We start from the raw sequence: 228700 nt of genomic DNA on the forward strand, positions 1-228700 counted from the left end.
TCAAAGTGAATACAGATTAATGAATAAATCATTAACTGAATGAACGTGGATTGATATTGTACATTCAGCTATTAGATGATGATAACACCAGAGGTGCCCAACCCAATCTAACACTGTATATCTGAAACTATGACAGGCACGAAGTCATTCACGCCTGCTCAAATACTTTGAGTTTATCATCTAAATGTTACAAATAAACTTGGTGTGTTCGACTACAGAGCCGTCAACCTCTGAAGAAATTACAGCCAAACTTTCTGCTGATGATGTCACATTTTTAAGAAAATAACTTTTATACAGAACATGGTCTTTCAACTTTATTAGTCACACTTTGGTAGCACCAGGTTGGATCTTCTTTTGCCTTCAGATCTTCTTTGAGTCATCATGATTCAACAACAAGCTGAAAACACTCCTCAGACATTTTGGTCCTTGTTGACATGACAACATGACACAGTTGCGACAAATTATTTGGCTGCACATCAATCATGTGAAACTTCTGTTACACCACATCCTAAAGCTGCACCGTTGTATTTGAGTGCAGTGAAGTCATTGTGTTATTGAAGAAACCAGCTCCAGATGGTCAAAGCTTTGTGACATGACTTATCCTTCTTGGAGCATTCATCAGAAGATGGTACACAGAAACTGTGTTCAACATGCACACACTTCTGAACCTGCACTGCTGCACTAAAACAAATACACAGTTACAATATCTACACAGTGCTAGTCTATATAAGACAGTTTAGGGATCTGAGGCTGACTTTGTGCTTCTAGCTGGAGTCCAGCCTGTTTAATCAGAAGAAGACCGACTTGGGAAATAATGAACAGTAGATGGCAGTAACACACCAGTGATGCATCTAGCCTGCCAAACCCAAAGAAGAAGAACATGGCAGCAAGATTTCGGAAAGATTCACTCACTTTTTAACAATCCCACCAAATATTGTAGATCATGATTGTAAGAGGCCTGTCTGAACTTAATATACAGATTGCATGCTGTTGTTAACTGTGTGATTTCTGATGGTTATGTTTAAGAGGTTTGTATTGAAAGTATTTTGTGATAGTTTATGGTGGGTCATGTGATTTGGGCGGTATTGATTGCTTATTTTAGGCACCTGTTCATGCAGTGTCAGTTGGAGTTCTGCGGAAGTCTAAATTGTCAGCGCCAGGAAATGATCAGGTATGCTATACCATGTTGAACCAACTCAGTGAGTCAGCTAAAGAACTTTTGTTAGGGTTGTATAACAGAGTTTGGGAGGGTGGGAAACTGCCGCGAAGCTGGGGTGGTACCCATACGGAAACCTGGAAAGGATGTAACAAATCCAGGAAATTTTAGACCTATAGCGTTAAAATCGCACGTTTGAAAAGTGATGGAGCGTATGATAACTGAAAGATTGACGTACTATTTGGAAACTAGAGGATTTATCTCTAAATTTCAAAGTGGGTTTAGAAGAGGGAGGAATACTATGGATCCAGTTTTATGTTTGGAACATAAAGTTTGGAAAGCACAAACAAACAGTGAGAGTGTAGTTGCGGTGTTTTTTGATATAGAAAAGGCTTATGATATAATGTGGAGAGATGGCCTACTAATTCAACTCTGTAAATTGGGGGTTAGGGGGAGGATGTACGGGTGGATAATGGATTTTTTTTAAGGGGGCGACATATTCAAGTGAGGGTTGGGAGGGTTCTTTCTGAAAGGTTTTTGGTGGAAAATGGTACACCTCAAGGGAGCATAGTGAGCCCTATGTTATTTTCTTTGATGATAGATGATGTGTTTAATGATATGGAGGCAGGGGTGGGGTGTTCACTTTTTGCTGATGATGGAGCAATATGGAAGAGAGGGAAAAATATAGAGTATGTTGTGAAGAAACTGCAGGGAACGATTAGCAGAGTCGAAGAGTGGTCTTATAAGTGGGGTTTTAAATTTTCGGTTGATAAAACCAAGGTGATGTTTTTTACGAAGAAGAGAGTTGGTAAAGACATCAAGCTTGAGTTGTATGATCACGAATTAGAAAGGGTGAGTAAATTTAAGTTTCTTGGATTGTGGTTTGATGAAAGGTTGACATGGGCTGCGCATATTCAGGTGGTGGACAAGTGTAAGAAAGTGTTGAATGTAATGAGATGTTTAGTTGGGAGGGACTGGGGAGCGGATAGAATGTCTTTGAGGGCCATATACACTGGGTTGGTCAGATCACTGTTGGATTATGGGTGTGTAGCATATAACTCAGCAGCAGACACAACTCTGGTAAAGTTAGACCATATTCAGTATCAGGCACTACGAATTTGCACAGGTGTATTTAAAACGACTCCAACAGCAGCTTTACAGGTGGAGATGGGAGAGATGCCGTTGGGACTGAGAAGGGAGCAGCTCACACTTAATTATTGGGCTAATTTACAGGGCCACAGGCAGGATCATCCCACGCATGAAGTACTTAAGCCTTGCTGGGAGAAAGAAAGGAGGGAAAAGAAGAGCTTTGGATGGATTGTGGGGAGACAAGCGACAGCAGTTAATCTGGATCAGTTCGACATTAGTCACAGAGTGCCGTCACCGGCAGTACCTCCATGGCTACTTCCTGGTGCTACGGTAGACTTAACATTGTTGACCAAGAAGAATGAGGATAGGGCATTTCCTTTGAACTCTCATGCGGTACAGGTTTACATTGACCAATATTATAGTTATGTTCAAATATATACAGACGCCTCGAAGAACACAACTGGTCAAACTGGTGTTGCAGTTGTGGTCCCAGAGTTTTCGGTGGAAATGGGTAGAAGGATTAGTGATGGGCTTTCTGTGTACACTGGGGAAATGATCGCAATATTATCGGCTGTTCAGTGGGTGGAGGACGTGAGACCTTTACATGCTGTCATTTGTTCGGATTCAAGTTCATCGTTGGTCAGTCTACAGCATAATCACTCAGACAGTAGAGCAGATGTTTTGGCGGAAAATCAGCAGTCACTTTTCCGGATACGAATGATGGGACTTGCTGTCGTGTTTTTGTGGGTGCCAGCACACTTTGGTGTGTGGGCGAATGAAAAGGCAGAGTAGCAAAGGAGGCCGTAACTCAACATAGAGCATGGCATCAAGGATGCAGAGGAATAAAGTCAGCAGATATGGATCCAGACACGGAGGTAGGCCCTGACTGTTAGATGATTGCTGAAGTGAAGTTAGAAGCTTCATTTACTGGTGGATGTGCACAATAAGCTGCCCTGTTGTTAATTGAAAAGTTTTACTATGCATGGCCTGTTTGGGGCTGTTTGTCTGCAGGAGGATTCTTTGTTGCTGATTGCTGAGAGTTGAATGTGCGTTTGCACAGATGATTGTGTTTATACTGAAATCTCGACACTGCTTTCTCCCTCCACTGTTTAACAGGGAGTCCACTTCAGTCCAGTTTGAAGAAACTTGTTTAAGCTTTTGGGAAGCGTGAAGCAGATGGTTGGGTGTAGAGCATCTGTTCAAATCTCTTTACAATATTGATGTTGAAATGTGCTATAGATCCAGTCAGATGAAGTTGAAACAGTCCTCAGCAGTCACACTGGTTTGGTCAAGAAAGTGTTGAGATTGACCCACAGGCCTTTAAAAGAGAGCTTCAGCTCTCCCTGCAAGGACCTGGTGGAAACTCTTAAAACGGAGGCAAAAATGTCCTTAATATTTTGGGAAATTTATTCCACATCAACACGCGGCAAAACTTTTTTTCCTTATGGGTGCCATTTTTGTTGTGGTATACTTTTTCTTTTAGGGTCATGATGATGCAGCATACGTGCCCTTACAATGAAACGGTGCCTCCTTGTGGTGACAACTAAAATACTCTCTCTCTCTGTTAAACAACAGTAACCATAATGCTGTTAAACACACTGTACAACCTGAGCAATGTTCTGTCTAAGCTGCACGCGTGTGCAATTGTGCAGTTGTGCACTGCTGGCACAGTCTCTGCACAGAAAAAAAATCTGCGTTGCGCACAAAAAATCTAACCTAAATTGAAATTAAAACTTTTACAATTCTGTTTTGCAGTGTTAGTCAGTAAATTACTGGCTGCTCCCATATGGGATTAGAATGATGACACCTTATCCCATAGTCCAGCCAATCACGCGATTCACATTCGTATATACACAGCTAATCAACGTCGTTGACAGGCTATGACAGCGTCCTTATGTGCCGACGCCAGTGTTTTAGATAGCAAAGCGGCGTGGCTGATGTGGAGTGAAGCCACGTTAATGACAACGTAAACAACCATTAGAGATGTGAGCAGGACAGATGGAACAATTTTGGGTTAGTAAAGTGGACTTTATACCAGCTTTTAAATTGTGTTGATAGGCCACGTAAAACCAGAGTTGTGATTAAAAAATATCTGCAATGTTTGGTTTTCTTCCTGAATACTATCGTTGTTTATCACAGGAGCTTGCAAAGAAAAGCGTCTGGACTTCTTTAAGTTACTTGAAGACGTTTCACCTCTCATCCGAGAAGCTTCTTCAGTTATCGGAAGAAGCTTCTTCCTGAAGTTTAGCACAAATCTTGTTTAGTTAGTGTGTAGTGTAGTCAATAGTTTTGTTGTGTCAGAACAATGAGGCGACTGCTGAGTGTTACAGGTGTTACAGGAGTGATGCATCTCCTGTTGTCAGGCCTGCAGGTATCAGGCTGTTGTTCTCCTTTATCTCATAGTCTCATAGAAATTATTTTTTGGAGTGGCACAAATAATTTGTGTGACGTTAAATTTGATGCAGAACAGCTGATTGTTGTGTAAATAGTTTAAAATGTTTTTAAAAAACGCCTTGGCTGCGTTTTTAGGTAAACGGCTGCAAAAAACTTTGTTTGCAAAACTCAGTTACTTTTTCAAATAAGTAATTATATAATTAATTGCCCAACACTGGTATTTATACACTGTATTTTGCAGACAGAGTTACAAGACTCTCTCCCAGACCACAGACTCATAATACAAGTCAGAGCTTTATTTAAAAAAACAAAAAACAAAGTTGTGTTTTCAAAATTGGAGTTCAACTTATTTTTACTTCCAATAGTGTTTACATACTACACAGGTCATGAACAAGATTGTTTTTTCATTTTCATTGTGAGTGGGCTAAAGCAGTATTGAAAGTAGTCTAACATAAATGTAAATGCTGTAATTTGATTATTTTAATAAACCATGTAACTTGTATGTAACGTAATGCTTACATATACACACACAGTTACTGTCCCTCCACACATAGGACTCAGTTCTGCTTCTATGCGCCATCTTTGTTTACTCTTTCCCACCCAGGCTTACAGACTTCTGATAGGCCAACATTTCTACACTGTTAGGAATATATCGCCCCCTGCTGCTTTGACATGTTCCTAGCAGCGTTTTCCTTCGTTTTTGGCTTTTATGTGTGGACTGGATGTTTTGTCTGTTTTTTTGTTTTGTGTTTTTTTTTTTTTTTTTTTTTTTTTTTTTGTTTTTTTTATTATAAACGAAAACAGAAAATCTCAGTTTTCAAAAATACTTGTGTACATGTAGATGTAGCCTAGAGTGCAATCAAATGCACCTGCCTTCAATGAAACCAACCCGATCACAGCCACTGGCTCACAACAGTTGTGAAACAAACCCACTCACACATCAGTGGCCATTTCCCACAGTAAATGTGGAGGTGAGTTAATATGCAGGTGATACCAGGCTACCATCTTACACAGCTGATTACAAATGTATAAATGACCTCTTGCAGCCTCACTTTGATATCGCTGGTATAAAGAAATGGAAAACCTGCCAGGCAAGACTACAAACAGGTCATTATCTGTGAGATTACACTTTCTTTTCTTCAGACATCAGTGGTTAAAATGATAAATTCAATCATCCGGTGAACTGTGGTTTACTTGGCTACTTGCTAAGTGCTTTTTTTTTTTTTTTTTTTTTAAGTTTTCTAAATGATGAATCAATGAATGAAGATCAATGACGGATCAATGATTCTTTCAGTCCTGTGCATTCTTACCTACACCACTGTAATCAAACACACCAATATTTACTGTAATGTTTAGGTTATAAACTCAAAGTATTTCAGCAGGCATGAATGACTTCCTGCCTGTCATAGTTTCAGATATAGAGTATTAATATGTGTCGGGCATATCTGGTGTATTATTGTTTTATCCAATAGCTGAATGTTCACTCAGTTAACGATTTATTCATTAAGCTGTATTCAGTTTGTATTTGCTTGCTGAAAGTCTTAGGAAGATAATCACAGAGGCAGAAACTTTCCACGGTATCATCTCAGGTTTCTTAAAATGAAGTTTGAGGTAGGGTTGTTATTTGAGGTATTCCTGGAAAATCTTTGAGGTCCATTTGAAAGCTCCAGATTCTTTAGATTGACTGTCTCATACTTTAATTGTGAATATAGAGGATTGTAGCTCAAGTTAACATGGAAAGATAGAGGTTTAAAGTCTCTAAAACATTTGGATGTTCAGTCTCTGACAGGTTTGGAGACATGTAGAAAGTTCAGTTTTGAATGGGTGAAACTAATATTTTATTCAGTTTCTCAAACACAAGGCAGATAATATTCTTCATGTACATTATTTTTTTACAAATATTGGAACAACAAAATTAAACATAACACAATTTCATGAATTCATCTCTTAATGTTATATCCAAAACTCTGATGATGTTCTCTTTCATGACTTTTTAAACTACATCAATTCATCAACGTCATAGGCTTGATATGTTACATTAGTCCTTACTACCAGCTTGCTGAACATAAAGATTCCTTTCAGGTCCTGTTATGATCAAGTCCTAAATGTTATGTGTCAAAGATTTTTGTTGCTTTATAAATTATGTGTAGACTTCTGAGGTCAACCAAGTCTTTACATTAAAGAGTATTTAATAAAAAGGCCAAAAAAGTGGATTTGGTGATTCCTTTGAAGTGGTTTTATTTAGGAACCTAATTGCGCTTTTTTTTTTTTTTTTCTTTTTTTCAGTTCATTCAGAAGTTGTTCCATGTTACTTCCACAATAACTTTGTGTTACTCTGCAAACAATATGACTTCTGTGTCTTTAAAATTACTTCAAATCAAGACATGTCAACACAAACACCTTTACCCTCACTTATCTCTCATGGCCCTGGTGCCATCTGTCTGCATTGACTTGATAATTAATCAGAGGTAGCAGGGTGTGATACAGGAACTCTAAAAGACACATTAGCGCATGTTTAGTGGTCACTGGGTGAACTGGGTGCGTCTCTAATTCTGAATGAGCCAGAGGAGGCCAGGTGCATGTGTCTGTGGGTTTATGACGGGCGTTGATGTGGATCGTTAGCCTCGCTTTTGTCGACCTTGGCTTATGTGGTTGTTTTAATTTCACTTCTCACACTTTTACAATGTAGAGGTGAAACTACCATTTGCTACCTTATAAACTCAGTAATGTTCTCCACATGATCACAAATATCTAAATTAGAGGTGTAAGTCATTATTTGTATGTAATATTGGTTTAATTTGGCTTATTTTGAAACATTTTTATACATATCAGTTTTCAACAATCATTGAAATAATTCAGATTTCATGCAAAATATATTTAAAGAGCAGCTGTATTTGCTCTGAAACATTTGAAATTATAAACCATGTGCACAAATCTTCTGATAATAGAAAGTAAATTAATCATCGGTGCAAAGATCAAACTGGTTGCTTGTCTGAAACAACCAGAGCAGGAAGTTAAATCAAAATCATCTAACACAGATCTAGTTGACATGAAAGCAGAACAAGCTAAACTGTTCTCAACTCATCAGTGAGAAATATCCATAAAAATCATGATTTACACCAGCTGCAGCTCTCAGTCAGCAACTCATCAGTTTTGGTTTTCTTTACTAGATGAGAATTTTTCACATCATAATGTCCACCATGTATTTCAAACACACGAATAAAGATGCAGAGTTTATTTAATTGATTGAATTTCAGTTGCCACTTTCAAAATGTTTCACTTAATAAAGTTAATAAAGACAAAACGAGTGGTCAGCGGTCTTCGTGATATTCAGTGTCAGATTTATTTTAATGATTTGTCCGAGTATGAAAACGTTGTTTTGACCTCAACAAGCTGCTGTGGGGGTTTACACAGAGGTGCAACTGAACGCCTGCAGGTCAAATTAACATGAGGATGCATTTGCAAAAATGCTCGATGTGAGTGGAAAGTTCTTTGGGTGATCTAATACTGTGTTAATTGATGCAAACATGGAGTGAGTTCATTTCAGTAATTAGCTGCTAAGTGCTGCTCAAACATGAGCACACCAGTGAGGGAGCCAGTGATGTCCTCACAAAATAATTCTTGTGAGCAGTTTTAACATTTTTATGTGTGAAAACAGTGTGGCAGTTTAGGTCAATTAAAGGAGGCTGAAGAGGAATCGGGGTGGTGTGGTAGAGGACTTCATGTGTAGCTGACTGATAAAGTCCACTTCATTTAAATGTTGTTATAACTTTCAAAGTCAGCAACACATTTATCTGCAATGACTTTTCCTCCAATGAGGACACTGGTATGAAATAAAGCTTCTGTTAAATACTGTTAAAAAAAGACTCAGAAATCTCGCTGTGTCATGTCACACCCACCAACTAAAGAAGAGTTTGACCTGTTTTGAGCTCAGGCCTCTCATCACAGGCTGATGTGTGCTTCCTCCTGCACACTGACACAGCTGGTGGATGTAGTTCAGTGGAAAGAAAACAGTTCCTACATTAAAATGTTAATAAAAGTTTGTGGATTTGCATTTGAGTCAGGCATGATTTCTAAAAACTTTGCAGCTGAGGAAAACCTTTGTTACTCTGAGAAATACATCAAGTCCATCTCGTTCCAATTTACTGTAGAGACTTATTTAAAAGGAGTCACCAGCCCCTCACCCCACACTTCAAGCCCGCTTGAGTAGAAATTCTGTACCCAGGTTGGAGATCACACTGTGTCATTTCTTGAAGCATCAGGGATTAAAACGATAAAATAATTTTAGGCATTAAGTGTTTCATATTTTATAAAGTGTGAGCTGGAAGGATTTGGTAAAGCTCATTTGTACGGCTGCTTTCTAACTGTACTTTCTTTTTTCAGACCTGAGAAACAGCATTTTAAAGAAATGTAAATGATGCCAGTTGGTAGAAACAGCCTGACTGCTTGTAAAGAGACTCACAAAAGAAGAAGCTCAAGCCCCCCCCCCCCCCCCCCCCCCCAACATTCCTGCCCACACCCACAAACCTTAAAAGCCCAGGACAATTGCTCTTAAGTCAGTCTTAGCAGTCTTAGGACAAATAGCACCTTCCTGCCTGGTTTGAAGCTCTTTCAGCAGAGATACTTATTCAATTTTTCCTGTTTTAATCACTGGGATTTCAAAGACGGAAGATTATGGGATGCACTTTTCTCCAGGTATGTACTCAGCATTGTTGCCTGGTGAGCTAATATGAACAGAGTTGGCTAACCTCTAAGACAACTTGCAAAAATACTCTTTTACTCTGTGTTGTAAGTCCTGATGGCAGAAGTCACCATTTCTCCCTCCACAGCTGAACAGAGTCCACTTTAAATCATTTTTGGTTTTAAAGAATGTACAAATATTTTTTTCTACTTTGTGGGAAACTTTTGTGTTTAAGATTCATTGTGTTGATGCTCAGTCATCAGGTAAGTAAATCCCTGAAGGTTGATTCAGTTCACCTGGATGTAATGTTTTCAATGGAAGAAATGTTTTGTGACTTCTTCAGTCTGAGACCTTTTGGGATTTAAGACTCATCAATTTAACCTTTGTTAATTTTTTCTGTTAGAAAGTCAGTCGTGCCAAAACACATCAGCAACTGACCCATGTGGACCATATAGACTTGTGCTTACTTGTCCTCTTGTCTCTTTACCCTCACAGACTCGTGGAGTTCAGGCAGCGGCCCTGAAGGGAGTCTTTCCTTGGAAGAACTCGCTACATGGGCAGAGACTCTAAAAATGGAGATGAGCAAAAAAACCGCTGATACCTCTGAGGCTGTTTCCAGTTCAGTCTCAGAGCAGAAACAAGATTTTGCTGTCCCAAGAAGCCAGGATGGCAACATCACTGCCACTCTGCACCCTCCCAGCACTGCTCCAGAGAAACCTAAAGGAAAGGCCCGGGTGGTGTTCACAGAGAGACAGTTGAATATTCTTGTCCATCACTTTAATTTGAAACGTTACTATGAGCCAAGGGAGATGAAACAGTTGGCACAGATGACAGGACTGACCTACAGACAGGTGAGTGTTTTTCAACTTGTTAGAATCTAAGTAATTGAACTTTGGGTCCATTGTACTCATGAAATGTTTTCTGTTTTCTTCTATCTTTAGGTAAAAACTTGGTTTCAAAACAGACGGAGTAAGTTTAGGAGGAGGTCACATCCTCAGCATGTGAATCAGGGCGTCCCACTTCATGTAAGTATCTCCTATTATTGAAAAGCCCTGTTTGTGATTCTGTCATTATCTGGGGAATTGATTGTATTTAATGAAATGTAATGTCAATAATTTAAAAGAAGTATTCTGGTTTTACTGACAGTGAATCTGTGGTTCAATTTCAGGGAGAGGGACAGCCCCCACTCAGGGAGTTGTATACCCAGCACCTGGAGGTAAACTCAATCACAAATGGTGCATATTATCATCATGCTGTGGACCATTTTGCAGCTGGACCTCAATGGACCTTCCCCACCTCGCCCCGGATGTTTGGCTGGTCAATGCCACCAGGCAACGTCAATAAAGGAGGCTGGAAGTATGACTAAACACTAAAGTTCATCTGAAGAATCTGGACCTGGATCAAAGATTTTCCCAGGAATACCTCAAATAACATCCCTAGCTTTGAATACGTCATCTTAAAAAACCCGAGATGATACATTGAAAAGTTTCTGCCTCTGTGATTATCTTCCTAAGACTCTAACTGTTGGGTTTGCTTTTAATTATTCACAAGTCTGATGTTTGGAGTAAAGCCTCCAAAAAGCATTTTGTCACCTTTTCTACTGTCTGCCCTATGAAACTGAAGTCTTGAAATGAAACGTGCAATATTATTAAATCTTCCCCTTACTGAACACCTGAAATCAGCTCAGTTAAAGTGTAGGATGCTGCTGATGGGCATGTATGTTTGTATCAGGGCTGTGTTGGGATCTGTCAGGGGATGTTACGGATGGGGCATGGTGGCTGGAGGTTGCCAGGTTCTTGCTCACAATCCCACCATGATCATGACTGGGAAGCGTACCAGCAACCAGGCGCCTTGCAGCAGGAGCACGGTGGTGTCCAGCAGAGCCTGAGTGGAGCTGTCAGAACAGAGGAGCTGCAGGAATGAAACATCAAGTTAATAAATGAGCAGCACTGAGTCTAATAATCCATGTAATGTTGTCTTTGAGAGTTTCTGAAAAGCATTATGACATAAGGTGTTTTTCAATGTCCTGAATGTGAGCAAAGAAATTCAAAGTGAATACAGATTAATGAATAAATCATTAACTGAATGAACGTGGATTGATATTGTACATTCAGCTATTAGATGATGATAATACACCAGAGGTGCCCAACCCAATCTAACACTGTATATCTGAAACTATGACAGGCACGAAGTCATTCATGCCTGTCATATATCATCCACCTGGTCCTTACACAGTTTCTCTCTGATTTCTCAGACTTTTTATCTGATTTAGTTCTCAGCTCAGATAAAATAATTATTGTGGGTGATTTTAACATCCATGTAGATGCTAAGAATGACAGCCTCAATATGGCATTTAATCTGTTATTAGGCTCAATTGGCTTCTCTCAAAATGTAAAAGAACCCACCCACCACTTTAATCGCACTCTAGATCAGTGGTTCTTAACCTTGTTGGAGGTACCGAACCCCACCAGTTTCATATGTGCAGTCACTGAACCCCTCTTTAGTGAAAAATAAAATATGATTTTTTTTTTTTTTTCCAAATTCAAGACACAGATATGTTTTTTTACTGGTGCACAAAATGAGCCGTGCATGTCAAGGCAGAGGCTCTGCCGAACCCCTGAGACTGACTCACCGAAACCCTAGGGTTTGATCGAACCCAGGTTAAGAACCACTGCTCTCGATCTTGTTTTAACATATGGCATAGAAACTGAACATTTAACAGTGTTTCCTGAAAACCCTCTCCTGTCTGATCATTTCATGATAGCATTTACATTTACAATAATTGATTACACAGATACTCTGGATACTGTAGCTCCTGTGAAAACTAAGGTCTCAAATCAGAAGTACCTGACTCCGTGGTGTAATTATCAAACACATAGCCTAAAGCAGGTAACTCGTAAGCTGGAGAGGAAATGGCGTGTCACAAATTTAGAGGATCATCATTTAGCCGGGCGATCGTGGCTCAAGAGTTGGGCGTTCGCCTTGTAATCGGAAGGTTGCCGGTTCGAGCCCCGGCTTGGAGAGTCTTGGTCGTTGTGTCCTTGGGCAAGACACTTCACCCGTTGCCTACTGGTGGTGGTCAGAGGGCCCGGTGGCGCCAGTGTCCGGCAGCCTTCCCTCTGTCAGTGCGCCCCAGGGTGGCTGTGGCTACAATGTAGCTGCCATCACCAGTGTGTGAATGTGTGTGTGAATGGGTGGATGACTGGATATGTAAAGTGCTTTGGGGTCCTTAGGGACTAGTAAAGCGCTATATAAATACAGGTCATTTACCATTTAGCCTGGAGACATAGTTTGCTGCTTTATAAGAAAGCCCTCTGCAAAGCCAGAACATCTTACTATTCATCACTGATTGAAGAAAATAAGAACAACCCCAGGTTTCTCTTCAGCACTGTAGCCAGGCTGACAAAAAGTCAGAGCTCTTTTGAGCCAACAATCCCTTTAACGTTAACTAGTAATGACTTTATGAACTTCTTCACAAATAAAATTTTTATCATTAGATTACCAATAATCATCCCACAGATGTAATATTATCTACAGCTACTCTTAGTACCATTGATGTTAAGTTAGACTCTTTTTCTCCAATTGATCTTTCTGAGTTAACTTCAATAATTACTTCCTCCAAGCCATCAACGTGTCTTTTAGACCCCATTCCTACAAAACTGCTCAAAGAAGTCCTGCTATTAATTAATTCTTCGATCTTAAATATGATCAACCTATCTCTAATGATCGGCTATGTACCACAGGCCTTCAAGCTGGCTGTAGTTAAACCTTTACTCAAAAAGCCATCTCTAGACCCAGCAGTCTTAGCTAATTATAGGCCAATCTCCAACCTTCCTTTCATATCAAAAATCCTTGAAAGAGTAGTTGTCAAACAGCTAACAGATCATCTGCAGAGGAATGGTTTATTTGAAGAGTTTCAGTCAGGTTTCAGAGCTCATCACAGCACAGAAACAGCTTTAGTGAAGGTTACAAATGATCTTCTTATGGCCTCTGACAGTGGACTCATCTCTGTGCTTGTCCTGCTAGACTTAGTGCAGCGTTTGATACTGTTGACCATAATCAAATCAATCAATCAATCAAAATGTATTTATATAGCACATTTTTAAAGCCCGAAGTACACCAAAGTGCTTTCCAGTAAAATCATGATACAGATAAAAATCACAATATAAAATATAAATTACAGATATAAATAAAATATAAAATAATTACATAATCTAAATGCAAAGCCAGATGTAAATTATCCTAATTCGCCTTGAATGCCAGGTTAAACAAATAAGTTTTTAAACGTGATTTAAAAGACTGAATGGAATCTGATGCGCGAAGAGGAAGAGGAAGAGTATTCCATAACCTGGGTGCAGCAATGGCAAAGGCACGGTCTCCTCTGGTCTTCAGCCGAGACCTAGGTTGCACTAAGAGCAGTTGGCCCGATGATCTTAGTGCTCTCTGAGGGCTATACAGACAGAGGAGATCAGCTAGGTAGTCAGGTGCCATATTGTTTTGAATTTTATAAGTAAACAATAAAATTTTAAAATCAATTCGGTATTTAATAGGAAGCCAGTGTAAATTTGCCAGAACAGAGGTGATAGAATCGTACTTTCTAGTGCCGGTCAAGAGACGTGCTGCGGCATTTTGGACCAGCTGCAAACGCTGAAGAAGAGAAGATTGTAGGCCCAAGTAGAGAGAATTACAATAATCCAGTCTTGGAGTGATGAAAGCATGAATGAGTTTCTCCAGATCTTTGTGTGGTATGTAAGGTTTAGCCTTAGAAATTAGGCGTAGTTGGTGAAAGCTGGTTTTTACCACAGTAGAGACCTGTTTATCTAGTTTGAAGGAACTATCCATGAAAACTCCACGATTCCTAGCAGCATCAGTGAGGTGGTTAGCAACAGGCCCGAATGTGCCAGTCAGTTGTCCCAGAGGCATATTTCTATCAAAAACAATAATTTCTGTCTTCTTTTCATTTAAAGTAAGAAAGTTACGTGATAACCAGTCTTTGACATCGCTCAGACAATCAAACAGAGGATGTAGTGAAGATGAAACATCCCCAGTCAGGTGGAGGTAGATTTATATCCTATTAGAGCGATTAGAACATGCTGTAGGTATTACAGGTACTGCGCTGCAGTGGTTTGTATCATATCTATCTAATAGACTCCAGTTTGTTCATGTAAATGGAGAGTCCTCTTCACACACTGAGGTTAATTATGGAGTTCCACAGGGTTCAGTGCTAGGACCAATTCTGTTTACATTATACATGCTTCCCTTAGGCAGCATCATTAGAAGACATAGCATACATTTTCACTGCTATGCAGATGACACCCAGCTCAATCTGTCCATGAAGCCAGATAACACACACCAAACTGCAGGAATGTCTTAAAGACATAAAGATGGCCGCTAACTTTCTGCTTCTTAATTCAGATCAAACTGAGGTTATTGTACTCGGCCCTGAAAATCTTAGAAATATGGCATCTAACCAGATTCTTACTCTGGATGGCATTACCTTGGCCTCCAGTAATGCTGTGAGGAACCTTGGAGTCATTTTTGACCAGGACATGTCCTTCAATGCACATATTAAACAAATATGTAAGACTGCTTTCTTCCATTTGTGCAACATCTCTAAAGTTAGAAATATGCTGTCTCTTAGTGACGCTGAAAAACTAGCTCATGCATTTATTACTTCCAGGCTGGACTACTGTAATTCATTATTATCAGGATGTCCTAAAAACTCGCTGAAAAGCTTTCAGCTAATCCAAAATGCTGCAGCAAGAGTCCTGACAGGGACTAGAAAGAGAGAGCAGATTTCTCCTGTTTTGGCTTCCCTTCATTGGCTTCCTGTTAAATCCAGAATTGAATTCAAAATGCTGCTCCTCACATGCAAGTTCTTAAATAATCAGACCCCATCTTATCTTAATGACCTTGTAGTACCATATCACCCTATTAGAGCACTTCGCTCTCGCTCTGCAGGCCTACTTGTTGTTCCTAGAGTATTTAAAAGTAGACTGGGAGGCAGAGCCTTCAGTTTTCAGGCCCCTCTTCTGTGGAACCAGCTTCCAGTTTGGATTCGGGAGACAGACACTATCTCTACTTTCAAGATTAGGCTTAAAACTTTCCTTTTTGCTAAAGCATATAGTTAGGGCTGGACCAGGTGACCCTGAATCCTCCCTTAGTTATGCTGCAATAGACGTAGGCTGCCGGGGATTCCCATGATGCATTCAGTTTTTCCTTTCCAGTCACCTTTCTCACTCACTATGTGTTAACAGACCTCTCTGCATTGAATCATATCTGTTATTAACCTCTGTCTCTCCTCCACAACATGTCTTTCATCCTGTCTTCCTTCTCTCACCCCAACCGGTCGCAGCAGATGGCCCCACCCCTCCCTGAGCCTGGTTCTGCCGGAGGTTTCTTCCTGTTAAAAGGGAGTTTTTCCTTCCCACTGTCGCCAAAGTGCTTGCTCATAGGGGGTCATATGATTGTTGGGTTTTTCTCTGTACCTATGAAGCGCCTTGAGGCGACTTTTGTTGTGATTTGGCGCTATATAAATAAAATTGAATTGAACTGAATTGAATTGCTCAAATACTTTGAGTTTATCATCTAAATGTTACAAACAAACTTGGTGTGTTCGATTACAGTGCCGTCATTCTCTCAAGAAATTACAGCCAGAATTCCTCCTGATGATGTCACATTTTCAAGAAATGTTAAACAGAACATGCACTGTAAAAAAAAAAAAAACTGTCAAATTTACGGTAAAATACCGGCAGCTGTGGTTGCCAGGAATATACGGTGAAAAAAATGTGGAATCTGTAAAAGACAATACGGTATACTGGTTTTGTAACCCTAAATTTTAAGGTAGACAACGTATTATTTTACCAAAAATCATGATAGAAAAAAACAAATATATTTGTCAATTATACAGCAATTTAATGTAAAAAAAAATGCAACTTTCCATAGCTTTTTACGGATATTTGCAGTAAAAAAAAAAGTTATAATGTAATATTATTTACAGTAATTTGTTGTTAATTTAACAGTAATAGGATAGACCCTATTATTGTAAATAACTGTACAAATAACAGAAATATGTTAAACCTTATTAAAACCTTTGACAGTAAAAGACACAGTGAAATTGTATAACAAATTACAGCATTTTATTTTGACCAGATACATTTTACGGTAAATTCCTGGCAATCACAGCTGCCGGTATTTTACCGCTAAAAATACAATATAAAAGTACAATATGAGGAACATAAATGGTTTACCGTACATTTTACATTTGCAACCGCTAAATATAGAAAAATCTAAAGATGCTCATATACAACCAAGGTAGTGAATATTACTGATAAACAATGAGAAAATTTGACATACCATTTGAAAACAGACTAAACATATCATTTTCTCTATTCCTACAAAACAGCATAGATCCTGAGAATACAGCATGTGTCCATATATATGGCTGGTAATCCATGGAGGAATGAATAAACATGAAACAAAATATTACCTGCCCCTGACCTATCAACAGTAATGAGTCACTGGGTCCTGCCTTGGTGAAGGAAAGGACTCAGTGGAGTTTCTAATGCGCATGGTGTCGAAGATACAAGCTCTGCAGGAGTACTTCAATGTCCATCAGGAGTTCACTTTGGACTGGCAGGATCCCCTCTGCAGCAAAAAATGGACAAAGTTTGATCAGTGCTTGAGCAAAATGCACAGAAATGAACAAAACGTGCTGCCAAAAACAGATCTAATGATAAATGATTTCTTAAGTGTAAAATATACAGTTCTTAAAGGATAGTTATTGTCAAAATGCAACTTGGGCTGTTTTTTTGGTTTTTTCTACTGTAAACGAGACAAACATATATCTAAAAGCATAATTACGACAAACGAGCCGTTTTTGAGATTGACCGTGATTTTGTTTTGTGGTCAATAGCCAGTGAATGGGAATACTAGGGGGCCGGGGCATAAATTTGAGCGCATCAAAATCGATACAGTAAAAAAAACAGCCCAGGTTCCATTTTGGCAATAGTTATCCTTTAAATCTACTTATGTAAAAGTGATACATGGACAACGCAGCCCTAATCACAATCATAATTTGTTGGAAAACGTATTTAAGTTTCCTATTGATTTATCATAGAACTTGAACTTAATGGCAGAATGCATGGTGATGAGACCTATCATTCAATCTACATTTTATAGTGTATGAAACTGCTCACCTGGACATGAACCTGAGCTTGTGTAACCGGTGTGATTCTGCGTTGTGTCTGATAAAAAAGGTAAAAGAAAGAAAGACCTCCAAGTAAATAATTTGCCCACTCCAGCTCCTCTCCCACAGGGGAATTGTAGAAAAAGGGCTGGCATTTATTTTTACATTAAACATAAAATATGCATTTACACGTAACATATTTGACATAAGATAAAACAAAAACAACATGAAATCTGACATACCTGATAAAAAAGGTAAAAGAAAGAAAGACCTCCAAGTAAATAATTTGCCCACTCCAGCTCCTACGACCAAATACAGACAGTGGGGAAGAGGATTAGCTCAACCCACCACAGCTCCCAAGCTAGCAAGGAATACATATTCATGCTATCATTTATGGCACCTAAAACACATTTATGACACACACATACTACACACTTATAACATCTTACAAAAACAGGCTCAATAATGACAATAACTGAATTAAAATCGCAATCATAAACATCAGGGTGGTTAAATATGAATTATGTGTGCTTTAAGGTGCTGGAAAGAAATGACACCCACCTCTCCCACAGGGGAATTGTAGAAAAAGGGGAGAGGCAAAAGGGGTACACTGTATTTATAGTATTGCACCAAAGAAGAAGAAAAGAATGAGGAGGGGCTCTAACTGATAATGAACACAACTACAGGCTTGGAGGTCCTAAAAGTCAGGTATAAAAGGAGAAGTTTGGGGGTTTAGAACACATTTTGTGTAATTATAACAATGTTATTTATGACTCTGCTACACTTGGCTGATTAAGATTAGTGTCTCCTGTCCATCTTTCTTTAGCAAAACTTGAATAATACCACTGCTTACCTCTTATTGAAACTTTGGGTGCAGACTTAATTGAAGAGCCTCGTATAAACAGGCAGAGTGTGATGTTTAGGGAAACCAAAGAATACAGGCGCCATCATTTCTGCCAGAAGACTCATGGGGTGCAACGAAGCTTTCATTGTGGACTGGCTAGATACCTTCTGCATTCAGAAAGAAAACAAGAAGGGCATACACCATAAACAATAATAACTGACAAAAATAATGAGACAAGAAATTAAAGTAACAAAATAAGTGCAAATCAAGTTTCCCTGTGTTGCAGTGTAGCTGAATGTTTTTCAACAATTTGATTTACGGTAAAACACATACCAAATATTTTCAGCCAAGGTTTGTTTCAATCTTTAGCATGTTTTTCCTGCCATTGTCTTGAAACTGTTTCATCTGTCCCTCTCATTTGATGCTGTTTACAAAAACAAAACAGCAATATTGTAAAGGGAAAAAGGAAAATGAATTTAATGGAGAAAAAAGATTATGACCTGAAATCTCACCATTTCCTGAGAGTCACAGTGTCAGGGTCCTGGGACTGGGCGACCCAGGATCCCTGAGCAGTCATGTATTATTATTATTATTATTATTATTATTATTATTATTATATGTATTTTGGTATTGCTGCTGCTCTCCTCCATGATTGTAGATGTGAGTGTGTGTGTTATGTCTGCGGGGATGCTTGGAGGATGGAGCTCAGCCACCTGCAGGCCTGAGGGGTGTGGCCCTGCGGAAGGACTGGCCACACCCGAAGCCACACACCTGCCGCTGATCAGGGCTCGTCGGGGGAGCTACTTAGGAGAGTCTTGGAGCTCCCACCGACGCGGGATCATTGCATGAGACTCCACGTTAGTCGTCCTGTTACAGAGTGTGTGTGTGTGTGTGTGTGTGTGTGTGTGTGTGTGTGTGTGTGTGTGTGTGTGTGTGTGTGTGTGTGTGTATGCATGCATGCCCATGCCCGCAGTTGTAAGTGTCCTGACGGCTGCGTCTTTTGTTTCCCGCAGGAGGAGCGTGGAAGACACGGGAGCAGCGAGCACCGGGGGGTGCTGACACGGGAGCGGAGAGCACAGAAACACGGACTATTCACGGGGAGACACGACACGGGAGTCTGGGAGAACACGGGGATTTATTGTTACTTTCTACCATCACTGTAAATAAACGCACTGTTTATACACAGAGTACCGCGCCTGGGTCCTCCTTCCCCACTCCTTCCACGGTGTGCCATGCCATACCGTGACACACAGGTCCTTTGAGTATCCTTATGGTTTCTGCTCAAATTCAGTGTCTGAAAAGGGCAGGAACAAAACAAACCTTTTTAATCATAATAAAGACAAAATAAGATTTAGAGACAGACAACAAAGAAATGTGTAAAATATCTTCTTGAATCTGTTTACTTTACTAACCTTGAAAGAGACTCTTGGGTCTTAGCTGTGCCACCACCCTTAAGCCTTAAAACACATGCATCAGAAAACCAATGCAACAAAATTTCAGATGTCCTTCACTGACATTTTTATTGTCTTGAACATATTTTGACCTCCACACACTTGCTGCTAGTCAAATATATTGCTTTAATCAAATAAAGGCAAAACAAGCATCTAAAGCTTGTCCTGGCATTATGAAAAGAAGAAAGCCAAAACTGCTTAAGCTCTACACTTAAAGTCAACTAACAAATGTATATTAACCATTGTCAGGAAAACATGAATTTGACCAAGCACATAAGCTTGTGACATCACTTTTGCAGAAACGTACAGCTACAAAATGCTATAATAACAGTTAAAGTCAAGTAATGTTTGTAACAGACAGTGCTGTTTAAATTTCAATGTTAACAGTTCAGTGCAACACTTAACTTGTTTGCTAATTAGGGCAATACAAAATTCAAATAGTTTAAACTCTGTTGTATAGAATATAGAATATCTCTGAAACATCAAAAGTACAGTTCTCAGTAACAATCACTAGTTAGAGGGATTGTTTAAAGATGTATGGTCAAAACCTCTGAAAAGCATGCCTGTGATAACAGAAATCAGGTAAGAGCACAGTACTCAATATCAGCTGGGATAACTGAAAACATAAACAACACAGTAGTTCCCAGTCAAGGTACAGTTAAGCTGACTGTACCGATCTGTTCAAAATGTCTTTAAACGGTCTCTCGCCACTCGTGATCAGAGAGATCGGCGATGAGGGTGAGTACTCTTGGGTTCACATGCAGTGTCTTTTTCTTAGTTTTTTCAACTTTTGTTCCCTTCTCTGGGTTAATGTTGAAGAAACACCTTGATAAACACAATAATCCATAATAAAACACTATACAATGAAAAAAAAAAAGGGAAAAGTAAAAGAATTACCTCTGAAGAAATTCAAGTGTGGAGCCAAGTTCCAGGGGATAGTGGATGTTCAGGCAGTAGTAGCTACCAAGCATAAGACAGATTGCAGAGATGAAGTCAGTATTTGGTCATTTACAACTTTGTGGTCAATGCTGAGCATGAACAGTCTCGATGCAAAGAAGGAGGATCCTTGGAATGAAATACAAGTGTAAAAAAATTTAACTGTAAAACCCCCTTTACTATTCAAATGTGTCTTAAAATAGTGAAAGTGCAGACATTTAATATAGCGTATCCTTGCATTAGCTTAGGTTCTGTGCACTTCTGTGCCCACTGTACTGATTTTCAATTCACCACAAACAATGATACATGGTGTCACAGGCAGGCTTTCCACTTGGACTTCTTTTGCCAGACATGTTTCATCAACATAGTGGAAGAGGGTCTCCTCTTTTTCATCGAAATAGGAGGAGCATTATATCTTTCAGGTCTTCTGAGCAGCCCTTCAGCTGTCCCCTCTGCATTCGAAGCTTTATGACAGCCTCCAAGACACGCTTGCTCTTGTCTGCACAAGTGGCTTTCAGAAAGTCCAGAAGCCATTTTCCCTTCTTTTCCAGACTGGTGAGGAAAGTTTCTTTCAGCGGTACCCCAGTAAGTTCTTCAAAATGGACTGTCATTCCAATCGCCTGAAACAAAAAAGGCTACTCTTCTTTGAGGGTTTGCTGTTTATTGCTTTGCGCTGAGAGTAGTAGGTGCATTTCATTAGAGTTTTTACTTCTTCATGACTGAAGCTTGTCTGTTCACTGAGAATCTTCATACGTTCTTTCTTCTGCTGGGTTTCCAGTGTCTCACTGACTGGCAAAAACTTCATGTCCCACTTTATGCAGCCATATGTGTCTTGAACAGATGCTCGCTTTTCAGGTGTCACTTCATCAGTGTCATCTGATCCTCCCTGTTTGCGCTTCTGTAACACTGGTGAAGTAGACCTCTTCACATTTTCAATTCGTGCCTGAATCTGTTTTACCAAAGAGTGGTACCCCTGTCCTACCACATCCCCCTCTATGACATCCTGCAGTGACTTGGGATACATCGCAACCAGTTTTTTTGCAATTTTAGTCGAGGCTCTTCTACTTGGAGAGGCACAGGCTTTCATCATCTCCTTCACAATGATGCGGATCATCTCCCTCCGCAATCGAGGCGTTGGTTTTTTCTCTCTCTGAAGACACTGGATCAAGTCTTCTGGAAAATCTTCACTTGGAATTCTAAAGTTATCTACCCAGTCTAGAGAATATATTGGACTGGGTGAGGGGGAGGCAGAAAATGAGGAGCAAGAAGATAGAGACGATATGCTGGCCTGGCTTGAAATTTCCATATTTGGTGCTGTAAAACAATATCACAAACAATAGATTAATTGTACTTTTTGGACCTTGGCCAAAGCATAATAGAAAAAACAGAAAGCCCTTCATGGCTATTGTGCAATGAAATCATAATACTTACTGGTTTGTTTCCAGGCAGCCAGCAGTTTTCTTGCCTGAACTGGTCTCAGGACAGAGTTCAGATCAGTCTCACTGATGAACTGCAAGTCCTCAGATGTCTCCACTCCTAATGATTGTAGTGCCTCCAGTACAATTTCAAGGATTAAGGCCGACAGGTCCGGCAGCACCTTAGTAATGGAACTCCTTATGCTGTCCCCCATTTCCGAGATGTCTGATAAAAGAATGTGAATAAAGGTCAATTTACACCAAGTGGTACCTTTGGTCTTAAAACATGAAGCTGATCTTGCTTGATACTACACTTTTATACAGTGTTTCGTAAGTACCAAACTAACAGCACCATTATTGTGACAGCACACTGTGTTTCAATGGAACCATTTGGTACCCATACTTCATGTAAGATGTTAATGGATAGAAATCAATTAAGTCAATGATGTTCACACACTGCATCTTTTCTTTTTCCTTTCTTACTGAGTGCAGATGATACTGAGAATGGTATTCTGTCACATGCACCGACACCAGAAAATAAACACTGTCATTCTTAATCAAAATGAGAACTACTTCACCAAACTCAACAGAGTCAGAGCCCCCTGTGACAAGGAAGTGTCCTTTCTTGTACTGTGTTCCCTTGTACATCATTTCTACTGTGACCTTTGTATTGGTTTCAGTAAAGTCCAACATTTGAACTGCTTCTTGAATGGCTTTACTGTACAGCACTGAGTAAAATGGAGAACCATCTTTGACTTTCAAGACAGATTGACACAATGACCCTGCTGCAAGATAGGCTTGAAACATCTGATGTCTTTCAGAGAGTGTATGGCAGAGGTTTTTGAAATTTTTCAGATTTCTGGCACACCTCTTGAAATAACTGTGCTTACTTTCAAAGCGCATTGTCCATAATCTTATCAGTGGGCCAAATTTCAGAATCAGTGCTGGGTAATGGCGTAGAAAATGGTGTTTTGGTCTCAGGTTGCATTCTGGGAACAGAGCTTTTCTTGACTCTAAATATTCTTGAATAAGAATATCAAGATATGCTACCTGAGCCACTGAAATTTTCTGAGCACACACCATGTCTACAATATCTTTCAGCTGCAGAGTTAAGTTCCACACATCATCTGTGGGGTCTGTCACTATGTCACCAACTATGAGAGGCAGCAATTGGAGGAAGTTCCAGTTCTGTATAGCCTGTCCTGAGAGTTTAGCTGCTTGAGGACTGACCTCAGATGGCTTTGTAGAAGCATCAGAGGCGTCGGTTCAGAGTGGAGTAAGTGAACCATGCTTTTTTCTTTATGAAGTATTTCAGATACAGTGCCACATCATAAGCCAAAACTCCCTCAAAGATATCATGACCTAGACATGGTGGCAAGCCTGGCATACAAACGTTGAAGTATTTCAGTGAATTGAACTCTGACCTGAACTTCACTCCTTCGACGTCTGGTGTATTGTCAATCTGGAGGCGATCAACAGCAGAGTTGTAGTTCTCTTTGGTACGTTCTGGTCCACACAGATTTGGGTCAGCACCCTGAAATTCAGATTTCATTATCAGGCAGTACCTGCAGAACTTTGAAGAACTAAAGTTTTCAGTGAAGCCACCAATACAGTGAGAACCCAGATTATCACCAGCAATGCAAAACAAAGTTCCTTTGACTCTAGTTTCATCTGATGCAACAATCCCACTGTTCTCCAATTCTTTCAAGTCTGCCAGTAATTCAGAGAACACATTAGCATGACCAAACTCTTTAAAATCTTTCTCCCTGCACAGTAAGACAAGAGACATGTGATCTGTGTCTGAGCGTACATGAAGTGGCAAGTTTGCCACTGATGCATATACAGCTAATACCTTGTGTTTTGTCCTTGCAGAGCCTAAAGGGTTAGCGACTTCAAAGGCATCCTGGTAGAGTACTAGCTTGAGACATGATGGGTTTTGACCAAAAAAATCATTTGATTTAAACAGCTTACTATCACTTATGTCACACAGAAAATCAGCAGGAGGCTCAGTAGAGGGCTCTTCTGATTTCTGCCACAGATCAGACTCTAGCAGACATCTCAAAGTCTCTCTTAAAGGTACATAATAGGCAAACCTATCTTTTCTGTTTTCATCTCTCCCTAAAAATATTTTCTTTGGTTCCACATAGTTGAAGGCTTTTTTAAAGGTCTGAGCTCTGGAGTGCACTGTCCTCAATGGCCCGGTATGACATGCAGAAAAAAGATCATAGCTTTTGACAGACTCGCAGACTTTGTTGATGTCCTCCTCTGATAATGATGTGTCATCTTTTAACAGTGATGCAAGTTTACCCAAACTGTATGTCTGTCCCAACTCATGTATGTTCTGCATTTCCTCCACAATGTTCTGTTTGGTTGAAGCAGGCAGTAGAAACTGACCCTGCAATTTTAAGTAGAATAGTGAAACGTTTCTCAGAAAAAGATCACAGAATTCAGGGGGCATTTCCATGTTATCTTCATCTGTAATAGACTGTGCAGCAGGCTTGGAAATCAAGGGTACAAAGTCATCTGATGTGGTTGGAACAGATGATGATTGACATGCAGACTCTCTATATAAATCACCAATGCTGCTGTCTGAAAACTCTGTGTTTACGTGACGTGAGCAGTAAAAGATGATTTAACTATTTATTTGTTTTCACAGAAAATATTTATAATTTCAACATTTTATTACAGTAAAAAACAAAGTTTTATCCAGTCTCACAATTAACGGTTATTCAATCTATTTAATACAGTAAAAGGAAGTTTTTGGTTTTAAGCTCCATTACCGTTGGAATTTGACGGTGTTTTACTGTATATTTTACTGACTTTTGTTACAGTGTGGTCTGGTAACTTTATTAGTCACACTTTGGTAGCACCAGGTTGGATCTTCTTTTGCCTTCAGATCTTCTTTGAGTCATGATTTACATTCAACAACAAGCTGAAAACACTCCTCAGACATTTTGGTCCTTGTTGACATGACAACATGACACAGTTGCGGCAAATTATTTGGCTGCACATCAATCATGTGAAACTTCTGTTACACCACATCCTAAAGCTGCACCGTTGTATTTGAGTGCAGTGAAGTCATTGTGATGTTGAAGAAACCAGCTCCAGATGGTCAAAGCTTTGTGACATGACTTATCCTTCTTGGAGCAAATTCATCAGAAAATGGTACACAGAAACTGTGTTCAACATGCACACACCTCTGAACCTGGACAGCTGCACTAAAACAAATACACAGTTACAATATCTACACAGTGCTAGTCTATATAAGACAGTTTAGGGATCTGAGGCTGACTTTGTGCTTCTAGCTGGAGTCCAGCCTTTTTAATCAGAAGAAGACTGACTTGGGAAATAATGAACAGTAGATGGCAGTAACACACCACTGATGCATCTAGCCTGCCAAACCCAAAGAAGAAGAACATGGCAGCAAGATTTCGGAAAGATTCACTCACTTTTTAACAATCCCACCAAATCTTGTAGATTATGATTGTAAGAGGCCTGTCTGAACTTAATATACAGATTTCATGCTGTAGTTAACTGTGTGATTTCTGATGGTTATGTTTAAGAGGTTTGTATTGAAAGTATTTTGTGATAGTTTATGGTGGGTCATGTGATTTGGGCGGTATTGATTGCTTATTTTAGGCACCTGTTCATGCAGTGTCAGTTGGAGCAGAGAGGATTGCTGAGTTTTTGGTTCTCTTGCGTGCTTCGCTTTAGTTTGTTTCTCTTAGTTTTCTTTTATTGATAAAGATTTAAGTTTCTTTTCTGTCTCAGTTAATCACTGTTTTGGGGGGGAAGGTGTCAAAAAAAAGTATTGAGGTCCAGTCTCACCTTCTCAGCAACTTTTCATTTGATCCTGAAGTTGCTGACATTTGCCAACAAAAATCCATCTATGGAAGAACCTCAACATGGAGCATGGCATCAAGGATGGAGAGGATTAAAGTCAGCAGATATGGATCCAGACACGGAGGTAGGCCCTGGCTGTTAAATAATTGCTGAAGTGGAGTTAGAAGCTTCATTTACTGGTGGGTGTGCACAATAAGCTGCTGTTGTTAATTGAAAAGATTTGGCATGCATAGCCTGTTTGGGGCTGTTTGTCTGCAGTAGGATTGAATAAGCGTGGGCACAGGTGATTGTGTTTGTAATGAAATCGTGACACTGCTTTCTTCCTCCACAGTTGAACAGGGAGTCCAGTTTATGTATGCTGTGCAGTGTTGGGACTAACGCGTTATTAAGTAACGCGTTACAGTAACTACGTTATTATTGTGGTAACGAGCACGGTAACTAGTTATTATGCCAAAATCAGGAACGCGTTAGTCGTTACTGGGATTTAGATAGGCTCGTTACTTCGTGTGGTGGCTATCGCGGAGCTTCCACAGATTCAGTAACATTAGCAAGTGGTGGAGGCCAGCAGGTGGATGAGGGAAAAGAGAAGGAAAAGAGACCCGAGGCGGCCGCCGGTCCAAGTGTGAACTGAACTTCAGGTAAGAAGTTATGACCTGCAGTCTCTCTGGGTCAGATATGAACCAAGTTTATTTTCGTTATTCTGACTTTTTCCGTACTGCGTGCTAGCTAGCATGACAGAGTTTCTATACAGCTGGGTGGTGCTATGAAGTTAATGATGTTGAACTTTATTTTGTTCATAAGTTATTAGAGTTGCCAACCGTCCCGTCTGGTATTCAGAGAAAATATTACGCGTTTCTTATTGAGGTGAAAAGGAACAGTTTGTCCCGTAATTCAGCTACAATGAAAAAGGCACAAAACTGGAGTTGTTGTGATATTTTGATACCATGGTAGCATTTACAGGATATTGTTTTATAGTGATATTATACAGGGAAACTGTTACTCAATAAGGCCCATTTACTAGTTGTGTTTCTCTTTCTCTGTGACCCAAGAATTAATGTGTAAGAATCACAGGCTGGTACCAAGGTTGAAAATACCACAGAGATCACTTCCTTACTCCCATCCTCCCTTCTTTATCTCTTAGAAAAAGGCTTGTTAAAGGCCAGGTGGTTTGTTTCAGAATTCACAAATGAAAGAACTCTGTATTCTGTGTCTAGGAGTGTATTTCGCTGGGATAATCATAAATTGTAGCTGAACTGATAAACTATACAAAGGATACTTCTTTGCTCAGAGGGCAGGAAGACGTTTCCTTATTTGGTCTGTACCGGTTTGAACTGAGAATCTGCTGACACACAAACCTTTTTCCTCTATATAAACTGTTGTCTGATGAATAAACCTTTGAGTTGATTTTGGGAAAGCAACCTGAAGCAGTCTGTGTTTCCTTGTTCTCCCAAGCTACTCCCGACGTCGTAACTAACCTGCTGAACGGCATACCTGAGTGTTACTTTGAATAATTTTGAATCTTATAGGGTAAAGACAAAACTCTGCTTATAGGTGCCCACGCCTCGGAGGAAACCCGATCCACGGATGACCCGGGACGGAGATTTCTTTCAGGAGTTATTCTGTGTCTTTACGCTGCACAGCTGCCTCTTCTTCTCTCATTCTCCCCTCTCCCGTTTCTGCTTCAATCATGAAAACTGATCAATGATCAGCTGATCGGCTCTCTTGTTTGTTTATCGCTCACTTTGCGCCAGAAAGAGGAAACCAGTGGATGTCGCGGTAAACAACAGCAGCACGTTTAAGCTTGATCAGCTGTTAGAATTTATTTAATATTAATTTCTAGTATCAGCTGATGTTTGCTGGAGCCACAGCTGTAAAGCTGCTGGTCATGATATGGTTTGGTTATCTGGTGAGAGGGAAACATGAAGATGAAACCAGGAGATGTCCTTACTGGATCATCAGAGCTGAACAGGTGATGGAGAAACAGGTTTACCTTTTAGGTGACATGAATGAGATGAAGGGAAGTTATGAACTGTTTCTGAGAGACAAATAACACCAGGATCCTTTTTTAGGTAGCTGACAGCTGGTAACTGTGCAGGGGCGGGTCTAGGAAAGTGTTGCCAGGGGGGGCATGTAGGGCATTAACAGGGAGAGGGGGGCACAAAGAAATACTTTTCTTTCTTATTCTCATTTAAAATGTCTAGCTTTTAAAAAATAATTATCTGAATCTTACAACAAACGATTGATAGATTGATGCATATATACCATCAAAACAGTGAACATCACTGTCACAACAGGGTTTATTTTCATTCAAAGGCTTTATGATTTTTTTCCTATAATGGTGGGCCGGTCTCTAGTCAAAATGCCCGGGCCAATTTTCTGTCCCAGTCCAGCTCTGTATGCAGCTCATCTGCAGTCTGGTGTTACCTACATCTTCCTATTCAGAAGGCAGAATTTCTGAGTTCTGAGTACAATCGAAAGCACCACGACTGCAGTTTTTGTGTTGGATGTAAAAAGCGCACATGACACTGTGACGTAGGCTAGAATCATGGCAGCAGTCAATGACGGTCCAGGCGTGGGATTTCTCTCGTGGAAATATGCACATTATCTTTTCCTTTCTATTGGTAGGTGGCACAGTGCACTGTGGCAAGTAAGCAAGCTAGAAGACTGGCAAAGTTATGGAAGCAACACATTAACAAGAGAATTCTGAGTAAAACCAAAGTTACTTTCCCTAGTAACTAGTTACTTTGAAAGTAACGAGTAACTTGAAGTAACTGAGTTACTTTTGAGAGAAGTAACTAGTAATGTAACTAAGTTACTATTTTAAAGTAACTTACCCAACACTGATGCTGTGCCACATCTGCCTGCTGAGTGGGGAGGTAAATGCATATTAGTTTTTTGTGGGGGAGAGTTGTTGTTGTTTTTGTGGGTTTTTTCTTTTTTTTAAATCTACTACTTGTTGTCAGTTTCTCTCCACAGCACCTCACAAGAGCTGCTCTACAGCCAAAGACTCTGGTCAGGAGAAGAGATTTTCCAGTGCCTACTCTCCTGGGTTCAGTGGGTGAAGTTGAACAGGTACATCCTAATGCAGTTTATGAACACATGACTGGTTATCATGTCTTCAACTCTCACTGAGCTGACATCAGTGTGGTTGTTGATACTGCAAAACAGGATGGTTTAAACAGATGCTTTGAAGCCTCAGCAACAAACCACCTGCTCCAGCAGAGATGCTTAAACCAGTTTTGTCTTTTTTAGTCTGTGAAGCTGCAAAAATGGCAGACTGGAAGACTCAGGTGGCTTTCATCAATCTGAATCTCTCAGAATCTCAACAGGTATGTACTCAGCATTGTTGCCCAATGAGCAATGTTCAAGTGAAATCTGGTGGCAAATTGTATGAATGCAGCCAAAATGCAGAGTGTTTGTGTGATGCTATTCTGTATAAGAGTGAGCAATTTAGCCATTATTTAATTACTTTTTTGGTATCATTCAATGTTCTAAAGTGACTTGTGCCAAAGCATAACAGTAAATATGCTGGCCCATGTGGACCATATAGTTATAATCATTCCTTCTTTCAGGTGAAGACTTGTTGTCAGAACTGAAGGAGGAAGTTTAGGAAAACCAGCACATGATGCAGATAAATTTGAGCACTGTGGCTCGACAGGAGCAGGTCCTGTCTTACCTGAACACCTTTTTCAGTGATGGAGCTTCCTGTTTGTATCCAAACACTGGGTCAGTTAAAGAGGGTGGGGGGGGTAAAGAAAGGCCACTTCCTCCCTTGTGTTGGTGTAGCTGAAGTTGTAGAAGTTAAATATTGCACAGTGCTGTGTCAATATTTTCTCCTCTTGCCTTTGGTGCAGTTTATCCATCTAGATTATTTTGGTATGGACAACCCACTTTTGTAGTTTTCTCTGAGCTCTGTGTCTCTGAAAAGTAACGTTTCCATCCTAAAGAAATCCAGACTGTGTTACAGATCTACTGACCTTGTAGGAATTCTTTTCTTTCCTCTGAACTACATCTGCTAACCATATCAGTGTCCTGGAGGAAGCACGTAAAGGCTTTGAACAAGAAGCTTGACTTCATGACAGGCTTCATGCTTCTTTGTAGTTGGCAGGTGTAGACACTGCACCAGATTTCTGAGTTTCAACAAATTCATGCATTTCAATAATATTTGGGACTAGAAAAGGTGGCAGTCAAGAAACAGGCAGTGCTTCATTTAACAAAGTCAATATTTACAGCAGAAAAGATGCAGGTCTAGATCATTGGCTTTAAATATTTATTAAAAACCCTGGACTAACCTCCAGCCTTAAAGTCTGTCATGTCAAGAAACATGAACAGAACATTTAAAATGGCTGTCAGATAAAATCCACAGCAAACCTGATATGCTGCCAGTGCCAGCTAGTTTCCATGTTGGAAAAACACAGATGTGGAAGTGCTTTAAATTTCTCTGAAAACCACCAGCATGTGGGTTCACAATCAGACCTCCACGCATCATATTTCTGCCATGTTGTTTTTGAGACCAGTATAGCAAAAATCCTCATCTTGAGGCTCCAGAATGAGAATTCACAAACAAAAGGGGGCAGTAACAGCAGCTACAGCCATCTCTATGCTGTTAGCAAGGCTCTCCACTTTCTGTGTAGAAACTTGCACTGTGAAGTCCGGGGTTGTTTACATTCAATGCAATGCTGAAGACACTGGTGTTGCAATCATCATCTACATTATTTCTACAATCATTGGAAGATGTAACAAAATGAAACGAAACACATTTTCATCTCTTAATGTTATATACAAATCTCTGATGGTGCTCTCTGATTTTCATTAGACTTGTTAACAATTAGAAGGAAACCCAACATTGAGAGTCTTAGGAAGATAATCACAGAGGCAGAAACTTTAAAACTGTATCATCTCAGGTTTCTTAAAATGAAGTATTCAAAGTCTGAGGTAGGGTTGTTATTTGAGGTATTCCTGGAAAATCTTTGAGGTCCATTTGAAAGCTCCAGATTCTTTAGATTGACTGTCTCATACTTTGATTGCGAATAGAGGATTGTAGCTCAAGTTAACATGGAAAGATAGAGGTTTAAAGTCTCTAAAACATTTGGATGTTCAGTCTCTGACAGAAGGTTTGGAGACATGTAGAAAGTTCAGTTTTGAATGGGTGAAACTAATATTTTATTCAGTTTCTCAAACACAAGGCAGATAATATTCTTCATGTACATTATTTTTTTTACAAATATTGGAACAACGAAATTAAACAAAACATTTTCATGAATTCATCTCTTAATGTTCTACACAACTTCTCATGGTGCTCTTATTTTCCAGTTTGTGTTTTGGATAGACTAAAATGTATTTACAATAGCCAGAGTTGACTGATTTCAAATATTTCTAAAATCCAATGGTTTAAAAATAAAGGTCCGAAAATTCACCCCGTTCCTTTTATTTACTGAAAGAGATCAAATCTGAGACTGTTATGTTGAGCTATAAAAGCAAGAATAGTAAAAAATTTAATACAAAAAAGCTGATATACATTAGTGTCTGTAATTAAAGGAGCATTAGCAGCTGGCAAGGCTCTCCACTTGCTCCTTCAAAACTTGTATTGTGAAGCCCGAATTTGTTTACATTCATACCAGTGTTTAAAACAACAGGGTTGAATTCATATCAGTTGTCCAGTGGCATCGACCAGCCAAACATCTGGTATGTTGTTGTTGTGTTTTTTTTTGTTTGTTGTTGTTTTTTTTTTTTTTGTGGAGGGTCCATTGAGGTCCAGGCACAACCTTGCCCACAGGATGATGATAGGGGCCCTGATAATTTGCACCCTTTGTGATTGAGTTTACCTCCAGGTGTTGGGTGTACTCCCTGAAACTGAATCACTGAAAGATGCAGAGTCAGTTCTTGTGTAATTATAGTCAATACATTTCACCAAATGCAATTAATTCCCAAGATAATGACTGAATTAAAAACAGTTCTGTTTAATAATTGGAGATACTGGCATGAAGTGGGACGCCCTGATTGAGATGCTGAGAATCTGGACTCCTCCTAAACTTTCTCCTTCTGTTTTGAACCAAGTCTTCACCTAAAGATGGAAGAAAACAGAAAATATTTAATGAGTACAATAGACCCAAAATTCAAAATGAATTCAGTTTCTCATGTTCTAGTAACCTTGAAAAACACTCACCTGTTTGTAGGTCAGTCCTGTCACCTCTGTCATCTCCCGTGGGTCATGGTAACATTTTTGGTTAAAGTGATGGACAAGAGGTTTTTATCTGGCTGTCTGAGAACAGCCCCCGGGTCCTTCCTTTGACCACCTGGGTCTTTTCTTCATTCTCACACAGTGCTTTTGACATTCTGGTTCTGTGGGACAGCAAAACTGTTCCTCTGTGACAGAGCTGGAAACAGCTTCAGCAGCCTCAAAGATGTTGTTCCTCGTCTCCTTATTGAGAGCACTCCCCACCCATGCAGTGAGCTCTGCCATGGGGAGACTTCCTTCAAGGCTGCCGCCAGAACTCCACAAGTCTATATGGTCCACATGGCTCAGCTCATCTGTGGTGCCATGAGTGACTTTAGAAAAGCCAATTATACCAGGGTAAACTGCTGAGTGGATTTTAAGGCCTAGAGTTGGTGTAGGCAAGAATGCACAGGACTGAAAAAATCATTTTTCCCTCATTGATCCACATTCATTGATTCATCATTTAGAAAACTGGGGGGAAAAATAACACTTAGTGTTCCTAAAACTTTTCACCTTATTTTACTGAATATTCATCTTTGTCTGCAATTTATCATTTTAACCACTAATGTCTGAAAAAAAAGAGTGTAATCTCACAGACCTGTTTGTAGGATTGGGTGGCAGGTTCTCCATTTCTTTATACCAGTGATGTCAAAGTGAGGCTGCAAGAGGTCGTTTATAAATTTGTAATCAGCTGTGTAAGATGGTAGCCTGGTATCACCTGCATATTAACTCACCTCCACATTTACTGTGGGAAATGGCCACTGATGTGTGAGTGGGTTTGTTTCACAACTGCTGTGAGCCAGTGGCTGTGATTGGGCTGGGTTCACTGAAGGCAGGTGTATTTGATTGCACTCTAGTCTAGTCTACTTGTACTCCAGACTACAAGTACTGCTGTTAGTGATGGCCAAATGAAGCTTTCTGAAGTGTTGAAGCTTGTATTGGCCAAAAGTATGAAGAGCAGCTTGAATCTACAACTTTGAAATGAACTGCTTCATTATCATTGCCCAGTCACAGCTTCTGTTTAACATCATGTGATAATTCTGTCTGATATCAGGCTAACGTTGTGGTGCTTTGAACCTGTATTTTTCTCTGTGTGACACAATTTTGTCTGTTTCATGAATAAATGTGATGAATAAATTTGTTTAAACATGAACAATGGTGTGGTCTCCCTTTACTAGTGATTTAACATTTGTAAACATAACAGACCAAAAACATACAAGAATTTGCCTCCACTTAGACTTCTTCTGTTCTTTGGATTCATCATCAAACCATAAAGTGCTCTGCTGTGAGAATAATCTCTGAAGACTTGGTTTAACTACAATTAAATATAATAAACGCACAATATTTGGGCCTTTGTAAAAATTCCATCAGTAGTAAACTGATGATAAATAACATGGAAAAATATTTTTCTTTAATCCCTTGAACTGTTTTTATTTATTAAATAATGATGATGATATAGGAACCTCAATTGATTCAGCTAATAAAAGCGAGTCTCATCTCAAACCATTACCTGCTGGAAGGTGTACAGGACCTTAAAGGCCTCTAAAAGCTGCTGTGGGGGTTTACACAGAGGCGCAACTGAACACCTGCAGGTCAAATTAGTGTGAGGATGCATTTGCAAAAATGCTCTGTGAGTGGAAAGTTCTTTGGGTGATCTAATACTGCGTTAATTAATGCAAACATGGAATCAGTTCAATTCAGTAATTAGCTGCTAAGTGCTGCTCAAACATGAGCACACCAGTGAGGGAAACAATTCCTATATTAAAATGTTAATAAAAGTAATAAAAGATACTTTGCAGCTGAGGAAAACCTTTGTTACTCTGAGAAATACATCAAGTCCATCTTGTTCCAATTTACTGTAGACTTATTTACAAGGAGTCACCAGCCCCTCACCCCACACTTCAAGCCCGCTTGAGTAGAAATTCTGTACCCAGGTTGGAGATCACACTGTGTCATTTCTTGAAGTATCAGTGATTAAAATATAAAATTTCAGGCATTAAGTGTTTCATATTTTATAAAGTGTGAGCTGGAAGGATTTGGTAAAGCTCATTTGTACGGCTGCTTTCTAACTGTACTTTCTTTTTTCAGACCTGAGAAACAGCATTTTAAAGAAATGTAAATGATGCCAGTTGGTAGAAACAGCCTGACTGCTTGTAAAGAGACTCACAAAAGAAGAAGCTCAACCCCCCACATTCCTGCCCACACCCACAAACCTCCTTAAAAGCCCAGGAGTATTGCTCTTAAGTCCTAAGTCTGTCAGTCTTAAGTCACCTTCCTGCCTGGTTTGGAGCTCTTTCATCAGAGATACTTTCTCCAGTTTTCCTGTTTTAATCACTGGGATTTCAAAGATGGAAGATTATGGGATGCACTTTTCTCCAGGTATGTACTCAGCATTGTTGACTGGTGAGCTAATATGAACAGAGTTGGCTAACTTCTAAGACAACGTGCAAAAATACTCTTTTACTCTGTGTTGTAAGTCCAGATGGCAGAAGTCACCATTTCTCCCTCCACAGTTGAACAGAGTCCACTTTAAATTCTTTTTGGTTTTAAAGAATCTACAAATATCCGACTTCTTTTTTTTTTCTCTACTTTGTGGGAAACTTTTGTGTTTAAGATTCATTGTGTTGATGCTCAGTCATCAGGTAAGTAAATCCCTGAAGCTTGATTCAGTTCACCTGGATGTAATGTTTTCAATGGGAGAAATGTTTTGTGACTTCGTCAGTCTGAGACCTTTTGGGATTTAAGACTCATAATTTAACCTTTGTTTATTATTTCTGTTACAAAGTCAGTCGTGCCAAAACATATCAGCAACTGACTCATGTGGACCATATAGACTTGTGCTTAATTGTTCTTGTTCTTAAAATAATTACCCCCAGGGATCAATAAAGTATTCTGATTCTTACTTTGCCTCTGTCTCTTTACCCTCACAGACTCGTGGAGTTCAGGCAGCAGCCCTGAAGGGAGTCTTTCCTTGGAAGAACTCGCTACATGGGCAGAGAGTGCTCTAAAAATGGAGATGAGCAACAAAACTACCTCTGAGGCTGTTTTCATCTGTGGTTCAGTTTCAGGGAGAGGGACAGCCCCCACGCAGGGAGTCGTATACCCAGCACCTAGAGATGATCACAAATGGTCCAAATTATCACGCCCCCTATCATCATTCTGTGGGCAATTTTGCAGCTGGACGTCAATGGACCTTCCCCACCTCACCCCAGATGTTTGGCTGGTCGATCCCACCAGGCAACTGACATTATGATTGCAACACCAGTGTCTTCAGCACTGCATACACTGAAAAAAATATGTTGTTGGATTTACTTAATTCAATGGTGGACATTTGTTGCACACAGATGTTTTGCTTTGGCAGCAACTTAAACAATTGAGTTAAATTAACACAATTTATTCATGTTCAATAAACCTGTGCAATTTGTGTTGATAAAATGTGACTTAAACATGTTTTGATGAAGTAATTTGAGCTCTTGAAATATTTTAATCCTTCACAATTTTCTCACTTTATCCCAACACCATTCAATAACTTTTACCCAATACTACTTGGTCACTTAAATACTACATGTTATCTTCAAATTACATTTTGCTATTATATTCTAGTATCAAATACACAATTTTCAAATGGAGGCCTTATAACAGATTATATTGTCCTCTTCCAAGATGGTTGCTGGCATCCACCAGTAACCTTTCAAAACAACATGTCTAATTTCACTGCATTGACAGTAGGTAAAGAATTAAACTGACATTACTCCACTACTGAATCTATATAAACCAACAGTTAAATAATGTCAGTTCTTCCGTGTTCTCTGGAATCAATCACAGCAAAGAAATTAGACTCTTTCTTTTGAAAAATGTTGGGAAAGAACAAATCAAAACATTTTATTTAAGGCCTCTGACGTCAAGATTCAGTTAAACAACAATTATAACTAAACAATTTGAGGTAATGTTAGTTTCCATTAACATTAAATTAGGTTACTGAATTGGCAAACACCTTCCTATTAACACTACCCATTTTACCCCAATAACTAAAGAAATTAGCACTTGCAGGTCAAAACCTTTATTCAAGAGATGCAAAAATAACATTGATACAGTGACTGTCAAAAATTACAGCACTGATCATACTGTGACATCTTGGTTCAAAACAGCACACTTAGAAATATTCAACGTTCCTTACTTCAACTGAATGAAACTGAAAATACCATTTCACACGACCCATATGGGATATTTAGACTGCATAACTGTTCACGCTACATCTCTTCACTAGTAAAAGAAAGAAAAAATACAAAGAGAAATTTAAAAATGCTGCCAAACAGAGAACTTGTACAGAGTAAAAGGAAAAACAAACAACAACAACAACAAAAAAACGGCTCGTCCTCATGGCAGTTGCAGTGTATATAAAAATGAACCCTGCGATCTGTTCCTGGAATTGAGCTTCAAAAATGCAGCAGAACAAGTGTGAGATTTAAATGTCTTCTCACCTAGAGCTGGTCACCTCACATGCATAACAGTGAGCTTCGTTGCAGGAGCAGTTTTGTCTTAGTTGTGAGTTTTTCTTGAGAGCTGAGTTGCTTCCAACTCCATTACCACCCTTTGAATCACCTCAAAAGTGTAGCAGAGTTGTGATGGGTAACTCATATTGAAGGAATAAAAAAGGTCCAAACAGCATGGCTACTGCAAAGGTCACGTTATCCAGATCTTGAAGAACTACTATACCCTCGATGATGATGCCAACATCAGAAAAGTCATTGCCTGGTGCATCCTCTGGAGACAGATGTTCATTGTGGTTTTCTCAATCTGTGCAGTGGCCTCAGTCAAGTCCTGGTTAAACACAAAACATTTTTTTAAGATTCCCTTTTAAACTCATCTCTTTTGAATCTACCAGTTCTAATGTTAGAGTAATTTAAACCAATGCAAGCAACATAGTAAATAGCTATAGCCAAAGAGTGGCCTGCCATGCTGCCATTCATGGTCTAACAGAGTTTCTAAGAGAGGGTGAAAAACATAATTTTACATTCGTTTTTGTTAGAAAGACACCGGCCCATCAGAAATCCAGGTTTTGTCACTCAGAAGATGTTAGAATTTAGACTTTCAGCCCCACAATTTGGTTAGCTGTTGGTCTTTTTTTTTTTTTCAAACAAAAGCTAATGTAAATATTGGTGGGATTTTCCTTTGTTCACTAGAATGACAAATTTAAAGTTTTTTCACACTGATGTGACCCCTAATATAGGGGGGTGGGGCCTCAAGGGGGGGCGGCCGAGTTCACTACCAGGCCTCATGTGAACTTCAAATTATTAAAGAGGACTACTGGTCCTAACCAGTCCAATGAGGATCAAGTGGATAACTAAATGCATTTTTAAATGTTGCAAAGCCACAATCTACTCATAAAACACTCACCATGAACTCCTGCACCAAGATGTTGCAATTGTCTTTCACACAGATGCGGAGCACTTTGATGAGGGACTCCCTTCGAGCATTAATGTCATCCTAAAGTATTATAACAAAGAAAACAGAGATTTGTGAACTTTTCAGTAGCACAGAAGAAAATGATCCCAGACAAAAACTTAAACCAGTCAACATGCAACACCAGCATCTACAAAGCAATATCAAAAGTTCCTGTTTGACATCAACTTTATGGATATATAGTTTCCAGAACATTTATTTTTTTAAAAAGATCAATTTTTCTCAGTGGGCCAGTAAATGCATGACGAAAATTATGGCATCCTTTCGGTGGAATCAGTACTCACAGGTAATAGTTGACTGTTTCAATGGATGCAGCATAAAAATCTTTTACTGACCTAATGCAATACATATACACTTTGTAGTTAAAGAATTTTAAAGTTCTTACTGTCATTATGGCAGCTACATCCTTTAGCTTTGTGCCCTGTTCCCCCGATCACTTTGCAAACACTTTCAGCAGACTGTCAGAGAGAAACTCAGCTCCGTCAGAAACCTTGACTGTAAAGGCATGGTTGGGATGCACTGGAATGCTGCATTTCATCTGAAATGACATAAAATTATTTTGAAATAACAGCAGGCACTGTGCTTGGTTAATAATCAGTAATGTTTTGTTGAATAAAAACTGTGCTTCCAGATCTTATGGGATTAAAAAAATCCAAAGATGTTTATTTCTGATTTGCAACCCAAGAACCCACAAGTTACAACCTCATTTTAGTTCAAGTGTGCATTAATGTGAGTCCAGTAATCACCTTTCTGACAATACATACAGGTATAAGTTAAACCTATGGCAGATTTTGGATTTCTCAGTTGTATTAATAGGGTGGTCTATTTGAGTATGCATGCACCTAATAATTATAAAAAACCTATTATAATTAAGTTACAGAAACCTTAAGCGAAAATAGAATATACTTTCTTACCATAACACCTTGAACCCACAATCCATCAGCTGACTCCTGGTGAAATGCAGAATAGATGTGGTCTCTCAATGTGCATCAACAAAAACAAAAACAAAAGGACAGCAGGTGAGGGCAGGAGGGGTAGGGATGTAAGCTAGCATAATACCGCTGATGATATTAGCTAAAGCTGTTCAATGTCCAAAATCTCACTAACACCACGGTGCAGTAAATACACAATGTAACTGAAGAGTCAGTTGACAAATCTATTCACACAGAAAACCAAATTATGTTATGAGTGCCTCGCAATTAGGTTTAATGTGATATTACGGCTCTTGTGCCAAAGACAAATTCAAATGAAAAAGCGCCAATTCTTTGACAACAGATAAAACAGCAAATAAGCTAACGGCTCTTTTTTAGCATGTTACATGGCGGCACTTTAGACGTTTAACTACATTTGGCTGAAATATGGTAAATATTAATTCAAAAAATCAAGACATACCAAAAAACGTAGAGTTGGCTGCTCGACTTGACTGAGATGGATGCATTTTTTAAACCACGATCCAAAGCCCGCGAGATGAAATCACGCGTGGTTTCACGAGATTTAACGTTGCTATCTTATTGACTTACTTCACCTGAACATGATATGAACAATTTAATACACCCTTTCTGCATATCATGTCGTTTTTACACTATATAGTTACATTTATCTTTAAAACATGAGGCAATTGTGTTAAATACATGCAAGATGCTTACATAAATCCAAGAGATGGCCAGTCCCTTTTTTTCAGTGTAGAATGTGAACAACCCCGGACTTCACAGTTTTTACAGAGAAAGCGGAGAGCCTTGCTAACAGCTAAAGATGGCTGTAGCTACTGTTACATCTCTTTCATTTCTCAACTATCATTCTGAAGCCTTAAGATTGGTATTTCTGATATACTGGACGCTAATGTTATTTTTTTTTATGTTTTCATTTTAATGTAAAGTTATTTAAAAGTTAACACAGAGGCAGGTTTGATAAAACTCAGTGAACTTCTTCGTCATTTACACTTTTACAAAACCAGGAAAAATTAGCTTGGTCATAGTTGGTGGGGTAGATTAAGGCTTGTGTGAGTGATTGATAAAGTCCACTTTTTATATGGTGTAACTGTTGTAAAGTCAACATGAATCTGTAATGATTTTTCTTCCAATAAACGAGGACTTTGCTAAAACGAAATACTTTCTCCATGCGTCATTTTTATTGAGTCTCAAACATATTTGGTGTTAAAAAGTGTAATGAAATCTCATGTTTGGTTTCTTGTCACAGGTGGGTGTGTGCTTTCTCCTTCACACATCAGCCAAGGTGGAGAGCCTTACAACAGTTAATGTTCAATATCACAGATATTGTAAATAGTAGCTAGTATCAATGACTGAGCTGACAGGATATCAGGATCCTGATCTGTTCTGTTTTCTGTACTTTTAGTAAATGGTAGGTATGGGGTGAATATTAGGCAGTGTTGGGCAAGTTACTTTGAAAAAGTAATTCAATTATAGTTACTAGTTAGTTCTTCAAAAAAGTAATTGAGTTAGTAACTGAGTTACAATATTCTAAAAGTAATTAATTACTTGAAAAGTAACCATTGCGTTACTTTAAAAAAAAAAAAAAAAAAAAAAAAAAGAAAGTTTAACCCTCTGGGGTCCAGGGTATAATTTGCTGTTTAAAAACTATTTACTTTGCCTTGTTTGGTATCATTCTTTTCAGCACAACCTCACGTGCCTGAATTTACAGTCATGTTTTCATTTTGACATACTGTATTAACACAATTGATCCAAAATCAGACAAAACAGAGTAGAAAAGTTATATTTTTTACTGTAACAACCACAAACATCTTTAATGAATCATATTTCATAACTTTAAATGCAAATATTAATTGTCAAGTTTAAAATCCTTTGAACAAGTTTTGCAAACAACAAAGTTATTTGCATCCATTTACCTTTTACCCTTTTTTTAAAATAACCATTTCAAACTATTTACAGAACAATCAGCTGTTCTGCCTTCAATAAGATGCCACACAAATTATTTGTGCCACTCCAAAATATAATTTCTGTCCACATAAAGGAGAACATCACAGCCTGATACCTGCAGGTCTGACGGCAGCGGGTGTATCACTCCTTTTTCCACCTGGAGACAGCAGTCGCCGCATTGTTCTGACACACAACACAAAACTATCCACAACACTACACGCTGGTCGTGTCCAAATTCATGGGCTGCATCCTCCTGAGGACACGGCCTTCGCTGTCTACGTGGGCCGGATTCTCAGAAGGTCGGGTAGGCCGGAAGTAAACGGCTGGGGAAATTGGACGGTCTAGCCTTCTGATTAGCGTCACCGCTATCTCGGTGGAGTTTAATAAACTCAGCCGTCTGCTCCTTGCTATCTAAAATATAACCGGACACTGGTGTAAATTCTCGACCATCTCATACTTCTGTTTAATCAGTTTTCTGTTTGACGTTTATTCAGCTGTGTAAAAACCAAGGAGGAACCCACCCGGGGGATTAATAAAGTTTTATTTTATCTAATTTAATTTACTTTAATCTCAGCCAAACCGATTGACTCACGAACAAATAAAACACTGAAAAAAGCCCAACAATAACATTTTTAGTTTGTCTAAGTGACTTGTATATAGAGATTGAAAATGTGACGTCATTCAGGGGTAAAACCGCAAAGAATTCTGGGAACTCATGGCAAGAGGTACTAGCGCACGCAGGCTTTCAATTGAAATAAGTTATACAGCGATAAAAAGAAACACAAAAATGGCAAGAAGCTGTTGTATTATTAACTGCAATAGCCGGTCGCATGACAGCCACGGGAAGCCGACGGGTAAAGAGATCGGTTGTTATCGGATTATGTCGTTGAAGAGAAATTGTTCGAGCCATGTTTCCGAAGTAACAAAGAGGCGACGGGTGGCCTGGATTGCAGCCATTCAAAGATCAAATATAACGTCCCAGAACACTCCAGCTCACAGGTTAGTCTGCTCCAAGCATTTACACAAAGGTCAGTCTGCTGTTGTAGTTAATACGTCATTTTTCTTAACATAATTGGTGATATAGGTTACAAGCAAGTCTGGCGCTGAACAGAAATTGTCGCGCTATGCTCCTTTGTTTATTGTGCATAAATAGTGAATTGTCCTGACACAATATTGTGTTTCGCTTCTGTTATTATGGTACACTGACAAAAACACATACTTTTATTCACAGGATAAAACAGGTTTTTTGTATCACTAATTGCCCAGTACGATTACAGCATACAATATTATTGTCACTGCTACATTTCTGTGATGCGAACAGAAATTATTTCCACTACTAATTAATTACCATTGAGCTCAAAGGTCCTATTAATAAACGGTTAACGAATGTGTATTTATGACGACGATTTGTGAGACTGGTAAACTTATGATACGTACGATGGTCTTTACTTTCTACACGGTGCATTTCAAGGTCCTGCACCCATCCGTCGGTAAACTGTACCTGGGCTTGTTGCAGTGACCTGAAGTTACTAAACTTCATGAGTGTATGCACTCACTCCAAGAAGCGTATAATTATAAATATGAGCGTGGTGAAAGTTGGGCAGCACGCTAACGTATTTTGTCCCTCTGTAAGGGTCTAACCCTTTCACTCCTTTGATTTTTTTTTCCTCTTTTCTTTGACTTTTCATCAAGTCTGTCTTTGTACGAACCGGCATTGTTCTCCTTCGTTTTGTACATACCTTTTTGGGGGGCAAAGAAAAAGCAAGAATTTATTGGAACCGAAGAATGAACGTTTTGCGGTGCTGCAAATGCTTGCATTTGATGCGGTACTTGGATTGTTTTGCCACGAGTTCCCGGCATGCAATGCGCGAAAGTCACGTGGTCTGTCAATCTCTATTACGTTTAACCTGAGTAGCGAAACTCCGATCTGAAACTGATGTGCCGTTCTCGGCGGCTTCAGTGACTCTCGAGCTCCCGGCTAGCTATCGAGCTGGTGGGTAGCAGACGTCTCCGAAAACGTCGAAGCACTTTTGCAAATATGCGATATCTTGATAAACCGAGCAGATATTTGATGTTTACACAACTACTTTCTCGCCTGAAAATATGTTAAAAGTTTATTTTGTGACCCAGAAAGATTAGTGAGAGTAATTTTAAAACTTAGTAGCGGCCGCCATTGTTGAAAACTGGAGTTTGGCTGGGCCGCGCTATGAATTCTGGGATATGGTGGGCCACGAAGGACACACCCGACCCATCCTTCAAATTCGGGGAAAAGAAGGACGCATTTGTCGGCTGCATTCGGAGGAGTCTACGAATTTGGACAGCCTTTGGCGCGTCGCTGTGACGTAATCGGTCTACAAATGCAGCCTCAGGAGGATGCAGCCCATGAATTTGGACACGACCACTAACTACACAAGACAACACATTAACTACACACTCCAAACACGCTAAACGTCACAAATCTCTCACATCTCAAAACTCGCGCTCTCTCTTTTTCTGCTGTCTCTCTCTGTCTCTCTCTCGCCATCACTCATAAAACTTCCCCTGGTTTTTTGGGGGTTTTTTGCTCATAAGCAGAGTGTGCTTGCTAGTGCTAACATGACGAAACTATTGAGAAAAAAAAACGCCGCGTATATATTGTTTATCATGACTCTGGTTTTACGTGGCCTATCAACACAATTTAAAACTGGTATATATCACCTTGTTGCTTTGTCTTTAAGTGGTCATGTGATTGACTTACCACGACTACTTTATTCTTCCTCAGTCAAACAGCAGCACTCATGTGATTGTTTTGCCCCCTTAGCTCCAGGTGTTGTGCTAGACAGTGATCGTGATTGCCGTCCGCGGGGGCGCGCAGCTGCTTAAAGCTGTAGCGTCCAGATTAGGCTACTTCCGCGCAACTGATATAAGATGCGGTAAGCTGAACACAGCTTCAACCGTCTGTTTGATGAAAAATAGTAACGGACCGCATTTTCTTGTTAGTAGCTGTAACGGCGTTGTAACGATAGGAATAGTAATTAGTTAGATTACTCGTTACTGAAAAAAGTAACGCCGTTACTTGTAACTCCGTCATTCCCATCACTGATATTAGGCCCTTTATCTTAAAACCTGTTGATTTGAGAAATATTAGAATTCAATAGAATCTGTGGCTTCTGGAAATACCTTCATGTGTGCTCAATCATCCAGGTAAGGACATCCCAAAAAGTCAATTCTGTTCATCTAAACGTAGCATTTTCAGTACAACAAACGTTTACAGAAAAACGTACAGGTCAGTGGCCACTCTTTCAGTGATGAGGACGTACACATTAATGGTCATTGAGCTCTTGTGTCAGGGAACTCCAGTGTGGGTACTGGTGGCTTTTATGATTTGATCTTTGTAGTCATTTAACTTCCTGTCCCCTCTTAGTTTCTCCATGACCAGAGCTTCTAGACACAGGCATAAACACAAACATGAAGCTTAAAGCTGCCTTACCTTTTCTTCAATGGCCGGCCAGCTGGTTATGGTCCGTTCTGTCTATGGGATGAGTATTGATAAGATTGTCACGATTCCGATTCCATTTTCGATTCTGTTTAACGATTCGATTTGTCGAGGAAAACCTGTTATTTTATTGTTACTTGGTTATCATTTACAGGCACTGTCATTATTTCATCATTACTTCATTAGTCTGTATTACTTATCTTCAGTTTATCATGTATCATTTATTGTTTATTTCAGAGCACGTAGGATAAAACCCATTCTAGATGTAATACTCTATCATGTGGCGAAAGCACCTCTCGAGCTAGAGGGTCCAGTTGGGCCTCCTGCAGTCACTTGCAGGCTTACACAAACATGCACATACACGTTCACATACACACTTATTAAGGAAAGGGAGGTCGTCTCAGGACATGCTCCCTGTTGGACATACACTCACAAAATACACACTCATGAACACACTATTGGTTAAGTTCCCAGAAAGCATGAGTGGAAACATCTGGAACATGTTGTTGTTCATAGCCATAGAAGGACATAGAAGGAGATAGGGGAATGTTTCTGAATTCTTCTGACGTCATAATGACTATAAACTCTTTTTTTTTTTTTAAAGGAGAACACTAAGGTTGATTAGCTTAGAACTTTGGTTTACATCTACATTTACATCTTTTACAAATTTAGGAGTAACATGGCCCTACAAACCCAACAGTGAGACTTCAATGGGGTGTCACAGGGTCCCCGGGAAAAAAATTGTAAATGTAAAATAATGAAATAAATATTCTTCTGTAGCAATAACAAAGTATAACATAAATTATTCTGTAGCAATTACACAAGAATATCCAGTAATGTCCCTGCCTACAATTAAACACATTCACTTACCAAAAATCGGGGCATCTGCTGTGGCAAATGGGTGCAAGGCTTTGACCACAAACTCAGTCACTGCTCGGTGACATTCGTCTATCCTGGCCTGAAAGGAGACGCTACCGGTAGACTGCAGTGAGAACTGCCAGCATCTGATCCAGCCAGACTCTGTCTCTCTCATCATGGTCACTAAATGCACAGTAATGGCAGGTTTTGTAATAAGGCAGATTGCGCTAACATAATATCCACTGTTAGTTGATTATTTACCTGCCGCATTAACGGGAGAGGACGTGCAAACGTTACCGCTGCTGCTGGGTTGAGATTCACGAGTCCGGAGCGGAATTAAAAACACGACATTCATTTAAGGTTATCGCGTGTTTTGTGAGCAAATGATTTTGCATATTCGTAGTGTTTCCTCCCTTAAATGAAATATCTACTTGGCAAGTATTGCAAGTTGCCCTGTTGTCATCCGTTCTCGTAAAGTATAATCAAACTTTTTAGCGTTTGAGCCGCCATGTTTCCTGCCAGGTAAATGACGCTCCGCAACGTGGTGACGTCATTCGGGGCGACTGGAATCATTAAGGAAATCGTTTGCAAAAATGGCAAACAATTGAAACAGTGGGAACCGGTTCTCAACAAGAAGCAGTTTTCGATACCCATCCCTAGTTCTGTCACATCCAAAGGCGTCTCCTGGATCCTGTTTTCTCCTGGCTGGTTCCTGTTTTGGGCTGAGGTGTCCATAACCCTGCTCGCCACTGATTTTTGCGTCTTGGGAGTCGTTGAATAAACCTTTTGAATTTCCACACATTAACGTGGGCTACACAGACAACTTCTACTCAGGCTCCAGCTCCAACAAGGGTGGCTCTGATAAATGTGAGGTTTTAGCAAATAAAACGTTCATTATAAACAATTTTTTTTCTTCCAGTGGATTGGATCTGCTGTCTGACTGAGACACAGATGAGAGTGGGTGAGCCTAGCTTTATTTCTGAACTGTTACCCTCCGACTGCTCATTTCTTAATGCTCCAAGGAGATCAGGTAGAGAAGGAGGAATATTGACTGTTTTTAAGAAAATAACTTTCACTACAAACAACTCCATGTACTGGTTTCCCCTCCAGTGTTGAACTTCTCATATCTGACCCTTGACGCTCTCAACCGGTTGTGTGTGCAGTAATCTATCAGCGCCTAACTTTAACAAAGATTTTTAAATGACTTTTCATGTTTTGGGCTGAAATTGTATCGAAACAGGATCGGATTATAATAGTTGGTGATTTTAATATTCATGTCTGTTGCCCTGATGGACTGCTTGCTCAGGAGTTTTTAAATCTTATTCAGTGTTTTGACCTTGTACAGTTTGTAGAAGGCCCTACACACCAGCAGGAGCAGACTCTTGACCTGGTGTTATCATATGGTTTATCTGTTTTATATTTGGAAATGTGGGATTCAGTGTTCTCTCATCACAAACCTGTTTTATTTGACATTTCTCTTGTGCATGAGTTTAAAGCTCGCGCTCCACCCCGCCGCTGCTGTCTTCTCCTCCACTTTTATAAAGAAAATCTTTACCGATCCCGAGATTACTTATTGGGCCCACCCCAGATGAGCTGCTTTTGCAGTTCCAGGAAACCTGTACTCAGACCCTAAACACTGTGAACCCATTAAAAACCAGGCTCTCAAAATGTGTTCCTCAGCCCTGGTTAAATGAATCCACCCGAGCAGTCAGGCGTCAGTGTAGGAGAGCAGAGTGAAAGTGGAAGAAAGACAAATGAAAATGAGAGAAACAGATATTTTTCTCAGATCATTGTGTTAAATTGTCATAATCGCCGTGTTCTCTTTAACACTATCAGCTCTACTCTAAACAACCCTGAAGCCTCTGCTGACACATGTAATCAGTTCTTTTATTTCTTTGTAAACAAGGTCGAGTCTGTCAGGTCAGCAATAGTACTTCCTACAAATGACCCATCAGTGTTTATTCTCTGCTCAGCTGTTTTACATTCGTTTGAGCCTGTTTCATTCACAGTTCTTAATGAGCTGGTTAGACAAATGAAACCCTCTGATTCTCCTGCGGATGTTATCCCTGCATGGCTCTTTAAAGAGGTTTTTCCCTCGATTGGAACTTCAGTCCTTGCCGTTATAAATAGCAGTATGACTTCTAGTGTGGTTCGCGATGGTTTTAAACATGCAATTGTACATCCTTTATTTAAAAAAACTGGCCTTGAACCCTCAGTTTTCTCAAATTGTAGACCGATCTCAAAACTCCCAGAACATAGTATTTACCCAATTCAATACAATTTTGATACTAATGGTATTATGGAGGTTTTTTAGTCTGGTGTTAAACATTTACATTCCACTGAAACAGCACTCTCACAGGTTTTTAATGACGTTCTTATAGAAAATGAAATGATTTTTGAACTAAAGTGGACGATAGAAGATTGAAAAATGCTGCCTGGTCTGATGGGTCTCAATTTCTGCAACACTCAGATTTTAGTGTCAGAATTTGTCTTAAACAAAAGCATGGATCCATCCTGCCTTGTATCAGGAAACGCTGATAAATTGAGCAAGTGAAACCACAACTTTAAAAGATAATTCTCCAAAATGAATCTTTTTGACAGCTTAACCCTTAGATGCACACGTGGTATCAAAAATGACCCCACGGCTTGTTTTTCTTCAAAATCTTTAAAATGCAAAGTTGTAATATATTCATATTCCAGGTATTCCTCATAAAATATGTTTGTAACATGAGGCCATTTGCATTTTTATTTATTTTTTCATTAATTTTTAAAAAAATGCAGTTTTTGTATCACTACCCCACTCTTCCACAAGTGGGGTCAAAAATTACCCCAAGCAGTTCCTATGGAATTTTCTATGAAACTTTCATTCTTAGCACCTCTGACTGTCCCACTTACACTTCTGATGGATCAAGAATTAATTTTTACACAGTAACATACACGATTTAAAGTCAGGGCTGCACATAAGTGGTCTTCAGGTGTGCCCTACAAATGATCCAGGACAGATGGGATGAAGAGCCCATCAGAGGCATTGACTCAGAATTTGACATCTCAGATATAGAGGACCCAGACTATTGTCGTCCCCCTCCCCCCGAACAAGACTAGTCAGATACAGAGGAGTCCTCTGAAGAGGAAATGGATATTGAGTCTAACACAATGAGCCCCTCTTACTGCTCTAGCCACAATATTCTGAATTAGTTGGCCAGGGCTTGCACCTGGGTCTAGTACTTTCTCCCCAGTAAATGCATGGAAGATGTTCATGTCTGATAATATAATAGAAGAGGTGCTGACATGCACAAACATGGAGGCACAAAGAGTAGCCACAGACAGGGGAAAAGAGTGGAAAAATGTAATCAAACAAAAGCTCCTGGCCTTCATTTGATTGACCATTTTTGCAGGAAGTGAGAAGAACTGGGATGTACAAGTTGGTGTGTTTTTTGGGAGTCCTCTGCATAACCCATTGTATAAGGCCACTATGTCAATTCAAAGATTTAAAGATATTGACCGTTTCTTGCACTTTGATGACAAGAGGACCAGAGCCTACCGACTGAAAACAAACCACATGGCAGCTTTCCGCTACATATGGGGCCTGTTCCTGGTCAAGTGCAGGCAGAAATTCATCCCTAGTGATTGTGTTACAGTGGATGAACAACTTGTGCCTTTCAGAGGGAAGACCCAGCTTCTGCAGTATATGCAGAGCAAGCATACAAAAGTGATACAAGCGATAGAAAACTGCAATTTCTTAAAATTAATGAAAAAACAAATAAAAATGCGAAGTGCCTCATGTCACAAACATGTTTTATGAGGAATACCTCAAATATGAGAATGTTACAACTCTTTGTTTTGAAGATTTTGAAGAATAACAACCAAGTTTGTAGCAAAATGCATTATTTCTATTTGGGGTCATTTTTGACCCCACTCATGGAAGAGTGTAGGTATTGGTAGGTTGTGCATCCAAGGGTTAAACAGAAAATCAGAAGTTTTCATACCTACAGCAAGTTTGATAAAAATTTTTAAAGATCTTATTTTTCATAACTTTCAGGACAGATTTTTAATAAGCTGCAGGAACCCTGTTCAGTGTGAGTAGAGAACAGCCAAGTCCCCTCCTCTGATAAACCTCCATCTGTGCCACTGTAAACATGTTTCCATTTGTCACTTCAGTCTTTACTCTGAAATACAGGAAATGACATCATGGCTCAAAATCTTTGTCATTAAACTTTTTCTTTATTTAACATTTTTTAACATTATTTAACAACTTTATTTAACTTTATTTAACAAAATTAATTCAATAAAAACTTGAGAACAGGGAACTGATTTTTCATTGAACTGTTGAGAAAAAAAGAAGGAAAACACTGAACACAAACACCACAGAAGAACAGTTTACAAAGATTCAAATGGAACTACGGGAACATTTTCATTCATAACTGTCTCATTAGATCTTTACAGCAGAGTCTATCTGAACTCTGTGGAGCAAAACAGAGCGTGTCCGCTCCGACCGGCTCTAAAGGGTTAAGTTGCACCCTGAAACCAGAAGAGGATGTTTCTCTCTCTTCAGATTCACCGTCATCCTGTGATGGGAACGATTTCAGCCCTGCGTGATCCCGCTGATGTTTGCACAAAGCAGATAATGAAGTGAATGTTTTGGCACATTGGTAACAGTGAAACAGTTTATTAGTAACGTGGGATCGTTTGTGTGCAGAGTATGAACTGAGATTTTTGAAGCTCTTGTCACACTGCTCACAGCTGTAGTTTCCTTCCATGTGTGTACGTTCATGCTCGTTACAATTATCTGAACGTGAGAAGCTTTTGTCACAGTGTCTGCACTTGTATGGTTTCTCTCCTGTGTGGACTCGTTTGTGTGTTTTAAGGTGACCTGCAGTGGTGAAGGATGACCCACACTGATCACAGAGGTGCTTTTTGACACCACTGTGAAAGAGTTTGTGTCGTTTTAAGTCACCTGATGTGGGGAAGCTTCTCCCACATTCTTTGCAGTATTTCAGTTTGTCTCCAGTGTGTTTATGTTGATGTATTTTTAGGCCGGCTTGCTGACTGAAAGTTTTTCCACAGATGTCACAACGAAAGTCTTTCCCACCACCACAGCGATGACAGGGTTGAAAAGTGGATCCATCTGTGTCGCTCTGCTTCTAAACAAAGACACAAAGACAGTGTAAGTCAGTCCTTCAACACTTTTATCCTGAACGTCGCCTGAAATAAAGAGCATCTCTGCAGACGTCCAATTATATTTTAATTGTTTCAATTAACACACTCAGTTTACTGGGCTACAATAACTACAATACTACCACCATAATACTACAGCAATACTTATTTAATATTACAGTAACATCTGACTTACACTTAAGTACTACCACACTAATGTTTTTAGGGTACCCACATAGTGCTAAACTACTGTAACACTGCAATAATACTGATTTAATACTGCATTAAAAACACTGTAATTGTGCAGTTATAACACTCAGCTGACTGGGACACAAAAAAACACTATTACCCCCAATGACACTGAAATTATAACATTAAATGGCTATTTTAACACTAAAAGTACTAAAGTTATATGAAAGCAATGATACTACAGCTACAATACTACGAAACATTACGTAACGATACAACTTTGTTAACGATATCAGAAGATTACTGAATGGTTTGGTTTTGTACTTAATTTAAGTTTTATATTATTCCATTTACACCTGACAGAGGAATGAGCTGCTGTAAACCAAAGGCCATTTATACACAAATAATAACAACACTATGATATACCATGAAACTGCCTGAAGATTCAATAACAGCATCATATCAGTTTTCAGGACTTTTTGTTTTTCTTATGATCGTGTAAGCAAAAATCATAACTGAAATTAAAACTTGAATAATGGCTCAGAGCTACTCTTCGGTGCAGTAGCAGTGCTAACATGCTAACACAATTTAATGAGCAGACTTGTTCCAAACAGTCAGACTGAACTTACAAGAATAAAATAAAAATACATACCTCACAGTAACTGCACTTGTAGAGTCTCTTTCTGGTGTGGATCTGTTGGTGTTTTCTCAGGTACTGTGGAGTTTTAAAAGTCTTCTCACACAGGTCACATTGATAAGGTCTCTCCTCAGTGTGGGTAAACATGTGGCTTTGTAAGTGTGTGTCTGTTGTAAAGTATTTGCCACACTGATCACACCAGTACACATCTTCTCCGGAGTGAATGCGTAGGTGTATATTTCGGCTCCGTAGCTGGCTGAAGGTTTTTCCACAGAAGTCACAGCTGTATGCCTTAACTCCAGAGTGGGTAACTAGATGTCTCTGTAAGCTGATCTTTTGAGTAAAAGCTTTGCCGCACTGATCACAGCTGTAAGTTTTAACTCCACTGTGGATGACTTGGTGTGTTTTTAGGGCTTTCTTCCAGGAAAACGACTTTCCACACAAGTCACAGCTGAACAGTCTCTCTCCAGTGTGGATGAGCTGATGTTGTTTTAGTTCAGACTTCAAAGTAAAATCATTCCCACACTCGTCACAGGTGTATTTTTTCTCTCTCTTTCTTCTGTGAGGTTTGTCGGCCTCCTGAGAGCGCTGACTTCTCGGTCCACGTTGGTCCTGCAGTGACAGAGATACAAACAGAGGCAGTAAGTGAAATGCAGTCATTAAACAAACTGAAGCTTCAAACTCCCTCCATTAACACTAGTTTTAATCCTGAAGGTGGAATGTGGCACCAAACACCTTAAAGGTCTCTTATCCCCACCTACTGGTAGTAGTAACACATTACATCCAACCTGGTGTTAAAGATAATTAATGACTGTAAACACTCTAAAATCATGCCCATCCCTCCTGCTTGTACACAAATATTAATGCTAATTGTCTAATTTATTCAATGATAATGAATCAAATGTAACAGTTACTAGCTTGGTTCAGTGCAGGATGATGTCAGAGTCTGATTGAAACCTGAGGGGGTTTTTTTTTACTTTTACTCTCTACATTAAAAAAATTATATCTGTATTTTCTACTCCTTACTTTTTCAAAATAGGCTTGTTACTTCTGGTTTAAGGCATTTGAGGAGAGTTATTTCATCACTGCAGGTATCAAAGATCAAATTGATTTGAACCTAAACAGTAACATGTGAAATCCAATCATGATAATGTACTAATCATGAGAGATGAAAGAGGCAAAACTGTGTGCTTTAGTCAGGGGTTAAATTGGGCCGGTGTTTGTTTTTTGGCACAAAACCTGAACGACTGCAGGTGCTGATAAGGTGCAGTCGCGGTATTTCAACATCTAGCAATACAAAGACAACAAAGAAAATATTTTTTATGTGGCAGCGTTTCTATCAGCTCAACAAACATCAGCAAACACAAAACTCTTTATGTGCATTTTGTCTCAGTGTGATTTAAAGACTGCTGTAAAAATCCTCTGCAGGTTAGTGCAGGATAAGCAGGTAAGTTTACTGTTTACTGCATTGTATTATTACATTATTATTACATTACATTAATATAGCACAAGGTTCAGTTAGTTTAGCATAAAACATATATCGGTACTTCAGCTTTTAATGGAGTATTTCGTAACACTAGTTTCTGTCACCTTCTGTGTTGAGCTCATTGTTTTCTCTGCAGTGGCTGAGCTGAGTCCAAGTAGCTGTTGTTCCTCTGCTGCTCCGTCAGACTCTTCTCCTCCTGCTGATCAGCTGGGACACAAAACAGATCTTTGTTAGACTCCACACTGCACTGAAGTGTCTCATATGTTCATTTGAGAACACAAAGAACAAATATTTAGCTTCCCTGGGTGGGCAACTTGGTTGAAATAAACACAAAAGGTTTGAGCACCGATACCAAATTTAGCAGTATGGCACACCAGTACCAGGAGAGCAATTCCTGTTTAAAGAATGTCCTGGCCAAAAACAAACACAAAACAATCAATGGAGCTGCAAAAACTAGTACAGTGTTTCCAAACCACTGTGCCGTGGGGCACATACGTGTGCCGTGAGAAATGATCAGGTGTGCCGTACAAGATTATCCTGTCTGAGTGGGTGTAGAAATCTGAGCCATGATCTGAATAACCCTCATCACAGTGGGGTCCACTCACACTTGGATTCTATACATGGATCAAGTCCACTGCACTACTTTCAAGTATTCTGAAACCTGTCCTCTAATGTGTGCCTTCCTCCTCTTTGTATTTACTCCTCCTCTCTGTCATTTATTCTAGCTGTCTTATTATTTATAATGTTTTCCAAGCACAGTTGGTATGGAGCACCCACAATTTAGTTAAATATGTACAATGAAAATAACAAAAACTATTCTATTGTATTCTATTCTATTTATCTTTGTTCCTCCATTTCAGTTTTGTTTGCAAACATGAAAATTATCTCACCCTCCAAAAAATTATGGAGCTTAAAAAAATCAGCAGTACTTCTAAATGTGATAAAATTAGAGCACAGATCCCCTCTTAGGGGCCGAGGCTGTATTTGTTTTAAAAATGCATCTCTGGTATCTCTGGCCTATCATTATTATTTTGCTAACAGTTAAGCAGACTCACTCGCTGAATACTGATCAGTATATATCAAATAATCTTTGAAATGATTCTAATAACAGGCCTCTCACAATGAGGCCAGTTTTTACAATCACATGCCCTGTGGGCCGACACAACTTTGCCCTGATAAGAAAAAGGCAGCTGTGTTTTAGCCTGGAATACATTTATTTTTATATTTCTCATAAATGTATTTTATTATAGCGCTTTTAATGCCAACATGTCAGAATTTTGGGAATTTAAGTTACCTTAAATGGATGAAGGGTGGCGCTAGCTAGCTTGGTTAGCTAGCTGCATTCAAAAATTTTCCTATCGTTGCCTAACATTATACCGGTATTATCGTGAACGGTATAATATGGCCCAGCCCTAATTCAGAATTGGCGACTGAAACACGTAGGACACATAAGAACATCAGGAAATAAAACACCGATAAATATAACCTCAGTAAAAGAAGTCAGTGTCAGCGGGGGTTATTACAGCTGTGTACCGGGGCCTGAGCTTTGTCGGTGGTAATAACAGCTCGATTGCTTGCGAGGCGAACGGGTCTATCCACGCTTTGCCGTGAGACTGGGCAAACATCTCCGAAATCGTTGACAAACCGACCAGACACATGAAGATTAAACCACTACATTCTCGGCTAAAAAGATATTAAAACGGTATTTGGTGACACACAAACAGGGTTTTTCAAAGTTCAGTTCTGTTAGTTTCCACATGCCGGTTGTTGTGTGCTAAAAACAATGGCCACCAGGCCAAAGCAATGGTTTTGACTCAATCAGCGTTAGCCCCGCCCCCTGAGTTTGATGGGTGAGGTTGACAGATAAAATTATTTCATGGTGAGACCTGAAGGTGTCAACTGTGCAATAATTAATTAAAATGTGAAATAAAGAAATAATTAAATGTGTCAATAATTAATTAACCCTTTAAGACCTACCATAGAACCAAGTCCGGCAGAGCTTATATTATATTTTTCATGCCGTGGAGCCATTTTTGGGAGCATTTCAAGTTGCTATACATCAATACAACAATTATAGCCCAGATTTTAATAATATGTATTCATTAAGTGCATAGTAATTACATAAATTGCAAAAAAGTGCAATAAACTACAAAAAAATTGAAAATCGTTTTTGCTTTTTTAACATATATTTCTAGTTAGAGAAATTTAAGAGGCTTATCCCTCAAAACTGTAAATACAAAAAAGTTGCACAAAATAGTTTCCTACCACAGGAAATTTATTTTGAGTGTCTTCGTAGTATTATTTTTGAAATACACCAATTTTCATATACTGCAGGAAAAACTAAAATAAATATTATAATGCAAATTTGCAAAAAAGCAGCATGTGCATCAAAATAAACTATTTCCAGCAGTGCAATATGAGTCCTAAGCATCCCAGAAACGACACAGAAAGTCATAAAGTCAAAGATAACTTTTAAAAATACCAGTATAGGCCCTGAGGCCCTGATGGTAAAAAAATACTACATACAAATGACGTCACTCCCGGTTTCGGGCAGGTAATGGCGGACATGCAAAAGTTCGCGCTGACGTCTATTCCAACGTAAGAAGTGTTACAAACCGCTGATCGGATTGGCAAAGCGTGTTTCTGGAATATTATGTTTTTGTTGCTGTAAGTGCTTTTTATGCAGTTTTTGCAAAGCTTTATGTGGAAGGAAACCGTGACCTAGGACAAGCTGATGGCATAAGATGTAAGTACAACTCCTCCGGTTTCATATGCAAAAAAAATTATTGCGCTAGCTTACGTGGTTGCAGTGCTACCGGGATTTAAAAATAGTTACGCAAAACAGAGCGTGCCCGCTCCGACCGGCTCTAAAGGGTTAAATGTGTCAATAATTAATTAAATGTGTCAATAATTAATTAATTACATGTGTCATAAATATTTATGTAATTAATTATTTCCGATTTTAATTAATTATTGCCACATTTAATCAATTTTTTAATGGTGTATTTAATTAATTCATTATGGCAGTCCTGGCATTCCATACCTAACAGCCTCCACATGTTCTCACTGTAATTTCCCCTCATGAATGAATTTATGCTGCACTAATCTGAATGTTTGCAGGGAAATCAAACGCATTTCACACGCAGTACTCAAGCTGACTTCCCTTTGTTTGAATGACGACTTGTACGCGCTGACTCCACAGACAAGGTACGAAAATATGTCAGGCTACGTCAATAGCAGTTGGTCTTCAGGGTTTCTACACCACAGCCGTATTTCATACGGGTCCACATTTCCAATGCACACTATTTTCTGCAAGTACCGCTGCTTTGCCTCTGCACGCAATCGGTGTCTATACAGTTCATTCTCTTTTGAGCTGCTTTTAAGCATCTTTCTTGTAGTCGTCGTTCCAACACAGTGTGTTTGTTTTGATTCGTAGACCCCGAAAATGGCGCTGCACTCCCACAATGCATTGCGGCGTGACGTCAACTCCAAAGCCCTATACAGTTTGAAGCTGGAGGATCTCTATATTAATATCCGATAGCAGCTAGGTCCCCTAACTTTCAGTAGCTGTTGAAAGGATAAAGTTGTGGTATATCAGTGGTTAGAAATACCATTATTACTTTAGGATTAGCTTAACACAAAGTCAGGGCTGACCCGGGACCATTGCTGTGAGTCACAGTGCGCAGCATAAAAGTCCTTTCACATCGGACACAGGATGTGCTGCTAATGCTAACTGCTAACTAAGAGCAAAGGATCCAGAATTTGTTGCTGGCTGCTGGGCTCTGTGGGTTTTTGCAGCAGCTCTACCTGTACTAGATGCACCTGCTCCTTGTCTTTTCTATCTCTGACTTTATGTCCTCTACAAGAGTTTGTTTTTTTTGCTAGTTCTTCAAATGTTCAATAAAAACATGTATGCTAATTCATAACGAAGAAAGCTTTGTAATGAAGACTGTCATTTCCAAAACACTGCCCGCCCCCACCCCGCGGTCCGCAGCGCTGTTGAAAAGGCTGTGGAAGTCCCTGTATTAAACACGTAGACCTGTGACACAAAAATCACCAAACTCGGACGACCACAGACTGTTTTCCTTCATGGTTGACTGGGTAGACGTGTTTTAGGTCCGCTCCGCTACACGGCTCAGCATTTACCTAACGAACCTACTTCTTTGAGATTTTGATTCCCAGTTTTGGATGTATTTTGCCTTTGTCGACTACCGAAGATTTAAAGAATGTCAAAGTCAAAGGGCAAACAAGACCGAGACCGAAAAACCTCGACACCTGCGGCGCCTGTAACTGCAGCCGAGATTAGTTTAATGCTCGAGGAGCATAGAGCTGCATTGCTAGCGGACTTCAAGTCATCCTTTCAGGACTTGTCCTCTAAGTTAGACAGTGTGCAGTCTGCAGTGCAGGACCACGGTCAACGCATTAATTCTTTGGAATCGACATACACTGAATTTGACCAACGTCTGGACCAATTAGAGTTCGAATGCTCTACGCTTCGCAAAGACAACAACTGGCTAAAATCCAAGGTGGCAGACTTGGAAGGTCGCAGCAGAAGGCAGAAAATACGACTTGTGAGACTACCTGAGGACATTGAAGGCCCACACCCGACAGCTTTCTTTTTTCAGCTCCTCGTCGATGTTTTCGGAGCGCAGGTGCTTCCCTCACCGCCCGAGCTGGACAGGGCGCACCGGAGTCCAGCTCCGGTTATTCTGCGACCAAATAAAAGACCTTGTAATCCGTGAAGCTCGTAAGAAAAGCGAGCTCAGCTACAGCGGCCATAGGATCCGGTGTTCTGACAAAACAGCCTTGTCACTGTCACTACCCGATCCGTACCGGAAACCCGATCGGTACCCCGCATGCGCGAAAGGTGTCTTCTTCCGGTCGAAGCGTTTTACGATAGTTACGGGTCAGAGTATCTGTTAAGATGTTAAGAATAATAAGTATCTCTTAACATGTTTCCAATAATAAAGCATTTCAATATAATGTAGACAAAAACGAAAAATAAAAAGATCGTTACGGATCAGGACTCCCCGATCCGTGCCGCGCATGTACAGGGGTTTTCTTCTTCTCTTTGTGTAATGGCAGTTTACTCCCCAGTATACGAGGATACTGCCACCTGCTGACTGAGCGAATGAGCCCTATTGTAAAATGAACGAGCGTCATTACAAACGTGTGTTAAATTTGATTTAGTGATAGTCGAGTGTGTTTATGCTTGTCTGTGTGGAGAAGATTGATTGGAATAGTGATGATGATGTCCGCTTACACTGTCAATTGTCAGTAAACACTTCATCTGGCTGATGAATCTACATTGTTTTAATAACTTTATTCGATATTGATAGAGAGTAAGCTGGATATATAAATCTAGATAAACTATCCATTTTGGTTAATAATATTCTTCCAAAAATTGTGATGTCTCTTTGTAACCACTTATTTAGGATTGTCTTACATATGTCAACATTATCTAAAATATTTACTTTTTCTAAGACTTTGTGATCTTTTGAAATTGTGATGCCCAAATATTTTACCTCCTTCTTCACCTTTATATCGTACAGTAATTGTGAATTACACTCCTTTAATGCCAATAATTCACATTTATTTAAATTTAACTTTAAGCCTGAAGCTTTTGAGAATGTAGTGATTATTTGTTTTACCAGGGGAATCTGATGTTCATTTTTTAAGAAAAGAGTAGTGTCATCCGCAAGTTGACTAATTATTAAAGAATTATCCATAATCTCAATTCCGGCAACGCTGCTGTTTTTAATTAGAATTGCGAGCATCTCCACAACCATTATGAACAACAACGGAGGGCTTCCACACCCTTGCCTAATTCCTCTTTTGACGCTAAATCTTTTACCAGTGCCATAGCCTAATGACACAGAGCTATTTATATCATTATACAGTATACAGTGGGGCAAAAAAGTATTTAGTCAGCCACCGATTGTGCAAGTTCCCCCACCTAAAATGATGACAGAGGTCAGTAATTTGCACCAGAGGTACACTTCAACTGTGAGAGACAGAATGTGGAAAAAAAAAAAAATCCATGAATCCACATGGTAGGATTTGTAAAGAATTTATTCGTAAATCAGGGTGGAAAATAAGTATTTGGTCAATAACAAAAATACAACTCAATACTTTGTAACATAACCTTTGTTGGCAATAACAGAGGTCAAACATTTACTATAGGTCTTTACCAGGTTTGCACACACAGTAGCTGGTATTTTGGCCCATTCCTCCATGCAGATCTTCTCGAGAGCAGTGATGTTTTGGGGCTGTCGCCGAGCAACACGGACTTTCAACTCCCGCCACAGATTTTCTATGGGGTTGAGGTCTGGAGACTGGCTAGGCCACTCCGGGACTTTCAAATGCTTCTTACGGAGCCACTCCTTTGTTGCCCGGGCGGTGTGTTTTGGATCATTGTCATGTTGGAAGACCCAGCCTCGTTTCATCTTCAAAGTTCTCACTGATGGAAGGAGGTTTTGGCTCAAAATCTCACGATACATGGCCCCATTCATTCTGTCCTTAACACGGATCAGTCGTCCTGTCCCCTTGGCAGAAAAACAGCCCCATAGCATGATGTTTCCACCCCCATGCTTCACAGTAGGTATGGTGTTCTTGGGATGCAACTCAGTATTCTTCTTCCTCCAAACACGACGAGTTGAGTTTATACCAAAAAGTTCTACTTTGGTTTCATCTGACCACATGACATTCTCCCAATCCTCTGCTGTATCATCCATGTGCTCTCTGGCAAACTTCAGACGGGCCTGGACATGCACTGGCTTCAGCAGCGGAACACGTCTGGCACTGCGGGATTTGATTCCCTGCCGTTGTAGTGTGTTACTGATGGTGACCTTTGTTACTTTGGTCCCAGCTCTCTGCAGGTCATTCACCAGGTCCCCCCGTGTGGTTCTGGGATCTTTGCTCACCGTTCTCATGATCATTTTGACCCCACGGGATGAGATCTTGCGTGGAGCCCCAGATCGAGGGAGATTATCAGTGGTCTTGTATGTCTTCCATTTTCTGATGATTGCTCCCACAGTTGATTTTTTCACACCAAGCTGCTTGCCTATTGTAGATTCACTCTTCCCAGTCTGGTGCAGGTCTACGATACTTTTCCTGGTGTCCTTCGAAAGCTCTTTGGTCTTGGCCATGGCGGAGTTTGGAGTGTGACTGTTTGAGGCTGTGGACAGGTGTCTTTTATACAGATGATGAGTTCAAACAGGTGCCATTCATACAGGTAACGAGTGGGGGACAGAAAAGCTTCTTAAAGAAGACGTTACAGGTCTGTGAGAGCCAGAGATTTTCCTTGTTTGAGGTGACCAAATACTTATTTTCCACCATAATTTACGAATAAATTCTTTACAAATCCTACCATGTGAATTCATGGATTTTTTTTTCACATTCTGTCTCTCACAGTTGAAGTGTACCTCTGGTGCAAATTACTGACCTCTGTCATCATTTTAAGTGGGGGAACTTGCACAATCGGTGGCTGACTAAATACTTTTTTGCCCCACTGTAGATAGTAGAGCCAGAGGAGTGGCAATTTTAATTAGGAATAAAATACATTTTTCTCTCACTAAATTGATTGCTGACAAAAATGGACGATATCTAATTGTTGTAGGGACCCTCATGAATAACCCAGTTGTCTTAGTGAACGTCTATGCCCCAAACTTTGACAATGCTGTGTTTACTAATAATCTTTTGAGGATGATTCCTGACTTAAAGACGCACCCTCCTGATCTTCAAGGTGATTTAAACTGCGTTATTGACCGAGCTTTAGTCAAATCTGCCACTGGCTCGAAAGCATCATCTGCTATGTCCAGGGCTTTCTCACACTTTATGACCCAAAATGGACACATTGATTGGAGGTTTTTTAATCCCGAAGCCAGAGAATATTCCTTTTTTCAAATGTTCATCACACATATTCTCACATCAATTACTTTTTTATAAATGGCTCCATGGCTTCTAAAGTTTGCAACTCTGAATATCTCCTGATTGTTATATCTGATCATGCTCCATTAGTCCTGCATATGGCTTTGTCTGCTGGCTATAGACCTCAGCATCCATGGAGGTTGAACTCTCTTCTTTTGTCTGATTCAGCTTTCTGTGACTATATCTCATCTGCAATTGATGATTTCTTAACTACGAATGAGTCTGAGGACATCTCAAATTCTCTACTATCAGAATCAGAAAGGGTTTTATTGCCAAATGTTGAGCAGGTTTACAACATTAGGAAATTGCTGCGGTGCTTAGTGCAAACATACTGTCATAAACGCTTAAATAGATATAAAAATAAAAATAAGAATAAGAATTAAAAGTGCTAAGTAGATAGATATATACATGAGTGCAGGTGGTGATCAATGCCAAACATGGAATGATGCAGTGAACACAGCGTAGGGTCATGTGTTAGTGGTGGGAACAGTCATACGGTTATTGTTCATGTGTCCAACAGCAGAGGGGAAGAAACTGTTCTTATGGCAAGAGGTTCTGGTGCGAATGGACCGGAGCCTCCTGCCTGAGGGGAGCAGGTCAAACAGACTGTATCCAGGGTGAGAAGTGTCAGCTGAGATCCGAGCTGCACGCCCCAGTGTACTATGGGAAACTCTTAAAGCTTACCTCAGGGGCCAAATAATTTCCTATTTATCTCACCTATCTAAATCAACGAAAGCTAAGCAAAATGAACTTTCTGCCAAAATTCAAGCTCTAGACCGGCAACACGCTCAAACTCCCTCACCTGAAATATATAAGCAGCATCTTAACCTGCAATCGGAGTTCAGTCGCCTGTCAACCCATGATGCAGAGCAATTGATATTACAGTCCCGTGGCAACTATTATGAACATGGTGATAAAGCCTCTCGTGTGCTAGCCCACCAGCTACGTCACCAATCGGCACCTCGCCAAATTTTGCAAATTAGAAATGAATCAGGAACTTTGACTTCTGATCCAACGGAAATCAACTCAATTGTTAAGTCATTTTATAGTGCTCTGTATGCATCATAGTTCCCCTCTAATTTTATAGATATGAACCAGTTTCTTAACGAATTGGACACCCCTACAATCGCAACCTCAACAGCAGCAGACAATGACGCTACCCTCACTTTACATGAGGTTACGTCATCAATCACATCCTTACAGTCTGGAAAGTTCCCTGGTCCTCATAAGCGCACCCCCCCCCCCCCCCCCCCCCCCCCCCCGAATTTTATAAAAAGAAAACTGGCCCCTTTGCTGTTGTCGGTTTTTGAGTAGTCACTGAAACAAGGCTCTCTCCCTCAGACACTAAGACAGGCTTCTGTCTCATTACTGCATAAAGAAGGAAAGGATCCTACCTGTTGTAGCTCCTATCGACCAATAAGCCTTCTTAATGTAGACTTTAAAATCTTATCCAAACTGCTAGCAACCCGTTTGGAAAGAGTTCTCCCTTCTATTATATCAGACGAACAGACAGGCTTTATTAAAGGAAGACATTCCTTTTTTAATATATGGTCCCTTCTTAATATAATATACTCCAAAAATCATAGCACCGTCCCTGAGGTGGTGATCTCATTGGATGCTGGAAAAGCATTCGATTGAGTGGAATCGGGGTATCTTTTTGCAGTCTTGAGGAAATTTGGTTTTGGTAACAATTTTATATCTTGGATTCATCTTTTATATACTACGCCACTGGCATCTGTTTGTACTAACACTGATTTCGGAGTATTTTACTCTCACCTTTACTTTTCACTTTAGCAATAGAGCCTCTCTCTGTGGCTCTCAGAACCTCGCCTCTGTTTCAAGGGGTTATTCGTGGTGGTACGGAACATAGGGTTGCTTTATATGCAGGTGACTTATTATTATATGTTACAAATCCAACAATTCATTTATCCTCTATAATGCAAATACTTCTACATTTTGGCTCTTTCTCTGGGTACAAGATTAATATATAAAAAAGTGAATGTTTTCCCATAAACCCAGCTGCACAAGAGCTTAGACAAACCGATTTTGATTTCCAACTAGCTTCTTCAGGCTTTAGATATCTAGGAGTGCGTATTACCAGTTCATTTAAAGCTTTGCGAACAGCAAATGTTAACCCTTTGCTGACCTGTGTAAGGTTGGCTTTTCAAATGAGGGCAAACCTTCCTGTATCACTTCTTGGCAGGATTAATATTATAAAAATGAATATTCTACCCAAATTTCTTTATCTTTTTCAGTGTATCCCACTGTTTTTACCTAAATCCTTTTTCAAATCTGTGAATCAAATGATTTCATCATTTATATGGACAAATAAGACCCCTGGGATTTGTATGACTTCACTACAACAGGGTAAGCTCAGTGGGGGTCTTGCTCTGCCCAACTTGATGTTTTATTCAGAATCAGAAAGGGTTTTATTGCCAAATGTTGAGCAGGTTTACAACATTAGGAAATTGCTGCGGTGCTTCAGTGCAAACATACTGTCATAAATTGCGCTTAAATAGACATGAAAAAATAAAAGTAAGAATAAGAATTAAGAGTGCTACGTAGAAAGATATATACATGAGTGCAGGTGGTGATCAGTGCCAAACATGGAATGATGCAGTGAACACAGCGTAGGGTCATGTGTTAGTGGTGGGAACAGTCATACGGTTATTGTTCATGTGTCCAACAGCAGAGGGGAAGAAACTGTTCTTATGGCAAGAGGTTCTGGTGCGAATGGACCGGAGCCTCCTGCCTGAGGGGAGCAGGTCAAACAGACTGTGTCCAGGGTGAGAAGGGTCAGCTGAGATCCGAGCTGCACGCCACAGTGTCCTGGAGGTGTACAGGTCCTGCAGAGATGGGAGTCTACAGCCAATCACCTTCTCAGCAGAGCGCACAACACGCTGCAGTCTCTGTTTGTCCCTGATAGTGGCTCCAGCGTACCACACGGTGATGGAGGAGGTGAGGATGGACTCGATGATTGCAGTGTAGAATTGCATCATCGTCCGTGTTGGCAGGTTGAATTTCTTCAGCTGCCTCAGGAAGTACATCCTCTGCTGGGCTTTCTTGATGACGGAGGTGATGGTGGGCTCCCACTTCAGGTCCTGGGTGATGGTGGTACCCAGGAAGCGGAATGAGTCCACAGAGGTGATGGGGGTGTCAGTCAGGATGATGGGGGGAGTGGGGCTGTGTGCTTCCTGAAGTCCACAATAATCTCCACTGTCTTCTGGGCATTCAGCACCAGGTTGTTGTGGCTGCACCAAGACACCAGACGTTCAACCTCCCTCCTGTAGGCAGACTCGTCCCCGTCCGAGATGAGCCCAATAACAGTGGTGTCATCTGCAAACTTGATTAGCTTGACAGACTGGTGGGTGGAGGTGCAGCAGTTGGTGTACAGGGAGAAGAGCAGAGGAGAAAGAACACAGCCCTGAGGGGAGCCGGTGCTGATGGTCCGAGAGTCCGAGAAATTCTTTCCCAGCCTCACATGCTGCTTCCTGTCCATCAGGAAGTCAGTGATCCACTGGCAGATGGGATCAGGCACATTCATCTGGGAAAGCTTGCCTCGGAGATGGTCTGGAAGGATGGTGTTGAAGGCAGAGCTGAAGTCCACAAACAGGATCCTATTGTTGGGCAGCCAACATTCAAAAGTATACTTATTGGCTGAATGATCCTCAAGCTACTTTGTGTTGCCTTGAGGCTCAATCATGTTTCTCTTCCTCACTCCCAGCACTATTATTTTCATCCCTTCCTGTTTCCCTGTTACGATTCACAGACAACCCCTTTCTAATTGGCTCTCTAAAAATATGGTATCAGTTCCGGCATCACTTCAATTCAGTCTCTGCTTCTGCTCTGACCCCAATCTGCAACAACCACCTTTTCCCCCCATCGCTGGTGGACTCCTCCTTTCGTATATGGGCAAGAAAAGGTATCAAATGTTTTTATGACTTTTTTAAAGATAACATTTTCTCAGCTTTAGTGACCTTTGTTCTTTGTATGATTTGCCCTCGTATCATTTGTTCTGCTACTTTCAAATAAGACACTGTGCATCTTCTATCTTGCCAGAGTTTCCAAGTCAGCTTCTCAAGCCTTGGTGGGAAGACTTATTCCAGTTGAAGCCTCACAGTAAGGCTCTAATATCACAAGTATATACTTTAATTATGGCATCGAGCAATTACTCAACCAAATAATTGCTTTGAGTTGGGAACAGGAACTGGGTCTTCAGCTTCTTGAAGGTTACTGGGACAAAGTAATTGACAGAATTCATTCTTCAGCCTCATGTGCAAGACTCTCCCTTATTCAGTTTAAGACGGTATACAGATTACACATCTAGATTATCTAAAATATACCCCAGCATTCCTGACCTGTGCAACAGATGCAACGCCTGTTTTTTGCCTTCCCGACACTTAAGTTATACTGGACTTTTTATTTTGAAGTGCTCTCTCATGTTTTGAGCGTTACACTCCAACCATGCCCACTAGTTTGGTGTTTCTGAAGATGCCACCCTAAACCTTAGTCATAAACAGCTGGATGTTATGTTCACTTCACTGCTGGCACGACGTAGAATTTTGCTGTCTTGGAAAGCTCATCACCTTCCAGCCCGAGCACGTTGGCTGGAAGATGTTATGTTCTTTTTAAAAATGGAGAAAATAAAATTCAGACTCAGAGGAAATGTTAATAAGTTCTCACAGATGTGGCAGCCTTTTATTATTTACTTCAGTTCATTGAAAACACTTCCAACAGACTAAACTTTAGTACCATGGGGTTTTCTTTTGTTCTGGTTCTGGGGGGAGTGTTTTTTTTTGTTTGTTTGTTTTTGTTTGTTCTTTTTTTCTTAGCTTTTTCTTTTGTATTGTTCTCTGTGTGTGTTTTTCCCACTTTTTCCTTCATTTCTATTTTATTTTATTTATTTATTTATTTAACTTTAATGGCCTAATCTGTATTGAGATATATCTTTGTGTCTGTGGTACCCTCTTTATTGGGCCTGATATGTCAACTTACATGTAAAAACTCTATAAATAAAGAGGGGGAGGGGCTGAGAAAGTTCAGTTTTGAATGGGTGTAAATATTTTATTTACAGTTTCTCATACAAAAGGCATATAGTATTCTTCATGTACATTCATACCAGCAGCAGGGTTAAATTCATACTGGCCGTTGTCTGGTGGCATCGACCAGCCAAATGTCTGGGGCGAGTTGGGGAAGGTCCACTGAGGTCCAGGAGCAAAACTGTCCACAGCATGATGATAGGGGCCCTGATGGTTTCCACCATTTGGGATTGGGTTTACCTCCTGGTGCTCGGTGTACTGCTGCCTGAATGGGGGCTGTCCCTCTCCCTGAAACTGAAACACAGACAGGTGGACTGTCAGTAAAATAAGAATACTTCAAGAATACTTCAATCAATTCCCCAGATAATGACAGAATCATCTTCTCATCGTTTATTTGTATAGCACTTTAAGAACACACCAGGCAGACCAAAGTGCTGAACAACACAGATCAAAACAACAACCAAATTAAAAATACCATAAAATCAAATCATAAACAATTCTGTTCAATAATAGGAGATACTTACATGAAGTGGGACATCCTGATTCACATGCTGAGGATGTGACCTCCTCCTAAACTTACTCCGTCTGTTTTGAAACCAAGTTTTTACCTAAAGACGGAAGAAAACAGAAAACATTTAATCAGTACAATGGACCCAAAATTCAATTTCTTATAATCTATTGAATTGAAAAACACTCACCTGTCTGTAGGTCAGACCTGTCATCTCTGCCAACTGTTTCATCTCCCTTGGCTCATAGTAACGTTTCAAATTAAAGTGATGGACAAGAATATTCAACTGCCTCTCCGTGAACACCACCCGGGCCTTTCCTTTAGGTTTCTCTGGAGCAGTGCTGGGAGGGTGCAGAGTGGCAGTGATGTTGCCATCCTGGCTTCTTGGGAGAGCAAAATCTTGTTTCTCTTCTGAGACTGAACTGGAAACAGCCTCAGAGGTATCAGCGGTTTTTTTGCTCATCTCCATTTTTAGAGCAGTCTCTGCCCATGTAGAGAGTTCTTCCAAGGATAGACTCCCTTCAGGGCCGCTGCCTGAACTCCACGAGTCTGTGAGGGTAAAGAGACAAGAGGACAAGTAAGCACAAGTCTATATGGTCCACATGGGTCAGTTGCTGATATGTTTTGGCACGACTGACTTTCTAACAGAAAAAATTAACAAAGGTTAAATTGATGAGTCTTAAATCCCAAAAGGTCTCAGACTGAAGAAGTCACAAAACATTTCTCCCATTGAAAACATTACATCCAGGTGAACTGAATCAACCTTCAGGGATTTACTTACCTGATGACTGAGCATCAACACAATGAATCTTAAACACAAAAGTTTCCCACAAAGTAGAAAAAAATAAGTCGGATATTTGTAGATTCTTTAAAACCAAAAAGAATTTAAAGTGGACTCTGTTCAGCTGTGGAGGGAGAAATGGTGACTTCTGCCATCAGGACTTACAACACAGAGTAAAAGAGTATTTTTACAAGTTTTCTTAGAGGTTTGCCAACTCTGTTCATATTAGCTCACCAGTCAACAACGCTGAGTACATACCTGGAGAAAAGTGCATCCCATAATCTTCCATGAAATCCCAGTGATTAAAAGAGGAAAACTGGAGAAAGTATCTCTGATGAAAGAGCTCCAAACCAAGCAGGAAGGTGACTTAAGAGCAATTCTCCTGGGCTTTTAAGGAGGTTTGTGGGTGTGGGCAGGAATGTGGGGGGGTTGAGCTTCTTCTTCGCTTTACAACCAGTCAGGTTGTTTCTACCAACTGGCATCATTTACATTTCTTTAAAATGCTGATTCTCAGGTCTGAAAAAAAAAGTACAGTTAGAAAGCTGCCGTGCAAAATGAGCTTTACCAAATCTTTCCACCTCACACTTTATAAAATATGAAACACTTAATGCCTAAAATTAGCAGCTAATTACTGAAATGAACTCACTGCATGTTTGCATCAATTAACGCAGTATTAGATCACCCAAAGAACTTTCCACTCACATAGAACATTTTTGCAAAAACATCTTCACGTTAATTTGACCTGCAGCCGTTCAGTTACACCTCTGTGTAAACCCCCACAGCAGCTTTTTGAGGCAAAAATGGTTTTTGTACTCACAAATGTGGCACAGAATATCACAATGACCGCTGACCACTCATTTTGTCTTTATTAACTTTAATAAATGAGTCTGAAAGTGGCAAGTGAAATTAAGTCAATTTATCAAGGTCTGCATAGTTAATCATGTGTTTAAAACGAAACAAGGTGGTCTATATAATGTGAAGAATTTATTTAATAAAACAAACAAATAAATCTAATGAGTTTAGATTGTTCTGCTTTCATGTCAACTAGATCTGTGTTAGATGATTTTGATTTAACTTCCTGCTCTGGTTGTTTCAGACAAGAAACCAGTTTGATCTTTGCACCAATGATTAATTTACTTTCTATTATCAGGAGATTTGTGCAAATAGTTTATAATTTCAAATGTATCAGAGCAAATACAGCTGCTCTTTAAATATATTTTAAACAAAATGTGTATTATTAGTATTGAAACCTGATATTTATTAAATGTTTTAAAATAAGCCAAATTGTACCAATATTACACACAAATAATGACTTACACCTCTAATTTAGATCTTTGTAATCATGTGGAGAACATTACTGAGTTTATAAGATAGCAAAAGGTAGTTTCCCCCTTCTTTGAAAAGCACCTCTAAATGTGTGAAAAGTGAAATTAAAACACCCACATAAGCCAAGGTCAACAAAAGCAAGGCTAACGATCCACATCAACACATCTGGCCTCCTCTGGCTCATTCAGAATTCGAGACGAATTCGAGACGCACCCAGTTCACCCAGTGACCACTAAACATACGCTAATGTGTCTTTTAGAGTTCCTGTATCACACCCTGCTACCTCTGATTAATTATCAAGTCAATGCAGACAGATGGCACCAGGGCCATGAGAGATAAATGAGGGTAAAGGTGTTTGTGTTAACATGTCTTGATTTGAAGTAACTGCAAAGACACAGAAGTCATATTGTTTGCAGATGATACAAAGTTATTGTGGAAGTAACATGGAACAACTTCTGAATGAACTAGAAAATCAATTTAGGACTTGGTTTTTCTATAATGATTTAACACTGAATCTGAGCAAAACAAATCTCATACTATTTGGGAGTCAAGCAAATTATATCATTAATAAACTGATGATAAATAACATAGAATTAGGATAATAAACCAAACCCACTTTTTAGCCTTTTTATTAAATACTCTTACATTTAAAGGCTTGACTGACCTCAGAACTCTACACATAATTTATAAAGCAACAAACAAATCTTTGACCTACAACATTTAGGACTTGATCAGGGCTTGTGTGGAACCTTCTTTAAATCTCAGTGATTCACCGAGATAGAAAACAATTTGAAAGAGTGAGTGGTGAATCAAAGAGAAGAAATTAAATAAACTTAATGCAAACTGCACAAAAGAATGTAAAACTCAGCGATACATCTAGTGAGCAGCACTTCTCTGAGCGAAACGAGCTTCTTGATGTCAGAGGTCAAAGGAGAAAGACCAGATGACTTCATGCTGATAGGAAGGCAGCAGAGACTAAAAATAACCACTCATTTAAAGCAAACTATACAGAAGACCATCTCTGAGAGCACAACATGTCAGAATTTGAAGCACATGGGCTAGAAGCAGCAGAAGACCACACTGGCTACAACAGCTGTCAGCTAAGAACAGCAAACTGAGGAAACAGACTCACAAATATTAGACAACAAGAGATTGGAGAAATGTTTCCTGGTCTGATGAGTCTCCATTTCTGCTGTGACATTCTGGGTCAGAGGTTAAACACAAGATTTCATGACTTTCACTTTTTAATATCCTCAAATATTGTAAATTATGATGTTAGAGACTCAATGAAAGCAAAACAAAAATGCAGACAGTATTTAATCATAGCAAAGTCGTCATTTGTTGGAAGAAAATGGATGGCACTGACTGCAACATTTACAATATATATAAAAAGTTGACTTTATCAGTCTCCTACTCGAGCCTTTATCTGCCCCACCAACTCTGGGGAAAAGAAGGGAAAAAAGATTTACATTACATTTTAATGTTTTTCTTATTGTTTTATTTTAACTGAGATTCACTGAGTCTTATCAAAACAGCCTCTGTTTTATATTTAAATGGAAAGAAGATAAAATCTACATGAAATAAAACAGTTAAACATTATAAAACATGTGTGTAGCTTCCATGTTGAAAAACTGCAGATGAGCTCTGAGTCTTTTAAATCTTTGTGAAAACCACCAGCATGTGGTTTGGCAAGACCAAGATTGAATAATAATAATGGATTACATTTATAATGTGCTTTTCAGGACCCCTCAAAGCGCTTTACAATACCACTATTCATTCACTACAGTTGTAGCCATGGCTGCCATATCGCGCCATCGGCCCCTCTGTCCATCACCAGTAGGCGGTAGGTAAAGTGTGTTGCCCAAGGACACAACAACCGAGACTGTCCGAGCCGGCAACCTTCCGATTACAAGACGAACACCCAACTCTTGAGCCACGATCACTCACGATGGAAAAAATCTTCATCTGAAGCTTTGCTGAACATAAGGATTTCTCTCCGGTCATCACGATTCGGCCTTTATCCTGATCAAGTTCTAAATGTTTTGGCCAAAGATTTGTTTGTTGCTTTATAAATTATGTGTAGAGTTCTGAGGTCAACAAAGTCTTTAAATTTAAGAGTATTTAATAAAAAGGCTAAAAAGTAAGTAGATTTTAATTTTGAGATTGGACTCTCACTTTTATAAAACTTGTGTGTACTGCCAAGCACTGTTTTAATATATAAATATATTAAAACAGTGCTTGGCAGTACACACAAGTTTTATAAAAGTGAGAGACATCTGAAGAGAGTTCTTAGGGGACACACTCGTCACAAAAGCGTACTCTGACCTGGAAGTCTTGGTTGAATTCATTGACAACCAGTTGCAGTACTCTGGTAGCTTCACGCGTACTGATGGATATATGCTAAATGCAGAGAACATTGACTACGCGTGAGGAAAGAGGATGTGCACTTGGTGTTGACTGAGCTGGATCCCTGAGGGGTGGCATTGAGGCACACAAGACGTCTCAGGCGAAGGCGAACTATTTTTCAAAAGGGCTGAACTTCATCTGGCACCTGTACTCCTACGGCAAACTTAAACCATATGGCATCTCAATCAATGAGAGTGTTGATGGTTTGTCGAGAAAAATAATCTGTCTTAATGCATACACAACAAATAGTAATCTGAAAGTGATCGGGGGGTGTTACGTAGAAGCGGTGCAGCGGTGTAGAGTTGCCAGAGGTGATCTTGGAACTGAAAATGGCCATGTTATAGGCTTTCAGTGTTTCCTTGTGCCCGTGGCTCCTTACGACACCTTTGAGAGTTACCTGGAGGGAGGAAGTACTTCCAATGAAAGAATTGAATACTGGTGGCATTTTCTTCACAGCCAGTGTCTGGAGTTCTGGTTATTCTTATTTGCAGACATCAGAGACAATGGGTACTTTGATGGTGGGTTTCCGGACAAAAACCTTCAGTTTGTTTTGCATGGGTCTTATCCAGGTGAGCTAATAAATAATGTTTTCTTGCATGTATGGATGCATGCGTTTGTGAGTGAGAGATAAAGGGAATGGAGGAAGTGATAGAGAGGGAGTAGAAAAAGTATAGTGAGTGATGAGATGTGGACCAGATTGAGGGAATGGAGAGACTTGCAGGAAGAAAGAGACAAGAGAGGGAGAAGAGGTGGAGAGCAGCAGGGAGTAAATGAAATGAAAATTGTGTAAATACTATAATTTAGGCTTAAGAAATCGGCTACCTTAAAGAACAGTGTAACAACCAAGACTAGAGAAAGATCTGTGTTCAAGATGTTGACGTGGCATATGTAAACTTCTTATCTATAATATTAAGTCTTTACAATAAACGCTATCCCCTGGTGAATAAAGCAAAGAAAACTGAAAACATGGCTAACAAACGCATGTAAGAAAAAGAATCTGTTATACAAGAACAAACTTATAAAAGGTATAAGATAAATTCATAATAATTATGAGAACGAGTAAAATAAATTACTACAGTAAACTTTTAGATAAAAAAAATATGAAAAGCGTGGACAGTACTAAATGATATTGTAAATAAAGGAACTAAAAGATTGGAATATCCCAATAACTTTCAAACACAAAATACACTGATCAGTGACATAAAACAATTTGCAAATGGTTTTAATGACTTTTTTTCTTAATGCTGGTCCTGGCTTACCTAAAGAAATTGTAAAAACTGGACACCCTTCTAAAAATAAAACATTAACTATTACTGTAGCAAACTCAGCGGGAGTAGATGAACCAAGCCAATGGTAAAGATTAATGTAAAATATCACAGCATTACAATCACAGGAGTTAGTGTGTGGAACACCTGTACGTATGAAATTAACAAAAGTACATCAATACAAAAATTCATACGATTGTTTAAAAATAATAAATTGCACAGTGGGGCAGCACAACTGACACAGCAACACACACGGGGAAACAAGGAACCAGGAGAAGATCACACCACAACCATAAATGATTAAGAAAGATGAATAAAACTCATATATATAGTTATATATATATATATAGGGCTGTTTTAATTTTATGCATTATGTGTTTTATTTCTATATTTTTGCTGTTTTCTGTTATTCTATTGTTTTTAACTTATTTTCTGTACAGCACTTTGTTCCTGTGCTGGGTATTTTAAAGTGCTTCATAAATAAAATTGGATTGGAACTTTGTGTTGACAAGATTGTTAGTTAAACAATTACAAGTCTACAAATCAGTATTGTTTGCATGGACAGCAACTTTTTTAAAAATTTGTTTATTAAGAGATTATACAAACTTATATACGTTGTATTGTATACATCTTACGTGACATATTTTATCAAACATTTCTTTCCCAATCATTTTAACGTTTTCTTGTTAAACAAAAGACAAGTTAAAATACAAAAAACATCATACCAACACAAGAACAGAAAATTCAGAAAAGAAAAAAAGAAGAAAAAAGTGAGTAAATTAGAAAAAATATTAAATAAATAAATTAAATTAAATTAAAAAAAATTAAAATTCAACACTATATAAATACAATTTAAAAAATTAAATTAAATTAAAAAAGAATAGAAGGGGGAGGGGGGTAAATCCTATGCCTACCTTTAAAAAAAAAAAAAAGAACATTTCAAATTCTTTTCAATCTAGTCGGAGGGTGGGTAAATTGCATTGTTCTAAGGAAAAGATTTGAGATATTCCACAAGAATGTCCGGACAGTATTAAGCCATTGCAATGCAGATGGAAGTAAAATACAGCATCTAGCAAGAAGGGAACAAAAAGCTAAGATCTCAGTTTGCTGGGGAGTTACATTAAGAGGGATCTTTGGAACTCCAAATATGGCAATTAAAGGCTCTTCTCAGATCTGACTTCCAAGAACCCCTGACAGTACAGAAAAGAAATCAGTCCAAAATTGGTTCAAACTTGGGCAGAAGAAAAACATATAATAATAATAGATTGGATTTATATAGCGCTTTTCAAGGCACCCAAAGCGCTTTACAATGCCACTATTCATTCACTCACTGGTGGAGGCAAGCTACGGTTGTAGCCACAGCTGCCCTGGGGCAGACTGACAGAAGCGAGGCTACCATATCGCGCCATCGGCCCCTCTGGCCATCACCAGTAGGGTAAAGTGTCTTGCCCAAGGACACAACGACCAGGACAGAGAGCCCGGGGATCAAACCGGCGACCTTCCGGTTACAAATACGCTTCCCAAACCCCTGAGCCACGGTCGCAAAGGGAGGTGTGCCATCTGTCACATTGGTCTATAATTGAAGGAAACTTTAAACTGTATAAGCTGTAGCCTAGCACATGGTGTACTTGAACGCATGATGAGATTCACCTTATCCCACCATGATTCAAACAGTTCAACACCTAATTCATGCTCCCAGGCGGTTCTGATTTTACCTGATGGATTAGATTCGGTCACCATAAGCATACAATATATATTTGATAGAGGTGATTTTTGATTAGGCGTAACAGCCAGAAGGTCAACCCATGATGGATCAGCAGGGAGAATTGGGGAATTTGGAAACAGTGATGAGACACAGTCTAATTTGCAAATAGAGAAGGGGCCTGTAGGACTCACAGGCCGTAGGCTCTTTGCCTTTCTTCAGTAAAACTGAAATAGATGCCTTCGTTAAAGTGGGGGCCAGCCAGCCTTTTCTCAGTGATTCATTATATAGATCAAGAAGGAGAGGGGCTAGCTTGTCTTTACATTTTTTTAACAACTCAGCTGGAAATCTGTCGGAGCCTGGGGCCTTACCGCTCGCATACACTTGATTGAGCCAAAAACGTCCTCTATTTTAATAGGAGCGTCGAGCTGCAAATTTTTTATTTTTTTTTAAAGTGAACATATAAGGAGAAGCGTCCACCAAGTATTTCCTGCCATGGCGTCCACGTCACCATGGTAATGGCACAGCCAGATAACAGCATGAGATTTCAAAACATATGTACATTTAACGAGTTACTTTTAATGAACCTCAACATAATTACTTTTATAATTCTTTGTTATTTATCAGACTCCTGAATAGTATGAGTTTTGTTTTGCTCAGACTCAGTGTTAACTGATTATAGAAATAACTGAGAACTCAGTTAAATTGATTTTCTAGTTCATTCAGAAGTTTTTCCAAGTTACTTCCACAATAACTTTATGACATTTGCACATAATATGACTTCTGTGTCTTTGAAATTACTTCAAGTCAACACAGAAACCTTTATTTATCTCTCATGGCCCTGGTGCCATCTGTCTGCATTGACCTGATAATTAATCAGAGGTAGCAGGGTGTGATACAGGAACTCTAAAAGACACATTAGCGTATGTTTAGTGGTCACTGGCTGAACTGGGTGCGTCTCTAATTCTGAATGAGCCAGAGGAGGCCATATCCATGTGTCCGTGGGTTTATGACGAGTGTTGTTGTGGATCGTTAGCCTTGCTATTGTTTACATCGACTTATGTGGGTGTTTTAGTGTCAGAGACTTTTACAATGTAGAGGTGCATTTCAAAGGTGAAAGCTACCATGTGCTACCTTATAAACTCAGTAATGTTCTCCACATGATCAAAAATATCTTAATTATGTAAGTCATTAGTTGTATGTAATATTGGTATAATTTTGCTTATTTTAAAACATTTTCAAAGATGCTGAGTTCAATTGGTGTAATTTCAGTTGCCACTTTTAAACTGTTTCATTTAATAAAGTTAATGAAGACAAAACGAGTGGTCAGTGGTCATCGTGATATTCAGTGTCAGATTTTTTTAATGGTTTGTCAGAGTTTGAAAAACTTGTTTTGACCTTAAAAAGCTGCTTTGGGGGTTTACACAAAGGTGCAACTGAACGCCTGGAGATCAAATTAGTGTGAGGATGCATTTGCAAAAATGATCTATGTGAGTGGAACTTCCACTCACATAGACACTTTCCACTTAATCTTGCTTTCACTCACCCACTGACTGAACAACCCAAAGAACGGCCAAATGAAAGACCCACTGAACAACCCACTGAACAACGCACTGAACGACCCATTGAACGACCCATTGAACGACCCACCGAACTGAATTTGGTGTTGAATTTTTTTTTTTTTTTTGCTAATTTAAGAGCAGTTAAAACGGACACTAAAGTAATGGGTAAGAGGTTAAATTGAAAGTAAAACAGTAATTTTAGGCATTACATTTTTGAGATTTTATAAAGTGTGAGGTGGAAGGATTTGGTAAAGCTCATTTGTACGGCTGCTTTCTAACTGTACTTTCTGTTTTCAGACCTCAGAAACAGCATTTTAAAGAAATTTAAATGATGCCAGTTGGTTGAAACTTGGTAGGGTAAAGCGACTCACAAAGGAAGAAGCTCAACCCCCCACAATCCTGCCCACACCCACAAACCTCCTTAAAAGCCCAGAATTGCTCTTAAATCAGCCTTAGGATACACAGCACTATCCTGCTTGGTTTGGAGCCCTTTCATCAGAGATACTTATTCCAGCTTTCCTGCTTTAATCACTGGGACTTCAAAGATGGAACATGGGATGCACTTTTCTCCAGGTATGTACTCAGCATTGTTGCCTGGTGAGCTACATGAATAGAGTTGGCTAACCTCTAAGACAACTTGCAAAAATACTCTTTCACTCTGTGTTGTAAGTCCTGATGGCAGAAGTGACTCTTGGTTCTGAATAATGTACAAATATCCCACTTTTTTTCTGGGAAACTGTTGTGTTTCAGACTCAGCAATTTACTTTTTAAAAACTTTTTTTTCCTGCTGTCTCAGAAGAGAAACAAGATTTTGCTGTCCCAAGAAGCCAGGATGGCAACATCACTGCCACTCTGCACCCTCCCAGCACTGCTCCAGAGAAACCTAAAGGAAAGGCCCGGGTGGTGTTCACAGAGAGACAGTTGAATATTCTTGTCCATCACTTTAATTTGAAACATTACTATGAGCCAAGGGAGATGAAACAGTTGGCAGAGATGACAGGTCTGACCTACAAACAGGTGAGTGTTTTTCAACTTACTACAACATAAGAAATTGAATTTTGGGTCCATTGTACTCATTAAATGTTTTCTGTTTTCTTCTATCTTTAGGTAAAAACTTGGTTTCAAAACAAACGGAGTAAGTTTAGGAGGAGTTCACATTCTCAGTATGTGAATCAGGATGTCCCACTTCATGTAAGTATCTCCTATTATTAAACAGAATTGTTTCTGATTCTGTCATTATCTGGGGAATTGACTGTATTTAAAAAAGTGTAATGCCAATAATTTAAAACAACTATTCTCGTTTTACTGACAGTCCCCTTGTCCCCTTCAGTTTCAGGGAGAGAGACAGCCCCCGTTCAGGGAGCGGTACACCCAGCACCAGGTAAATTCAATGAGAATGGGTGCAAATAATCAGGCCCACTATTCTCATGCTGTGGGCAATTCTGCGGCTGGACCTCAATGGACCCTCCCCGACTCCCCTCAGATGTTTGGCTGGTCAATGCCACCAGGCAACGGGCATCACGAATACGACACAGCTGTTCAAAACCCAGCAAAAATGTCCACTATGATCGAAGCAATGGGAAGAGCTGTGAGTACTCAGACTGTTCTCATTGAACACAACATGGATAAGATCTTGGAGAAGCTCACGGCTCTTCAACAAGAAATTGACAGACCTGGTGACGAGTGACAGACATTTAGACTGTCTGTGAAATTGGAGGCACCAAACCCAAACATCGTCTCTCCCCTGCATACCGATGTCCCTGGAAAGCCCATCAAGACCTTTTTTTTTTACTGTTACTGTTTTAGAGGTCCTTTTTTTCCTCTTGTCCCTGATGTACGAATTTTCACTGTCTTTTTGTCTTTTTGGTTTCTTCCTGGTGCGGCTACATCCGCAGCCCCAGGACACAGGAATTTCATTGCATGTTGTACTTTGTATGACTGTGTATTTGACTAATAAAATTTGATTTGAACACCAGTTCAGCACTGAATGGAATATAAACAACCCAGGACTTCTTTTAAAATTATTTTTATTGTCTTCATGTAGCTCAACAGTCTCAGATTTGATCGCTTTCAGTAAAGGGGGAGGGGGGTATTCAATATCCAATGGATTTTAGAAATATTAGAATTCAGTAGGCTCCGGCTACTGTAAATAGTCAAAATAGCCAAAATACATACTGGGATATCAGAGAAAACACCATCAGAAATTCTGCATATAAGATTAAGAGATGAATTCATCAAAATGTGTTTTGTTTCATTTTGTTGTATTTGTTGTAAAAAATATTGTACATGAAGAAAATTCTCTTCCTTGTGTGTGAGAAACTGTAAATAAAATATTAGTTTCACCCATTCAAACTGAACTTTCTACATGTCTCCAAACCTTCTGTCAGAGACTGAACATCCCCATATGGAAAAGAAATAGTAAAAACTTATATGTGATTTACTCATGAAAGTGGCCACTTTCCCATTACTTTCATATATTGTTTTAGTAAGTATCCAAAACATACAAGTTTCATTATCTAATTTTTCAAGGGATCTTATATCTGTTTTCACTCTTATATGCTTTTCATACAAGTTTCACACAAGACAGATCCAAACTTTATAAGATTTATATATATCTTTTCCATATGGGTCCAAATGTTTTAGAGACTTTAAACCTCTATCTTTCCATGTTAACTTGAGCTACAATCCTCTATATTCACAATCAAAGTATGAGACAGATAATCTAAAGAATCTGGAGCTTTCAAATGGACAAAAAGATTTTTCCAGGAATACCTCAAATAACAACCCTACCTCAGACTTCATTTTAAGAAACCTGAGACGATACAGTGGAAAGTTTTTGCCTCTGTGATTATCTTCCTAAGACTCTAAATGTTGGGTTTTATTTTAATTGTTAACAAGTCTGATGCTGATTACTTGGTAAAGCTCCAAAAACATTTTATTGTCACCTTTTCTACTCTCTGCTCTGTGACTACAGAGTCTTGAAATGAAATGTGCAATGTTATTAAATCTTCCCCTTACTGAACACCTGAAGTCAGCTCATTTAAAGTGTAGGATGCTCCTGATGGCCATGTATGTTTGTACCAGGGCTGTGTTGGGATCTGTCAAGGAATGTTACGATGGGGCATGGTGGCTGGAGGTTGCCAGGTTCTTGCTCACAGTGCCACCATGATCATGACTGGGAAGCGTACCAGAAACCAGGCGCCTTGCAGCAGGAGCACAGTGGTGTCCAGCAGAGCCTGAGTGGAGCTGTCAGAACAGCTAAGCTGCAGGAATGAAAAATCAAGTCAATAAATGAGCAGCACTGAGTCTAATAATCCATGTAATGTTGTCTTTGAGAGTTTCTGAAAAGCATTATGACATAAGGTGTTTTTCAATGTCCTGAATTTGAGCAATGAAATACAAGAGGCATACAGATTAATGAATGCATCATTAACTGAGTGAATGTGGATTGATATTGTACATTCAGCTAAGTAATTTCAAAGACACAGAAGTCATATTGTTTGCAGATGACACAAAGTTATTGTGGAAGTAAATTGGAACAACTTCTAAATGAACTACAAAAAAACTAAGAAATTGAAGACTTGGTTTTTCTATAATCAATTAACACTGAATCTGAGCAAACAAAACTCATACTATTCAGGAGTCTGATGATAAATAACATAGAATTAAAATAAATTATCTGAAAGAACAAACTTCTTCCGGTGATAATAAATCACAAACCATCATGGTCATTATGAATATATCGATATAACCTGTAAAGCACACACAAAGTGTAATAGGGATCATAAATAAAACCACTTCAACAGAACCATCAAATCCACTTTTTATTAAATACTCTTAAATTTAAAGACTTGGTTGACCTCAGAACTCTACACATGATTTATAAAGCAACAAACAAATCTTTGGCCCACAACATTTAGGACTTGATTAGGATAAAGACCAAATCATGACGACCTGAGAGAAATCGTTATGTTCAGCAAAGCTTCAGATGAGGATTTCTTCCACCTTGGTCTTGCCAAACCACATGCTGGTGGTTTTCACAAAGATTTAAAAGACTTCCATGTCATCTGCAGTTTTCAACATGGGAGCTACATACATGTTTTATCCTGTTTTACAGGTTTATTTCTTGTAGATTTTATTTTCTTGCCATTTAAATATAAAACATAGGCTGTTTTGACAAGACTCAGTGAATCTCAGTTAAAGTAAAAAAAAGAAAGAAAGAATTAACATGTAATGTACGTCTGTTTTTGCTTTTTTCCTCAGAGTTGGTGCAGTAGATCAAGGCTCATGCAGGAGACTGATAAAGTCAACTTTATATATGTTGGAAATGTTTCAGTCAGTGCCATTCATTTTCTTCCAACAAATGACGACATTTCTAGGATTAAATACTGGCTCTAACATCATAATCTACAATATTTGATAGGATGTTAAAAAGTGCATGCATGTTACACTTTACAAGTCGTAAAATCTTGATTGCTCGCAAAGATATGTTGTAACAAATGGTATAAAAAAATCCAGGGCTTTCTTAGCAATAATTGGATACTTGTCCATTTGTCGACACCAAAACGTTGAGAGTGTTGTTGTTCTGAAGAGTTGCTGTTGAACCTGGCTCTGCTGAATTTCAATGATTTCGTCAAGGTATTCATCATTGACATCTGCTGTCTCAACAGCAAACGTGAACGGCTGTCTCACCCATGCTGGATATGACTCTCTTGTAGGGAAATATCTGTCGAGAGACTTTGCAAGCTCATCTAAGTGCGTTGCAATTGTTTGCTTCAGTTCCGTGGATACAGAAACATCTCCGATTCCAGACACATCTTCGACCTTACTTACACAGTTGTCCAGAAGGGGGAAGTTTGCAAAGTTGTTGTTCTCTGTTCGTCGTTTCCATAACGTTAGCTTTTTTTGAAAAGCCTTCAGGTGTTCTTCCGCTTCTATGATATTTACTCCACCACCCTGCATCTGCTGATTGAGATGATTGAGAGCTGCGAATATATCAGCCATGTACGCTAAAATGAGAATGAACTCAGGATTTTTGAAGCAATCTGCATGACAGTGTTGGTGCTCTTGCAAAAACAGGGCTAATTCCACACGCATGGCAAAAACACGATTCAGCACCTGTCCCCGGGATAACCACCGAACATTAGAATGGTACAGAAGTACCTCGAATTCAGAGCCCATTTCTTTACACAGCTCACTGAAGATGCGGTGCCTCAGAGCACTATTTCGCACATAGTTCACACATTCCACCACGGTTTTTAATACTTCTGCCATTTTTGGAGGCAAGGTTTTTGTTGCCAATGTATGCCTGTGCAAAATACAATGAGTCACAATGATGTGTGGTGCATCGGCTTTTACTAGCGCACCACAACCAGAGTTTCTTCCCAGCATGACGGGAGCTCCGTCTGTACAAACTGCAGAAACCATGTCCCATGAAAGATTGTTGTCTCCGAAGAAGTCATCCACAAGCTTCTTCACATCGGCTGCCTTAGTTGTTGTTGTAAGAGGCTTACAAAATAAAAAATCTTCTTTTATCATGTCATCTTTCACATAGCGCACAAAAACAGTAAGCTGGCTTAGATTAGCAACGTCTGTGCTCTCATCGAGCTGAAGGCTGAATTTTGCCGGGCTTGAAATCAGATCGGCGACTACTTGAGCCAAGATGTCTTTACTCATGTCTTCTATTCTGTCGCTGACGGTGTCATTTGAAAGAGGAATTTGTGATAATTTACCTTCGGCCGCTGTTCCGAGTATCAGATTTGCCATCTTTAACGCGGCTGGTTTCACGAGTGTTTCACCAATGGTGTGTGGCTTGCCCTGCTTTGCGATCAGGTAAGCAACTTCGTACGATGCTGTGAGGATCGGTTTGTTAACGGGTACAAATCCAAGAGCAGGCAGAGTGGGCCTTTCATCGAATCTGGCTCTCTTCACCTTGAATTCAGCAAGTGTTGTGTTCTTGTATTCCCCGTCTCCATGCAGCTTCAAGAAGTGTTCCTTTAGTTTTGCCGGTGCGAGACTAGAGTTGCTCAACTTGGCGTTGCAAATCATGCAGATAGGACGCTCACTCCCATCACGTTCCGTGATGCATGTAAATCCATATTGTACATATTCGTCCAACCACTTTCTTTTTTTGCCCGACATAGTTAGTATGGATTAAAATGTTAAAAAAAAAATCACGCGAAGTACTACCACGACATTCACATGTTGACTACTGCGCGCGCTACATTCCCCGCAGCCCTGATTGGCCAAGCAGTGTAGCATGATCGTCTGCAGCCAGTGATGGCCAGAAGGGGGCGTGTCATCACAAATTTACACGATAATTCGGGCGTGGCTGGACCTCTGCGACCTCCGCAGTGGAGGCTCTGCCGAACCCCTGAGACCGACTCACCGAACCCCTAGGGTTCGATCGAACCCAGGTTAAGAACCACTGATCTAGACTATCTAAAATATACCCCAGCATTCCTGACCTGTGCAACAGATGCAACACCTCCCCCTGTGATTTAACTCATATGTTTTTTGCCTGCCCGTCACTTCAATTATACTGGACTTTTTACTCTGAAGTGCTCTCTCATGTTTTGAGCGTTACTCTAAAACCATGTCCACTAGTTGCCATTTTTGGTGTTTCTGAGGACGGCACCCTGAACCTTAGTCGTAAGCAACTGGATATTATCGCTTTCACTTCACTGCTGGCACGACATAGAATTTTTCTGTTTTGGAAAGCTCATCACCCTCCAGCCCGATCACGTTGGCTGGAAGATGTTATGTTCTTTTTAAAAATGGAGAAAATACAATTTAGACTCAGAGGAAATGTTAATAAGCCTTTTATCATTTACTTTAATTCATTGAAAACACTTACAACAGACTAAACTTTTGTACCATGGGGTTTTTTTTTGTGCTGGTTCTGGGAGGGAGTTGATTTTTTAATAATTTTTTTGTTTGTTTGTTTTTTTGTTGTTGTTTTCTGTGCGTGGGTTGTTGTTTTTTGTTTTTCTTCCTTTTTTTTCTCTTTCTTTTTTCTGTTTTATTGTTATCATCCGAATTTTAATGGCCTAATCTGTTTTGATATATGTCTTTATATCGGTTGGTACTTGCTGTATTGGTCCTGAAATGTCAAATTACATGTGCAAAACTTTATAAATAAAGAGGGGGGGGGGGGGGGAAAGAAATACATGATGGACATATGATGTGAAAAATTCTCATCTAGTAAAAAAACCAAAACTAATGAGTTGTTGACTGTGAGCTGCAGCTGGTGTAAATCATGATTTTTATAGATATTTCTCACCGGTGAGTTGAGAACAGTTTAACTTGTTCTGCTTTCATATCAACTAGATCTGTGTTAGATGATTTTGATTTAACTTCCTGCTCTGGTTGTTTCAAACAAGCAACCAGTTTGATCTTTGCACCAATATTTGATTTACTTTCTATTATCAGAAGATTTGTGCACATAGTTTATAATTTCAAATGTTTCAGAGCAAATACAGCTGCTCTTTAAATATATTTTTGCATGAAATCTGTATTGTTTCAGTGAGTATTGAAACCTTATATGTGTAAAATGTTTTAAAATAAGCCAAATTATACCAATATTACACACAAATAATGACTTACACCTCTAATTTAGATCTTTGTGATCATGTGGAGAACATTACTGAGTTTATAAGGTAGCAAATGGTAGTTTCACCTTCTTTGAAATGCACCTCTACATTGTAAAAGTCTCTGACACTAAATCACTAAATCACCCACATAAGTCAATGTAAACAATGTCAAGGCTAACGATCCACATCAACGCCCATCATAAACCCACAGACACATGCACCTGGTTGCAACCAATAATCAAGTCACTTAATAATGCATTTGTGATGGCTTTCTGCTTTGGACAATTCATGCTGTACTGCCCGGCACAAGTGTCCAGAAACTGTGAAATGGAAGGCTGTTGGTATCTTCTGAATTAGTTAAATGTCACAATAAGGAGAGAGAGCACTGTCTATTTTTGATCACTTTCATCATATAGTATATATACACTAAGTTTATTCTGTCTGTAATTAATAAGAAAACTCAAGACAATTCCATTCTGAGCTTAAGAAGCTTCTGATAGGTTAGTAGAGTCCATTTGAGTAAATTGGTGGCACACCTGTGGATGCATATAAGGCACCCCCAAAATAACCTTAAATCGTATGAAAAAGCTTCTAGAAAACAAATTGTAGACTTTAAATTGGCTAGTTTTAAAATTAAAGAAACAGAGAGGATACAGCTGAAATTCAAACTGCTGGCCTTTCTTTGACCACTTCAAAGGATTACACACTGGTTACAGAATCTGTGAGAAATCTGAAGCTATATGTGACGAATACACATCAAAGATAAACTAGACTATATTATTAGCAACACTTCTGCCAATATGTGGAAAGCATTCAATGTCTGCTTCCCAACTGAGCAATGTGAGGAACATAAATGTTTTCTGTTATTTGCATTAGTGATGGGATTTCCGGCTCTTTTTAGAGATCCGGCTCTTTCGGTTCGGCTCACTAAAAAGAGCCGGCTCTTTCGGCTCCGAACCGGCTCTTCAGGTTGTTTTGTTGCTTTAATTAATTTATTATTAACAATAATATAAAATTATGCACAAAAGGAATTACTAACGTAAAAAGTGGTTTTATTTATATATGTTTATATATAAATATATGCGGTGGCCCCTAGAGACAAAACACGTACAAACTCCAAAACACATTTCTAGCATGAACTGAACTTCCAAAGCAGAGCTACTAGATCACTTAAATTACACAATTGAAAGCATGTGTGTATTGTTTGTGTATTTATACACAGGCACTCATATATATATTCAAATAATTTAAAAAAAAGTTCATTTACCTGTTATTACCACACACCAAATCCGGTCGTTGGTACTTGCTGGCTTGTGTAGCCACAAGATAACAAAGGCTCAACACTGCGCCCAGCATCCTGGAGCACTTCTGTTGTCTTTTGTACGTGTTTTGAGTTTTTATGTGCTTCTGAGTTTTTACGTGCTTCGGAGTTTGTACGTGTTTTTACGTGTTTTGGAGTTTTTACGTGTTTTGGAGTTTGTACGTGTTTTTACGTGTTTTGGAGTTTGTACATGCTTCAGAGTTCGTACGTGATTTGAAGTTTGTATGTGCTTTGTCTCTAGGGGCCACCGTAAATATACTTTTATTTATTCACTCCACATAAAATGTAATAAATAAATCATATAATACAAAAATCAACTATTCACATTTCAAGTTTTAACTATTTAAATTTTCAGCTTTTTCCTTTCACAAATTTAAAGTGAAAAGAACACAAAACACTGCAAACCACAACACAATTAAATATAAATTATAATATGAAAACTAAAAGAACATGCATATTCTCTGTCATATGGACCTGCATGAATAAACTTTCTCAATCCTTTATCATCTGCAACCGAAAATAGTTGTGGATGATTACTATACCTTTCTAATGTTGTTGTCCCTGCCTCTCTTTCTCTCTCTCTGGTAGTGATGGGTCGTTCGCGAACGAAATGGCTCTTAGAGCCGGCTCTTTGACGTGAACGACGCGAGCCGGCTCCTTATCGCGAGCCGTCACGTGGGGGGGTTTTTTTTTTTCCTTTCTCTCAGCCTCTCTCTCGCACTTTTTTTCCGCTTCACTCTGCACGCGAGCCTTGTGCTTTACGCTGGGCAGAGGGGGGAGGGGCGGTAGTTACACTCAGTAGCACAGGAACAGAGCCAGAGAGAGAGAAAGAGAGGCAGGGACAACAACATTAGAAAGGTATAGTAATCATCCACAACTATTTTCGGTTGCAGATGATAAAAGGATTGAGAAAGTTTATTCATGCAGGTCCATATGACAGAGAATATGCATGTTCTTTTAGTTTTCATATTATAATTTATATTTAATTGTGTTGTGGTTTGCAGTGTTTTGTGTTCTTTTCACTTTAAATTTGTGAAAGGAAAAAGCTGAAAATTTAAATAGTTAAAACTTGAAATGTGAATAGTTGATTTTTGTATTATATGATTTATTTATTACATTTTATGTGGAGTGAATAAATAAAAGTATATTTACGGTGGCCCCTAGAGACAAAGCACATACAAACTTCAAATCACGTACGAACTCTGAAGCACGTACAAACTCCAAAACACGTAAAAACTCCAAAACACGTAAAAACACGTACAAACTCCGAAGCACGTAAAAACTCAGAAGCATATAAAAACTCAGAAGCACATAAAAACTCAAAACACGTACAAAAGACAACAGAAGTGCTCCAGGATGCTGGGCGCAGTGTTGAGCCTTTGTTATCTTGTGGCTACACAAGCCAGCAAGTACCAACGACCGGATTTGGTGTGTGGTAATAACAGGTAAATGAACTTTTTTTTAAATTATTTGAATATATATATGAGTGCCTGTGTATAAATACACAAACAATACACACATGCTTTCAATTGTGTAATTTAAGTGATCTAGTAGCTCTGCTTTGGAAGTTCAGTTCATGCTAGAAATGTGTTTTGGAGTTTGTACGTGTTTTGTCTCTAGGGGCCACCGCATATATTTATATATAAACATATATAAATAAAACCACTTTTTACGTTAGTAATTCCTTTTGTGCATAATTTTATATTATTGTTAATAATAAATTAATTAAAGCAACAAAACAACCTGAAGAGCCGGTTCGGAGCCGAAAGAGCCGGCTCTTTTTAGTGAGCCGAACCGAAAGAGCCGGATCTCTAAAAAGAGCCGGAAATCCCATCACTACTCTCTGGCTCTGTTCCTGTGCTACTGAGTGTAACTACCGCCCCTCCCCCCTCTGCCCAGCGTAAAGCACAAGGCTCGCGTGCAGAGTGAAGCGGAAAAAAAGTGCGAGAGAGAGGCTGAGAGAAAGGAAAAAAAAAAAAAACCCCACGTGACGGCTCGCGATAAGGAGCCGGCTCGCGTCGTTCACGTCAAAGAGCCGGCTCTAAGAGCCATTTCGTTCGCGAACGACCCATCACTACTAACACCTGCCTTTAAGGTGTCCCATAAAATGTTAGGATTTACCTGGCCATTATCATTTATTTCTAGAAAATGTTTTATTTCGGCTTTTATCTCTTTTATAATAGCCTTATTGTTAAGTAGACCTGTATTTTACGGTGGCCCCTAGAGACAAAGCACGTACAAACTCCAAAACACTTGCAAACTCCAAAACACTTGCAAACTAAAAAACACATGCAAACTCCAAAACACATGCAAACTCCAAAACACGTACAAACTCCAAAACACTTGCAAAATCCAAAACACTTGCAAACTAAAAAACACATGCAAACTCCAAAACACGTACAAACTCCAAAACACTTGCAAAATCCAAAACACTTGCAAATTCCAAAACACAACGGAAGTGCTCCAGGACGCTATATTGACATATTCCTAGTGCCTATGTCACAACTTTTTACCCTATGTCTATCATTTCTAAAGACAAAGAAAAGATCTATTCTTGAATATACGGCATGGGGGGGGGGGGGTGAAAAGTAAGTAAAATCTCTATGCTTTGGATGCATTTCTCACCAAATATCCAATAAGCCCAAGTCATCCAGGCCCTTTCTTAGCAATTTACTCTGTGAAGTCACTATCCTCTTATTATTAGAGGTATCATCCTTATGCATGATTGTATTAAAGTCCCCTGCGCATATTAACACACCCTGAGACTCCGAGGAGATCAATTCAAGGATTTTCTTAAGAAGTTTCAAATCATAATTTGGTGGTAGGTAGACTGAAAGAAGAGTTACCATTTTGCCCTCTATTTTACCTTGAATTAACACATATCTGCCTTCATTATCCTTTACTTGTCTGGTAAGTTCAAAATGTAGGGAGTTGTGTATCAATACTGCAACTCCTCTTTTGTTACCTGTTTTAAAAGAGCTGTAAAATGTATTTGTGAATCCAAACTTCTTTAACTTCTCATGCTCTGTTTGAGATAAATGAGTTTCTTGGAGAAACACAATCTGTATTTTTTCCCGCTTTATCTTAGACATGACTCTACTCCTCTTAACAGGGTTGTTAAGTCCATTTACATTCCATGAAGCTGCTCTAAAGTCACGGTTACTCATACCGGTATTTCCAACCACTTATGTCGACACTCTGAACATAGAACTATAAGAACAAAATAACCACAAAAACTGAACATATGTTACCTTGACTTCCACTCTTGGGGCTTTATAGTGCCCTGTCATTCTATAGTGTCCATTCTTACAATATTGGAGAAAAAATCCTACCATGTGTTAGTAGCTCCATCGCTGCATCCAGCAGCTTGCTCTTGTCTCTGCGCATTTTAAGTATCTCTCTTGGTCCTGATCAACATAGTCTGTTTTACACGACACAGGTCTAACGCAAAAAATGGTATAAAGTAAAAACGTTACGGGGGCAATACGTACAATGCCAGCATATGGTAGAGGTATTTCTTTACAAATCTTAAATAAGATGTAATAGAAAGGCTAAACACCTCTTCCTCTATTATAATAAACTGAGATTAGGAAACAGTACTTACAGAGCCAAAACAGGTATTTTAGCCGCTTAGTCCAGTGAGGCTTAACACAAGATAGTTTATACTTATTGTCTGAGAAATCCATGAAGCCTTCCGCGAACACGTTCGGAGTGTGAGCTATCCGTTTTCTCCCAGTGTGCGCTTCGGGTGAGAACCTGTTCCCAGTTGACGTCCCCGCAGCGTGGCATCTCCACAGCGTAACCCCGCTTCTTCATATCCTCTGCCGCTTCTGATGCACTCTTGCACAGGCGTGGTCCGCTCTCCCAATGAATTCTCATTTTAGCTGGGTATGGTGTCTGGAAACGAATTTTTTGTTCTTTGAGGATCTTCTTAATGTCCTTGTATTCTTTGAGCTTGTTGTTAATCTCAGTCGGTAAGTCGTGTGTAAAAGTGATAGTTTTGCCCTCATAAGAAATTTTCTTAGCCCAAGCTGCTCTCAGGACTTTGTCTTTTATGTCATACCTCTGGAAATTAACCACAATAGACCTTGCAATTGCTATGTCTTGCGGCTTTGGTCCCAGTGATCGGTGAGCGCGCTGAATCTGCAACTCCTCATCTTCGGGAAGGGCAAGTTCTTTCTTTATGAAGTTGTTAATGAATGCCATCATATCATTCTCCTCAGCACCTTCCTTAATTCCGTATATACGGAGGTTGTTGCGGCGCGATCTTCCTTCCAGGTCCGTGACTTTGGTCTGGAGAGTTTTCTGCTGGTCCAGACAGTGAATTAGCGCATCGATCAGGTCCACATTCACTGTCTCAAGTTCGTTCACACGTTGTTCTGCTTCAGTTAGCCTAGTGGCGTGATTACGAATATCCACGATGGCATCTTGTAGCTTCTGATTCATCTCAGCCTTTAGGTTATTCAGATCTTCTTTGATTTCTTTCCTCATCTCTCGGATGTTATCACTCAAATTTTGTATTGCTTTAGCCATTGTTAGCTCGTTTTCCTCACTTTGCTCCGTGCTCCTCTTCATGCTAGCTCCGTCGCCGTCGTCCTGTAAGGTGTCTTTTGCCTCTCTGTAACTTTTGGAGCCCCCCTGTGTCTTTTTACATCTGCCTCCACGCATTGTATATCATCATCAGCATGAATACGTTTATTGTATCGAGTTTGTGGAGTTTTCCTCACTTATGATCAGGAGCGGACAAAAAGTTAATCCGCCATCTTGGAGCGCTCACCGGAAGTCTCCTCTTCTTTTTCTTTTTCATTTCTGCAGCTCTGTCTGAATCTCCGTCAGAACTTCTACGGGATGATAGAGAACCAATGACATTGTTTAACAAAACCGAGATCAAGCTTTACGGCCAGCCTAAGACAGAAAAAGTGACCCATTATCAATAAAATGATGAATATTCTTTCCGTTTTTAAGAAAATAATAATACTGATAGTGAGCTTTAACCCCATATTATTTTCAAAAAAAATCTAGCTTAAAACAAACAAACACATTTCCTTCTGTTTTCATTAAAGGATCGAGAAAAAGATGGCAGTACTCACCCACTCTCACGGTGTCTGTCTTTATCCTTTGATTTCTTCTTTTTCTTACTCTTTTTGTGTTTTTTAGTGTGGCGGGCCTCAGAGCTGTCGTCCCTGTCTTTGCTGAGAGTCCTCTTGCAATTTTGATCCTCTTTGTCTGGAGAGGAAAGGCAAGCCCGTGGCGGGGAGCCCTTGAACTTGTTTGTTTCTGGTGCTGTAGAAGGTGAGAAATTTCCTTCCTTTGAGGAGTAATTTTCTCTCTCTTTGCCATTACTCTTATCCTTCATTGCCCAGGAGTCTTTGCTATCCTGCAGCCACCTCCGACTGCCACGAGACTCCTCTCGGTGGGAGTAATCATATCCCCTTCGCTCATGGTCAATGTCCTCTCTTGACCGGTAGCGGTAGTAATGGTAATGGTTAGAGCACCTGTCACAATCACGCTCCCGAGGGTGCTGGAAGGTTCGCTCCCGGTGACGATCGGCCTCCCATTCCCTGTAGTAACGTCCAGAAAGGGGGAAACGATCCCTGTACTGGCGGTGGTGACCGTCTTTGTAGTCCCGTCTGTACCGGTGACGATCGTCGTCGCTTTCTCGTTCGTGACTCCTATCCCTGTAGTGTCTTTCTCTATCTCTTCCAGAGCTAGAGTACAGCCGTTCCCTGTCTCGGGAAGATCATTTTTCATTGCAACTAGAACTAGGCTTGGACTGATACTGCTCCTTAGTATCCTTACGTCCTTCAGTCCCTGTTGTTGCACATTTATCTTGTGGTAGATCCTTGGCTTCATCCTTGCTTACGCTAACTTTCTGTGGAGCTGCAGAAGCTCCACTGGTGCTTTGAGAGCAGCCCGGCTGAGGGGGTAAGGCTGCAGGGTTGCCATCTTGCCCAGAAGAAGAAAGAGCGGAAGCAGATTCTTTAGCTGCAACAGAAGGGGTAGTTGTAGCAGTAGCTGAGGGTGAAGCGCTAACGGCGGAGGATTCTGTACAGTGAGGCAGGGGTTCAGATGGAGTTTTAGCCCTTGTGACAGGAGTGGAGAAATCCTGGCTTTCATTAGCAGCAGGATGAATGCTCTGAGAAGAACTAGCCTGGGATGAGGCATCTTTGCTGGAAAAATAAAATACAAAAGCAATATGAGCAATGCTTTGTCACACTGGCAGAGAGGAAAGTCAGCACAGTTTTAAGATCACTCCTCTAAACTTAAAAATTTAAATGCATAAAATGGACAGCAGAGCAATAAGTTTTTTTTAGTTCAGTGTTAGGCTTACTTTGGTTGGCTATGGTCACTGCCTATTCCATTAGCAACAGGAGCCGTAGACGTCAAACTGCCATGATTACTGCCAGAGATCTGATGTGCCCAAAATAAATAAAAGAAATATTAATAATATGCCCCTTTAAAAAAACAAAACAAAAACCCAAACAGACAAGCATTATAAAAGTAAAGACAAGATTTACCTTGTCAGGGCCGCTGTGTCCATTCACTTTGTGATGACCATTGTGGTGCCCATTTTGGCTGGATTTGAAGTCTCCATACGCTTGTCCATTTAATCCATTGCCGTGATGGTGCACTCCTGACTCCCCATTGGCGGTTTTGGGAGAATTATCAAAGACATTTCCTGTGTCTTTATTTTCATTAGGATGAGACTTGGATGAACTGCCGTTATCCAGAGTGCCACAGTTCTCTTGGTCTGATTCCCCGTTTCCTACAGGGTTCTGATCCCCATTACAGAAAGGCATGCCGCTGACTTGGTTTAGTGCACACGGAATAAAACAAACGTCTGGTTGGACGTCTGAGGTAGACTGTGAGGAGGACAAAGAGCTGGAGGAGGAGGAGGAGCTGCTGGCGGAGGACGGCTGGCAGTAAGAGGAGGAAGAAGCAGATGGGTTCGGTTTGCTTAGCCCAATTGAAAATGAAAGCTTCTGTTGTTTGTCGCTGTCTGGAATCATTGTGGGCCGGCTTACTGAGTGGGAGATGGAAGCAGAGGAAGCAGAAGAAGCTAGTCCATGGTTTGGTTTCCCCACCACACTGCCGCTGGTGCTGGGCTTGGAGCTTGTGGGATAGTCCCTCAGAGATCCATTCCCATTAACATGAAGAGAACTCTGAAGGAACAAGAAGTCACAACAACAGGTTTTTAGAAGAGAAACACTGGGTTTAACAAAAACAACAACATTATCAGTACCCTCAGGTGAGGAAGTACCTTGTTCATGTGTGGTGGCAGCTGGGGACCTATGAAGCCAACACTGTTGTGATGCATGGTGGCGATGGTGCGTGGGATCACCACCGGCTGGGGAGATGACTGACCAGATATGCCAGCGTTATGGTTCAAGTGGCTGTAGTCCCCAGTTTTTTTCACATCTGTGCACCTGATGACATGGAAAAAAGAATATTAACCATGACAAAGCATCAACATTATAACATTAGGTTATAATAATACATTTTCTACAAGAAAAGTGGGAATAAACATGTCTACATTATTAAATCATGATGGGAAAAGTTCTACTGAAGGAATAAGCCTAGAATGTTTAAAAATACCGATGTTTACTCACTTGATGTAGAAGAGGACATATGCCTGCTGGTTGAGAACGGTCCTAATGTCACTGACTGACACGGACGAGTCATTCATCTGAAACCAGTGCCCATTGCTGGCCTGTGAGACAGAATGAGAGAGATGTGACACAGCAGATTCAGTTTCTGAATTGAATTTGAGCTAAAAAGAAGAATCTTATGGCTATATAGGGGTCTTTTTTTTCTTTCTTTCAATGCATACAAAGTATTTTTCTCTGTTTGCATTCAGTTTTCTGCTGAAATGTGTTGTTTATGGTGTGTGTTTGTTTGTACTACGCAACAGCAGCATTCAAACAGATTCGGGCACAGCCAGTACCTTAATATAGCAGAAATAGTGTCCAGCATGACAACTCAATTCAGAGTGAACCAGCACAGCATACAGCCTGTAGAGCTGGGGCTCCCCGTGGGACTGAGACACTGTTACTATTTCTACCATTTCTTCTTGGAGCAACTGTAATGCACATAATTTCCTTAGGGATTAATAAAGTATTCTGATTCTGATTGTTTCAGGATGAGCTGCCATTATCCAATGACACATCTGCTTACCTGTATCTTTTGCTCGTTTCTCTTCCTCTTCTTTTCTCTTTTTTCTAAACTGAGGACCTGATGGCTTTGAACTTTTCTTGTCCATCTTCCATTGGTTTTAATTTTGCACTGCAGTATGAACACCCATCCCTCAACCCAAGGATCACCACAACATGATCTAACACACCTACACCTTAGTTCACAGATTCATTTTGTCTAGGGTGCATTTCTGAGATTTCACACAACCCAGGATTCAAATCATGAATACATAATGGGCTTGGATTTACATCATTATGAATGAAATGCGCTCTATTTGGAAGCAGCCGCCCCCTCCTCCCCTTTCGGTTGTGTGTGAGACTTTAAATCATCAAACTGTAAATTTTAAATTGTTATTGATCCCTTTATCCCTAGTCCTAAAGTGTATATTTATTTTCTTACTCTTCTTATATATATTATTTGTTTACTTGCACTGCTGTAACTGGAGCTTCGTTGTCTCGTCTCTCTTTGTTCAGTCTGACGTCACTAGCCGTGTCTAGGTCTAAACTCCGCTGCAGGTCCATATATATCAAACGATCACTATGGCAATCTGTTGTGTTTAGAACCACGTCTTCAAGCAACTTAAAGAAGTCCAGAGGCTTTTCTTTCCAAGCTCCTTAGACTACGATGACGTGGATGACTGAGAACCTTCACAGACACGTCTTTTCCTGTCGTTGTCCCGATGTCCAATATTTCCTCTGTAACGTGCAAATTGGAGTCCACACCACAGATGAAAATGGCCAGCTGTGCAATGTCCATCATGTCTGTACTTTCATCCACAGCAAAAGAGTATGCAATAAAGTCTTTGCTTCTTTCACACAACCGTGTTCTTAAATCAGTGGTCATCTCACAAACTTGATCAACAATCGTATTTCTGCTCAGGCTCACATTTGCCAAAATGTTTTGTCTGGACACAAGAAGTCGTACACCTAATATCAATAAAAAAGGATGATTTAGCACTAGCTGCAGCTCACAGTCTACAACTTCTCTGGTCAAATTAGCTCGAGGATGCATTTCCAAAAAATGCTCCCATGACATAACTTTTGAGTCATTCACAGGCCTATATACACACTGTACAGCTTCATGATAAAACTTTTTTTAAATATAATGAATGTGGGAAAAGCCGGTGCCCTCTGTCACACCCAATTTGGGATGAATCAGTGATGTACCATTTCAAATTCAGCTTCGCATCATTTTGCTTTTTTTTTTTGTTTGTTTGTTTGAATTATTTCGTTGTTTTTACTCTTGCTTAAATAAAAACATTTCATATATAAATCTGATGCAGAAAAGACAACATCACCTGCATCCAGGAAATGACAGAGTGCTTTGAAACACTGGATTTTCCCAGAAAACAGAAAGTCATTTCATGCCGGTGGTGTCAAATTTAATGAAGTTGGGTTTTTCTTCCCCAGTTCTATTTCATCGAACTGCAAACAGGCCAGAAATTCCCGTTCAGTTTCTCAGATATGAGGATTTGAACGCGTTGTATTGGGCCTCCTAACCACATGAAGGCGCTGTTTGTTTCAGTAATACTGAAAAATCCTGAAATCTGCTGGTCCCTTTAACGCAACTCACATGGAACTCCTGGCCGGTTCTGCCTCGCGTGCTGGCAGTTGCAGCGTTCGTGGACCGGACCGAGCTTAGATATTGTCACCTATCAGTCTTCCTTTTTCGTTTCGCACTTTAAAATCGAATTTTCCCAAAAGGAAAATCTGTAGCTAGCTTTTAGAACTACCAAGTGACATATTTGACAGGTGTCGCATTGGGAAGAAGGCACACAACTCGTTTTATGTACGAGTCTGTCAACGTCAACGTCAACTAACAGTACCGCTCACAAAACGGTTATCTGAGGGGTGACAGAGATGACAGAAGAGCTCGAGCAGATTCTTTCGCAGCTCACACAGCCTGATAATGCAGTTATTCAGCAGGTAACGTCACAAATAATTTTATTAAAGTTAACGTTAGCCTTACTTTGCCCGGCTATAAGTGAACTTTTTGAAATGGCTGCTGGAGATAAGCTAGCTGATGTTTGTTAAGGTTTGGTTAGCTAACTGTTAAACCACTGGTACTGATATTTAGGACCACTGGGTTGTTATATTAGCAGTTTACTGCCTGAATAGTTGGTACCTTAATTAAAAACCAGGCTTAGGTTGTGAGTCAGTTGGTGAGCTGTTATTTCTTTGTGGCACCCACCACAGACAATCTCTTTTGTCCTCTTTTAGGCCACAGCCCAGCTGAAACAGGCGTTCAAAGACCCAGCTATTATTCCAGGCTTGTGTGCGGTCATGAGTGGCTCCCAAAACCCTCAGGTACTATATACCTTTTATTATTTTATCCTCTAGTGTGTGTGTGAAAAGAATGCCCATCTTTGTAAACATTTGGCATCCAACATGCAGATCCGTCAGTCAGCTGCAGTGATGCTGAGGCTGAGGGTGAAGAAACACTGGAAGAAGATCAGCCCTAATGACAGAGAGAGGTTTGAGTTTTACTTTTCTTTCACACTACCAGCTTTCATAGTTTAAACTCTGCTGTGATGTTTGCGTTTTATTCACACAGTCTGAAGGCAGTGGTGCTGCAGGCTTTCATGCAGGAAACAGAGTAAGAAAATGCTGCACTTACTGTTTTGCATTCTGTAGATATAGACCTACACATTTGAGCTGTCATGAGCCGTTGTTTCTCTGTTTATTTTCTTTGCAGGCACACGGTGCAGCATTCACTCTCCCAGCTGTGCGCTGTAATGGTTAAACATGAGACACCAGACCGTTGGCCTGCCCTGCTCCAGCTTCTCAATCAGTCCACCAAGAGCAGCAACCCTCATGACAGACAGGTAGCCTGATCAAGCACCAGATAGGAGTTCAGATTAGTTTAATGTATTTACAAGTGTAGATGATGATAGATGCACATGTCTGGACTAGTTCATAACCTGTGTTAGCTATAGCTTAAAGCAAGGATGTCACACACATTTTGCATTGTGGGCCACATAAAGCTGACTTTGATTTTAAGTGATACACACCAGTGAAAGTTTAACTACACATTTAATCTGTAATATAGCTTAACATAAGAAAAAGAAGTGCAGTTTTAACTGTATGTCTCAGGTTTTCTACATGATAATAACAAATGATGCTTTAGTTAATGAAAGACAATTGCCAGTATAGCTCATTGGGCTTAATTTGTAAGAAGTAAATGTGTAAAAAATGGTAGCTCATTGCCCAGACTGTTCAGTAAGTTTTTGTTAATTCACAGAAAATATACTGTTTGTTCTATGTTTTCCCTGCTTGTTACCTTGTGTCTAAACAAACAAAAAACAGATTTCCAAACAGGTCAATTTCTGTCTTTTTTTCCCTCTGGTTTAGTATAAATGGGTGAAGTCTGTAAAGGTTAGAAAACATACAGTTAAAAGTGCAAAGTTTATATCCCCCTTTACATTTTTTTCAGCTGTATTAGGCTGGCCAATTCTGGTTCTCAGGCCTTATGTTTGAAACATTTGGGTTAAAGTCTCATATTTTATTACAATTTGTGCATAGTTTAATCACTAGAAATATCGTAATTTTTTTGCCAGGTTGGACTCCTGCTGCTGAACAAGGTGATCGAATCCAACGCTGAGCCTTTCAAGCCCCACTACTGCCAGCTCCTGCAGCTGCTTCGTAGTGTGCTGGAAGACCACAACAACCCTACAGCTCTGTACTATTGCATCCTCACCCTCACAGCCATAACAGAATTCATTGGCACAGAAGAGATGGTGAGGCAAAACAACATTTCAGGCAATGTGCAGACATTGAAACTATTCCACAAGAGATTTGTTTATAATTGCACTGCATGTGATCCGTTACAACTTAAGTTGAAATAATTTTCAAAAATCTAGAAGTATTTTGTCACAACTCAATAACATCTTGCTCTCTTATAGCACCTGATGCGTTCCATCCTCCCAAATCTGATTGTTGCCCTGAAATGTCTCATCAAGGCTGATCAGGTAAATTCTAGCAAATGCTTTTGTACCTAATGTGTTGATAAATACCTACTAAATTATTACTTCTGTCTCTCCCTTCACAGAACCAAGCCAGTGAGGCCATGGAGGTGTTTAATGAGCTCATGGAGAGTGAGGTGTCCGTTATCGTCCCACATGTTGCTGACGTTGTCCGCTTCTTCTTGGAGGTACGACCTAATTGTGTGAATTCTGTTTGATATTCTAAATTTTATTCATTTTTTTAAGCTGACAAGTGATGTTTGGTACCTGAATGCTCAGAGGGTTTTACATGTGCTTTCTGCTTGTGTTAGGTCGGCAGTGACACCAATCTGAGTGACTCTCTGCGAGTGAAAGCGCTCTCTTGCGTCACCTTCCTCATCAAGTTGAAGAGTAAGGTGAGTCATCCACCAGCTCTTTAAATATCTGCCTTATGTGTGTGTGTGTATGTGGAGTTGTAGAGCATATGAGAATCTTATGGGTCTGTCAAAAGACATGACTGCTTGTCTTGTCTTTTCTTGACACCAAACGTAGTGTTTACCACTGATAGCCATCCTAAAAAAAGCAACGAAAACAATTCACAAATTAAAGTTAACACTGTTCTCACACATTTTATTATGTGCAGTTTAGTCATTATAATTTATAGAATTTAGAGAATAATTAAAAATACTAAGCTGTGACTTGACAAAATTATATATGTCATAAGTATAGGTCATCTGATTTTGGACCTTCTAGGAAGAGACGGTTTGTCTACAAGATTTTCTTTGTATTCGATTAAAATGAATAAATGAGTGTTTTCTGGGAATGGGACTAGTTATGCAAAATGAATTAAACTGACTGTAAAAACAAAGTGCAATCTCTTGTGACACATAACTGAATAAAAGCGGATTTACATAATGGATACTCCTTGTACTCCCAGCAGCTGGGAACTGGTTTGGTTTTTATTGGATACTTATTGGTGGAGTATCACATAGCTTTAAAATGTACGGAATATAAAAGTTGGATGCGAAATTTGAAATAATATATTTTTCTAATCTTCACAGACTGTGCTGAAGCAGAAGCTCCTGAGCCCAATCCTGCAGGCCATTTTCCCTGTACTGACTGCAGCTCCACCTCCGGGTGAGCAGGACCCAGAAGATGAAGAGGACGACAGCGGAGATGGAACAGATAATGAAAGTCCCAAACACTGTGCTGCTCAGGTGTTTAACTATTTTGATATAAATTGTGCTTTTTTGTTGTTTTTTATCAAAGAAGTTCACTTTGCAGGAGCTTAAAGTAATTTTGAATAAGATTTGACCTGTTCTTTTGTCTGTTTTCAGATTATTGACACTATGGCTCTTCATATGCCTCCAGAGAAACTGTTCCAACAACTGGTAGGTCATATAGATTTGGAATAACTCTGATCCCTGGCTGTTGTATCTGCTTTCTGATAGTGTGTTAAATTGTTTTGTTTTGTTTTGTTGTTTGTAATAGATGCCCCTTACTCAGACCTGCCTTGCCAGTGAAAATCCATATCAGAGGAAGGGAGGCCTCATGTGTCTTGCTGTGCTGGCTGAAGGGTGTGCAGACCACATACGCACTAAGTACGAACGCTTGACATGAAATAAGTGTATATATGTTGTTGATATGTGTTCAAATCTATACATGCAGTTTGATTTTGACAATGTCTAAACATTCTTTGTGTATCTGTGTGGTAGGATTTTAAAATCAGTGCTGCAAACAGTATGTCAGAGTCTTTCAGACAGCAGTGAGGTGGTACGCAGTGCAGGCCTTTTTGCCCTTGGACAATTCTCTGAACATTTACAGGTGAGTCAGAACACCTCAGTGGGAAAAGCTGTTTTTCTGTTTATTTTTGGTTTTCAAGCCTTTAAAATCTGGTTCTTTGGGGTTTATACCTGGAATGAAGTGCTTGCATGTTTTATTCTATTTGTGACACAGTATGCTCAGTTTAGACCTTATTTACAACGGGAACTGTGTGTGAAGGAATGGACAGAAGTTATCATAAGATGTTGCATGCTATAGGATGTACTTAAAGTGTCACTTATCTCAAACCTGATCTATATGGATGTGTATAGTTTTTTCCACAATAAAACGAAGAACTATTCTCAGTTTCTTTTTCTAAATTTTCCTTCTTTGCTTTCCAGCCTGAAGTGAGCACGTATTGTTCAGAATTGATGCCTTTGTTGCTGGGATACCTTTCTTCGTTGAACCAGGCCAAGGTTGGCCACGTCACGAAAGCGTTTTACGCCCTAGAGAACTTCATGGAGAACCTAGGTAAAATATCTCCCCAGAGACAAGCACAGTAAAAGTCACACAACTTCCCTACAAGGGGAGAAATTACCAAAATGTTCTGCAAACCAAAAACTATTGTTAAACAAAACAAAAAGTCACCTTCTTTTCATCATCCCTCATTTTGGTTTTACAAACAGGAGCTGATATTGAGCCCTATCTGCCCACTCTGATGGAGACGATGCTTTCTGCTCTGAACAACACTGATAACCTCAAGATAAAAGAACTGGCAGTGTCTGCTATCGGTGCCATAGGTAACTGAATGTCAGGGTTTTATACATTAACCAGTAAAAAAAAAGAGTTCTAGTTTTCTGACTGACTGTGTAAGATAATAGTTCAATAAACATCCTCAATTATTTGTTCTTCCAGTGTCAAATACAGAAAGATAGAAAGACAAGCTATTATGACATTAAATCTTATCTCTTAAATGAAAACTAACCTAATCTCTCAACTACCTCAAATGACTTTAACAGCCAATGCTGCCAAGGAGCTGCTGGTTCCCTACTTCACCCCAGTTATTGAAAGTTTGAAGGGCTTTCTGACCACCACCACAGAGGAAATGAGGTCTCTACAAACTCAGTCTTTGGGTTGGTAAACTTCAAAATTCTCTCTAAACTAAAAAGTTTTCTTTTGAGATCAGGAAACATTTTAACCACACGTTCCCTGGTAGTTTCTGTAGGCTCTGTCTCACTGTTTTATTGTTGCTGTCAGATACTCTCTCTGTTCTGGCCCGCACCATTGGCAAAGATGTCTTCAGTCCTCTTGCTGCTGAGTGTGTTCAACTGGGCCTCAACCTCACCAATACCATTGATGACCCTGACCTAAGACGCTGCACGTATGTTACAACTCTTTATTGAACAAAGCAAACATTCAAGAAGTCAACGTTGTGATTCAAAACACATTTTTAACTAGTCCTCATTTCATTCCCTGCTAAAAGATCTCTCCCTGCTGTCAGAGCTTTATTATTGTGTTGTTGTGGTCTTCATAAATAGTAGTACAGAAAAGCTCCAGCTTACCTGTTGGTTGTCCTTCACCTCTCTGTCGCTCCATCTTTCAGGTACAGCCTCTATTCTGCTGTATCCATAGTCACCCCTGATTGCCTGACTCCTCACCTCACTGCCATAACAACTGTAATGCTGTATGCTCTGAAGTCCAGTGAAGGCGTCACGGTAGAAACTATTACTGTAGCACTTGTGTTTGAAATATTCTCAATTAAAACGAATGTTTCAATTTCCCACTTCCTATTTTGTTGTTTTCAGGCACATCTTGAGGAGGACAAGGCGTTTGTTCTGCTGGACGATGATGACGATGAAAATGACGAAAAAGATACAGAGATTTTTTTAGAAGATGACAAAGGGACAGATATCCATGATGTGGCTGGGTAAGGCTCACATACTTGCACACACACGTAGTTCATGTTCATCCAAATACTCACACTGAAAACCCAATGTGTCCATGTCTTAGGTTCAGTGTGGAGAATGCCTACATTGACGAAAAGGAGGATGCCTGCGAGGCACTAGGAGAGATTGCCTTCAATGCTGGGTAAAACTTCGTAACTTCTTCTTTTCTTTTTTTTTTTTTTTTTAAACCTTCAGTGATGGGAATTTTACAGAGATTAACACACATGGATAAATGTACTTAATAAGAATAAAAAATTAGGAAGTGTTCTAAAACTTGTGTCCCATGCGAGACATTTTAGATGTGAACATGTGTGTAATTTTTGCTCTTGTTGCTGTGGTTTCCCCTGACAGTGTTGCCTTCCAGCCCTTCCTGGAGTCCAGCTTCCAGCAGGTTTATGAGATGAGAGATGTAAGTGGCTCCGGTTGGCTGGTTGACCAAATATCCCTCTCGTTTAATGTGCTGTGAAGGGCACTTTGTGGTCTGTAATTGTGCATCTAGTTATAAATGACCGTCTATAGGTTAATTGATAATGTTGATTTGAATCCTGCCTTATATTGTTATCTTTGGTCAGTTTTAAAAGCTATTTTCACAGATATAAAAATGTTTTACTATTTCCCTTGATAAGCTTTAACAAAGGTGAGGCAGCTAAAACAATCTTCTAACAGTATATAGACTACTGCTAAATACATTGTAAGAGACTGTAAGTTGTGGCTAATAAACATTAAAGACCCTTTCCTTAAAAAAAAAAAAACAAACACATTTATGCTTTGGCAAGGTGATCAAATGTTTTCCTGCTAGCTGTTGTGCCTATATCATTTTATTAATACCTTACTTTTTCAGACGATATGTTGGTACTGCTGTGAGAAAAATGTGGCATTACAGTATCCCTTTTTTTAGGGGTCAATCCTTGTTGGTTCTGCCATAATGCCAGGGTCCCTCATACTTTATCTTCCTTTAACTTCAGGAGGGTCATACTTGCATTGAACCTGTCACGTCTGTCAGCCCCACCCAGTAAGCTGTAGTATTCTCTCTTACTTTTCTCCCCAGTTTCCCCATGAGGATGTTCGCAGGGCAGCGTTTGGAGCCATGGGGCAGTTTTGCCGAGCTCAGCACAAAGTGTGGAAGGAGAATCCCACTGAGGCCAACCAGCAGGGTATTACAGGGCACCAGCAAGCTGAATTAGGCAGTAGTATTGTCTGCTCTAGATTCAGTAACACAGCCGAGGCGGATAAGACAAGTTTCTAAACAGAGATAGAAAGTTGCATATAGATTTTATATCCTGGAAAATTATATCCAGTTTCAACTTAGAAATGTGCTTTTTGTGTATAACAGGAATCAGCGCCATTGCTTTTCATACATTTTAACTTTCTTCTTCGATGTTTCTGCACATCTTTTGTCCCACACTCAGCCCTGTTGAAGTTGTTGGATATAGTGGTTCCCTGCTTTTTGGAAACGGTGCGAAGGGAGCCCGAGCGTCATGTTGTGATGGGTGTCTTGGAAAGCATGAATAGTGTCATCAAGTCCTGCAAAGAGGAGGTTTTCAAAAACCCTTCCCGCCTGAAGGAGATCAGCCATGCCATCCGCGATGTGCTCAAGAAAAAGGTGAGGGTGTGGGTGATGGATGGTTTTATTTGCTAAAACTCATTTGTCACAGATTGTTTTGCTTAGAATGAATTGTGCTTTAAAAGCCTTCCACTTTTTTTTTCCTGTTGTTTTCTCTGCCTTCTCAGACCCCGTGTCAGGACAGCGGTGGTGATGAAGCTGATGATGAAGACCAACAGGTGCTGCAAATCAAACAGTAAACTGGATCAACACAATGCTGAATTTTTGCTGTGAAAATATCTGTCCTGATCCAAGAGCTTTAGTGTTTTCTGTGGCCCACTTTTAAATACAATGCAGTCAAAAGTAACAATACGAGTCTGTGAAGTTTTTATCTCTTTTTTCCCTCCGTATTGATTATTCCTGTTGATGTGCTGTGTGTTTCAGGCAGAGTATGATGCCATGCTCCAGGAGTTTGCAGGGGAGGGAATCCCCTTGGTGGCCGCCTCCGTTCCTGCAGACAACTTTTTCCCCTTCCTCAATGACCTGTTGCCCTTCATCATGAACAAAGCTGTGAGTCCGAATGCACTGATACATTTAGGCGTGTGACAGGAGTACTTTATACCCCAGCACCTTTTTCTTTTTTCAGATGGCAGTTTATTACAAAGCAAGTAACAGAACTAGTACCATGTGTTATCCCCTGCCATCCGTAGATGTTACAGATCTCAACTTATAAATAAATAAGAAAAAATATTTAAAAGAGAACATAAATAAAGTCACACAGTCATTTAACGAAGACTTCCAAAATTTCAATTTTATAGGTTTAACATATTTGACCCAAATATCCCAAAGTTTAAGATCAATAAAGAAAGAAAACATTTCCATAGTGTAAATATCACTTAATATATCTGTGTCAAGAGATTTATTCTAAAAGACACTTCTTCAGCTGAGTCTGAAAGGTAGAAACACACAGACGCTGTAGTTTTTACTTGCAAGGGCGGTCACAGAGCGCTCACACGAGAGTGGGGGGCCCTGTGATCAGCGCTCTGTTCTTGCACTTGTCTTTATTTATACACAAGAAAAGTAATACAATAATGAAAACATTTGTTCAGTGGAATATTGATACGTGTGTGTGTGTGTGTGTGTGTGTGTGTGTGTGTGTGTGTGTGTGTGTGTGTGTGTGTGTGTGTGTGTGTGTGTGTGTGTGTGTGAGTGTGAAGCAGCCCCTTTTCCTGGTAAGAGCTCAGAACTGCTTGTTCAGCTTCTTACTATCGCTGTGGGAAGATTCAGATAAAAATATCTGAACAAGTTTTATAAAAGAACAATCAGTTCTAAGTAATAAAAAGGTCATCATGCAGTATTCTATCACATGTAAACTTATATCATTAAAAGCTTATACTGACTACTAAGTACAATTTTCCATTGACAATCTGTCACTCTTGAACTGATTGATTTTGCTAAGCACAGAGAAATGTTTTTAATCTGGTTTGAAATCCTTTGGGAAGAGTCACCCTAATAAATCATATTTATTTACTGAATTTCATAGAAATCCTCGTGCACCGTGGCAGACCGGTCCTTCTCTGTGGGCACCATTGCAGAAATCCTCCATGCTCTCATGAGCGTGTCTGGGGGGCGGGGAGTGGCAGGCCGCCTGTCCAATCGCTTGCTTCCTGTACTGGTAGCTGGAGCGAAGGACAGTGACCCTGAGGTTCGGAACAACAGCGTGTTTGGACTGGGATGCCTGGCTCAGGCAGCTGGACCCATCGTTGTATCGTATCCTTCTTAACTGTGTGTGCTTCTGTTTGGAATAATTGTTGTGTTTGGCATTTTATTTTGTTTTTTCAGACTAAATTAAATCCATTGCAGTCCTTAGCAAAGTCTGTCTCAGAGACTATCCCATGATGCTGTCTGTGTTTTCCAACCTGCTGTCCAAGGAATCTGACCTCAGGGTAATTGATAACCTGTGTGCTGCCCTCTGCAGGATGATCATGAGCAATGTGGATGCTGTCCCTCTGGAACAGGTTTGTTATATTAAATATTTCAGCTAATGGTTCTCACCTCTTCAGCTAAACTTAACTACAGCATATTTTCACAAGCAGGAAGCTGAGTGCAACAGTGCTGCAAAAATGTTTTCAGAATTTCAAGCAAATGACTCTTTGCTCACTGACAGGTGTTGCCAGCTTTGGTGGCTCGTCTCCCGCTCAAAGAGGACCAAGAAGAGAACAATACAGTGTTCAGCTGCCTGGCTATGCTCTACACACACAGCCCTGCTCTGGTACAGTCAAAACCACATTTACATCTGTTTACATTTCCAATGTAGAGGATGAGTTTAGATCACTGTGGTCCGTTGTCAATTGTGTTGCACAGGAAATTGTGTTTCCTTACATTTATTTTGTGTTGAAAGAAGTCTTTGATCCACATTGATTATTAAAGAGCAGCTGTTCACATGTTTAGAAAGATGCTTTGTAAGGAAAACTTCTGACCAATCATCTTTTATTAAATGTTAAATCATTTATTCTTACAATCTTAACACATGCAGAAACTTTGACATGCTCTGATGTAAATCTTGAATTTCTTCACATTGTGCATTTTGTCCCTAAATGTAAAAAATATTTGAATCAGACTTTTTTTCTTAAGTTTATGTATTTTTTTTTTTTTATCTCTTTCAGGTCGTGAATTTAATGAAACCCATAGTTGCTGCTTCCAGTCATGTCCTAGGCAACAAGGATGTTGATAAAGGTGAAGATTTCTGCAGAATAGCAGATTGCATGTAAAAATTCCCTCGAATGAACCCTCGTGACTCAGAGCTTCACATCTGATGTTTCTTAGCATCCTGCACAGCACTCTCATCAGTATTTCATTCTTTTGTAGTGATCTGTCTCCAGTGTTGACCTCTAACTCTGTTTGTTTCTCCTCCACAGAAAGCCAGAACATTTCAGTAGCACTCATGCAAAAGTTTGCCCAGAACCACAGTGCTGAGTTCCAAGCAGCTGTGACCTCACTTCCTGCAGAGCAGAGGGATAGTCTCAGCGCAGCCATCACTGCCTCATAGCCCACACACATAGATACATCCTTCCACTCAACAACCAGAAAAATTATACTGTAGGTAGAAAATGGGACAGTTGTGTGTCATGTTTAAGCTGGATGATCTAAGTGCAGCACTTCAGCCATTCTTCAAAAGTTATTATTACATTCAGCAGCTCTTCTTTTTATTTATTTGCTAACATGCATGCTGTGTTTACATTTTCTTATGTTAGGAGTTCTGGTTCTATTTTGATTTCCTGCTTTACTATAAATCAATTTAACCTGTGGAGAAAGATGTGTGTTCTTGCTCCTTTGAACTGCCTTATTCAGAGATTTCTTAATGTTTGTACACATGCTGAGTTATTAGTTTTGAAAACAGTTACTTTACCTTTAGTACTCTGCTGATGCTCAGAAATACAACCTGTGACCTTACAGAGCCCAAAAAACTTTCACAAAACACAAATTAACAAGGACAGAAGCTTTTTACAAATGCTTCAGTAATGTAATTCTAACAAGTTATGCAATGTCAGTTCAGAAGTATTTATCACTAAATAAAACCAGTCTTGTCATAATAAGCTTTGCTGTGGACCGTTGGAGCATTCATGTTAAAACTTTCTTACAAAAAAAGGTAATCAGATGTTAAGTTTGTTCAATTTCAGTTGTACTCATTGTGTTGCTCCTCAGATCTCCCGTTGTCCCTGAGCCTGAGTAAAGCCCGGCAGCTTGTTTTCAGTGTCCAGCGCCATAGTCATCTGCACGGGTGTCAGTCCATTTTCCCCTGATGCAAACACAGAAGCACACAGAAGAATCTTTGTGAGCCCATGTGGCATTTTAACTGGAAAACTCATGTCTGAGACATAAATTCCACATATCGTCAGAGGCTCTGAGGGCTTTTCATTCTGCATTTAATTCTGCTCCTACAAGAGTAAATGAATAATTGTCATTTTGAAAAGTGGACCTGATTCCTGACAGTGCTGAGAAGTCAGGTTTTATGTGGACGCTGACGTAATGTTTGGTACGATTTTTTTGTCATTGCCTCAGGCTGTGGCACACCACTGTGATCCACATGAGTCTGACAAGTCACCCGTTATCTGAGAGGTCGCTGTGCACTGCAGGGAGAGTGGCTTTTTTGGGGGGCATGGCAATGTAGATATTGGCTAACAGTGACACAGCAAAGAAAAATCTGAATCAAGAAACCCCGAGCCAACTTGAACGGCAGCAGAAGTGAGATTATGAGCCTCACATATCAAAAGTGTGAGATTTAAACTGCTTCCAGACCTGCACATGTCTGTTTCCAGGGCAGGATATCCATTCCAGTGCGGCAGAAGGAGCGGTCAGTGTGGGCCTCGGTGCTGTACAGGACCTCCTGGAGCTGTTTGTCTCCTGGCTTCTGGGCTTTCACGCGTACCTGAAGGACAGAACAGGAAAATCAAGTTGCTCTCACTGTCACCTGATTTCCACAGACTGCCATCACACCACATCCCTGCAATTGGATCTCACAGCTGTACCTCTAGGATAGTGATCTCTTTCTCCTTCAGCTTCCCTGCTTTGTTTTTCACCTGGGTCTTCTTGGTGTCAACCCAAACCACCCTCTCCTTCACCTCTGACCTGAATATACACACACATTAATAAATATTCATTAGATTGCTTCTTTAAAAACAAAATAAAAACACTTCCTCACATGGAGTGAGACTCACTCTTGGATGCCCAGATCAGCAAGTGTGGTGTCCAGGAAAGGGAAGGGCTGGTTTGCCAGGTCGGCCTGCACCTCGATGGGCAGTGTCACCGACATGGGGATATCCCGCTCCACTATGACGCGCAACATTTTGTTGTGGGACCCCGGGAGCTTCCTTTCTGCCGGTCGGTTAGCCTGCTCCACAGTTGCCGCCTCCTCCAGAGAGCGTTTTGTGTCGTCTGCTGCCAGCTTGACTTGCTGATCTGTATTTCAGGAGGCAGTGGGTTTTTACCCTCTCCCCCTTTGATCCTGTGCGTTATCTTTTAAAACTTGCTATCTGCACCTTTTGGCTCCAGCACGTCTTTATTGTTAGAGCTGTTGCTTGCTGTGTTCTTCTGCGGGGTGCTGATGATTCAGTGTTCTGCTTCTTCTGATGGTAAACGCCTCTGGAAAGCCTGAATATGTGAGCGCGTCTGATTCATACAGCGTTCTGCTCTGCCCCCCGGGCTGATATATGCAGCCAGTGTGAATGTGTGTTATGTGTCACTCAGATGTTAGGTTCATTAGACTGTCACAAGAGTGATGGATGGATGTTGGTGTTTTTAGGGCCAGGTGTATGAGCAGACCAGCTTCTGCTTTTAAATCAGGTAGAACGCGACCTCATCTTTGTGCAGTGCGTTACACATTTAATCTTTTTAACTGATTGGTGATTTCAGGCTAAATTAGTGAACTCTGTGACAAGAAAGGAAGTGAAAAAGCGACAAGGTCACTTCAGGTTCAATGTCAACAACACATTCATGACTGCTTAATGAGATAATCCATCCACCATATCTAGTCCTCCACTTATCATCGTCAGGCTTCCCCGTGTGCCCTCTGTCTCATTTCTCTGAGAGCTGAGGTGAGACAGCAGTCTTTCACATCACAGCGTCACATTTTCCGCTGTAAAGAAAAAAATGCATTCCAACTTTCAAAGTTTCAATCCTGCTGCTGTAGGACACAAACACATGACGTGTAGCATCACACCGGGCACACTGTGCGCTGTCCTGTACACTTATCTTCAGCTTTTCACTTTCCTTTGTGCAAACTTTCGTCAGTTCCTTTGATGCTGCAGGGACGTTAGACAGGGAATCTCCACTGTTAATGGCCACAGTGACAAACTATCAAAACTAATGTTGAGCAAACTATTGCACCATAAATGTTTTTGTACACAGTGGAAAACGTAGCAGTCAGCTGGCTATTCTTGTACCAAACATTATGTACAACGGACACTTCTTGGCACGATGTCACCACCTGAATGCATAGCAACAAAATTCCCATTCCAGTGTGCTGATGTGAATGAGGATTTCTGCCCTGACCTCAGCTCGGGCTTCTTGGCCTCATCGAGGTATTTGACAAGCAAGCGCTCATATCGCTATTGAGCCATGAGGTCACAGAGGAGTTTTTCTGCCAGCGAGGCACCATCTGGTCCCGTCACAGGCAGGAGATAAAGCCTCTGTAACATTTCACATTTCATTAATTTCTATATGCAGCATGTTTCTACAGCATGTGCAGAATCTGAAAGAGAGAGACTGATGTGTAGGCTTTTTCTAAGAGGCTCAGTCATCGTATGACAATGAAGAGAAGTCCAGTCCTTTGAGATGCAAAGAATAAGTAACATTTTATTAAAGATTTTAGTCTTTAAAGAGCTAAAATTTAACACAGCAAATACAAACTGTATAAAAGTGGAGTTAATTTTTATCCTTTAATATTTTTAACAGAGAAAATAACAATATAAAACAAAAGAAAAAAGCTATAATAATACAACACTCAGTCCAAACTGCAACACTCTGTTTAAACACCTGAAAATATAACCATACAAGCAATAAATCTGAACCACATGAGTAGGATAACATTTTTAAAAATATCCTTAAAAATACTGAATTTCCAAGCATAAAAACATGAAACGCTGATGGTTTTTTGTTTGTTTGTTTTTTAAAAAGGGTCATGTTTAATTAAAAGTAATTCATTTAATAATCTTCATATGCTATTGATTAAAAACTGGATTTAACAATGTGTTCAGATGAGCTGAATCTCTACTAGGTTTTAGCTGGATGCTGTAGGTGTGTTCAGGCAGCCATTGTCAGCTTAGCAGAGCTTATGGTGATGCTGCTGTAGGGCTCAGCCTGATGTACAGTCACCTGTCCAGCAGACAGGAGCTCTGTTGGAAGGAAGCGTCACAGAATAGGGCCATTAAACAAGTTACAGAGACCGCACTCTGTGACAGCCTTTGTTACTGTACAATGCAGGGAAGTTTGTGAAAGGTCAGCTTTAATGACACATCAATCCACCTCATTCTTCAAAGCTCTAAAAATCAATAAAATCCATTTCTGTCTTTCCCATACCCAGCAGTTTGTAGAATGTGTCAGTTGCAGTGGAGCGATTGGCCTCAGGGGGCAGCAGAGAGTCAAAGATGACTTCACCAAACCTCTGCAGGCTGAAGGTGATCCAGCTGGAAAAGAAACGTATGTTTTGTTTTTAAATATCTCGAGGAAGTACAGATTACGTTTTTTTAAACAATGATTTCATTTATTAAGAAACCAAGTTACCCAAACCATCCATGTTCTGTGTAAAAATGTGAGAAATCCCTTAAACCAACACGTCTAACAAGGTAAAGTAGGCTAAAAGCACATCATGCCACAATCTAAAGAAAGAGCTAAGAAAAAAAGTCACTGGCATCAGTCAGTCTGGAAAAGGTTACAAAGCCAGTTCTAAAGTCTGGGAACTCCAGTGATCCAAAGTGAGAGCCATTATCCACACATGGAGAAAAACTGTACCAGTAGTGAATCATCCCACGAGTGGCCAGTCTACAAAAATTACTTCAAGAGCACAGCAATGATTCATCCAGGAGGTCGCAAAAGTGACAAGGCCTCATTTGTCTCTGTTGAGGTCAGAGTTCATGATTCAATGACAAGAAAGAGACTGGGCAAAAATGGCACCCAAGGAGAAAACCACTGCTGAGCAAACAGAACACAAAGGCTCAACTCACATCTGTTAAAAAGCATCTTGATGTTCCCAGAGACTTTTGGGAAAACACTCCAATAAAACAATTCTGAAAAGAAGAGTGGGCCAAAATTCCTCGACAGTGATGTGAATGACTCACTATCAGTTATCAATCATGTCTGATTGTAGTTCTTGCTGCCAAGGGTGGTGCAGCCAGTTGTTAAGCTTAGGCGGTTATTTCATTTTTACACAAGGGATATGTAGTTTTGGATAGTTATTCATTTAATAAATAAAATCATAATTTCACCAAACTGCATTTTGTATTTACTTGGGTTGTTTTTGTCAGATATTAAAATCTGAAATGTGAAAATTTACAAAAACTGAAATCATGAAGGGAGCAAATACTTTTTCACAGTATTTGACATTTAAACAAAATCAGTCAGAGATACGTGTCAGACTCATCCCTCAGGTCTGCTGCTTCCTTTCGGTTTAGAATTTCAAAGCAAATGTCCAACAACTTAGAAAGCAGGTCAACCTGTTATGCTGGAGGCAAAAAGTGTATATGCAATTATACATGTTACCGGACATGAATATAATTATAGATGCACTGTGATCAACAGTTTCACTGTCTGACGCATGAACTGAATAAAAATTAGAGTTTTAAACCAGATCAAACCAACAGGGAGACTCCCAGTGTGTAGATGACAGCTCAGTGTAACATCCCTGAAAACACTGAAGACAAGTGTGCATCAAAAGACGAGTGACCCCAACACTGTCACATAAGCAAGGATGTGAAAATGTCTTCAGATGCTGTTTGTTGGCACACACTGGATAAAGATTACGAGTGTTGTTAAGCGTTGTTTTGGCCTGTGTTAGGAAAGGAAAGTCACTGTGTTTCTCTTCATGCAATTCAACCAACACAGCTGAAACTCTGAATAAATAGACTAGTTGTCCTAGTTTTCAAACTGTAGCCATTAATGGTTCACCTTTAAAAGTCTGCCACAGCCTACCTTCAAATACAAAGAGCAGAGTAGCATGTCGTGCCACAAAAACTAATCACCTTGGGGCGATTCTGGCAACAGAGCAGAGTGTGGACTCTTCAGATCTCAACACGAGTGGATATTAGAGCACTAACGCGCATGTGGAGGCTGGGCAGCATTAACAAAGAGCCTGCACTCAGGAGCCAGAAAGGATTAAAAAGTAAAGAAAGATCCTTCAGCATCCTGTATTATCACAGTGACTCTTACATGTTTACCTATGTTGCAACACGTGTCAAACTCCTGCAGTCGGGGCTGTGTGGGCACACCTCCATGACACCTTAAAGCTGATGAGCTAAAGGTGCCACTACACCCTCTGCAGTGGTCGCTTCGCTCGTCTTTATTCCCCACTGTTAAGGTGCAAGAAGCCACTGCGTTATTCTTCTAAACAGTTGCAACATCTCCCCCTGTGTGTTTGTGCGTCTCTGAGCTACTGTGCAGAACTATTATTAAAATAATCATAAAAACGGGCACGATCGTACACTCGGGTCTTGCGCGACCGGCCGATGTGTCACAAAGATCATGTCTCACGACACAGGATGAGATGTAAAAATTATCCCACAACACCCGGCACACAAGCGTCACGGCGAGCATAAAAGCGGCCCGACACAGAGTGGGACAAAGCAAGCAGAGGTGGACAATTTCAAAAGATGTTTGCTGTTTTATAAAGAGTACAGAGAGGCCTGCGCATGTAATCAGCAAGAGACGATCTCTGTTTTCAGGGAATATCATTTCTATTGATATACTGAATATACGAGAAAGAAACCCTCGGAGCTGATAAGAGGCAAGCAGTGTCAGGTAGACCATTTAGATGAGGACTTCCAGATAAACTGCAAACTTAATTTACAATTCAAAACCTTTCCTTGTGCGCCCACTTTCATATGAGCTGCCTGGCTTGTGCTATATATGCAAACCACCTGATCAGAGGCGTTTTTCCCCTTATATTTCCCACACAGCCACTAACATGTTAAGACTTACAAATAAGCACTTTGTTCCCACTTTGCTTTTACATAAGGACTGATGTTGTTTAATCAAATTCGTGCTACAAGCAACTGTCACACTCAGGCTGATGAGCAGGTTGTTAGGAGTTGGCGGTGTGGGCGCCATAATGACAACATATAGTTCAGGATTCACGTGGACCAGATTGTAAAGACAGGCACGTCAATAACATCTATAGGTCTGGTCCACAATGTAACTCTCATTTCAAACAGTGGGCATCAGTGAGACTGAGTTTGACACAGCTGCAAATGTCTTTCATGCATTTCTTGGAGTTACAAAGTATGTTTGTGTGTCAGTGTGAGTGTGTTTGTGCGTGTTTGCTAGCTTATGTTTAGAGCACCTCAGCATGTCCCTGCTGTCTGCGTTAGTCTGAGCCTCGGGCATCTCAATCCTTTCTTCTGCTATGGGCTCCATTGGTTGTTGGACTTCCTCCTGCAGAGACCTGCAGACACACACACACAAACACATAAACACAAACACACAGTGATCTGTTTCTTATGCACCGAGCTGTCCATCTTTCTATCCATCTGAGACTTACCATCTGCTGATGGAAGTAACGGCATCGCTTACTGATCGATCTTCTTTGGACATGTCCAGCATCATATCTGACACAGCTGCTGACACACACAAACACGCAGTGAGTGGCTTTGTGCTCTTAAAAAAATCTAAGTAGTCTGTGTCAAAGATGAGAGTTCTTCTTACATGAGCCCTCTGTGCTTTGCAGTCTTAAATCACTGGGTATCTGAGAAAGAGAGAGAGTAAAGAAATAGAAATGAGGTTTATAATCTGATTTATTTCACCAATGAGCTGAACACACTGAGCTGGCAGGCTACCACTGCGGGCTAGCTGGATACCAGATAAGCCTTATTATTACAACTCTGGCTCCACAAACACCCTCTCAGAATTCAGGATGGCATTACACTGGAGTTTGGTAAGATTACCACTACTTTACATCAAAATCCTCCTCGTCGATGGTTAAATGTACGCAGACCCACCTCCTTCATGGATGAGTCCCTTCTCTTCCTCTCTGCCCTCATTATCTCTCTCTCTTGCTCTGACCCCAATCTCCCCTCCTCCTCTTCTTCCTCCTCCCCTTTCTCTTTTTCTTGTTTGGGCAGGACGGCGAGTGAGGCCTGCTGTTTCCATAGCGTCTGGAGGTCAGAGTGAAGGAGGGCTGTAGATAGGGCAAAAGGCAGACAGGGTGCTATGCCGACAGTTTGTTTTTTTTCTCTACAGCTATAGTTTTTTTTCACTATAGCTGATGACTGTGTTGGAGATTAGTCCCACCTATTAGCATGCAGAGGCCCAGTGAGGCTGAAGCTGATTAGAAACATGCACAACATTTATGTGGCGAACAGACAAGTTGCAGCATTTCTCTTTATTTATTAGGCTTCCTTACATGATGTACAAGGATTCTCTCTAAGGGATTTTATACTGCTCAATCCGTCTGTGCTTTCATTACCTGAGAATAAAAGGCTTAGAAATAATGGTTCGTATTCAGTCAACAGTAACTGTGTAGCTCCTGGTACTTACATCCACAGGGGGCGCTGAAGAGCTGAGTAGGAGTGGCACGCGTGGTCACAGACAGGAAGTCCAGCAACACGTCTGACTGAGAGAAAAAACAAGATTTTAGAGTGAAGGTTCTGGTGCAGCGAGGGAGGGAAACCAATCTCAGCATATCACAGGAATTTAAACATGGCAGGAAGGGAGCAACAAAGAAGGAAGGCAATGAAATCAATAAGCACTATTCCAGTGGGAAGAGAAGGAATAGAAGTGGAGAGCAGGAGTTTAATTAACAGACACCCTGGTGAATAGACACTTTGATGGCAAGACTTTGATTACAGAACAGCAGAGACTGAAAATCGGTCAGTCAACCACTGATCCCCGTCAACTGAACCAGGAACATCCAGTGAAGACGGATTTTAGTATGGAGTCTTTGTGTCTATTGCCTCTTTTCCATTAATACCTACTCTGCTCAGCTCAACTCCATTTTGGTTGTTTTCCACTACAATCGAGTACCACTTTGCTACGTGTGGGTCGTTATAGTAACGCGGACAAAAGTCCCGTGATGTGATTTGCATGTGACACAAACACAATAACAGCGGATGATGATCATCTACCTGCTGCTCAGTGTATGGCTTTTTCAGACTCAGGGACCGCACTGTTTTTTGTGTAGCTCTCGTGACGCCAATGACTGGCCAACTGTTGGCATGCAGTCTGTTGACGACATATTTTCGGATTGCCTCGGATCACCTGAAATCCGACAGGAGGTAACAAAAAGCCTAATGGAAAGCCCTAAAAAATGGATTGAGTCAAGTCGAGTAGAGACTCATGGAAAAAGTCTACATGTGTCTGAGAAGAAAAGAAGCTGTTAAATGTGTACATAACTCCAGCAGTTATGTGATGCAAACTGTCATTCAAAATCTGAAATATTTAGACTGAATTCATTCAGATAAATCTTTAAAAGTTCAGTGATGTCATCTTATTCTAACTACCAGTGTGAGCGTCTCGGCCCTCGGGTTCCCGATCTGCTCCTCCATCACTCTTTCAGATATCTGGACCTGAGGGTCTGCAAAGACCAGCTGACGCCTGCGTCTTCCACCGCGCTTCCTTAGAGGAGGAGCAGCCACCTGGTGGCACAGCAACAATCATACGTTTACAGTGCAATGACTTAACAGTCCAGAGTACGCATACTGGAAAATATGCAGCTCCATGTTGACACACCCGCACATGCTTTCTATTATTTGTTTCTAAAACAAAACAAACTGCTCGTGAGTCACTGGGCTACGGGTGTCATAAAAACAAGCTGTCATCACAGTGTTTCCTACACAATCATCGTTCAATAGCCTAAAAATAAAACATAGTTTTAATAGCTGTTTTTCCATCAACAAAATCCAGAGCCTTTCAGATACATCCCACACAGACACACCGGAAATCTTTTACTTTCTCACAAAACAGTAAAAGTGAGCAGTCCTCCTTATCCCACCTCATCACAGGGCCTTTCTGTCGTTCGGTCCCCCTCTCTCCCAGATGCCCCAGAGGGTGGAGATGGCATGGCAACTTGTACAGGGGTCATCTCTAGGGCAATGGTTGCCAAAGGAACTGCCATAGGCTGACCTGTCTCCTCGTCCAGCAGCCACACACTGTCCCGGTCTGTCCCCAACACCACCTCCTCCTCCAGCCTGGAAACACACACGTAGCACCACACTGAAAATGTTCATGAGACGAAAACTGTTATCACACCTTTGAGACACACATAAATATTCCTGTAAGTCTGCGGTCTATTTTCTGTGCACGGGCCGTAACAGCCAGTGGAAACACAAACCATGTTTGTCACTTTTGTTTCTAACCAGGACTCACTGATCAGCAGAAGACATGGCTCCTTTCCAGCTGCTCTCCTCTGTCTGCTCCTCTGCATCTGTTTAACACGTGTTGTAAACAACGCTCAGAGAAACAAGACACATACAAACTAACAGTTTTCACCAAATGACCCAAACTAATGAATCAAGTGGCTTAAATCTATTCTAATAAGACCCTAAAAAATCCTTTTCTACTCTCTCACTCATGTTTTAACAGAGAAAATTGGAACTAAATACAAGCTACTCACATGTTGTCCTGTCTTTTATAATTTTTGTCAGAGCAGAAGAGGCGATCTAAAGTTTCTGCCTCTCTGCTCTCCAATGAAACCAACCAGTTTCCAGAAAATAAATGTTTTCTTTCTGGTAGCAAAAGCACTCATGGGGTCAGAGCGGCTCTTTTTCCAATTATAGCCGTGGCACAAAGAATTTGACCCGGCTGATGGGGGCAGTCACATTACAACAGGCTTTCTCCTGACTCAGAATGGGGTCTTGTTGTAGGTGACCACATGCTTACAGTAAAGTAAATAAGTTCCGGTTTTGGCAGAAATCGATGCCTTTTCCTGTTATTTCTCAGGATTTCATAAACAAAAACGTCTTCAAGGCTTGGAATTAATGAAGCTAGCTTCAAATGAGGGTGATCTGTCTTTGCCACTCCTAAAACCTCTTAGAAGACAGTGCCAAAAATTTCCTCTAGGCAGAGAAAATACCCTGTGCAAGAGAGGGACGTGTTGCAGAGCTGATAAGAATTTCTGCAAAGCTAAAACATGATGTCAGGCTAAACACATAAAACCCTGTTATATGTGCACAGTGCTTATCACAGAGGACAATCAATGAGTCTGACAGAAACACCTTTATGGAACTGGTCAGCTTGGTCCATCAACAAGTCAATCTCTCTGGCTGTAGCTTCAGGAAGATCAGCTCCCTCGAAATCCTGACACAGAAAATGTAAGACGCGTGAATGAAAGACAGAAATAAAAATACAGCAGCAGCAACAGAGCTGAGAGTACAGATATTACCATGTTTCTGCCTGCATAGCAAAACTAAACTCATGAGACTGACAGTGCAACAGGGATGTGAGCAGCATGTCTCTGTGAGCAAACTGTGCACACAGGCCGATCTCAACAAGCCAAAATGGATATCATCAGCTGATGCGGTTCATGAGGGCCATCGGCAGTCTCTAAGTGACAGAGCGAGGAGGCTAATACTGTGTGATGGTCCTGCTCGACTTACAGTAGGGAAACACATCCCTCTGCCTTCTTTTCTCTGTCTGTCATTTTGATCCACATTTCCTCACAACACTCACCTCACTTTATCTTATACACACTGGATTGGTTTGAGCACTTCAAAATAAGAGTTCTTATAAATATCTGGCCTTGTTTAACAGTAAACATCTTTCTCACAAGAGCATGTGACAGTGTACTACATCTTCTGCCTTTGATGCTGCTCCCTCGTCACAAAGCATGAGGCACACAGGAAGCAGGCTTCTAGCTTGTGACAAAGATGTTAACTGGAGATGTTGTGGGCACACGGTCCACATCCTGGCTCAGTGATTCACCAGGACGCCTGCTGTAACTAAAAATGATGACTGGGGTGTTTCTTGTCCCCGCACTATGACAGAGAGTTTACCTCAGCAGTGGTGATGATGAAGTGCTCCTTCTCAGTTAGAGTGATGGCAGCTGGAGGTGACCTGAAACCTGGTTTAACATTGCAGGAGGAATTAGGAGCACAAGGATGTGAGAGTAGCTGAGATTCAAATGGGGAGCAGCTACAGCTTTTTAAAATGCCAGAGTTTTCATCTCACCTCGTGTGGTGTGGGGACTGAGCACCAGGGAGTGCTGTGAACCAACATCTTCAATCACAAACCCCGCCTGGAAGCGCACATCACAAACACGTAACAAACACTTATGATGCAGTGCAGCAATCCTTTAAATCCATATAACATTGACTCATTCTACTCATTACAGATTATGAGGACAAAGTTCAAGTCCAGGTCTGCCAGATTTACATCACCCACACTCAGCAAAGAGTTATTCACTGTGATTTAACTGACTCAACACTATGAAGTATTGTAAGCAGGGAGAAATATAGTGCACAACCCCATTGCCACACGACTCGGGGTGTAAATAAAACCAGAATGCAATGACTTGCAAATCTCACAAACCCATATTTTATTCACAGTAGCAGTAATATAGTAATATACCAAATGTTTAAAATGAGAGAATGCAACAATTCAGGAAAAAAATCATTTCATGGCAGCAACATGTTTCAAAAAAGTTGTTACAGGGCCACGTTTAGCGCTGTGTATCATCCCCTCATCTTTTAACAGTCTGTAAACATCTGGTAGCTGAGGAGAGCAGCTGCTGGACTTTTTGGAGAGGAATACAGTCCTGACAGTCCGGGGTCTTCTGTCGTATTTCTCCTGATGTGCCAAATGTTTCCATTTGCTCTAAAACCTGTTTACACCCTTCAACACTGATGGTGTCTTTACAGGTGTGCAAGGTGCCAATACTATAGGCACTAATGCCATCAAAGATGGCTTTTGAACCGAGTGTTGATAACAACCCAGATGATTCCTCTTCTCTTTAATCTGAACTATAGGGCATCTATAACAGAATAATTTCATTTTAAATGAGCTTTGGCCAAGAGAAGCGCAGGGTCACGTTCATGTGGGGCTTCTTCTTGTCACGATAAGAACTTTAACCTGCATTTTAGAGGGGCATGGTGAATTGTGCTCACAGACGTGCCTGTTTTAATGCAGTGAGACCTGAGGCTCTGAAGATCATCTCATGGGCATCCCATACTAATTTTGACCCTTGCACACACAGATTTCTCCAGGATCTCTTAATCTTTTGAGTATTATGATTATGTACTGTAGATGATGAAATATATGGTGAAAAGTTTTTTTTCTGAAGTTGTTCTGCAGAAACCTCTTTAAGATGCATTTTTTATACCCAGTCACATTGCTCACTAGGTAACTTCTTAACTGCAAAATGTTCCTCCAGCGGTTTCTTTATTGTACCTCTTACTTACTCAGTGCTTTTCCAGCCTTTTGTTGCCCCATGCCAACTTCTCTGAGACATGTCGCTGCCGTAAAAATTCAAAATGAGGTGTTATCCTTCACGAAATAATAAAATCTCTTAGTTTAAACATTTGATATGTTTTCTGTGATCTATTGTGAATAAAATGTGGTTTTATGAGATTTGTAAATCACTGCATTTCCCCCCCAGTTTCGTCACTCATCCAAGTGACTTCTTCAGTCTCAGCTGACTGGAGGTTTCCCCAACCTTATAGACAGTACATTTGCACAATAACTGAAACCAGCCCACTGAATGAACAATGGGCAGCTCCTTGATCATTAATATGCTAATTGTCATGACCGTTGATCAAAAAACACTGATCAAAGCCCATTTGTAAACATTACCATAAAACAATAATCCAAGTAAATGGTGCATGTGTAATTTGTGGTAACAAACAAACAAAACTGTGTGAAATAACAGTAAGTTCTGCATTTATATGGCCAGTCACAATTTCAGGACATCAGATGTTTGTCTGTGTGTTAGGATAAGGACTAAATGTCACAAATAGTCTTGCATATGAAGCTCAACACTGAACTGATCTTTACAAGTCAAAAGATTTTTTTGGAAACAGGAGTTCGCCTGCATGTGTGAAATCCTGCAAGCTTCTATTATTATGATTCATGGTAAATCTAATCATTATTGTAATAGTAGCAGCTACTGCTGCCTCTCACCTGCATGCTTACAGAGCGTGACCTTCAACACTGACTGCAGTCCCTCTGTAGCAAACCTGACATATTACAGAGGCATGCATATATAATACTGGTGTATAATGGTGGGTGTATGTACCTGGGGTAATTTGTATGGGCTGGGTAGCTGGTGAGATTCCATGATACCAAAGAAGGGATCCTGAGCTCCTTCTGCCTCCTCCATCATGTACAGGATGTCAGGTATATCCAAAGCATTCCTACAGTGTGATACGCCAATGTTATTACTCAACATATTCAAACACTGCACACATTTTAGAATTTGCAGTTTCTAATAATATAAAATATCACTGGAATAAGACTAGAGCTCCTTCATATCGCACAAAATGGATTAATAAATAGCAAAGTGCATAACGTTACTGCTGTTCCATAATGTGGCTTATGAAACATTGATGAAGCTATTTAAAGGGAAGGAGAGCCATTTGTCCACTAATTTAAACACCATATTCTCCATTTTACTGTTTATTACTCCAAACAATCTGTTTGTCATCTCATAAATATTCAACAACAAGCCTGTGAGCTCACACTTCCCCAAACAGCTAAAACTTCCTGACAGTTCTGCTAATTTTTTTTCAGATGCCGCAAGAGACAAAACTTTCTTCCCCTGTGGATTAGCACACTGTGCGTGCATACACAGACCTGCCAGATTCAGCCATGTCTATAGGCACACATCTTTTACAGCGCAGCAGGCGGTCTATGGTTTGTTGAACCTCGTCTGGAAAACAGAAAAATTATGCACACGACTCGTACAAAAAAAAACAGAGATGCAAGAAGAGGCATCACATTTAAGTTAACAGTGACAAATGTACTAAAGGTCACTTCAAGCTAACATGTGTATTCAACATCCTCATTGATAAAAGGTACTAAGAGTATTTAGGTTGCCTGTACCGGCAACCTGTCCAGGATGTACCCAACCTCTCCCCCAAAGCCAGGATTGCCTCCAGCCTCATAGGACCTTCAACTGAATAAGCATATAAAAAAATGGATGTCTGGAAAAATAAAAATGAGCATGGAGGATGTTTGTGTCCCATTTTACAATGACCATACCAAACTCCACTAAGCCCTGCTTAATAATGCCATATAAACATCATACCCACACACTTGGAGGTTTTATTGTACTGGTGGGTGAAATTAAATGCCACTGCAGACAATGGCTGCTTTCTTGGCATCTCCTCCTGCTGATCATCCTGCATTATGTTTCACCATTTTCATCAACCATGACAGCAGCATGATTGCGAATCTGTCGGATGCAATATCATCGTCAGGCTGCAATTTGAGACCTGATGAATCGAGACTGTTGCGCTGTGTTTGATGATGTTGCTTTCATTAGTTCCATATTGGCTTCTAAATCACACTTATCAGGGGGAGCTGGGATGATAGCATTGTTTTGGTTTTTGCACCAAAACAGTTTTCATGACACAGAGAGAAGGTGACGAACACAATCTGTCTGATGTGTTTTGCATAAAGTAAACAAGCTGGGCTTTTTTCCCCAGTTAACATCAATCATGAAAAATAATGAAGCTGCTCTGTTTTTGCTTTTGGTTTATTTGAGTTAGTGTTTTTTGTTGGGGTTTTTTGGTTCAATTGAAAATCATTTTGCCAACCAACTCCCTTTTTTTTGCTAATCCTATATAAGCAATCTACCATGAAATGATTCCCATTTATTTTTTAATCCATGTTAGTCATCTCCTCAGTGTTTTGTATACACTTTCAAATTTGACAACTACTGCAGTGACTCAACTTGCAGCATAGTGTGTAGGGAAAGCAGAGGAATGTCATGGCTGATCACACGATTTCAGTTTCTCTTGTTTCTGCTGTCTTGCTGTTTGTTCCTCACCAAGCAAGAAGCCACACTGCCTGTGGTAGACTACAACCACTCCGTACTGCAGCTGAGAGGACAGGTACAGAGAGAACCGAGGCCTGGGCAGGCTGGGTTGTGGTGGAGGAACCTGTGCCGTCACATAGTCCAAAATCTCCCCGCTGTAAACATTCAAAATGAGGCAGATGAATCTTGACTAAATGTGCACAGTAAAACTTAGCTGCACAATTTACTGGCAAATGGAGATGTAGTGAAGTGCTAAGTTTGAACTAAGTAACCTAAACTAGTCTAAACCTTTGCTAATCTACTTTAGCAATTTTATCAGGCTTGCTATACAAAAACATGCACATTCATACCAGGTCCGCTTGACATTGACTCTCAGAAGCTCTCTGCGGGTCACCCTGATGCCTTTAGTGGCTGCTAACCTGAATAACAAAACACATTTACAAAATTTAGACATAACAGTTAGCTAGTCGGGAGGTAATGTCCATCAGGACTTCTTGCTAATGGCTTTGAAGCAACATGTAGACTCACCAAATTGTGGAAAAACATCCAGAATGTCGCTGGAGCACATTGGGGTAGTAAAACATTTCGTCTTATCTGTCAATAAAAATGCAAGAAGTTAAAGAAAAGAGGACCAAGTTTAGGAACTAGATTAAAACACCAATCTTTGCCGAAATTTAAGTCTCGGTTTCCCGCCTCAAAACATGCTCCACCAATCCGGTTTCAGATTCAGGACACGATAGTAAACACCCATGATGCGTTCAAGTACTAAAAATAAATCCATTGCTGCATAAATAAATGTAAGATGAGTAGTTATGTTAGACTTTACCCGTTTAAAGAAAAACTAACATAGAGCCTTACAATTAAAAAGGGCATCAAATTACTCTAAAACTGATGATTAAGACTGATAGCAGTACTCAAGTACTATATGGCTTTAGGTTTTACTTGTTCCCATTTAATGTAATATTATATAACTCTGCTCCCTTTGTGAACAAATGGATTTTTTTGTTTTTATTTTTGTTTTATTTATTTCACAGCCATACTAGTTACAAACACTAAAACTTTAAAATGCAAAGTATTTGAACTGACTATATTTGTGTTTTTTATAATCATAATATAATTGCCTGAAGCACACACATTTGTATGTTCCCTGTGTAGGGCACACTGAGTGCCAACAGGTATATGGGGTATACAAACATTTTATACAACAGTTCAACCAAGCACAGAATGAAGTGTCATAATGTATAATAGCACTGTAGCACATGCATGTATATTTGTATGTTCCCTATCTGTATACTTGCTAGTATTTAAAAAATATTAAAACATTTTATATAAAGTTTTCATAGTTACTAAACAATATATAAATTATAGCACCTAGACTGTGATGGCATAGCATAGGAAAGTATAGAAAGTTCAGTTTTGTTGAGTTATCATGCCATTATTTTGATAAAGATTAAAAATATAGCTTTAGAGCAAAATTATCCTCTTTCAGAGAATGGTACTTTAATTATGCTTTTGCTGCTAACATTTCTATAATTTATTAAGTAATAAGTAATGCAATATATAATCATGTAATGTTGAAAAATTATTCCTATTCTTAGTCCTAATATGAAGACACATTAAAATCAATATAACTGAACTGTGAGTCAGTTTTCAAATGCTTTTGTTTGGCTTTTATTTCTCAGAGAATGTTGCTGATTTTCCAGGAACTTCTCTAGACTGGTCCCTATTTCATCCCATTTAAAAAAAAATCCTGGAAACGCCCGTGAATTTTACACTTAGTATTAAAATAATTTTAAAAAATTAATTTGATAAACTGTTGTTAGACGTGACTTTACCAACACTTACAATTACTTAAAAATTTTAGGTTTCTATTTTCACTTTAGCTGAAAATAAGAGGAAATTGTGACGTCACCCCCTTCATGGGTAGTGTTGAATGATTGGCCACGCCTCTGTGCGCGAGGGAGGCAGGCTGTAACGTGAACGTCAGGGTGGTGAAGTCTGATTGAAGCTACTGAGAGCAGAAACTACAGCAGGAGGAGGAAACACAAGCTATACTTGTGCAAACCTGACAGAGAGCTCCGTGTAAAAATGGCGTACCACAGTCCATACAGAGCCCCCCCACACATCAACGCTCCTCCGGACCAGGGTTTCCTGTGGAATATCTTCCAGAGGTAAGTGCAGGAAAGCCGGGTTGTTTCGCTGCTGTGTGCCTGTCTCTCACTTTGCTTCGAGGTGAAAACTGCTGTCGTGTAATAGCGCGGGAGGAAGAGGGTGAGACTGGGTGGGGGTGACACTAAATATTTCATTGAGAGCTCGCTGTTTTTGTTTGTCGTTGCTCTCATCTATGCATAACTCTTTTTCGGGACAGATTTCCCGGAGTGAAATGACTGATTTTCAGTGTTACAGTTGAGCCTCAGTTGTGGAAGTAGTACTACACAGTACACAGCCTGTAGCTGCTTTATGTCACATCTGGTACTACCTTACATTACTACGCGTCTGCAGTGCCGCATAGTTGTATTGATGATGTTACATTGTGCCGAAATGAAGTCAAAGTCAGTCAGCTTGCTCAGTGAGAGTTTTCAAACCTGGGTTCAAGGACCTCCGGGAGTCCTTGAAGGGTTTCCCCTCCCCGGTTTATCCTAGCAACGGAATCACAGCTCCATTCAAAATGTTTTATTTATGTCTCCAGTGAAAACCATCTTCCACCAACACTTGAGTCTGAAGAAGTCATATAGAAATGATATAATATTCTAAAAAAGCTGGATATGACTAACTGGATCTATTTAAAACACATTGGAGAGCTTATTTCCCAAAAAAACATTGTTTTATGTTGGATTTTTGGATGTTCCCCCCCCTCCCATATTTGGATGTTAAAGTGTCAGCCACTGATAGGCATCAGTTTCAGCACAGCCTGAGTCAAAAGCGTGTCAGCAGCCAAGAAGGTCATAGAGTAGTAGGCAGAGAGGGAAATGTTCATATGCCTTGGCCCCTGGCAATAGTAAGCTATAGAGTTATGTAATACTGCAGAAGATTTTTTTTCTCACATTAGGATGCTGCTGGCATTGCAAGGCTCGAAACACCCTTTAACTAATTATTTATGTATGGTGGAAAAGCTTTAAGGTATCACATGTACACATTTTGCCTCTTTGAGGAGCAGCACCTTCTCGTGGCTGCATGCATCATTGTCATGCCAGGCGTTATTGTGACTATCATAAAAACATACAGTCATCTGTCACATGAGCCATTGCGCTGCCTCATCTGCTGCCCCTCGGTGAATATCTGGCAGAGCTTTGCTGGAATTCCCTCGGTCATGTGGTCAGAGTCAACGGAGCATGTTGACGCAGAAGGCTTTGCAATCCCTTTTACACGCACGCACCTACTAACCCATGACTCACCATCCCATTGTTGGACTGCTTTTATATACATGTTTGCTATGATATGACTACATCTGAGTGGATGCGCCACGACAAGATAAGAAAAGTAGGCTATTTGACGTCTGCCTGGCTAGATGCTGAATGAGTCACTCTCTTCCTTTTGTGTGCATGCTCATGGATGGCTATGGTATGACAAAAATGTTTGAATCCTGCATTTCAAGACTCAGACTTGACTGAGTAGCTCCTACTCACCAATTCTCAGCGTTTAATCAAATTACACATTGATTTAATCAAATAACTACTTGGCAGAAACAAATGTACCTGACAAAAGTTGTTACACATGCAGAGCTAACCGTAATTCTTTCTGCGACTTGCTTTATCCTTAGATTAAAAAGGTTTAAAGTAGGAAGAGTAGCAGTGGAATTTTCAAGCTTGGGAGCTACAGCACCAGTGCCTTACTTTTGGACCAGTTATGTGGAAAGTAGGACGGACTTTTGTTCCGCAAGCTATATTCCAGCCTGATTGCCTAATAGGAAACAGTGAAACATGGGAAAATCTGAGCAGAATAACTGACTCAGTCATGGTGTTTTGTCCTTTTCCCCCCCCCTTCTTTTAATATTGTCCCGCTGCAGCTTTTACATAGAAGTTCTGTATTTGACAGTGTGAATATGGAAACACCAGATGGTTAACTGCCTGCCTCTGCAGGCAAGAAGCAGTTTTAATGATGCTTTCAATTTTTTTTCTTTTTTACTGTTGAGGTAACTTCGCCTAAGGCTGGGCGTGTGAGCTTGTAGGAAGAAGACAGGCGGAGCGGGGAAAAGAGAGCTTATACTGTACACACACATACTTCTTTGAGATAATATCTCAGTGTTTGGTAAAGGCTGGGTACCCCCTCTGCCTCCACCAACCCAACCCATCACCACCTTCACAGTGACAAGGCTCTCATTTATGGCAGCATGCTGAGAGCGGTTCCTTCCCCAGCAGGAAGACCAGGCGAGACCGCGTGTTTGTTTTTCTTCATTTAACAGGGGAAATGCACACCGACATATAGCTGATCACCATGCCTCGATGGCTGCAGTCATAGAGTTGCGGCCGCACAAAAACGAGTCACAGCCGGGAGCAGAAACCCAGCACACTTTTTGTTTTTGTTGTTTTGTTTTGTTTGTTTGGGGGGGTCCTTCCCTCTTCTTCTCTGCTGGTATTCAAACTGTGTTTGTTGAGTGAGCTCTGCGTCAACAGGTTGGGCCTGGCAGGTTGCTAAGGAACAACTGAGTCACTGGATTTTTGACTAAGCTAGATTTCAAAAGTGTAAGGCCTCATATTTGTGCCAGAGTCCAACCTTATAATGTCTCTGCATCTCAAAGAGAGACTTGTGGCAACATTCAAGCAGATTATGATGTGTTTTTGTCCTTTATAGTTATCTATACTATCTAAATGTTCAGCTAAAGATTTGCTCTCAGCTCTGTGTGATGTCACTAAGAGCCGAGTTCCTAATTGATCCTAACATGGTGAGGCTTATGATTTGATGCCTGTTTGTTTGGGTCTCTAACTTTGTAGAGTGAAGAACTATGGTTATCGCATACATTGAATGGTGATTGGCTGAGAGCATCAGCAGAAGCTGAGATCAAAAAAGCTTCAGCGGTCTATCACCAGCTGTTTAACATGTAGACTGCAGGAGTTGTTATAGCAACAAGAACTAATCATTCAAATGGTAATGGATCCCTGCATTGATCAACTTCTCCATTTTGATCCCAAAGTCTACTTATTATCTCACTCTCTTGGGATATTTTCAAGATGTGATGTGATTGGCTAGAGGTAGCGCTGGTGAATTTGAAATCTGCTTTGATTGGCTGATGTTTGCAACTTCTGGGAATTGAAAAGCTGAACTTTTATCAATGTTTCAGCTCCAAAGTAGTGGGAGGAAAGTGAAGCTGCATAACCTAATTCCCAAGGAGTGAAGGGCAATTGAAGGCTGAAGTGTGCACATGTGAGGGCTTCTTGAGCACAGAAGCCCCACCCACCTGGTGTTTAAACCTTCTGTTTATGAGGGGCAGCCAATCAGAACAAAGTCTTCTAAAAGGGCCAGAGGAAGGGAGCATAATTATGAGATAAATTATGATCTGTGTATCAGGAAAGCTACTCTGGCATAAAGACATAGAAATGACAAAGATTGCTCTCCTTAAAGGTACTGTAAGTGTACATTAATAATTACATCGCATCCCATTCCCTTTCTTTGTTTAAAGTCTGCCAGTGAGTCACCACATCAGTAGCACTTTCCTTCAGTTCTTTCTTTAAATACCTACACAGAGTAGAAATGTACTTAAAGAAGCAGCACTACCTTTGGATGCTTTACTAGCTTTGGTGGCTCCATTAGGGCTAAAACACCTGAATAGTTGGTGAACTGTGACAGTAAATTCAATGACCCTGGTCTATGAAGCTCTTAACCCATTTGCTAACGTTTTAAAGTAGAAATGATCCATAATAATTACATCAATCCTAAGTTTAAAGCCCTTTGATTTGTTGTCACTTCACCTGTAAAACATATTCAAGTAATGAAAACTTAAGTTCTCCAAGATCCAAAGTGACCAGAGAAAACTGGCTCAAACAAAGAGCAGTGCTTTTTGCTTGCTAGTTTCCAGTCAGTTGATTTACTAACTGTATGAGCTGTAACTTCAGGATCTGGGACAAAAAGAGACTAATTTAATTTTCTTGAGTAATTCTGCTTTGTTTTGTGAAGACTTTTCTCTCTCTCTGATATAATTTAATTAAACTGTCAGTGTTGTTGGCAGGAGGCAGCCTGATACATTCTTTTATGTATTGCCAGGTAGTCAAAATAGCATTGCTGTGCACATATGTCAAATATGAGAAATTTTAACTTTTGGTTTCACTATCACTTAAAAGAATCTTCCAAGCAGGCACTATGCTGTGGGCACTAAAAGTTACGAAGCAACAACCTGTTTTAGTTTGCATTCTCAGGACCAACACACACTAACACACACAAACCTTTAGACCTTGTCTGGCTGGTTTCTCTGATCTCTGAGTGTACAAACTGTCTTGTGCACCCTGATCACAGACTTCCATTCATTCTCTGTGCACTGTTGAAACACTAACACATGATCAGCGGGATGAGGTTTCAGTTTTCGAGCGCTGGTGCATGCTGCTTTTGTGTGTTGGGATTGTGTCCTGGTGTGAAGTGGTTAAAGCAGGCGGTATCTAATCTGTGTTTTCCTCCCCAGGGTCGACAAGGACCGGAGTGGAGTGATATCAGACACGGAGCTTCAGCAAGCCTTATCGAACGGTATGGATCAGTGTCTTGGAATTTCTGCCACTACTGTTATTGTCTTTCTTTCCCGTTCTATAAATATCTATATATATCTCACCTCCTTTTCTATGTCAATATATCATTTTTCCCTTTCTTCTTAATTCCCTCTGTTCTTCTTTGCTCCCCTGTGTGTCTCTCTCTTTGTCTCCCATCTCCTCGTTACACACCACTGGTCACTGGCTCACTCTTTGATTTAAGCAACGGCATGTTAAAGCAGAAAAATGGATGGGGATTTTATTTTTATCCCATCGATAGCAGGTGAACCGGATAAAAATGAATGGAGTTTTATTTTTGTCCCAGAACAGCGGAGTAGGTGAAGAGTTTAACGGCGTAGCTCGAGAGAAAATACTTTGATATTCTTCTGTGTCCCAGCAATGACAGCCAGCGCCACACCGTACAGGATGCTAACTGAAACTGTGGGTGTGGATTTTGTCACACTCTTCAAAAGTTCAAACAAGATGAATGCTCTCACATCATCGTAATAGGAATAAGCACAGACTGCTTATAAAAGATGGAAACTGGCTTTTGTTTTGTTGACGCCAGTAATAATGACCATATTTATACAAAAGCGTGTGAAGTTAACAAATCCATAAACTATAGAAAGCAAAACTGGCACAGGAGGTCACATGATGGGTCAAATAGTTCCAATAAAATACTCCAAAAGGCACCAAACCTCAAATAGTTTCTAAAGGTCTTTCTAAAGGCAATGAACACCTGCCATTTATACGAGCTAACACATGCTTTTATACATGGAGATGATCGCTGATGCTGTGCTAAAATGCTTGTGTGGACAGAGATTAAAACATGCTAATACTGACATAGCGTAATAAAGCATTTCTATTTACCTAAGTCACTCTGAAAGCCATTTTATTGTGCTTTCTCTTCTCTCTTGCTCTTGTATAATTAAAAGTGAAGCACAGAGTTTTAAAAGGGGGGAAAATAATGCATAAATCTGCCTCTGGTTAACTATTTAAGCATGTATGCAGTGCAATTAAACAGTAGTATGACAGAATTACATCATAGTTTCTATCCCCTGGTAAACTTGGAGGAATCCTGTGTGGTTCATCAGCAGCTGACGATGTTGACATTTACTCAGCACTTATAGTCTTTTAGCGCGATAATGTGAATTTGCAATGTATTGTAGGTGACTGTTAAGTGAAACCCTTTAGCAGAGTTTTAAAGGTGAGTCAGCTGGAAGCAATTAAATGTCAGCCATGGATAACAACCCCAATCATGCCTGTGCCACATAGGCTAATGGTGGCTTAATTAACTAGTTAGCTACAGCTCATAAACTGCTTAAACTTTTAAACTCTTGCTTTTGTCTTTCATAAAGTTGTTTGTGAGGCTGGGTGACTTTATATAAGGGGTGTGCTTTCTCTCCTGCAGAATGTATTAATCTGATTGAAAACCCAGGGATGTTTCATGAGGCTTACAGCTGCTAGTAATGGAGGCACAGTCCCTCTTAGTCTTGTAGCTCTGCAGGAGGAGCTGCATTCAGACAGGGACGAGGCTTCATTTCCTTAACAAATTAAAAGAAAAGAAACAGAGTGCTTGTTATTCCTCCCCAGCGGTTTCGGGAGAAGCACTGAATAAATGATACGGGCCATCTTCTCTGCTCACATCCTGGAAAATGAAGTCACTTATTATTTGTTTATGTATTTATTTTTTTTATGCTCGTAATGATGAGGAGACACCGTTAGACCAGAAACTGTGGCACAGGGTTGATGTTTGTATATTCATTATAATATAATGTCTTCCCCCATCAAGCTTTTGTTTGATTTGCTCCAGCAGCTTTTCAAAGACTTTTCAGCAGATTACACTGCCCAGAAACCCATTTTTCTGGGCACTTCAAAAGAGAGAAAGAGGCAAAAAAGAAGTGTGAGAGCCAGCAGCAGCACTGAAAGAAGCTGTTATCGGGCTGCGCAGTGACTCTGGCACAGCATACTGATTAGTGTGTAGTGTGTGTTTGTGCGAGGCAAGCGTGTGTGCGTTGCTCATTTCATCAGATTTTTGGGTTTTTTGCCAAGGGTCAGTGAGTCTCTTCTTGTTTTTTTGGACTCGCTGTTGTGTTTGTGTGCTCCTCGCTGCGTATGCGTGCGGCGAACGGCAGGTTTCCCGGTCCAGTCTCTCCTAGTTCATTAGATTCATTGGGAAATGAAACCGAGCCAGTCAAGCCGAACACGGCGCACTGCATCCTGTCCTGCAGCTTCCTAAAGACAACCCGCCGTTCGACTGTCTGTTGCAGCTCTACTGTCTCTGCATTCTGCTTTTTTGAATCAGTTTCCTGCCATCAACTATGCTTTGTCTACTTATTCTTCTTTACCCCTGTCTCTGAGGAGAGCAGAGAGCATCAAGGTTCAGGAGGGAGGCTGGGCCAGTTAAACTCTTTTATCCTCTGCTGCTGTTTCTGCATCACATACTCTGGTTTTCTTATCGTCCATCAGCGCTCTGCCTACCTGTCTTCTGCACATAGAAAATGATCCGGGCTTCACTTCATATGTTTCTTTTTTCCTTTTGCTTTGTGCAGAAATCTTTTAATCTCCTGCTTTTTTTACATGTATTTTCTTTTTCCAGGTAGAAAAAAGAAATCAGTCGGCTAGAAAAAGGCATTTTAAACATTTTAAACATAGGATTATACAACATCTCCTCTCCTCTTACATTTCTCTTGAGGATATGGTACCGGCTGTTTTCCTGCCATGCCCTCTGTCTCCTTGTCCTCTCTTACTCTGACTTTGTCTCTTTGTCTCTCACCCTTACTTAGACAGACACACAGAGAGGGAAAGTGAAACTATCTTCCCTCCTCTCTCTCTCAGTCCTGGGTGTTACAGGACTGAGAGAGTGATGGCTCTGTGCTGTTGGAAGTGCACGTGCCTGTCTGTTTTGTCCGTATGCCTTTTAGCCGGGCCATTTGCTATAAATATGGATTTTTTTTTCTGGCCTTGTCTCTTTGCTCAGCAGTAAGCAGATACCCTACCAACTTGCCTCCATGCTCCCCCCACTCTCCTGCTTGAGTTATTTGTGTAAGAGCTCCACTGAAACTGCTGACATGCAGAGCGGGCTTGAGGAACTCAATCAGCAGCCCTTTCCGTTACACTTGTACATATGTACACTTTTGTAAAACCTGAGCTGAGTCAGATGGCATGGATATTACCCAGACAGTGTTAAGCTTTTCAGCATTTCCACCTTCTGGTGAAGGAGCTGCGTCATGCACTGAATATGTTAGATCCAGTCATTTTCTAATGGCGTGAGGCACCGGTGCCATTTTGACTGGATTCCTTCTTATGCGTTTTCCTTATATGTGACCACAAAACACACAGAGCTGACTGTAGCAGTCGCTTTAATTATAATTCTCTTTACTCTGAGCAATGACTTGCTTGGATACTCCTGTTGATAAGCTCCCAGCATACTACATAACTGTACTCTTTGCATGATTTCAAATTGCAAGGTTTGAGCGACTCCCAGAAAAAGCTAAATTGCAATCACTTACATTTATATTAATTCAACGATAATCAAGCAGCTCTGTCCCTTTGCTGCTCTCAAGGTCAAACCTTTACCTGAGTAATACAGGATGTGTGTTTCGGGAGGTTTCAAGTCTGTGTCGCTACTTTGTGAGCTTAACATTTAAAGTGTGTTTGGAAAAGTTCAAATCCGTGTTTGCTTATGTCAGGCGTGTAGGGGACAATCGACTCCCTGAACTCCATCACGACCGTTACATGTATGCGTATACACTGCGGTCAGCGCTCTCCGTTTTTCCACTCGCCCGCCTCCCTCCTCACCTCTTATATTCTCTCACTTCTGTCCACCTCGCCACTGGCAGTTCACCAGTGAGAGGGGTCCAGTGTGTGGACAGGACAGAGGGAGTATTGTCCCAGTCTGCCATCAGACGCTCACAAACATCTCAGCCATACTGGCCGCTTCACACTGGGCAGCCGCAGTGTGTCTAGCATACATTGGTGACCTCACAGCTAGCTACTGGTGTGAGGTGTGTGTGCGTGTGCATGCATGCGTGTAGAAGAGCCCGTGCGTCTGGAAAGGTCACAGCTTGTTCTCTGCTCTGCCTTTGGGCATTTTACTGCTGGCTCTAATGTTTGAGTAGCATTCACAGCGTTTTAGCTGAATCCATGTTTGAACATCCAATTTCTGCTCACGCCAACAGCTACGTAACACTGTAGTATAGAAATATCAAAGATGCATTTAAAGGAAAATTAGAAACACTGTTTTTGGACTAGTGACAAACTCTTTTAATTATAGTTATAACTTATAATAACAGCCTATAAAAATATCTGAATTTTTTTGCTCCTGAAAATTCCAGTATCCCTCGGTATTTGTTACAGTCAACTTATTACATTTAATAAAATAATTGTTGACATTTTACTCTGGATTAACCGTCAAGCGGCATTTTTCATGATCCTATATCCATATTGGATTCTGACCGGTTTATTATCTATACAGGTAACAGCCAGATGCTCTATAAAAGCAGAAGTTGTTGCTGTTTGCTAGTTTGGAGCATGTAAGTGTGTGTTAACACAATGCCACAGTCTTCCTGGGAGGCGTGATGATTTGGCCATGTTTTATAGCCACAGGACCTGGACACCTTACAGAGTTGAGCATGAACTCCTCTGTATACCAAAGTAATCTAGAGTCAAATGTGAGCTTTAGCTGTTGGCCATCTGTCCAACAGCTAAAGCTCACAGTGGATCTAAAACAGAATGACTGAAAAACAAAATCAGCAAGCAGTGACCCGCTCAAAGTCCAGTCAACCTGATTGAAATGCTGTTGCCTTAAGAGAGTTGTGCATAAATGAAGTGAATGATTCGAGTGTTTCTGCAGATTTTTTTTTTTTAAATTATCTATTAAAAATAGTTTTAGTACTAGTAATACAAACATAAAAACATGAATTATGTTTTTGACTATGAATTGTTGGTGATCAAAGTATTAGGGAGTTTCCAGTTTATCTAAATTGTTGTGTTTAAATGTGCTGTAGCACATAATTCGCTACTATTACTGAAACGAAGAAGTAACAGGCAATCATTTTGTAATGAAGTGTGTGTGTGTGTGTGTGTGTGTGTGTGTGTGTTGTTGTTTTTTTGTTTTGTTTTTTTTAAAAGCATCTGTTGCACATTAAGGAAGTATATATAGAGATGACAAACAGAAATGTAGCCCGATTAAAGAAGTATTCCTTTAACATGGTCATAAATGACACCACGCCATTCATTTTAGTCGATGAGAGATGTGGTTTGATGAAAAAAGTACTTGTGAGAAATGGCAGCAAAGAGACATGCTGTAACACTGACCCGCTTCTACAAATTGCCCTCACATCTATATGCTAATAATACTTTATGATTGTTGCTTTAGTTCATTATTTAGTTCGTTTTGGATGAAAGTGGAATATAGATTCTGGCCCAAATCCCAGCGTCAGTAAGAGCCTCAGGCCTGTCCCAAAACGGCTCTATCCACAGTCCTAGACGGCCTCAGCCATCAATAAAACAAACTGAGCAAGAGGGAGGAAATGACTAGTGTCCTCTGAAGCACACAGTACTTAGTGTACCAAAATCTTAAAGTTTTGAGGTCCTGAAATTGTTTCAGCTTCATATTATTTATTTAGACGCTTTAATGGGCTTTCCCAAGTAAAATCGAGGTGTGAATAAATCAACAATAAAGCAATTTCTGTGTTATGTTTGATTTGAAACCTTTTTATTTAAATGAGATCCTCTTATCTAAGCTCTTGAGGCTCGCGCTGCAAACCTGCTTACTGCTGTGCTGACATAGCTGTGGAGGAAAATCAAAAACAAGCAGCACGGTGTGAAAAACGCTCCAGAGTTTTGGCAAGCTGTTGAAATTCTGCAGAGGCTGTTTTAGGATCTGCAAAAAGAGTTTCAGGAAACAACCTTAGGTCAGCAAATGTAGGCAAGAGAGCTCAAGGTACTGCAATGAGAACCAAACTGCAAATGTTTTGTTCACCTCATCTCCTCGGGTCGCTTCTCTTTTGTTATCTCTGCTCCTTTTGTGCGTTTCCTTGCCTCCCCTCGCTTCTCTACATCTTCTCAGACACGCTTCTCTTTATTCCTGGTCCTGAACTGCCAGCCTGCCTGTAATAAAGTGAGGTGGTGAGTCAGCAGCTATTTAGATGGCCTGATAAATCTCACTGTCTTGAGAGTGTGAAGCAGGCTATAAAAGTATAAACACTCACCTGAAGTAAAGACCTATTGCTCTTTTTCGCGCCCACCTATATGACAGGTAGATTCACTTGTAATTGAAGTTTGTCCTCTAGATGAAAAATAATGATGCGTAGCTGGAAAAAAAAAGACATAAATTGTCATAAAACTCACCCCCGCTTTTTTAAAAAAACTGCAAAAGTCTTGAGCCACCCCTCATTTCTTTGTACTTTGCTGGGAAAATGCGCCAATGGGTGCAATAACAGATATGTAGAGAGAGAGTATTGTAACAAAATCTTAAGGTCAATATTTGATATGACCACCTTTAATCTTCTGCACAGATTGAACTGTCTTAGTCAAGCTTTCCTGTCACTTCTTCAGGAACAGTTCTCCAGGCTTCTAAGAGCTCGTCTGCATCAATGCATCAAAGCTCACGGCAAATTTCAGAATGCTGATGTGCTCGTTCTTCTTCATTGCAGCCACCACATTCTCCTTTAACCTCCTAAGACCCAGACTTTTCCACGGCATGCATTTTTAATTTCTCTTTGATATTTAGGCATATTGGGGCCCGATGAATGTAAAAACAAAGAATTACCTTATTTTTGTTTTTATGAAAAACCAGAGCCACATATGAGGATATTCGTTTAAAATTTTGATAGAACAGTAGCAGTATAATGTCCTTATAAGTGGATATCAGGCCCTTGAAGAGCAAAATTGAGTATTTTGGTCTAAATAACCCAAAATGTTATTTAAACATATGTGGACGCCAGGTCCTAGGAGGTTAAAGCATTACAGACATAATTCACTGTTTGCTTGACTTCTTCATACTTAAACACACAGACACGCACACATGCACAAAAACTCATAAACATGAAGACACAACATATCTACCTCATCCAGGAGATAAAACTCTGCCCAAGAGTACTTGAGAGTATTTATATATTTTTGCATTTAGTAAAATGTTTACTTAATTTTTTTTTAAATTTATTATGGCACGTAAATACAACGAAAGATTTATACAGTTACTCGATTACCAAAATAATTGGCAGTATGTTTGGGATCACTGTTATGCTTTCTAGGTGGTGTTGCGTGATAGGGTCGCTGTGGCTTAGGAGGTAGCGCAGGTCACCTACTGATCGGAAGGTTGGTGGTTCGATCTCAGGCTCCTCCAGTCTGCATGTCAGTAACCCCAAGTTGCTCTCAGTTTAGAGACAGTGCTTGTGAGAATGGGTGTGATTGGGTGAACGTGGCACATTGTACTCCGGGAGAGTAGAAAAGCACCGTATAAGAATCAGTCCATTTACCATAGATCAAAATTTAATGTTTTTTTCTGCATTAATAATTCCAACAATTCCAACTTTATTAAAACAACCCCGCTGACTTAAATAAAGCCCCAAATCATGACAAAGTCTCCACCATGTTTTCCAGATGGCTGTAGACACTCACTGCTGTACCTCTGTCCTGCATTCCTCCAGATAATCATTGTAATTTAAACCAAAATTTCACATTCGTCAGTCAGAGTTGTTTGTTCTGTGTAGACACAACACTGGTTCATCCCTTGATTTAGATCCAATTTTTTTAATGATTTACATGTCAGTGTTAAATAAATAAAACCTTCAAAAGCCTGGAGAACTGTTACTGGAGACCACTTTAAAAAAAAAATCCAAGCAAGCGTGACTCCTTGGGCGCAAAACATAAAGAAATCGGGGGTGGCCTCATAGACATAGGCTGTCTTCACAGCATAAACTTTTGATTTGTCATTGCTGGAGTGGAATTAATCACAGTATTAATGGCTCTGTTCTAATCAAGTGTCCTTTGAGGATGACGGTGTGATAGTGAGTCAGCAGGCACAATAAATCATGTTAATGGCAGACGGTTTGACGTGCCATTAAAGGACAATCACAGTAGATTAGTAACATTTGTGATAGGTGATATCAGGGATTGCTGCTTTCTGCAGGTTTCAGGTCCCTGCCACGGCAACTCAACAGCTGCTGTGAAAAAAAGTGTGTCTGCAAAATCCTTCCCTCTTCACTCATTCACATCTCTCATAATAACGCACATGAGACTACACTAATGATCATCATTTTTCATTATCATCTGCTTGATGGGTTACTATGGTAATTTTCTGATTTATGAAACGTAAAGCGCCGCAGTGTGGGCTTGTTCGCATTGAAAGTCATCTGCCTTACATGGACACTACCAATGTATTTCATGCACAGTGCACATATAATCATAATAACAGTGGCAGGAAGTACATTTTATAGATAGTACAGTCAAGTATGTCTACAGTACTGTTATGTTTGGTCAAATGAAGCCGGGCGTTGCATTTCAGTTATCGTCTCGAGATAATGAACTCATTAAAAAGCAGTAAAATCAGATTCTTTCTTGGGTATGTCGTGATCTTAGGAAATAAATACAGGCCCCGCTAAAATGCTAATCTTGTGAAAATGTTTAATTAAGCTCCAATAGCAAGAAGAGTGTTTATTTTCTGTTTATTGTGATGATGCCAATTTTAACTGCAGTTCCACACAGTTGGTGTTAAAAAACAAAAAATCCCACGGCTGCTGTGGCTCTTACAAAACTCTACTGCACTCCCTAAAGATTTATTATATCATTACTGCTACCTCAGCTCTGTTATCATTATATCAGTTTCTTTGGGGCATTTAGCAGCTGGATGTTGCTGCAGGTCTTGGTGTATTTTTAACCAGCGCTCCTCTGTTTCACAGGCACGTGGACTCCTTTCAACCCAGTGACCGTCCGCTCCATTATATGTAAGTGACCAGTGACGGTGAGACAACCAACTTCCACACACTGCCTCTTGTTCTGGAAATATTCAGGTTGTTTATCTGCCTCCATGCCATGACAACCAGATTAGTTCATTAAACAGCGAGCAATCTGAAGACACAAACAAGCCTCTGCTGTTCTCCTGCTTTAGTGGAAACCTGCAGCCATCAATAAAACCAGGAAGAGGGGAATATCTGCAAGGAAATTGAAAAGCTGGTCCTAAAGGGCAGCTGAGAGTTTCCTAAGACTTCAAATATTGATCTGTTGACTCTTTTATAATATACAGCTGAGGTTAAAAACTGGAAACTTTGCAGTGTAGTTGATCTTTTAAACACACTGACTCTGAATCACACTGTACTAAACGATTCTTTTGTACTTTCTGTACACGAATGGCTGTGGCTTATTTATTTTTAAACTCCAAGACCAGAAGTATGTTAAAAAATGTCTGTCCCTGGGTCTCGCATGTACTTTGCACTCTCCGTTTGTTGTGCGACTTCCAAAGTAAATCCGTATAATTCCATCGCCTCTCCTTTCCACTGCACCATGCGCAGTAAATCCATTGTTTAGTACTCCCACAGCAAGAAGCATATCCTGTGATAACACTCCCTTTGTTGGGAGGTAATTGGATTGAAGCGCATGGGGGTGAGGAGTGGAGTACTGGTGGGGGGGATCAAGCTGTTTTCTTTCGCTGTCTTATGAGGCAGGAGTTAGTCAAGTGTGAGTCTTGCTGTCCCACACTGTTAATTCTGCTGTTCCCTGATAGCCCTGCAAAGATGTATGCGGTGCCGTACTCACTCTCGTGTCCTTAAAACTGTCCCAACCACATTTAATGTCCAGAATGTCTACCAGTGTGCGTGCATATGCATATATGTTGTCAGTACCGGTGCATTTAATATGCGTTATATTCTACTTCAGCCATGTTCGACAGAGAAAATAAAGGCGGGGTGAACTTCAACGAGTTTGCCGGTGTGTGGAAGTACATCACGGACTGGCAGAACATCTTCAGGAACTACGACAGGGACAACTCCGGCTTCATCGATAAACAAGAGCTTAAGCAGGCACTGACTGGATTCGGTGAGCAACAAAGTATGCTTGTGTACTAAAATTTAGGGTGCTGGTGGAGGGCTCGATGGTCTCTAGGCTGTTTCTACACGGTCAGTGTTTTTGTCTTTTCAGTTTTCTGTGTGTGTGTTTTAGATACAGCAGCTAGACACCAAATGAGTATATTTTAATCCTACTTTTTTTTACTAACCACCACATATACAAATGCTTTCAATTCATATATTTTGACAAATGTTAATTTGCGACTTTAAATTGGCCTGTAAAAAGCCAGAAAAAGTTGGGGTGCTTTGCAAACTAAATTCAACAGGAAGTGCTACAGACAACTAATAAAGTGTTGAACATTTGAGATTTGGCTGTTTGTTAGCAGGCAGGTCAGTTTATCACCTTGACATAGTGTTGGAGTAAGTACAAAATGTTGTTTGGCCTTTCTTGACAAGACGTCATCTGGGCGACGGCACCTGACTCCAAAGCCAGCATTAATGGTGTTTCCACTGCCTCCAACTGTGCAGAAAACATGCCGAATAGTTCCAGTTCTCCGTGATCTGACGAAGGGAGAACACAAAACATAATCGTTACTCAAACTACAGCAAGACAGTTTTATCTGCTGAGTCCATTTTAAACGAGTTTAGAGCCACAGAAGGGAGCAGCAGCATCTTGTGGACTTTCTCTGCATTCAGTGGTGGAGTTTAAGTTGCATTGTTTTGAATGCATTGCTGCCCGAAGGCCTGAAGATCATTGCCATTCACTGTTGGTTTTCAGCCTTGTCTGCTGTGTGCATATATTAAAGGATTTTTTGAACAGCAGATAGTATTACCTGCTTTGTACTTATACAATAAGAAATACGGCTATTAGACTGTGTGTCTATGCTGTCTTTACACTGTTAAGACTGTCGTGTTGCTCATTAACCTGATGAGTTGCTCATTGGTGCTGTTTAAGCATTATGCAGCTTTTTTCAGTCTCATTTTTCTCCAACTTTTATGAAACAATTTTCTTTCACCAAATTGAGCAGATGTGTTTTGTCAGTATTAAAATCAGTTTAAATAATTTACTAATCAGCAGTAAAGTGACCAAATTAATAAATAAAAAAAGAACCTGTGAATGAAATGAGAGTGAAATCTGCCTGTGGGCTACGTTTGTGGTCAATGAAAAAGAAAGATTTCTTCGAAATAGCTGTTTTACTTTGCATGTTTTTGGTGTTTCTTTGTGTTTCCGTATTTTCTAAATCTGCTTCACGAGACTCCTGAAGATCAGAAGACACAGAGGCTCATATTCACTGTATTGTTTTCACTGGCAGTGGCAGGAGCGTCTCAGTAAAGCAGATGTACAGTATCACACTGATGGCGGCTGTCCCGTGAATGCCTTAATCTGACCGTATCATAACATGTCTCGAGTACAGCCACAACTTGTTCTTCTGCCCAAGCCAGTCTGCGTTCATTCCACCCAGCCTGGAGCTCTGCCACAGTCAATTTGCATATGTCATGGTTCACTTAAAAGTCATTACCTGGCCAGGAGCCTCGTGTATGTAGAGGCTGTCATGCCCTCAGTGGCTCCAGGAGCTTCTCACAGTCTCAAGGTCCAGGATACAAATTAAGGGGTGGGGAAAGAAATCGACACAGCATAGCATCCTGATAGTTTGTGTGGCAATATCGTATCGATATAGAGACATCCAATATCAATACTTTATTATTCAGTGACAATGTTGCTGTGCTAAACTGTTTCATTTTGTAGCACAGAAATAACTGAAATGAGCTGTATCTTATTGGATAAAACAGATACTGAGAAAGCTGTACTTTGAGGACATAGCTTGCAATTAAAAAAGGTAATAAATCGCAGTAAATGTTTTTGTGATAGCATTTTGCAAAAGTAAAGAAAACAAATCCCAATCGTATGATGTTGCAGGGTGCGTGGTGATTCCCACCTCAACAAAGACCCAGAGGTGAACGTCCAGCATCTGCCATAGCAGAGTTTAGACCAGAAATCAAATGCATTATAAATCATCCTTTATCAGAAAACAAACTGAGTGGGTGAATGTGTAGGACAGCTTTGAAATGACGGCTGTGTTACTGTTGTGTGCAGGCTATCGTCTATCGGACCAGTTCTACGGCACACTGATAGAGAAGTTCGACCGCCAGAGGAAGGGACAGGTGGCCTTCGATGACTTCATCCAGTGCTGTATTGTACTGCAGGTAACAGAGTCGCACTGACTGTAGTGTGCATGTAAAAGACTTGAAGTGGACTTTCAATCATGTATTTTTATGAGCCAGTTTCTTCCTTCTCAGTAATTTCATGCAGCTATAGAAGAGGCTGCTAAGTGTGACAAAAAGCCTAAAGAAGTAAATGGTATTAATAATAATGAGATAATGCTTCTGGCTAATCTGCAGTAAATCCTTTTTCTGTGCTTTTGCAGAGGTTGACTGATGTTTTCAGGCGATATGATACGGATCAGGACGGCTGGATCCAGGTTTCATATGAACAGTATCTTTCCATGGTCTTCAATATAGTATAATATACACGGCTCACCACAGAAGAGCACAACTGGACACAACTGTGCCAAAGCTACCGGCACCTCCCGGAAGTCTGCCATGATGGACGCTGCAAGATTTTTTTAAATTTTTAATGCCTTGCTGTTGTTTTTTGTTTTGTTTTTTTTGGGGGGGGGTTCACTTTAATTTATAAAGTTAACAACACAATTTTTTCTGTTTATTTTCCAAATCATTTATCTGGAAGTATAACTCAAATGCTTGATATAATGAAAAAAAAAAAATCTTGTAGTGTTTTTGTTTGTTGACCAATCTGAACATTGTCTGTGTCGGCGACTCCGTGTGGGGGAACATTATGGACGCATCTGTCTTTCTGTCTGTCTGTTAATGTTGACATTAAATGTCTTAACTTTAATTGATTACATTAAAAAAAGAAAAGAAAAAAAGATCAGTCGAGAGTGAAATAATGCATTGTAAATACGATTTCAAATGCATTGCATGCTTTTCAGGGAAATTTCACCCCACAGTTGAAGCATGCTTTCCCTTTCTCTTGACTTTTTCCTCAGCCCTATTTTGCTCAAAGCCATGTTTACAAAACTGTGAGAGCAGGAGACGCCCTGCTTTGAGATTCACTCACATGCCAGCTTACATGCCATATTTGTACAAAATTATTTTTAACAGCAAATCTTCAAATGTGAGAACATACAGTTGGTTTTTTTTGTTTGTTTGTTTTTTTGGTAGAGGGTAAGCATAATGCCTTTAGTAAAGCTTATTTTTTGTGCATGATGCCTTAAAATGTGTACAAACAAACAGGAAAAAAACACAAAAGAGAAATCTTTTATTAAAAACAGAAATAAGAGAATCTGATGTGGAGTTTGCTCTCATTATTTCCAGCTTCACAAAGCCTGGCATGCCTGGCTTTGCAAGGAAAACTGGATTTAAGGCTCAGTGTCTCCCTCTGCTGTGTGTTTCCGGTTTTTACCACTGCAATGCACCAAGCTTGTGTGCGTCCCAGAACCTTTTGCATTTGTTTTTGTTTCAGTCGGGAAGGTAAAAGAGTTGCTCCTTGATAGCACAGTTCAATCGAAGCCAGCTTCGTCAAGTACAGCTGAGGTTATATTTTTGCTTTGAGATATTTTTCACTGAACTTTGTCGGGTTTTTTTTTAAAAAGTTTTTATTTAGACCTTCTAGGTTTTTTCATGCGAGTGTTAGCAATGGCGCTAAAACATTTGCGGACACTGACACCACTTTTAAGGTTTAATTGTCAGAGTAAAACATTTGGAAAAGACTCTATAAAGACAATTTTAGTTCCAGTAAAATCCTACAGCGCTCAGCATGGAGGCGAAGACACGGGAAGAGGTGAGAGGAAAGTGCAATCACATGATATGGACGCTAGGGGGCAGTAGAGGCTGCTAGTAAGGTGAAACAAGCTAATGAACAGCTGTGATTTAATCTTGGGGTATTTTTCAGTATTTATTTTATAATCCTTGTTCACAGCAGATGTTATTTATTTTTTTAGTTCCTAAGAGGAAAAAGTAATAATAATAATAAATTTGAGCTTTTTTTTTTTTTTTTTCCTTCCAAGAAGCCAGACTTTCTTGTCATTTTAAATTGCTCTTCTTGAGTAATCGGCCTCCAGACTTTATGAAGTTATTTCAGATAGCTGTGATTGCTAAAAGACATAAGTCTATGGCAAAACAGCTTTCTGTATGACCTCTGCAAGCGGGGTTGAGCGCACACAACACCGCTTAAAACGCTTCTTTTCCCTTGAAATCACTCTGGTAGTGTATGAGTGTAAAATGCGGTGTGAGACAAATTGTCTTTGCGCCTCACTTCACCGGGCTTTGTCATCCTCAGAATAGCCTGTGAGGTGAACACATCCAGTAGCTTCTCTCCTGGATGTAGTTTCCTCTGGGTGTGGTTGACGCTCGGTTTCCCGGGATGAACCTAAACAATGTCAGGTTGACTGCCTGCTGCAAGTTAAGGCCACAATCACTGGCACACACACACTGACCCAAAGTGCTCACCTCAACCCAGATGATATCTTTCAGAGCCTCGTTCACTGTCATTATTTTATCAACTCTGTCCACATAAGACAATTTACGTCCCATCTCCATCCCGCCTACTGTGAAGTTAAAGCTTAACGTCTCTGGGTAAGCCTCTTTCTAAGTGTTGTGGGCCGCACTGGTTTCTCCCTGTGCATCTTTCTCGTTCTCTGTCATTAGCTGCAGGTCAGACTGTGGTCTCGGAGAGAACGGGATCCGTGGTTACTGTGGCAATAAACCGGCCCGAGGTGCGTAATGCGGTGAACCAGGAGACAGCGAGGCGTCTGCTGGAGGAGCTGAAGGCCTTTGACAGTGACCCAGGCTTGAACGTGGCTATCCTGCATGGGAAAGGTAAGATAGTCCTGTGGGGAAGGTTGGGGCTTAAATTGAGGCAGATATTTGCAGAAGCGTTACAGAGTCTTGTTAAGAGATTTTGTTAGTAGTAATCCTCCTAAGTGTCGCCCAGATTCTCATCCTCTTATTTATCTGTAATTAATACTTAAGCATGTCAGGCTTACAGCCGATCGTGAATATTAAGGAATATCTCTGTGAGCATTTCGCCTTAAAATGAGTTGATTTTCAAGCCGGGCAATAATTTTGGCTGAAGGGAAAAAACGCTGTGGCACCAGTGTCTGAGTGAGTAACCAACAAACTTTTAACTGGAAATAGAGAGGAAAAAAAAGTCTTAGTATTAATTCATTCTCTGTGTTTTAACAGTATTTATACCTTGTCTCATGTATTAGTTAAAAATGGAAACTTGGCTTCCTGCTCACAGAGAGCACGACTGTTTCATTCTTCATTCATTTGCTGTAACAGAAATATGCTGGATATAAAATTAGTTTTTTAAAAGAACATATTTAAAATTCTACTTTAATGTACCTTAGAGTGTAATTATTCTAGGAATGAGTTGTAACATCCCATATGGAAAAGAAATAGTAAAAACTTATATGTGATTACTCATGAAAGTGGCCACTTTCTCATTACTTTCATACATTGTTTTAGTAAGTATCCAAAACATACAAGTTTCATTATATAATTTTTCAAGGGATCTTATATCTGTTTTCACTCTTATATGCTTTTCATACAAGTTTCACACAAGACAGATACAAACTTTATAAGATTTATATATATCTTTTTCATATGGGATATTTTTTAAAATAAAGAAATAGTTCCCCCAGGTTTAAAGGCCACCATTAAAGAAACACTGCCTGGAAAGAAATGCCCATCTTTGTTAACTTGCTGAGAAGATAATGAGACTGACACTACACTCAGTGTCTGTAGAGGTAATTCTCCTCAGTCGCTGTGATTGTGAGTGATGTGACAACTACATCAAAGCAATGGAGAAAAACTGCAAAGGTAGAGCCATCAGTCTGTTAGCTTAGCATTAAGAGTGCAAACTGGATCAATGTCAGCGGATGCTGAGGGTCATAGTGCACAGCGGTGTTTCTGCACAGTCAATCACTACAAACCTCCAAACTTCATGTGGCCACAATGTAAAGCATCGAATACAGTGGCGTAAAGCACGCCGCCACTGGACTCTAGAGCAGTGGAGACGTGTTCTCTGGAGTGATGAATCACTCTACAAGCACTTCCTTCTTCTCCTCAGTACCTTCTATCTAACATTCACACTCCAATGAATGCATCAGGAGCAACCTTGCAAATCAGAGAGGGAGGCCATTTCCGGCCACAGTCTAATGCAGCTGTAGGATATAATGGGATACTCACTAAAAATGGACGTAACTTCTTTCCATCCCGCCTTAGCCCTTAATTTCTTCCTTACTTCCATCCTCAGCATTCATCCCACCTTCCCTCACATCCGCTTGACCCAGCTTTGCTACTATGGCTGCTTAGATCTCAACCAAACAGTGAGATGACTAGGCAAGAGTGCACTCGGTAACAACACACACACACCCACACTTGTAAGGTAGCCTGCACTATGTCAGCCGCAGATCCAAAGTTATGCCACAGCTCCTAATGCTTCTAAAAATAATCATATCCCACACACTCCTTCCTTTGGTGGAAATAATGTCTTCAGTCTGGATCAACCTGTCTGCTCCGGCCTCTGAGCGTACACTCCAAAAGCCGGAGCATCTCCAGATGATGGCTGCTGATGGCGCTGTGAAATGAAAACTGTGTGTGTAACAGAGTAATTAGCTTTTATTAAACTGGTGAGCAATTAGCAGCACAGTGGGTAAAAGTCGCTCTGTCGTGATTCCCTCTACATCTGTAATCTGATTTTAATCATCGAACCACAGTTTCCTGTCAGCGGGCTGTCCCGTGTTCCTGCTCCAGGATAACTTGACGACTGACCTTCAGTGATGATTAGCAGTGCGTCTGTGCTGCGAAATGACAAGCGGGGAGTTTCTAGTTTCAACGTAGTGGTTCTGCAAACATAAGGAATCCATTTTGCTCAAATTAGCGCCGACACAGCTCTCATTCTTCAGCGTCCGAATGTGTGTTTTTAAACGTATGAAATTAAGAGTAATTGCTTTCAGCGGGTTTTGAATATGCTCGGACATATTTGGAGTGTTTGAGATTCGGATTTCTGTGGGAGTTTGTGGTTCAGGTGCAATCAGCTGTGTCACTGTAAGACCTGAACAGATGGAAAGACACTTTGAATGTTTTTTAATTTTGCAGTAGCTCCAGAGAGTGAGACAGAGGAAGGAGGCAAAGCTGGTTATTATGGGTTGGTCACGGTATTAACTAGTTGCTCATGTAGTTCATTCAGATTTATGAGGGAGGACATTAAAAGTTAGATTTTATTCTTAAAGAGAGGGAAGTTTTACTTTATCACAGAGAGCTGTTTCAGTTCAACTGCTGCATGGAACACCACAGCAGGTGAAGTACAGGTGTTTGCACGTTAGCGGCTCTTATCAGCTGACTGTCAGTAAGCCGTTTACAATATTTTCTGCAGCTGTCCTTTCTCACGTGTTGCATACAGTAAGGAAACTGTCTGATTCAGGCATTTTAACACTACTGGATGTTCTCCATGTGTTTTAGGTGAGAGAGCTGCCTGAACACGGGCAGAGTGAAGTGTGGTTAGTGCACCAGACCATTCGCTTTTTTAGTAAACACTTTGCAGTTAGAGATCGGCTGATTCGCACTCTCATATGCGCGTCTTTCGGGTGCGTTCTAGAGAAGCAGTCAGCGGACCAGGATGTGCAACATAAAGCTCAGCGAGCTCAGTGAAATTCAGCCATCAATAATCGTTTTATTTTTATTTCTGCTGCGATATGTCAAAATGCCATGTTGAAACCGAAAAAATTGCTTCATAAAAATGTAAGCGCACAATTATATAGTGATTTCTAACATATTTGGCTCGGAGTCACTAAAGAAGAGTTGGCGTGCCAGATTATGGAGCCAACATAATGAAGTAAGGCTCTTGTGTTTAGAGGCTGGTGGCTTTTTTTAGGTTGGTTTTTTTTCATTTTTGTGCCATTTATAGTTGTTTGTTTTGTTAAAGTGAGGTGGCTGCTGCATTTCTGTAGCCCAGTGTTATTTGCGGTCGTGGCGGTCGTGGCTCAAGAGTTGGGAGGTCGCCTTGTAATCGGAAGGTTGCCGGTTCGAGCCCCGGCTTGGACAGTCTCGGTCGTTGTGTCCTTGGGCAAGACACTTCACCCGTTGCCTACTGGTGGTGGTCAGAGGGCCCGGTGGCGCCAGTGTCCGGCAGCCTCGCCTCTGTCAAGTGCGCCCCAGGGTGGCTGTGGCTACAATGTAGCTTGCCATCACCAGTGTATGAATGTGTGCGTGAATGGGTGGATGACTGGATGTGTAAAGCGCTTTGGGGTCCTTAGGGACTAGTAAAGCGCTATATAAATACAGGCCATTTACCATTTACATTTACCATTTGTCAGCATTGAAAGGTTTGGCTGTGATGGCCTGAAGAGAAGAGTTGAAGTTAAGGAGAGATGCTCGTGTGCTCTCAGGCTGAGATGTTAGTGTATAATACGATATCGGCTGTGACATCCTCAGGGATTTTATTTATTTGCCTTGATCAGGTTGACCAATGATGAGTTTTTGTGTGTTTTGTTTTAGTTAAATTCTTAATAAATAAATAAGTAAATAGAAAAAAAGCGCTTCTTATTATCCCTGTGAAACTGCATCTTTTTGTAACTTCTGTGGAAACAAAACTGTTTCAATTCTCGTAACATTGATTCCTTTCTTCGGTAACAAACCTGAAGGTTTCCTTGTGATCTGTCTGTCGCTTCTGCTCATTTCCTCTTACAAGGACAAAGGAGATAAGGGTGCTCCTTCACAATGCTGCTCCCATAAACAGGGTGACACACTGTGTTTCTGTAATTGCCTTGTGCTGACCCACAGCTGCAATCAAAAGCTCCCAGTCGATGGGTGTTGCTTCCGCATGCATTCATTAAATTCGTTTTCATTACTGTTACATTACAGAGGGAGGAGGATTTTATGAGTCCCTGCCCGAAACTGTGACACAGTGTTTGTAGGCCTCTCGGGCAATGTTGTAATTACCACATGAATCCAACAGGAAGGGGCTGTGGTTGCAATATGTTACTCTTCTGTCGATGAGAATATGATGTGTGTGCATTTGCATGTGTGCGAGCACACGCGCGATCTGTGCCTATGCATCAGATTCTGCTTCTTTAGGGGGGAGAGAAGCATTTGTGTGCCAGCCAGCCCAAAGCAAGCTGTGCTGTCCAAATTGTAGCGCTCAGACTCCAGCTCAACTTGTTGTTTTTTTCATCCTCGTCATTTTCCCTTCCTCTCTGACTTTCCAGCTGCCATACTTTGTAATTTTGCGGTCTCTTCCAGGAGGGAATTTCTGCGCTGGTTATGATCTGAAAGAGCTGGCCAATCACACAGGCCCCTCGAAATTGGAGCAAGATGTCACAAAGGGTCCTGGTCCAATGGTGAGTGGTGAGGGTTACGGTAGATGTATATTTCCTTATGATGTTAAAGGGTTTGAATAGAATGTATATAAAAATAGATTTAGGGGCTCATGTTGAATCATGGAAATACCTCGGTAACTACAGATGCATAAGCAGAAAGCCCTGGCTTCTCGTACAGTCTTGCCACTCGACGAAAGGACGAATCATAACACAAATGATGTACTGTAAGCCAGGAAAAGTGCAGGTCTGTAAGGTCTGTTAGGATCGCATGCAAAGGCTTTGGGATTGAGTGGACCTCCTGTGCAGAAAATTATAGCCTTATATCTCGTGCACAATACAAAGTGCTTCATTTGTTCAGCTACGGCCAGAACTCGGATCATATTTCAGCCCTTTGTTTGACAGTTTGAGAAATGAATTGGCAAATAAAATCTGGAACGTTTTCAGTGGATAAACCCCAAAAAGCATGAAGTGGATAGTGAAAACATACATACATAAATATACACAGACAACAATTTACACATTTAGTTCTGGGAATATTTGTTCCTCGTTGAGTGTGTGTTGATTGTAGTCATTTGGCTTTGCGTACGATGTAAGTGTGCGTGTATGTTTGCAGTCACTAATCCAGCTGTTTCCTCCAGGGCCCGTCCCGTTTACAGCTGTCAAAGCCCCTGATAGCAGCAGTGAGTGGTTTCGCTGTGGCTGGAGGGTTGGAGCTGGCTCTGCTGGCAGATCTGAGAGTGGTGGAGGAGAGCGCCGTCATGGGAGTGTTCTGCCGCAGGTTTGGTACGTCTAACACCCCACGTTGCTATTCTCTCTTCTACTGCTTCAGTTACTACTGTGCTGTGCTGTATGGTCTGTCAACAAACTGGCGACTGTCACCACTACTGCTTTGTTTTGACAAAAAAACTAGATACTAAAATGTTCACCCTTTTAGCAGAGCCCTGCTCACAATCCAGACATTCAGATACCACCATGGCAGATACTGCACCTAATAATAGAAGTGGGGGGAGATTTTTGGTACCAGAATCTTTCTGGTTCTAGTCCAAATGGTTCTGACAATTATAGTCGAGCAGGCTTTGATTGCATGCAGGTATATAGTCAATTTGCTGAAAATGGATTCTCGAAGCTATTATCTATGGTCTGAAGAACAAATCCACAAATCCAGAGGTCTGGATGTTTGGTGGTTACGCTGAACCCCCAAAATACTTGCCAGTGTCCTAGAAGTCAGAAAATGTGGAGTGCCCACTCCAGGTCAGGGACTAATTGCTGCCCCAAGTGGAGGAGTTAAAGTATCTCGGGGTCTTGTTCACAAGTGAGGGAAGAGGGGAGCAGGAAACTGACAGATAGAAGTAAGTGTAAATGCAAATGCTATCGATTTACCACTCGATCTATGTCCCTAACCTCACCTATGATAACGAGCTCTGTGTAGTGACCAAAAGCATGAGTTCGTGGATACAATTGGCAGAAATGATAAGGGGAAGAGTTCAGTCATTTGAGGGGGACTCGGAGTAGAGCTGCTACTCCTCCTGACTGAGATGATCATGATGCCTCCTGGGTAAATGGACATGTCCTACTTGGAGGAGGCCCTTGGGGTAGACCCAGGACATACTGGAGGAATGACATTTTTTGGATGGCCTGGGAATGCCTCACTAAGCCCCAGATAAGGTGGAAGAGGTGGCTAGGGAGGGAGGGCTGGGTTTCTCTTCTTAAGATGCTGCCTCTCTAACACAGCCCTGGGTAAGGGGAAGAAGATGGATGGATGGAGGGATAGATCAATGGATGTCACCAGAGTCATTAGACAATAGCCAAAGCATTTCAGGTTATCCAGTGAGCTCTTATTGCTACTCTGCTAGTAGTGCTACTTCTGTTTGTGTGCTTTTTGTACACAACAAGCCTAATATTAGAAATATCACTGATGTCTTTACTTTAATATGACTAGTATTCATACTAAAATATATAATGATCAAAAGAAGCGCTGCAGCTGGCCGTTCTTAATTTCCTGCCACTTGTAGTTGCAGTGCTATATCTATTAAATGCTTTACCAAAGTCGTAGGTGTAATGACATTAACAGCCATGCTTTCTCTCAGTTAATCCTGCTGCTGTTAATAATACCAATCCAAGCCTGTCAGTAGTAACACAAGAACCAGGGGGACCTATTTTTTGGCAGGCCATCTCTTTTTTCCCCTTCTTTTCTGTTTTTTGTTCTACCTCTGTGTGTGTGTGTGTGTGTGTGTGTGTGTGTGTGTGTGTGTGTGTGTGTGTGTGTGTGTGTGTGTGTGTGTGTGTGTGTGTGTGTGTGTGTGTGTGTGTGTGTGTGTGTGTGTGTGTGCGCGCGCAGCTAATTATATCTGCCCGTGAAAGTGTCCTTGTGTTTTTCTTTGCATCCAGACATACATCACTCGTGTCCTAATGCCAGGAAGTTGACACTGTTTCTATTTTTCAACTCTGTTACTCTGTCCTGTGTTATCACCGAGCCTCCTCTTGTTTGTGTGCGAGGACGGAGGCAGCGCGATAACACCAGTGACCGTGACCTTTTGGCATCACGGCCAGAGTCTGCTGGGCAGTCTTGATAAGTAGAAGAGGAAGCAGCCAACTGCCAGGTTTCCACTGCAGGGCCAAAACAGGGCTTACATATTATTTATGTCACACAATTTCCTCATAAACAACATTTTCCCTTTTTGGCGTCTAGTAGCTTACAGGCAACGTTTGCATGCTGAGTCAATTCTACTTTTAAACGACCAAGCAGTACTTTAGCGCATCTGCTGTAAACACTTTAATCCTGATCCCATTGCTGGCTTCACTCGGTAAAAGTGGCTCGTGTTGGAGCATCGCAGCTTCTCTCATAGAGCTGTCACTCCTCTGACCGTGCTGCCGGACGGCTTAAAATCCAACCATAGTGTTTATAAATACAGCTGTTGTACTATAATTTACTGGGAGTACTAGATTTAGAGTGTAAACATGCATGGTTTATTATCCAAGCCTGTAATTTAACAGGGGAGCAGTGCCCTCATCTGCTGACCGACTATGCAGTTCATCCTCACAGACAGAGTAGTGCCATGTCCTCAGTGTAGGGAACACGCAGCTCTACTTGTTGTGTGTTTTTTATACATATTTTTTTAGTGTTGGATCCATTTTACTGTCATTATTTTTTCATTTCTGTTTCAAATGACTCTTGAATTTGTTTAAATAAATTTTTTATACCCATTGAAATAAGTCATGTTGTGACAAAGTAATTTTTTTCTTTACATGATAATTAAATAAAAAAAATAAAAAGATCTATGTATATATGTAGTCTTCCATGCTAGTAGATATGGGAGGGACAAGTGGTGTCCGGTGACACCGACCAATTTGTTTAATAGCAGCGTTACCTAGTAAACTAAAAAGATATCACCAATAGCTGCCAGCAGAACAAAAGCACTGTCCTCTTCGTGTTTTGGTTGCACAGTCAGACCTTCAGCGTGGTAAATGTGGCAGACAGAAGGCAACCGTCAAAGCAAGGCTCATGGCGAGCCTGCACTACCATAGACTGTCATTATTCTGCAGCCTTTAATGTCTTCTCACGTTACTCAGTGTTGGAGTCTGTGCAGCTGCTTGTGCTTAACATTTTGTCAAGATTTGTTGTCATGCAAACTATTTATTAGTGTTACACTGGGCTAAGTGATGAGCGGATCAACAGCACAAGTGTCCTGGTGATGTGTTTAACCCACATATCAACGGCCGCTGCATCCATCCAGGTTTGAGCCCTAAATGCTGGAAGAAGCAAAATGGCAGAAAAACACTCAATGAAAAATTCGCTCCTTCACTAGCAGGAGATGCTAGCTGACCCGCTAAATGGGGAGCTCCTCATACCCAGCTTATATACTCATGCTGAATGGAGTCGGCTGGACTGGCCTTACGGGAGACAGATTGGCACCTGTGCAATACTACACAGCATCCATCCAACCATCCATTGGATCCATAGTTTACTTGTTTATGCATTCACAAGATATCCCAGGTTCAATTGCAGGAGGGTGAACAAATAAGTTTGGGATTGCATCAGGAAGGGCATCTGGCATAAAAAAAAATGGAGTGACCCTCTTTGGTGACCCCAGAGAGTAAAGCAGCAGCAAGTAGCAAATTTCATTTTCTAATTTCTGAAAAAGAAAAAAAAACATTGTAAAGAGTAGAAATGATGCAAAAGTTGTCATTTCAACAGTGGGTTCGGTTTGTCTCTGAAAACAAGCTTTCTTAAATGTTTTTTAGAAATATCGGCCTCCACTCTGCACGTCTCATCAGCAACGAGACGAAGCCGACATCTGCGCTCTTCCTTCATCTCAGAACTATGTTTGGGAGGCAGAAATGAGCATTACTGCGGTGTCGACACATTAAGTTACACATTTCCTCCCAGTAATTAATTCTGAGCCTCATATTTGATTGCCACATATTTTGTTTGTCAACACATTAGCGTCGTTTCCTTCAGCTTAGCCGAAACCGCTGTGGTTTTTCATTCAGATGTTCGTTTAGCAGAAGAGCGGTTTTACTGTGGCTTCACCAGTTTTATACTCACTTTCTGCATAGCTTAGGCCTCCCTACCAACATTTCCTCTTCCTTAAACCCGTAGGTGGTGTTTTGTCTGTTTTTTTTTCTTAAATGAACATGTGGGTGAAGGAACATTAGATCCAATGGGGCTTGACAAAAAGCCGCTTTTTAGGAGTTCAATTTTTAACACACAAAAAAAGAGGCTTAACATTAAAGTTTAAAAATCTTCTAACGCTAACGCTAAACAATTTAAAAACCAAACTTCCCAAGCCTTTCACATCAAAAGTACTGCTGTTCTGCCGGGCGCACTGTTTATTTAAAGATCCTGCGTTTCTTAGTGATTATTTCCTTTTAATGGTCGAATTCTGTAACCGTTTTTTGGGCCAGGCACAGATGGCAGCAGCCGGAGGGAATCCCTGGTGGTTTTGGAGATGAAAAACCCTCAGAGGCTCGCTGCGCTGCTCTGATGTGGGCCAGCGGTTACCGCAAGGATCTGACAGTTTTCTGGCATGTGATTGGCTGCCAAAACCTGTGGCTTCCTGTCTGGGGCACCTCTGCCCCGCCAAGGAGGAAATGAGAAGGAGGAGATGGTTGCGTCACAGGAATCTGGTGTTGGTGTCTGCTGCTCTTTGAATTTTCAGCCCTGAATGAGAAACCATGCCACTTACCTAATTCCCTCATGTTATTTTGGTTCCTTAAACCAGAGGAACATAACAAAGGGAAAAAAAGAAAGAGTTGGAGTAGGAAGTGGAAAATAAAAATACTTCACTTGTCTTAGTCTTTGTGTCTAACTAACTTGGGACCCGTCCTACACATAAACCAATCCATTTTAAGCCTGTGTGTTCCTGCATGGGTAAGGCGGATTCTAATTAAGAAACAAGAAGCCAATAATTGAGGGACACAGATTTATTTTTTAAAGTGAAGCTCTAGATTTAATGAGGCTTGACAAAATGCATTATCACAATAGTTAATAGTTTAACTCTATACCCCCTGAAAGCCTCTTAGGAGTAATCACTGAAGATAGTGAGGGTGGAAAAACCTAGAAACTATTCTAATATTCAGCCAACAACATCTTTATTGATATAAACTGAGGTGCCAGTGGAGGTCGTCAAACGTCGTCTTTATGGGTGGAGAGAGTTAAAGGTTAAGGGGAAGCTTGTTCCCTGTTAGATCTTATCGTGCACAGCACTTACATGTGATTTCGCCCTTTTTCTGAGCTGTTACACCTTCTGCCATTTTCATGGCTCGAGGCCCCATTTACAGCCTTGGTGGTCTTGTGTAATAGCCCTCTGCAAACTAAACAATACGCAGCCCTGGTATTAAATCAGTGGGCTAAACACATGAAATCAAGTTAGCTGTGTGGTGCTCATTTCTGACCCTGCCCAACTCAGTTATTTTCCTCGATTCCCAGTCAGTATTTCAAAGCGAGCTTCCGATTGAAGGTCTTGTCCATTTAGTCTGGAGTTCTCCGGAAATCGTTAATCCACATCAAACTTAATCGCATTACCCTCATGGGAGGCCATTGTAGTGGGTTTTGCTTTGATGTGGTGAGGATGCCAGCAGCACCAGGAGCAAACCAGAATGCCCCAGTGTGTCACGTTTCACACTGTTTGGGGTTATTAGCAGCTAAAGAGTGGTGGGTGTGTTGCCTTATTTCCTTTTCGTGGGACCTGGTACCTAACTCATGCTAACGATGATGAGTTGATGCCTAGAGCTTTAAGAGTGATGGGCCACCTCTTATTTCGGTATAGTTTGTTTGGAAAATGGGGAAATAGGTGCAGAAATGTATTGAAATGTGGAAGGATACATGGATTCATAGTATTTAAGAAAAAACCAGCTTGAAAGTCGATGTTTATTTGACCAACTTTATTCTTCAACGCAGCCTGAACTCTTGTAGTCGAGCTTTCTTCTCATTTCTTTAAGTAGTGTTAAGGAATCTTTATCCCGGCTTCTTGAAGGACATTCAAAGCTCTTCTTTGGATGTTGGCTGGCTTTTGTTCTGTTCTCTGCCAAGATGATCCCACACTGCTTCAGTAATCTTGAAGTCCCTGCTCTGGGGATGTCAGTCCATGACTGATCTGTTTTACTGTCCAGGTATGTTTTACTGCATTAGCAGCGTGTTTGGGATCACTGTCATGCTGAAAAATGACCTCTGTACATACTGACCCACAATGTGAACCAAACATTTCAGATTTGGATTCATTGCTCCATGAGACCTGTTGCCACTAATTTTCAGTCCAGTTCTTGTGTAATTTGAAGACTAAAACCTTTTTCCTCCTGTTTCCTTTCCTTAAAAATGGCTTTTTGATAGCCACACCTCCTCCAATGTAATAGCTTGATAGTGCGTAAACAATATTATTGCTGTCAATCTGTGTTGTCTTTGGTATTTCTGTAGATTCAAATAAATAAATGGTAACAAGTTATGTGTTTTTACAACAGTGTTTGTAACAAAGTGCCTGAAATACAATTTAAATTGTATTTTTTCATTTTTCTTTTAAAATTGGTCCTTTGAGTCTGAGATGTTTTCTTATGCTTGATTGATTTATAGGTCACTATTAACTAGGGATGGGTACCGGTGTCCGGTGCCATTATGGCACCGGTTCTGACATAAACGGTAGTAACCAGACCGAAAAGCAGCGCACATTTCGGTGCTTTATTTCGGTGCTTTTTTTTCCTGAGCTGTGATACACTTCTAGCCAATCATTTTACGTTTCCCAGGATAGTAGGCGGGGCCAGGTACGTACGTTCAGTTAGAGCAGAGCTACAGATTAAAAATGTCCAAGGCGAAGCGGTCAAAAGTCTGGCTGTACTTCACAGTAAAAGATGCAAACTCAGCAGCAACAAGTGCTTTAAGCTGATACTGTGATACTGTCAAAGGAGGTAACACCTCAAATCCGATGAAACACCTGGCGACGCATAGCGTTTTTTTTAAAAGCCGAGAAATGTGCTGTATTTGATAGCTTGCTGCGAGACCTCACACCGTGCACGTTGGGTGGGTTGCCAGTTATCGGACCGGAGCAACATCCCCCAAAAACCCGAAGAATAGAGTCCTGGCCCCTAGCCCTGCCAGTGTAGCAGAAATGATGAGGATATTGATGCAGCAGCAGCCGTTCTTCTCTGCGTGAGTCGCTTAATGTTGTCCGTGTGTAATTTACGTTGAGTAGGCTAACCACGTTATTACATTAATGCATGTAAGGTGAACTAGCAAACATCATCATAGCTACATGCGGCTGTCCTCTTGTTTGATGGCAGATACTCCCTTCACCCTGGCCAAAAAGGCTAAAATGACCAAAGAAAAAGTGGGAAACAGTTAAACATGAGAGGTTTTTGGACAAAGTTTGTGTTTTTTCCATTGTTTAAGCACTGCTTCCAGCCAAGAGTGATACCATATATGCCCCATAGCTGCAGAAAAGGCTAACATTGTTATCTTTTTACAAAAAACAAACAGCTGAACATGAGAGGTTTTTGGACAAAGTTTGTGTTCTCCATTCTTTAAGCACCGGTTCGAGCACCGTTTAAGCACCGGCACCGTTTCAAAAGTACCGATTTGGCACCGGTATCGGATAAAACCTAAACGATACCCATCCCTACTATTAACTGACCGAAAAAAAAAAAAAAATTTCTCTGATGATCAAGTACAAAATCCAGACTTTAACACTTTAGTACTGTTAATATAAAACATCGAACAGCCTTTAGAAATCCCGGAAAACTATTGCTCAAGATCACTTTAAAAAATGACATCAAAGTCTGGCCTCTTGGAAACAAAATACAAAGAAACGAAGGGTGGCTGAAGATTGTTAAACAGTGCTTTATATTTGTCCTTTTAACGCTTTGAACCAGAGTTATATCTTTTATGAGACGAGAAAAGATATAAAGCCGTTGTTCACAGATCGTTAAAGTCGGTGTGCATTTCTGTTAACTGTCCTTTTAAGTAATTCATGGTCAATATACAGAAACATCTCGAGTTACAAGCGGAAAAATATTTTTATCGCTCTCTAAATGTTGCCTCGTGTCATTAGAACACATTCGATGATTACTCAGAATTGCTTTTTCTAAGTAATGTTATGACATTTTTATACAAAACTATGATGACTGGAAGGCAACACATTTCAAAGTCTGCAGCAAGAAGATAAAAGAGCAGATATCATCTGTCCTCTAGACTTTTACATATCAGTCAGATAAGCAGGAAGAGAACTCACTCTTCTGTCTGGTTATTAAACAATAGGCACTGCTGATTCATTCTTATCCCTGCTTTGAACAAAAAAGGGAGCTGACTGCTTTTCAAACATCTGGCTCATTACTAAGGACCAAAGATGACAAATCCACATCGTATTTTTATCTTCAGCATCAGGATCGTTGCTCAAACGTCCCCCCCACCACCACCTTTAAAGAGGATCTCCACCACAGCCTGCCTCTTTCAAGCCAAACATACCTTTTTAGTTAAAAACTGCTTCTGAGCTCCTATTCATGTGGGACAAAGCGCAGGTCTGTCAAACAGGACACATCAGAGACGGGACTATCAGAGAAAGAGGGGTGGAGTGGGGCTGCCAAGGGTGGAGGTGCTGGAGACGGCTGCTGTGGATAAGAAGGGAGATCCTTCCGGTAGCTGATAGCAGCGGTGCCAACAGCAGCACCAAAAGACAGAGACTAGGGGGTCAACCTGGTCTTTATCTGCTCTTCTTTGAGTCGGGCTCTGTCTTCTTCTGGCCTTATTTAAGCTCAGCGTGCTTCTCGACTAGCGTGCTTGTCTGTGTCACTCTACTGACTTCCTGTTTCTGTCTTTTCCTGCAATCAGATTGATAACACTGGGGTTAACAAGCAGCACAATCTTCTCGTTATTTCTCCGTCACTGAGGACTGTAGCAGTGACTCCCAACAACGGGGTCATTTAACCCATGCAAAGACTGTTAAGGAGCTCATTTAGTTGAAAAGAAATGTATCCAAGTAGGCAAAATGGATATCAACACGCCTTCTCAGTAAAGGACTGTGACTTTTAGATCAAAACAAACTAGGTTTAGGCGGCCACAGTACAACCTGCATTACTCAGAACCTGCATTTCACACAAACTCATGGAATGAGGGAACACTGAAAAGAACTGAGTGAAATCTCATCTTTGCGGACAGTGTAGAAACCCCCTCCCTCACTCGTCTAATTACAGTCTTCAGCCTGTGAGAGCACCATATGTGCCGACTGTCTCAACCTGGACCAGGCCCCTGGATTGGTCGCACATGTATTGGCGCTGGTATTCCGTGTATTCCAGTTTAATTTATTTGAACGACACGGAGAGACAGAGGAGCTCACCGTGTATGAATAGAATCGCATTATTTCCATGACTCTCTGCAGAATGAAAGAGGGGGAGGAAGAAAAAATTGAAAGCTCGCACGATGATTTGGGGTTATGAAAACATGTTCTACACATGTGCTCTCAATAAGAGGCGGTCAAACAGAATCAGTGACTTGGAGGAATTAGGGAGTTGGGATTGTGGTGTGGAGCTTGGGAGAACTGAATGGTAGAAAGTGTGCCAGTTGCAGCTGGTGTTCTTTAGAAATTAGGACTGATGCCAGAAGTTTACGGTACCTTGCAGCGTTCCCTCTTATTTTCACCCGATTTCTCTCCGCTGGACGCAGTAATAATGCAAATGTGTCCATTGAGACTAAGAGTAAAGAGGAGTTTTCTTGCACTGATGTAAAGAAAGTCAGTAGTGTTTCATCAGCTGTTTCCACACAACTTGAGCGACTTTTAATGAACATGTTGCACACGGCACAGCAGCCTGCATTCACTTTAATCTCGTTCAGTTAATTAATATTTATTTAAAGATCATTTTTTTCAGGAACTTCAGGCTTTACTCCAGACTGCTTATCATTCAAGTATTGTTTTTATTTGTTTTATTCATTGCAAAAGAATGAAAGGAATAATTTTAAAACTTATCAGATCTCAGTGGGAGAAAATCATGCTGGATATCTGCACTAATATAGACTGGGTAATATGTTAGGAATGAAAGGATGACACATTGTTTTAGGCAGATGAAAATGATGACGCTACAGAGGGCTGAACTCAAAGACGTCCATGAAATCAAGTTGAAAAGTGATGCAGCAGGCTAGTCCATTTTGACAAAATTGTAATTGCAGGAACGGCATCAGATGGGCAGAAACATAAAGAGGTGTTGTCTTGGATTTAGGTCAGGTGAGCGTGGGGGCCAGTCAGTGGAATTAATTGCTTTCTCCTCCAGGAACTGCCTGCATAATCTCGCCATATGAGGCTGGGCATTGTCGTGCAGCAGGACCCACTGCACCAGCGTAGAGTCTGAATGGGTCCAAAGATGTCGTCTCGATACTGAAGGGAGTCAGGTGGCATTTCCTACCCCGTAGATGTCTGTGCGTCCCTCAGTGGATTTGGCTTGTGTTATCCACGGCTTCTCAAGACCCTTTCACATCTGTCACGTGTGTTTAGGGTGAACCTTCTCGCATCTGTGAAAAGCACAGGACACCACTGGTGGACTCTGGTATTCTATAGCAAATGTTAATTGTGCTCCATGGTGCTGAGCAGTGAGCACAGGTCCCACTAGAGCAGACCTTCCCAAAGTGTGGGGGCGCAGAGCCATGGCAGGGGGGGCACGGTATGAAAAAGGGGGGGAGGGGTGGAGAAAACGCTTGGACACTGCTAGCACGGGGCGCCCACAGAAACGCAAAGCAGGAGATGAAGCATCGCTGAATATGTTTCCAAACCAACTTCATTCTAAGCCAAAGACTAGAAAATATGGTGAAGCAAATCTTCCCTTTGGCTTCACCTGCACAAGTGCCGAGGTAGGTCTCCCCTGCAGAACTGGTTTTCACTTTGTCGAGAGCAGCGCTGGGCTGTTTAAATCACGGACAAAGTTGTGATTTTTAGTTCACAAACCCTTGTTGTAATGACTAACTACTCCTGACATTTTGGAGATGTTAGCTCTTTATACAGTAAAGCTACAGCGGGATACAAATAACATCAGGCTGATCCTGCCACGATTTGTCCCCCGGTTCAAATCACGGACAAACAGGATCCCACAGCTGTTTATGTTTTTAAACCCATTTTGCACAGAGAGGCCTTTTTTGATTTGATTGCAATGTTGAATATTATTACACAGAAGAAGAAAAAAACAACTACATGTAAAATAATCACACCGTGACGCCTCTGCCTTTCTAAATGGAGGGACAGAAACTGAGTGTTTATATGTAAGCTGTAAAACCTGCAGTCAGATTAACAGTAACAGTATTTTGTCTCTATCTGCCATTTTGCAATCCATCTCATGTAAACAATAACGTGGCGCACAGCGTGACGTGAAAAAAGGCACATACCTTTGACGTTGCGTGACGAACTCTGTATTCCTCGTCCACACGTAAACGCAAAAAAGAAGTTTTAAAAAATCTCCGTTTTCGGTGATTCGAAACGCCGTTTACGTGTGGACGAAACAGCTGCGTTTTCAAAAATCCCCGTGTAGGTGCGGACGCAGCGTAAAAGAGTTAGTAGTTTATTTTATTACTACCTGTAATTTATTGCAGATTACTTGTATTTGCTTAATTGCTTACTAAATATTTGAGGTGTGAAATAAACCGCAATGGAGCAAAATATGGGTGTGTGTGGTTGGAGGGCGTGTGCGTGCGCGCGAACATTTTTCTTGTAAAACAAAGGGGGGCCCAGCAAAAAAAGGTTGGGGACCGCTGCACTAGAGGACGTCGGGGCCTCAGGCCACCCTCACGAAGCTTGTTTTTGATTGTTTGGTCAGAGATATTGAAACCAGTGGTGTGTTGTCATCTTGTAGCTCTCTGGCAATGCTCATCATGTTCCTTAAAGCACAAAGGAGCAGTAGTGGTCATGCTGATAGGTTAAGGGCCCTGTTGAGCTTTTCTGACTGTTTTTTCACTAGTTTTGCATTTGGCTAGAGTCATTGTCACTACTGGTGGCATGAGGTGGATTTCTGGATCCTACAGCGTTTGCACAGCTAGTCCAGCTCCTCCAGTCCAACTCCTCTAAAGGAGTACATGCTGATGGGATGGCCCTGCTGATCGGTTAGGACCTTCTATGGCCCTGTCCAGCTCTCCTAGAGTAACTGCCCATCTCCTGGGATCTCCTCCGTGCTCTTGAGACTCTGCTGAGGGACAAACCAGAACAAACCTTCTGGCAATGGCATGTTGGACTGCCTGTGGAACCTCTTTAGCATCCAGGTATCACCTCATGGTATGAGTAGTGACAGTAGCCTAACCAAAAGCAAAGCTAGTGAATAAAAACAGTCCCAAAGATGAGGAGGGAGAAAATGTTGGTGGCCTCCACCTGTAAAACCCTTCCTGTTTTAGAGGTCCCGTTGTTGCCCCTCTAGTGCACCTGTTAATTTCATTCACACCAAAGCAGTTCAAACTGATTAACAAGCCACTTAACTGACCAATATCCCTGAAGTTTAAATGATTGATGCTTTACTCGTATTAAAAGGTTTTTTTAACGTGATTTTTTTGAGCAGTGTAATTTATTGGTTAGATTTTGTTTATTTGGTCTAACGTCAGGGAAAAATGGAAAGAAACTGTATTTAATGCACCATTTAAAATGTCACAGTAGGAAATGTTTCTTTGATGAAACATAAATGATTTATCAGTTTTCTTCAGACTTATTCAGGAGTAATCAGATGAGTATAACAAGGTGTTATGTACTGTCAAAGTAAAAGGAAGCACAGCAGTAGAACTAATGCCTTTCATGCACAGTAGGCTCAGATATATATTTTATATTTGAAATCCTTTTCTAGGTGTTCCACTGATTGATGGCGGCACGGTGCGCCTCCCACGTCTAATTGGTTTATCAAGAGCACTTGACCTGATTCTGACTGGACGGCCAGTTGGAGCACAAGAGGCTCTCGCATATGGACTGGCCAATAGAGTCGTTCCTGATGGCCAAGGTATGTAAATTGAGTGTTTTAGCAACATCATTTTGTGAGTTAGTACGAGATATTAGACCTCAGCATCCCAGCACTGAGTATTTAAAATTATCAAGCACCAAAATGTTGCTAAAAATACTTGAAGTGATTGTTTTTTAACTTTTATTATTAAATCATAAATTTATAAAAAATTCAATTTTGTATAACGACAAATCACACTAGTCACATCAGGCACCTTGAGGTGCTTTATTGTAAAGGCCTTATAATAATACAGAGAAAACACCAAGAACCAAATAACCCCCTATGTGCAAGCACTTGGTGACAGTGGGAAGGAAAAAACCCCGTTTAACAGGAAGAAGCATCCAGCAGAACCAGGCTCAGGGAAGAGGAAACACTGGGAACTCTGGGAAAAGTTCTTGCTTTAAAAGTGATAACAGATACTCAATATTAGATTTTTTTTAACTTGAATTAAAGCCGTAATTAAAGCTTTAATTACTTCTTGATTGACTGATTTAAATCTGATTGTGTTGTTGTACAGAAGCAAAAAGTGACCTTGTCCAAAAACTTATGGTTCTGTCTTTAACGCGCTACATGGACGGAGCTGGGTTAGGTTAAGCAGGCGCTGTGGCTTCAATGCCACACTGGAGCTATAAATCCTCATTAGTGCTGTCTCCTTCCCTTCAAACGGCCGTTTCAGGATTAAGCTACACACACATTTCAATGTGGCATTTCCTGTGTTATATTAATGCATAAAGTCTCTTCTATGCTTAAATCCAAAAAAAGCATCTCCATGTGGTCTTCATGATTCCCCCTCCTCCATCCTTAGATGTTAGAAGAAGATTAGCTAATTCTTTTAGGAAACACTTCTTCCCACAATTGCCTCTCCGAAGGATGATCACTTAGCTCAAGTTTAACATCAGAGGAAAGCGAAGAAGTAGCACTTCATCATGTAGAGAGGCAGATCAGAGTGTGCCATCATGAGGTGTAGTTTCTTTTCCAAATGGCTGATCTGGATGTGTCCCAGTGCTTTCATGTGAGTGAGGAGGCAAAGTGACGCGAAGGCCCAGTGGCAGCATTAAAACACATTGAAATGCAGTACGTTGGGGATCTTTGTGTATTCGCTGTGTTGGGAATGGACACGTTTCCTAACATATGGACACTGCACATGTTTTCACTGTGTTGATTGAGTTCATGTTGCAACCACAGCTTTACAGGCGGCGCTTGAGCTAGCAGAGCACATCAGCTCCTTCCCTCAGCAGTGTCTGCGAGCCGACCGTGCTTCAGCCATGTACGGCTGCTATGACGCTCCATCTTTCACACAGGTAGGCAGATCCATATTTACACATTTTGATGGGATAATAGCTTAAAATGAGTTCACGGTTGTTAATGGCGGAAGGGTTGTAGTATAAAGGAATAAAATGCCTTTATGTAAATACATGTACATTTTTTTTGTTGTCCAGGCCATGCAGTATGAAATCGACCATGGGATTCCTGTCATCCAAGCAGAAGCTGTTGCCGGGGCACTCAAATTTACTTCTGGAGTAGGAAGAGGAGGAAAGTACTCCTAGGATTTAGCTTGCACTAACCTTATGAAGTGTGACCACAAACTGAAAGTATTTTTTTATGTCTGTACTCACTTCCGATCTGCTTTAAAAGCAATTACAGTTGCAGTGAAACCCAATAATTAAGCTCAATTTAAAAGAAATACAACTAATGATAATATCTTTCTACCACTAATATCGTCTCTTTGGTTTAAAATTCACTATGTTGTGAGTTGCACTTGTGAGCAGCTCAGCGGAGCGGTGGCTGTCAACAAGTTTTTGAAAATTACTGCACTGTCTCCAGACATAATTTTAGAGTTGGTGTTAGTAATTTGAAATGCACAAAGTGCACATGCTGCACGGCCCACTTTCTCCCTCAGTGATGTTTTCAGATGTTTATGAGGGGAATTCGACTTTCATTTCTCAATGTAAAACACAATAATCCCCTAAACTTCCCCCAAATTCAAAAATGTGTCGTATGAAAAGCAACATATAATGTTTACTTTTAATAAAATGAGAGCTTACCTGATTTTCTCTGTTGTTTCTAACACCCTGTGGACTGATTTCTACGTGAAGGACCAATTCGCAACCATCTGCCAACCAAAATATGAATATATATCCCTGACTCTTTGGCAAATGGTTGCTGGAGATTGATGGCGGTCACCGGGAATTCAGTAGTCCCAATCATATAGGCCTAGAGACCAGTCAGTGAGCCTCTGAGAACCACTCATCGCTGGGAAAAAACATGTTAGCTGAAGCGCAGAGGGACAACTTTTGCTTTGAAGGCAAATGTTCTGTGTTTCAAGTGTGTATTGCACTTTTTCTACCACTTGGCGAGATCTTAGCTAGCTTACTTGGCTATTTGCAGACAAGTTTGCATCTTCTACGCACTCTACGGGCGACTACAGGAATTTACTAGTGACCAAAGCAATCATAAGGAGTTTTTTTTGTCACAGCATCTTTTTTGTGACCAATTGCATCTAGAAACCTCCAGAAACCACTGAACAACCACATTTTTGTGGGGAATAGACATTTTCAATGTATCACATTCAATGTTTTTTCTCTGTATGTATTATTGTAGGGTCTACCTTAAAATATAAAGTGCCTTGAGGGGACTTTTGTTGTGATTTGGCGCTATATAAATAACATTGAATTGAACTGAATGTGGCAGACAACTCTTGAGGAATTAGGAAGATGTCTTTTAGCATTGAGATCACCTTTACTGTTTGTGCCACTGCTGGAGAGTCATATGACCACAAAACGACTCCAACTCAAAAGACTAACAAGATGTCGAAAGAAGCAAACCTGCAGTTGCTCCTTCGACTGAAGAAACACTTGATAACTGGGTTCAGGTGTCTGCTTGCATGCGTGTGGGTGCGTGTGTGATTTAGCAACTGTAGCAATACAATTACTGCAGAAAATTTAGCGCTTATTATCAGGTCTGTGCCAGGTTAAGCATTCCTGTGGCTTTGGCGCATACTTCCCCTTAATTGAGCATGTTGGAGATTCTTGAGAAAAAAACAACTTGGTTCTCTCTGCATGAAAGTTTGTTTGAACTCCTCAGTGACCTCTTAAATAAAAATGTCTCATGGGAAGATTTAAAGGAGTATATAGATGTGTATGTGCGTGTGTGCGAGAGTAAAATAGAGACAGACAGACAAAGACCTCATTAGGTCTAGGAGGTGTCCTGTCTAGACAGTGTGATGACAGGACACAGAACTTCTGTTTAATGTTTCCTCCTCCCTCTGCTTCCAATTCACCCAGCATGCACACATATCACCTGCGCTGCCTCGGGGAATGCGCACACACACCCTCACACACACACACAACATGTCAAGGGATATCTTTTCATATTATTTTAAAGTAAATGTGTGCATGTGCGGCTTGTTATGCTGGTTGCTATGAAAGCTCTGCGAAAGACAAGAAGAGCTATGAATTGTTTTTGGGGAGCAGGGTAGTGTTTGTTTATTGAGACACATGCCTAAAATTAATGGTCCATAAAGACTTTAAATCATGGACTTCATGGTGTTGCCATCGGCTGATTCATAAATGAACCCTTTCCTTTCATGCTTTTATCCTGACTCGTTCCCTGTTTCTCTGTTTAACACTCAAGCCAAAAAAGCATCTTTTAAAAAAAAAAACTGGAAGGGAAAAAAGTCACCATTCACAAAATCGTTCCCAGTGAAAGGGTTACTTTTATGTGTCTGTGTGCTCAAACTTGGCTTAACCCACAGCCTGTGTTATAAATCAGGACTTAGCTCCAGCTCAAATAAATGAGATCTTGGTTTCCAAGAAAAACTGAAAAAAGCTGATAAATGACGTCCGCGGGACAGCTGGTTCTCCGTCAGCGCAGCACAGCATCTTTAGCCCTGCTTCTGTTATTTCAGAGATGGATCAGTTTGCGTTTCAAAACACATAATTTTATGTGTGACAAGTCTTTCTGGATTATTTTCATGTTGATTAGGCGGGATAAGTGTTTTCAACTATTTCCAATCAGGAGAACTGTGTAGAGTGAATATAGCGAATAGACAATGACATTTGAAAAACACGCCCTTCCCCAATGTTAGGTTTTCTTTCAGCTGTATGGGATTGATGGTGTGGTATTTAGTCTGGAAGCTCCCCAGCAGTAGATGTGTGAGTGTATGTGTCTGTTTGTGTGGTGGTGGTGGTATGTGTAGCTTTGATGCTGGATCTCACTCTTCACGTACAGATTAGATAAGCTCTGGCAGCAGCAGTAGCAGAGACTCAGAACGATATGGACACCTTTGGACCTTATCACCCGGTCCATCACAGACTGAAGGGACCAGGAAGACATAACACAGGTTAGGGGGAATGGAGAGAGGGCAGCAAAAGACAGAAGAGGAATTTTAGAGAATTCCTTTTCCGTTTCTGGAGCACGTTTAGTTCTGAAATACCACAGCAACATATTATTTAGTACACTAAAATAGCATGTGAGATTTTTTATTTTTTAGTACATCCAAATGCATGAGGTCCATGCTATTTTCAATGGAATATTAGAGACTATAAAAGCACTAAATACTACAGCAGCACATTGCAATGAATTTGTGACACATATAGGAGACATAGGTGGCTAAGGTATAATGTTAAGCACTATATTTTATAGGGTTTAAATGTATGACTTTAATTCGCAAAGTATTAAAATTGCTTTATCGAGTCATCTGAAGTGAGGAAGTGAAATAATGTGCCAGAAAAGAAGCATACCTACTATTGTTTACAAAAAACTTAAATAATAGAGAACAGGTGAGTGTATTTGTGTATGGTATGGCACTTAAAAATACTTTTAAGTAATTAGTGACCAATATCGTTCAAATCACAACAAATACTCTGTCTTTGAACACTTTTGATTTGAATTTTGACTTGAATTTCAGGGGAGTTAAATCGCAAAGGTTCACCTCTAAGAACAAACTCTTAGCTGTGACCGTGGGCAGCTGTTGTTTCATCATCATTTCATTCACAAAAGAGCCTACAGAGCTGAGTGAGAGATATCATTAAGTTACTGTCCTATGAGGAGCAGGGAGCTGACCATGCATGTGAAGTAAATCCAGAACTGGAGCATGTTTGAATGCCTGTGAATGTGAGATAAAAAGCCCTTTGAAAGAAAGAGCATAGATTGTGAATGGATGAATGAGGTAAGTGAGCGAGGAGAAGAGTGCTCAGAGTAGAAAAGCGCCATATAAGAACCAGTCCATTTAGATCCAGCTGCGGGGAAGTGTGGGTTTGCACAGCCAGTGTTAAATATTCAGATGTTCATTAAATCTGTGTTTATTCATGCAAATATTTCTGAACCCTTTAACTCTGGACTCTGTGCTGTTTAAAAATCCCGTGTCTGCCACACAGATACTTCTATTTTCCTGTAAACCCACTCGAAGCTGAGACTGGGAACTAAATATTTACTTTATTGTTTTAGTTTGAAATGAATGTACGACCGCAGACTGTACAAAGAAGCAAAAGAAAAAAAAGTAAAAATTCTTACTTCAGGACTTTGTTTTCCAAGGGTCATCTCGGCCAAATTACCCATTGCGCAATTTGTTCGCGTTATTTCCAGCGGCGGTAACAGGAAGGTGCGGGCTCTTCTCGCTTGTAGCTGCTGTGAGCGCTTTACTTGCTGTTTCAGTCTCCATCGTCAGGGGTCGTGCCTCAACAGGACAACGTGTAAATGTGTGACCCCTGCTTTAGCACATTTACTGATTCAAGCTCCCGCATCGCAACTCTTCAAACCTCGTTAAAAACAGATCATTTTAGAGTATGGTGTGCTCCGATCAGAAGTGTGAGATCGACCCCAGCAGTCTTATTTATTAGTTACACGTAGAAGTATGACGCAGAAGCAGAGTTTCCCTCAAGTCCTGACACGGAAAGTGTAAAATAACGACCGCATCTCGTGCTTCACAAACCTGACAGCTTTATTAAAACAAACAGGCTGTAAGTAAAATCTGGAAATACGATGTTAGGTCGTGTTTGCAGCCTAAAAAGAGCTCCACCTCTGGCTGAGAGCGCACAGAGTGGGCGGTTAAAGCGCCGAACACGTCCGTGCGCACGCATATTATGGACTGCAACCTGCTGATTCCTGTTAGACTCTGACACTCCGCCTGTGGGAGTAGGTGACTGTCGCTGAGAGCGCTTCGAACAGTTTAAGGACCCAGTGCGCAGCTTTGGAAAAGCCATAAATCCAGGCGAGTAGATATATCCGCTGTAAGTAACATGGCTTCTGTCAGAGGAGTTGTTCTTCTTCTGGTAAATGTGACATCAGACGGTGTCTGTTGACCGACTTACTGGAGCGCTCAGAATTAAGTTTCACATGGTGCACTTTATCCTGAAGGAGCCAAGCGCGCTACGGCGATCAGAAATGAAAGCTGGGCCGATACTATTATGCGCATTTTGCTTTGGCGAGTCTTTTAAATGGCTTGATACACGATTCTTTCTTTGCTTTTGATCTTTGGTTGCCACAGATCACAACGCGCCCGGACGGACTTTGGTTACCATTACGCGCATTTTTACTTTCGGATAGGCGACTGAAGCTCCAAGCCAGCCACTCTTGGGACTCCGGAGAGCCACTGAGGGACAACACCATGACCATCCGCTGGCTTGCCTTGGTCGGATTGTGGTGGAGCGCTTATTACTGCATGTTCACAGTCGCGGGGAGTAATTATTCACTGGATGGGAATAACGAGGTTCAAGCAGGTTTCACCCACCGGCGGCTGAGGACGCATGAGAAGAGGGAGATGCAGAAGGAGATCCTGTCCATCCTGGGGCTGCCCCACAGACCGAGACCACATTTGTCAAACGGAAAGTACAACTCCGCTCCGCTTTTCATGCTGGACTTATACAACACTATATCCAGCGAGGAGAAGAGGCAAGTGGAAAGCAGGTTGGAGCGATATCAGGCCATGCGGACGACCCAGAGCCCTCCCCTGGCCACATATCAAGAAACTGCCTTTCTAAATGATGCAGACATGGTGATGAGCTTCGTTAATTTAGGTAAGTTATTGAAACAAAACAAAACTTTTTCATTGTGATTTTTTCTTCTCTGTGCGTAATTGTGATTGTGTTGGGTCTATTTTATATGAGACCGAACAGGTGTTTTATACAAGCAAGTGAAACTTGTGCCTGGGCAGACCGGAGGATAATTAGACAAAATAAGAAAACTTTATCGGAATTTAATGCTAAAAAAGTAAAATATAAAATAAAGGGTCATAACTTGGCTCTTTTTATCTCATCTACTTTAAACTTTGGGGTTACAGCTCTCAACACAGCGCGACACACAAAGCAGACACACAGTTACGCACTTTTATCGCCGGATAATGAACGAACCCATTGTGCAAACCACAGGGAGAGCAAATAACAAACTCATCTACTGTGCGGTTTGAGGAAAAACTGACGAGGTTCGTATTGTTTCTGAGTAATTTATTGTTACACGTCCTCTCCCTCCGCGTAAATTCGCCCTCCTCAGCTCATTTATAGGACCGAAATTCTGTGGTCAAGTCTTGCTGTGCAATCTACGCCATGATTTATGTCTTCCCGGGAAAAATAAACCTCGTATTCTCAGCAAACCATCAACCACCACCGCTGGCGTGTAACACACACACACACACACACACACAAATATATATATATATATATATATATATAAGGCTATTCTTGCCGTTGACCTCCGTTACAGCGAGTTGCGGTTACTGTGCGTAAATCGCGTCGCGTTGTTTGTGTTTCCCAAGCAGCTTTGTCTTTAATTAGCTCGAGTGATGATAAAGAGGAACACTTTAATCATAACGGGTTTAGGACATAAAAGCTCAAAGCCTTTCCTTCCATTAGGAGCTGTAGTGTTTACTGGGAGACTCTAAACAGAGCGCCTCAAGATAAACAGACGCGCTGCCAGAGTCAGGCGCTGGTGGAGAAGGAGGCTTAAATCCAGATTGATTGTCCTTTTTTGGGGGGGGGACTCGCTGCATTGTCATGATCTGGCTAGGAGAGCAGTGGGAACATATCACTGCAGAAGAATGTAGTCTTATGGCTTCACCCCCCCCCCCCCCCCTCACTCAAACTTTTCTTAAAACAAATATTCCTGTAAATATTTTTACCCCGCACCTTTCTAAACCATTTAACAGTCACTCAGTACCGCAAACGAAGAAGTGAATTAGGTTGGAGTGACTGAAGTAGAGCACTATTCTCTACTTATTGTACCTCTGAGGATTGGTGTTGCAATTTTGTAGTGATGAAAACCAGATATTCAGACAGGAGGAGGCCGTCGTTTTAGTCTCATATATCGGAGCCCCTCTTTTGGCTTCTGTGGGGGGAATGCGATGGTGTTTGTGCGTCTGTGGCTTTGGTGTTCCTTTGCTGTGCGAGTGTTCGGTTTATACGCCCGTGTTGTTGCACATCTGGCTCTCCACTTTGATTAATCATGTCCTGTCCATCCTTTGACGATTCCCTCAGATTTCTGCGGTGACCAGGGGATTAGGTTGCCATCTCCTCCAGCCGTACACAGAGTCCTAACCGCCCTGGAGGAGGGATGGCTTCCTCCCTGAATGTGATTGTAATTAATGTTGGACAGGCCAAGGCTTTCCATCTGCTTTGCAAATAAGGCCTTGCACGACTACCGTGTGTCGTCGCCGTCCGATTAGTTTTTAATGTGTCTTTTTTGGGGGTTTTTTGGGCGATTGGAGCCATTTGTGTGGTGGATTCTCTTTTAGAAAACTATAGTAGAAAGAAACACTTCTGGGTGGTCCTTTTGTGTGTGTATTTCAAAAGTAGCCCCAGAAATCTGGATATCATGTGTGGCCTGAGTAAAACTACAAATTGGAATCAAGATTAATGAGAGAAAGAAAAGCGGAGAAGTCAAACAATCTGTCTGAAAGGATTTGAAAATGACAGATTAACAGACTCGGGTTCAGCCGAGCTCCTTCATCTGACAAATATTGTTAAGTGAAACACACTGTAGCAAGATCATCGGTCAAATTAAAGAAGATGACATGTGGTTTACACGGGTCACATGGTTTTCAAAGTGGATTCACCTGTTTTGAAACCAGCCATGTGTGCAGATGTACGAATCACAGAGGTGAAAGCGCCCCGTAGCAAACAAAACAATGACAGTGATTTAAACTTGGGTCTGAGCTGATGGCTTTCACAGCCAACCGTGGCAGCAGCACAGATAGATGTCTCATTCTCAGAGTGTATTCTCCCGGGGGCACGGACAGATTTAAGAGCCCCAGCGTTACATTCGGTCTCAAATACGCTCTCTGCAAACCATATGCCTCCTCACACCCCCACCTCTGCGTGATTCATGTACACTTTGTGTTTGGTCGTCCATTCTCCCATGCCTTCATCACTTGTTCAGAATGACCCACTGAAAAAAAGAAGAAGAAAAAAAGATGTGGAAAACTTTAAATTGGGGGGGAGGAAGCAGAAGCACATTTTCCAGCTGCTTTTTCATCTTCATTCCTAGAGGAGCGCGTTCATCACTGTTTGCCTTGTGGACGTTCTGCTTTTCCACTGGGGTGGAGTGAAGCGACACTGTGTGCCGCGTGACTCACCCCGTGCGACACTCTGCAGCTCTGGACACGTCCTGATGCACAGAGAGGTCCACAGGTGACGGTCGCTCTGAACAACAGGAGTCGGGGGTTGTTAGAAGCACTTGTTTCACGTGTGAAAGCAAGTGCTTCTAATCCTTTACCAGCAAGAACTATAAAGAGTGTTCATCCTTTAGTGTACAAAGCTATGTTTTCCACATTCACATTTGCAGTGAACTATTAGAACTATTAATATTTAGTGGGGGAAAAAAATATGACCTACTGGACTCCTCGGTAAATCTCTCACAAGGTAGTATATTGTGGAGTAAGTGACCAGTATTGGTAAAGCTGCATTCCAGTGGAAAACAAATACAAGAGGTCATTGCTCACTCAATTAATGAGCGGTGACATATTGCTGAGCAAATACCCAAAGCCGCAGTGACGGTTATAATAGTACGCAGGGGAAAATTTGCTATTCCTATCAGGTTTGATTTTTAGCGGTTAGGCTGTTTCCTGGTGGTTATGGTGAATGAGAGATGCACAGAAACGCCTTTGGTTTCATGGGTCGCCGAGCAGGAACGAGAAATGTTGTTCCTGTGTCATCTGCATTTAACTGTGATGTGTTTGTGGCCGACAGACAGACAGGCAGGCAGGTGCGGAGGTCTCTCTAAAGCTTGGCATAGCTCTGCAGGGCTTCTGTTTGTCTGCTGGGAGGCACCGAGGGGAAGGTCCCATAATAATCCTGGAAAACCCCCACAGGGATTTTGAACCTTGTTTGACTTTTTCGAGTTCTAAATACCCTCTGATGCTTTGGAGGTGAGATGAAACCTGTCCTCGGAGCTACTTTTTCTTCTAAGGCCCAAGTTGCTCTTGTTTTCTCAGGATACAAAGCATCCAGATAAGATTCATTTACATTTAGTCACGGGCTGCTTCGTCAAGCAGATCACAAATCAGATTTTTGTGGTTAGATTTGGGAGCACAGAGGATTATGTGTGCGTCTCGGGGGAAGATTTTTCACCGGCTGGCTAAAGTGCAGTTGAAACCACGTCTTAATAATCTGCCCTTAATACTTCTTGTTTGTATCTACACTTACCTTTGACACATTTATGCTCACCGATCCATTCTATACAAGATGTAATTGAAAATAAGCAGGCTTAATAGTGCAGTCTGTTCATTCTAGTTGAAACAACAGCTCATCTAGAAAACCCACAATCAAAGATGAGAGGTGCCCATAACCTTGAAGGAGGGATGGGATTTAATCTTAAAATCTGAGTAATAAATTGTCCAACTTATATTTTTATCAGGGTTCAGATCGATTTTTTTATATGTAGTGTGGAGAGTGGCTATTTCGATGCACAGACTGCTCATCGGTGTAGCAGAACTTAGAAAAAAGTACACATCAGATCTTCATCTTGGAAAAAACACGTGCAGCTTTTTGTAGACTGCATCTCTAACACTCTCTGGAGGAGGTCTGAAAACAAACAAACAAACATGACATCTTGATTTAATCTTGGTTGCATTTAAACTTGGCATTTTTCCCGGTGTCCAGAAAGCGAAACTGCACATCTTTCCCTCGAAGCTCGAATGTAATGAAATTTCTTTCTCCCACCTGTCTGTCATCGCTTCTACCCTTATTTTCTCTTTTTCCCTGTCCTTTCAGTCTCTGCACACCTCATTGCATGGTTATACCTGAGCTGTCACTAAGCAAACAGCCAAGCGTTCACCTACCTCCCACACTTTAAAGGCAAACAAGGCAGAAAGCTTTAAGAAGTGGGTTTTGGGGAGATTAGCCGGGTTCAGACAGCCCTGGGCTTATTCTCAAATGAAGTGCCCTTATTAAATGCCTGTTTTCCTTGTCTTATGATGCCTGGCTGCGTTTCTCAGTGCCTAAGCCCAGGTAAGCCACTTCCTCTGCAGCAGTACGTGTCCCAGAGCTCCAGCATGATCAAATAATTAGCTGGCTTCGATCAAAGAGTCGATTGTTTAGGGCACGGACTGTGGAAAATTGGAAAATTTTCACTAAATTGTCTTGAAACACTTCCTGCAAAGCCAAAGGGACCAGAACAGAGGACCACCCATTACTTTTCTTCAACTTTGAGAACCCCGTAAACAGTATTAGCCAGAAGTTAAGCGAGGAATTCAAGATATGCTAGAGTGGAATAAAAGCTCTTTTCTGAAACATAAACTTGGCAGTGAAGGCCTTCCTTCAACGGTGAGAAAAATTACATAGTACAAACCTCTGTGTTTGTTTTCATCTGTTTACAGTATCAGATATTTCACTGCCACAACAAATTCACTTGAACTTGCGATGATGTTCAAGAATGGCCCAAGATATACAAATAATTCTGCTTATTGAGTTTCAGGGTTTCAGCGCGCTTCTTTTTTCTCATGTTTGGATTGAGTTGGTTGTTGAGCGCTCTGGCAAAACACACAGCTGCCTCAAGAAACAAACAGGGTTGATGGGGGAAACATGTCTGGTTAACGAGATTATGTCTTTTCCAGTCAGGCTTCATAAAAAAAAGAAGGCTGTCATAAAAAGATGGAGTGTTACAGGACAACTCTGTTGAACGTCCTAGGAGAACATTTGTGCACATTACAGTGCTGATGAGTGCGTCTCCTGACTGTATTGTGCTCGGTAAGAGGATGTACACACACAATCTCACACACACTCATCCACCCCTCGATAATATCGCTCCCTCTCACGGCATGACTCTCAGGCTTGAAGAGATGGCAGCTGAGATTTGGGGCTCCCTTACACCTCTTCCCATTTTCCTCCTTTCCCCTCTGCCTCCCATCCATTTTCATGTCTTCATTGGGCATTCCACTTCGGAGCGATAGAGGCGTGGGATGACGGAGTGTGACGAGATAAGGAGGTGATGTGCAGCGCACTCCCTGCCGGTAACGATCTATTGAAATGAGCTGATAACCCCGGCGGAACATCTGATTGGGACTCGCTGCTCCCATCTATCACCTCTGCGTGCAGGCATGGAGGAATTTGTTCTGTTTGCTCTGCTGTGCTTAAAAGAAAGTGACGCCAAGCTCCGCTCGCATCTCTCACATCTGCGATTCCTCTCCACGTCTATCTGTCTTTGCTTGTCACTTTTTAACTGTTTTGTGGTATCTCATGGGGTTTGCGATGCGAGAAGAACGCTGTATTTAAAACCCCGGAGAGAAAACACAATCACTTTCATTGCCTCCTGCCTTTTTTTTTTTTTTTGTGCACATTTTTTAACTCCTGCGTCACTCTCCCGAGGGGGGCTTTAAAACTGTCAGGCTTTGTGTCATGTTTAAGTGTCTACAAGGAGGAGATCATTAACCAGGAATCAGGGTTTTGTGCTTGTGTAAGGCTGAGTTTGTATGTCTGAAGAGTGTGAACATGAAAGAGACGGACAAAGGAAAGAGGTGAAGATGCAAGAACACGTTTCACTTTGTTTTGATTTATGCATTTCTCCAATTTCCCCAAGTTTGTAGCTACAAATAAAATAAAAGTAGAAGGGGAAGAAATGGCATCCAAAGACAAAGACCACAGCTGCACCTTCAGCTCAAAAATAATGTGAAAACATTTAATTCTATCAAATTAGTCAATGTTCCCTCCTTAAATCAGGCCCTCACCAATATAGTTCACATCTACACTTGTGTGTAGTAAGAACTGGCTGGTTGGTTTTTTCCTGCTGAAATCTCAACTCAGCATGTCCTTTTGTGCCCAGTAATCTCCATCATCATCATAATGACGCCATCATTTACCCTGTCAGAGAGACTCATTCTTGGCTGACGGGAATGGCGTAAATGGTGACGGTAAACGTTCCTGGTGTCACATTCTTCTGTGACTCCACTGGGAAGCAAGGATGTATCTCCGATCAATTAAAAAAATGGGAACAAGGAAAGGAACAAAAAGAAGAAAGGGAGACCCACAGGCTGCTTGCAGGCTAGCACCATTATAAGGAGTGCGTAAATGCATTCATTATTGCTTATTTATTACACAATAAATTGCTTTTCACTGATATTTTAAAAATGAGGACAAAAAAGATTTGTCAGTGCAAGTAAGATTTTAAGACACACTGGCATCATTTCCAGCCCAAACCAGTTTAGTCCAGTCAAAAATATGTGAAAAGTCACTGAATGGACTTTATTTGGACATTTGTGACATGCAAAAAAAGACTATAAATAAATCAAACAAAATAAATAACAATTATAATTATTTTCTTCTTTTATCTTGATGCTGATTTGTTCAGACGTCTAAAGAAAAAATAGCATCAATCTATGAGGCTACCTCTAGGTTTTGCTGTTGGCGTGCAGGAAGCTGTGGTTTCTTCATGATGGTTTTCCATTAACACCAGTCTCTTTAGATCTTGTTCTTACAATGGACACGTTAACAAGAAGTTTAGCACCTTTTTGGTCTTTTGCTGATGCTCTTGGTCTCTTGTTTTCTGTTTTTTTTATTTCAGAATAGAGTGCAGTACTTTAATGGACTTAAAGAGGACTGGTAAAGTCCTCCGTAATCGAAGAAGTCTTCCTACCAGCTTTTATGTGTTTCTATTTATAGCACGGAGCACCTATATCCCTGTTAAAAACATTAGAAAATAGGTTTATTTTCTTGTGTATGTGCATATGTTTGTGTGTGAACATTTAGAAACGCAAGGTCTCTCAACAACGATGAGTGTGTCGGGGTGGAGTCCGTTCTTCAGGGTTAGGGTCAGGGGTCGCGACATGAATGTAGCAACGCAAGTCTTTACAAATACACAAATACAGACTCGCGCTTTCACCGTGAGTGTCTGCTCTGGTAAACAGAGAGTATTTGAATGTACCCTTTAGACAACTTGGAACTCGAACTTCATCACACAAGATGTCTTCATCACACACTGCTGCCCGTCGCATGTTCCCAGGCTGGGTGTCTCTCTAAAGAGGACGTGCCTGAAACAACAACCACGAGTCCGCAGTGAGAAAAAGGCCCCATATGACCACCGGTGCTCTTGACCCTTCTGAGCAAGTAGCCTCCCCTTTCTGCAGCGCCGCTGCTGACAAATTTACGAGCCCTAGGCTGACCCACGGGCTGACTTTCTAAACACGATACTGACAGGAAAACAGTCAGAGACAGGAGAGATGAATTGGGGCGGGGAGGAAGAATAAGATGAGAAAAAAAAGAGTGCAAAGGAGGAAGGTAAGCAATAAGTGCTCTCGATATGCTGTGCACAACATTTTTGATTTAAATCTAAAATTTCTTAATCTAGGCATCTCTACAGAACGAGAATGACAACGGTGGGTCAGGTGAGGAAGAAGAAAAAAAGAGCAAAGAAAGATGGGTTTAATCTTTTTCTACAATCAGTTACAAAAACATTTTAGAAAAGAAAAAAGTAAAATGATGTCTTTAAATCCTAAACGCTACAAATTTATAAGGCATTACATATGTGCCACCAAATCGATTAGGCCAGAGGTTTAGATCCTAAGTGAGGCCACTCATAGAAAAATTTATCCATTCCTCTTGCCACGAGGCAGTTTGGATTAAAGGATCTTATCACTAAGGATGTGCAAGGGAAACTCTGCCCAGTGCTTCCCCCTGTACTGACACTTTGCACATATCTGAGCCGCCAGTCTCCTGGAGACCTTATCTCAATGTTTAAATGTCCAGTATGAATCCTTTTGGAAGAGGAAGTCTCCCATTTGTTTTGTTTTTGTTTTTTTTTGTTTTTTTGCGAATAATATGCTCCGATCTCCCTTCATCCAGGTTACGTGACGTGTGTCCAGCCCATGTCTTTGATGACGCATTCCTCTCTCCCTGTTATCTGTATTTCACATCCAAATAAAAGAAAAACCAGCTGCATAGAGGCAGAACGTCTCAGCTTAGTGTTGTGCTACAGAGATATCTCTAGGAACATGAAGGATATGAACCTTTAGATAACTCCCGTAACTGCAGTAAATGTTGGATTCGTGCACCACTGTGAAATTATGAGATAATTTAAAGTGGCCAGTGGGAAGCTGGGGAAAGTGTTGACAGTCATTCAGATAGTCAGACTTTGTGACTCGCTGTCTTATTTCACATATTTTAAACACTGTAGCATATGTGGCGTTTCTGCTCCTGCCCATACAAGTTGAGAGTGCACAACTTTCCTCAGTCTGGACACTTTTATTAAAAATGGCACCATGTTTCCTCCAAACTTCACACAATAGATATGAGTGAGGGCGACAGTTATATTACACAACTGCGCTGTATAATAATACTAATAATACTTTTTATTTGGGTTTTCAAAACACTCAAAACCACCTTAAGAATGAAGGCAAAAGCTTGTTAAAAAATGTAATAAATATTTAAGTAACTTTTTTTTAAAAATGTTACTAACATGCAATTGGTTTCCTGTTTGAAGCCATAAGCTTTCTCTCTGAAGTCCTGAAAACGCCGAAACATTAGAAGCAACTGTTTGCACACTGAGCAGTCAGTGACAGCGCGAGCTATTACACCGCACTGCACTTTAATCAGATTTCTGAGGCGTGTGGTTTCCTTTTGAGGTATTGCACTTCCACCCAGTGCTTTAATGATTCGTTTAGGCCACGAAACATCCTTCCATGTGGACTAATTTTGGGTGGTTTTCCACTCTCTGTGTGCGTGCACACCCTGCTAATGATTTTGCTTCTAAAATCATTTATTCCAACAGCGAGATGAAAACACGTGATTAGTATGTAATCTGTCATTAAAACGAAAAAAAGAGCATAATCGAGTATGCTAATTTCCTTCTTTGATCACTGCGGTGTTGATTATTCCTGTAACATTTCGCTCTCTTCAGTTTTCACTTATGTCTTTTTTTCTACAGCTGTTTGCGGTGACAGCATTGATCACTCTCGTGTTTGTAGCAGTGTGTTGCACATTTATCCATGTGTGTTAAAGGAAGTTCCCGGCGAGCTTCACTGAAATGATAAAAGACTGTTTCGATGTGAGTTTCTAAACGTTCTCTGCGAGCTCAGATAAAGTGGATGTCATTCTGCAGCGCTCTGCTGACACTGTCGACAGACCTATTATTAGAAACCTTGATTATTTTTCTACCGATTTTCCTCAAGGCCCACCTGCTTTTTGAATATCCAAGTATCCTGTTACCGTCGCTGTTTTTGGAGCCATGCCTGTGTGTAAAACAAGCAGTAGGTCTTACATGTAAGTCGGCCCGGGGGGGAGTATTGAAGCCGGCCCAGACTGATTTATCAGTGGATCATGTGCTCTGCCTCTAAGCTGCTGAAATGCATTGTGGTCACCGTGGACCTTCCAATGGGAATCACACTGCGGTCCGACTGTCTTTATGACAGACAGAGTGGAGGGAAGAGAGTGAGAGAGGTGAGGAGGGAGCGACATAATGGAAGAGAAGATGTGTGGAGAGGAAGAAAAAAAAGGGAGGTGTTCAAGTGGGGAGTGAAAATAGAGTCCCAAACATCATCACGGGGCGAGCTGGCCTTCTACCTTGTGGCTGTGGAATGCAAAGCCACCGATATTTTGCCTTCTCCTTTGGAAACAGCTGTGTTTCCCTTTTTCAAAGATATTTTTTCCTTATTTATCGGATCCCTGAGGAGGGATCCATCTCTCAGCTCTGACACCGGCTTCCTCCTCTAAATCTGGGACCAGACACACACACACACTTATATGCGCACACACTCACACGCATGCACACCTGCTGCCCAAAAGCAGATTTTAACGGCAGATCACTATAGCAGGCTTTTTTGCTGCTTGTGCTGCTGCACGTCTATAAAAGGCACACACACATAAATATAGGCAGACACGTACGAGCAGGAACACACAGCAACCTGAAGATGACGGCTGTGCAGACTACACACAGTCTGTGCAATTAGACCTCAGAAAGCCAATAAAAGGGGGGACTCTTGACAGCCGCCGTCCCTTATAGACACAATCTAAATAAAATGGGGCCTGGTAATAATTCAAAGCCACTGAAATGGTTTGTTTTGCTGAAAATGGGCCCATCAAAAACCGCAGGAGTTCGTCTCTGTTTATGGAATATTCACTTAGCACCGAGTGGTGGCCAATTTAATAAAGCAGCAGAGGGAGCAATTTCTGAGAGGGTCTGTGGTCACAACCCAAGAGGAAGACCATAGGTAGCTATCATCATTCATATAAACCAAAGAGGAAGAGCCAAAACCAAAGAGGAGCCGAGCATCAAGGACAAAGAGCATTGCAGAAAAAAGGAACAAGATCAGAGGTTTCTTTCCTTCTTTTTCCCTTTTCTCAGTTTTTTTTTTTTTTTTTTAAACGATCATGGCCGCCGTTTGCTTGGGGTCGCTGATTTCCCCAATAAATATTGACTTTAATGGTGTCTTTGAAAACTATTACTGGTCCACCTGTCGTTCTCTGTTTGGGGATCTCATTTCGCGACCAGGCAACAGCCAGAGACGTTTTTATTTTCAAAATTCGCTGATAGATTTGCAGCAGTCTCATATTTTTTCAGGACGCAGTCACGGACTTAAAAAAACGCCCTCTCTCCTGGCCAGTGAAATGTTTCCCCCTGTATCTAATGACAACCAAAGGATAGCCAGTCCTTAAAATCAGACCAGCTTTAAATGGAGCATCTTTTTGGGTGCCATGTACTGCAGGATAAATCATCCCAGTGCAGGATTGTTGCAATCTCAACCAGCGATGTTTGGTTGAGTTTGTTCTCATGTTTGTGTCGAAATGAAATGACTTGATTAATCCAAAATAAAGGGAGAAAATTCTTGTTTTTGAAAGGCCTGCCTTGCACGCATTACGGCTTACGGTTATAAACCTCACGTTAAACATGGTTGAACTGATGGATGTCAAAGTTAAGGCGACTTCAGTTTGTGCGTCCTACTTCCAGCGAGGCATCCGGCTCCTCCAACCACAGGACGTAACCTTGTGTGAAGACCGCTGATCACAGTTGAACTGAAGTGTAGGCCGCCATTAGCCTGACCAGAGGCTGTTGTGACAGCTGCGTTAGTATAGAATTACATTTTTTATTAACATCCTATAAAGTGGGGGGGAAATCGGCGGGGTTTATTTTCCAGCTCATTTCTGTCCTGATTTGATGGAATTTCCTTATAAATGTAAAAAAGATGTTACACTGTCTTTTGCTGACAGCTCATTGGCCTGAATTGGTGTCCAGTGAGAAGAACACTTGTTTTTACAGACTTTAGGGGAAACTGTAACTGGCCATTAATTTTGGCAATTGTTTGTAGCCATTTCAAGTATTCAAATTGACACCAATGCTGTTTCAAGATTATAGATGTGGTTGTAAGGGGTGAATGTGTGTGCATGAAATCCCAAGGCTTCTTTGTTACACACAAACACACACACGCACACACACACATATTTGTCTTGTAAATCCTGTGAGGTCCCTTTTCCTTAGCTTTAAAAACGTCATATTTTCAGTCCAAGTTTTCTTTATATGCAAGAGCTTTAGCAAATTGCAGATTTCCCTGGAATTTGCAAGCAGTCTTTTTTTTTTAAATGTGGCGTATCTGATTATCTCTAAGCAATGCTCGCAAACCTCGCCTTGTTCTCATAAATTCAATCATGATTCCAATCCGTAATGGTCAGCGTAAGCTGAAATAATATCCCGATTTTTAAAAAGTGATTCTTAAAGGTTTTGACTGCAAAACTGTGATGTGACACTTTCCAGATGTATAAATATGTGAGACTATAGCACTCTGTTCTCCATCCGCTCATCCAACTCAGGGTCCCATAGAGCAAGAAGGCGAGCACATAGAGACAGACAACCATTCACACCTATTATTAGAATCACCAATCAACCTAACCCCATCAAGGATGCAGAGAGAATATGCAAACTCCACACAGAAAGCCCCGGGCAGATGGTGGGTTTGAACCCAGGACCTTCCTGCTGGGATGCAACAGTGCTAACCACCACTACACCATGTAGCAGTTTGTGTTATTATATGTTCTATTTGATTTTATGAACTGGGATTATTCAGGAACACAAGAGATTCACTGTTTAATGTCCTTTTGCATGGTTGTTATTTATCCACCACCACATACTTTTTTGCTAACTTGCTAACAAATGTGCTCATTCATGGTATTTGTAGTGTAGATGTACTTGTAGTACTAAGTTCTAGTTGGTGTCAGGGTGACTTAAGCACGATTTAGCTGCATCAACATCTTGCTACACTGAGCAGATGGCAATAGAAGTACAAGCAGTTTAAGGTACACAACTCTTTTAGGTAGGGGATGTGTGTAATGTTTCATTCAGATAAGGCTGAAGAAGTGAGCTATGGTAAGTGAACAGGTTACCGTGCTTAAACTGCATTGGGTTTTGTTAAATTGGTGGTTGTATTTCAATAATTGCTTAGATAATATGAGATATTACGACCTGTATGTAATTAAGGAAGGAAACTTTAGTAAAGATATCAGACACAAAACAAAACGTATAACCTTTAACTCTGTGTGGGAGCTCACATGTCTGAAATAGAGTACTGTTAGTAAGCTGTTTGGTCCTGATCGGTCTGGTCTCAACTTTAGGGGGAATTTATTGTAAGAAATTTAGCTATAGTTTTGTGTCACTGCGACAGGCTGGTGACCTGTTCATGGTGTACTCCACTTCTTGAACTATGGGAGCTGGGATAAGCTCCAGGATTCCTGTGAACCTGAATTGGATAAGTGGAAGAGGATGGATGGACGGTTTTGTGTCTCTTGCGTAAACACTCCTTTGATTTGGAAATATCAATGGAAGTATTCTGCAGGTGTGTAATAAAGTAAGGAGAAAGACTTCTGGAAACAGCTGGAAGCAATAATTTTGTGAAACCTCTGATTACAATCATTAGTTCCCTTAATCTGCCACAGACCTTGTCTTTATATATTGTTTATTTGTGATGGATATGAAATTATGGAAGAAAATGAACAGGGGAAAAGAAAAGCATTTGGTGATTTTGGAGATGCTACCGTGCACCTCCAGAGACTACACCGACACAAACAATATGTTTTGAATCCGGTGATGTTGCATTGTTGATGGACTTTTTCAGACTTTGTCCTGTGTGCAGAAAAACATCTGGTTAGTATTTATTTTCCATAAAGAACTGGCTTTAAGACTTTCATCAGATTAGTCTGAGTTCAAATGAAAGTCAGTCTGTCATGCTGAGCTGTTAAAAGAGATCCGCAAATGTTAGAGTGACCAACCAAGTAAGACTTTTACAGAACAGTGCTTAGGGTGCACATTTATACATGAAACCAGCCGTGTTAACATGCCATCAGCATAACCTGTAAACTTCTGCTGCTTTATGCTCGGCTGCATTGCAGTCTGAGTTGCCTCATATTGGTTTTTCTAATTTGTCTTTTGGCTAACTATTACCTTCTTTTCCCTAATCTATATCACTTTACCTTGATAGTAGACTATACTTTCCTTTAAATTAACATACATTAACTTGTAGAACCGTAAAGTGCTGTTGAAAAGAACTACAGAGAGAAACACAGATAATCACATAACCTTGTGGTTTTAATGAACCCTACATCCGTGCTAGTGGGTTCGCATCTTAATCCTGACAAATTGTGCTTGAAGGGATGGAAGAAAATCTCCTACTGACACACAGGTATGACATATCCAGCTCCTGGAGGACATCTGGAGTCTCCACAGAGAGCTGAGTTTTGAGACTGCTACCACTCAGCTGTCAGTACATTGATGGAAAATACTGATACTGCTCAGTTCAACAGCCATACCTCGGATATCTATCTGTTAGCAAAGCCCCAGCAGAAGAGCAATTACAGCAAATTATCCTTCTACCCTCAGGGTTAGGGACACACACACACCCACACACACACATGCAAACCCACACGTATTTAAAAAATCTCAAAACGACAAAAGATAGATGTGTATCCAGTCTTCATTTTATCATCTTGTATGGAATGCAGCACAGTGGTGATGGAGCTTTGGGATAGTGGGAGCAGAAATCAGATACTCGGTGGATAAGTGTGAGTTTGTGTGTGTATGTGTTTGTGCGTGTCCTGGGACAGTATGCCTGACATTACGTGTCATGGTTTTGGATGGGTCTTTAGAAAAACCCAAATGGTTTTTCAGGGATTATGTGGAAGATGATGGCTGTAGAAAAATGTGATTATATGGTTCAAATGGGGCCTTTGTTCCTGGGGATGTCTGTCCAGTGAGATCATTATGTACTGTAACCTGTGGGAGGTAATGGAAGGGGAGAAGGCTCGATATCAAGGCCACTGATGAATGTGCGCCTGTGTATATGCAATAGCTAGCTCTCTCTGGAAGTGCTGTATTATTTCTACAGTGTGTGCTTTGCCATTCTAAATCAGTGGATGTGTCCTATCATTGTTTAAGGCAGTTAGTGTTTTCACTTTTACCACCAACTAAGAACTAGTCTGTTAGTGACAAGTAGTGACTGTGCAGATCATATGCAATGTAAAATATGTCTGTATCTATTGTGATGTCACCCACTGGTTTGCAAAGTCCTTTGTTGAAGCATCAGGATGAGTATTTCCATCATCTCCATGTTTGATCTAACTGTGAAACGGCATATTCACTGGCTAACCTCTTGTCAGTCTCAAGGCTTTAGCTAATGACGATATCCTGAAATGACCATAATTTACAAAAATATACTCAGTATTTTACTCAGTCCGACCAAAAATGAGTGACTGAGCCCACAAACTCATTGGAAAGTGTTTGCAGAGATCACGTCAGAGTGTTGTTTTCCCCTAGACTTCCATAGGACTGCACGTCTTTTTGCAACTGCAAGTATCACCCCCTGGTGGCTATTAAAAAGACATGCATTTAAGGCACCTTTCAGACCTGGAAGCTTCATCTTTCGATTCCTATATGATCTAATAAAAAGTGCTTGAGGTGACTCGTGCTGTGATTTGGTACTATATAAATAAAATTACATTAAATCTGTCTTTTGTGCTGTGTATGGTGCAGACCAGAAATCAGGAATAGTTTAACTATAGCTGTACATAGACTGTATATTTAATATTTATTTCATCAAAAGACTTAACCACAGACTTCTTTTTCTGTTAAAATAGTCGCCCAAACAACAAACCATTTTATTTGTCAGATTATACATTAAAAATGATCCAAAAGGTACCGCACCACAAACACAATCGAGAAGTCCACTTTAGTGATTTAAATTAGCTGACAGTGAAGTCCACCTGCCTAACTTTTCAAACTTTTAACCCTAACTCTTACCCTTTACCCACTAAAAGTCTACTAGGAGTAAGCCTCAAGCTTTTTTCTGAACTGAACAGTTTCTGTGATATTTCAGGGCTGCTTATAGAACAAAAGGACTTGGTTTGCATTAGAAGTTTGTAAGGGGTGGCCTCTGTTTACCCTTGCCGCTACCATTAATATTCTAATGGTCATCAAATCACGTCTTTATTGATTTATAGTCAGGTGTCAAAACTCACTATTGAAGGTACAGGGGAGGTCGTCAGATATTGTCTTTAACAGGGAAAGAGTTCAACTTCAGATTCTTAAAGTTCAATTGAATTCAGTTGTATTTTTACACAACCAAATCACAACAACAGGTGCTTTATATTCTGAGGCAGACCCTACAATAATATATACACAGAAAACTCAACAATCATATGAGCAAGCACTTTGGCGACAGTGGGAAGGAAAAACTCCCTTTAAACAGGAAGAAACCTCCAGCAGAGCCAGGCTCAGGGAGGGGCGGCAATCTGCTGCGACCGGTTGGGGAGAGAGAAGAAAGACAGGTCAAAAGCCATGCTGTGGAAGAGATCCAGAGATTAATAACAAGTATGATTCAATGCAGAGAGGTCTGTTAACACATAGTGAGTGAGAAAGGTGACTAAACTCAGTCTTAAAGGCAGCCAAGACAATAAATAGTCAATAATTGTAAAGCTTTGATATGCTAAGTAGCACAATTCTCTTCTGAGTTCTGTTTGGTATTATTTTCTTCTAAGACTCACAGCTGAAACATATCGTTACTTAAAAAAATCCCTTAAGACGTGTAGATTCTTACTCAAACCTATTCTCAATAGTTTCATATGTGCCTGGGCCACTCCAGCACTAAATGCATGCCCTGGCTGTCTTCACCCATCTGTCAGCAACACTTAACAGTAATCAGTAAAGACTAATGTGTGAAAATCACTTTACTGATTTCTGTTGGACACACAGGGTAGAGCTGTTGGCTGCTGTTCTCAGTTTGTTAATGGGGCTTGACTGTCTGCAAATGGGCTGGACTCACTGCCTCATACCCTCGCTATGGATGAATGCTGCTGCCTGGCCCTGAATTCGCGCACTGTTGACTTCGGCCACTGCGTGGGTGGGTGGGGGGATATCTGATATTACATGTTAGTGTTGTTACTGCGACACATTAATGCCGCTTCAAGGCTGTTGTTCCTGACCAGTGGTGTTTTTGTGATGTCATAGGACTGCTGTTTGGTGCAGACGACTGGAAAAATACTAAAGTGAGAAGTGCTCACAGCAGGGTCCAAGTGTTGGTGAGCCTGTGGTGAATGAACGGTCGAAACACAGGGCTTTTAAGAGTGGGCTTCTTGTCCCTTGTCAAACCAAAAGCAAATGTCGAGTTCTTATTTTCAGACTTTGTGGACTTATTGTTATTTTTTGAATTTTTATTATTTGTTTGGTTTCAACCACAGGTTTGGTCAGGTTTTTGGAAAAGGTCGAGGTTTGGATTAAAATAGACCCTTTCACAGCTTTGACCATGTGTTAGAAAAGCCTTCTGGCAGAAAGCCCTAAAGGCAGTTTCGTCCAAGTGCGGTCTCTCTCCCCAAGTGGGAAAGCCATTGATGTCACAACAGCATAATTGGCCAGATTCAATTAAATTAAAAGACCTTTTATCATAATATTTTTAATGCATCCATGGATCTGTGTATATCTCAGTGCCTATGCACATATAATTATCTTGCCTGGATGTGTGTGAGCCATTTTTTAAAGGTCTAGGTGTTGTGCTTACATGCATTGGATATAAACTGGCGCTCTTGCCAGTGGCCCTTGGCTGGTCCTGTGGCGCTCAGCGTGTCGGCTTTGATGCAGGGTCAGAGGGGAAGATCAGAACACAGGATGAGTCTCCAAAGACATATACACATGCCCTTGCTCAAAGCTGATGATGTCTCCCGGCGGACCCCTTCATCCATACCTCAACCCCAAAAGCTGCGCTGCCAGCTGCCCGACTACAAAGAGCCAAACTACTCAGCAGAATGCAAAAACAGCTCCTGGTGGCAGCCAAGCATAATGGTAACACCTCAGGCCACTCATGCTGCTTCAGTGTGTGTAAATGTCCTGAAAGCTGCCAGTATTCTTCTGCTGTACCAAAGTCAACAGATGTCTCAATGTTTTATCTTTCCACACTGCACCGGTGCCAAAGGTTAAAGAGTTTGAGGCATAAAATCTGGCTTCAGCCTCTTCAAAAAGACTGGTGTTTACAGCATAAAGATTTCCACTTAATGAGATGTTTTCTTTCTGAATGAAATAGTGGCAATCGCCGAAGAGAAACGTTTCCCGAAAAAGTCAATCTGACAGGCCAAAGCTTTAATTAGATGAGAGCTGGGAGAAATTAATGATAAATAGAAGGCATGGACATATCTGATGTGTCCTCAGAAACCATCAAGTCTGAGAGAAAAACCAGACAGATTATGGGCTGTAATTACATAAACACAGATGGATTCTTCTCATGCCTTGCACATCCAGATCATTTTTTATTGGTTTAGCTGTCCGGAGTCTTTAACAATGTTGACAGGTTCTTGGTGTGCAAAAATTTAAAGGGTCATTTTGAAGGGTGTTTGTGAAAATGTCCACACTTTTTAATCCTCCTTATTCACTCTATCTGTACTTCAGTCTCTATTTCACTCAGATACTTTGTAGCTAATAGAAAATAGTAGATTAAAAAGGCTTTTTTTGTTTATTTTTACAACGATTTACTCTAGTTTTGTCATGTTTTACACACCCTTCTGGATGTTTGTGCCCAGCTTAGTTTAACAAGGTTTAACAAGGGGGTTCTCTTCCATGAGAGGAAAAAGGCAAGCATCGTCTGGTACCTGAAACAGGACTACCAAATGACACCATTGGTTATTTCCTTATGGGATGAAGACTCAAAGTAACTGGGTTGTTTTTTGTTTTGTTTTTACACATGTGCATTATGGAACAGGCTTTTCATGAAAAGTTAAATATACAGATGGATGCAAGCAGTAGAAAAGAAACACTTAAAGGTCTGCTATAAGCAGCTGATGTTAGCTAAACTGGGAAATGAAGGAAAATTGGACGTGTTATTAGTCTGCGTAAGGCCCTGTGTGGCTGCTGCTCAGAAAAAAATTAAGCAGTCTTGCATGAATGGAGCTGTGACAGAAAACATCATAGGACTGAGGGTAAAATCGCTCACACAAAGGGTCTCAAATGTTTGAAACTGTGAGGATAAGAAATAAAAATGTTTAAATTGGCACAACGAACCAAATTTCTCTGCCTGTCATCAACATGGTAAAATCTCAGTGAGAGCCTTAATAAAAGATCCCTAAAGACTAGATTATCTGGGTCACAGGTGCTCTGCTCTCAGTAATATTGTAGGACGGGTTATAGCATGCAAGGCTACAACATGGAAAAACTGACGATGCAGTTTTGATTCAGGATGTCTTCCTTAAATATTGTGAATAAGAACTCCTTACGTGCTCGATAACTTTGAGGATAATAGCAGAGTAGAGAGAGAAGGTGGTGGCTGTCTTGCTCGGTGGTTGGAGGACGTGTAGAAGGATGTTGGAGGGATGTGATAGAGGCGGCCGTCAACCAGCTGTCCTTCAGAGGGATTTGCTACGTGGCATTTAGAGTGTGACCGCTGACCACAAACTGGACAGTCCCTATTTTTGTTTCCTTATGTTGAAGAACAGTGCAGTTCTTCAGTCAGTGTTTATACTGTAAATTAGGCATGTATCGTTATCGCAGACAAATATCGATTTTGCATCTGCCGATATTGATCCTTTTTGACCGATATCGGCATATAAGATGATAATTACCCGTCGATGCTGGCTGATATTTATCTGATGTGTCGCATCCATTTTGCCCGAGGTAAATGTTCAAAAAATTAGCTGAAGGGCTAAAAAACAGATCCGTGGTTTAACAGTTGGTGCGTCCATGGTATGGGTCCCATTTCTTTTAGTTCTTAGTTTGCCGTCGTCCCTCTGCTCATGCAGTAGATTTCCTTCTCCTTGTTTATACTTTCTTCTCCTGCTGCTCTCCCTCACGCCTTCAAATGTGGTGTAAGTCCGCAAGCGATCACTTTCTTGGCAGATGAATCTTTTTGGTTTTTTTAAAATCTTTGTGATCATCAGTCATTGTCAGATTCAGATTTTCTCGTCATTTATTCGCCTGTTTGTCCACTCGTGCACCCCGGCTGTCTCCCTGCACGATCAGCATCTGGCTAGAATTTCTTTCGACACCTTTTCCTCTTTTTCCTCCTTTGCTTCTTAAAGGGATGCACGCCTTGGTTTATAAAAAGTCGGTCTGTCGGGATAAGGAGTCAGTCTCGCATGAACGGCAGACTTCTTTGGTCTCTTTTTTCAAGGGATGAACTTTTGCTTTCCAAATTTGACTTGGAAGCCTGATTCAACAGCTGTTAATCTGAGTTTTTATGCAATTTGGAGCAAAATTATGTAATGAAAAGTATCTTATGTAAGAAAGCATTTCTGATGTAACTTGATTTATTAGCCATTTCAGACAAGTCATAGTCACAAAGCCATTACATAACAATTTATTAGATATATGCTAATAATAGTTTTCAAGTGTAGACTGTGTTTGTGGACCACACGGCTGCGTGTGGAAGTAAGAGATCCCCAGAATCGTGAAGTTGTGGTGCTGTGTGTGTTTATGTGTGTGGGTTGCTGTAATACATACAGCAGTAGGAGCTGGGAGAGCAGCGCCAGATGTTGCACAGGTGGAAATGAGAGAACAGCTCCCGCCAGAGTGTCCAAGTGAATCTGCAAATTGTCCAACTCACTCTCCTTCTGTCACTGTCTCTCTCGCTTCTTTTCTCATATCACCTCGGACCGTCTCTTTCCTCTTCCCTGTCTTATCTTTGTCCCTTTGGTCTCTACGTATTCCTCTCTCCTACAGCCGAGTCTATCTTTCCCCATCCTCACATAATCTTATCGACGTCTCTCTCCATGTCATCGTGTCATTATAGATCACTTTTTTTGTTCACCGTATCCAATTTAATTTGTTGTTCACAAACGTTTCTTCCTTAAAATGATCCTAAATCCACTCGCCTCTCTTTTATAGCCTCTTCCTGTTTCTTTTCCTTGTTTTCTCAGTTTCTCTGCCTTCTTTCGTTTCCTCTCAAACATTAATTGTTTCAGTCTTTTTCTGCCTAGCAGTCATCATTTGTTCCTCTCTTCTCCCCTTGCTCACTCTTACTGCTCTTTTTGCCCTTCTTGTAACAGATGAATTCCCTGCAGTGTTTTGGTGAATCATCGGCGAAATTCCCCGGGATTGTCAGGCTTTCTGGTTAGCCTTAATTTCCTCTGTGCAAGAATGAAAGAGAAACTTTGTCACTTTATGTTTGTGTTGATTTTCTCAAGAACTGGTGATAAGCGATGGAATGAAAACACAGCGAGGTCACACACCCATGCCTCACTATGAATATTGTAATTATAACTCTTTTCCCATCTTTAGAACCGCTTCGAATAAATTCCTCTGTGAATCACCCAAATCCAAATCCCTTTTCCTTTCTGTGTGTTCCTGTCTCAAAGCCTCGTCATGGTGGATTAGCGCAAAGGTTATGCTGCTTGTGTGAAGGCTTCCCTTTGATTTTAGATGCGAAAGCTCAGTGGATTTCAATCGAATTTCAAGCTGAGAAGGTGGAGAAGCAGCTGGAATGCTACTTAGCTGCTAACACTGTGGCTCCCAGGCTGCTTTGCAAAGGGCTGTGCTGAGACGTGAGGCTGAGTCTGTCTCCATATTTCATGCCTTTAATTGCTTGTCTTCATAAAGACGCTGTTTAAAGCGAGTCCCCTCTCTGAAATTAGCAATGTGATTGATTTGAGCAGGCTCATTATGAGGCTGAGCGAGCTGAGGAGCGCCTCGAGATTCTGTTTGGAAGTGATGAAAATAAATGTGAAAACTGTGAATTTCATCAGAGCCTTCTGAAAATGGTGCATAAGGGTTTTTTCCACCTTAGCAAAAACTGTTTTTTTTCTTTGCCTGGAATGATCGAGACTTCTCCTGTGTGATCGTAGTAAATTTTGTTGGGAGTTTCCAGGAAACGCAAAGAAGTTTACAGTTGAACTCCAGGAAACTGCTTAGTATTGCCATAGACTGTATGTAAAAGATGGAAGTAGCCATCTGAAAGGTAGCTGTGCTGGATTCCAAATGAAGGTCATTTTTTATAAGTAAGGTTATGACAAAATGACTCTACTGCTAACTTCATTTATTACCTCAGTCAAACACCTGGAGAGTGCGAGCTCTGTGTGGATCTGTGGAGAATTATGTTCATTTTCTAAGAGATTGTCCCAGTTAGCTTGTGATTGACAGTTAGCTGAGATAGAAGAATGTAGTTTCCAGTCAGGTTCAACACATCTTTACAAAACACCACGATGGCTGGAATAGCTGGAATTCCAAAGGCCTATGTCCATCTATTCTATACAGTCTATGGCTAACAGTCTTAGTGCTTCCCTAAAGCTGCTTGTTGGAGCACCATGGCTATGCTGATGAAATGATTTTGTGTCTCTGTGTTTGAAAGAAGGCAGCAGCCTGGTGGAAAAACTGTTAAGCGTAAATAAAGATCTGGGAAATTTCTCACAACTGCCCATAGTTAGCAGCAAACCTGCGTTAACATGGGCACAATAATTTAAATGCCAGCTGATTTAACCAGTAGCCTTAAGCTGTCTTTTTACATGTTATAAATAAATACCAAATATGCAAATGTAGGTTCACTTTTATGATTACACCTTTAAGGGCTGTAGTTCAGCCGTCCATGAGATAATTTGGCTTTGAGCGCAGTTAGACTAGGGCTGTCTTCCACATGCTTTTAATCCTTTGTTTGAGCTCCTGCTGTTTTATTTTATACATTTACCATTTATTTCAGGAAATATAATAAACAGTCACCACATTAAACTCCTCCTGACCTTCTCACCAACCTGCAGTCTATCAGAGAGCTTTCAAGCAAAAAACAGTTAAACGGGGAATATCACATTTCAAGCGATTTGTATTCAAGCTCAGGGGTGTTGAAGCGAGCGTTGTAAAGTCATTTAGGGTGCATGACCTCTGTTTAAGGCGTCCAGACACAAACGCTTTTCTGATCTATCCACCCTTGAACACAAGAGCAGACCTGTTATCACACATAACGTGTGTGTGTGTGTGTGTGTGTGTGTGTGTGTGTGGGCAGCTTCTGGAATAAGATGATGAAATGGTCACTGTCACATCTGATAAAAGTCGCAGTGATGTGAATAACAGCTTGTTCTCCATAGGTGGTTTCCTTTGCTCCAGTGGAAAGTGTTTGAAGTACAGATCGGCAGACCTCGCACAGACGTAAACTGAGATGCTTCGTTTTATTATAATCTTTTGATTTAAGTCACATCAGCTTGCTTTTTTTTTTTTTTTTTTTTGTGAAGCCAGAAAGATACGTCTTCCTTCGTGGTCCTCCTTTTGCTCACTCAAATTCAACATTCATGTAAAAGTTGAAAATGTCCAGAGATGAGGGGAGCTTTGACCTTGCAGGGTGTAGGTACAAGGTGGAGCTGGCACTTCTGGGAGAGTCTGATTAGTTCCAGTGTTCTCACATCAACACAGTTTCTCTTCTGCTATGACTCGAGGAAAATGTGTCATCGGTCCATTTCTGGGTGGATCCCCACATCATAAAAATTACCAGAAGGTTTTAACAAGTCTGGCTCAGGTACAAAACTGTAACTTTCTTACCTAAGATTTGGACTGTAAAAGTATGCAAAATTAATCTTTGACTCTGTTTAAATAAAATCTAACTGACTGATTCATGCTGTGACCAGTGACCACATATTTCAATAAGGGAGGCATACTTTGTCCTTTAGTCCCTCCCATGTCATCTTTGGTCGGTTATCCTGCTGTCACTGTGTAGTTTGGCATATTAACTCGGTAGCTGGTGATCATAAAGAAATATTTAGATCCACGTCTTCAAGGACGCTAAGACCAAAGAAAATAAATCAGAATCAGGTTTATGAGGAAGTCCTTGGAAAATGTTGTCCTCTGTAACAGCGGTCCCCCAACCCCCGGGCTATGGACCGGTACCGGTCCGCGAGAGTTGAGGCTCGGGTGTGAAATTTATGGTTTTCAGGGTTTTTTTTGTTTCTGAGACAAATGACATCCACATATGAGGACATTGGTTTTAAATTTTGATAGAACAGCGGCAATATAATGTCCTCGTAAGTGGATATCAGGCCCTAGTAGAGAAAAATTAAGTATTTTGGTCTAGAAAACCCAAAATGTGATGTCCACATACGTGGACTCCAGGTCCTAGGAAGTAAAAGGTCGGTCCGTGAAAATACTGTCAAACATAAACCGGTCTGTGGTGCAAAAAAGGTTGGGGACTGCTGGTCTATAAGGAGTCCCTGAAGCCAAAACTTGGGAAAAGCCCTGGTTTAAAGGGCAAACGTTTGATCAGATTAAATTAAAGTCTTTGGGAAACATGTTTCTATGTTATAATTAATAAAATTAACTTTTATTCAGCACTCCTATAAATATTTATGCCTTAAATGCTGACTTTAAGTAATTTTTCATGTTATTTTATTGAATTTTAAAATGTTACATTGAATGTAATCTAGTCAAATGTAATTTACTTAATTGTTAAATACTTCATTTATACCAAGTGTATTATCCTTTACCTTTGATTTGATATATTTCAGTAACATTTCCTCATAGAGGTGTTAGTCAGTGTGTGCTGACTTCTGTGTTGGTCCTTTGGTGTTCCCCCTGTTTTGTACAGTCTCAATAACTAAGTTTAATAAGTTAAACTTTGGTACTTTAGCTTTGGTATGATCCAGTTAAAAAGGCAGTTTTCACAGGATTCGATGCAGTCCTGCTTCCACAGGAATTAAAAGAGTAAGTAGCAGCCAGGTGCTGCGAATCGATGCACTCAAATGCATTAACTGATCATCAACTGTGAGAACCTCCATAAAAGCTTTTGTGGTTTTTGCAGTTTGCTGGTTTGGAGCATCAGGTTTGTGTTTGTAAACTTCTGATTTGTCTGAACAATGAACAAATCATTCGTCCTTCCAAAGAGTCCTTCAGGCTGGCGGTGACAAAAGTGCACATCCTGAAATTTTGCAGGAATGAAGCTATTTACATCACACGCCCACACACAACTGAATACAGCCATTGCTCAGCAAAAAGCCATAATTACTCTTTTTATCTCCCCTCTCATCCTCATTGTCATGTTTATAAATTTTCTGCCTTCAGCTGCACATAAATGTATAAATGAGAGCATAAAGGCTCATTGCAGCCCCCTCCATGTTTACTGTATTCCAACAGCGGGTTAGATGTGGTGGCTGTGTTTCTCTGGAGGCGTTTGCTGCACATGTGGGTCAGTTTGGGAGTGAGACCAGTTCAAACTGGAGCGTGAGACTGGCCACGGATCAAGGCAGAGGATGGATCTAAGTCGTGTGAAAACGTGGCCTGTGTTCGATCTCACAGTGGGTGAAAAACTGAGGTGGTAGTATACGTCTGACTGTGGTACCAAGTTGGTCTGCGCTCAGTCGGTGGGGGTGAAAAGTCTGCTGAACCTCGCTGCACTGAGCGGTAACTGCAGATGATGAGAGAGCGTGTGTGTGAGCATGCCTGTGGGGTGTACGAGAGTATTTAAAGTGTGATGGGGTAAGAATAGCGCGTTGATGAGTATAACATCTACTGTTAGTGTTGGCCTGGGTATTTCTATACACAGCCTTCTAATTGTCCTCTTTATTCCTGTCCCCATCTTACTCCCCGTGTCTGTCGACTCTCCGGGTCCTTCGCTGTGGGAGAGAAACCTCCAGCAGAGACGGAAACGATTCCCCGGAGAGCACATTATCATTATGGTGCATATTGCACTTAAAACATAGGAGGGAGAGAATTTTGTTGGTTTTCGTCATTTCACGCTGTCAGAAGTGGTCGCAGAGTGACTCTAAGTTTGCTGCTTTTGGCCTTTTGCTGTGAACTGATGATAACAGGGATTTATTTATAGCAAGTGGAAGCCAAGAAACCTATTAGAGTTTATGTATAAATCACATGTTTGACATACTTTAAAGGCGTGTCTGAAAAGGTTATCCGCTCTGTTTGCGGATCTATAATTTGATCCTATTTGTGGAAAATGGATCATGAGCTTGAATCAAGCTGCTGGAAAGAGAGCATATGGGCCAAAAGACATGATTACCATTTGATCCGTAGGAGCCATTTTTTCTGATGAACATTAGCTTCATTTAGCTTTACGTTAATAGCTTTTTTCCTCACCCTGGTTTATATCTCGCCTTGTGTGAGCTATGGTCCTAAAAGCATGCGTATGTGTTTCTAACCCACAGTGGAGTACGACAGGGAGCTCTCACCGCACAGGCGTCACCACAAGGAGTTCAAGTTCAACCTCTCGCAGATCCCAGAGGGCGAGGCCATCACCGCCGCCGAGTTTCGCCTCTACAAGGAGTGCGTGAGTCGTGCTTTCCGCAACGACACCTTCCTGCTGAAAGTCTACCAGGTGGTCAAGGAGCACCCTGACAGGTAGCATATAAACTTTTACAGAGTTTCCAACGTCTATGCTGAAGTCCGATTCACTGTTAGATTTTCTCTTGATTGTCTCATCTGTGTTTGTGCAAAACTATAAAAGTATTTTTATACTAACTTGGGAAAAACAAAAAGAAGTAATAAGTTAATAGTCTCAGAATTGTGCATACCACACTATATCTTAAATATGGGAGTTTTGGTTTTCTTGCATACTCTTTTATTCACATTTCTTAAAATGTACTTGAATAAATAATAATCATTTACTGGTTTTCAGTTGTATGATTTTTTTTTATCTGTGCTAAATGTGCACGATCTTGGCTCGAGCACTTTACATCCGTCTCACTTACAGTGAGATCACAGCAGAGCAGATATCTGTAACTTATGTGTGGGTTTGATTTGGGGGTCATAAAATTACTCACCTCCACCTCTCTGGCTGAAGCTGAGAATATTTGATTATTACCAAATCTGTGGAGCACAAATAGTAGTTGAATTTATGAAAAATACTGAAGATAACACAGTGTGACAGACATAAAATAGTGTTTTTGCACAAACAAGGTCATTTCCAAAGAGCCATTAGCTAAAAACTTGGCATATCTCAGCATGGTGTGCAGTGTGTCCTTAGAAACATTTGCGGAAATCTACAGCAGATGAACAGTATCTGAACCTCATGTCCTTGAGAAACGGGGAAAAAAAATCCAGAAAAGACATGAGACAGGATCTGAAGCCTTATCAGAAATAGTCTCAGTTGTTAAGAAGCCATTCTTAAGGAAGGGAAACAGAAAGAAAATGGTTTTGTATGCCAAAGTATGCAAGAACTGGACTGAAAATCAGTGACAACATGTCTGATGGAGTGAAGAAGCCAAATTATCAGTATGTGAGGAAGCCCAGGAGAGAGGTACAAAAGTGAGTGTCTACAACCGTCTGAAAAACAGGGTGGAGGCTGTGTCATGGTTTGGAGCTGCAACTTAGCCAGTGGTGTTGGAGATCTTGTCAAAGTTGATGTAATTACGAACGCAGAAAAATACCATCAGACTTTAATCCACCACGCAATGCTATTGGAAAGCATCTGACATCTCGGCAGAGAACAGAACAAAAGTCAGCCAACATCCAAAGAAGAGTTTGAATGTCCTTGAAGATGCCTGGAGAACCATTCCTGAAGACTACTTAAAGCAATGACGAGGAAGCTGCCGTGGAGAATTCAGGCTGTTGAAGAATAAAGAAGTTCATACCAAATTCTGACTTTCAAGATCGAATTGTACAAACTCTGTTGTTGTACAAGCTAACTGGATACTGTATTTCCATGTTTGTTTGCATGTTTCACTAACTCGATGCGCAGCAAAATATTAAGAAATGAGGTTCAGCTCAAGGCTTTTGTGCAACAATGTATTGGGACTGAGCTACTAAACTTTCCTTTAATTATTTGGGTTTCAGCAGCTCTTAGCTGTGAAACACGTGCACGTCGATGGCCCTGCAGGTAGGTTCCTGTAGGCTCCAAAAGCATTCACATTCACATTTTCTGGATATCGAGGTGTAAAAACGTCTTTCCTTCTCCCCGTGCGTTGCACATACTTTTGGCAGCTGCTGTGTTTATCATGTAAAATCAAGCATTACAGAAATAGCACAACTTCAAAATCCTCACCAGAAAAAGCACGGCTAATGCATGCTAAACATTTACTGTACATTAAGACTGCAGGGCTAGATAAACAGAGTTTCTGAATGACATTTGTGTTTTATCAAGCCCGCCCGCCGTCGACCAGCACAAACATGGAGAGAATGTCTGATATCTGTTTTTAGCCTTACATAGCTCGATATATTTAGTCTATCAGTGAATACACGCCGAAGGAACTCTCTCCTTAAAAAGCCATTGATGAATGACAAACTGTTACACTTGATTAATTCTTTTGTGTTAAATAAAACCAATTCAGTCTGTCAGAGGATTCACACACAGTACATTTATTTTCTCCTTTGTCCCTACAGCGGCTGGTTTGTGCTCTCGCTTTCTCTTCTTGTTATCAGATGGAGAAAATAAACTGCATGCATAATAACGCCTTGTAACTGCAGTTTTACATTATTCGATCTAATCAGTGCAGATGTCATCTGAGGTATTGTCACATACATGAGAAAAAACATTACTGTTTTTTCCCCGTTTTGCAAAACCGTCCCTTCATAATCAGCGGGAAGCCCGTTAACTTTCTCGTGCTCCTCCTTCCCATAAAACCTGACTCGTGCTCTGACTCCGAGCTGTAATGATAGAGCGCTTAATTAGCCTGACACCCGGCTGAGGAATGCGACAGATTACAATGCAAAAAAAAAAGGTGGCCGTCCTGACTTTGTGTTGAGTAAAGACAAAGACTGTCCTGTACCCGCTCAGGAGAGTTAGTCCTTACAATCTCTGTCTTTTCCTCCAGATGTCTGACTCACGTATCGTTTTTAAGGTCTTACAAATATGCCATTGCACCAGTTTCAAAGACGAAAGCATGTGAAATAACCAGGCCAGCTGCGAGTCACACTTTCCTACCTTGGATAACAATTTTAACAAGTCACTGACAAGACTCATAAAGGGGATTTATGGTACAAAGAAACACGACTTTGACTCTTGACCTTATTATTCCAGTTCATTTAAAGCAGCCAGTCAATAACACATTCGTACAGTAGACCGCCACCCTGCAGGTGTCTCTCTCACCGACTCCCTGCTGTTCTCTGTCACGCGAGCGTTACGTGACAATGATGCAGAAACACAAGTGCACCTGGGACAAATGTGCAAACTCAGCAGGAGGGTGGAGTACCATATGCGTGTAGGAAAACAGGGTGTAGGTGCTCATACGGAAGCCGTCAGAAACACTCATTAATGAGCAATAAAGAGAGGCTGCTGAAGCATGACTGCAGGGACATTCTCTGAACACCTGGATGATTGCGAGGCTTTGATGTGTCTCGTGGAGGAGTGTCTGACAGGACCGCCGCAGTGTTATTACTGCTGTAATGGGACGGTGGGAGGACAGAGGCCTCTTATCATTCACACTCTGTCTTTTCCTTACATCTCCTCTGCTGTCACTATTTTTTACCTCCCTCCTCTTTTGACACATTTGAAGCCTGATTCGATGAACTCACTTTTTGTTATTTTTTTGTAAATGATATTAACATGCATGTAGCCTGATATCATACTTTTAATTCCTTCCTGTTCGTAGTCCCTCAGAGATGTAGACTTTAAGGTCAGATCTACGCTAGAGTAGAATACAGTATCCCAGCATTTTTTGTTAAGTGCCGCTATCCATCTTCCTGTCATTTTGTTATGATACTCTTACCTCGATAGAAACCAAGAGCTTCTGCGTCTTTGGTTTCTTAAAGCGGTAGATCTGACCTTTCTAGCGTTGCGTGATCTCAGTGATGCTCTTTGTGCCCCTGTTTTATACATAAGACTGAATGCAGTAAACCAAACGTATATAATGTCATTTCTGTTGAGGACATCAAAGAGGGAGAGCCACACAGCAGCAAGTTTTACTGAGTCAGAATTTATTAATCATGAATCGAAAAGGCAAAAATGTAAAGCTGCATGGACCCAAAATGATCTGCTGCCGGTGAAAAGCAGCACAGCGGACTCCTTAAGCGTAATTTAGACTTCTGCGGGAAATCTATGTCGTGACTTACGACGTAACTGGAAACTCCTTCTTAACCTCACATTATAGCTTTCCACATTCAGTCGTTGTGGGCTGCGTCAAACAGATGTGTCGTTACATTTCTTGGGGGGTGGACGTCAAGTTACCTGGAAGCATAGTTCAGGCATTAGGTCCATCATAGCACTTTTAGCAGTGCAGTATAATATCTAATAGCAGCTTGTATTTAATTGACTTAATACAGATGAGGACAAAATTATTTGTGTAGTTTATTTCTATTTGAACAATGACAGAATTATTTCAGTAATAGCATAAATTACCAGGCTCAGTATCATTGCCCCCCTGAAAACTGGTGTTCTTGTTGACTTTTATAAAGGACAAACCTCTGCTATGCAATGATGTGCTTTAACCTTGTAATGGTCAAAGATTGGAAAATCACATTAAAACACTCTATCTTCCAATTTACACACAGTATAAAAACCTCAGCAGCAGTTTGAGCTGTCACCTGAGAAAGCATCTTACCACCACAAACAAAAGATGTGAGTTTAGTATTAAGTTATCAAATGTGAAGAACTGGAATGAGAAAAATCATCAAGACACTGAAAGAGAGCCACACAGTGCAGAACAAGCCTGTCAGAGGTAGGAAGGGAAATATTTCAAAGACTCTGGGAAGAAAACTAGTGAGAATTATATCTAAAGAGCCCAGAATAACTGCCAAGACATGAGTTGAGAAAGATTATGCAAACTGGAAGCACGTTCTTTGGTCAGATGAGATGACTACAACCATTTTTAATACCGTTCCAGTACATCCATGTACAAATGCCAGTATTGGCACAAGTATTACTAATGTTTCGTGTAATAAGTTTCTTCTGGTGTTTGTTTGCCATTATGTCACAGAGAGGCAGATCTGTTCCTGCTGGAGTCTCGCAGGCTGTGGGCAGCTGAGGAGGGCTGGCTGGAGTTTGACATCACTGCCACTAGTAACCTGTGGGTGATGAGTCCCGCACACAACCTGGGTCTGCAGATCAGTGTGGAGACCAGCAGCGGTGAGGGATCCAATTGCACATCTCTTTTGTAATACAAAGCCATAGTTGGAGCAGTTAAAATGCATCACTTTCTCTCAGCAAAGTAAAGGTCAGCAGTCATTGCTGGAAGTTTTTGATCTTCTGTGGTTCGTACTTACTGTGATCTTTTTTTTAAACAGGACAGAGCGTCAGCTCCAAGGAGGCGGGGCTCGTAGGACGCGACGGTGCACTGGATAAGCAGCCTTTCATGGTGGCCTTCTTTAAAGTCAGTGAAGTGCACATCCGCACCGTCCGCTCCGCTAGTGGGAGACGGCGCCAGCCGCACCGCAATCGATCCGCACAACCGCCAGAGGGATCTAGAGGGCCGGGCCCAGCAGGTCAGTCTGCAAGAACGCTGAACCTTAACTGACCTCATTACGCAGTGAAGTCGTGAATGCAATCACACTCAAAAGTAACATAATAGCAAAAATGATCTACATCCACTGATGTCACCGACGTCCAGCCCGTAGAGAACGGCGGATGGGTAGCATGTGTTTGAAATCTGGTTTTATTATCCCTCTTTGAAATTCTTGATAGATTAGACCCGACGTTTGCCGGATCTCTTTAATCAGTGCCGATCAGATGAGAATTGTAGCCCTTTTTTTTTTCTTTGTATGGTTAAGGTATTGCAGTTTTTTCCCAATACATGTCTTTTGAGCAGGGAATATAGTTATTTGTTATATTGGTTATACACCGTTTCTGCTCTGAGGAGTGACTTAAGTGCATGGTAGCAGGGAGAGAGTCCATGAGGAAGAACCTTGGGCTCAAATATTAAAGAACAGGCCATGTGAATGATGATAAGATGACTTTAAACTGACACACCTCTGGTGCATCTGTAAACTGTGTAGTAAGTCTTGCTAGAGATTTACAACGTGACACGATCTCACAGAATTGTGAGCTACTGAATATTCAGTGAATTAAGGCGCAGGCGGTGAATCCATCTTGACAGGTGACCTCATCCTCCGGACCTCCTCATTAGCCCTGCTTGCTTCTCTTCCTACTCAACAGATGATGTAATGTGAAGGTATGAGCCTGATGTTATGAGTCTCACAAGCTTTTCAAATTAAATCAACCCATAATCCGCCTGCTGTGTGATTCTGGACCTTTATAGTGCTTAAAGCTAAGCTGCTCCTGTGAGGCTTCATTGTGTGACTGTTGCAGTATGTAAAGGTAGTCCTCAGTCAGCTTGCTGTTGATACTGGTCTTATCCTCACCAAGTTACGCGCACAAACCTTTAGATGTACGTGAATCCAGTGCATCTGCTTTCTGCACTCGTTGTTGGACTTTAAATGGTGAGCCATAGTAAGCCTAAGTGTGCTTCCAGGGGCTGCGAGTATCTAAGCACAGAGTGATGCCAACTAAAGCTAACGATCAGACCAAAGAGGTTAGAGGATGTGCCACAGTAACCCAAATCTTGGCTATAACTGGCTTATCTTTGGTCCTCTTGTCTAATCACAGCTCTTGTCTGCACTCACATAGAGCTGCAAATCCTCCCATCCTGACTGGCTACTTAGGTAGCGATTTACCTTTGCTTTGCTTTCTTTTGCTCCCTGCTTAATGGCTCTAACATCTGTACGGTACGCAGAAGCATTTCCAGGACAGGTTTGCTCTCATCGCTACTCCCTGCAAAACCCTCTGCTGAGATTTGTTGGCTCGATCTTCTGTTTGCTCAGAGCATCTGCTGCGACTTTCTCAGCAGGTTACGCGGCACTGCTGTTAACACCAGAGGTTGTATGTTAAATTCCTGCAGGGCTTTTTCTTAGTAATTGCATTAGATGAAAGCTTTGGCTGACACGACACAGAACAAAGACTCATCATTTGTTATGCTACGGGACAGTTAGATCTCACCACATGTTCAGTTTTGGCTCCAGACCTGTATTCTCCACCGCCCAGCTGTCACCTTTGGCTCGAGACGTCCAAAGACTTTAAGGCAGGATGTCGTAAAGACAAAGTTATTCTGGGGTACACAGCGTGGATTTCAAAGCCTGCTCCCTTTCAGTATAAAGCTTTTTGTGTCCCCTTCTGCATCGGGAGGATGAAAAACTTTCCACGGAGCGAGTCTGCTGAAAAAAGTGCTCTAACAACGACAATCTGTTAAATATGCGTCCTGGAGGATTGGACTTTACATAACCCAAAACATCAAGACCTCTCCGCCTCGCCACTCGGGACGACTGGGAGTGTAAATATTTAGATCCTGCACAGGAAGCAGGGAGGCCCCCCTCGCGACAGCCGTGTGTCCGTGGCCAGCAAGAGGACTGCAGGGATTGGACGGGATGGGAGGATCCGCGAGGAATTCAGGAGGGCATATGGTTTCAATACCGCATCACTCACTTCAGAGACGGGGAGGAGGCCGCGATGGATGGGGAGAGCATCCGTCTTGTGGAGCGCTCATGGGGAGAAACAAAATGTGGATGCTGTCCCCCAGTTTCTGTTTGGCCGGGAATTCACCCTCACGGATATTTTTCCAAAGAAGCGGGAGATCTAAGAGCGAGCGGCAGCAACGTGTTTGTTTCGAATGTGTTCAGTAGCGTCCACATAGAGGCTTTTTAAACTAATTCAGCAAGTGTGTTTTCTAAAAATAACCTCCCAAAGTGTAGCCCCTGATGTGTGAGGTCAACCTGATTCCACTGCCTCATGTTTTTAATCCCAAAGTAATCCCTGACATCATCAGACCCATTTTTAATTTAATACATTTTTGTCAATTTTGATTTGGTCTTCATGAATTTGGCCTTGCTGCACCTCAATTCGCCACAAATGACTCTCGTGCCTTGCTCGGTCTGCTAGGGCTATAAAGCAACCTTTAAACCAGGACAACTTTATTTTCCCAGCTCTAATCCCTGTGAGGTTTTGGACCTTGTTATTTTCTCATTTGCACCATTTTAGCGAGCTGGGTTTAAATCGACATCTGATATTAAATATCTTCCAGATGACAAAAGAGGGCAGAATCGGCCAAAAAAATTTCTGCAGCAATAGTTTTGAGATTATGGTGTAATTCTAAGTGTAACAAATCATCTTTGTTTTCCACATTTTGCTCCTGAAAGCGCGCGCACACACACGCACACAGCTTTCAGACCAGCCACTTTTATCCCAGTGTTTTTGTTTTTCCTGTTCTTCCTGTTTAGTGGGGTAAATCTCTTTTTTTTTTAAAGTTTCGCCTTAGATTCTGAGGCGTGCGGGGAAGACCGGGAATATCTTTTACAACAGCCGTGATATTTCCACCCACTCTGGGTGTGTCTGATGTGTGCACAGTGGAAAACGCTGGTGTGTATGTTGCCAAAAGAACAATACAACACCTTTAAAGGTAATTTGGGGTTTTGTGGGCGAGGAAGGGCTGGGGAGGTAATGGGAGTCGGGCTGGGCCTTGGCTGTGGGGGAAGTTAACAACCATCCGGGGTGGGAATATCACGTCCCGGCACAGCACCAGCGGCCTGTAATTAGGCCTAGCTAGTCATTAGTTGCACAGCTAAAAGACTGACCAAGCTAACAGTATTGCTTAAAGAATTATAATAACACGGCGCTCAGCCAGCTGTGTTTTTTCATCTGTCGCTCTTCTCCTCCCTCCTCCTCCTCCTCTTCGTTCTCCTCACTCCTTCACCACCCGACCTCCTTTTGTTTACCGTTGGCGTAATTAGACATGGCGGAGCTCCCTCGCAGGGTTTAATAACCTCTGTGATGAAAGACAGGAAGAAAGATAAACTTGAGTAGTAGTGGCTGCAGGGAGGGGGAGGAACGTCAGAGGCAACAGTGACATTCTCCTTTCATGTCTTCACAACTTTTGGGACACGCTCCTTCCTCCTTCAGGGTGAAGGATTTTATTTTGAACACTGGGACTGAGTTTTCCATCACCACCACCACCACTGCCACCACCTCTATGGGAATTTATGTAATTGCTACTGTAAAACCTGCTATTTTTTTCTCGCTTTGGAATTAAGAAATAGCTGGAGTAAACCATAGGCTGTAGGTGGAGCGGCTTGAAAAGCTTTGGCTTGGGTTTCTGTGACTCTTTTTATGTCACTGAAACACTGAATCCGAGCTGTGCAGTTATAACATCTGAACTGGCACCATAAGATCCTCGTGTTTTTGGAACAACCGGAGATAAATATAATTTACAGGCTTTTCCAGAGTTTGAGGTTCAAAGAGTGGCGAGGAAGGGTTAAAGTGAAGTCATACAGTACATTAAAAGTCTCAGTGTTAAAGAGCCACAGTGCTTATGTTCAGTAAGGAGCAGTGTTTCCCCTGCTATTCAATAGACAGGGTGGGAACCGGCAGTAGGAGCCCCACCCTGATGAATTCAATGTGAATCGGTTTTAGTGCAGAGTTTTACTATCACGCGGTCAAATGGATGTTTGTCTACTCGCAGAGAAACATTTCCAGGTTAAACACTGTTAGGTAAGCTGCCGTAACACAGCGGCGGAGCTCTGTGCTACAGTGTCCGTTTACATTGCCATCTCAGTAGAGGAAATCCTGCTTTTTTTCTCCCTGTTATTTTCAAATATTTGGTCCTGAATGTAGTTCAAGAAGGTGAAAGTGGAGTTCATGGTTTGGGTCTTAAAATCCTCTGAAGTCATGTTGAAAGGACAAAGATATTTACTTTGAATAGCAAGCGATATCTGAGGTGATTTTTCCATAATTAACCGCCATGTCTACACCTCCCCCTCACTAAAAATCAGTCATTTATGAATTATGTGTTACTACTGAATGCAAGACATATTCTTATAGTGTACAAATTATTTATTAATGCAATTTACATGATCTCAGTCTTACTGTTTACTCTTGTTTAGCTTGTCTCATTTGTTTTCTTTTTTAGTTTCTTTGGGGTTTTTTTTTATCACTGTTGTGTATGTGAATTTTTGCAATATCTCAAAGTATAAGGGCTACCCTATGTGCATGTGGCACTTTTACTGGGACTATGTTGTTTATTTATTGCATACTGCACTTTTTTATTCTTATCCTGCTGCTCAGACTCAATAATTGTCTTGTGGGGTCAGTAAAGTTTCATTAAAGATAATCTATCCACCTATCGGTCTATCTAGTCCAGGGATTTCACGGCTGTTTTTACTGTACCACTAGAATTCAAAATATCCACATTACAGCCCTATGTAACTCAAATCTTCTATGTCAGATAGTTGCTGTGGCTTGTGCTATGACATAGTTCTGATTGTAGTTATTATTATGTTTCAAAGATCACGGTTATCATCGAAACGCTTTGCCACCTCCAACTTAATTTGTGAAAGACAGCTGTGACATGTACATGTGTAATGCAGGCTGTAAGTGCACTGTGTCTCAGAGTTTAGGTCCATAATTTTGTCAAAGGGCCAAGAGAAGTTACAAACACCAAAATACCTCTTTTTAAACTTGCAGTCATGATATTGAGTGCACTCGTTAGCTTTTCTTGCAGAGATCTTCATATTAGCCTGTTTAGCATAAAAGCTAACCTGTTTAGCCTAGCACTACCTTTGGATAAACAGACTTCACCTTACACATCAAACTTTTAGCCTTTCAACAGGGCCAGGCTAGCTTTTTCCCCGTTTCCAGTGTTCATGCTAAGCTAAGTTAACCAGCGTAGCTTAGCATCTCCATATTATGTGGAGGAAAGCTTCTAAATGATTGTATTTTTACAGTATTTTAGTTAAACCGACTACTTTAATGTCAAACTCTACAGTAGCACTCACACACACTCTAAGGCTTTTAATTAATACAGCAAGTATAACACGTTGAGTCAGTTTTTGTCTCTTCTCACCTCTGCTCTCTGTCAAGGAAAGGAAAAAGAAATGAATGGAAGCCTCATGGGAGCCGGAGCTCAGTGGTAGCTGTGTGGCATTAAATTTTTACAGGCAGGAAGGGGAGATGTGGTTTATGGGCACCACAAATCTGGGCCTTTACACTCAATGAAAGCCCGCAGTAAATATCAGCTTTATTCCTCTTAAAAAGCCCCACAGACTGTAAATGTTTGATGGCTTTGAAGACCGAGGGGGAAAAGGAGTTGTGCGGAGATGAGTGAGAAAGAGGGAAAAAGAAGCATGTCGCTAAATATGATACTCTGAACTGCACAGCAAAGCCACACTTATTTACTTATGATTTACTGAACCTTTGACCTGCCTGTCTGACTGCATATTATGTTTATCTAGCTAATTGGTGGCACATTAGATCATTCTAGCAAGCAAAAGTATATAGACTTCAATCTTTTTAACCCTCAAGGTCATATTTAAAATACAGTCACCTTAGAGAGCAGTGAATAAAATGAGATTATCAAACTTTAGACATCACTAGACTGGTTGATTGTGCGAAGGCCTCTCATGCTGTGTGGAGGGGGCAGGCGGGCTACATTCACCCTCCACCCTGAGCTGTGATTTGACCCAAAGCTGAATGTCACGCATCATAAACTCGACCTGGATGAGGAAGTAGGGGGGTCTCTATGAGAGGTTGTGTAATAACAAGGGTGCGTGTGTACTTAGAAACAGTGCGTTTTTCACTATTTAAAGTATTGCATATGCTACACTATTTGCAGAAATGCCTTAAGTAGTACACAAATATATTCCAGTATGCATTGGTATGTTTCTGTATATTAACCCTGAGACCTCTGCCATCCTGCAGTACTGCAGGGTAGCAGTTCAGCTCAGAGGTGTGTCGTTTTCTCTTTCTATAAACATCACCTCAGCTTTGTATCAGGTCAGCCAAGTTTCATAGCCAATCAGATTTCTTCTTTCAATGGTACTCTTCCATTATCCTTGGCTGTTTCCTGTATATAAACACTGTACACTGTGCTGTGACCGATTCTCAGTTAAAAAGGTAAAAAGGTATTGGTATTGTCCATGTACAGTTCTAACTAGTTCAGTTTGAAGGCAGGATGGATGCGTGCAAGCCTGCACACACAGTTTCACACGGAGCCAAACGTGCATGCCTGAATGCTGAGAAAAACATTTGCACATATGCAGAGGTACACAGAGACACACGCGCACATGGAGATGTACCATTGACTGCACAGACATGTAAACTTATAACTTATTTCCACATTAGCAGACATGCCGCGAGCTGCCCTTCCTACTGGAAAGGAAGGAAGCCTAAACGAGGGAAACACCTGACCGCATCCTGACTGACCGTTACACATGACCCTTTGACCTCACTATGCCGCTGACTGTCATGGCCAGTGGTACCTTTTGTTTCTTCTCACAGAGTGAACTCGTCTAGTCAGATGAAATATTCATCGAATTTCCAGCCTTGTTTCCAAAAAAGTTGCAAAGCTGTGAAAAGATTGATGAAAACCATTTTATACCTTTGTGCAGTACAAATACTTCTAAAGCTTTGAGTGTTGTATGCTAATTTTGATTTTGATGCCAGTAACATGTTTTTATAAAAAGTTGGAAAGAAGGCACACAGAGACTGGAAAAGTTGTGCAAAAAAACCACCTGGTGGAACACGTCTCAGGACTAATTAGGCTGATTAGTAACATGATTGGGCTTAAAACGAGCATTCCAGTGAGGCTGATAAATTATGGAGGAAAGATGAGGAGAGATTCACCGGTCTGTGAGAGACTGTGTGGATAAATAGTTGAACAGTTTCCAACATCAAACTGTGGTGCATTCAGTCATTAGAAAGATCCCACAGGTGGCGCTGTGAAGAACCAGCTTTGATGTTTTATGCGTCCAAGTTCATGTAAGATGAGGTGAATCATAGACACAGTTTCCTCTGAGCTGAATAGGAGAGGGGAGGCAGATAGTTTGGAGATGCATCTTGTGACGACTCTGTTAGCACTGATCGGGAGCAACATATGTTGCCATCCAGACGTGCTGTCACAGAAAGTCTGATGACAAAAGAGTGAGAGCAAACAACAATTTTCCTTTCATTCCCCAAACATTTACATAGTGCTGATAAGAAGAAGACTATCACCCCAATAGAGCTCTTTGCTCTCACACTGCTGGCTTCTTTATTCATGCTGCCATAGGCTTAGGTTGCTGTTTCATCCTGTTAAAAGGGAGTTTTTCCTTCCCACTGTCACCAAGTGCTAGATCAAAGAAGGCCACCTGATCGTTAGGCTTTATCTGTGTTATTGTAGGTCTTTACCTTACAGCTTCATGCACCTAGAGGTGACTGTTGTTGTGATTTGGCGTTATAAAAATAAAATTGAATTAAATTGAAGAGGTGACGGAGCACAGTCCAGATGTTTTTTCAAACGTGGAGCTTGTGTTTTTCAAGATCATCTCTTCCTACCTTTGTGTCATCTTCGTACTATTTCAGTTAAATATAGGGAAGCAATTATGTCTTGACACAGTGTCTCAAAAATAGTGCCTTGGATTACTCTTGATTTGCCTTTTACTTCTTAGAAATACCCATCATAGGTATGTGTTTCTTGTTATTGCAGTTATTTTGGTGCCGTTTGGTAGATGTCCTTATATAAAGTACAACTGCACATTTATGGTACAGTTGGTAGAAACATGAAGACTAAACACAGGCAGTGCCAGGCCTCACATGCGTCTCTCTCTGTCACCTCATCTTTATGGTCTGCGATGAATCCAAGCAGGAAACCCAGCTTTGCTCTTCCTCTCCCTGTCTGTGTCTCTTTTTGTATTTGAGACGAGGCCAGCTAAAACACTCGGGTCTGGGCAGTGCAGTCAGCGAGTCTGTTCAGAATTAAATTTAATTTGATGACGAAATGGTAATGCAACCAACTCTGGTGAATTTAAATTACAACTCTCCGCTTTAATGAGTAGCTAAGTGGGTTTGGCTGTTAAACAGATAAACATCGGGTCATCTGTGAGTGCCTATGTGTACGTACTGCGAGTGGAAGCGCCGCTTGTAATGAATGATAGACGTATGGATGTAAGGAACCAAAATCAATTAGCATTACATAAGCGAAATATGTTTGTATATATGTCTGTGTGCGTCTCCCTCCAACTCCAGCTGACTAAACAAGGCTGCTGTCGGTGACTTGGTGAGGTGAGTGGCTGGGTGGTGGCTGTGACTGAGTGACAAATCCCCGACTGCCTTGTGACTCACTCTCAAACAGACAGACAAACAGACACACACACGCAAGAAAATCTATAAAATGCCCGTTTCTTGGATGGAGAGTTGATTTATTCTATTGTTTATTTTATTCTATGACACCTATTTATATTTGCCTGTAGGTGATAAATAACTATGTGTGCATGAGCTGACAGGTTAAGAGTCAGACTGGAAAAAGTCAACACTGCGTTTTGGATGAGAGGGTCAGTCGCATTTAGATTCAAACCTGTGAAAGTTTTTATTGTTTTATTATAATCACAATATTATTCTAGCCACAGACTGTATATAGAAGATGGCAACAATAACGTCATCTACTGATTTCTGATCTCCTGTTTTTTCTGTGGTAAAAAGAGATTTTTAAAAAAAAATTTAATACCAGACTGTAAATGCTTTTAGAGTTGCCTCAAGTGGCTATTAGAGGAACTACAAGTCTTTGCATTGCACCTTAGCTTTATTTCTCAGCCCTGGAGGTTGCTGCTTGATTGTAAGGCTGGTCCTCAGCAAAAGTCTAAACAGTTGGTTAACTGTTTTATAATTATGGATGTGCAGACCAACAACTAACTACAATTAAAATCAGTTTTGGGCTCAAAGAAGCTACTCTTGTGTGTGTGTGTGTGTGTGTGTGTGTGTGTGTGTGGTTGTAGAGTCATAATTGCCTCAAATAGAGCCTCATATAGAACCATCGAGAACATGGGACCAGTGCCACTGTGTAGCACTTTGCCTGTTTCACAGACAGGTTAGTTGTGAAAATGTAATCAAAGCCATGAAAGGACAGAGTAAATAAGCTAAAGGGAGACCTTGAAACCTAAGTGGAAAATCTGTGTCACCGTCTTGACTTCAGTGCAGTGACCGATGGCAGCAATGACCTCTTCTAGTTTGAAAACCAAACCTATACCTGAGACTGTCTGAGCCGTTGCTGTACGGCCGCAGAGGCGAACACAGATGATTAAGGACAAGCTGATGGGCGGAGAGTCCACAAACACACTTGTCACTATTTCACTGCGTTTGCATGTGCCAAATAATATGTAACTGCCAATGAATTCAATTAGGCACGCGCTCAAGTGCATTAGACAGCAGATGAATGTGAAGCACGTACAGCGCAGCGACCGCTGTAATGAGCACTTGTGCCGGCGCTCCGGTCTACGCCCTCACATGTTTCTCCACCCAGTGCATTACGCGAGGCGTGTTGTGTTATTCTTCTGCTCTCGGATTCAGTATGTAATGTGTCACTGGACTTCACTGGACATATTTACATCATTTACCCAAGGAAAAGGGCTTTCACTTTGTTTTATCATCATGGCGCTGTGACATACTTTCCACATGCTGAGGGTCACAAACGATGTGGAAAACGACGCCAGATGCTAATCATGATTCTAAGTGGAGCGGCCCCGTGTCTGGAGAGGATCGTGGTAATATGTGAACTCTGATGGTTTCTGTTCTTTGTCTTTCAGACTACAACAGCAGCGATCAGAAGACAGCATGCAGAAGACACGAGCTGTACGTCAGCTTCAGAGAGCTGGGCTGGCAGGTATTTTCTCCTTAAGCTTCACCTAAAAGTTTCCTAATACATCAGTCGTCTAGTCAGGACTACTTTTTAATTCTAATCAGTGTTCCTACTATGCATACTAGAGTATAGTATTATATATATTATATGATTGTTGGAATAATAGGGGATTTGTGTGTTTTTTAAACTCTTAGCAAAAGCAGTATGCCACCATCAGGTGTATTAAGTAGCCGTCTCTTGTCAGACTGGTTTCCTTCTACAAATTGTCATATCTTAATATTTAAAAAATGAGCATGAGTAGCTAAATTATGGAGTGGAGTCGCATGAACGCCCCAGAGTTTATGCACTGGTGGTGGTGGGGAGGTAAACCGTTAGCTGACGAGGGGAGGTGGGATGTGAGATACATGGCCTCGAAGTCAGACGTCACCCAGAGCAGGGATGTGAAAGGCACTTTAGATTGTGGGAAAGTATAACTATTTTTTCCACGAGATACTTTAACATAAGAAAAAAAGTGTAATTTCAACAGCACGTCTCAGTTTTTCTACACGATAAAGTAGTAAATGAAAGAAACCTGTCAGCATGACTCTGTAAAGTACACTGCTCAGTACACATTAGAAACAAGAGAGGATGCGACATAGAAAAGGTTAAATGGAGATCACAGTGTGTGTGTGCGTGTTTACTTAGATACAGAGGAAGAAATAAAAGAGAAGGGCAGAGGTACATACAACCAGCTGTTAACACAGCACTGACATCTAGAGGGAGACTGCCAGCAATCATTCACACACACACAGAGCTGGAAATAATGAAAGGGATTGTCAGAAGAGTGAAAAGGTGAAGACAGACGGTTGATTGACACTGACAGGAAGATGAACTAGATCAAAACACAAATTAGAGTGGGGGGATAACCTGTCGACACCTCATCAGAGTCAAACAGTAAGACAGAAAGAGTGGAAGGAAGGAAGGAGGAGAGGGATTAGCTCTGAGTGATTTCACAGACAGCGCTGTGGATTTGTCCGCAGAGAGAACGTTAACTCTGAATTTACCAACAGCAGTCAGGTGGGTTACATGGAAAGTGAAGCTGTACTGAACCAATAATAACAAAACTGTTCATTTCTGTTCATCCCAAAACCAACTGATTTCACGTGTTTCTCTAAGGACTGGATTATTGCTCCTGACGGCTACGCAGCCAACTACTGTGATGGAGAATGCTCCTTCCCCCTTAATGCCCACATGAATGCCACCAACCACGCCATTGTGCAGACGCTGGTAAGACCATCCCACTACGGTTTACCGCACTAAGTATGTGTGTATTCTTAACACAATGAAGAAGAAGTCATTTTAGGCCCGTCTCTTATGTCTGCCAGAACTTTGTGGTGGTGCTCATACAGTTTTTCCTGTGGATTTAGGATTGTTGTAGCAACACTGCAACGAGATATAATAGTGGTCTATTGTGTGTCTAAATGACCTTTAAAAATAAGCACAGGAGCATATGAGAGTGTTTCGACAGTGTATTTTTAATCTAGTCGCCGTGGCCTTCTTAGGGTTATAAATATCGGTGAATATAAAGCGTTACAGTTCTGTGAAGCTCAGTTAACTCCATTAAATTTACTTGTCATGGACAGTCGAAACATAAAAGAGACAAATGAGGTGCATCCACACATGGAGTAACTGCTCTTCTTCTAGTGGCCACTTGAAGCAGCCTTCAAATGGAATCAGTCCCCATAGACTTTCATGTTAAAATGTTTATGGTATTAAAAATATGTATATTTATACAGTCTTATTCAAAAAAAGTTGGTCTCTGTGAAGAGTTTCCTTGTTCTAAACAACTGTACAGATGATAGCTTGTGTTTTCATAACTCCCAATTGGATGCAGGATTTAGGAGCGTGGCAGCATAGACGGTATAGCCAAGCAGCTTCTACTGATACTAATTGGAGTTACTGAATCTCTGGACCACTCTGACATGTTTGTTGGTGCTTGGGAGGATTTTTAATGTAGTCTGTGCGGGACAGACCATCCGATTAGTTTTTGCTCCTTGAGTACCATCCTAGCATTTTAGTAACTTAATTCACTTCAATTCAGTTTTATTTATATAGCAACAAATCGCAGCAACAGTCCCATCAAGACACTTTATAATAATACAGAGAAATCATTGCGCCTTGGCTTGACCCCTATGAGCCAGCACTTGGTGACAGTGGGAAGGAAAAACATCCTTTTTGATAAAAAAGAAACCAGCAGAACCAGGCTGGGGGTGATGGGACAAAACACACACTGTGGAAGAGATTGTCAATAATAGGTAAACAAAGATTAGCAGGTATGTGTACGTGTACAGTTTGTACCATTTATAACTGCTACTGTCTAATCAAGCTTGATAACGTCAGCCATATTTAGACGAGAGGGTGGAGTTCTATGTTATCAGCTAATGATAGCCAGCTTGGTTAGCAAGTTGCTATCTATCTATATCTATAAGCTGTACAGGTGCAGTGGACAGATAAAGAGACATGTTTGTTATTGCTTAGTAATGAATGATTCAAATATTAGCTTTTCACTCACTAAGACTGAAGCACAACCTTATTGGAAGGGCTGTGAGTACGCTTCGAGCCAAGGTGTGGGCTAGCAGAAAGCTAGTGGCTATACCTCCATTTATTTGTGTCTACCTGTCACTTAAAGCAACCTTTATATAATTTTAGTGACTGAATGATCTAAGAAGAGCATCCCTACACAGTCAATTTAATTTAGATGCTACTGAGAGAGTCCAAACCATTTTAATATCTGCTGTAAAGTTGGGCCACGTCGGGTTGGGGATTTTATAACCAGTCTCCAGTGGCCATTAAAGAAATGTCAAATAATCCGACATTTGGCATGATTAAAAAATATAATAAAATCAATTTTTAAATCTGTCCTTTGTGAGTTTATCATCCATTTCTAATTGCTACTTTTTCTGATAATAGAAAGAGGGTGTGGGGGATTTGTGACACATAAAGAGGCTGAAGGTCTTTCTCATTATTTCCAGGTGCACCTGATGAACCCCGAGAACGTACCCAAGCCGTGCTGCGCCCCCACCAAGCTGCACGCCATTTCAGTGCTCTATTTCGACGACAACTCCAACGTCATACTGAAGAAATACAAGAACATGGTGGTGCGGGCCTGCGGCTGCCACTGACAGACAGATGAAGACTGGTAGTGCTTCAGTCAAAGTTGGGTGTACGTTGACCTCAGGTAGACACCGGATTCCCGCCCAAATCTTCAACATGCAAAGGAACGTCCAGCCTGAAAGATCATTCCCATGTTCCATTTCCATAATTGTTAAGCCTGCTAACATATCAAGTAGCAAGTATTCCCCACCACATGTGGATCATCCATAGGCAACTTCACCTTGTTCCAGTCTTGAGCCACCAAGTTGTCTACCACCCTTCCTGTTAGCTGTGGACGGGGGTCTTCTCTTCATGGGTCTGCAACTGAATGAATGACTGTGTGTGTATGTGTGGGGGGAGGCATTTAAGCATTTAAGTTTGTATATTATGTGTTTACTGAAGTGTGTGTATGAATGCCTGAGAGGCTACTGCACCTTCTCCCTCCCTGAGAGGGTGAAACTGAACTGTCGTGGGACCAGTCAGAGTGCTGCTTTCTTTCCCGTCTTCTCTCCAACATAGAAAAAAAGAGCAAGGTGCATCGGTTCTCGCAGGAGGCTCAGATAATGAACAGCTTCCCTACAGCACATGACACTGCAGGGCTAACACCCCCGTCATATTTCCAAGTGGTGTGAATCAGCCCGACTTTCTTTTTTCTGTGCAAAATGTTGTTAACCAAAACCATCTAATACAAACTGAATGATACTTTGGAGTCAGCACACTCATATTTCCTTCCTCCCCTCTGCTGTTTTTTTTCTCGAGCCATATTTGCCTTCCCAAAAATATAATATGGACTTAACCAAAGTGACCGCAGGCTATTTTAGCAGTGGACCGCTCCAAATATCCCCCCCGACACCACCACCTCCTCTCCTCCATGTCAATATTTGCCAGGCTGGGGCTGAGCTGCGATTCACCAGGCTGGTTCAACATGATGCATGTTGTGGCTAAACTGATGTTTTTCTCCAAAGAACCGAAGAATACAGCCTTATCCCTCGGACATACCACAAATGGCCATTTCCATGTCGCTGCTCTCATAAAGTTAACAAACGCTTCCACTCCTGACAGCCCATCATGAAATAGTAGAGAAAAAAAACATCCCGCAGAACGGTTTGTGTCAGCGTTCTGAAATTAGCCGGTTGCTTTTTCAACCCCGAGGGTGAAACTGTGTTCGGATATGGACAGGTGACAAATTAATGGAAAAACCTGAATGCTCAAACCCTGCACGGTGGGGGTATCTCGTACTATTCTTTTAAAGCATTCATTGGCGGGATCAGTTTGTTCTGTGTTAAATCTTGAAGGGAATGGCCGCTTCTAGGATAACAGCTTTGCCCTTTTCATAGAGCCTGTGGCCCTCAAGTCACCAGATCTCAACCCAGGTTGGTAGATTTTCGACCAATCAATCACCTCTAAGTTTTAGAGAGCTGAAGAATTAAAAATAAACGTGCATTCGAGCAGTTTTGCTGAAAAGCAGTGCCTGGTTTTTCCTTTAATTTGTCACCTGTCACGTGGCAACGTCTTCCCAACAGAGTATGTAACTGTGAGCTTTAAATGACATGAGTACTTTTAGAGCATATTTTAATGAAAAACTAATACCAGTAAGAATCAGAATACCTTATGTGCCTAACCAATCATACATTACAAAATATACCTCTGGTAAGCTGCTGTTTACATTTGTGATCATGTTTAGTTTTTTTTTGTAAATACTTGTACATTCTCAGCTTATTTATTGCACCTTTTATTAAAAAAAAAAATATCACATACGTTATTAAGAGATGCAAGAGCAAAATGAAAATGCAAAGTTATTTTTGAGAAAAATTTATTACGAAATCTCATGTTACATTTTGCCATTATTCACTCTTTTGTACAAAATCTGTGGGTTGTGCACAAACTATAACCCATGAAAAGGAAAAAAACAACAACAAAAAAACATGACTTTGTCACTGGAGTTGCTTAGACCATGTGCTATCCATAAAAACTTTTACTGAGAAAAAACTGCTGTGTCTCAGACTGTTTGAGTACCTGGGTTTAACAATAAATGGTGCCTTGCATTCACACAACACATGCTTTCCACGTAACCTGGGTCAAAGAGCATTTGCCTAACAGGTGGGTGCAGTTTACACGGCGGTTAATTGCAGAAAGGTGCACTGAAACACTGCAAATGCTTTTTCACTAAGGCTTCACCTTCGAATCCCCCCGAAAATTATTTGTGTTGAATTTTAATGCTGCCAGTTCCTGCCCACTTCAATGATTAACTGTAATCAGAACCTCATCGTCTATTTTACTCAGGCCGATGGCTCTGGTGTCCAAAGGTCTAAATCATCCCGATACAATGTTTTCAACTTAGGCTGTCGCTTCAGTAAGAATAGATGGAAATCACGGTGAGAACGTGGATACGATGGGAGTTGAGCTCACCCTGAGCAGCAGTTCGACCTTTCAGTGCAGACGATGAGCGACCCTTCTGTGTCCAAATCCTTCTAACATAGGAAGGATAAACCTGGCCTGAAGAATACAAACATTCACGTTTTTACATCGACACCTAATAATGTTAGGGGAGACTTCACGTCAACGATGGCTTGTCCAAACAGAAGCAGTAACACAAAAGATCAGTAACAGAGTGATGGGGCAGCATGGTCCAGGCCTAACACTCCCAATGCTAGAAGTAGAAAGGGATGGTCGATCACTGAGACTAAAACAATCAGTCAGGATCTGGTAATCTTGATTAACAGAAAAAAAAAGTTGTCAGATTCAGTAAAATCACAGACTTCTCCATCACCTCCCAGTCTGTGTGGTTTCTTCCCTGAGAGTTAAGTCAGACAGGCCATCACTGGCATGACTATGAAGCACCCTCAACTTAACACTCTGCTTCACATTGGAGAGTCACAAACTTTTACAGCCTCGTGAGTGACAGTAATAGAAAACTAATGGCTTATGATTTAAAAAAAAAAATAATTTCATGTACACAAATTAGCATCGGGGAAAAAAGAAGTCAAATGGCAGAGACGTCAGAAACACTTCATTTAAAAAACAAACAGGTAGAAACTTTAGTGCCACTGTTTTAACATTTCTTGTATTCTTGTGAAAAGTTCTGGTTCTGAGCAGAGCTTGCAAAGTGGTTGTCGCACATATTACTTCATCTTCAGGCCCAACCAGTCGCCACGTGGTTTAAGGTTGAGCAAGAGCAATGAGAAGTACGATCACCTTCCAAACACTCTTACCGAATGATTCTGCACTTGAATACCAAAAAAAGATGAATGCGCCAGCCTGTCATTGGATGACTGACAGAGAGGGGGAAGAGTAGGGGTCTGGCTTTTGTAGGAGAGACAGTGGTGTCCTATTAGCCAGATATGCAGTGTGAGCGAGTAGAGTTGTGGAGAGAGAGAGAGAGCGCCGACTAGCCTGTATCTACAGCTCGTCTCGTGCCTGCTTCATCACAAAGTCGTGCAGGCTCTCCAAATCCCGCCCACCGTGATGCTCATCACCCTGCTCCCCTGCTCTGAAGATGATCAAGGTGGGGTAACCGCGCACCTGGATAACAGAAAAAAAAAAAAAAAAAAGAATATCACCATACTGTCATCATTGGGTAACCATGGCTTCACTCCAAGCTGAAAACATGTGTGCACCAACCACCAGGACTGTTAAATCTGCTTTAGGGTTTTATTTCATAGTATCTAATTAAAATATGTAGCAGTTATAGAATTTTATGTCTTTGATATAATCCACCACTTTAGTTTATTGCATACACTGTAACACATTTAATCTTGCAGAAATATAAAGCTCACAGAAGGGTACGTGCGCCAGAAACAGTCTCCGAGTGCAAAGCATTCAGTGCCTGGACAGAATTTCACTTACAGAGTACTTGTTGCAGAGTGTGCGCTCAACAGTGCAGTCCACTTTAGCAATCTTGACATCAGTAAAACCAGGAAATTCCTTCTTGGAAAGATCTTCCCATGTTGGAGCGAGATTCTTACAGTGACCACACCTAGACAGCAGGATAACACAAGAGTGACATCACTCTCACTGACTGACAAATTGTGTTTCAAACACTGGCTGCCAACATTTTAAATCAGGAGTTTAATCACTTTAGTCACTAGAACAATAATTACTTCAGACATCTGCAGGTACTTAACGTATATTTGTTTAAAAATGATACACTCCGACTCATCTTACTCGTAGTAGTTTTAAACCCTCTCCTGCAGACAAAGGTTCAGCATTATTTAATACTTGAACTAATTTCTGAGGCGTCATGATTCATTTGGCATTAACAACACACAATAAAGGAAGATGTCAAACAATAATCTCACCATGGAGCGTAGAATTTGACGAAGGTGAATCCTTTGGCTACAGTCTCCTCAAAGTTGTCCTCATTCAGGACCAAAACACTGGACTACAGACAGAAAGAGGACAGGAATACAAGTTGGAATTATATGGATCCGTGTTTTTCCTCACCATGACGACATTATTGCATTATTGTATTTATTATTCTGTTACTGGAGTGAGAGCTTCTGAATTGTGTGCACAGGTTATGTTCCCCAGTAATGTGTGTAATGTAAAAAATACACAATTCAAGCCCTTTAAGAATCACAATAACTTTACAGCTACAGTGCCAGGACCCCACTGAATGCATCAACGATCACTGCAATGTGCAGCTGCTGTGTATCTAAGGTCTCTGAGCACCAGTTCAACGGGGCACACAAATGTCCCCACTTAAAAATACAAAACAGGAAATAAAAAAGAGGAGACCAAAATATTATCCGAGTACAACACCTCTCTGTTGTGAACACCCACCTTTGCTTCCTCTTCAGCTGGCTCTTCAGCAGGGATCTCATTTGCCTTTGGTTCCTCCTTCTGCTCCTCCTGCTTTTCCTCCTCGGTGAGTGCAGCCTTCAGCTGGTTGTCCAAAAAGTCTTTGAAGGAGTCCAGGTCTCTCTTTCCTTTGTACTGTTCTGTCTATGACAAGAGGACAAGAAACAAGAGTTACTGTAACCAGTGTAACAATATTTTGAATATTTCTTGGATGTACGCATCAAATGTGTTATTTTTCTTCCTAGGACCTCTGAACCGAACGAGTTCCCCTCAACAGAACGCTGTTATTAAGAAAAGCAGGATGTTTTTTCAAGCCAGCTATCAAAGGCATATATAGTGTGTTTCTGAGACCATTTTGATGGACCGATTATACTCTGACTTAGAATTTTAATGCCACAGATGAAAAACATTAGCCATTTTCACTGTGATAACATTGGTGGGTTTTTACTTGCCTTCACATTTGTCTCTGTAACTATTTAAGCAGCTTAGTATGAATCATCATCATCAAATTCCACAATCATACATTTTTGTACATTTGACGGTTCAACTGAGCAGCGAACAGCGACCTTACAGCTGCATGGACTTTTTAAACTTCACTGTGCTCTTGAGTAGTCGCTGATTATTGATCAAGTTATTGAAATAAGTGTAGAACATAGCAGAGCAGACGACAACAACGTGGGGATAAAAGATGAAATGTGGGAACCATCATTTCATGACACACTTCATGAAGCCACTCTATGCTGTTGCATGCTGGGGCAGCAGGTTGAGGGCACCAACAATAAGACCAGTAACATTGTGGGGACGTAGCTGGAAGGTGATGTTGGAGAGCCGGATGTTGTCCAAGATAAGGACAATGCTGGACAAAACCTCCCACCCATTCCAAGACGTGCTGGCCAGTCACAGGAGCACATCCAGTGACAGGTTGAGATTACCCAAATGCACCACTGAACTACACTGGAAATCACTCCTGCCTGTGGATATCACCCTGTACAATCCCTCCATCTAATGCACAGTATATAAGAAGTAGGGGTGCAACGATATTCGTATCAATATTGAACCGTTCGATACAGTGCTTTCGGTTCGGTACGCATATGTATCGAACAATACAACATTTGTAATTTATTTTATCTACTTTCCTTCTGACGATGCTGTCTGTGTGGAGCGCTCAGTGAATCTGCGTTCGACTACTCCGCCTAGGCTGCACTGTCGAGCACAGATCCACTGAGCGCTCCACACAGACAGCATAGTCAGAAGGAAGAGCGCAGGGCAAGCTAGCGAGACAGAAGTTAAGCTCTCCTTGCAACATGGACGTTCCCCACTCTCATTCAGATCTGGCCTTTGGAATTATTTTGGTTTTCATGTGACGTATGACCCTGAAGGTAAGCGAGTCATGGACTAAAGTAAAACAGTATGTTGGATGTGCCACGCAATGCTTAATTACATGGGTGGGAGCTAGTGTGTTAGCGCAGTTAGCTCGTTAACGTGTTGGCCGTCCAGCCCCATGCACGGGGCGAACGGCGGTAGCTCGTTAACGGAGATTTGCCGTGTTGTGGCGTTAAGGTCATTTCAACGAGATTAACCTGAAAGCACTAGTGGGAACACAACGAATATGACTGCACATTTACACCGACATCATCCTAGTGCAAAGACAAAAACAACAAGCATGCTACTAACTTTAGCCGAGTCATTTAGACAGCTGTTAGCACATGATTCTCCTTATGCTGCTGAGAATATAGCCCAGAAGAAGCGGATAGTATAGCTTTTATTTTGGAAAGAGACATTTCTCTGTAATAAACTCTTTTCCAAAGATGAGTGATTCCTCAATCAGATACAGGGCTTGCAATATCGCTAGCCCGACGTCCCGGAGCTAGCGATTTTTTCAGTCGGGCTATTGTAGGAAGAAAAATATATGTCAATGCTTTTGCATTCTTTCGGAAATGTAGCTGGGTAATTATGTCATTGGCATCGGTGAGCCACTGTCAATATGTGACATATTGAAGTCGCGTTTGAATTTGCGATTGTTTTTTGCTTTCACTTTGCAATCACGCGAACTGTGTATAGAGAGCGACAGTACTGATCTGTGAGTGATGATAATTTGTGCACCAATTCCTCTGACATCTTCTTATCAATCGTTAGCTTACTATGCAAACATGACAAGTGAAATCTCCTGCAGCAAGCTTAAACATGTGAGAGGTTGATCGCGCAGAGAATCGCTGAGCTTATGTGTGTGTGTGTGTAAAAGCAGCAGGATATATATTTTAGTTCTGCTGAGCCAAATAAGACAGGTCAGGGTGAAGAAGTGACAGCCAAAGAAAAGCTTACCACAAAACAGAGAAGTTATGACAAATGAGACTATAAGGCAAAAAGAAAGTGCAGCTTTATGGTTTCATGGACAAAATAATTTCTGTGGCTGCAATATGACGAGCTAAATAACCAGGGCTGCACATAAGTGGTCCGCAGGTGCGCATTCGCTGTCAAAATAAAAAACACGTACAAGGGTTAGGGTTAAATTTAAAAACTGTACTTTTGAGTTAAAATATATATTTATAATTTTAATAAATGACAAATTAAAAAGGCATGAACATTTTATTTTGTATCGAAAAAATATCGAACCGTGACACCAAAGTATCGAACCGAACCGAACTGTGAATTTTGTGTATCGTTGCACCCCTAATAAGAAGGGCACCTCAATTTCAACTTCATCTATATTCAATGTTGTGCAATATACTGAGATATTTATATATTAGAGCTATTTTGTTATAAGATAAGATAAGATAACCTTTATTAGTCCCACACGTGGGAAATTTGTTTTGTCACAGCAGGAAGTGGACAGTGCAAAAGTTATGAGGCAAAAATTAGAATACAATAAGAATAAATACAGTACACAACTGTACAGAATAGAATAAAATAAAATAAAATACTATATACAGTAGAATAAAATAAAATAAATATACAATAAGATAAAAATAGAATACAAATACAAATACTATATACAACTGAGTAAAAATACAACGATGACAGAAAGGATTATTGCATATATTTTGTATTACTGAATTTAGTCTAGTTAGTTACTGTTTTGGAGCAAGTGTGACTACATAATTTCATCTGGAATTAACAAAATATTCTGATGCCCATGAGGCATCCTGGTCAGATACAAACTACCTCAACTGGGTCCTTTCGATGAGGATTAGCAGCTCTGCTCTGAGCTTCAATGACTGAACTCCTCAGCCGGTCTCTAAGGCACCATCCATTTGAACCTTTTATATTTTGATTTTCCTGACAGTTACTGTTTATTGACCTAACACCTAAGCAATGTGTGTAAGCACATGCATACACACAGAGCTAGTCCCAAACCTTTTGCATACCTTTTCTCCATTGTAGAAGAAGAGCAGTGTGGGATATCCCCTCACACCATTCTCAGAACACACCTCGTAGTGCTGAGTACAGTCCACCTAGTTCACAAATACACAAACTTGTGTTATTAAACAGGAATGTCGCAACACTGCAAACACTGGCTCTGTGGTCTGTTTTTATAACACAGTATGCAAATAGTTAACTCCTTATATGATCAACATCTGTTCTGTCACACAGGATCCTGACAGGAATCATTTAAGAGTAAATAATGTTTGCCCAAAGGGGACCTGGGACTAATTCAAGAAAGTAAACTTTCATTGTAGTGAGTGTCCATCTGTTCTGTTGTTTTAACATCTGAACCCACCTTTCCTATCTTCACATCGTCAGAGTGCTCAAAGGTGGTGGCCAGCTGTTCCCATGTTGGGGCCATGGCTTTGCAGTGACCACACCAAGGTGCAAAGAACTTGATAAAGTGGGCGCCTGAGGCAGGAAGAAAAGAAAGAAAGGTAGAACATGAAAAGCCTTGCAGCATTTGCACACCAGCTTTTAGGGAATTTATACATTTACACAAATCTACCAAAGCGAGGCTGAAGTTTATTGGTCCAGAAAATGAACATAAGAAAGCTGATTTCACTGCAAACTCAACACTGTAAAAGGATATACACCTCTTACAGCTCACATGAACCAATTAAGCAACGTTTATTGCAGCCCTGTTGCCAAGATGTGAAGGTGGGGACCTATAAACACAGTTTTAAAAATACCTATGTCATATCCTGCCGATTTTCATCTCCAAACAAGAAATCATTTATTTTTTTTCCTTCAAAACCAAAACATTCAACTTCAGTGGAGCTCAAGAGGCGTAATTTCAGCGAGACAATTATCGTGAGCGGCGTTAATTTTTGCAGTTGTTGCCTCAAAGTCCAGAAACGTGAGGCGACGGGAGACGAGGGTTTTTACAGTCGGCTGGCTTTGACTAACGCTCGGGTACTCGGGTGGTGAAATGTCAGTTATGTAAATCTAGTTAATGAGGTGTTTCCATTCTCCAATGTGAGATCCAGAAACTCGGTGTGGCTGAAAACTGAAAGCAGAATCAAAAATGACGGCAACACAGACACGGCTTATCTGTTACAGCAGGATGCAGCTGCGTAAATACGCAAAGTCGCTTGGCTAATTATGTTGCCTAACTGAAGCTCTACACAGCATCTCTTTTAATGCATCTTTACCTTTGGCTATGTGGGTCTTGAAATTGAGGGCGGTGAGCTCATACATTCCCTGTTTGGGCTCTGGGGCTTTAGGAGGCTCCAGTTCACTCTCTGGTTCCTGCAAAACATTCAGCAACAAAAAGCACGAGCATCAGTTTTGCACTGGTTTGAGGACGTGAGGTTATGACTGAATGAACACCAAACCACTAACCGAAGGCTCCTCTTGGAGCGTCTTCAGCATCCAGGTCTCCAGAGACTGCAGATCTCTGGGGCCCTGGTACTTCACTGCTTCCTGGTCGGGCCTAAACAACTTAAGCCTGCACATAAGACAATATATTCAACTCCATGAGACGTGGCATGGCAGATTTATAATTTAAAATCTACAGCTGGACGAGAGAGTTAAAGAAAATCTTAGCTATAACTTTACCCATAAATACAGGTATTCTGTAAATGATTATGGAGTAAACTGCTGCATTTGCAGTTACAGTGTGCATGGTGCAACATCCAAGTTTCAGCCATTAAGATAATGGCAGAATATTCCACCAAATGCATGTCAATGTGTCACTCCTCTGTCAATCAGTGATGAAAAAGACTTTTTACTTCCATGATCTAAGAGGAGTTTAAGCCTAAATGCTTCAGCTGCTGCGTTATGCTCTGTTGTGTTTCTGGAAAACTGACAAAAATGAAATACGGAGCAATCGGACATCAATAAGTGAAGCTGATGAGGCCAAGATATGAGACAGCAGCTTGTGTGAGTCTAGTACTTACGTAGGGTAGCCTCTAACGCCGTGGTCATTGGAGCAAAATTTGGTGTCCTGGACACAGTCTACTTTTACCACATACACCGGGGGGTCGTCCATGCTGTTGTATTTCTCTGCCAGCTCGTTCCACGTCGGCTGTAGCCTCTGGCAATGGCCGCACCTTGACATAAGAGAAGCAAACAGGGGGGATTTAATGCATTATGGGAAACCTGAGAGTTTATATTTTCATAACAGTGTATGTGAACACTGTATTCTGGATGCAGACACAGGCACACTGCTTCAATATTTTCTGCTTCCTGTTATTTGATAATAAAACCAACATATAGACAAATTTCCATAACATATTAGCATAATCTTCACTTTTACATAACCTCTCTCCATTAAGGAAAAAGTTAAACGATCACGTGTAAAAAAAAAAAAAAAACTCACATAATCTCATAATCTCTGCCTTTAGCGTCAGTTCCCTGTTTACATTATGCAGTGCATGGTGACCAAATTAAACTGCATAACAATAATGGCATTATGAATTCTTGTTACCCGCAAAGGACCTCTAGGGGGACCGTGAACCTCAGTTTTGCAACAACTGTTATAACATCAGTCAATCAGTGCGTGCCACGTAAGCGCAGCCCTGTAACTAACTTTGAACGGAGGCTCAATAACTCCTGCTCTGTGAATAAAAGCTGTTTAACTGTCTGAGTATAGCCTTCAACTGCAAACCTTCACACTGAATATTGGCAGCTAGCGAAGTGTTAGCATAAACGACAGCGAGAACCGCGTAAAAGAAGAAAATGCGTTTCATTTCGCTCAGCTGCACTTGGCTGTTTTGGCTTTGCTAGTTAGCAACTAAGCTAACATCACTCAATGAGCGAAAGGAATGAGCTAGTGCTAACTAGCCTGCGTGCTAACTAGCTTGCTTGCTAATTTGCCGGTTTGCTCCAATCCAGTATCAGAAACGCTTTTGTGTTTTCAGTATTAATTAGAATATTAAACACATAGACAATGTACTTTTGGGGAATTTGCTTAACTCCGTGTGTAAAAAAAGAAAAACTTAGCGAGCGTTTACTTACCATGGAGCGTAAAACATGACAAAGTGGGGTGCAGTGGGCACCGCCTCGTTGAACATATCCACCGTGTACGTGTGCTTGGCATGCTCATCTTCTTCTACTTCAAGTTCGCATAAAACACCAGCAAGCAGTAACGACAAGTGAATAAAATGCAACAAAACGGGTGTGCGGTGCAGAGATGAAGCCATGGTGAATCTCGGCAGCTGAACGGTGTCCCTGCTGGTGTGAAAGGACTGACTTTCTGCGAGCACGCCCCTCTGGCAGCCTCTGACTCAAAGAATGCCAGACCTGGATGGGATGCTCCAAGATGGAGCTTACCACAGCAGCATATGGGCATCTAATCACGGTGTTGTGTAGATCTGTGGCGGCCCGCAAGCGCTTTGCAACTCTATCAGATGTGACAGGTTCAAACAAGTGCCAATTTACAAAGAAGTGTGAAAGCCTGTGAGGTATTACTGACTCCAGGGGGGGGGATATGTATATTATAATAAAAGGTGTGCAAATATAATAACAAGTATAATAATATATAACAATAAGTATAACAAAGAGTTCACTATTACCATAGAAATATATACTGAGCAGCGGTTCTCTGAGTAAAAATGCCTTGTTGATGTCAGAGATATCAGCCTTGAGCTGACAGGAAGGCAACAGTAACTCAAACAACTGCTCAACCAAAGAATGCAGAAGAGCATTTCAAAGGAATGACATGTTGAACCTTGAAGCAGATGAGCTACAGCAGCAGAAGACCACACTGGCTGTCACTCCTGTCCGCTAAGAACAGGAAACTGATTACAGTTCACACAGGCTCACCAAAGCTGGACAATAGAAGACTGGAAAATGCTGCCTGGTCTGATCACTCTCAATTTCTGCTGTAACATTTGGATGATAGGGTCAGAATTTGGTGTAAACAACATGGATCCTCTTACCTTGTAACAATGGTTGGGGGCTATTTTTGGTTTGGATCCATGGATCAAAGTATCTGAGGAATGTTTTCAGTGCTTAGATGAATCTGTACCATGAACAACTAAGGCAAAAGAGGCTCCAGTACTAGCAGGGTGTACCTAATAAGAGTGTCCAGAGAGTGTAGCTTCATTAAATCCCCATATATTTTTTAAAATTTTGGATCAACATATGCAGCACTTTATGGACTTCACTAACACTTCGACAGCAAATTTAAGATGATAAATGTGAAGTTAAATTTTTAAATGTTAGAGGAAAGTTGAAGTCATGTAGAAAAATCAAATTTGAGACATTCAGGAGAGTTTGTTCCGCCTCTGCTAGTGTAAGGAAAAGCCAAATTGGTCTATTACAAATGGTCCAGTAAGTTCGGGTTGACTGCTCCATCTTGGCCGGCAGCAGAAGTTTCCTTCACACCTGAGGCTCTCTTTCTTGAAAAGACAGGCTGCTCTCTTAATGCCCAGGGGTGTAAATCTAGAAGACATCCATGAAAAAAATGAAATATTGTGAAAATAGACCACATTAAAAGTTAATATTTTTGCTTTTGCTGTTAAAAAAAAAAGCATCTCAGGTGTCAAATCGCTGCTGGTTCAGATGGCAGACAGACTGTTGGTGTTCTGCACCGATGGTCAGATATGAGTCAGAGTTGCCTCCTCCTCATCACTGGAAATGATGTTTTAAAGTGAGAACATTTTAAGCAAACATAATTACTCCAATTTTTTACACTGGTTAAATAGCTCGTCCCATGGGGGCTGCAGCCTTGCGTAATGGCCACAGTGGATATAAATCATGCATATATTCCCACGGTGGAGGCTGCTTGCGTGTGTCTGTTCCCAGAGTAGAAAGTACCTGCTGGCTCTGTGAACTGACAGCTCTTTGGAAAGTCCTCCCATCTTTTATTATAGTCATGATTTCATGAAAACCAAATGGAGACAACCTTCATATTAACAGTATTTCTCTTTAATCACCCCACCTCACCACACCCCCAACTTTTCATCTGGACAACAGTAAAAATGGAAAAAGGAACAAAGAGGTCACAGCATGGAAACAGACAGAGGTGTCGCCTGCGAGACAGAGCTCTTTCAGATGGTCTACTATGGGTGAAAATGATCCGGCCATGCACAACTTAGATATAAGTTCAGGCTGAGGTGTTTATGAAGTGCTCTGTATGAGTGTGTGTGACAGTACTTTAAAATCAGCCAGTGGCAGGAGATTTTCCTGTAATTTCCCAAGACAATGATTGAACTTCCAGCTTTTAAACACCAATAATACACACACACAGGATTATTCTGTCCACAGGGAGTACATCCACTGAAAGAAGAAGCCACATACTTGTAGCCAACCTCGTTGCCCAGGAGGATTTGTACGCTGACCTCAAGACAGACATGAGGCGATCTTTCACCTTTGGCCGTAAAAAATATACTAGGCTATCTTTTTGAAGACGTGTGGGAGATATCTTACCTTAGAAAGAGAAAACAGATAACTTCGAAGAGTCAGCAGTCTGCCGACAGCTGCATCCTTTTTGAGAGGAGACCACTGCAAGTTTGCACTTACATGACCTGAAAGCTCCGCGGCTCAAAAAGAAAGATAACTGCAGTTCCTCTGTTGGCCACTTGGGCTGGTTCCAAAAGCAAGTCTCTGTAGACCCCCACTTTAAAATGCACAACAGCAGCAGAACTAACCTATATCTATATAACAAATGTTTCCCCAGAATAAAAACAGTTTTGATTTTTCCTGTTGCCTTCTATCACACCCTGTATATATTGGCAGTGATTGAAATGCAGCAGGAGTACTGGAAGCAGTGTTTTACCTCCCAAGGACACAACCTTGAAGGGGGTAGGAAATGCACGTTGTTATCTTTTTATAGGAAAAACTTTTTGATTGCACCTTTTTTATAAAGCAGCAGTTGGCAGCAATATAGGCGAGATCCAGGTTCATAAAATGCATCAAGGTCGCAGTTTGTTTCCTGTTCTGGGAGCTTTACTTGCTTTAACTCACTGTGTAGTTAGGCTTAGGTAGCAAACACTGCTGGGTTAGCAAAATATTGTGGGTTGGGTTTAAATCTATCCCTTCACAGTAAAAGTACCCCCTGCATTTACTTGTCATGGCAAGGGATGTCTTTCCATAGACGTGAGTATCAATCTTCTCTCTGAACTTCTGGCATAAGAGCAAACAGGCAAATTACACTAAATGTCAAACTCTTTCTTAAAAGAAAGACGCTCTGCAGCCTCGTGTGCTACTGATTGGGCGCACACAGCGAGCTGCCATCCTAAACGCTTTCATGTTTCCTATTAGTCTCTTATGATTGCTCCGATCAGATTCCTTCTATGAGTTAGTCTGCTGTACTAACACCAAGGTGTTGGCAGAATGAGAACTCCCACCCACTAAAGTTTATTTGAGCTGTTTTATCAAAATATGGCCTTGACCCACAGCTCTCGCTTGCTCTTGCTTATGTCCCAGCTGTTGCTCACTCAGTGAAACGCAAATGCCTCTATGGTTAATTTAAAGTAAAAAAATGATATATGAGGTTATTTTCCTTGACTTGTACACATGATAAATAACCTCTATGTGCAGGTTGGACTCTCCCAAAGGGGCTTCTATTGTTACCAGGGCAAGCCAGCAACCACACATCACTATTTAATCTCAACATGTCATATAGCCGTGGTAAATATGACCAAATTAGCGCCGACATATTTTACATTTATCCCGCTGTAGTGGAGGCCACATACTTGCGGGTGTCTGCTGGTTACCCATTGTTGATTGCTAGGCACCTTGCCAGGCCAGCCATAGCGTGGTGTAATGGGAAAAAGAAAGATGAATAGACTCTGGGGACCCAAGGACACTCTGTTTATTCTCTTAATTTGCCTGAAGTTGGTGGCTGAGAGTGAAAGAGTCAGCAGGTGGTGAACGGGGTGAAAAGTGACCGAAAGAAGCTGCATGTGTGAACTTAAAGTTGTTTATGCCACAGTTACGTTTTGTCCCAGCCCCAAAGTTTAACGAGCGAGAAAGAACTCAAGGCAGGGGATTTGAGACTTTTCTACACCAAAGGAAAATCAGTTTTTAAATACAGGCTGGTCAGGCACAGGCCTTAGAGAGGACACCAGATTCTTTTCCTGTCATAATCGCAGTCTTTGTCTCAGGCTTGCTTGTAGATAAAAGTCAGCATGGTGAAATGATGATCAATATATCCTATAAACTACAAACACTGATTTCTAACCACCTTTTACCTTCAGAACTGCCTTAATTCTTTGCACAGATTCAAAGTAGTGCTGAAAACATCCCAAAAGTAATCTGCTGGATTGAGATTGAATGACTCGTGAGTACAGTGAACTCACTGTGATGTTCAAGAAACCAGTTTGAGATGATTTGAGCTTGGTCCTTTAGTAAATAGTACACTGTGGTCATAAAGGGATGGACAAGGTCAGCAACAATATGCAGGCAGGCTGTGGTGTTTAAATGAAGCTCATTTGGTACCAAGAGGCCCAAAGTGGGCCAAGAAAAAAATCCCTCACACTGTTACACTACTTGCAGCCTGAACTGCTGATACAAGGCATGATGGATCCATGCCTTCATGTGGTTTATACTAAATTTTGACTCTACTGTCCAAATGTTGCAGCAGAAATGGAGATTTATCAGACCAGACAACGTTTTCCATACCTGTTCTTAGCTGGCAGGAAGGGCACCAAGTGTAGTGTAGCCCATCTACTTTAATGTTTAATGTCTCTTGCATTCAGAGACGCTCTTCTGCATACCTTGTTGTTGGAGTTTCTTTTTCCTACCTATTGGTATGAAGCTGTCTCGCCATCCTCCTCTGACATCAACAAGGCATTGTCATCCAGAGGACTGCTGGTCACTGGATATTTTCTCTTTTTTTCAGGCCATTCTCTGTAAACTCTAGAGGTGACTGTGCAGGAAAATCCCAGTAGATGAGCAGTTTCTGAAACGCTCAGAGCACCAGTCTGGCACCAACACCCATGCCACATTCAAAGTCACTTAAATCACCTTTCTTCCTCCTAATGCTCAGTGTGAACTTCACAGGTAGTCTTGACCATGTTTACATGCCTCAATGCAGTGGCGTACTGCCATGCGATTGGCCGACTGGACATTTGTGTTAACGAGCAGTTGAATCCAGTTATGTGGTCGGCGAGTGCATACTGTCTTTCTGTTCCAAACTGGGGTCTGCTTTTCACCAGTGCCAAGGGAAACACTGAGAAACCCTTTAAGAAGACTTTCTGGAACATTTCAGAGTCTATTTCTGACCAAATCTAATTCTGTCATATAAACATATGGGAATTACCTCTCTGGACACTCACTCTTTCTGTAAAAATGCTTAAAGCATTGTCTTCCCACTACTGAACCTGATGCAATCCAAAGCCAGAAGTGTTTCCATTAGGAAGACTGAGACTCATGGCTGTATTATATCCGGGACACAGGATGTTACCAACAGAGGGGAACCAATGTCATTTGCAGACAGCTTATGCTTAAACCCATGCCGCACGCACCTGTGCTGGAAAAGAAAACAGTTGGGAAAGGGCTTTCCCACATGATTGGCGGACTTCCAGTAAAAAACAAAAAAAGATTAAAGTTGGAAATCAGAAAGCACCTTGACTTTTCATCTGGGTGGCTGAAAAGGGGGCGAGGAGGACATAAGAGAAGGTCAGAGGTGAACAAAAAGAAAGAAAGCAAAGAAAATGGAAAGAAAGAAATCGCATAAAAGGATAGAGGAGGCTGAGAGGCTGTGGTGGTTGTGGATTGCCATGACAACGCCCTCTCTATGCAAAGTGTTTTTATGTTCTGCTGCTCTCTGCTGGATCCAGGCGGATGACTAAAGGCGTGCCAGGCCTCATGAGGAATATACAGCCTGGAAATACTATCATTTGCCTGTGACCTTACAGGGCTAGCTGTTTTCTCTCTTTTGGAAACTCCACACAGAAGCTGTGCACAGGTTGGATACTGACTGCAAATCACTGCTGCTTTCCAAAAAAAGAAACAATCACAGGGCAAAACAAACCAAAAGCAAGAATGTCTTTGCTAAGATTTTGTTTTGTTTTTGTTTTGACAGACAAAAGGATTTTTCAAGTAAATCTCATTAAAATGAATCTACATAAAAACGGCCACATGAAGTTTGAATTAATATAACCAATAGCAATAAAACAATAAACAGGAGCTCATTTCACCTTAACAATAGCATGATGTGGAGCTGCACAGCTATCACAAAATGATATAGGAACAAACCAACAAATTAATTCATTGAGAAAAGCCAAGAACACAAAGTGGACTACTGTAAACATCTTCTTATGACCAGTCAAAGTTGAGGAAAAGATTCACCTGAACTCAACCAACTTCAACTGATTCCTTCGCTACAGCCCTTTTTATTGTCAGCAAGCAATCATTCATGAATATGCAATTACAAATACACGTGACATTCTTAAGCAGGCATCTCTGAACAACATCAGTGTCTGTGTGTGTGTGTTTCCAGCCATACTATACATAGACACACGACCTTTCAATGAACCTAAACTTATGCAGACAAGCAGAAGTAAGCATCTTGCTAAACTATAAGAACAGGAACCTGCAATAGGTCAATGTCTCAAATACATATTTAAAGGTGTGACCTCTCGAACCTTTAAGAAAACGGAACAGTCTGGTTTCAAAGGCTTTAATAGAATTATAACGTCGAGACTGC

The 228700-nt window shown here is 40.9% G+C and overlaps 13 protein-coding genes, 4 long non-coding RNA genes and 1 pseudogene across 24 annotated transcripts; 7 read left to right on the top strand and 11 right to left on the bottom strand.

Moving 5' to 3' along the window:
- The first annotated feature begins 9318 nt into the window (after positions 1–9318).
- LOC147321800 (homeobox protein NANOG-like) lies at positions 9319–10686 on the top strand. Its single transcript, XM_086305128.1, has 4 exons — positions 9319–9334; positions 9816–10171; positions 10262–10345; positions 10489–10686. The coding sequence occupies exons 1-4, from the start codon at positions 9319–9321 to the stop codon at positions 10684–10686; spliced, it is 654 nt and encodes a 217-aa protein (XP_086161254.1).
- Positions 10687–17606: 6920 nt separating this feature from the next.
- LOC147321801 (uncharacterized) lies at positions 17607–18282 on the bottom strand. The gene is made up of 2 exons (XR_015130882.1): positions 18070–18282; positions 17607–17869 (listed from the first exon to the last, which is right to left on the bottom strand). It is a non-coding gene; the product is annotated as an uncharacterized LOC147321801 (long non-coding RNA).
- A 2965-nt stretch (positions 18283–21247) lies between these two features.
- On the bottom strand, positions 21248–23690 carry LOC147321802 (uncharacterized). Its single transcript, XM_086305129.1, has 3 exons — positions 23579–23690; positions 22171–22380; positions 21248–22053 (listed from the first exon to the last, which is right to left on the bottom strand). Exons 2-3 carry the CDS (start codon positions 22367–22369, stop codon positions 21347–21349), a joined length of 906 nt encoding a protein of 301 aa, XP_086161255.1. The 5' UTR covers positions 22370–22380; positions 23579–23690; the 3' UTR covers positions 21248–21346.
- A 2139-nt stretch (positions 23691–25829) lies between these two features.
- Positions 25830–29383, top strand: LOC147321803 (uncharacterized). Its single transcript, XR_015130883.1, has 3 exons — positions 25830–26121; positions 28961–29069; positions 29250–29383. It is a non-coding gene; the product is annotated as an uncharacterized LOC147321803 (long non-coding RNA).
- A 6875-nt stretch (positions 29384–36258) lies between these two features.
- On the bottom strand, positions 36259–39379 carry LOC147321804 (uncharacterized). 3 transcript variants are annotated; one of them, XR_015131021.1, is made up of 5 exons: positions 39324–39379; positions 38592–39202; positions 38063–38215; positions 37612–37701; positions 36259–37035 (listed from the first exon to the last, which is right to left on the bottom strand). It is a non-coding gene; the product is annotated as an uncharacterized LOC147321804 (long non-coding RNA). The 3 variants fall into 3 exon arrangements; XR_015131022.1 differs by lacking the exon at positions 39324–39379 and having other exon boundaries at positions 38592–38655; positions 39070–39262; XR_015131020.1 differs by lacking the exon at positions 39324–39379 and having other exon boundaries at positions 38592–39260.
- A 9739-nt stretch (positions 39380–49118) lies between these two features.
- LOC147321805 (uncharacterized) lies at positions 49119–57410 on the bottom strand. Of its 2 annotated transcripts, XM_086305911.1 has the most exons (4): positions 56952–57410; positions 52475–52577; positions 50900–51496; positions 49119–50045 (listed from the first exon to the last, which is right to left on the bottom strand). In XM_086305911.1, the coding sequence occupies exons 2-4, from the start codon at positions 52490–52492 to the stop codon at positions 49320–49322; spliced, it is 1341 nt and encodes a 446-aa protein (XP_086162037.1). In that variant the 5' UTR covers positions 52493–52577; positions 56952–57410; the 3' UTR covers positions 49119–49319. The 2 variants fall into 2 exon arrangements, with proteins under 2 accessions (XP_086162037.1, XP_086162036.1); XM_086305910.1 differs by lacking the exons at positions 52475–52577; positions 56952–57410 and having other exon boundaries at positions 50900–52436.
- A 7361-nt stretch (positions 57411–64771) lies between these two features.
- Positions 64772–66916, bottom strand: LOC147321806 (homeobox protein NANOG-like). Its single transcript, XM_086305915.1, has 4 exons — positions 66886–66916; positions 66037–66395; positions 65863–65946; positions 64772–65632 (listed from the first exon to the last, which is right to left on the bottom strand). The coding sequence occupies exons 1-4, from the start codon at positions 66914–66916 to the stop codon at positions 65378–65380; spliced, it is 729 nt and encodes a 242-aa protein (XP_086162041.1). The 3' UTR covers positions 64772–65377.
- An 8517-nt stretch (positions 66917–75433) lies between these two features.
- LOC147321807 (homeobox protein NANOG-like) lies at positions 75434–76757 on the top strand. The gene is made up of 4 exons (XM_086305916.1): positions 75434–75461; positions 75685–75905; positions 75996–76079; positions 76219–76757. The coding sequence occupies exons 1-4, from the start codon at positions 75434–75436 to the stop codon at positions 76573–76575; spliced, it is 690 nt and encodes a 229-aa protein (XP_086162042.1). The 3' UTR covers positions 76576–76757.
- Positions 76758–78040: 1283 nt separating this feature from the next.
- Positions 78041–80936, bottom strand: LOC147321808 (protein FAM200C-like). The gene is made up of 3 exons (XM_086305025.1): positions 80255–80936; positions 79581–79897; positions 78041–78151 (listed from the first exon to the last, which is right to left on the bottom strand). Exons 1-3 carry the CDS (start codon positions 80934–80936, stop codon positions 78041–78043), a joined length of 1110 nt encoding a protein of 369 aa, XP_086161151.1.
- A 7583-nt stretch (positions 80937–88519) lies between these two features.
- On the bottom strand, positions 88520–91866 carry LOC147321809 (uncharacterized; annotated as a pseudogene). Its single transcript, XR_015130859.1, has 7 exons — positions 91747–91866; positions 91412–91512; positions 91063–91228; positions 90320–90964; positions 90133–90212; positions 88892–89971; positions 88520–88642 (listed from the first exon to the last, which is right to left on the bottom strand). The product of XR_015130859.1 is annotated as an uncharacterized LOC147321809 (transcript).
- A 1707-nt stretch (positions 91867–93573) lies between these two features.
- On the top strand, positions 93574–104780 carry ipo4 (importin 4). The gene is made up of 30 exons (XM_086305917.1): positions 93574–93919; positions 94214–94300; positions 94388–94467; positions 94548–94589; positions 94689–94818; positions 95551–95730; positions 95896–95961; positions 96042–96143; positions 96267–96350; positions 96996–97151; positions 97272–97325; positions 97426–97535; positions 97650–97758; positions 98097–98226; positions 98382–98495; positions 98715–98828; positions 98953–99076; positions 99299–99410; positions 99501–99622; positions 99706–99783; positions 99993–100050; positions 100690–100795; positions 101051–101244; positions 101373–101423; positions 101629–101754; positions 102728–102954; positions 103070–103202; positions 103352–103456; positions 103851–103920; positions 104103–104780. The coding sequence occupies exons 1-30, from the start codon at positions 93854–93856 to the stop codon at positions 104231–104233; spliced, it is 3261 nt and encodes a 1086-aa protein (XP_086162043.1). The 5' UTR covers positions 93574–93853; the 3' UTR covers positions 104234–104780.
- Positions 103673–106349, bottom strand: LOC147321811 (uncharacterized). The gene is made up of 4 exons (XM_086305919.1): positions 105903–106349; positions 105714–105813; positions 105484–105613; positions 103673–104983 (listed from the first exon to the last, which is right to left on the bottom strand). The coding sequence occupies exons 1-4, from the start codon at positions 106028–106030 to the stop codon at positions 104886–104888; spliced, it is 456 nt and encodes a 151-aa protein (XP_086162045.1). The 5' UTR covers positions 106031–106349; the 3' UTR covers positions 103673–104885.
- A 1498-nt stretch (positions 106350–107847) lies between these two features.
- rec8b (REC8 meiotic recombination protein b) lies at positions 107848–120564 on the bottom strand. Of its 2 annotated transcripts, none has more exons than XM_086305921.1 (18): positions 120389–120564; positions 120211–120279; positions 119873–120015; positions 118675–118750; positions 118118–118235; positions 116056–116122; positions 115881–115948; positions 115104–115185; positions 114256–114313; positions 113882–114077; positions 113391–113525; positions 112429–112504; positions 111891–112069; positions 111598–111637; positions 111434–111509; positions 111236–111337; positions 108262–108368; positions 107848–108077 (listed from the first exon to the last, which is right to left on the bottom strand). In XM_086305921.1, exons 1-18 carry the CDS (start codon positions 120442–120444, stop codon positions 107986–107988), a joined length of 1740 nt encoding a protein of 579 aa, XP_086162047.1. In that variant the 5' UTR covers positions 120445–120564; the 3' UTR covers positions 107848–107985. The 2 variants fall into 2 exon arrangements, with proteins under 2 accessions (XP_086162047.1, XP_086162046.1); XM_086305920.1 differs by having other exon boundaries at positions 111434–111512.
- A 1268-nt stretch (positions 120565–121832) lies between these two features.
- On the top strand, positions 121833–139901 carry pdcd6 (programmed cell death 6). Of its 2 annotated transcripts, none has more exons than XM_086305923.1 (6): positions 121833–122031; positions 126471–126532; positions 135438–135482; positions 136411–136581; positions 138634–138743; positions 138965–139901. In XM_086305923.1, the coding sequence occupies exons 1-6, from the start codon at positions 121949–121951 to the stop codon at positions 139061–139063; spliced, it is 570 nt and encodes a 189-aa protein (XP_086162049.1). In that variant the 5' UTR covers positions 121833–121948; the 3' UTR covers positions 139064–139901. The 2 variants fall into 2 exon arrangements, with proteins under 2 accessions (XP_086162049.1, XP_086162050.1); XM_086305924.1 differs by having other exon boundaries at positions 121836–122031; positions 136411–136569.
- On the bottom strand, positions 132031–142945 carry LOC147321814 (uncharacterized). Its single transcript, XR_015131023.1, has 5 exons — positions 142809–142945; positions 136942–137099; positions 132747–132848; positions 132518–132645; positions 132031–132418 (listed from the first exon to the last, which is right to left on the bottom strand). It is a non-coding gene; the product is annotated as an uncharacterized LOC147321814 (long non-coding RNA).
- On the top strand, positions 140028–162143 carry LOC147321815 (uncharacterized). The gene is made up of 7 exons (XM_086305922.1): positions 140028–140397; positions 141264–141434; positions 145863–145960; positions 146578–146722; positions 159224–159373; positions 160559–160674; positions 160813–162143. Exons 1-7 carry the CDS (start codon positions 140238–140240, stop codon positions 160918–160920), a joined length of 948 nt encoding a protein of 315 aa, XP_086162048.1. The 5' UTR covers positions 140028–140237; the 3' UTR covers positions 160921–162143.
- Positions 162144–164668: 2525 nt separating this feature from the next.
- Positions 164669–213822, top strand: bmp6 (bone morphogenetic protein 6). 2 transcript variants are annotated; one of them, XM_086305927.1, is made up of 8 exons: positions 164669–165603; positions 165861–166389; positions 192370–192562; positions 197074–197222; positions 197381–197578; positions 207692–207768; positions 208900–209010; positions 210756–213822. In XM_086305927.1, exons 2-8 carry the CDS (start codon positions 165981–165983, stop codon positions 210903–210905), a joined length of 1287 nt encoding a protein of 428 aa, XP_086162053.1. In that variant the 5' UTR covers positions 164669–165603; positions 165861–165980; the 3' UTR covers positions 210906–213822. The 2 variants fall into 2 exon arrangements, with proteins under 2 accessions (XP_086162053.1, XP_086162051.1); XM_086305925.1 differs by having other exon boundaries at positions 164669–165584.
- txndc5 (thioredoxin domain containing 5) lies at positions 212673–222351 on the bottom strand. The gene is made up of 10 exons (XM_086305928.1): positions 222061–222351; positions 221001–221153; positions 220444–220549; positions 220254–220350; positions 219395–219510; positions 219042–219128; positions 215659–215820; positions 215175–215257; positions 214723–214852; positions 212673–214398 (listed from the first exon to the last, which is right to left on the bottom strand). The coding sequence occupies exons 1-10, from the start codon at positions 222243–222245 to the stop codon at positions 214276–214278; spliced, it is 1242 nt and encodes a 413-aa protein (XP_086162054.1). The 5' UTR covers positions 222246–222351; the 3' UTR covers positions 212673–214275.
- Between the last annotated feature and the right edge of the window lie 6349 nt (positions 222352–228700).

This window comes from Aulonocara sp. 'chitande type north' Nkhata Bay, linkage group LG9 (genome assembly GCF_057382095.1).
Source record: "Aulonocara sp. 'chitande type north' Nkhata Bay isolate Kocher_YH1m ecotype deep benthic linkage group LG9, A_spYH_male_GT1.1, whole genome shotgun sequence".
In the NCBI taxonomy this organism is placed as follows: domain Eukaryota; kingdom Metazoa; phylum Chordata; class Actinopteri; order Cichliformes; family Cichlidae; genus Aulonocara; species Aulonocara sp. 'chitande type north' Nkhata Bay.

Bases quoted from the DNA above. Each gene is read 5' to 3' on its own strand.
- LOC147321800 (XM_086305128.1), top strand. The intron at 10,172-10,261 runs GTGAGTGTTTTT...TTCTATCTTTAG, and splicing joins CAGGACTGACCTACAGACAG to GTAAAAACTTGGTTTCAAAA. The intron at 10,346-10,488 runs GTAAGTATCTCC...GTTCAATTTCAG, and splicing joins ATCAGGGCGTCCCACTTCAT to GGAGAGGGACAGCCCCCACT.
- LOC147321802 (XM_086305129.1), bottom strand. From the start codon at position 22,369: ATGGGGGACAGCATAAGGAGTTCCATTACTAAGGTGCTGCCGGACCTG. The intron at 22,054-22,170 runs GTAAGTATTATG...ATTGTTTTACAG, and splicing joins GGCTGCCTGGAAACAAACCA to CACCAAATATGGAAATTTCA.
- LOC147321805 (XM_086305910.1), bottom strand. From the start codon at position 51,544: ATGACTGCATTTCACTTACTGCCTCTGTTTGTATCTCTGTCACTGCAG. The intron at 50,046-50,899 runs GTATGTATTTTT...GTCTTTGTTTAG, and splicing joins ACAAGTGCAGTTACTGTGAG to AAGCAGAGCGACACAGATGG.
- LOC147321806 (XM_086305915.1), bottom strand. From the start codon at position 66,916: ATGGAAGATTATGGGATGCACTTTTCTCCAG. The intron at 66,396-66,885 runs GTATGTACTCAG...TTACCCTCACAG, and splicing joins TGGGATGCACTTTTCTCCAG to ACTCGTGGAGTTCAGGCAGC. The intron at 65,947-66,036 runs GTGAGTGTTTTT...TTCCGTCTTTAG, and splicing joins CAGGTCTGACCTACAGACAG to GTAAAAACTTGGTTTCAAAA.
- LOC147321807 (XM_086305916.1), top strand. From the start codon at position 75,434: ATGGAACATGGGATGCACTTTTCTCCAG. The intron at 75,462-75,684 runs GTATGTACTCAG...CTGCTGTCTCAG, and splicing joins TGGGATGCACTTTTCTCCAG to AAGAGAAACAAGATTTTGCT. The intron at 75,906-75,995 runs GTGAGTGTTTTT...TTCTATCTTTAG, and splicing joins CAGGTCTGACCTACAAACAG to GTAAAAACTTGGTTTCAAAA.
- LOC147321808 (XM_086305025.1), bottom strand. From the start codon at position 80,936: ATGATTTGCAACGCCAAGTTGAGCAACTCTAGTCTCGCACCGGCAAAA. The intron at 79,898-80,254 runs GTGCGCTAGTAA...TTCTCATTTTAG, and splicing joins GGGAAGAAACTCTGGTTGTG to CGTACATGGCTGATATATTC. The intron at 78,152-79,580 runs GTGAGACAGCCG...TCATTCCTGCAG, and splicing joins GAGAGTCATATCCAGCATGG to CTTAGCTGTTCTGACAGCTC.
- ipo4 (XM_086305917.1), top strand. From the start codon at position 93,854: ATGACAGAAGAGCTCGAGCAGATTCTTTCGCAGCTCACACAGCCTGAT. The intron at 96,351-96,995 runs GTGAGTCATCCA...TAATCTTCACAG, and splicing joins TCATCAAGTTGAAGAGTAAG to ACTGTGCTGAAGCAGAAGCT. The intron at 98,829-98,952 runs GTTGGTAAACTT...TGTTGCTGTCAG, and splicing joins TCTACAAACTCAGTCTTTGG to ATACTCTCTCTGTTCTGGCC.
- LOC147321811 (XM_086305919.1), bottom strand. From the start codon at position 106,030: ATGTTGCGCGTCATAGTGGAGCGGGATATCCCCATGTCGGTGACACTG. The intron at 105,814-105,902 runs GTGAGTCTCACT...GTGTATATTCAG, and splicing joins GCTGATCTGGGCATCCAAGA to GTCAGAGGTGAAGGAGAGGG. The intron at 105,614-105,713 runs GTACAGCTGTGA...TCTGTCCTTCAG, and splicing joins AAGAGATCACTATCCTAGAG to GTACGCGTGAAAGCCCAGAA.
- rec8b (XM_086305920.1), bottom strand. From the start codon at position 120,444: ATGTTTTACTACCCCAATGTGCTCCAGCGACATTCTGGATGTTTTTCC. The intron at 120,280-120,388 runs GTGAGTCTACAT...TTTGTTATTCAG, and splicing joins GGATGTTTTTCCACAATTTG to GTTAGCAGCCACTAAAGGCA. The intron at 111,338-111,433 runs GTAAGTCTCAGA...GTGTGTCTGCAG, and splicing joins GTTACTTCCATCAGCAGATG to GTCTCTGCAGGAGGAAGTCC.
- pdcd6 (XM_086305923.1), top strand. From the start codon at position 121,949: ATGGCGTACCACAGTCCATACAGAGCCCCCCCACACATCAACGCTCCT. The intron at 122,032-126,470 runs GTAAGTGCAGGA...TTTCCTCCCCAG, and splicing joins CTGTGGAATATCTTCCAGAG to GGTCGACAAGGACCGGAGTG. The intron at 138,744-138,964 runs GTAACAGAGTCG...GTGCTTTTGCAG, and splicing joins AGTGCTGTATTGTACTGCAG to AGGTTGACTGATGTTTTCAG.
- LOC147321815 (XM_086305922.1), top strand. From the start codon at position 140,238: ATGCGAGTGTTAGCAATGGCGCTAAAACATTTGCGGACACTGACACCA. The intron at 141,435-145,862 runs GTAAGATAGTCC...GGTCTCTTCCAG, and splicing joins GGCTATCCTGCATGGGAAAG to GAGGGAATTTCTGCGCTGGT. The intron at 159,374-160,558 runs GTATGTAAATTG...TTGCAACCACAG, and splicing joins AGTCGTTCCTGATGGCCAAG to CTTTACAGGCGGCGCTTGAG.
- bmp6 (XM_086305927.1), top strand. From the start codon at position 165,981: ATGACCATCCGCTGGCTTGCCTTGGTCGGATTGTGGTGGAGCGCTTAT. The intron at 166,390-192,369 runs GTAAGTTATTGA...TCTAACCCACAG, and splicing joins GATGAGCTTCGTTAATTTAG to TGGAGTACGACAGGGAGCTC. The intron at 197,579-207,691 runs GTCAGTCTGCAA...TTTGTCTTTCAG, and splicing joins TAGAGGGCCGGGCCCAGCAG to ACTACAACAGCAGCGATCAG.
- txndc5 (XM_086305928.1), bottom strand. From the start codon at position 222,245: ATGGCTTCATCTCTGCACCGCACACCCGTTTTGTTGCATTTTATTCAC. The intron at 220,351-220,443 runs GTTAGTGGTTTG...AATGTTTTGCAG, and splicing joins CGCTCCAAGAGGAGCCTTCG to GAACCAGAGAGTGAACTGGA. The intron at 215,258-215,658 runs GTGGGTGTTCAC...TTCTGTCTGTAG, and splicing joins CAGCTGAAGAGGAAGCAAAG to TCCAGTGTTTTGGTCCTGAA.